We start from the raw sequence: 288,358 nt of genomic DNA on the forward strand, positions 1-288,358 counted from the left end.
TGATAAAGTCAACTAACAAATGAGAAAAAATCTGGTTGTAGTGACGCAGTCTGACTCTGAGTATGTGGGACACTCAGTTTCTATAATACACGTCACCTCTACACCTTCAAAGTGACCCCAATGCATACAAAAGATGTTTTGTGCTATAACATTTAAGTGGATGATAGCAGTCATGATCAACTTTTATTGTTTTTTGCATAAATAGCCATTAGAATATCTTTATAAAAACATATCTTCTCCTCTCACAAATATAATTAGCTCACAAAACCCACCCTTCTTCATGGTTTTCTGCAGAGGCAGTGGGAAGAGAAAGAAGAAATGGAAGATGAGGTTTAAAAGTTTATCTCAGGTAGACTTAAGTACTTGGCAATTATTCCCTTCATTAAAAGTCAGCTTTGTAACTGAGAAATACATCAAAAGTACAGTGTGTCCACTTTATCAAAAAAGATGTCACCTGGGTGCCACAAGTTTATATCTAGCATTATCCAGATTCATGTCTGTAGGGTTATTAAACAGTGATCTTAAATGACAGACACCAAGCTGGGCAGTGGTGGCGCACACCTTTGATCCCAGCAGGGGCAGGCAGATCTCTGAGTTAGAGGCCAGCCCAGTCTAGAGTTCCAGGACAGCCAGGAATACACAGAGAAACCTTGTCTCGAAAAACAAAAGATAAAAAAGATGACACTCACCAAGGTCTTCAGTTAAATAATCTCCTATCTGGACTCATGGAAGAGCTGAATAATAAATTACCATTTATTTATTCATTATTAAAACCTGATAATGCCCCAGAGAATAAGGTGCCTATGTATAGGAAGAAAATATAATCTTATTACACCAGCCATTAAGTAAATCATATACACTGCCACTCATGAATCAGCCTGCTTGGACTGCTATTCCTTCCTGAATGAATTCTGCGAGTCTCCAGCACTGCTGTAGAGTTAGCCGCTCCTGGAACAGGAGCATCTTCATATTAGGGTTTCCTGGCTAGTCTCAGTATTGTTAAGCACAATGGATATTGTTTTCCTTAATGAAAATGAGCAGATTAAGGCAAAAGGACACAGACCAGCTTCTTCAGTAGCTTATTTTCTATTGTATTTAAAGGTGTTGTCGGGGCTGTACAGGCTGCAGATCAGCTGGCTGGAAAGACACAGTTGTCCCTGGACCAATGTCGGAAAATTAACCAAGAGATTACAATGCTCCCAGCATCTTCCCGCTGTTGCCTGTCAGGACCATTCCTAAGCACGACACTCAAGCCATGCTGATATTCAAAGGACTTATTTGCTATGTATCTTGACAGTGTGCAGATTATTTTCTTACTTAAAACAGTTAATGACTGGGAAATAATTTACTTGCTCTTTGCAAACTCTCCATTGCATATATTTTTGCTTTTACAGCTGTTTTCTGCAAGGCTGTTGTATTCCTTTTCCGTCATGTTCTTCACATAACTATGCGGTCCTTTCCCTTCAAAAGAAGAGGGATGTTTAAAAGAGCCTCCAATCCTATCCCACAATGTGAAATACTGTCCATAGTTATAGTCGAAGAACATGTGGTGGTCTGTGTGATGAGCTGACCCGTTAATAAATGGTCTTAAGATCTGGGGAACCCGAAAATCACCGTCATGAATAGAAATTGTCCAGACATTAACCAAGACATATAGACCTAAGTAGACCACCTTGTGCAGTGGGAAGACAAAGGGGTATATATGGTAAGGCAGACTCTGAAGGAAGCCATCCACAGGGTGAAAAGCATGACTTGCAAACGGCGTGGGGATCTTCCAAATATGATGAGGTTTATGTATGTGCTGAGGAAGAAAGGGATAAGGTTAGACCCATGTACTCCACCTGAGGCAAGGGCAAACTTAGCTTCCATTCCTGGTATACACATAACTGGACTTGCCAAAGTCACTCCTTTGCCTACAAGGTTGAAATTGTAAGACGGCCCAGACCCACAAAGACAAATATAAATAAATGGGCGTGGAACCTGTGATCACTGATGTCCTGTGATAGTGAGAAGACCTGGACGTTTACTCAGGCAAGGGAAGCCCCTAGAATCTGGGTACAATGGTCTAATAGTGAAATGTGGGACATCACCCCCTCCTTTCCCCTTTGGATGATTTTCTACCTTGTAGACCAGTCTGTGGTGCAGGCCCCTATGAATCCAGTAGATCAACATGTCCGTGAAAAAGAGGAAGGATATCACACTAACCATGAGATGAATCCAGCCTAGAAGAGACCACACAGAACAAGAGTCGGAATTGGGCTCCAGGTTACTGCTCCCTTTCCACAGGTCCACCAAATGCAGAAGGGGATCCTAAGCTCAAACATGAGCAACTCATTGTAGGCTCATCTCCCGTTGCTACCTACAACTGGTTACGTTCCCCTCCTCCTTCTCTTCCCCCTCTTCCCCCTCCTCTTCACCAAACAATTTAAAATGTTCTACCTTGATTAATTTTTTAATATTTCACTTAAATTTTTACCTGCTATGCAAAACCATAAAACTGCCCATACAGTATTTTTTCATTTTATGATTTAACATTATTATTAATAGTACTAATATTATTATTTGTTTTCTGAGTTTTCTCTGTGTAGCTCTGGCTGTCCTGAAACTTACTCTATAGACCAGGATGGACTCGAACTCAGAGATCCACCCATCTCTGCCTCCCAATTAAAGGGGTGGTATCAGGGCACCACCAAGTCCTGGTATTAACTTTATTATGTTTTAATTATATGTGTGTGTGTGTTTGTGTGTGTGTGTGTGTGTGTGTGTGTGTGTGTGCATGTGAATGCCAGAGAGTTTGACTCCCTGTAGCTGAAATCTGTGATCCACTAGCAGCTGTGATCCACCAAAGTTGGTGCTGGGATCTGAACTTCAGTCCTCTTAACTGCTGAGACATCTTTCTGGCACAAGTATATCTTAATTAAACTACAAAGGTGCCCATGTGACAGGACAGTCCCACTGTTTTCCTTTGTATCAGCTTCCCTAAGCCCTATCAGGTACACTAAACACTTTAGCTCCAGAAACCCACTCTATAATGAGCCACTTTCTCAAATCTCCAGCCTCATCCTCCCAGGACTATGTCCACCAGGTTGATGCACTCAACTTCCCCCCAGGCAGGGTCTATGGCACCTTGCCCCCGACTAGCTCATGTTGTCCTCAGTGTCTAGAATTCCCTCTCCTTGATTTTGCTCATTCTCTCCTACACTGTCAAAGTCTTTTCTAATTAACAACCTCCAACTTTGAGAGCATACTCTGGTATCAGCATACCTGGACTCAAACCTCTGACCCACCATCTATTTGCTGGGCTTACAGGCACATACTCTCTGTTCCCCACTGTGTCCCTTTCTAAGAGCCGCATAGCAAGACCTACTCTGCAGAGCTGCTGAGGAAAAGCAGTGGGCTGACACAGGGCAGAGCTGAGGACTGCTGCTGGCCCATGTCAGCCTCAGCGAATGCCTTTCTTCCTGCCTATGTTCTGGGTGTCAGGAAAGTGTCTTGAGGTGTAAGATCAGAATGGTACAGAAGTCACTGCGAGGTTGCTTTTAAGAAAAGTAGACTCTAAAGCTTTAAATGTGAGGGTCATTTTCTAAATTTTGGACAGAGTCAATGAACGACTTAAACCTAATATACTGACAGTATTTACAGATATGAAACAAGGAGCCCATTTATTAAAACTCTCAGAATGCAAACTGCATGCACACTGTTGCACTTCTGCAATGTAATCAGGGAAGTGGGCGGGCACAGATGGAAAGGAGGACATGACAGACAGGGAGAAAAACACATGGACAGGTGAAAAATGGTTTCTGTGATTTTTAGTCACTCTCACACACTGCCGAAACTCCTTTCCCAGTAGTTTGAACAATCAAAGAATGAATGCATGGGCCCACCCCTCAGCAGTATCCCCTTAGGCACACAGTGTCATCCAAAACTGACTTTGGAAATGACTGTGAAGTGAAGGAGGTGTACATGTGTGGCGAGACATGAAGGGAGGGAAGCAGGACAGGCTGGTTTGGCACTTTAAAGAAAGTAACCGTATGAAGGCAACTCTACACTTTTAAGGCCAGCCTGGGCTACCTAGCAAGACCCTATCAGGAAAGAAAGAAAAGCAAAAAGAAGGAGAAAGTGGGGAGGGAAGGAAGAAAGGAAAGGGAAGAAAAGAAAGAAGAAGAAAAGGAAGGAAGGTAGGCAGGCTGGCTGATCCTCAAAAAGAAAGAAAACAAGAAAGAAGAGAAAGAAAGAAACAAACAAACAAGGCCAGGTATGGTAATAATGGATTTGGAATCTCAGCACTGGTGAGTTAGAAACAGCCAGCCAGACGGGACAAATTGGCAAACTTCAAGCCAATGAGAAACTCTGTCTAACTTGGCCAGGTGATATAGCCCTTAATCCCAGAAGATGTGGAGGCAGAGGTGGATGGATCTCTGAGTTCCAGGTTACCCAGGGCTACATATGGAGGCCCTGTCTCAACATACACACACACACACACACACAAAGAGAGAAGGTAAAGAGTAATCCTGAAGATGACATTTGAGGTAGCCCTTGGCCTTTTGTGCACATGAACTCTCTCTCTCTCTCTCTCTCTCTCTCTCTCTCTCTCTCTCTCTCTCTCTCTCTCTCTCTCTCTCTCTCTTTCTCTCTCTCTCTCTCTCTCTCTCTCTCACACACACACACACAGAGAGATAAATGGGAAGAAAGGGGCCCTACTAACTTGCACTTAGAGCCTCCTGGTATCTGCTCACCATTTGGAAAGTCTCCTATGTCATCATAGAGTTTGCTGTAACCCCTCAGCTCCAGCAGGAACAGAGCGACAGTGGGGATGCTGATCCAAGGCAAAGACTTGACAGTGAACACGATCTCTCGAGAGACTTGATTCTGAAGATGAAAGCTCCAGTTATTTATGAGCCACAAAAATCTGTTCAACAAAACTGTCATAAAGTTGATTGGAGGTGGATTTTCAAATGTTCTGTCTGTTCTTGGGATCTGTTGAGAACTCTACCACTGAACTACATTCCTACTTCTCAATTTTTCCTCTCTTTTCCTCAGATTATATTTTAAATTGTGGGTGTGTGTGTATGTGTGTCTATGTGGAGACAGGAGCATGTAAGTCTGCAGAGGCCAAAAGATCCCAGAGAGCTGACATTTCAGGCAGCTGGGAGCTATCAACATGGGCACTATATACCAAACCTGGGTCCTCCACAGATGCAAAATACACTCTTAACTCTTAAGCTCACTTTTCAGGTCCTCTAAGTTCTCTTTTATACTAAAAGCTTACTTCCCAAACATCTCCCGAGAAGAATTTAGTGCACAGAAAAATGGGAGGAAAACAATCCTTGATACCAACCAAAAGCAGCACGTGCCTTCACTTCTGAATTTTTTTCTCTTCCTCCCCAAATCTGTATGCCGAGTTTCTGTTTATGGAATAATCATTACATGAACTTCCCTCCCCAGCTCCTTTCAGTGAGGAACTGTGTGACAAATACCAGGAACAGTCACAGAGAACTGTTCCAACCTGATTAGGAACAAGTCTCAACTGCTAAGCTTGGATCTCTGGCTCAGCCATAGAAAACTACACACGATAAAAACACTTTCCAGCTTGCAAAAGCTAGAGAGTAAAATATTCCCATGGGCACAGTAATTACAAGCCTACATTTGTTCATCAGGACCAGCAAAATCATTCTCATCTATGTGCTGAGTGAAGTAAGAGTCCAGGCTAACAGAAAACAAGATCCCCTTATTAGTTAGAACACAAGAAGGAAAGAGGTGACTGACCCTTATAAAAATATCCAACCCCTTCAGGGGTTTTCTTTCAAAAATTTCATTTACGTATTACTCAAAGGTTCACAAATAAAACATTTTTTATGGGAACGGAAGCTGGAAAAAAAATCTCTTACCTTTAAAAACTGTGGGTGTTTCATTAATGAATGATCATAGACAAAATAATAGCTGAGGGTTGCACAGAAGAAGTAGAGGATGTAGGCACCCAGGTTCGTTACAATCAGGAGACTGATAGTTTGTCGGACGATGTTGTCCTCGGGCCACGTGGCTGGGTACACATACGGAGTGAAGAAGTAGTAATCGGTGGCACTGAGAACCAGGTCCATTGCAGCCTCTGCAAGACAAAGGGGTGGCAGTTCACTCCTCACCTCTCCACAACGTTTCTGCAAAGCTGCCTGTACAGTGTCCAGACTAAGAACAGCCTTATATAGTAGAGGCGTGGCCACCAGCCTCTCCAGGTGCCATCTTTGGTGACAGAGAGACTATCAATATATCATCCCGAGTCTGACCTGTTCCTAGTTTAAACATTGCTGCAATTAGACACTGGTCACATGGCAGGGTCAGGATTCCCAAATGATAGCACAACATGGCACAAGACACCTTTGAATGGATTTCTTCTCTGTTTATCACCCCAAGTTTTGGCTGAAACACTAGTTATTACCACAAATGCCTTTAGTGATTTTCCCATGAGGGTTAACAACATAGCTTCACGCACACACTCGTTTAATAGCTTTCCAGTAGTTTTCCAGTCATGCCACCAGCAGCAACATGATCAACATTTAGCATTTCTTCAAGAGTGATTCGTAGCCTCATGGGGTTAAGTATCAATGTCTTTTTAGCATTAGAAAATCCTTCAGTTAGGCTGGGGAGATGGCTTAGTTAACTAAGTGCTTGCCTTGCAAATCTGAGAACCTAAGTCTGGATCCCCAGAACCTAGGTGAAGAGCAGGGAATGTTAGCTTGTGTCTAAATACTCCCATTGGCGTAAAGATAGAAAGGAGAAGGCAGGAGGACCCTGGAGCTTCCTAGTCAGCTGGCTCAGCCTACCTAGGAGAGCTCTAGGCCAATGAAAGATGCTATCTCACATAAAAGGTGAAAGGTACCCAGAGGGACAACAACTTTTTTTGTCCTTCACATGTGTGCACATGCATGCACACACACATACACACACACACTTAAACAATCTTCCAATTACTGCTTGGCTTATCCCTGTCTGCTCACGTGATAATCATTTCCTTTTAAGATTGATTTTATGTGTGTATGTTTGCCTGAATATTGGTCACATGAGTACAGGTGCCTGCACAGGCTAGGAGAATATATGGACCCCCCTGGAGCTGGTGGTTGTAAGATGCCTGATGTCACCAACGGGAGCTGGACCTGGGTCCTCTGCAAGTGTTTTTTAACTGCTGACATGGGCTCTCTGGTCCTACTACCAATGCCATTTTGTGCAGTAAGTAATTTTGAGAACAGATCTTTGTGGATGAACTACTCTAGCAAATTATGATTGCCAGGCTTATGTTAACTGGGCAGGCAGTATATTAATACTTGCTTTTCTAAGCACAGCACTGTGTGGTAAGGAAGGCTGTCTTGTAGTTACAGCGGAGGAAAAAGAAAATGCTGTAAACATCCTTTTTAGTATGAAGGAGAAGAATAGACAAAAGAAACTTGTGTGGACATAAAGAGAGTTCCCAAGGGCCTCTAGCTAGATTTTTTAGATATTTTCTACTGTCCTACTTCCTTTAATTCTACCCCCGTCCCCCCACTTAATGCTGCTATTAGCGTGCATTGGCCTATTAACACGCTTTAACAGTTCAGCATTTACACCATCTGGTTCCAGGATCAACGCAGCCTCTGGTGATACCCCTTTACTTTTTTCTTGTCCAGCCTACTTTATCAAACATGGCTAGCATTTCATTTTTCTCTCCTAGGCCATATTTTGGTAGTCACTTCCAGTTAAATGTCAATCGTTTGTTTTTGCCAATCTGTAAGTCATGCATGGTGTTAGATCCTAGACTCTTTCATTAGGATTCATCAGAGACACAGTGCACACCAACAACCTCTGCCCCCAATACTGTCCCATGCATTAGTGACCACGGCTTCATCCTTACAGCCACCTTTTCACGGGGAAGTAAATCAAAAGTTAGCGAAACAAAACAAAGAAGGCACAGGCAGGAATACCTGGTATGTGACCCCAGAAACAATGGTTGTGTGAGTCACTTGGTGTCGGGATCTAGCATCAGATGAGTTCGACGGCTGAACCTATAGGGAAAACAGAGCAACAGTTTGGATCTCGGGGTTTCTAGGCTTTGACAGAGCAACTGCTCCTGTATTAAGTAAACATTTCCAGGCACGGTGCTTTCAAGGAGCAGCTGTGTGGTGAGCTGGTGTAGGTTGTTCAACTGCTCTCCATAGGTCCCAAACTGCTTTGTGCATCCTCCCACAATGGAGGACAGTGCCAATTTCTCCCTGGAGCATCTTCAGCTCAAAAGGAAAGAAAAGCTATCTTGGAGCACACTGACTCCGTAGTTACCTGGAGTTGAGACTGAACACACTCCATGTATTTGTAACACGTTACACTTTTACTGGGAATGCTCTGTCTCTATGTCCTTTGGTCAGTTTCAGCGGAGATTTTTTTTTTCCAGTTTCTTCATTAAAAACCCTTCCTACGGCTCCCCTTCTCCCTCCATCTCATTACTCAAGCTACACCCCTTCTACAGCTTCCCAAGTGGTGGAAACCACAGGTTTGCAGCATCAACCCCAGCGTGGAGGTGTTAGCTAAGGAGCCAGCCCTCTGCTCATGGAATGAACCACAAGTGTTTTCTCTCATTTCATCGTGAAAAAAAGATTTACATTAGATGTCAGATGCCCATTTCTCCATCATATATGCCACTGATGATTCAAAAAACAATTTTATCGGTATCTAGTGCTATACAGCAATAAACGCCCACATGTTCATATAATTCTGTAGATAATTTTAAGGGTTCAACTGAAGTTTACATTAACTATTACAATGCCTTTGCAGAAAAAAAAAAAACAATTTTTCCCCTTTAAAACATAGTTATAAATTAAATGGGCCTGCGGTGTAGTTCAGTGATATTCCTTTGGCCTAGTATGTCCAAAGCCTTGGTTTCTTTCCCAGCATCCGATAAACAAGTAAATAAATACATACAGTATTATACTGAAATGACTTAAAACTGTTATATTTTTCTTAACTAAAAAAGCACAGAAACAACAGCTATCATTTATATATTTTTAAAAAAAACACATGTTATTTTAAGACACCCCTCCCCACTCCCACCCACTTTGGCTATGTGACCTGGAACTCTGATTCTTTTGCTTCAGTCTCCTGGGCTCTTGGATGCCCTGCCGTACATCTCATCTGGTCTTTACACGTGTGGAGGGGTAATGGAGAGGCTCTCCAGTCTAATGCGCACAAGCCTATAGAGTATGTACGTGTACAATCTTAATAGACAGGACAGTGAAGGCACAATAACTTAAGCAACTTTGTTCTGTAAGGAGCAGTCGACTTAATGTAATGCCCAGCGCCTGTTGTACACAAGTTACATTACCTCTCCAGAGTCACACATACAGATAAGGAATTCTGAGTTCTCCACACGATGAATGCAAAAAGTCAAGCACTTTAACACAGCAATGGATGATAATGCAAACTCAGCTAACACACAAAGTGTTCACCAAGTAACTTGGCCGCCGAGGCCATGTTTCCACTGTACCACCTTCCAATTTCCTCGGCAATAAAGAAGGGATGCCAGTATGTGCGACTTTTTAACGATGCTCTAAGTGTGTATGCTGCTGCTTGTGGTCTTCAAAAAGGCAGGGAGTGCCGGCCCACCACCCTCCCTAGGTCACATTAGGAAGGTGGTTCGCAACCTGGTGCCTTCTCCGGGAGAAGCCGGTGGCTTCCCACCTCACCCTGGATGTGAGGTCCAAAACAGGCAGGCCACCTCTAGCACCGGCGGGGACCCAGCTCTCCCAGACCAGGGTCCTTCCCCGTCCCCACACAGCCTTGTCCCCAACGCAGGCCCCGGGTCCCAAGGTGTCTACCAGGCCATCACCCCCCACACACACCATGACACCTGCGCTTTTAGCAGGGACAGCCACGCAGGTGCGGAGGATGCCATACCAGCGCCGGGCACCCTGGGATCCCTCGCGATCGGCTGCAGGTCCTCCCACTCGCGGCTGCCCAGTTACCAGTGCACGGAACCTACCTGCCAGGCCCTGCCGCTCCGTAAGCCGCCGCTATACCGCCTTCGGAGTATAGGAGCTGAAGAGCCTGAGACACCGCCCGCTCAGCAGAGCCCCGCCCACGTGCAGGCATCCCGCCAATCAGCGGCCGGCGCCATAAGCTGATGTGACGGCGGATCGCGCGACCCGGACCCGCGCCGTCGCGGCCGTCACGTGGTCGCCGCGTACGAGCCCCGCCCCCCCCCGCCCCCGTCGACTCTGTGAGGACTATCCAAGCAGCTTCTTGCCTGCGCTGCGAAGTGTGCTTCTCACTTTCTTCGCGCCCAGCAAGTTTACGAGAATCGTGCAAAGCACCTGGAATGAGTGCAAAATGACAGCCTGAAGGAGAATTAATGACGCTTCCTTTGACATTCATGGCAGAATCATTTGTCCCATTCCTGTGGCTCAAACATTAACCACTCTGCAGTTATTTTTCACTCCCATGCAAGTCTTCTATTGCAACATTAAAATATGTAAATTGAAAGTTATGTGTAGCAGAGTAAATTTAAGAAGCAATTATTAACAGTGATAAAAATGAAAAAGAGGTTATGATCTGGCCCAACCAGTTTATCTAGGCAAAGATAGGGAAAAACAAAATAAAACAAATGATCTTAAAGATCAAATTGGCTAATTATGACTTGGGATTCTAGACAGCAACACATTCTATAAAATACAAGAACTCCCTAAGGTGAACAGTAGGAAACAGCGGTATTGGCCAAAATGAAAAGAACCTAAGAAGAAAGGCCCAAAAAACTAGTCAAAGTTACATTCAGAGAGGATTTACCTGTCGTCTGTTTCTGGTAACAGGGCCCTACTGGTTGATTTGGTTTTGGTTTTGGTTTGGTTTATGTTTTGGTTGGAAGGAGCAGGGCATTTCAAACGTCAGTTCGATTAAGTGGTATATCCCACATGAGAAACTTTTCTGGCCAGATCTGATCTCCCAGAGCTCTGAGGCAAGAGCCTAGTCCAAAATAATGACTCTGCATAAATTTCACTTTACAAGTGTGTTTGCCAGGGCTCTCTGGAGGAACAGAACTGAGAAGATGAACACATACATTTTTTTTTTAAATTGTATGAAACCAGCTTCAATTATAGTAATAGAAGTTTGTCTCTCGCCTGAAGAGCTAAACCCTCAGTAGTTGTGGCGTCCTTGAGGCTGGTTACCTCGCCAGCCGGACTAGTCCTGCAATGGCTGTCTCACACTGGGGGAACGGACAGCCTGCTAGATAGTCTGTCTACCAGGCTCAGTGCCTCAGCAGTTCCTGTAGTACCTGGAAGGTTCCTGGAGAGTCCCTGGCCCTCGGCCAACAATGAAAGTTTGGAAATACTCATTTGGGTTCCAGCTAAGATAGCAGCAGCAGCAGCAGCAGCCTCCATTCTGCAAGGGGAAGATGGAAGCCCAAGCAAGCTAAAGGAAAATGATGCTCCCTCTGCTCTCCCCTCCCCCACCCCTGTCCCTATTACCAGAAATGCTGCACGTGCTTGAGGTAGCATCCCTGTTAACATCTGAGGACAACGAGAGCAGTGAGGCTCTCTGTCCAGTCGTTGCTCGATGGCAAGGTGTCATTAAAACCAGCCACCACACTGAGATAAAGCAAACCTGGGCAAAACTAGTATGTGTGAGTTCCAGAGGTGAACTTTGGTGGGAGAGCGTAGGCTTTGCATTCTTGTAGTGGAGCTGGTCCATCTTTTCCCCTGGGGCTTCCAATGCAGTGCTTCCCAAAATCCCATCTCCCAGCCCCATCATCGACATCATCTGGGCAATTACTAGAAATGCCGGCATCAGGCTTCAGTCTTAAAGGAGAAGCAACCTGGTGACCTACAAGTTCCCCTACAGCCAGGAGCCTCCGGTCTGTTAAGATAAAGTATGGTCCAACCCTAGAATGCAAATGAAAGCCGACTCAGTTTCTAAGCGCGTCTCATCATCTTCTGACATTTCATCTTCTGATATTCCTGAGATGGTTAACCTTGGTTGTCATTCTGTTGAATTAATAATAAACACGACTGGGCTGGAGAGATGGTGCAATGGTGGAGAACACTGACTGCTCTTCCAGCGGACCTGGGGTCATTTCCCAGTACCCACACGACAGCCCACAAACACATGTAACTCCAGTTCCGTGGCAACTGCTGCTCTTTCCAGGCTTCTGCAGGCACCAAGCACACCCTCAGTGTACAGGAAAATATATATAGGCAAAACACCCCGCCACACCCCACCCCACAAACACTAAAAATAAAAAAATAAAAAAAACTAAGAGATTAGTAAAGAATGCTGGGTAGTATAGCTGTGGGGGCATTTTTATCAAGTCATGAGGACCTGACTTAATAATAGTATCATCCATTTATGGATTCAAAATCCAGGAGATAGTAAACAGTGGAATGTGGGACTGGTTGGAGGAACGTCACTGGTAAGGGAAGCCTTATCCTGACATCCTGTCTCTCTCTCTCTCTCTGCTTCTTGACTACACCCTCCTCATGATGACAGACTTACCCCTCTGAAACAATTAACAAAGAAAAAGAAAAGAGCAAGAATTTTCCCTCTGAGCTAATTATGCAAATTATCGTGTCCCAATGATTCCGACTAATACAATAGCCTTTGGTTGACTGGATTTCACATTAAAAAAATAAACTACTCGTTAACAACTGGGAAATGTGACTTAGGTTCCTTTGTGGGAATAGCTAGGTGCAGTCACACTGGCTGATTCGTTGGTGTGGCCCTTGGTTTGGAAGAGGCACACCCTTGCTGACTTCCCAGCCTAGCTAGGTTCTACTGCTCTTCCCCTTGTAACAGCAGTCAGCGGCTGGGTACCTTCTGACCTGGTATCTAGGTATTAGGAAGAGAAAACACTTTACACATGATTTTTAAAATAAACAAGATAAATAAGAAGTGTGTGTGTGTGTGTGTGTGTGTGTGTAGTGTGTATATGTATATGATGTGAGTGTGTGCATGAGGAACCCAGAGAACAACTGTTAGGAGGCAGTTTTTGCCTTCCACCCTCTTTTGAGGCAGGATTTCTCTTGTTCCTGCTGCCCCTATGCTGCACATGCCAAGCTGGCTGCTTGGCGTGTTGTTCTCAGGGAGGATCAATCCCCAACACCATCACAGAAAGCCAAACATGTTGCTACATAATTTTAAGCCCATCCCCAGGGACATGGCGACAGGAAGATCCCTGGGGTTTTCTGTCTAGCCAGCTCCACCAAATTAGTGAGTCTCCAGTTAGTGAGACCTGTCTCACAAAACGAGGTGATTAGAGAGGAATGGCATCTGAAGTTGGCCATTGATCTCATATGCACTTGCACACACATGTGCACACACATGTGCACACACACGTACACACACAGATACACATATACACACATGCATATACACAAACACATGCACATACTTATACACACATGCACATAGACAGACGACACACACATACAGGTGCACATATACACTTGCACATAATCACACAGAGACGTGCACACGTACACACATATCCACATACATGCATACAGACATACGCAGAGATACACGTACATACACATGATTAAAAATAAAATAAATCTTAACAAATAAATAAAAAATAAATTGGAGTGGGACAGTTGTGACAGCTCTGAAGAGCAGAATGCTGCTAGGAACGTGGAAGTCATGCTGGTGACAGTTCAGACGGAAACACTGATTGCTTGTGAAACTGCAGAAAAGACTCTCTTAGCAACACCATGGCAAAGACTTGACTCTCCTGTGGCACTTTATGAATGGCCAGGCTTAAACATGATGAACTGGTTCGTCTGACAGGTATTAAAATTTTTCTCTATTTTTTTATTTTATTAGCTTTTTTGATAATTTTGTACAATATAGTTAGATGTACTTGCCTCTCCCCTGATATCTGTTTCCCCTTCCCAATCTGCCCAACTCTATCCGCTTCGTCTCCCCTCAAACCCATCACGTCAGTTTGTGCTGCCTACTTACTCTTGGATGTGTAGGTAGAGAGGGTGTTCTACCAACCAGGGCCTGCACCCTTAAAGATACCTGACTCCCTCTTCCAGAAACTATCAATTGCCCAAAGCTCCCTAGCTGCGGAGCGATTTGGTGCCCACCTCCCCTCTCCACACTGGCTTGAACTTGTGCAGGCTTTCTGCATGCTGTGTTACTGCTGTGAATCCACATTGCAACCCCTGAACTGTGCACTGGAAGCACTATTTTTTAATACTCACCTTTGGCCCTTATAATCCTTCCACCTCCTTTTCTGCAATGATCCTTGAGCCTTGGGAGGAGGAGATGTGCTGCCCACGTCTCATTTAGGACTCAAAACTACTCAGCCTTTTATTATCTGCATCTTGCCAAGTTGTGGCTTTCTATGTTAATTGATGTCTACCGCAAAAAAACTTTTTTTTAAAAGTGAGGGTTTACAGATTCTCAAATCTAGGTCCATGCCACATATCCCGCAAATATTTTAGGACATCAAAGCAAAGGAATTACTGGCTGCTTTCAGCCACTTTAATAGTGAGATTATAAAGATTAGAAATTCCAGTAGTTTAGCCAATAAAAAGAAAGAGAGATTTGGGCAAGGAGGTTACAGTTGCTAAAGTCTTAGCAATTGTGCTGTCTTATGTCACCTTGACACACCAGGACAATAGGAGAGACGCCTCAAGGGCTCCCCAGAAATCAGCAAAGGGACACTGGATGCCCCACAAGGCACTAAGTGCAGAAACACAGATAAGTTTCAAAGACTTTCTGCTGTAGACTCATTTTAAAATAGAGCTCAAGGGAACCCTCAAGCTCTATAGACCCCGTTTCTTCTATTCAGTGACAGCCATGGACCGAAGGGGGGGCAGGAACAGCTTAGTCCAGCAGCCGACTTCTGTGTGTCTACTCAATATCTCCTTTAGAGCTGTGGCAGGAAGAGTTGTGGGCATTTCCAGGAAGATCTTGAAAACTCTAGAAGGCCAGCCAGTGAGTTGGAGAGCAAAGAGCCCCTGAATGTCACAGAGCGGAGCTATGGGAGTCAATGAATGGATGCTGCATTGGTGGCTGGAGGAAGAAATGTCCCTAATGTGCAACACCTGCCAAAGGAGGCTGCATACAGCATTCAAGGGCAGCCCAAGAGGCAGCCAAGCTGACAATCAATGTTGACCATCATTGATAATCACGCAAACAATACGGAAACACAACCACACATGGGGACACACACGTGAACACACGAAAACGGGCTCAACAATTTTTAATAGCTTTCCCTTAGATCTATCAGTTACCCATTCTTAAAAATTAGATTAGATCTGATTATTTCCTGCATAACTCTAGAAATCCTTACTCTAAAATTTGTGCTTCCAGGAATATCTCTTAGAAGTTCCTCAAATTAGGCCAAAGGTCAGCAGGTGCAGCTTGTTCTGTAGACACAAGGCGGTATCTTCGCCTGTTTTCCAAAGCTGAGCAGTAGAGCTGATGTATCCTTGCTTATGGGAATTTTTACTGCAGTGTTAATTTTAGGTCAATTTCTTTTTAACTAATACTTAATAGATTGTCCCTGTGTATAGTTCTGTGTCTAGAATAAAAATTAAAGGAAGAATGGAAAAAATAATAACCTGGAATTCTCACACTCCATTCCCACTGTCTTAGTCAGGATTCTATTCCTGCACAAACATCATGACCAAGAAGCAAGTTGGGGAGGAAAGGGTTTATTCAGCTGATACTTCCACATTGCTGTTCATCACCAAAGGAAGTCAGGACTAGAACTCAAGTAGGTCAAAAAGCAGAAGCTGATGAGGAGGCCATGGAGGGATGTTACTTACTGGCTTGCTTCCCCTGGCTTGCTCAGCCTGCTTTCTTATAGAACCCAGGTCTACCAGCCCAGGGATGGCACCACCCACAATGGGCTGGGCCCTCCCCCCTTGATCACTAGTTGAGAAAATGCCTCACAGCTGGATCTCATGGAGGCATTTTCTCAACTGAGGTTTCTTTCTCTGTGATAACTCCAGCTTGTGTCAAGTTGACACAAAACTGGCCAGTATGAGGAGGAAATGGTTTATTCCGCTTACACATCCACATTGCTGTTCATCACCAAAGAAAAACAGGCCAGCACTCACATAGTATAAGAACTTGGAGGCAGAAGCTGATGCAGAAGCTGATGCAGAAGCCATAGAGGGGTACTACTTACTGGATTGCTTCCCCTGGCTTGCTCAGCTTGCTTTCTTATAGAACCCAGGTCTACCAGCCCAGGGATGGCACCACCCACAATGGGCTGGACCCTTCCCCTTGATCACTAATTGAGAAAATGCCTCACAGCTGGATCTCATGGAGGCATTTTCTCAAGGGAATCTCCTTTCTCTGTGATAACTCCAGCTTGTGTCCAGTTGACACAAAACCAGGCAGTACACCCACCCACACAGACACAGATACACACATGGGGGGGCAGAGAAAGAGAGTTATATCAACTCTCTATGTGAGAGCGTGTTCATGTGTATGTACATGTGCCCATCCATGTCACAGCACATGTGTGGAGGTCAGAGGACAACTTGCCGGACTTGGTTCCATCATATGGATTCTAGGGACAGAACTCAGATCTTCAGACTTGGCTGCAAGCACCTTTATCCACTGAGCCACCTCAATGGCCATCTCTTGTTTTTTTTTTAATGTAGTTCTATTCAGAAAACAGCGGGCAAAGGACTTGTGGACTCTAAATGCATCACGTTGTTCTTAGAAAGCTATGGAGGCTCTCTTCTCAAAACATCACATGGTGGTCAGCCAGAAACAGACCGAAATCAGTCACAGCAGACAAAAGAGGTAAAAGATAAGTGTTGTGAATGTTCACTTAGGGGGCAGTGTCAGCAAAGAGGTCAGCAGGGAGCTCAGAAGTGTTGGACACAATTTTATTGAAAGCATCAAAGCAAGAAAAGTGGTGAGCATAGTTAGAAAAGGCGATGTCAAGGGATAAACTGAGGCACAGAAGCAACTGTTCTTAAATGAGTTTGGGGTCCAGAATGTACTGCTTCATGATGCTTGTTCTTGGCTGAGTGTTGCACTGGAAGACCCCCGAATTGGGGAAGCACCTCACTCTAGTACCGGGAGACCTCGAACCCAAGAACTCACAGAGAGCCTATCTTGCTGCAATCAGGTAAGAGGTTTATTCAGGTGGGGGGGAGACCAGAGCTCTGGGGACGACACATATCTCACGCAGGAGATAGAGGAGTCGACCCCGAACTCAATTAGGGGGTCATATTTATAGGGAAAATCACGCAAGCAGTTAGCAACAGGCAGATAGCAATTTCATTGGTTCATTCAATTTGGCACACTTTGTCTGCTTTTGGATATGATTCAACTCTAGTTCACCCTGTTTTGGAGCATACTGACCTTCATACTAGTTTTTCTCAGGACTGCAGAGCCAGACCTTATCAGAACAGGTGGTCTGCAGTTTTTGTTCTCAGCCTTGAGACATACCTGTCCTCAAGGCAGGGTTAGTGGGGGCTAACTTGAAATTTTAACTCTTTCATTCCCCACTTCTTTTAGTGGTTATTTCTAATCTTAGAACTTACTGTTTTCAGCCCACTCAGAGTCCCTTAATGCATTATATTGCTGGCGAAGTATTAAAATCTGCACTGCACTCTTTCTCTAACAAAGGCTAACTTATTAAGGATGTATGGTCTAAATGTAAGAAGCAAAAGCACTAGATATGGCCCCTTCCAGTGAGGTTTTAGTTTCCCACTCAATGATGTCAGACCAGGACGGTGTCTCCCACCTGGAACTGGTGCGGTACATTTTTAGTCTTATAGGCCTCTTTCAGTTGTTTCCAGGCTTGATGTCTTATCACCTCAAGGGCCTTTTTGGCAGGCAAACAAAGGTTTAGAAAGAACAGCATCAGGATTATACACTTCACCTGACTCAGTGAGCAATGGCAACCCCCACACAGGATCTCATAAGGTGTTAGGCCAAAGGGGCCAGGGGTGTTCCGTACATGGAACAGGGCGAAGGGGAGGAGGACAGTCTAGTCTCCCCACCGGTCTCTGAGGCCAATTTTGGTCTTATTTAGAGTTCTATTTATCCTCTCTATCTGTCCTGAACTCTAGGATCTATATACACAATGTAAGTTCTAATTGGTCCCCCAGAAATGAGCTAATATCTGACTTTCCTGGGCAACAAATGAGGGTCTATATCTTCCTGGCTTAGTCTCTGTAAAAATCTACTTCCCAGTAAACCTCAGTTTTATCTTCTCTCCTCCCAGCCTTCTACATACATTTGCTTTCTGGCATGGCACACAGCTATCTACTCAAATCTGGCACAAAAGAATTTGACTTCAAGACAGTCTTCACAAGTTTATCTACCTCTAGATGAGTCCATTGATGCGTTTTCTTCAAGTCCAGTACTGTACACCAGGTTCTGGATAGGGGCAATGAGCTCAACAGGTTATAGGGGTTAGGTAGTATGAGGTGAAAATCAGCCACCCATTTGTTTACCTCTGAGATCTTGAACTGTCCAGCAGTCATTGGTTCCAGGTTTCCGCACCAGTCAGGCTGAGCGACACTTATGCAGAACCTCGAGTTGGAGTAACCGAATGATGTATGTCTTGATCCCATCTCGCACCTGCTTTGATATGCGGTACTGACGCACAGCTATCAGGCTATCAGGCTATCCTGGTCTTTCAGCTCCTGTGGATGTGCCTCTACCTCATGACTTCTATGCCTGTATCCCCTTCAAGCATCTGTCAACTACCTTGTGTCACCATAGCCTCTAGGACAGCGGTCCTCAACTTTCCTAATGCTGTGACCTTTTAATACAGTTTCTCACACTGTGGTGACCCCAACCATAGAATTATTTCATCACTTCATAACTGTATTTTTGCTACTCTTATGAATCATAATGTGAATATCTGTGTTTCCTGGTAGTCTTAGGTGATCCCTCCAAAGGGATTGAGACCCATGGGTGAACAGCCAGCACTCTAGACTTTTTGTGAGAGCTATACAATAAAGTGTATTTGGGGGGATTAGCTCCTTATCAGCTAGATAATCGGAAAGATTTTCTTCCAGTCCTTGGCCTAAATTCCACATCTTCCTTATCACTTCCTTTGCTGTTCAGAAGGCTTAATATAGTCTCATTTGCTTACTTTTACTCATATTGTTCTTTTGGTATCTTAATCAAAAAGTTATTACCAAAACCAGTTGTTTTCTTCTGGAAAGCTTATTATTTCAGTGAAGCGACTGGAGAATTCCGTCTTGTCCTGATCTCTCCTTGTCTCCATTTTGTGTCTGCTCAGGCACCTTTTAGCTCAGAGTCCCCTGAACAACCTTGGCAACAACTCAAGAATTTTTGTGACATTGACCAAGGTCCAGGTAGATAACTAGAACATCTGATGTGTTCTGAGAAAACAGTCATCACAAGGTTCCCCTGACCTACACCTGAAAATGATGCCATTGCAATTCTTGCTCACAGAAATCCTGCACCCGTGAGCTTCAATGCTGGGAGCTCTTTCAAGAAATTAACCTGCTCATTCTCTCTGGCTAATAAATGACTCCCATTAGCCTTATGTGGTGTGGTGTGGTGGTCTGTAAGTGTCTCACCTGGACTGTAACAACGGGTCTTTCAGTTTTAAGTACTTTATCCATTTGAGTTCACTTTGTGTGTGTTATATAGTAAGGGCCAGATTTCATCCTCTCCAATGCAAAGATCTACATTTCTCCTTATCGTTTATTGAATACCAGCCTATGAGGGATGGGGAAAAGTGAACTTGAGAGGGAATAGATGGGGAGCTGGGGAGAGAATTGGACTGGGTGGGAAGGAATGGAGGGTGGACTTGATCTAAACACATTGCATGCATGTATAAAATTATCACTGTCTCTTTGGGTGGCATGCCTGTTTGAGCCAGGTTAACACCTGTGGTCAGCCACATCGGTTACCAAACTGAAAGGATGCCTAATGAATTTGAGCAAGTGCCATTTCAGTCTGGAAGACAGTGACTTGGGTGGAGTCCATAAAGATCTTTCTCACCTATGAGAACATATGCTTGGTCTCCTCAAGCACAAGTGGGTGAATAACAGAGTGGCCCCTGAGTTACAAATCAGAAATAAGTTCTTACTGGTCTTAGACATGCTAGTTGAATGTATAAAAATGGCAAGGGAGTTTACATCAGTGCAGAGCCCACTCTTGATCTTAAGAACCAGAATGTCGTTTCTACCTGGTCAACCGCATCAACATTGATCCTGTTTTATTTTTCGGGGAGGAGAGGAGGAGAGAGGCAGTGTGACAGATAGGGCTAGGAGATATAAACAGGGCAAAGACTCCAATTGGCTCGTCCAGCATTCAATGTTCTGGAGCTGCTCTGTATTTCAGGACAAAGGTTGTGGATGTGCTAGGCTCAGCAAGCCGAGAGCAATGTGTTCACTCAACAGGAGAGGTTGAATTTCCCTGTACCAAGCATTTGTTTAGGCAAAGCTAGGGTATGCTGGTTGACCCACAAGCTAGAATCATCTTGGAAGAGCGTATCTCGACTGAGAAAATGCCTCCATCAGACTGGCCTGCAGGCAACTTGTTGGAGAAATTTTCCTGATTACAGATGGATGTAGGGGCAGCTCACTGTGGTCAGTGCCACCCCTGGGTAGGTGGTTCTGAGCTGTATAGGGAAACAGACTGAGTAAGCCATGGGGAGTAAGCCTGTGAGCAGCACTCCATGGTGTCTGCTTAAGTTCCTGTCTTGGCTTCCCTCAGTGATGGACTATGATCAGGACGAGAAAGGCAAATAAACTTTCTCCCCCCCAATTGATTCTGGAAAATCACAACAGTAATAGGAAACAAACTCTCACACACAGCTCTTTTAAAGGGAAATCTTAGCTTCCTGGCCATTACCAACTTAATTCCTCAATTAATGTTTCATGTCTCAAGTATGTGTCGTCTTCAGCAATAGGGTCTTACAAACAAATTCTGGGGCAGCCAAGATCAATGGCAGTAATAGTCGGTAATGTTGAGGCTCTATGGAATCTCACTTTTTAACAACTCCAAAGCTGGTAAGCCATTCCTGGTTGCTAGGCTTTAATTTGTTAGTCTATATTATCTAGGAGAGATATTGTATCAAACCCCTCCCCCTGAATTATAGGGTAATTCTATTTAAATTCTAAAGACATTTAAAAGAGTCACATGGAAACCTGCTACTGTAGAACCTTCCAGAAGTATATACACATGCACATATAAAAGCATTTACATGGAATCCACCAACTTCTATAAATTATTTCCTTAGAAATAGCTTTGCCACTAGGGTTTATAACATATATCCCTCTGGAGAAGAGCCCAGATGATGAACTCACCCATGTCCCTAAGTTTGTTTTTGTACATGTCATTGTGACAGCAACCTTGACAGAAGTGATTTAAAGGAGAGAATCATTTGACTAATGGTTTAAGGGGATTCGAGGGTCCATCGGATGGTGGGAACGGTGGTTGTGGTTTCGTCTGTGGCAGTGGGAACTTACAGCAGACAGCCTGTTCTGTCTCAACAGATCAGGAGGCACAGAAAGCTCAGGCTGGAACAATGGATCAGGCTATAAACTTTAAGTCCCACCTACCACCCCCACCCCCTTGCTCACTTCTCACTTCCTCTAGTTATTTTCTACCTTCTAAAGGCTGCACAGCCTCCCTACTGTTGTGTAACAGACTTTTCCCAGGAAGTGCATCTCCCCTCCCCCCACCTCCGCCCTCCCCTATCTCTCTCTCCAAAATATGGACACCACCAAATCTGACTTGATGAATCACTGAGTTTTAATGGGGTCAATAATGGGTGAAGGGTTACTAATAGTAACAGAAATGACTCAACGACAACTGTATTAACAAAGGACAGCCAGGTAGGCAACCTGTCAAAGCTGGGAACCTGAGCACATTACTCAGCATGCAGGCCGCTCAACAGGTTGGAGGGTGTCTTTTCCAGAGGTCTCATCTGGCTTGAGTCTCTTCCAGATAGCTCAACTGCCCTTGGCTCCTCCAGGCAGTTTGGCTGGTCTCTTTCTCCAGGTGCCTGGGCTGGTTTGAGATTGACTCTCAACAGTCTGTTCCACTTATATTCTTCAGGGTGGAGGGACCTAGTCAATCTGGTCCGTTTCAAGGACTTCCTGAAGCTATGATGGGTTGTTTCCTTCCTGTCTTAACAGAGCCTCCCTGCAAGATGAAATGACCCCCTCCCGAACATCCAGTTGCTTCACCTCACTGTCAGCATCCTGTCCTCATATCATTTTTCTCTCCCTTATCACAGCCTAGGTCCTAAGGCAAAGCCTACATCCTGTCCTTTGTGGTAGAGGGCTTTATCCTCGGAGAAACGGCTACTCAACACCCACATCATCACGAATCATCAAGTTCTCAGCACCAAGGAGATGTATTTGCCTCTGGAGAGACAAAGAACAAGGAAGAAGAGACAAAGACAGGAGATAAGGGATGAAGGAAAGGGGAAAAAGGGGGGAAAAACAAGGAAGAGGGGAAGGGTTAGTTTCGGGGAGTGGGAAGGGGAAGGAGGAAAGACTGCCTCTGAATATCAAGGACACAGACGTGGCCCATAAGCAAATAGCAGTTTATAAAGGTAAAGGGGGAAACCCCATGTTAGGATGAGGTATTTAATTTCAATTGGGCATGTTAGTTAGGTGACCCGAAGTGGGCTTTTTTGATTGGTGAACTTTATATATGTTGATAGCTGGACCTTGGTGGTTAGCTTCAGGAGGAGGAAATGGACCAATAAGGGAATAGACCTTGGCTAGTTCTAGGAATGTAATCTAACAGTGTTTAAGCAAGGCAGAGGGGATGGGAGAGAAGGGCAGGGCCTGCCAGAGCCACATTTGCCATGTTTGAGCTGGTTAGGATTCCTTCATTTTCACCTTGTTGTTTTATTATTGGTTCGCACGCAGGATGTTAGGTACATGGGTGTTGTCCTCTCTGAGTTCCTGATGATATTAGAGCAGTGTAATTTGGGGGTCCAAGGAAGCTGGGTTGGGAAGAACAAGCTGCTGGTACTCAGGAAGACAGAGAGCTGGCCTCACTCTGGGGAAGCCGGAAGGGTTAAAAGCATCAGAGCTTCGCTAAGCTACTTAAGTGTAACTTTATTTGCACTAAAGATTTCTTTGCCAAATAAGACTAAATGTACTAAATATCTAACAGGAAGTGCCCCATTCAGTTCTCAGGAAGAGACTGATCCATGCAGAGTCCCTGGCTGAAAGGGGGGTGGGGCGGGGGATGACTCCGCAACCCCAAGAGAACAGGCAAATTCTGAGTGTAAACTCAAAGAGGGCTGAAAAGATCAATGTCTAAGCAGAGATTGCTTTTTTTTTTTTTTTTTTTTTTAGGGCAATAGTTCATATGAGATGCTGTGTTTTTTAAAGTACTCTTGTGTTTCTTCTGATTATTTTCCTTCATTAAAAGACCAGCAAATTGTTTTAAGTTTAAAAACAAAAAAGATTCAGGACTGAAAAGTGAGCGGTGGTGTCAGAGATAATGGGGAGGCAATTCTGAGGGTTAGAGACTTAAGGGTGTAAAGAGACAAGAAGAACATTGAAGGAGTGAAGTCCTGGACCGGGTAGAGTATCCCACAAGGGTTTCTTTCTCTTTTTATATTTAATTTTTTAATTAATTAATAAATATCTTTAATCATTTTTTACAGTCCAGTCAATCCCCCTCCTGCTCCACCCTCCCACAGTTCCTCATCCCCCCCTGCCCCCCATCTCCAAGAGTATGTTGACACTCCACCAGGCCTCCCCACTCCCTGAGGCCTCAAGTCTCTCAAGGGTTGGGTGCATCTTCTTTCACGGAGGCCAGAGTAGGCAGTCCTCTGCTGTATGTATGTCCAGGACCTCGGACCAGCTAATGTGTGTTGTCTGTTTGGTGGTTCAGTGTCTGAGAGATCTCAGGGGTCCAGGTGAGTTGAGACTGCTGGTCTTCCTATGGGGTCGCCCTCCTCCTCAGCTTCTTTCAGCCTTCCCCTAATTCAACGACAGGGGTCCCCGGCTTCTGTTCATTGGTTGGATGGATGTATCTGTGTCTGATTCATTCAGCTGCTTGTGGGGCCTCTCGGAGAACAGCCATGCTAGGCTCCTGTCTGTGAGCACACCACAGCATCAGTAATAGTGTCAGGCCTGGGAACCCCTCCTTGAGCTGGATCCCAATTTGGGTAGTCACTGGATCTCCTTTCCCACAGTCTCTTTTCCATTTCCAAGAAGTTTTCTTAGTGCTACCGTGAGAGTGTTGTAAGGTGAAGAAGGGGGCTGTAGAAATCATTTGGATGAGAGACTGGAGGTCTCAGGCCTCAGAGGCTGGCTAAGGGTAGGGGATGTGGGGGATGGGAAATGTAGGCAGAAGGGGCTTCGAGTTTAATATAAAGAGGCTTTCAAACGTTCCGCACGAGGAGGGAATGCGGGATCCCATGCAGGATCCACTGTGGGACTGAGAAGGATGCAGAGGCTTTGGGAATTTGGGAGATTGAGAGCGTATGCAAATGATGGCCAGGGAAGGGAAGAGGGGAGATGCAGTGGTGTCCGCTGTCTGGTGTTCGGGGAGCGGCTGCCGTGAAAGCAGGTAAAGTCATGGCAGTTTTGAGGAGAGCATCCCTTCCTAACAAGAGAGGAGGACATGAGAATGTGAAGAGCAGAGAGTGAGAAAAAGACAAGCCTTTGAGGGACCAACTTAAGGGAGGAGTCGGGAGGATCGACCGTGTAGCCTGGTTATGGATGAGAAAGAGGGGTAAGTGGGACCCCAGGTTTCTCTCAGGACTGAGAACGTTTCCCCCAGTATCTAGGAGGAATGTGATGAGGAGACCTGGTCCGGAAATTGAGATCCGAGGTTCCTGGAGAGCGGTCAGTGTAGGTTTGTTTACTCAGGTCCCCATCACCCTCCACGGCTATGCCTAACCCGTGCAGGAAGGTGCCAAAGGCTGCAAGGCACGCCCCCCCCAAGGCTCTTCCCTGGGGGCAGTTTGGTGCCCAATGGCCCTGTTGTTGACACTTAGGGCAAAGCTGAGTAGGTCTTTGAAAAACAGGACAGGCACGGGCCCAATGGCTTTGTGTGTGTGTGTGTGTGTGTGTGTGTGTGTGTGTGTGTGTGTGTGTGTGTTTGTGTGTGTCATATTTAAGGTAAGGGCCTAGTAGCAGGAGTTTGATGGAAGGCCTTAGCCAAGAGTTGGAAATTGTGGTTTTGGTTACATTTATTGTGCTTGTGGAATACTTTCAATGCCAGGGTCAGAACCTCAGCCTGCAGCATAAGTGGGCCTCGCTGTAGGTGGTTATGTTTAGCCTTTATGTCTGAATAGGGCTGGGCAAAAAAGTAGGTCATAAGGAGTTGTTGGTCATCAGTGGTCTCAGGGTCCAGGTGTGTATACTTGAGCAGGGCCAGTGTAAGGGATTTTCAGGCTTGTCTTGAAGTACTTTTTGGAAGTTTATTCGTTTATTTAAAGGGCCACTCCCTTCAGGGCAGAGAGGAGGCAAGTAATAAAACAGTCCCTAGCCTAGCATCTAGCATTGCAGTTATAGTCCCCTGTGTTGGGGACTGTCATGACCCCTGTGGGATCGTCTCTGTTTTGTGCATTTGGTCTGCATGATCACATGTCTGCATTCTCCTAGACAGGTCTGTGTTCCTCAGGTAGAAGATCATTAAATGATCTTACGAAGGTCATGGAAGGTCAGTCATAGGACTGGGTTAGTTAGATATTGGAACTGACTGATGAAGGTGGGGAGGTCTGAGATAAAAGAACCTAAACATGTTTTTTTTTTTTTTTTTTTTCAACTTGGCCATATTCACTGAGAAAGGGACATAAACTTGAGTAGGTCCTTCCATACCTGCTACTCCTCTGAGGAGTAAGACCAGGGCAGGGGCTAAGAGCCGTATGAGAACTGGAAACAGAAGGGGGACTTATGGAGTCAGGGCTGGACTGGGTAGAGGAAGCAGGGGTGTGGGCTGGGGGCTGAAGACATCGGGGCTAGTCTGTCCAGCCTTGGTGAGATCCAGGGGGATGGAGGAGTAGGGACTGTGGAGATGCAGGAGATTATTGGGAAGGCCATTGATGAGCAGGAGATGGATGAGGGCTCATTGGCTGATTGGAAGGACCTAGTTTCCGGTTCAGGAGTGGAAGAGACAGGGCAATGGGCTGAGGACTTAAGAGACACCAGGATGTGGGTTGTGAGCAGAAGGCAGTGGGGGGGGGGGGAAACAGAGGCATAAAGGATTTCTTTGCATTTTCCTGTGTGCTCACAAGACTTGTAAAAATCCTGAATAATAATAGGAGTCAGAAAGCCTTTTAGACCGATTACCTTCTGGATACAGAGGCCGAGTTTGGGTACCAGGGGGGCAACTTTCAGTGAACTCATGCCTAAGAGTTTTATCTGGTTGTGGCTGGGAAAGAGTCATCCCAGAGGTGAGTCAGTCCGAATGGAGAGGGCTCGGTGGTCAACAGGTCAAGGTCAAAAGACCAGGCAGTCCTGTGTATCTTAAGAGATCAAAAACTAAGATCTGTGAGGCAGAGGAGTTGTTACCCAGTCTCTGTCACCAACAGAGAGACCCCTGTAGGTCCTATGTAAGAAAAAAACATGTCAGAGAAAAATACATATGATTTGATTATTTTAATATGCTTTGCAAAACTTGGTTAAATCTATCTCTCTCACACACACACAGACTCACACATACACACAGTCACGGATCACACACTGTATGTGATTTTTTTAGAATAGCTGTTAATTTATAGCTCATCCTGGTTGTTGATCCATGTGCAAAGGATAATCAGAAAGGGTGTCACTTGGGCTTCAAGGATTTATTTGGTTGTATCTTGTTTCTTACCCTTGGAAATAGTTGTAGAGATTTTCAGCTGGGCCGGTACCTTGCCAGGCATTTGGGAAGCCTTGGATGTAAAAGTAAACAGTAAAAGAGATGACCGAACACAAAACAACCCAAACAACACCATAATTGTCTTGCCTCAGAGATGGGGTTGAAGCTTAGTTGTGAAATGCTTGCCGGCATACACAAACCTCTGAATTTGGTCTCCAGCACAAAGGAAACTGGGCATGTTGGCTTAGCAGAGGCAGTAAGACCAGAAGTTCAAGGTCATCCTTGATTACATAAGTTGGAGGTCATCCCAGGATGCACGAAACCCCAATCTAAAAAGGAAACAACCCCAAATACACAAGAAACCCAACACCTCATCTGTGCATTTGTTTTCATCGGTACTATTTAAACACACCTGCACCTCTTGCTCATTATTGTGTATAAGTGACGTTTTGATTATTTCAAAAACGCAAGGTTAACTATTATTTTAAAAATAACTAGTCTAAATCCCTGTCAGAAGGATCTTATTATGAAACCGGTGCTTTTTCTTGGAAAACAATGTATCAACTGGGTCCCTCTGGTGGTGAGTCGGAGAATCTTCAGTGTGCCTGCCGGTAAGACTTCTCCGAAGCTGTAGGTAGATGTATTCCATGCAGAAGCAGCCACAGCAATCCCTCCTGCATCAAGTGAATAATGGCTTTATGGAAGCACGGTAAAATCCTTCGCTTCGTCCATAAACTGTGCTAAGATTTAAAATCAACCCCCTGAAACTCTGAGAGCCTGGAATGTCTTTGATTTTTGCTATTCTCCCTCTTCCTGGAAGGCTTTCCTCACCCTTCAGGGGCAGCAGCGCTTGCCTCCCGTGAGACATCTTTTGAGTGGAGTGAAGGATAGTTCCCACCTACCCATTCCCTTTTCCATACGTGGATGCTGTCACCACTTCCACTGCCAATCCTGAGGTGTATCCACGAAGTCACACAAGGGTCAGGTCACTCTGCATGAGCACCTTATTGAATGAAACAAACGAGGTGCAGAGCGCATGCGTTCCCACGTGAGCATAGCGGAGTTTCTTTGGTGAACTCTTGACAGACTGAAGGCTCCTGCACCTTAGTAATTAGGAGCACAGGCCTGCCGTAGGGTAGGGCAGTTCCCAGCTGTCATCTTAGCCTGAGGGTAGTAGAGGCAGGAATATCAGGAGTTCAAGGTCATCCTTGGCTATATTAGAAAGTTTGGGCACAGCTACCTGTAACCAAGTTTCAGAAAAGCATCAGGCAACCAACAAACAAATCGATTAGGCTCTGGTACCAACTGCTGAGCTCAGTACCATCTCCACATTTATTAACATTGTAACCTTGTGTCAATCAGCCTCACCCCTTATTCCTCAGTTTCCCCGTTTGTAAAATAAGGGTTGCAACTATATTAATCTCGTATGCTTATTATGAAGATGAAGCGACCGTTAGATACTGCGTAATGAGAAAAAAAAATGCCAAGAATATAATAAGCATGCAATAGAGGTTAGCTATTATTGTTCTGTTTGCAGATTTGAAAACATTAGAAGTTTTATATTGTCTTAGTTGCGGTGGGGAGGGAATGAGGACTCAGGTCTTTAATGAGTTAAAAGGTTTAAAATTGACTTCCGGGGATTATGTGAGCCCAGAAAGCCTTTCATTTCCACCATTCTCACCTCTCTTGGAAAGACAGGTGTGTACCCTCCTTTCTGCTTTCTAAGAGGAGGGGTGCAGGGGTAGGTGCTACCTTTACCGTCTTGTTAGTTCGCCCAACCTTCCGTATGGTTGTCATGTGTCGGCTGGCATTTCTGATGTTTGTGTAAGTTGTCTGGTTCCCCACATCCCTTGATACACAGGCCCCAGTCCCACAGCTCATCCTAGCCCACTGAGCTTAGCCTGTCCTAAGAGTGCTTCCCAGCATTTGCTTTTTACTCCTTCTATCCCACCTAACTCTTAGTTCCGTATGTTCCTGCTGCTTTGGGACAGAACTTTAAATACATTAATTCTTCAACTTCGAAACAGAGGAGGGCAAACTGGGAAAGGCGTCTCAGCACGTGTGTTCTTCTAAATAATATGCGTCATTGTCATTTTAAAACTTATTTCTTGCCAATATTTGGTGTCTCCAAATTTGAATAGACTACCTCCATGTCCCGCTTCTGAATTTTCTAGAAGCCAGACTGGGCTGGGGGCTTCCTGGTTTTAGCCTTGTCATTTCCTAATTGTCTTGACATGAACAAAACCTGCAGTTGCTTTGCAATTTAGCACCCCTAAATTAGTCACACCCCTCTTCCCAAGAAAGAGATTTCTGTCCAAGGTGAGAACCCCATTTGCTTAGTTGGAGATCTCAGGCCACCTTGGCTGACATCAAAAGGAAACCAATGTTCTTGACCGTCTAGTGTCATTTGGACTCAAGCCAAGGGTGTGGCTTTTGGCTCCCACTGAATTTCAGATCAGCTGCTGCCACCTGTGAAGTCTCCACCTCCATACCTGACCAGGCTTCAACTTGCTGTTTGCATGTTGTACACTGAACGGTCTTAGTACTTTTCATGTCATATTCAGCACAGATTTGTATTTACTGAGATAAGAAAACTGGGGGGTAAGGAGCCTCCTTTTAAAAAGTGTTGACGGGGTATGTGGTATAAATTACAATAGAAATCCATGCTGCAGAATTTAGCATAGTCATGAGGTCTATTAGATCCTTTCCCCTCTACTCTCTTCCCATCCAGGTTCAGGGGAGAAACTGGTCAGGAGGGCAGCTTCCAGAGAAGAGTGCTCTTTCCCATGCTCCAGCCAATATACCGAGGGCACAGCCAAGAGATGAAATAAACACTACAGATTTTTAGATTCAGGATGGTAGGAGATATAGGACTGTCTCTCTCCTGCCCATGAAGCAGAATAGAAATGGTGGGGGGAGGGGTGCGCTCTATTCCCTCCTTTCTGTCTTCTTGATTATATTGTATTGCTTTGAAAGTCGCAATGAGATAAAGGAGCAAAATTTTATGTCACCATCTGATAGAACAAAAATATTATTCACAGATTAGAATAACAAATGTTTTAGAGCAGAATTGTGATCTTTGTGGTCAACCTGGATCTAGGAACGTTTCTGGATAGGGTTAATGAGCTATAGTGAATGTTACCATCATGCTCTGGGGTACCCAGGAAATAAAAGGGGAAGCCTCGAGCACCACTATGCTTTCTCTGCTTCTTGATGCCCATGAACAGGCCACTCTGCCTCGCCATCCTTACCACGATGAACAGACACTTCTGAGACAGCTCAAGTCATCTCTTACTCTCAAATTGTTCTGGTCATGATGACAAGAAAGGCAATGCAGAGATACATGCAAGATGTTTAAAGAAAAATATAAGTAGTCCTAAATATGTCATATCATTTAAAAAATGTGATTAACCAAGACTTTAAAGTCACTTAAAAACATTTCTTCTTCCCTCTCTTTTTAAAAATCAAGATACAAAAAGTCGCTGTGGTACGATTCTTATAAAAAAGAAGGCATTATTTTAAATTAACTGAAACCATGAAAAATTGCTTAAAACTCTTAAAGACAGTAGAGACTCCACTTGATAAATTAGCTATCAGGTGCATGGTTACTGAAGGTTAGTGATGAAATAGTAAGAAAGGAATGTTTCCTGGAAATTTACTGAGTAAAAAGTGAAAAAACGAGAACAAACTTAAAATATTCCACAACGAAGGCTCTGATTGGAGGAAGGTTCCCTTTCTTCATTATTGTTTATATTTATTTATTTTATGCTTATGAGTGTTTGCCTGTATGAATGTCAGCCAAGAGGACAGCAAATCCCCTGGGACTGAATTACAAACTCCTATGAGCCATTTTGTGGGTGCTGGAAATTGGATCCAGGTCCTCTGCAAGAGCAGCAGGTGCTCTTATCTGTGTTGGGTTTGAGCTGTGTGTCATCCTTTATTGAAGTCTTTCTATAAAGCAGAACTCTCTATCTATCTATCTATCTATCTATCTATCTATCTATCTATCTATCTATCTACCTACCTACCTACCTACCTACCTACCTATCTATCTATCTATCTATCTATCTATCTATCTATCTATCTATCTATCTATCTATCTCTCATGCACGTGCTCACACACAGACTCACAATCACTCTATAAAGTCAGGACTTTCTGTTCCTGGTGTCTAGGTGTGAGGTCTACGCCCTAATGAAATGGCATTGCTCACGTAGGCAGCACAGATTGTAAGAGACGACACCGCCCCTGTGACCTACCTCACCCACAGCTGATCAAAGGGAAAGGACACTGCTCAGTTCCTGATGAAGTGACATTCTTTGGCAGGTTTTCTGTCACCTATGATTTTGAAATCCTCAATCAAACTGACCTTCCTCATCACACAGCCTGACTCTAGCTCAGGAACAGCCAATCCAACCTCCAGCTCATGACTCGTGTTATGGGCTGACAAGGAAAGCTTGGCCAGAGAAGAATGACAGCAACAGTCTACATTGTGTCTTTCTAGTGGAATTTTTGAAACAGCCAATCAGGAAGTTGGTGGGGCAAAAGCTTGCGGGACAAGTATCAAAAGTGTTGTTAACTGAAGAATTAGAAGAAGTGGTTGATTGGAGCTGAATTTATTTACAGAGTCCCAGCAGACCAGGCTAAAAACCAAAGTAGATTCACTCACACCCACACCGGAGTTCCATCTTCCAAGAAATTGTGAAAAATAGATGAGACCCTTAAACTAAGTCAGTATGAAGTACACCAGTGGACATGCCTCTGGCTTAATAATCACCAGAAAAAATACAAGTTTAAACAGCTAATTGTTTTTCAAGTATTCTCCCTCTGTGTGTCCTACCTTGAAGGAAAATAATTGAATTAATCAATTCCTTTTGTGTTCTTTGGCTTTTGTTATGTTTGAGCAGTGCTGGGAGTTGACCCTGGCACCTCATACATAATAGAGCTATATCCCCCTAGTCCTATCTTCCCTATTCCTAATCTCCTCAATTTCCTCTGTCTATAAAAACAGCCTTCTTTATCTCAGTAAACTGAAACAAGTTATTCTGTTTCATGGAATGAGATATTGTGGTATTCTAGAATCAGAAACCAATCCAACCAAGAGCACTACAACTGAATCTGTAATTGTTTTCTCCTGATAGAACAGCCATAACTCAAAAATGTCCCCAAAGTTTACCTGTTAGAAATTTAACTGTTAGGAAGTGAGACTTTTGAGATGTGACTAGGTCTTGAGGACTTTGCTCTTATAGATGGATGGATGTCATTGTGGAAATAGCTTGTTGCTAATGCTATAGGTGTAAATTTGTTATAAAAAGTGATCATAGCCCTCCCTGTCTGGCACTCACATCTTCAACCATGGAACAGACAATGAAAAGCTCTTGCCTGCATCCCTGGATTGTGGACTTGCTGGCCCTAGGTTGCATGAAATTAAACCTCAGTATAAATCACCAAGTTTGCAGTGGTGTTACAGCAAGAGGAAAAGGAAACAGACTGAGGGCAATTAACCTTGCTCCCAAGAACGACTGCTAACTTGCTGAGATAGAGCTAGATTGTTACATCACTGGTGGCAGAAAGGTCAATGAAGAAAAGGAATGGGTAGAATTGATTAGAGAAAAATAAAAGTAAAGAGTTTTGCTTGTCTGTCTGCTGACCATACCAAATTCTACAAACAGTGCCTAACCTATAAAAATCAAGCTCATTATATGATACAGCATTTTCTCATTCTCACCGCCTGTGGTGCAGCAGGAAGTTCTAAAGGGAGGTTCATGAAGACTTAGGAAGTAAGTCTCTTAGAGGAGACTTTCCCGTCTATCCAGCTGCCTCAACGTTGTTCAGAGACATCCAGAGTTCTAGTTTCATAAGTCATCACCCCTGCTAGCATGAGCTTTGGTTGATGCAGCTGGCTTTGTATAACTCGTGGCTCTATAAGTAACTCCTCACCCGTACTGTAAGTACCCACAGAAAGCTCACTGGTTTGTCAGGATGGACTTGGGTAGTATTGTTGCTTTGGTCAGACATCAATTCCCTATCTGAGATGAGTAGAAAGTTGTTCACAGCTCCCAAGAAATAATGTCATACAATATGACCTCCCTAGGGTCATCTCCTGCATGGCCCTGATCTTTAAATTTCAGCTACCCAAACAGCTACATGCCTGCAAGTATACCAAGTCAGCTAGTAACCAATTACTCTCAGTCGAGATTTACTTTTTCTTGAGTATGCCATACAATATACCATTGTTGGTGCATCTCCTTCTGTTGTACCCTATAAGATTTGGCCCAAGAGAAACTCCTCTAAGAAGTTTTCTAGAACCTTCTCCTTCAGAATAAAACTACCTAAGCAGAGATCCACTGATCTTGAATATTTTGATACAGAAAAGTTATTATGAGATTTCTAAGTAATAAACCTATGGCAAATAAACAAAATGTTAGACTGGGGGTCAAGTATCAGTTGTCACAAGTACTAAGTTAGAAACTCTTATACTATCGACCGAATAAACACAGGGGAAGACAGTGTGCCCTTTAGATTTGGAGGCAGCACCTGGGTTACAGTCATCCACACATCTTTGTTTTACTGTTTTCTGAGTTAAAGCAAGTGCATTCTAAAGTATGCACAATATGTGCTTATATACACACAGGTGTACGTAATGTGTGTATATTTATGTATATTATTGACTCTGAAGGGAACGGACTGTTTTAATCCATCTGCAACTCACAACAAAACAGATCTGGGCCTAAGTTAATGAGAATTCCCCCCCACCCCAGAACAGCCCGTGTGTTCTTGAGGCAACCCATCTGCACTACAACCAATAAATTGCCCCTAAAACTATAAGGCAGTTCTCTGAGTCCTGCAGAGACACAGTGCAAATGCATCTGGCCCTCTTTTATTCATTTGGCTCACCAGTTGGTGAGCAAATTTATGTATGAACTTTCCAAAACTGAGCCCCTACAGTTCAAATCACCCCCTGTCCAACTAGTATGGCCCATTAATCAGTGCTTGAAGCATTCTATTGCTTTCCTAACCCAGAGTTTCAAAGTCTACATCCTCCAAACCAAATCATGGTTTGACCTGTTATAGCAATACCTAAGTCCCTCATGTCTTAATTAGGGTTTCTATTGCTGTGAAGAGACAGCATAACCATGACGACTCTCGTAAAGGGAAGTATTTAATTGGGGCTGTCTTACAGTTCACAGGTTTAGTTCATTGTCATCATGGTAGGAAGCATGGCACCACGCAGGCAGATACGGTACTGGAGGAGCCAAGGGTTGTACATCTGGATCAGCCGACACCAAGAAGACAGTGCTACACTGAGCCTGGCTTGAGCTTCTGAAAACTCAAAGCCTACCCCCCAGTGATTTATTTCCTCCAACAAGGCCACACCAACCCCAACACGGCCATGCCTTCTAATAGTGCCACTCCCTATGGGTCAATGGAAACCATTTCGAACCACCACAGATCCACACCCCTCATTTTTTTTTAACTGAAAAGAGGAATTAATTACTGATATATTTAACATACTAAGTAACTAAGCAAAGGAAAATATATGGCATACAGTTCCAGTAATATGGATGTTAAAGATCTAAAATATACCCATAAAAAGCACATCAGTGAGTGTCTGGCATCAGGATGAGTGTGACGCCTGATTGCATGGGGCTGTAGGGTAGCTTTGAAGTGTTGGAAATTTTCTGTGTGTTGGCTATAGCTGTGGCTGTTTTAAAGATTTATACACTTGTCAACAACCATCCAAATAGTCAGTTTTGTATCAGCACACTTACGTTTTAGCGAATTATACCCAAAGCTACTGGACAGTTACAGAGGTCCAGTATGTATGGAGAGAGAAGAAAGGAAACTTTGAAAAAGACATTTTTAGAAGCCAAGGCTTTTGTGTTAGGCAATGTTTCTTCCCTGAGACAAAATATCTAATTAAAAAATTTAAATGAGGAAAGATATGGTTTTCTTGTATGGCAGGCTGAGTCTACTTCCTTAGGGCTATGCTGAGCCAGGATATCCTGGCTGAGGAGTGGAGCTGCTCACCTCCCAGTAGCTGGGAGTCAGAGACACAGAAAGGGGCCAGAGACAAATATATCTTTCAAAGGCTCCCTCAGCCCTCCCTCCTACTATCTCCCTCAGCACAAAGGCATCATTGTATGAACCAGTTGATGGAGTTGGTATCCTTCTCAGTATTGGAACCAGCTGGGAACCAATTACTTTGAATATTCCTTTAAGTCTCAATGATCATACCCAAGTAAAAACTTTATTAAAAATAGTTTTGACAATACATCAGCCTGAAAACCGGGTAGGCTGCCTACAGATCTTCTCTGCCTCTGTTCCCCCCAGATCCAGTCTCCCAGTTTGGATCTAACTGGGAGATCCTAGCTCTGCAGCTGAACACCCGGGGTAGCCTCCCCTGTATCCCTATTCCCACTTCCTGTGGCTCCCACAGACCTTCCCTTCTTTACTTTCTTCCATGTGTTGCTTTATTCAGCCCCCAGCTCCAGCAGGCACTCACTGCTTGCTCACAGACCACACCCACCAGAGAACTAGACAGGCATCGTGGCATACCTTCTCTTCCCTCAGTTTCTCAGTTCCAGTCCCCCAGTCTCATTGAGATAATTCTAACCCAAGCAAGTGAAAGACTTATATAATGAAAACTGCAAGTCTTTGAAGAAAGAGATTAAAGGAGATCTCAGCAGATGGAAAGATCTCCCATGCTCATGGATCAGTAGGCTCAGCATAGTAAAAATGGCTATCTTACCAAAAGCAATCTACAGATTCAATGCAGTTCCCATCAAAATCCCAACATAATTCTTTACAGACCTCAAAGAGACAGTTTTTATTTTCCTATGGGAAAAAAATCCATGATAGCTAAAACAATAAAATAAATCCTTGAGGTCTCACCAGTCCCAATTTCAGGTTGTACTATACAGAGCCGTAGGAATAAAATCCACATGGTGTCAGCCATAAAAACAGATGTGTTGGTCCATGTAATCCAACTGAAAAGCCAAACATAAATTTACACACCCACATGCACCTGATGTTTTGATAAAAAGTCAAGAATACACACTGGGGAAGAAACAATAGTGCATCTTCAACAAATGGCGCTGGCCAAACTGGATGTCTTCATGTAGAAGAATGCCAATAAATGCATACTTATCACCCTGCAGGAAACTCAAGTCTAAATAAAACAAAGACCTCAACATAAAGCCATATGCTCTGAACCTGGCAGAAGAGAACAGCCTTGGCACAGGAAAAGGCTTTCTGAACAGAACACAATTAGCACAGGCAGTAAGACCAACAGTTACTCAATGGGGCCTCATAACTAAAAAGCTTCTGTAAGGCAAAGGGCACTATCATTCTGACAAAGCGAAAGCCTACAGAATGCAAAAAAACTTTTATTAACTACGTCTAATAGAGCACTAATATCAAAAATATATAAAGAACTCAAGAAACTAGGTGTTTAAAAAACCAAATAATTCAATTTTTTAAAAATGGAATGCAAATCTAAGCAGAGAATTCTCAATAGGGGAAACTCAAATGGCCAAGAAAAGCTAAGAGATGTTTAGTATCCTTAGTCATCAGGGAAATGCAAATAAAAACTCTTGAGATTCCATTGTACTACTGACTGAGTGGGTCTCTGATCTTGTGTCTGCTCTTGGGGTTCTTTTCCTTTTGTGGGGATACCTGGTCCAGACTTGGTGTCATGGGTTTTGTTTTATCTTATATTTTATTTGGTCATGTTTGGTTCTTATCTCTTAGGAGCCTGTTCTTTTCTAGTGAGAGTCAGAAAGAAAATGGATCTTGAAGGGAAGGGGGTTGACTAAGAATTGGGAGGAGTAAAGGAAGGGAAAACTGTAATCTGGATATATTGTATGAGAAAAGAATCTATTTTCAGGATTTTTTATTGGATATATTTTATTTACATTTCAAATGTTATCCCCTTTTCTGATTTCCTCTACATACACCCCCTATCCCATCCCCTCTCCCCCAGCTTCTATAGGGGTGCTCCTCTACCCACCCACCCTCTCCTGCCTCCCCACTCTGACATTCCCCTACACTGGGGCATCGAGTTTTGGCAGAACCAAGGGCTTCTCTTTCCATTGATGCCCAACAAAGCCATCCTCTGCTACATATGTAGCTGGAGCCATAGGTCCATCCATGTGTACTCTTTGAATAGAGGTTTAGTCTTTGGGAGCTCTGGTTGGTTGGTACTGTTATTATTATGGGGTTGTAAACCTCTTCAGATTCTTCTGTCATTTCTCTAACTCTTCCACTGGGGACTCTGTTCTCAGTTCAAAGGTTGGCTGTGATCATCCACTTATATATTTGTTGTGATCTGGCAGAACCTCTCAGGCGACAGCTGTATCAGGCTCCTGTCAGCATGTACTTCTTGACATCAGTAATACTGTCTGGGTTTAGTAGCTGTATATGGGCTGGATCTACAGCTGGGGCAGTCTCTGAATGGCCTTTGCTTCGGTCTCTACTTCAAATTTTGTCACCATATTTACTCCTGTGAATATTTTTGTCCCCCCTTCTAAGAAGGACTAAAGCATCTGTACTTTGGTCTTCCTTCTTCTTGAGTTTCATGTGGTCTGAATTGTATCTTGGGTAATCCGAGCTTTTGAGCTAATATCCACTTATCAGTGAGTTCGTACCATGTGCGGGTTTTTTGTTTCTTGGGTTTTTGGGGTTTTTTGTTTGTTTGTTTGTTTGTTGTGTGTGTGTGTGTCTGTGTGATTGGGTTACCTTACTCAGAATGATATTTTCTAGATTCATACACTTGCTTATGGCTATTATAAATAAGGCTACTATGAACTTGGTGGAGCATGTTATATGTTAGAGCATCTTTTGGGTAAAAGCCCAGGAGTGCTATTGTTGGGTCCTCGTAGTACTGTGTCCAATTTTCTGAGGAACCTCCAGACTGATTTTCAGAGTGACTGTACCAGCTTGCAATCCCACCAACAACGGAGAAGTGTTCCTCTTTTTCCACATCCTTGCCAGCATCTGCTGTCACCTGAGTATTTTATCTTAACCATTCTGACTGGTTTGAGGTGGAATCTCAGGGTTGTTTTGATTTGCATTTTCCTGCTGACTAAAGATGTTGAACATTTCTTTAGGTGCTTCTCGGCCATTCCATATTCTCCAGTTGAGCTCTGTTCTCCATTTTTAATAGGGTTCCTTGATTCTCTGGAGTCTAACTTCTTGAGTTCTTTGTATCTATTGGATATTAGCCCTCTATCAGATGTAGGATTGGCAAATATCTTTTCCCATTCTGTTGGTTGCTGCTTTCTACTAATCACATTGTCTTGTCTTGCAGAAGCTTTGCAATTTTATGAGGTCCATTTTGTCAATTCTTGATCGTAGAGCATAAGCTGTTGGGGTTCTGTGCAGGAAATTTTCCCTAGTGCCTAAGGCTTTCACCCACCTTCTCTTCAGTTAGTTTCAGTGTACCTGGTTTTATGTGGAAGTCCTTTGTACAGGGAGATAAGAATGGATAAATTTACATTCTTCTACATGCTGACTACCAGTTGGACCAGCACCATTTGTTGAAAATGCTACTTATTTTTTCCACTGGAAGGTTTTAGCTCCTTTGTAAAATATTAAGTGACCATAGGTGTGAGGGTTCATTTCTGGATCTTCAATTCTATTCCACTGATCTACCTGCCTGTCTCTGTACCAATACCACACAGCTTTTATCACTATTGCTTTGTAATTCAGCTTGAGGTCAGGGATGGTGAATCCTCCAGAAGTTCTTTAATTATTGAGAACAGTTTTTGCTATTCTGGGTTTTTTTTTTTTTTTTTTTTTTTTTTTTTTTGTTATTTCAAATGAATTTGAGACTTGCTCTTTCTAACTCGATGAAGAATTGAGTTGGAACTTTGATGGGGATTGCATTGAATCTGTAGCTTGCTCTTAGCAAGAGGGTCATTTTTACTATATTAATCCTGCCAATCCATGAGCATGGGAGTTCTTCCATCTTCTGAGATCTTCTTCTATTTCTTTCTTCAGAGTCTTAAAGTTCTTGTTATACAGATCTTTCACTTTCTTGGTTAGAGTCACACCAAGGTATTTTGTGTTATTTGTGACTATTGTTTAGAGTATCATTTCCCTGATTTCATTCTCAGCCCATTTGTCTTTTGAGTAGAGGAAGGCTACTGATTTGTTTGAGTTAATTTTATATCCAGCCACTTTGCTGAAGTTGTTTATCAGGTTCAGGAGTTCTCTGGTGAAACTTTTGGGATCACTTAAGAATACTTTTATATCATCTGCAAATAGTGATATTTTGACTCTTCCTTTCCAATTTGTATCCCTTTGACCTCCTTTTGTTGTCTAATTGCTATGGTTAGGATTTCAATTATTATTTTGAATAAGTAGGGAAACAGTGGGCATCCCTGTCTAGTCCCTGATTTTAGTGGGATGGATTCAAGTTTCTCTCCATTTAGTTTGATGTTGGCTATTGGTTTGCTGTATGTTGCTTTTTCTATGTTTAGGTATGGGCCTTGAATTCCTGACCTGTTCAAAACTTTTAACATGAAGGGGTGTTGAATTTTGTCAAATGCTTTCTCAGCATCTAATAAGATAATCAGGTGGTTTTTTCTTTGAGTTTGTTTATATGGTGGATTATGTTGATAGATTTCTGTATATTGAAACATCCCTGTATCCCTGGGATGAAGCCTACTTCATCATGATGGATGATTTGTGCTGATGTGTTCTTGTAGTCAGTTTGTAAGAACTGTATTGAGTATTTTTGCATCAATATCCATAAGGGAAATTGGTCTATAGTTATCTTTCTTTGTTGGGTCTTTATGTGGTTTAGGTATAAGTGTAATTGCAGCTTCATAGAAGGAATTGGGTAGTGTTCCTTCTGTTTCTATTTTGTGGAATAGTTTAGAGAGTATTGGTATTAGGTCTTCTATGAAAGTCAGAATTCTGCACTAAACCCTTCAGGTCCTGCTATTTTTTTTTATTATGGTTGGGAGACTTTTAATGGCTGCTTCTATTTCTTTGGGGTTTATGGGACTGTTTAGATGGTTTATCTGATTCTGATTTACCTTTGGTACCTGGTATCTGTCTAGAAAACTGTCCATTTCCTCTAGATTTTCCAGTTTTGCTGAGTATAGGCTCTTGTAGTAGCATCTGATTTTTTAAAAATTTCTTCAGTGTCTTTGTTAGTCTGGCTAAGGGCATATTTATCTTGCTGATTTTCTCAAAGAACTAGCTCCTGGTTTTGCTGATTCTTTGTATAGTTCTTTTTGTTTCTATGTGGTTGATTTTAGCCTGAGTTTGATTATTTCCTGCTGTCTACTCCTCTTGGGTGTATTTGCTTCTTTTTCTTTTAGAGCTTTTAGGTGTGCTGTCAAGGTGCTAGTGTGTGCTCTCTCCAGTTTCTTTTTCGAAGCATTCAGAACTATGAGTTTTCCTCTTAGCACTGCCTTCATTGTGTCCCACAAGTTTGGGTATGCTGTGCCTTCATTTTCATTAAATTCTAAAAAGTCTTTAATTTCTTTCTTTATTTCTTCCTTGACCTAGTTATCATTGAGCAGAGCATTGTTCAACTTCCATGTGTATGTGGCCTTCTTGTTTTTGTTAATATTGAAGACCAGTCTTAATCAATGGTGATCTGATAGGAAGCACAAGATTATTTCAATATTCTTGTATCTGTTGAGGCCTGTTTTGTGACCAATTATATGGTCAATTTTGGAGAAGGTATCATGAGGTGCTGAGAAGAAGGTGTATTCTTTTGTTTTAGGATGAAAAGTTCTATAGATGTCTGTTAGATCCATTTGGTTTATAACTTCTGTTAGTTTCACTGTGTCTCTATTTAGTTTCTTTTTCCATGATCTGTCCATCAGTGGTTTTGGTGAAAGGCACCAGAGAAGTTCTTTGTTCTATGTGAACTAAGAACAACTTGGGGAGAAGCCACTAGGGCCTTAAGGAGAGAAACAATAACCTTGGAAGCAGTCTCTAAAAGAGAAAATTTACTAGAGGAGTTGAGAGGGTTATTTGGCCATTTAAGCTTCTGGTCTAACTGACAGTTCATTCATCCTTAGTCCTTACCATTGGCTCTGAGCTGCTAGCTCCTCTCCCAGTGTGGTTTCAAAGGTAGAAGTGAGAAGTAAAGCCAAACTAATTCCATCTGTTTTAATGTCTCCATTCTCTCTGCTTCTCTCCCTCCCTTCTTTCCTCCTCTTTCTTCCTCCTCCCTCTTTGCTCTCTCCTGCCATTCCCTCTTCCCCCTTCCCACACTCTGCGTCTTATTGATTTTCTACCTTGAATCATTTACTCATGTTTTGCTGGATGAATAAAGTTTGGAGCAAGGTCTGCTGATGGGATTAGCAGTGTGTGGACGGGTTTCCTCCACAGCTGCCTAGTGCAGGCATCTTTTAGGATGCTGGGAATAAGATTGCCACTGACAGAATCACTTTGCTGAACCTTGTTAACTGGTGCATACAAGGAGCCCACTGTTTGCTCCCGGTGTGATGCTAAGATCCCCTTCCTCAATCACCCACAAGGGGCAGACCTCCATCCCCAACACACTTTTCCTATTAGTAGTATCACTCAAATGAAAAACAAAAACATAGTATTAATAACCATTATCATAATAGTGACCTTTTATTTAATGGTTCCCATGTGCCGGGCACTGTATTAGTTATAATAATAATTACTATCCAGTTTTAAAATCTTTATTTTGCAATTACTTACTTAGGAGGGTAGGGGTGCACACCACAGTACATCTATAGCAACTCACCAGAGTCTGTTCTGTCCGTCTACCATGTGGGGTATGGGAATCGGACTCAAACATTTGTTAGGCTTGGCTGCACGCACCTTCCCTTTCGAGGCCAGCTCACCATGCCTCCTGGGGTTTTGTTTTATTCCAGACATCTGTGGTTGGTTGCACAATCTGCTCTACGCTTCGAGGTGGCCTGATGAAGGTTTACGTCTGTGACAGAGAGATTACAGCTCAAAACTCCTTGAGCAAGATCCCGTTGTATTAAAAGCTGGCGACAGGTGAGGCTTCAAAGTTGGATTTGAAATGGATCTGTTTACACCCTTGTGTTCGCTTTCATTATGCCCTGATGTATGCATGGTGATGTGCAGTCTGGACCGCTTGAAGGTGATTACCCCGCAGAGCAACGGGGACCTGTGAAGAAATCGGTGCAAACGAGAGCTACTCATGGGATGTAAGGGACGAATCTGAGAGACATTTAAAGCAGCCATACGCCTGGCTGGCGACTCCTCATTGCTTTCTCACACCAAAGCCTACAGGTGGGGAATCTCCTGTCAGCAGGCTTCTCTTCCCCACCAGAGAGTCTGTTCCTGAGACGCATGCCTAACAACGCCTGCTCCTGTGTCTCTGTCCTTGTGTGTCTACATGTGTGCTTAGTGTTTTCACTGTTGACGGTCTGCTTTCTGTGATTGGGTTATGTGTTGGGCAAGTTCTCTACCACCAGCAAACAGCCCCAGTCCCGAGTGCTTAGCTTTCACCCCACTTTCACCCCGTTCTTCTTTGTGAAGTCAACTCTTGCTGTAGTAAGCACGTGGAGGGAGCCCTGTTACAAACTGCTGCTCTTCCTGTAACTACCACCACCCTGTGCACACAGCACCTTTCTCATGTTGGCTTCCTTTGCAAGGCTGGAAAGGGGCCACCAAGGGTTCTGAATCCGATATTATGGCCTTACTTTCCTCTGGTCTTAAATAAGATGTAATCACAATGCAAGGAGTGTATTGAGAATATTTTGAGAGAAAGAGCAAAGGATAGAGCTAGACTTTTTTTTAAACATAAAATTTGGGAAAACTGGGTAAAGGGTTAGTGCTTTGTAAGGTATAAAAGAATTATAGGTGCGATTGTTTATACTTTTAAATGTATAAAGTATGTCTAATTATTATCTGAAATTATGTGCAAATAAATGTCTGATCATTTTTTTTTACACACGTGTGTTTAGAACAATTTTTATGAGCGAAAGCAAAAAGTGGGACCTGGGTGTTCCAGTTCCCAACAGGTGTTGCCTTTAACTTGTCCACACTCGGGAATTGTGCCTAGAAAAGCACCTCAGGGCAGTACAGACAAAGAAGGATGTTGAGTACTGGAGTGGGAGGTGTTGTGTAATGTTAATAGGAGGTCACTGGGGCCTTGAGTGACAGATAGCATGATACCACACAGGAGAAGCAGCCTGTGGGGAAGATTAGAAGAAGAGCGAATACACATGGGTGTCAAAATGGGAAAGAAATGGAGAAATGGATGCTAGATTGCTACAGGCAGAAATGACAGAATCTGCCTCTTCCTGGTGATGCCATCAATACAGGAGAAGACACTAGACATTAGTAAAAGTAAAACAAACTGGATAGGGGGCAGAATAGTTTTAGCACCTCCAACTGAATTTGAGTTGAATTTGAGAAGGTCTTGGATCCTTCGGCAAGTACACAGTTAACCAACTTGGGTGTGGACCTAGAGGCAGTTGTATAGAAGAGGTCAATGGAAACGTGGGGTGCATAAGAAGACACTGGGAAGCTAAACCAATGGCTAGAACTTGGAGCATAAGGAGAAATTACCCACTGGAAGTAACAGGAAGGAAGAAAAGCCAGCGAGGAAGAGCAGAAAAGGCTCAGAAGAGATACCTCGGTGCTGAGGATCCAGATGCAAGTGGACATCTTCAATTGTTAACCCAGATGTTCTGTTCCCATGACAACCTCTATTCTCCATCCCTCTAGGCTGCAGTCACTGCTTTCCCAGTGTGCTGCTGTCTTCATCTGGATGTCCAAGGTCATGAAGCCAGCCATAATGAGGCTCTTTTTGCTGCATCCTAACATGATAGAGATGCTGGGAGACAGACATCAACTGTGCTAGCTTGATTTTCAACCACCGGTTCCATCTTACCCCTCCCCACCATATGACGTTTTTAAATCCCAATTCCTTCCTGAAAAGCCCCACCTCTGGGTAACATCAGTGTATGTGTCAAGAAATGACTCTTAGAAAGCTTTATGGACCACCCAAACCATGGCCAATGCCATGGGGAAGAGATGCTAAGGCAAAAGAGAAAAGTAAAATATTTGATTTCTGAGTTTCAAGGTACTTGGTCCAAAACCAAGCCAAAAAAAAATGCATATTAGAAAAGATCTAAAGTCCAGAGGATGTCTCACAGAATAAAAGTTCTTGCCACTGCATCTGACAGACTGAGACCCACATTGTACAAAGAGAGAACTGACTCCCAACAGTGGTCTTCTACCTTCCATATACCCACCATGACATGCTCGCACACATTTAATAGATAAATGTAGAAATTTTAAGAGGACTAAATATCAAAACAGGTATTTCATCAAGGTAGGTATACACATGGCAAAAATCACCTCGAGAGATAGGCAACCCTGGGCTACTAGAGCATTGAAAATTTAAAAATATGATGAGGGCATTTCTCCATGCCATAACTGCCAACAAATACCAACAACAGCAACTACTGGCAGGAAGGGAGAGCATCAAGACATCTGACTCATTGCTGGTGGGAAGGCAAAATGTCGAGCCATGTTGGAAGAAGGTTTGCCAGTTTCTTCTCTAGCTAAGCACTGTTTTCTCATGGGTAGCATGTGGCTTTTAAGTTGGAAAGAGACACACAACTTGGAATGGGGTTGAGGAAACTTGTCCCATATTCGGATCTTCTTGAAGTGGCTAAACAAAGTGAAAGAAGAGGGTAGGATAGGCCCAGCAGCACGTGTGTCCAGACACCTATGTGACCCACCATTCACAGCTTTGTGTGCATGACTGACAGCCCGTGGGCCCCACAATGACAATGTCTCACTGTGACAGCACTCTGGCACTCCCTACAGAAAATTACTCCTTGAAAAGAAATAACAGACATTCTGCCTCTGACTAACTTTAGATCTGCTCAGAAGAAGGCGCCTGCAGCAGACTGCTTGACCAATTTTCAGGCCAGTGGCAAGAAAACATAGGAGGAAAACAACAGCAGAATGACGTCTTAGTGGATACACCTGTGTTCTTCCGGTAGGGAAGACTTCGTCGGTCAATCACAGATGGAGGTAAATTGAGGAAACAATTCTGGTTGTATGTTATGGACGTGTTCTTTGAAGCGTCTTCACTAGGCAGCCTGTGTTGTACACTTCAGAGTCTTTAGATCAGTTGGTGTTGTTGACCCAATAAAAGGACATTCTGACACAGAAACATGCCGAGGAAAGGTTTGTCAGTAATTCAAAGCATAGCCACTCTGATTCAATCCAGAGGCAAACAAGGCACCCTTCCATAAGTGAATGTTGATTGAGAAGGTGGTACATCCATGCAGTGAACTAGCATTCGGTGAGAAAACAAATGCCTAGAGAGTCACAAGGCATGGATGGCTGGATCACAGTGTATGTATTCTAAATGAAATAGGCCATGCCCTGTACCATATACCCCCATTTCTCCCCTCACTCCACCACTCCCTATAGTTAGCATCTTACATGGCTCCCATTTCTTAAAGGTATACTGGCCAGCTTGGGATGACTGGAATATGGTGGAAATGGCTATCACTTTTAAAAATTTGGAGTTATGGGGCTAGAGAGAAGGCTCAGTGGTTAAGTGCATTGACTGCTCTTCCAGAGGTCCTGAGTTCAATTCCCAGCAATCACATGATGGCTCACAATTGTCCATAATGGGATCTGATGCCCTCTTCTGGTGTGTCTCAAGACAGCTACAGTGTACTCATTTAAAGTAAATAAATAAATGAGTCTAAAACCCCTTAGATTTATTAATTATGCATAATGGGTTTCATTATTGCCATTCTCATTCATGTAAATATTTCGTCATGCTTATCCCTGTTACCCTCTTTTGCTTGTCTGTCATTAATGACAATCCTGTTTTACTCCCTCCCAGCTCATCATCCTTCTACTTCAGTATCTTTCATTAAATGCTCCACCAAGTTTCCTCGGGGTTGCCAACAGGAGCATGGGCATCTTACCTGTGGCTTCACCTCTGAAGAAAATGCTTCTTCCTCCTCACCTGGCAACCATCCACTGCCTGCAGCTCTTTGGGAACGGATGGTCTCTCCTGAGGTAGTGGCAAGCCTTGTGGCTGTTGAAGATGTGTGTATGGGGGCTCCGGAGTCTCTGCTTTCCTCTTTTGCTACCCGGCCATCTTGATGTGAGCAGCTTTGCTTCAGCATGCATGTCCTACTAAGATATGGGTTTCCCCACTGTCCAAAGGGCAACAAGGCCATCCTGTCACTGAATGAAACCTCATATGTTTTGAGATTAAGCAAGGCTTTTTCCCTTTGTAAGTTGCTTAGCATGAATTTTCTTCCAGCAACAAAAATGTGACTGGCTTACCCATTACATTCTCAAAAAGGCAAAAACAAACAAACAAACCCAAAAAACAGGGTGATCACTGGCTTCTGGGAGCTTAGAGATAGCAGGCAGGATAAGTGGAGCCCAGGAGCATAGGACAGTCTACATGATAGTAAGACCATTCTACATGATAGAATCATGGTGGATACATTACACTACAGCCAACCCCCGTAGACTTTTACAGCACAGAGTGAGCCTTAGTGGGTGATAAGGATTTTCAGGCGATTCTCCAAGTGGAACTGAGAACACGACCAAACAGTCTAACTGCACTGTGAACACAGGATGAGAGTGGACATCACTGGCTTTATTCTAAGTGTGCCCTAGAGGTAAAGTGAGAAAATGGACTCAGGGACTGTGACCCAGGCCGTAATCAAGGCTGTGACTCAGAAGGTGGTTCAGGCCTTGACCCAGGGCGTGGCCCAGGCCGTGGCTCAGGATGTCACTACTGGAGTGGGAGGTAGGAGAGAAAATGATCCACACTGAAGTCTGTCTCATTTGTAGAAGAAGCCCTGTGGTATCACTGAAGCCACCAGAATAATTCTGGAAGAGATCCTTAGCTGAGTCACTTGTGCACAGTCCCATTGGAATATAAAGTCCCGCAGTCACAGGTTCTGGGGTTGAAGATGTTTACATCATGCTGTGCACCGGAGATGTGTGAGTATAGAAAGGGCCACAGGTATGTATGTACAGTTTATCATATCCGTTGATAGTTTCTTACTCTGTCTGCTGTGAAGGCTGAAAAGCCACAAGCACACTTTACCCTACACGCTGGGTTTCTGGAGCACTCTTCTAATTACAAGAACCAAAGGGTCTGTGGAGAAATGACAGGCTCTAGTCCCAGGGCACACTGTGCTTCAAAAAGGTAAACACAAATCCTCTCAGATCTGATGCATTTCACACAATGGTGTGCTTCAAATATGTGTCCCCTGACTGGTGGCCGACCCTGTGTGAAGAGGTTTTTGTTTTAAAAACAAATATTCCAGCTGTTTAATTTCCACAATGAAACCACGGGAGCCACACACTGTGGTGAAAGCCTGCTAGCTCAAAGAAGGCAGAGCAAGCACCCAGCTGACCTTCCTACTCCGACATCCCGGAAGAAACAAGCTTTCTCCTTCTCCACACTGTCTTAAAGCTCCTCCCACTCAAAGACCCTCCTTTCTGTTTAGGTGTGTTCACCCTGTCAGCTTGGTTGCCTACTCTGCCTCTTGGCTAGGGTTCACTTCATTCAGCTCCTGAATAAAGGGTGTGAGCTAGGGCCAAGCCACACTACTAGTTCTTGTTTCCCATAAACAGAAAGCTCTCCGATTAAAGGTGTGTGCCAGGGCTGAGCCACACCACCAGTTTTTCCCAGTTCACCATCCTGAGGTTCGTAGCATGATCAAACAAGATGCAGCCGGGGACTGTGGAATCTTTAGAGGTGGGGTTTTGCTGCCAGAAGTGAGCCAGCAAGCATGGGCTTTCGAAGGCTATGCCCAGGCCTCGCCTCCTGCCTCTGTCTCTGCTTTCTGGTCCTGTGCTGTAAATGGTTCCTTGGTTTGCGTCCACTGTCACAGACCATCCTGCCTTGGTGGACTGGAACCTTCTGTAACCACAAGCCAAAATAAATCTTTCCTCTGTGTTGTTTTGTCAGTTGCTATGGTCACAGTGATGTACAAGTTACTAACATATTCAACAATGCTTGCTTTTCAGTGACAGTCAACAGCTGTGGCTTATATTTCCTCCTTGTCCCCAGATGGATGGTTCCTCAAGGAAGAGGTTAAAAAGACAGGGGTTGTTAGCAGAAGGCACTGAAGTACCAGATGACTGGCCGACAGACTCTAGAGTCTGATAAAGAGATTCTCCCAGACTGTCCCATCCATGACCAGAACAATATTTGATCTCTTTCTGGTTCAAACGGCACCCAGCTCTTCCCGGGAAGCCTGTGAAACTGCGTCCCCTTCTCCCTGTCTTTCCCACTTGTCTTTGAGGCTGAGAAGTTGGGAGTGGAGCCATGATCACATTTGCAACGACAGAAAAATTTCTCAGTGCCTGACATAAGGCTGTCAGGGGTGGGGATGGAGATGGGGGTGGCAGCCCCTCCCTCTTCACTTGCTTTGAAGATCTGAATGTGCTTTACGTGAGCTCTCATCATGGGAACAGTGTGAGTTCCAATGCTGAAACCCTGATTATCTGGATTAAAGAACTCTGTCAAATCCATCCATCTAAATCTAATAGGGTTCTCCCACGTTGTATTATGGAGAGGCTCCCAGCATGCTCTTGGGTTTTCCTGGCTCTCCTGACTCATTTCTTCTGTTCTCAGAAAGCAACCAACAGTGGCTTACTTGACTGACTCTAGCACTGGCCGACACACTCCTTCATTAAATGGCTCCTACCTGAGCAATGTCTACACTATCTCATGGTGGGCTAGGGATAGGTGTCAGTGGGGGGCAAGGTCCTCTGCCCGTTGTGACTGTGTGTTTTTGCTTTGAAGAATGAAGATGTTGGGTTGGGGTATATCCGCAAGATGAGCCAGACAAAATGTGTTCCAGCTGCAGCATGAGGCACTGCTGTAACTTCCTAAGAGCTGAGAGGAAGGAGGCCATTAGCAGCTTCAGCTGCAGGAAGGGGCTGTGGAAGCCAGAGAAGGAACTCTTTTTCTTGGCTGGTAGGTAGGGTTTTGTGTATGTGTGCGTGTGAGTGTGTGTGGGTGGGGGGGGAGCATGTGTGTGTCTATGCATGGACATGGATTTGTGTTCATATACATGTGTTTAAGCCAGTGATGATTTTTTGTATTTAAATATTTTGAGTTATTCTGATGACTTTAGGAGAGGGATTCTGAGCTATCTCGCTGTGTACTCCAGACTAGCCTCAAATTCATTATGTATCCCAGGCTGGTCTCATACTCATAATAACACTTCTGTTTCAGCCTTACAAACTTGGGGACTACAGGGAAGAGCCAACAGGCCTGGCTGGAAAAAATATTAAATAAATAATAGAAATCCAACTGCTAAAGATCCATGGTCATGTTGGAAGAGTTCAAAAAATAGGATAATGTAGGGTTAGATTACAACTCAAGATGTAAAATAAACCTCTGAGTTTTCAAACTGATATAAATGAATGAATAAATGGGGAATAATGATAAAATATTTCAGGCAGAACTTCAGATTTGTAGATGCTACCTAGTGGGGATGACACATGCCTTTGGTCCTAGCACTTGGGAAGCAGAGGCCTGCTGTGATCTGAGGCCAGCCTGGTCTACAGAGCAAGTTCCAGGACAGCAAGGGCCACCCAAAGAACCCATGTTTTAAAAAAACAAAAACCCACTAAAGGGAATGCGCAGATGCTCTGCTCTGTGAAGCTACGACAGAGCATCCCATCTTTGAACATAGTCTGTGCACACGATCTTCCTTCTGAAGGTGTAACACCAAAAGGAGGAAAAGAGTAAGTAGCACCTTCAAGATGAAGAAATCTAACATGGCTTCAGACACCATGTTAACATCAACAGTACGAGTCATATAGATGCACTGAGTGACAACGGCACTTGGCCTCTGTGATCTTTCTCCTCCAAGCACACTGTCCTAGTTTAATTACAGGAAAAGCATCAGGCAAGTCCAAATGGCTGGTATTCCGTAAGGTTTCTGTACCAGCGCACTAATGAGCACCCCTGGTGCCTGTCGGGTCATAAAAGGACAAGGGAAATTTTAGAAAATTCCATAACCAAGAAAAGTCTAAAGGGACATGCTGCCTGAATGTGATGTGATGTCTAATATCAGCCCGGACACAGAAGGGCTTTGGGAAGGGATTACGGATATTTGAATGAAGTGGATGTTCTGTTGATGATGATGTGTCAGTATTGGTTAGAAAAGGTGCCACGTAAGATCTCTAATCACAGGGAAACTCAGCAAGCCTATGGGGATTCTCTACATGGTCTGCAATTTCTCAGCAAATCTAAAATAGTTCCAAAATATAATTTTTTTAAATTATAATGCGTGAGGAAAGAGATCCCAAACTTAGAAAAATGTCAAACTTAAAAGAATGTTGATAAGTCAAAAGCAATGTTCACCACTCAGAGGAAAAAGGTTTTCTATGTAGGAGGGGAAAAAAGAGAAAATATCAGAGCACCAAAACCTTGCATTTGCCAAAGAGAAGAGCCCACGCCTTCTAACTGTCCTCTGGGGTGAATCCAGAGAAGATCGACGATCCGAAGACAGGATCTATACATTGTTTCTCTGCAGGATAGAATGCTGTCTACGTCATCAGCATATCATGGAAACAAAGTGCTGGAAATGACTAGACATATTGGCCCGTGACAGTCTCAGTGTGCATGTCTCAGTGTGCCTGGGGAGCCAGCAAGCTATTTCCATGAGTAGTCAAGGGTACGGGACTGTGACCCAGCATCCCAGGAACACCTTGCATTGAGGGCAGTGACCCACAGCCATCTATGTGGCCCAATGGCCACAGTAGATCAACACTGAACATCACTCTACCACACTAATATAAACCTCCTAATCCTGGATAAAGCCTTAGGAAAAGACAGTAGAAGTCTCTTCAGTGGTTGGTACTAAATTAACTAGGGTTTGGAATCTACCACTTAGAGAACCTAAGTCCAGATGCATAAAAAATAGTTTTATTTTATATGCCCTGAAGTATGTGAGCTGGCAGTGCATACCCATTGGACAAAAAAGATGGCCATTTTAAGAAAAATAAAAACACCGATCAGTTTTCTGGGTTGGTAATAAATACAGGTCAAAGGATCCTGTATGGGCTCCTGGGACCATCACAGAGATGCATACTCTCGCTTCCTGAAAGGTCAAAGGGCAAGTTCAAGGTGCCGACTGCACTGCACCCCTTTTCAAGTCTCCAGGGAAGAGTCTTTTCTTTTTGTCCAGTTCTGTCCGTTGCTGAATGTTCCAAGCACTTTTAAACTTGCAGCTGCGTGACCCCAGACCCAGCCATTGTCAGAGGACTTTCTCATCGTACAATCCTGTCTCTGTTTCTGAACCTCTTCCCTCCTCTCTGCTATATATATGTGTAGAGAACTCATCAACTCCGCTGCCACCTCACTTGAACTGGATACTCAGTGGCATTCCTATTAAAGGATTCCCATTATCGTTTGCTGAAGGATTAAAAAACCTCCTATTTTTTCCCACTGATTTCTTGGCTCTTCCAGTTAAAGTTGCATAAATTTATTCTATGTTTGTCTGTTCTTATGCCCAATACCACACAGTCTTAATTAATGTAGCTTTGTGTTAAGTTGTGAAATCATAGTGTGAATCTTTTCCAAGCTTGTTCTTTCTTTCCCCTAAGCTATCTTTATATATCTAGGCTCCTTCCTTGTTCATACATACTTTTCAACTTTGGGGGGGGGGGTTACATCTGCAATTTTGTCGTAAACTGCTTTGACACCATAGGTCAATTTAGGGAATATTGCTAAGATATTGGTTGAATGGTAGCCTTTGAAAGTTACATGATGTCTTACATCAGAGAATCTGTGCTCATAGGCCTGTTTAGGAAAGCTTTTCCCAGACATGGTTATGTTTAAGATTCTCTCAAATGAAATTATCCTGAGCCAGTATTGGCAGTCTAACCTCAAGAGCCAAGGCAGGAGGATTACAGATTCAAGACCTGTCTGAACTACAGAAGTTCAAGTTGCAGAATTCAAACCCTGATACATTTTTCAAAAGAAAAAAGGGTGGTGGGGTGGGGGGCAGAACAGAGGATGGTCCTGACTGTAAGAGTAAACAGAGCCAGGCTGGAGAGATGGCTCAGATGTCAAAGGCTAGGCTGACAACCAAAAATATAATGGACAGACCCTACATCCAATGAGAGCTGTTTTATTAAAGAAAGGTAGGAGGAGGTTTTAACGTCGGACTCCCAGGCAGGTAAAGATGAGGAAGAGATTGGAGTCCCACTGGAGCCAAACAGTGCAACGGTCTCACCAGCATTGGAAGTGGTGGGCCAGATGCTTTTTCTCTCTCTCTCTAAAGGTTCTGAGGGGAGACATTTCTGCTGTCTGCCCTCATCCTTCTTTGTTTTGTTCCTTGAGCAATTTTTGCAACAATGTGAGGGCTTTACCTCCGGCCTTTCCTGGGGACCTGTGTGGGTGAGTCTCTCATCTCTTTGCATATCACATCATGTCAATGGCTGGAAACTGGGCCCTTCAAATACAGTGGCCCCTCAGTAGAGGGACGCCTCAAATAGAGTGTATCAGTTCTGCCTTCCCCCCATGCCCTCAGGGTTTGCTGTCTCAAACTTTCTGAGCTAATTGCTTAGCCTCGGTCTTCCCTTTCAGCTGTGGCCACTGAACATTCAGCTTGGTTAGGTTAGTGGTGACATTTCTTTTGATGTTAAGAACCATTGCAACCCTCAGTCTTCTTGCCTAGCATGTCTGAAGTTCTCCATTCAAATCCCAAGGCTGTCTTCCCACCCCATTCTTTTAAAAAACGTCTCATTGTACGTTTGGTACCCTGTCCTCAACTCCCATTCAACTTCTAGAGAAAGACTTGGAGGTGAGACTGTAGGACCTTTTCAGGTCTTTCTTGGAATGTGCACAGGCCTGGGCTTGCACATAGCCCTGCTGTATATCTGTAAGGCTTCCTAGAGCCCCAGTAACAGTCTGTTAGAGTTTTAAAGTTTTAAGGTTGACTATCCCCAAATATCCACTTGGTTCACAGGGTGATAATGTTGGTTAAATCAGTGGTGTTACAACAAATCCTAAGGGCCACGAGATACCAGAGGGACAGCCCCCTAGGACCTCCAAATGCTCTATGCCAAACAAGCAGCAAGAACAGCAGCAAAACCAGACAAAACCAACGTTCACAGAGCTCCAGTAAAGAACCAGAGGTGATACTGTTGGGAGTGGGAGTGACGGAGGCGTTCAGAGATAAGGACTGGTGGGAAGCTGTATATTTAGCAACTCTGGAGAAGAAACTGAGCTGATACCAGGAGCATAGAGTAAAGGGGATTTACCTGATTGGCTTACACAATAGGATCATGACAGTCCAAAAGTGGCTGCCCTCACGCCAGCAAGCCTGAGAAGCTTGTAGTTCAGCGCACAAGGCTGGGGGCCTCAACAGTCCCCATCTGCTGCTGAGGACCTGAAGAATTCCTTGAGAGATGTTGGTATTCAGTCTGCCCTGGGAACCAGAAGAAGCTGGGCTCTGACATCAGTGAAGAAATTCAGCAAGAGCTGCCAATAACAAGACATAGATGAAATTGCCAGCAAGGGTCGAGGCGAGCAGGCAAAAGCGCGTTTCTTTCTTCCAGCTCCTTTTGTCTGATCCTTCTTCCGGTGGACCTCCCCACTTGAAGTGATCTGGCCAAGAAAATCTCTCTCACAGGAACACCCAGCAGCTTATCTTTTAGTTGATTCCAGATCCTGTCACGTTGAAACCTAAGAGGAGCCTCAAAGAGTTCTTTAAACATTTGGGGGCTGGGGGGAGGCATACATCATCATGATGTCCCAATGGGCCCTAAACAACCACACCAGTCTGAGTGCAAACTGGTGAGAACATTTTTTTTTTCTCTTTATAAGTTCGTTATCTCCAGTGTATCTCAGGGTGATCCAATCCTAACCCTTAGAGCATTTCCAAACCTCATGTAGGCATACCATACAGCTTCCTCTTCCATCACCCCCAGCATTATAGGCCTCTGGGACTTTGAAGGCACTGGCTCATTTTTGCTGTCTCTCTGGCATCTAGGCTACTGGTCTTCACAGCGGCCAGTGAGACACGGGGACACTGGGAAGAGTGGGTCAGAATACCACGGGATTCCCTGACTACCCGTTTCTCTGCATGCCTGCTGTTCTGATCTATCGCTCTATTCTCTATTCCCTGAGTCTCTCACTGAACCTGAAACTAGACCAGCGCTCAGTAAGCCCCAGAGGTTCTCCATCTTCACGACCTCTATAGTGCCAAGGTTACAGACGTGAGAGACTGCTTTGGTTCTTATGTGGGCGCTGAGGATTTGAACTCAAGTCCTCGAATTTGCATAGCAAGCTCTCTCTCCCACTGCCTCCCCAACCCTCAGGGATTTTTATTATTGTCACAATTTTGCTTTTGGTTTGTTTGTTTCCGGTAAAGGGGATTGAACACAGGTCCTTATGTACACAAGGCAAGATCTCTACCCACCGAGCTATGGATGCAGGCCCAGCCCTTGATGGTCATCCACTGGCTTGTTGAAGGAGAGAGAAAAGAAAAGCTTCCTGACTGGTTGCGTCCAACCTCTGGTTAATTACTGGAACCCTGTGAAAGTCGATCAGGCCAGTTTTGTGGGTGTCCTTGCTGTTTGTCTGGAGTAAAGCATTTGGAGATCCCTGGATACTGTTTCCCTAGTGACCTGTGGTCCTTGGGTTTGTTGTCATATTTTTTTAGAAAGAAGAATATATATTTTCAGATGTGTTCTAAGTACTGAGGGCAATGTATTATTTGTGATTGTTTACACTGTAGATAAAGAATATCAATGAGGGTCTTGCCAAAGCACAGTATCTTTTGGCTCACTAAGATGGGGAGCGGGGGAGGGCAAACCTGATAGGCATCTGGATGTTGTAAGTCAGCTGCGTACCTCGTACCTCGGAGCTGCAAATAAATGTCAGCTGGAAAGAAGATTGTTTATATATGTAGTGAAGTAGAAGTAAACACCCGGGATCCTCAAATGCCATTAATAAAACATCGGGAGTGTTATTCTGAGTTAAGCATGTCTACGTGACTTTGTTAAAGATGACTGAGAAATGTTTTCCTTTCAAAACTCAGCTCCTTAGGGAAGTGCTGGAAATCCATTTCTCACTTAAAAATAATGGTCGTTCTTTCCGATAAAATGTCACAAGTAACACAATAGCACCTCTCCTATGCCATTGCCCCTCTTGAAGATGCCCAGCCTTTCAGCACATCAGAAGGTGAAGGACTGTGTGAGTCACTCTGTCCTCTGGCTGGCAGATGGTTCAAATCAACACAGCTACAATGGGTGCCCTCCCACACCCTAGGTAGGCTTCAACCTTGCTTTACTTCTGCGGTATGCTTGATAAGCAACTCCCATACAGAACACATCAAGGGCACAATTGTAGTTAGACCAATGTCCCCCAGGTTTGGAAGCCATGCACTGGGGCAATGCATAATCACTAGAAGAGTCGGCTGCCTGTCTATGCTGGTGACTATGATCACTGTAGGGATGGACTTGTCTGAGGCATTGCTATAAGGCCCCTCCTCATCTCCCAGAATGTCTTGTAGGAAGGTGATATTGTAATACATGGAATCTACTCTAGTTTAAAATCATACACACATTCACACACATATACATATATACATACATATATTCATTTTTCCAGTATCTTACCATATCTGTCTCATCTCTAAGACCTCTGAAATGGTTGGCATGGATGGACTGTGGGCAGAGGATATGCACTTCTAATGAGTCTCTGATGACAATCTTGGCCATAGGAGATAGGCAGAATGGCTCTTACAACAGAAGGTGTTTTATTTTAGATCTGTTATATCTGTAGTGTTTCAGTAAATATTTTTGAAAAAGGTCTGTTGCTACTGGTCCTGCGGTCTTACTCCATGGGAGCCACTCCAGTGTGGAGCTGGGCACCCAGTCCCACACGGTCCTCTAGCAGTTAGTTACCAACACATCTGGTACCCACACATCTCAATCTATGGGCCACACATAACCTTGCTTCGTGCTAGCAACGTAGCTTGAACCACATGTTCCAGCTGCTTCTTAGCCATTGCTTTCTTTCGCATTCTGTTCTCCACAGCCTGGTAAAATCATGACTCAACAATCAACAACTTACCAAATGGATTTATATGTTAAATTCTCAATCTACAACACATCCAAACAATAAATTTATTGCCAATTAATAAAGATATAAACTGCCTACCTTGACAAGATAAAACCAATCTAGGTCACCTTGATCTGAACCATCCTCCTCTGCCACCTTGACCTTGAATCTCCCCCTTTCTCCTTCTCCTCCGCCTTACCACAACTTTGCCTCTGCCACACTCTCTACTGTCCAATCATGTATTATTGCCTTGACATCAACCTACACTGCAGTCTCAGGAAAATATTGTTTTCCCTTAAGTCAATTGTATGGGTGTTTAAATTCCTACTATGAGTCAAGCAAGCACTTTGCTAAGTCTGGAGAGTAAAGTGGATGAATTCCTCTATGCTGACAAGACAGCAAGCAATTGCCCTAACCATCCACTCCATGGGAACCCAGAGGCATCTTCCTTAAGAAGATAAATTGTCCTAAGATAACTGATTTTTATTAGGAAATCTGTATATGTTCTCTGTGCTTAATGTAATATTTATACTCTACTGATATATATATATATATATATATATATATACATATATATATTCTTTGTGTGGTAAGAACCCTTGGAGTGTTTGTTTGTTGGTTGGTTGGTTAGTTGGTTTTTAAGCATGGCACATTGTGACTGACTACAGTTGCGAGCAGATTTCCTGGACTTATGTTTTCGATCTCAAACGCAATTTTAACCATTTCACCAACACCTTCCCACACTGTCCTTGCACCACATCTCTCCTGGAAGACGACTTGAGAAACATTTGGTACACTGCGTGTGAGATCTTATCACCGAGTGTAAAGTTCAGCTCTGTCATATAGTCTCCGTTCCAAGAACCATGCCAACTTTTTGGCAGCTCAGAGGGGTGTGACCTTCCATACAAACAAGTGTGGAAAGGGGAATTCTTGTTCACCATGTTAGAGCAGATGGAGAAACAGGAGATGTTCTGTAAGAGCTCCACACTTCTGTCTTTTTTCAAGTGTAATTAAAATAACTGGTCTAGTGTGTAGGTTACAGCATTTGCTGGTAAGCAACTTATTGGTATGGTTCCTTTGAAACACTGGATAGCAGTGATTAAAATGTACGAGGGACTGTTTTCTGGAATGAACCAGTCAAGCATTTTCGATGCTCAATACTGAATGAGAAAAATGAAGACATACATCTCTTGCATCACTTCAGTGTGCTGAGAATCTGTCTGGTATTTTCACATTCCTCATAAACATGCGCCAACCTGTTAATTTTCACTATATTTAAATTATTCTGCATGGCATTTATGCTGATGAATGAGGTACTAAAAATAGAAAAGCCATCTTATCTTTTCTTCTTCCTTTTCTTCCTTCCTTCCTTCCTTCTTTCCTTCCTTTCTTTCTTCTTTGATTTAATTGGTTTCTTTTCTTTTTCTACATGAAATTTATTTATTTACTGAAAATAGATTTTTAATTGGATATTTTATTTATTTACATTTCAAATATTATCTCTTTTCCCGGTTTCCTCTCTACATCACCTTATCCCATCCCCCTCTCCCCTGCCTCTATGAGGATGCTCCCCTAACCACACACCCACTCCTGCCTCACCACCCTAGCATTCCTCTACACTGGGGCATCAAGCCTTCACAGTACCCAGGGCCTCCCCTCCCACTGATCTCAGACTAATCCCCTTCAGCTCCTTCAGTCTCACCCCCAACTCATCCAGTGGGGTCCTCATGATCTGTCTGATGGCTGGCTTTGAGCATCAGAATCTGTACTGGTCAGGATCTGGCAGAGCCTCTCAGGAGACAGCTGTATCAGGCTTCTGTCAGCAAGCACTTGATGGTATCAGCAATACTGTCTGCATTTGGTGTCTGCATGTGGGATGAATCCCCAGGTGGGGCAATCTCTGGATAGCCTTTCCTTCAGTTTCTGCTCCACTCTTTGTCCCCATATTTCCTTTAGACAAAATTTTAATTCTAGGTTAAAATTTTGGAGCTGGGTGGGTGGCTTCATCCTTCAACTGAGGGAAGGGGCCCTTGCCTAACCTTTGGATATGGTCTCCACAGGTTCTCCCTCCCCCCTTTGTAGGGTATTTCAGCTAACATCATTCCTGTGGTGTCCTAGGAGGCTCTTTCTTTCCTGGCATCTGGGACTTTCCGGTTAGTGCCTCTAGTTCCCCATCCCCCATTGCTACTACACACCTCTGTATAATTTCCTGGTGTTCTGTAGGTCTTCTTTATCTCCTTCTTTACATGATCCTGCCCCTCTTTTTCCTCTTCCCCTCCTCTCTTTCTCACAAGTCCCTCCCACCCATTTCCCTTGATAATTTTGTTCCCCCTTCTAAGTAGAACCAAAGCATTCATCCACTCTTTCGTCTTCCTTCTTGTTGAGCTTTGTGTGGTCCATGAGTTGTATAGGGGGTATTCCAAGATCTTTGCCTAATATCCACTTATCAGTGAGTGCATACCCATGTGTGTTCTTTTGTGACTGAGTTACCTTACTCGGGGTGCTATTTTCTAGATCCATCTATTTGTCTGTGAATTTCATGAGGTTGGTGTTTTTAATAGCTGATTAAAATTCCATTGTGTACATGGACCAATTCAACTATGAAGCCACAGTTACACTGATACCAAAACCACAAAAAGGCCCAACAAAGAAACAAAACTTCAGACCAATTTTTCTCCTGAATATTGATGTAAAAATGCTCAATAAAATTTTTACAAACCAAATTCAAGAACACATAAGAACAATCATTCATCATGATGAAGTAGGCTTTATCCCAGGGATACAGGGAAGTTTCAATATACAGAAATCTATCAACATAATCCACTATATAAACAAACTCAAAGAAAAAACCACCTGATTATCTTATTAGATGCTGAGAAAGCATTTGACAAAATTCAACACCCCTTCATGTTAAAAGTCTTGAAAAGGTCAGGAATTCAAGGCCCATACCTAAACATAGAAAAAGCAACATACAGCAAACCAATAGCCAACATCAAACTAAATGGAGAGAAACTTGAAGCAATCCCATTAAAATCAGGGACTAGACAAGGATGCCCACTGTTTCCCTACTTATTCAATATAATAATTGAAATTCTAACCATAGCAATTAGACAACAAAAGGAGGTCAAAGGGATACAAATTGGAAAGGAAGAGTCAAAATATCACTATTTGCAGATGATATAATAGTATACATAAGTGACCCTAAAAGTTTCACCAGAGAACTCCTAAACCTGATAAACAACTTCAGCAAAGTGGCTGGATATAAAATTAACTCACACAAATCTGTAGCCTTCCTCTACTCAAAGGATAAATAGGCTGAGAATGAAATCAGGGAAATGACACTCTAAACAATAGTCACAAATAACACAAAATACCTTAGTGTGACTCTAACCAAGCAAGTGAAAGATCTGTATGACAAGAACTTCAAGTCTCTGAAGAAAGAAATAGAAGAAGATCTCAGAAGATGGAAGAACTCCCATGCTCATGGATTAGCAGAATTAATATAGTAATAATGGACCTCTTGCTAAGAGCAAGCTACAGATTCAATGAAATCCCCATCAAAGTTCCAACTCAATTCTTCATAGAGTTAGAAAGAGCAAGTCTCAAATTCATTTGAAATAACAAAAAAAAAAAAAAAAAAAAAAAAAAAAAAAAACCCAGAATAGCAAAAACTATTCTCAGCAATAAAAGAACTTCTGGGGAATCACCATCCCTGACCTCAAGCTCTACTACAGAGCAATAGTGATAAAAACTCGATGGTATTGGTGCAGAGACAGGCAGGTTGATCAGTGGAATAGAATTGAAGATCCAGAAATGAACCCACACACCTATGGTCACTTGATCTTTAACAAAGAAGGTAAAATCAGCCAGTGTAAAGAAAGGTAGAATTTTCAACAAATAGTGCTGGTTCAACTGGCAGTCAACAAGTAAAAGAATGCAAATTGATCCATTCTTATCTCTCTGTACAAAGCTCAAGTCCAAGTGGATCAAGGACCTCCACATAAAACCAGATACACTGAATCTAATAGAAGAAAAAGTGGGGGAAAGCCTTGAACACATGGGCACTGGAAAAATTTCCTGAACAGAACACCAATGGCTTATGCTCTTAAATCAAGAATTGACAAATCGGACCTCATAAAATTGCAAAGCTTCTGTAAGGCAAAGGGCACAGTCAATAGGACAAAACAGCAACTCCAGATTGGGAAAAGATATTCACCAATCCCACATTCAATAGAAGACTAATATTTAATATATACAAAGAACTCAAGAAGTTAGACTCCAGAGAACCAAATATTAAAAATGGGGAACAGAGCTAAACAGAGAATTCTCAACTGAGGACTATCGAATGGCTGAGAAGCACTTTAAAAAAAAATTAACATCTTTAGTCATCAGGGAAATGCAAATCAAAACAACCCTGAGATTCCACCTCACACCAGTCTGAATGGCTAAGATAAAAAGTCAGGTGACAGAAGATGCTGGTGAGGATGCAGAGAAGGAGGAACACTCCTCCATTGCTGGTGGGATTGCAAGCTAGTACAATCACTGAAAATCAGTCTGCAGGTTCCTCAGAAAATTGGACATAGTACTACCTGAAGACCCAGCTATACCACCCCTGGGTATATACCCCAAAGCTGTTCCAACATATAACAAGGACACATGCTCCACTATGTTCATAGCAGTCATATTTATAATAATCAGAAACTGACAACATCCCACATGTCCCTCAACAAATAAATGGATACAAAAAATATGGTATATTTCATTTCCACAATGGAATACTAACTACTTAGCTTGGTTTATTTTCCAGGCAGGGTTTTTTTTTTTTTTTTTTTTTTTTTTTTTTTTTTTTTTTTTTTTTTTTGCATAGTCCTGGCTGTCCTGGAACTCTTTCTGTAGACCACATTGGCCTCAGACTCAGATATCTGCCTGCCTCTACTTCCCAAGTGCCTGGAACAAAGGCGTGTACCAAAGCCTTTTTTTAAACCAGTACCCTATGGCCATTGTTGTCATGGTGTCCCTGGCTTCCTTATACACATGACTAATTTTTGATTGATAGGACAAAGAGAATAGAAGGTGGAAACTTTGGGACCTGTAGTGGAGAGGAGAATGGTTATGGCTGCCATGCCTTATCTTCTCATGGAACTTGCAGTAGTGATGTGAGCAGGGCTCCCCCTCCACTTTGCCGCAACTGTCTATCACACGGTCTCACAGCAGAGCGCTTTAGCAGAGATCACGATGCATGTTCTGTTTTGGACAGGGCAAGGTCTTGTTGTTTAGCCCAGCCTGACCTCAAAGTTAAAGTCCCCCTGCCGGAGAATGCTGACTCACAGTAGGGCAGAGTCACTGCCTCCTTCACAAATTCCAGCAGCAGTGGAATCATTTGTGAGTCAGAAACTGACCTGTCCCCACTGGAAGATGCGGTCATCTATCACCACCATGGATGAGTGGACTTGAAAGCCACTGCGGGACTCGTAAGGAAATATTAAATTTATTCCTATGACCCTTTAGTTACTAAGGAAACATTAAGCTTCACTAATAATAGATATATTAGCTAATACTGACACCCTCATTCAATCTATAAGATAGCTACTCCCCGTGGCACTCCAGGCGGTTAGTAGGATTACTACTAACCTACTCTAGGGTTCCAGAGGAAGAACACAAATATCGCAGTTGTAGCGGGATGGACAGTCATGTTTTCAGTCATGGTCGATCATCAAACTGTGATTTAGGCAAGTTAGTAAAACGGATGATTTCCAAAAGAATGCAGCTAAAGAGTCTGACAAAGAGAGCACAGACAAAACACAAAAATAACACCATGAGAAGTACAACTTAATAAGAAGATTAAATTAAGTGCACATGTGTGAAAACCAGGGGACCACTGCAATGACACATTGTATGTACAGTTGACAGAATTTTGTCAAACCACCTGCCAACTTTTTGTAGTAGAAATTAGGAAACTTTTTAAATGACTGATCATAGAAAATACCACATATCCAATGTTTTAGGATCGAGCCAATTTTTTTTAAAAGAGAGACATTTGTAATGTTAATTACTATGTAAGGAAAAAAAACATAAGTTTAATTAGTTTAGCTTCTATTTTGAGAATTCATAGGAAAAAAAGCAAAAACAACTCAAAGAAAATAGGTAACAAAAATGGGCAGAAATTAATGTGGCAGAAACATGATTAGAATAGAATTAGAGTCTGGCTTTTTGAAAAATAAATAAGATCTGTGGCTGAGCGCTTGCTTTTCTTCATGAGGTCTGGTTCCCAGAACTCACAACAGCCTACAATTCTATCTCTATGGAATCTAGCGTCCTCTTCTGGACTCTATGGGAACTGCATTTATGTGCACATATCCTCACATAGACACAGGCACAAAGTCACACACACACATACAAACGTAATTAAAAATTAAATCTTCAAAATATAATAAATAGCTACAATAACTTATGACATAACATTTAATTTTAACAAAGAATTCTCCAGATGGTGGTGGTACACACCTTTAATCCCAGCACTTGGGAGGCAGAGGCCGGTGGATCTTTTAAAATATATACAGTGAACCATTACTAATTATTGATGGGTCAAATCACCTATATTAAAATTAAGAATCCGTGTTCTGCTAAAAAAGAAAGAAAGAAAGAGAACGAAAATAGACCTCAAGATGGGGAAATGCATTTTCAGTACACTTAAGTACAGATACAGATGCCAGACTAGAAATGAATTGTATGACTCAGTAAGGGGGGAACAAATGACTCATCAGACAGATGTCACAGCAGACACAAACAGATGACAGTAAAAATGGTACAGGAGCCCATGTGCTGATAATTCGCCTCAGCAGGAATGAAATTTTAGACCTTTCTTTTTTGTGTCTCTATGAATGTAGGTGTTGATGACGGCCAGAAGAGGGCACCAGATCCCCTAGAGCTGGCGTTAAGCAATTGCAAACCACCTAATAGGCTTGTTGAGCACTGAAATCAGGTCCTCTGCAAAAACAAAAAACAAAAACAAAAAAAAAAAATTCTCTTAACTGCTGAACCATTTCTTTCCAGTCCCCTTTATATTTAAATCTTGAAATGTAGTTTCAGACTCAACAGACTTGGGGGAAAAAACGACTTTGTAAAAGTAAAGATAGGCAAAGCAACACAGGAGCAGAATCCCAATTCATTGAAACATGAAGATACTGTCAGGGTTCCCTTATGTAGCCGAAATATTTAGGTTTGAGCACCAGAAGACAGAAAGAAAAGGTACGTGGTAGCTGGGCGGGGCGGGAGTGAGTGCTTGAATGCAACAAAGTAGCAAACCATGGCTTACTTCTGCAATGAGCTTCTAAGTGTTTGCAACAAAGTAGCAAACCATGGCTTACTTCTGCAATGAGCTTCTAAGCAGCGATGAAAAGAGTTGAACCAGCACTACACACACACATCACCCTGGATAGTTCTCAGTATCCAGGATGAGTAAAAAGTTTAAGTCTGTGTGCACTACATGTAGTATGCTCTCGTCCATACAGTGTTAACAAAAAACAAACAAACAAACAAACAAAACAATGAATTGCTCAGGAAATGCACAGAACTGTTCAAGTCACAAAGAAAGGCAAGTGAATGAGACAAAGTGTCCATGAGGAACCATAAATGCTTAAACCTAATTGGGGTGAGCTTTCAAGGAGCTAGGAGTTACCCTGTCTCATAGCTAGTATCTGGCACATGTAAGTCACCACTGTGATGATACCCAAGAGAAAAAATTTAAGAGAGGGAAAGATTTGGGTTTTTTGTTTGTTTGCTTTTGGTTTTTTTGTTTTGTTTTTTTTCTCTTTTGGCTCAAGGTTTCAAAAATTTCAGATTGTGGTGAGAAAGCAAGAGAGGGTAATGTTGCTTATGTAAAGGTGGTCAAGAAGCACACACACATACACACACACACATACACACATACACACAGAGAGAGAGAGAGAGGGAGAGAGAGAGAGAGAGAGAGAGAGAGAGAGAGAGAGAGAGAGAGAGAGAGAGAGAGAGAGAGAGAGAGAGGTGAGGGACAAGTTTTATCCTATTAGATCATGGCTCCATTAAACCTCTTTGCCTTCTGCTCCACCATCTCCCAGCAGTGATGTCATCCGGTGGCTTGTCTATTGGTTAAGTCAAGGCCCCCATGATTTAATCACCCCTCAGTGATTGAATGTACCAGCCTTAAATCTACCAGCTGAGACTAAGCTGTCAGCACAGAAACCCTTTGGAGAGACATGTAATATCCAAACCATCATGAATGTCCTGTCTATTATAATTCTTTAGATTGTATATGTACCCTTTTTAAAATGTGAAACCTTTTACAGCAAAACTACAAATTAGTTATAATTCTGTAAATAATTGGACGTTTTCTTTGAATACTTGTAAATGTTTTACAAAACAGCTTAATAAATTACAAACCACATTCCTAAGCTAAAATAGCATTAACATTAGCAGACTTATTAATATTTGTAGTATTTATGGGATGCTTGTAGAATTCCTTTAATAATTTTTGCATGCTTCATAAGATATTTCTATAAATGTATGCTGATATTTACTTTGATGGGATAGCATAAGTTGAGACAAACATCTCTCTTGTGATTGAGAGGGAGGGCATGTGTGGGAAAATGGACTGAGGGCATGAAAGCAGGAGAGCTTCACACACACACACACACACACACACACACACACAGACACACACACACACACACTCGCCTTCCCTTGCACACACACCCTGGCAGGCTGCAGCTCTCAGTTGTCTGAGCAACATAGTAGAGCTGTCCCTGGTAACAAAGTGAGAGAATTGGTCCTGAGGATGTGAGGGCAGGAGAGCTGGTCCCTCCCCACACTGGGGCAGGAGAGCTGGTCCCTCCCCACACTGGGGCAGGAGAGCTGGCCCCTCCCCACACTGGGGCAGGAGAGCTGGCCTCTCCCCACACTGGGGCAGGAGAGCCGACCTAGATGGTGGAATCTGGGCTGATCAACTCAGCTACAACTCAGGCCCAAATCCAGGGCTTTGAGTTGGCTCACCCCAGCATAGTCTCCATTTATGATCTACTGGAGCGTGAACCAGACCAATGACTCACTGCAATGAACATTGCAGGTAACGCTGTTGGGCAGCTTCCATGCGCTGTGACCTCCACGGAAAGATGCTCTTCACTTATTTGTTTTGTTTTAAATCTTTGTTTTCTTTTGGGGGAGGTTTCAGGGGCAAAGGGCAGATGTGGAGGAACCACAAGATGAGTACGATTGGGGTATGTGATGTGAAATTCACAAAGAGTCAGTAAAAAAAAAAAAAAAGGGTTGCGGTTGGTTGTTTTTTTGTTTTTTTTGTTTTGTTTTGTTTTGTTTTGTTTTTAAGTCTCTCTCTTTAGCACAAATTGGACTTAAACTCATGGCAATCTCCCTGCCTCAACATTTCAAGTGCTTTGATCACAAGTAGGTGCTACCATACCTAGTAAGATTTTTACTTTTATTAACTTTCTGTTTGTTCATTGTGATTTTTATATCATGCACTCCAACCCCTCTCATCCCCTCCCTCTCCCACCATACCCACCCTCCATTCTTGCAACCTCCCCATCATCAGAGAGAGAAAAAAAAAAAAAAAAAAAAACATGGTTGTGGAAGCTGTAGTGTGTCACAGTGTATCCCAGAGTTTATACCCTTTTGTTCACACCTCTTTACTTGCCAATATTCCTAGCCGTGACTCATTGGTCTGCCATGAAGCCTCTAGCTCCTGCTGTTCACTGAGACTCCTCTCAGATATATCCCGTGGTTAACCTTGGTTGTGGAGATTCTCTAGTTTGGGATTTGTAGGACCAGCCCCTTTATCCACTCCAGCAGTTTGCTGTTGGGGTAGATGCTGAGGTAGGCTGATTCAAAGGCCTGGATCCGGACCTGAAAGGTACCTGAGCTGGTCATCTCATGGGCTCTCCCACCCCTTACCTCTTTGAGCAGACTCACCTGCAACCTGCTGCCGTAGGTGAGGGCCAGGGCCAGCTCTCTTGCTCTCGTGACCCCATTGGGACCAATTCTCCCAGCCACCACCTGTCGTAAGGGCAAAGGGAGGGGAGGGAATCTTTCTCTCACTGATGCCACCACACAGCAGACAAGAGGCAGGGCTGACTGACCCGCAACCTCCATATCCAGCTTCAGCTCTATTGGGCTTCCCAGGTGAGGTGCAGGGCCTGCTCTCCCAAGGGCTGCAGCCAGTAAGAGACAGGAGCAGCTTTTCTGACTCTGGTGATCTCAGGGTCAGCTCTCCTGCCTGCTGTAGGCTGCAAGGGTTGATAGGGATGCACCTTTTTCTCACCCACATCACCATAAGGCAGATAAGTAGCAGGACCAGCTTTGCCGATCACATGTCCCCAGGGCCAGCTCTCCCAGGATGCCCAGGTGAGGGGTGGGGCCAGTTCTGCACAGCCCTCAGACACCAACATATCCCCAGGCAGCAGCCCAGACATGGGACGTCCCCTTGGCCTTTGATGGTAACAGACCCCTGCTACTGCACAGGCCAGGATCCCACCATGGTCCCAGGTGGCATCAACAGCTCCTAACATCAGTCTGTTCCTCACCGTCTTCCAGTCTCTAGCTCTGCCTCTCTTCATTGCGCCCACATCCTCTGTTTCTCTATTTCTCCACCACTTACTTGCTCCTCTTAATAGTGCCTGGAATCTCTGGAGTGTCTGGGGTCCTCTCAAGAGTGGTCTCAGGAGTGCTATACCCCACTTGTGAATTATGGTGCAGGTCAGGAGTCATCTAGGTCACGGTCTGCCCCCCACCCAGCCCTACCCAGACTGGTGATCATCTCAGTCCTGTCCCAGCCCCAGGATGTTTGCTTGTGGTTGTCTCTGGTTTACTCCCCGCAGGGCTGTTGGAGTATCTCCTTGTGTGGGTTATCTGTCATATGCTCACTAGCACCCAGGGCCCATGATCCCAGGTAGGGTTCCTCTAGTCTCTGGCTTGCTCTCCATCCTGGGAACCTATCCAGGTCTGCCTGGCACTGGACTGGTGGACGTCTCAGGCTAGCTCTCTGTCTGGGTCCCCTGCACTGGACTGGTGGACGTCTCAGGCTAGCTCTCTGTCTGGGTCCCCTGCACTGGACTTGAGGTCGTCTCAGGCTAGCTCTCTGTCTGGGTCCCCTGGCACTGGTCTGGTGGATGTCTCAGGCTAGCTCTCTGTCTGGGTCCCCTGCACTGGACTTGAGGTCGTCTCAGGCTAGCTCTCTGTCTGGGTCCCCTGGCACTGGTCTGGTGGATGTCTCAGGCTAGCTCTCTGTCTGGGTCCCCTGACACTGGACTTGAGGTTGTCTCAGGCTAGCTCTCTGTCTGGGTCCCCTGCACTGGACTTGAGGTCATCTCAGGCTAGCTCTCTGTCTGGGTCCCCTGCACTGGACTTGAGGTCGTCTCAGGCTAGCTCTCTGTCTGGGTCCCCTGCACTGGACTTGAGGTCGTCTCAGGCTAGCTATCTTCAGGGAGTGTTAGGCTGCCCGTCGTTCAGATGTTCACGGTTCAGAACACTGAGCAGAGACAGATGCTCTCCCCTCTCTGCCACCTACTGACGTGCCTGTGGCACAGCAGCCACACCTGCAATGCCTCTAGCAGCAGGTGGACTGTTACTTTTTAACAAAATAAGAATTTTAATAAAATGATAAAGACTTTTTTTCTCAAGATAGAATCTCATTATATATCCCTTGGAATCATAACCCTCATGCCTAGCCTCCTGAGAGCTGGGATTATGAGTGAACATTACCCTCCCCACTACTCAGAAACTTTCCTACCAAACTATCCAAACATCTGTAGCCCATTGGTCAGGACGGGGTTAAGCAACAACCCTCAAACTGGAGATGCTTAAGACCCCCAAGAGCTCACGTTCAGCGCGCTACCCTTCCACATGCTGTCCAGGATTCCGAACATCCTAAAATATCAATCTTCCGAATCACACTCTACACGGGTTCTGCCACAAGTAGCTCACCTGCCACAATTTTGTACTGAACCCCAATTAAGAGATCTTTTGAGAGCTATGCCTATAGTCTAGACTACAGAGATCTCTGTTTCCTGAAATTCATGTGGACACGGCACCGTTGACCTGTTTGGAAGGGCTCCATAAGGAAGAACCAGCCTTTGAATTCACGCCGGCACTTGGAATGAAGATGCACTCGAAGATGCAGTGTAGAGGGAGAGCAGATCCTGGAGCTCATATGTGTGAGTGCTGGGTCAGCAGTGGCTTCTTACTGCTAAGATGCCACCTTCTCAGAGAGCATTTAGGAGCTAGTGTTTTCTGTTCTCCATGAAGGGGATAATTATGCTGTTCCTGTTCTCGGAGATACAGAGACTTGACAGTCTGGCTCTGCCCCAGCCATCTGATCCTCGGTTTAAATGGCTGTCATCACTGAAAAAGAGAACCTTCTCTGGATATGAAGTGACTCACTGCTAAGCCTTGCCAAACGGTTACATCTATCTACCCTGAGACTTGTTCATGCGCACACACATAGACACAGACACACACAGAGACACACACACAGACACACAGACACACACACACAGAGACACACACAGACATACACACAGACACACACACAGACACACACACACAGACACACACACACAGAGACACACACAGAGACATACACACAGACACACACACACAGACACACACACACACACAGAGACACACACGCATACACACACACACACACACACACACACACACATTAGTTAGCTCACCTTTTTAATCCTATAAACAATTGAGTGACTTTGGGATTGTTTTCTGGAGAGCCCCCCAGTGGTCCATTCTTAGCATTCCACATAGCATTACAGCCCATGCCCCTAAAATGTCTAAGTTCCTTCTTACAATATTCATCCCCTTTCCCCATCTACTTCCAATTTTTAAAATGTACTATTTTGAGTTCCTGTTATTGCTTTAAAGAATTGTTGGTCGACTTTGAGAAGAAGGGGAGAGAGCAAAAGTAGAAACTTGGCTGGGAGAAGACTTGGACAAGTGAGTCAGGCGGGTCAGGGTTGGTAAGTTCCAGCCGGGTATCAGTGTGTGTGCCTCGGCTCACACCACACTCCATCCTGAGTGTGCCTCTTCCTCGTTCACGTTACTGAGGCAGCAGTTTGATATTTCTGTCGGAAATTCTGACAAATCAAGGCGCTCCTTGCAGGTTTGTAGTTGCTTTGGTGTTTTGGTGGCTCCGAGGCAAGGGCTTGCTATGTAACCTAGATCGGCTCTTTATTCCAGCTCCGTTCGTCCCTGCCTCCCAGATGCTCAGGACTCAGGGCTGTGCCGCAGACCCCTGCTCTTTCTTGAGATCGAAGCATACTGGTGTCGCTTTTGCTCATAAAATGTCTTTATTGCCCCATAAAACACTTGAGGTGCGTGGTTTTAGCTAATTGGATAAAAAACAAATCCCCGTATTGAATTTGGCTTGCAACAGGGGAACACTTCTTCAGTTTTCCTTGGATTCGTCAGGCAAATGAGGAAAGTTAATTCTAATATTCAAGCATTCAGGGACTGAGTTTTCTTGAGGGCTTGTGTGTGTGAACACATGTGTGGACATGTGTAAGCGGGTGTGTGTACATGAAGGGATAGGCCAAAGGTCATATCAGGAGTCATTGCTCAGACACTACCAGCCTAGTTTTGGGGCAGGGAGCTCCTGGAGAGGAGCCCTTTGAGTAGATGGTGCTTACTGGCCAGTGAACTCAAAGGATCGGCCTGTCTCCACCTCCCCCGTCTTCTTGCCTGATTTTTCTTTTAACCTGAGCTTGGAAAACAAATTCAGGTCCTAATATTTGCCAGGCTCCGGTTTAACTTTTGTACTCCGAAGCAAATGTTGGTGGTCAAAGCCACCCCCAAACAACTTTGTGTGGATCGGTATCTTCAAAAGCAGCCCCAGCTCTCTTCTGCTTTGGTTTCAGTAGCTGAGAGCACACTCATCTCGAATTTCCACCTGCTGATACCACTTAGCAAGAAGATCTAAGCGTAGTAACAGCGGGTCGGAAACAAGCTTGTTTACATAATTTTTAATAAATGCAATCTGCCCATTTTCCTTTCATTAATGCATTACTGTTCCTAGTAGCTTTTAATTTCTCCTGCCTTTTAGGAAAGCCTCCATGCTGGATGATTTTCCTTCTTAAATGGCACTTTGGCATTCAAAAACACCAGTAGGCTCTGGCAAACTATTCCCACAAGAGACGGCTGCGAAACAGCTTTTCCAGTAAGTGAGTCGGTGGTTTTAAGATGCTAATAACCGTGCTGATTTGGTCCCTCCTTGGGTTGCAGTTAAAATTAATTGGAAAACAACAACAAAACACTCCTGCACTTCGCACAGAAACCGAACAGTGTCAGAAAATGGCAAGCAAGCGGAGCAGATCCCACAGTAATTAATGGCCCCCCTTTGGTGACATAGAAGACTAGTGGCTTAGCATAAGAAGATAGTTTTCTTCGTGTGTTAAAATGATTTATATAAGAAGGGGAGCTAGTTTGGTTGTCACTTGTAATGTTTTATTTTATTTTGGGCTAGGTGCACGCCTGTGCCTAGGTCTCCATAGAAGTACGAGAGTGCAGTACCTGCATGGGCCAGAAGAGGGCGTCAGATTTCCTGGAGCTGCAGTTAAGGTGGTTGTGAGCTGTTGCCCTGCCTGGGTGCTGGGAACAGAACGTAGGCACTCTGTAAGACCTAGACACACCCTTAAGCACTGAGTCATCTTTCCTCCCCCATGGCTAGCAGAGAAATAGTTCCCTGCTGCCTAACCTGCAATGCCTGGGGCTACTGAGAGAGCACGGGTTTTAGAAATAACTGTAGAATCCGTCCACATAGAGGTCCACCTATGTGACTTAGAGTTGTTCTTTTGCTTGACGCCTTGGGCAGCCCGTCATTCATCTATACACTGTGCAGTTCCTCGGAGAAGTTAAATACCGTGCCTGAGACCCATTGCATTCAGCCTGACTACCCACTTCATTCTGCTTCAATACTCACCAACACTCTTTCTGACCACTCTTCAGTCTTTTATGAGAATTTCTTTCTCTGTTGCTAGTCTCTAACTTTAAAACTCTCTGTGTGTGCACATGTATGATGGACATGGGCATACGTGTGCCAGAATGCATGCGTAGAGGCCAGAAGACCTATGAAGTCAATTCTCCCATCTCTATGTGAGCTCGGGGGAGCCAGCTCAGGCCAACAGGATTGAAGAGCCCTTTGCTTGCTGAGCCTTATTTCAGAACCCTAGTTTCTACGTTTTGTCCCACATATCTCTAGTCTGAGTCTCCCTCAGTTCTGTCCAGAGTTTAAAATACCATCCAAACGTACATGGCTGCTATAAACGGCTGGTGATGAGCTCCTGTCATCCATTCTGCTGCCTACTTGACACCTCTTCTTGGATCTCTTACAGACATCTCACACGAAACACGTACAAACTCAGCTCTTGATTTCCTTTCTCAGGCTGATTCGGATTTCTCTCAGCTCGGTAGACGATGGCAGCACACGTCTGTACCGTTCAGAGACATTCTTGTTACCTCTTTGTCCTTCCTTCAAACCCCAAAGACGCCTCAGCCTCACAGCCCCCGCCCCCAAAATGGAGCCGAGAGCCACCCACTTCTCCACACACCTACGTCCGTCCGAGGCTAATACCAGAGTTTCTGGATGACTGAGTTCCTCTTACATAGTGTTTGCATTTAGCCTGTCTGAATTGCCCTGAATATCCTAACTCACCTCTGGGTTACTTACAAAGTATGTAACACATATGATATGCAAACACTTGTGGTGTTAAATTGTTTAGGAATTATCAAAAAAAAAAAAAAACCTACTACAGCAATTAAGCACCATGTTAGGTGGGCGTTTATGGGCACTTCCCAGAGCTTACCTATGGAGGTCAGAGGAAACTTTTAGGAGTCAGATTTCTCAGTCTAATGTGAGTTGCGGAGATTAAACTTGGGTCATCAGGATTTTATGGAAAGTACTTTTATTCACTGAGCCCTCTCATGAGCCTGAGCATTAAAAATGGTTTCTTCACTTGCCTACAGTCTTCTAGAGGCTATTGATCCCTCGAGCAAATTCAGCCTTCTTCTCATGCCTACCTTTCTAACCTCTAAGCACACCAACCTAAAACATTTGATTCATACCGGTGAACACTCATAAGTCACCTGAAAGACCAGCGGTCGGACTCCACAGCCAGTTGCTGGTACTATAGGCCATGTGGAAGAGGTAGACACTTTTTCTCAAAATCTAAATGGCTCAGAAAGTAAAGACCTAAAGCCAAATACTAAAAGTTATAAGGTTTGATAAGAATGAAGTGTGTTTTCTTTGCAACTGACCCTAAAGCTTCAAACTTCACACACACACACACACACACACACACACACACACACACACACACACACCTATGGAATCAAAATGGAACCTCCCTAAAGAAAGTGACCAAGAAACAGTTTTACCACATCTTGGGGGCGAAGGGGGAAATATGGCTTTTTCTTGAGGAACAACCAATTCAACTCATGTGAATTGGCTCTATTATTTATTTGCTGGCTGTTCTAAGTAGCCCATTAACTGTTTTCATCATAAAACCTTGTGTTTATTTAGAAGGAATAGCATAGAGATGCTCCCCCTTCTCCCGTCAGTTCAGCATCCACAGGGAATATTTCGTTAAATTCCACTTTCATCCCCAGAGAACATTTGTCTACCGATATTTCTCCTCTCAGTTTTGGGTAATTTTATTTATCCGTGTGCTTACTAATCTTATGACAACTTGGTACACAAACTAGAGTTACCTGAAAGGAGGGAACCTTAACCAAGAAGATACCTCCATGAGATGCAGCTGTAAGGCATTTTCTTTATTCGTGGTTGATGGGGAGAGCCCAGCGCATTGTGGGTGGTGCCATCTCTGGGATGGTGGCCCTGGGTTCCATAAGAAAGCAGACTGAGCGAGCCATGGGGAGTAAGCCAGTAAGCAGCACCTCTCCATGGCCTCTGCATCGGCTCCTGACTCCAGGTTTCTCCCACAGGCCCACAGACTTGCTAAGAATCCTGTGAGAAGTGGACGCCACTGTGGGGCTCACTTCACAATCTCTCTTCTACTCCCAGCTGCATTTTGTTCCCATGACTGAGCAGAATCATTTCATCCCGCCTTCCCAAAATGAAAGGGCTCTACAGCTCACATCTTGCCAGCCCACATGGATTTGCTTTCTTCTGGTGAGAGGAACAACTCAGAATAGAATTGGTATAAATAATGTAGGGACCAGGGGAAAGGCTTTCTCTCTCTCTCTCTCTCTCTCCTTCCCTCCCTCCCTCCCTCCCTCCCTCTTTCTTTCTTTCCTTTTCTTTCTTTCTTTTTTTTTCTCGAGGTGTTTGTACAAGAAAAATGTTAGAGATTAGCCATGGTCAGTGACCCAAGTTCACATTTTAAGAAAGGACACATTTTTAACAAGCAATGGAGAGTTTTGTTGTCTGTGTGGTGTGTGTGTGTGTGTGTGTGTGTGTGTGTGTGTGTGTGTGTGTGTGTGCATGTACACCTCTATAATTCTCTATTTCATTTCTTTTAGGCAGGATCTCTTACTGAGCTTGGAGCTGGGCTACTATCCAGTAAATCTCAGCAATCGTCCTGACCCTCACTTCCACATCACTGGGTGACAGGGCCCTGCAGCCACGCCTGACTTTTTGATGGGCACTGGGGATTTGAACTCAGGTCCTCCCTCTTGAGCAGGAAACGTTCTCACCCACTGAGTTATCTCTCCAGCGGCCCTTGCTATTTTTGTTGTTGCAGCAGTACCAGAACACCTCTCAATGCTGATTTCTATGATTTCCAGGGACTGATTAATGCACACATTTTATTGTAAAATTTCCGAATCACCATATTTTCAGTCCTGTCATTTTATGCTCCCTACAAAATGTGGAAAACCCTCTGGTAGCTTCATCCTGATGCAGCTGTGGACTGATTGGTTTCCTTGGTTTTGATGAGTCCTGGTGCCTTTTGCAGGGTCTAGGAAGAATGCTAAATTTTGTTGAATTGGTATTTTTAAGTTATGATGCTGTTACATATAATTACAGTATAGCTATCGTGGTCTTGACGATCTAAAACAACCTATTATAATAAAGGAATATTTCAAGGTATATGGTGGAGATCCATCTCCCTGTGATGTAGGCAGACATTGCATTGGGGACAATATGCTTGCTCAGAATACATTTTAAAATGGCGGTCATCATAAATTGCTCACTGTGGTCCAAGGCAGTGCTGAAGGTACAGATGCTAAGACTCCTTTCCCTCTATTAATTTAGTTTTCTGAATAAAAGTTCATGAATGAAAGTGATTTTCTACAAAAAGACCAGGTTAAAAGTGTAATTAGAGCATTCTCCCCTGTGGGAGACATGCCTTAAAATTCCGAACTCTACTTGGGTCAAGATTCTGCTTCCCTTGAATTAACGTCCAGGGTATTACCGCTCTTCTCTCTTCTAAGTTCAAATTAAGCTTTAAATCCAGAACTTTTCTTTTAAACGGGCAAACTTGTGTCTGTGCTATTCACAGCTCTTTCTTTCTTTCTTTTTCTCTCATTTTGTGCTGTGACTATTCTTAGATGACACCCAGGCGCCTCCACGTTAGACGCTGAATCATTTTCCCCTTGTCAAATTGGTTTGCCAAATTGCTTTCTGATCATCAGTCTTCATGTGGCGGACTCCCCACTCTACATGGATACAAGCACGCCTTCACAGTGTGTTGCAAGCAACGCTGCAAAGACTTTGCACGAGAACATGAACGGATGAAGCCTTGCGACCCCCTCAGGTCCACGTAACAGGACTCGAAGCATACGGAGGAGGACCAGCGTGGACACTGAATTACAAATGTTTTTACGGAAGGTATGGTCTGGATGTGAAATGTCCACTCTCCATTGTTTAACCACCTGGTCCCCAGTTGGTGGCGCTGTGTGGAGAGGCTGTGGAACCCTGGGGACTATGGCCTAGCTAGTGGCAGTTGGTGGTCCTTGCTGAGCTGGGAAAAGGATGTTTGTCCCGGGTGCCAGCAATTGTGTTCTACTTGCTAGTTAGCCACAAGGTACACCAGCTGAGAACGAGACCTCGAGGTCGTAGACTGAGCTCCAGTATGTCATCCTTCCTCTGCTGAACTGCAGCCTTTAAAACCCTGAGCCAAAATATATCCTTCCTTAAGTTAACTGTGTCAAGTACTCTGTCCTGACAATAAGAAAAAGGGCCAATATAGTAATAAGAGAATAATACTGGGAACCATGTCTTTTCTGCCTTGGGCTAACCTAGAAGCAAAATTCTATATGAGTATAGTCTTTAATCAAAACTTTAGTAATTTCAGTAGACGCAATGCAAGTATTTGCAAGCCTCAAGGCAATTAAATATGTTACTGTCTCCAATAAAATGTTTGTATCCCAATTAAAGCAAGACAATATAGTAATTTTTTTTGTATCCTGAATTATTGCATAACAAATTTTTAAAGTTAAGAGGAAGAAGACAAAAAAAAATCCTCTGGATTCCTGGTTTTTAAAATATTAGTCCCATTCAAACATTTCTCATTAGGAATGGGACATTATCGAATAAATATACATGAAGAAATCCCCACATATATACGAGAGGGTTTGTGCGTTTCCCTAGTGCTTGATTCTATTTACCCTTTAACTTCAGCTTAACACACTGTAATGTCTCCTTCAACACGAAACATGACTCAAAGCCAGACAATATTAAATACAGCGGAAAAGCATTAGTTATGGAAGATGCTACATTTGCATAATGTATTGCAATTTCATCTAATGGGAAAATATCTTAGTTCTCCAAATATTTCACAATGGATATTTTATGCTAACAAAACATCAGCTAACCTAGAGGCTATGTGCAAACAGAAACATGCTACCAAATGTACAGTGAGCATAATTTCTCCATTTGTTTTGTCAGTATACAGAGTTTGATTGCTGAGCTCTTCCCGGAATGATGGCTCTTTGGTATTTTTATTTCTATCTATAGACGTTGAGATCTGTCCCTCTGCCACGGCAATGTTTCCTTAAGAGGGAGCCATATTTCAGGGAACATAATTAAACCATCACCAACAGAACCTCCATTAGTCAGAGCAGAGAGCTACTTGCTCTGGCTTGGTAGATACACAACAAAGTAGTTTGCATTCCCTTGCTGCGGGGGAAAGGCCAGTAAATATTTCATGAGAGCTCTTCTCCATTGGATTGTTTATTTCACAACATTTAAAAGAGATACTTAATTTTTCTCAGCAGCTATTTTGTTTTTGTTTTGTTTTGTTTTGTTAAAGAAATAGATATTAAGGACAAAATTTGCATGGGATGCCCAAAGCTGGTATTTTCTAGGAGTGAAGCACATAAAAATAAATCTCACAGTGTTATTCAGAAGATGCCCTTGGCGTCTCCTGTGTTTTCTAAAGCTATATTCTGGTAATGTTCTGTATCTAAGGTGTGGGAAGGCGGGGATTGTAATTTGATTGCTGTGGTTTGATAGAATTTGGGTTTCACGCTATACTAAAAGTGGACACTAGAGGGTGCTCTTTGATCTTCTTTTTCTCTGGCCCGGCAGCCGATGTTGGTACACCCATGCACTGAAAAATCCCCCAGTGTTCTAAGCAGGACAAAATCGCAATGATAGACGTGGTGCGGAGATAACTTAAGGTTTAGAAAGGAGTCAGAGGGGTTCTAACAGGGGTAGCTTCTTAATTAATTCAGAATTAGTAAGAAGCCATGCTTTGTATCCCAGCTCTGGTGGCTGTTATCTTTTGATAATTACTTAATTCCTTCGGTTGCAAGGAATTTTATTAGATTTCAAGCTCTTGCTAAATGTCAAACGATTCTAAAAATAGTTGGAATATTAGACTATGTTAAATAATTAGTTCGCTCAAGCTCTGCCATGAGGATTTTGAGTAAAGCGCACACCTAGCACCGGTTAAGAAACCAATTATAGAATTCCCAACTGCCACAAACAGCAGCTCCATGCTCCCCCGGTGTCTCCCTGGCTGTGGAATGCCATCAGGGAGCTGTCCAGCTGGCTTTGTCTTCTCCTTTCTGCCCCTTGCTGAGCAGACTCTTTCCCTCTTCTCTGTTTGAGTCCAGAGAAAAGATAAAGTTCTAGAATTATCTTTTCTGTTTGCTTGCTTGCCATGGGGTTTCACACAGTCTGCACAGCCTGAAATGAACACCCCTGCCTCCACGTCCCGGGGATCGGGACAGTAGGGATGTCCACCATTCCTGGCCTCTGAATTAGCTTAAACTGCCACGTGGTTATGTTTATCAGGTATTGTTTTTTTAACATAGGAACACTGGAGGACCAGCGTGATGGCTCACTGGGTAAAGGCCACCGAGCCTAATTCCTAGTTTGATTCCTGGGACTCCAAAGGGTTGGGGGAAAAAAAAAAAAAAACTCAATGGGCACAAGTTGTCTTCCGGTCCACATGGGCAAATAAATGACTGTGAGACAGAAACCTAAAGAATCGTCAAAGAAAGGTGTGCGTTCTCGTTTTACAGGGAAGGAAGCAAGGAGGGGGTATCGGGGGCGTTAAATGAGCAGGAGAAGAGTCGGGGCTGGATCCTGGTTTTCCTCTCTTTAGAGAAATGGGCCAAAGGGCTTGTGCTGTCATTTGTGAGGGAGCATTTCTCAGCTCAGACAGACACGCTTGCCCTGCAGACAGCTTGAAAGTCGTTGCTGCTGGTTTCCAGTCTCCCTTACAGGCTCAGGGCCGGTCTCCAACTTAACTTACGGGGTCTCTGAAAGTTAATGGTCATGGACTTATGCTAGCCAATGGAATGGGAACAGCAACAGTGAGACTTCCAGGCAGAGAAGTGACAGAGGTGAGGTGGGGGGGAGGGCATGACTCTCTGCATAGCCTTGTCCCCTGAAGTCACACATTCAAGTGGTAGCATCAAAAAATAGTGACACCACAATCAATCTTTATTCCAGGAGGCCAGCGAACAGCAGAGTCCACAGACATAAACTGGAGGCAAGCCTTGGCGGCTTAAGCTTTCGAGACCTGGGGTCTCATACTGTGGCACCGTAATGTGGCTTACTATGATGACATACAAGGGAAATTGTTAGACACATGGGAAAGCCAAATGCCAGCGGCAAAGACGTGGCCAAAGAACCAATTTCTTTCATGTTCTGTATGTACGATGATATATACATGTGTGTATGTGTGCATGGTCACATGCACACGATTGCATATGTGTGTGCACTTTTGTGTGCAGGCACGGAGGTCCAGAGTTGACATCACATTGTCTTCATAGCTCTCTGGTTTATTCCTGTGGTGGCCTCTTTCAGCCGAACCCAGAGCTCACTGATCAGATATATTTGCTGGTCATCTTGCCCCAGGGAGCCTGTCTCTGCCTTCCAAAGCTGAGACTGCAGTGGGGCCACCGTACTTTTCCAGCTTTCACATGGACACTGAACTCCAGTCCCCAACCCAAAAACCCCAAGCCAACCTGAAAAGCTGAAACACAGGCAAAACAAAGTAAAATGCAGTTTTGAAGTTAGCAGCTCCTAATGACATTGTTATGAGAGTGATAAGGACAGATTACTAAGTAATATTTGCTGTACTTCTTGGATGTTTCTGTTCAAGCTTTACCTAAGAAACTCAGTGAGACATTGCTGTGCTTGTCCCATTTGACTGGAAAGCCCCAGGCTTTTCTGGGGCGAGTGGAAGATACACAGCCGATAGTCTGAGTCTTCTGGCCTCAAGGAACCAGGAGTCAACAGAGAGCACACATCGGTCATCAGTTCCATCCCAACAAGGATGTATATTGAGAATTGGCCCATATTGTTAGTTTCAAGTTCTTCATCCATATTCAGGATTGTCCCCAAAGACCCTAAGGTCTCCAGGCTGAAGTACACACTTACTTGCCTCCATCTGTCCCCAGCCTTCTCCCAGCTCCTAGGCTCATACCTGCTAGAACTTTCTGGTTCTCACAACAGGGGCAGTTTAGGGAAGCCTCAGCCTACATCTCACTTCCTCAGCTTGGTGACACAGAGAAGCAGGTGCCTTTGACAGGTAAAATGGCAGCCATTGCCCAGGGCCCACGTAAAAAGAAGCTGTGGGTTTCTGTTTAGTTTTACCAGAGTTTCCAACCCCACCCCCCACCCCCCTGCAAAAAAAATTAACCTGCCACCTATTTGAATCCAAGATAACTTCAAGATAAACTTTAAGTGTGGTCTACTATATTTCTAACCTTAGATAGAAAGGAATTCCAGGAAAGGATTTAGTGGTTCATATATCTTAGTTAATTCCAGTATATGTTTATTTGGCACATAAAAAAGAAGATGTTGTCTGGTTTTCTCCTTTGTGCTCTGAGGATGCCCCGTGAGCCTGTACCAGCAAGGATGCCACACATACACGAAAGCACCACCTGAAAATGACTGCCCACCCCAGTGGGCACAGCTTCTTCCTTTCTGTTTCTAACCCCACCATGCTGCTAGCTTATGTACGGAACTCAACATTGACAGGAGTTCAGCCACCAAATAACAGGAATACTTGAACACGAAGTTTATTTGATGATAAAACACATTAAAAATTATTTGGTTGATTTGTAAAAAGTGAAGGACTGGGTTTGAGGGTCAGGACGGGCTGGGGGAGGTTCTCCAGGTCTGCAAACATTATCTCCAGTGACTGAAGGTAACAAGGCAAGGTGGAGGCCACAGCAGGAGGGAAAGGAGCTAAGCTTGAGCTGAGGGCAGTGTTGGAGAGAGCTCCGCAGAGTCACAGCTTTAATTCAAAGTCACAGCAATGTGTCTGTTAACCACAGTGATCCAGAAACAGCAGGGGACAGACGGACTTTTCTGGACAGATTTCCCATCAGACTCCCGTAACCAGAGCTTTCCCTGACCGGCTTATGGCCTGAACCAAGGGTCCCAGTGCCAGCTGCTTGGCATTTAGGGGAAAAGCATGCTTTTCTCCCGTTGGCTTTGAGAAGCCACTATTGCATACTGTGGAAAAGGAACCAGGGACGTTGGTGTCTTCTGGATCTGACTGCTGGAGGAAGGTAGCGTGAGTTTGAGAGGCTGTTTTGACTCGGGGGACACACACTTTTATACCTACAGGGACTGAGGAAGCACCTGAGTTTATTATGAGGTTGCAGATGATTTATAGACAAAATGCCACAGTGAAATCTGGGTCACAATGAGGAGAAGTGTCCAGACTCGAAGTTCCGCTGAAGAATTAGAGGCTGTGGACAGAACAGACATGTCAGTTCCACAAGCTTTCGACCTACCGGGCACCACTGGCATAGAAGGGGATTTCTTAGGGAAAGAGAGACATTCAAATGGCCCAGATTAACAAAGCAGAAAAGCTAATTAATCCAACCTTTAAGAGAGTCCTGTGCACCTCAGAAAGAGAGCTGGGAAATCAGATGCCAAAGTGATTGGCTTTCTGTCTGCTTGGTTCTATTTTCTGGAACTCATGGGTCTCCTGACTCAACTTCCTAGCAGCTGGGATTATAGGTATGTCCCACCATGTCCAGCTAAGGCTACCAATTTAGTGCAAGAGGACTTCGGGGTCAGGTTTATGGCCAGCACAGCCTTTAAATTACCAAATCATTTTTCTTCTTAATTGCCCATTTCTTTTAGATAAAAGATCAGGGACCCAAGAAGGTTTTGTTTTGTTGTGATGGTCCTGAAACTCCTTTGGTGTTTCCCTCTCTTCCTGGGATTATCTGGGGTTAGCACAGACAGGAACCTAACTCGGCTCTAGTGAGTGTCTGCTTGTGGGTAGGGAGCTTCCTTGGTCACTTAGCGGCCTGGACCCTTCGGGAGAAGCCCACCTCTGCAGCTCCTTCCATCTTCTTGGAGGGATCCGGTCACACAGCTGCACAGAGGCCCGTCGACCCTGCTGGTGCAGATCTGCTCGCAGCCGCCATTGTCTTCGCACCAATCCAGCCCTGAAAATGGGGGATTCAGGAGACTTAATGCTAACAATAGCAACCAATCACGATCAAGGCGGAGGAGGGGCTTCAAAGAGAGGGAAGCTGAAAGAGTTGTCAAAAGCCAATGAAAAGGTTTTCCTGGAGGACACGGGCAGTCCGCTCAGCACGGGTGTCTCTGGAGCCTCCTCCTCATGACGGGCGCACATCACAAGGGAGGCACGTCTGAGCCCCGAACTCGCAGTCTTAGTAATCTACAGCGTGTTTTAAGGAACATACATACTTTTCCTCCTAATGGGTCCCACTGAAATGATCTGTTCTTTGTGCTCCTTTGAATAATCTGTGGCGATCCTGGAATTTTGTGGGCAATTCTGAAAGACAGAACACCAGAGGGAGATTTCACACAATTAAACTGATAACTTATTCTTCACCATGTTTCCGCCTCCAAGAGAGACAGCGGCTGGGGCCTCCAGCACTATTGCTGCTCAGATTAATTAGAACCAATGCATTCTTGATCATCGAGCCCACTGGGACTCTAGGCTTTATGTCAAGCAGAATTAAATATACTCTCCACACTAGGATGAGATTCAAAGAGGCTACATGCTCAGGAATGAGAATGGTTGGATCTTGTCTGATACTAATGTATGCGGCACCATCTGTAAGCCGCTCTGGCCATAATTCACATCTTGCTCCTGTAAACATGATGCGAGCATAAAGATTGGATGGGAAAGGCTAGGAAGGAGACTCTGGAGCAAGATGATCTTGAAGACATAGCCCTCTGTGAGGAGGGTGTCAGTCTGGTACAGAGGAGATGACAGCACCACCCCTCATCTGCAACGCCAACCAGTTTGAGCCGGTCAGACCTGACTGCAGATCTGATGAGCTTTGAGTACTTGGATACATAGTATTCTGAGTTTGAGAGCCGACAAGGGAGCCCAGCCCACAGGCTGTTTAATTCCATATGCATGACTCAATATACCCTCCGAGACCAAGCCCATCTGATTTGCTCAGGGTATAGCTGTTCTTGGAGACATTTTCAAGGTGCTCCAACAGCCGAATCAACTCTACCTGCGTTTAGAGGCCCATAGTGTGGTTAGCACCCGGCGCGGCACCGCTCAGCTCTCCTACACAATTACTCCATCCAAGATGTCAGTGGCATCCAGATGTATTGCCTAGTGTGAGGTCAATGGCCTTGTGGTATGTCAGAGACTGACTACGTGGACATCACCTAACTATACTCTGTTCAATACGACCCCCCACCCGGAGTCTGGTGTCTGAAGTCACTGTGGGGCAGCAGGATCAAGGCTGAGCACCTGCTTACTTATTTTTTTCTGCACTTACAATCTTGCAAGAGTGTTTCTCCGAGTCACAGAGGGACACGGCACAGTGAAGATGAACTTCATCATAGTCTCCGATGAATTTGAAGACGGTGACGTGGAAACGGCAGGTTAGGGACACTCCGTTCTCCTCGATGCCGATGGTGTTGTCCTTGATGTTCTGACACCTGTTCAAGAAAAGAAAACTTGCTGGAGTCCTAACCCTGTTTCTATTCTCTTAGGGGTTAACCCTTTCCTTCCTGTCAAGGCTCACATTTCCTATAGAGCGGCTGGAAGGGACTCTGCACTTGGAAGTAACCTCTGGATGGCTTATTATCACTCCCTCTGATCGCGATGTTTGTTCTGAGACATCAACAGCCGCCTTGAATTGTTATCCCAGCTGCTTCTGCCAATGAGATGTCTGTGGGGACGGCCCTCAATTCCCCCATGCTTCAGGATCTCACCGGGTTGTGTTCTACAGAGGACAATTTAACAGACACATGTCTTACTTCCTCAGCTTTCCTCAAGTAATTATCGGTGTTGGCAGGGGCCCTGATTCAAACCCCTCGGGGACGCTTCCCACACTAAAGTAGGTAGGAGCTGGAGGACAGGCGGAGCAGGATGGGTATGTCCTAGGGACTGCCTCTTTCCTGCCTCCTTGTGGCCTAGTCAATACTCAGTTCCCACCAGCACCACACCCCCAGGTTGGTTGTTTTGCTTTGACAGCCACTCACAACTTCTCCAGTGTGGTCTCCTTTGCTTTTGTCTTCTCACCGTGCTTTCCCCGCTGGAAGACCTTTCTGTTTTGCTTTCTTGGGCCCCAGTTGAGAGCACCCACCTCCATATAAATAGCTCTTACACTCACGCCTGAACGGGGCACAAGTAACACTTCCTAGATTTGACAGCCGCGCCCTGCCAGGTTTCTCCAGTCTAATGGTCAAGTCACACTCGTGACTGTGGCCCCAGCACATTACATGGCATATTTGAAAATTATTTCTGGATAGATGAATGAGAGAAAGGAGGAAGAGAGGGAGGGAGGGAGGGAGGGAGGGAGGGAGGGAGGGAGGAAGGAAGGAAGGAAGGAAGGAAGAAGCTGTGGCCGCTTTGAGTCCACGGAAATCAAAAGACTTTCTAAGTGATGAAGATTCTAAACGGGGGTCCATTTTTCTTTCTGTTTCTTTCCCCCAAGCTCACAGGATTAAATAGCTCAGCAATAAGGAAAATTAAAAATTGAAGTTATCCTTCAGTGTTCCCACACCTATTAGTTTCCGTAATTAGACAAAATGCAACTTGCTTTACAAAGCAATAGTCTCTTAAACGCTTTGAAAGGGAAACTAAGCGTGGCAGCTCCCGTTGTCATTATTATCCATTTAGAGGGTCTAAATCAGGTTCAAGGATTTCCAGTCTCCCAATCTGCACAGGGACCTTCCCCCTTTAGCCAGGCCCCCACCTCTCTCTCTCACGTGGATGCGTAAAGTTTAGGCATCAGACAATCTCGCAACAGAGTGGAAGGGAACAGGGACACCTCTCTTAAAGCGAACAAAACAAGCCAAGTGCACCAACTGACACTTGTCCTTTTTCCTGTCTGGGCACTGGAACAGAAGGGAGACATTGCCTGGGTCCCCAGATGACTGGGCTGGTGGCAGAAGCTGGTACTGCCTCTGCCCTCCACATAGCTGGGGAGGAATGACTGCCCCCTGCACCGTGTGGGAGGGGCTCCATTTTGCTGCACATTGATTCATCGGAGCATGTGTTCCCGTGGGTTCACGGTGGGAGAGAGGGCAATAAGCACACACCTCTAGTAAAGGTTAGGAGGACTGATGGATTCCAGTTCTCTCTGAGGATGAAGTAATTTCCCACATAACAACGGTTTAATTTGAAGGCCTTTATTTAGACAGACCCAGAGGTAAGCTGAGATTTATGAACATGCTTGCTGGCCTGCTCTCCCTCGCTGGGTCAAACCCATTAAATACTATTTTTAAAAATGCTAAATACCACCTTGCCCTTCAAGGGAGACCTGGACATTGTCGTTTGGGTTTGTAGCTGTCCAATGGCTCGTGTCTTAGCTCTTTAATTTTGATACAAGAATCTTGAAAGAGGAGGGAAGGAACATGTGAGAGGAGAAAATGGCTCTGTTGATACTGTCTTCAAGGACTGAGGCACACCTACTAGTTTCCAAGTGTCTCCTTCTGTCTCTTGGAGGGCTGACCATCTATTCAGAAAATCAAAGGCTTTAGTGAGATAATATAAAAGCTCCATAGCACATCTGGAACAGTGTGCCAGATGTCACCAGGGCATTTAGGTCACTCCTCTGTCTCTTGCTGGTTGGTGACCTTAGGTGATCTCTGCCTAGCCTCTCTGAGGGTGTGTCATCAGGAAAACAGTGGCTATTTATAAGTTTCCCAGAACCATGCCCCTCTTCTCTCAGAGCACACATTCCTCTTCCTGCACCCACAAAGCTCACGACAGCACTGTCCACCACGGAGGTGGATGCAACTGGAGAAGTTCAACGGTGCCTTCTCCCAACAAGAGTGATCCAAGATGGACAAATCACCTGCCCTTCCTGGGAGTCTGAACTCAAATTCCACGTGCTCTGTTCTTAGTGATAGCAATAGGGCCTGGATGGAAGGCTAGCATTGCCAGCAGCTGACTAACCACATCAATGATTTAGACAGTCAGAGGAGTAAAGGCTACACTGAACAGGAAGGCTAGGCATCTAATAGAATCCAATCATCCCTGAAATTCACCCACATTTGTGATTGAGTTTTTGACCACTACATCCATTTTTAATTTTCATATAAGTTAAATAACCCTGGCTTCTACCAGTTACAACAGAAAAAAAAAAAAAAAACAAAAAAAAAACAAAAAACCTCTCACTACTGTAGTCATCAAAATTAAGAGCCCTTGCACTGAGTGACGAAACCATGGGAGAGTCAGATGATGGTATGTGTGCCCTTCTGCAGGTACACTAAAGCACTGCTATGTTCTACACTTAAGGTAAGTACATTTCTTTTTCATATGTATGCCGTCATAGTGAAATAAATTATCAGAAAATTTATTAGCGTATGGGTAAATTGCCCGGCACAAGCAATGTTTTTACTCATTCTGGATGTTTGGTCTTCTTGTTTGTTAGTCGAATAAATTTCATTGTGCAACCATCTTTCAGGAAATATAGGAGGGGGCAGGCATATGATAATAAGTGTAAAAAAGATGGATGAGTATAAGAAACTCCTTATGATGCACAGCCCCCACTTTCTCTCGTTTTGGTTATCTGCATTCAATCCCAATATCAGACGGAAAACACTCAGAAATAATTCATTAGGTTTGAAACTGCATGCTGTTCTGAGTCCTACAATCTTGTGAAGCCCTGCTTCAGCCAGCCAGGAGGAGGACCATTCCTTTGTCTAATGTGTCTGTGCTGCATATGTCACTTACCCACTAGTCACGTAGTGGCTGTCTCAGATTCTACTCATATTAACTCTGGACTATCAGTGAGTGTGCTAGCAATCTGAAGCTGAGTCCCAGAGCTGACGGCATTCACCTAGCTCCTCCCATCACGTCAGCACTGTGTCCCTCAAATCATCTCCATGAGATGCACGGTAGTAAGATGCTTTGACGGAGACTATGCCCACACAGCTCTTATTATAACATTGTTTCAATAGCTCAACTTAATTATTAGTTGTGATTATTAATCCCTCATTGTGCCTAATTTTCAAGTTAAACTTTATTATGTAAACATTATACAGGAGAAAATGTGGGTGGTTCAGAACTATTTATGGCTGCGGGTCATCACTGGGAGTCTTAGAATGTGTCCCCTCTCAGATAAGGAGGAACCGCACCATTCTAATTTCTTTGTTGTTTTCTGTACTATTGCTCTTGCTTGTGGTTGGTACTGGGAGCTGATCCCAGAGCTTTAGCACACCCTGGGAGAGAACTCTACCACTCAGCTCTCTCCCTGGCCCCTTCTTCCTTCTCTTTCTTCTTCCCACATCTGTCACAGTTCTTGACCTTCAGCAACTCCCACTAATTCTTTCATTTTCAGAACAGCAGATTCCTCTCCAATTGGCAATTCAAGCAAGCAGGGAAGAACCCCTTCTTTAAAGCATCATCTGGTAAATGCCCCATGACAGGGGTTCTGCCTAAGTTTTGTGACTTTACACGAGTTGCTGGATTGTGTACAGTCTACCTTCCAGGGTATCGGGATGAGAGAAATCTGCTGATACAAAATGCTGGTTCTGTGGCTATCAACAAAACTTAATGACCATTGCCACTCTTAAAAGTCGCTGCAGAAAATTTAACACTAAAGGCTCAGAGTCTGTTGTCAATGGCGAGGCTGCGGCAGCCACTCACCCTCCTTCGATGATGAAGTACCGAAGCTTGTCATTGCTGTCTCGGGAAGGGGTGGCGTAGCATTTGTTGAGCGTGAGAATCAAGTGTGTGGAGTCAGCTCCAACTACAAAGACCCCCACGTAGAGCACATCCCGAGTCGTCAGCACAACTTCCCCCTGGCGGTAAGGGTGTTTGTAGGAAGCATTTTTATAGAGTGCCATCTTGGTGGTGAAGCTGCCCTCTTGTGTTGGAACTGTCAGGTTGATGACACTAACAAAGAAGGAATCATAGGTGAGGCAAGGAACCAAAAGAACAAATAAATAAAATTTAAAAAACAAGACAAAACAATGTTATTTATTCAGTTAACTGCCATTTGTCAAGCTACCGTGTAGAAGGAAGTCCTCAAGTCTAAGTCTGCCTTATCTAATTTGGTCCCTACATGGGGAAATTTACATTTAAATGAAATTAAATGAAATAAAAAAAAATTCAATTTATCAGTCCCCTGAGCCAGATTTCAAACACTCATTGGTCACAGGTAGTTACTGTATCACATAATTCAGAAACCAAGCCTTCCGGTCACCAGTCGAGAGTGTTCTTTTGTTTCCAGAAATATGAATAATATTTTCCCTGGTGCTTCAAAGACAAATGCTAGCTATTCTGAGGCTGCTAACCTTAGCTGTCAAGAAGAGAGAAAGCCCAAGAGCAGCACTGAAATCCTTTACCTTAGCATAGGCTTCACGACAGAGTCTAAGGAGATCTTGATATCTAACTCATAAGCGCATGAAAATTCCACATTGATCGTGCGGTCCCTCGTGATGATGTTGCCTGTGTTGTTGGCACTTTCGATCCAGATTGTGTTTTTATACATGATATGAGTGGCATTGGACTGCAGGTCAAGGGGAGGTCAGAAATCATTAAACAGGGAAGTACACAGTTAGCATTTAAAGCCCATCTCCTGGAATCATAGAGAAATGGCTTCATTCCACACCAAACCCAGAGGCTAGCATACAGCAGCATAGAACCAGGTCTTCGCACCAACTGGAGGGAAGAAGTGTTGCCACAGATATGAGCAGTGCTCTTCAGGCAATAACCTTGAGTACCCCAGGAGAGCAGAGTCTGTGCCCCGCTGAATTCCAACTACAATCAGTTATCTGCTGGAACTCAGGCTAGAGAAAGCATGAGACTTATGTTCTCCAGCAATGCCAGACAAACATAAACTGGATCTAGAGATTCTCTTTCCCTAACTTGAACTCTCCCTTCTAACAAACCTTTTACCAGGTACACGTCAAGTACTAACTGAGCAAGCGAATCTCACCTCCTTAATCCATCCTCCCTCTGAGAAGAGCACTAAGGAACGTGGGTGTAATCTTTATTACATCCCAGGAAGGGACCAGAGGAGATGAGAGATGCTTAACTAAACCAAACCCTGGAAACTGTGACTTAAGTGTTGGGGCCTTTCGGTATTTATACATCCAACTTCTTTCTTCAGCTCCCAACCGGCTGACCTTAAATGGCTGAATGAGGTTCTATTTACCAAGAAAGACCCAGGAAGCATAGAGAGCAGACGGAAGTCTTTCGGATAGAGAACAAAGGACCCACAATGCAATGCAAACTGAGGGAGGAAATGGACCACTTAGAATGCTTTTTTTGGTTCACTCAACCACTCAGCCCCAAAAGATGGTCCGCTCCTTGCCTTTGATCTTTTCATATTCTCTCTCCGCTATTCATCATGGAGTGTGTTTGGATGATCAATGCTCAACTCTACTACCTCAGCCCAGCGCTCTTTCCTGCCCCCTCTTCTCACCTGCACGACGTTCCCACAGTTCCCTTTGGTGTTGTTGATCTGAAAGGAGATAAAATCCTCGCCCTCGATGCCAGAGCACTGTCTGTCATTGATCCTCACCCCCTCTCTCTCAAAGCCCAGCTGGAAGAGTTTGCATTTCGATATGGACACTTCCATTTGGGCTGCCTTGCAGGTCACCTCTGCATCGATGATGTCATGGGAATCTGAAAACAGGGGGACAAGCCTGTCAGTGGGAGAGTCCCATCTTGCTGTAGGGGAGGGCTGGGCCAACCCAGGGCCATGTTTCTTTAGAGGCAGGAAACAATCTCCACTCAGAGGCTGCGAGCATTTCTAATTAAGCTTTGATCACACCAAATGAGTACATGAATTCATTCGAAGCAATAACGTGGGCGTTGGTGGAGGCTTATTAAAAAGATAAAATGCTAATAAAGTGCCTTTTGTCTTTTCTGGAGAAACCTGGGCCTTCCTCCCACACACACTGGTGGCAGGTACTTTTGTGTAAGTGACACACAGAATCTGTCACAGTGTGGTCTGGCTAAGCACCAGATGCCCCAGGAAAGAGCTGTACCTGCCCAACCCTATCACCCACTGCCTGGCTGAGCTCAGCTCAAGAGAACCTAGTGAATCCTGGTAAGCAGCAGCAGAGGCCTTTTCTCTATGATGAGCACTATAGAAATTACAATAGAAACTATTTTTATGTGCCTAGGTGAGGTGTATTGTCCCCTCCTATGGACCATTCCAGTCAATTAGGCTTTTGTCATGAATGATGCTAATTTTAGTATATGCTTGTGAGCTACTTGGTTCAGAAAGGGTCATGGAGCCAAAAGACAGAGCACTTCCTTTAAGTTGATATTCAATTGGGCTCAGCTGAAGACAAGGCCATGTCTAACCCTGGGGAGCTAAGGTTAAGAACAAGGGGAATGCCGCACATGTCTCTAGGAACAAAAATCTTCCGACCAGATAAAACTGGCTTGAAGTCAGCCTTCAGGTACCTGGCATTCTCCTATTTCCTTCTAGTTGGCATCAAACCACTCTCCTTATTTGGGAGTCGGAAAGACCACCTTGGATGTCTCTGATGCCGCTTGGACTCACGTGGGACTGACTGATTCCACTCACACACACATTTGCCTGTGACGATCTACTGAAGAAAATGTGGTAGCTTCACAGGGATGAACATCAGCCTACTCCAAGGCTGCCCAGTTGTCTCCTGGCTCTTGAAAGCTTTGCTTTGGGGTTCTAACATAGTGGGGGGCACACAAAGCTCCTTCTCTGGCACTTTTCCTTGATAAGCTTCCCTACTGGACTCCGAGTAGAGATGAGCTGGTTACTCACTGTTTCCGTAGGGGGGCGGCTCCATGCAGCCACATAACTCTCCCCCGTTGTCCAACTCACAGGTCCTGTTGGGACAGTCCGCCCCCATACAGGGGTCTTCAACCACTCCTGCTAAAAAGGAAAACACAGAAACACACAATTTGATTTTCACACCTACACACAGTGGCACTGGGTTGCACTCGGTTTGACACTGTCCACTTGGGAATGGTCAGGTGGGCCCCTGCAAGTTGACAGGGTGACCTCTAAAACGATAATGACAACAATGATGATTGGGCATTTCCTCTGACTCTGCACTATGCCTCTAGGTTTGACTGAATTAGCAGGACTGGATGTCACGAATACTTCTCAAGATGAGCACAATGACCCCAATTTCACAGCTAAAACATACTCAAGGTCATCCAGGAAGATACGTTGTAGAAATAAAATACAGACTACCATGTACCGAGTATTTCTACCATTTCTGTGCCTACCACATCTCAGTCAGCACACCCACCACAACATAGCGGATCTAACTTGTTTTGTATACATTATAACTACTAGAACTTTATGTACTGATAGAAAAAGTCTCTGTTTCCAGCACCCAGCCCTCTCATAGGTAGTCCTCAATATTTGTTAGTAACAAAATTAAGTTCTTAATTACACAGTACAAATATTCATTAATACCAGAAACTTAGGACTTGTAAGATCTCAGAGGGGCCCATCCTATTGAGACTTTTTTTTTTTTTTTTTTTTTTTTGAAATTCACGGTGCACACTCCCAATAAGTATCTACTTGGCTTCATAAAAATAGGCAAATTGGCAGCTATATATAATTCTCCGATTCAATCAGCAGTGCCATTTTGCTAAAAGGAAGAAAGAGTAGAGGAAACATAAAAGTTTCAAGCACGTAAACCGCCACACTACGGTGTTGTGAACAGTATTCCTGTAACAGAGGGCTCTTCCTACAAGAGATTCAGCACTCCATTGGACACTCTCCAACCAAGGGCATCCCTTACACTGTTTTTCCACTTTCCTAACCCTGCAACCTTTTAATGCAGCTCCTCAAATTGCTGTGACACCCCAACCATAAAATAATTTCATTGCTACCTCATAACCATAATGTAAATATCTGATATACCGGATATCTGAGATACGAAACCCCCTCAAGGGGGTTGCGACCCACAGGTTGAGAACTGCTGCTTTAAGAGCTGCATTTCTTTATATGATGGATCTCCTTCCATCCAAGTTTTTGGTCAATATGCCACAGCCTTTTGCTAAGGAAGCACTTGCACATCCATCGTGAGCCAAGATTTTTTTGAGGTTTTATGGGGCTTAGAAAGGTCACATGGGTTAGTGACAAAAAACCAGATCATAAGATCAACTGTGTACGTTGTAGTGATTAATAAAAAGACATTGGGTGCTTTAAAACTAACAGGCAAGTATTTTTTAAGTGATTTCACCACAGACACATACAAAAACAAGGTTAATAACAAAATTCAGAGGCTGGAGAGATAGCTCAGCAGCTGAGGGCATTTGCCACTCTTTTGGGGAATTCAGGTTTGGTTCTCAGCACCCTTTCAATTGCTCATAGCCATCTGTAAGCCCAGTTTGAGAGAATTCAACCCACGCTTTTGTCCTCTTTAGACATCAGGCACACACATGATGCACATACATATTTACAGACAAACACTCATAAGATAAAAATAAAGAAGTCATTTTTAAAAATACAGCCTTTACTACCCACACCTCGTTTTATGTGGCTGTCAAGCACTTCTAGTGAGTAACTCATTGTCCATGGTGACGGTACAGGAATGGCTCAGACTCATGCCATAATTTCTAGAAGGATAAATGAGACAATCCATTGGCATCACTTAAATATATTTATTTTGAAAAGGCTTCCTCTTTAAAAAATTTTAAATTTCTTTTATGTATATAAGTACACTGTAACTGTTGTCTTCGGACACACCAGAAGAGGGCATCAGATCTCATTACAGATGGTTGTGAGCCACCATGTGGTTGATGGGGATTGAACTCAGGGCCTCTAGAAGAGCAGTCAGTGCTCTTAACCCCTGAGCCATCTCTCTAGCTCCAAGCTTCCTGTTTTTCAGACCCTTTTGCTACTCACCCACTGTGTTCCTTGTGTGGCACAGGAACAAGAACACAGAGGGCAGTCAGCAAAAGGAGACAATGGTTAATTCAATAGATGGTCAAAGAGAGCAGAAAGGGTGGATAGTTTAAGGCCCCAGGAAGAGCTCACTCTCACTCTCTCTCTCTCTCTCTCTCTCTCTCTCTCTCTCTCTCTCTCTCTGTGTGTGTGTGTGTGTGTGTATGTGTAGATATAGCCAGACAAAAGTTTCAAAAGTTCAAACACTTAATTTTAACCTTTTTAAAGATGTGTTTCTGATAAACACAGTAGAGCAAAATATTACTTACCAAACAGATTTCCGACAGATTAGTAATTTTTTAACAGTTTCTAAAATTTCCAAATGTATATTATAATTAACTACACCATTTATCCTGTGTAGGTTCTCCCTGAGTGTACGTCCACACTTACTTACATTTACCCTATAGACTCACAGGCGTGTATGTGTGCCTGGACACACTGGCTCTTAGATGCACACAGGGTCGGTAGTGTCTGGCTGGCTACAGACACATATACTGTAGCTCATGCTATCATACTGCACTGGTACACATAGTACCCACTTGTATGTGTGTGTGCACATTAGGATTTACCCCCACTTATTTCACTGACACAGCAGAAAGGTAAACACTGCATATGGAAATACTAAATGCACTGAAGCTTCTCACTACAGTGAACTAGAAGTTGTTACTTCACCGTCTAGTTTAAGGTGTGGGTACTATAGACATCCATCTGCAGCAAGGCTTCCTTTGAAGCCAGATGGAGCCAGATCAATCCAGTTCCTCTTGCCACTTGCAGTTTCCTGTTCTGATATGGAAGTCATGGGGGAAGCTGAGTTGAGAAGTAAGACGGACAGCAGTTCCAGTCTAACTATGTCCTCCCACAAAGTCAGCAGATGGGTGCTTCCCAGAGCCAGAGCCTCGTCTTCAATTCTGCCGCTGGACAGGGGCTACCGATGGGTCAGACTCCCCTGGAAATGCTCCTTCTTTGAAGCTCAGGGAGCTGACAGCCCTCTCCCCTCTGCCCCATGGAGCAGTTGGGTAAGTACAAATGGGGTGCACCTGACATCAGACAAATCTGCCCCCATGGCACCCACAGAAATAAAAGAATTCTCTTACAGCAATTCTCTTTCTCGATCCACTCGGTGCTGAGGATGCCGAAGGAGCGGCAGGCCTCCCCGTAGGCAGCCAGGGAGCCACACAGCTGGAACTTCTTGTGGTTGTAGCAGCCGTCCAGGTAGCAGGACTCGTAGAAGGGGAGGGGATCAAGGAGCCCATAGCAGGGCTGAAAGAAGCCCTTCATGTCGGTGAGCTTCAGGCAGTGACCGTCACCCTGCATGGCCTGGATATGCACATTGTCACACATGGCTGCGTATTGTGAGAACTGTAGCTCGTTGCAGCTGGGGGCGAGAGGTCTGGTCAGAATAAGTGAAGCAAAAACAACCATCTGAGTTCTCCCGTAGAAGGTAAAACCACATCTACTGTACCTGTTGGGCTAGCCCTGAAGTTTATGGACTATGCAGATATCAATGCTCACTAGGAAAGCCAGGTCTGGGTCCACTTAAAAAAGCGAAACAATGTCTATTGTTCACCACTGGGATAGAGTGCAGATAATATTACCAGAGTGGACCAGTAGCCAAAGGTGACACAGACATGCCAACAGGTGATATGACAGTCGTTCCTACTTCAGTACACTTCATGGATATCACCAACATCATAACCTTTGACAGCACATTGTAAGCATAGCAACAATGATGCTTGTGGAATTAAAGACCCCCCAGGGAAAGCCAGGAGCTTCTAGCCAGCTCCAATTTAGCTACATGAGATCAAAAGCGCTGTGTGCTGTTGACGGGAGTTCACAGAAGGGAAAAGCAAAGAAAGGCAGAAGGAAAACAAAATATATGAAAACAGAAATGAGTGCGCCTCTGGCAGACTCTGGGCTTGCTCACTGGTGGGAAACCTAGAATGGCTTAAATGTCCTGAGAGTAGCTGCTCTACCTGTGAGTCACTGAGTGGGGCTGAGGGCAGCAAATTAGGAGTGGGGGCGGGTGGGATCTAGCCCTGGCTTGGGGCTCACTGGAGCTCCATGCAGAGAAGCCGCTTAAAATGTTTCTCCAAGTCAAGAAAGATACCTAACAAGATGCTCTGGTCCTTTCCTGCGCTGGGTCCTAATTCACAGAATAAATAATCTTAACAGATTTCAGTGTTTGTTTAGGGCAAGGCCAGGTGCATGGAGCAAGCATCCTTTCTATAGCTCGATCCTTGGATGGTATCCAGCATGTCGGGAAGGAAGGGATCGAGGGAATGGGCCATGGTGGAAGCAAAGGAATGTCAGGAAGCAGAAGCATGTTTACAGAGCCGAAAAGGTATCTGCATGATTCTCAAGTCGAGAGGGAGTCTACATCAAGATCCTTTGCAATAACTTGTTTCGCTCTGTCTCAGATAGCCAGAGGGGAAGAGGCTGGTAGTCACCTCTATAACCCATGCTTTCAACAAGGCTCGCTTCATCCACAACAAAGTCTGCCTGCATCAGCAAAGCCTTCTGGGAAGAGTCTCTTCTGAAACCCTTTATCCTATTCCTAGTAGGGGCTCCTAAGTCTCAGGTAGATAGCTGGTGATAGCTTCAGAGATTCTAGCTCTAGGGACACTCTTCTGGGTAGCCGAGAGCAGAACCACTTGATAATTTAGAATCATGTCATCTAAACCCAGCTCCTGCAGTTGGAAAAATGACCGGGGTCCCTAAGGCACCTAAACTCCAAAGGCTAAACTCAAAGTTCTGTGTGACAGGGAGGGAGCTAAATGCCAAGGGAATGGTGCTCCTATGGATGCCGGGAGACTGGAGCAATGGTTTGAACACACACCTCTTCTGCATGCCATTGGTCTTCCAGCTCTGGGCCAGCACCACGCTGCTCACCACGGGTTTCCCCCGCAGGGTCACATAGTCATCTGTCATGTCTCCGTTAAAGTTGCCACAGAGTCCACACACTTTGTTCTGCAGCCTCTCACTGATGCTGATTTTAATGACGTTGAAGCCATTGTAGTATATCTGGATGTCAGGGCTGGTGTCAATCACCAGAAACCCCTCACTGCTGTAGATTTTGGTTGCCAAGCCAGTTACAAATGGAACGTTTACTTGTGTGCCATTCACCTATTAGAACCAGAGAGACAGGAAGTTGTTACCTGAGGGCTGGGGTAGGCCAGGCAAAGAGCCAGATTCTGCAGAGCCTGTCATCTCTACCACAGTTATTCAACTCAGCCCTTGTACTGGGCCATCAACCACCATGTGTTTCAAAGTAGTTTCCAATAAAGCTTTATTTGCAAAGGCAAGCAGGTTGGGGGCCGCAACTCAGTCAGCAAAGTGCTTTGCTCAAAATCATGAGGACATGCTTTTACTCCTAAGAACTGACATCGAAACAGTTGGGCACGGTAGCTCATGTTTATAATTCCAGAGCTAGAGAAGCTGAAAAAGAAGACTCTCGGGGTCCCAAAGGGCAGACAGTCTATCAAGAGACCCTCATCTCTAAAATCAAATAAGTAAAGTGGGTGTCACCTTTACTTACAGTTGTCTTCTGGCCTCCACAAGTGCCAGCGCACACCCATGTGTCCACACACACTAACACACAGACACAGCAAGTGGATTGGCCATGGGCCATAATCTGACAACTCCTGCAGTAGAATTTAAGGACACACACTAGCAGTTTCCCCCACGGAAAGTAAACTATGGGGAAATAGGGGTTAAGAGAGATGAAAACATTAGAATTGGATTGCCCTCCATGAGTGGATAGATTTTTGTGTGAGTCAAACTTACACCAGCATCCACCATCCACCAATTACTGAAAACGACACCATAATCTCATTCTAAGGGGAGTTCAGCCTGGTTACAATGGACCTGGGGACCACTACCCTGTTCATGGTTTCCTTGTTTATAATTTGTAAACCTGAAGCCTTCCCAGACGTCTTATAAACACAGTATTTTCTGCATTTGTCATTTTTTCCTGCTTTTTTTTATAACATTTCTTAGCCCGTGGGACATGATATAACATGCTTTTCCTGTACTTACAAAATAAATTGGATTTCCCCCCTCTGGTTATTAGTATCGCTGTTCCATTAAAAAAAAAAAAAAAAAAAAAAAAAAAAAAAAAAAAAAAAAAAAAAAAAGGATGGCTTTTTAAAAAACTCTCTTTACTTTTTGGCCAAGTTGGGGCATTATCAACATAATATTATCTGCCTGGCTCTCCTGTTGGTCACTTTCGCCTCTTCTCGTACCCTTGGCCGGTGCAGCTGGGCCTGTGCAGGCCAATTTACAAAGGAATCAGAGTGTTGAAAACAGGAACCACTTTCCTAGAAGCTAAAAGCCAACAGTAAAACCTAGATTCTTCCTTTTAAGCCTTCAAAAAGCAGGTCTCATGCCTGGCACTGCACACTAAGCTATTTGATGATTCTTTAAATAAAGTCGCCCTGAGTGCTAGATTTAGCTGAGCTGGTGGCGGAAGTCAGATAAGAGGCACTATATTCCAGAACATGTGTAGCTCTCTCCTCATATCCCAGCTCTTACTTGAGCTCACTTTGAGGGGAGTCTGGCTCCATCTTTTGTGTCAACCTGATGGAACTGGTCTGGTATAACTGACTGAGAGGCTCAATGGCCCAGAGGAAGAATCAATCTAAGACAGATTTGACATTTCCTTTCAGTTGGAATGTCATTGTGAGGCTTCTGGTAGGGGTATTTGCTCCACTGGGCTTTATTTAGGTCTTTGCTTTCACGGGCCAATGCGACCTCCTCTTTTTGGCGAAAGCGTGGCAGAAATGAGGGTTGATCTTAGAATAAGTGGGCAACACCGAGAACAACTGCAAAGGCTCTTAAAAGCTAATGAGATGCTTTTTAGAAATTAATCCAGAGTAAAAGCCGACTTATCTACCATTTCATCTCCTGGAGCTCCGTTGCTACCCTGATGTCATTACAGCCTGAGATGCTAAGTTTCCAGCCTTCAGAAGCATCAGTGGCCAAGGCAGGCGGCCCACTCTTATACCCACTGGAGCTTCATGCTTCAGTTCTCTGATGCAAGAATAAGCAATCCCTTATTATTCTTCAACTCGGTGATTAGGGATAAACAGCAGCAAACAGCCAGCTATCACACCCCTGCTTCCCTCGGCTCATTTTGTAAGAATCAAAACCCGGTCGTCACCTTGACAGTGTTCCGATCATTGATGAGGATCTGCTCTTCGTTAATGTAGAAATAGACCGGTGAGATGATCGTGAGGTTGGGTGAGGACCACTTGTCGAAGTTGATGATGAGCTGGAAGGAGATGTCTGGCAGCTTCTGGCAGATGGTGGAGAGCACGAAGGCGCAGTTGGCAGGGAAGCGTAGGAAGGCACCATCAAATGTGCGGAAGACGCCGCCCCCTGCCGCTAGGCAGTAGGAGGTCTTGGTGCTGAAGCAGCCCCGCACCCCACTGCGCAGGGCGCACTCCTCATCTGACTTGCATTGGCGTGGGTCGCACTGGATCAGGTTGCGCCTGAAACAGCGGCAGCGCCGCGTGCAGTCCCCGTTCCAGAACAGCTGTTTTGGCTGGAAGAGAGGCGTCACTCAGAATTAAACTGTGAACTCCCGACTACAGTCAAGGTAGGAGACCCCCAAACCCAGTCTAGCCTCCCTTTAATGCTGCCGAGGTTAGCACCAGAGAGCAGAGGGAGGCTGGCTTCACTCAAACACTCATCCTGATGATGCAGTTCCGAGGCCAAGTAATCCGCAATTTATACTTTATTGGTCTCAATCAAGGACTCTGGAATCTTTATGGCTGGCGTTGCCGAACTAATCAGAGCCTACCTGAATGTGCAGTTAGCTGTTGGAACTGGGTGAAGAAGAAAAAAGGACATCGTAGATTTTCTAAGCCCGAGAATCAGGCTTCTAAAAACCACAGGCACCATTTTAGGATGAGATTTAAATTCACTTGGGAATGAGAGGCCAGTGTTTTAAATCTCATCCAGTCGAAAGAAAGTGATAATCGACTAGTATGATAAATCATTTCATTTCCCAACACTCACCCTTCCAAGCACGTCCCTCACTCCAGCCAACCTCTGATTTACTTCTGTTGCAAGTGTCTCTGTCTCCCTGTGTGTGCTAAAGGTGAGGTATCTAGCTAGGGTCATAAAGGAAAGCTCTGGGGTCAGTCCCAACCCTCGGCCTTCTTCAGAAGATGATACAAAAGTGTCAAAATGTCTGTAGCACAGGTGTCTCCTTAACAGGAAGCAACCATTTTATATTTTTCCCACGAGATGGGCAACAATGTATAGACACATTCTACCCGGTAGAGTTTATATTCTTAATCTTGTACTTGCTATACATTGGGAACATTGAGAAACATGGCTGTGCATGTGTTAGGACCACAATAAGTAGACAGCAAGAGATGCAGCTGCCCTGTTCCTTCAGGATGAGCATCACGTGTCCTAAGTGCCAATTTTAGATGTAGTATTAGACTTAGGAGTAAGTGCACATATGTAGTGAGATACCTCAGGAATAGGACCCAGGTCCAAACATGAAATTTATTTATGTCTTATACATCCATTCTTTGCTCAGCCTGAGAATTTAATGCAATATTTTAATACATCTTGTGTCAAAGTTTCATAGTGTGATTTTTTTTTTTTTTTTTTTTTTTTTTTTTGACTTCTAGTATCAGGTCAGTGCTCAAAGGGCTTTCCATTCTGCAGCATTTTGTATTTCAGATTTTTAGAGATGTGTAAGTTATATCAATTTACCAGACAGTCCTATCCAGAAAAGATATTTTAGGATACATAAAGGGACCTATGATCCTGTCTGGCCACTGTTTTCTGTTTAACCACAGATTTAAAAATGTCCTCATATTGACTGATTGCGACTCAGATTCAAGGGTGAATAGAGGGTAAGCTCTTCTGAGCAGGGTGTCATTCATCCTCAGAGTAAAGACATTAGAAGCCAGGTCCTTGCTCCTTCTAGATCTGTAACATACTCTGGGTCCCAGCAGCCTCACGAACTGACTTCATTTCTCTTATCAGATTTATACAATAATTGAGTGGTTGGTCTGGCCTCTGTTTGATAAGAACACAGACATTCCATAGGTGAGAAGGGAGGGGAAAAAAGCCCAATGTTTGTGGATATGGTCGGGGTAAATATCCCATCTTGATTGTGAACCCGAATCAAAGGGAAGCGTCTGGCCCCATGCTGCTTTCTTTACCTTAATTAGACATGACAACGAGAGCTGGGTGATTACCCTACATGCTAATGACTAGACGTGTTCTCTCTTTATTTCCACGGAAATCTGCTGTATAAACAAAGCCTCCGAGCTTGTTTGAATTGAGGCAAATGGATGTGGATTATTTGTTCTGTGACTTTGCCACTTCCCAGATAGAAGCTGCTGTCAAAACCCACCAACTTTCTGATGAAAACCGGATAATACCAGATAATAATGCTTATAGCACTAATAGCTGTCGAGGGTTGTTATGAGCCTTTCTGGAGGATCCCAAGTGCTTTCATATGCACCGTTTCATTAAAATGCCTGGATTAAAAATGTTTCTCAAGAAAATAAGAGCCACCCTCATAAACAACAGGAACCACTAATTGTTGAGGGGCAAGTAGCAAAGGTCATTCAGATGACCCCCCATTGAGGGGCACTTTCAGCCACACTTCATTCACAGGAAAGCAGAAGGTCAGAGAAATGACACTGGCTGTTCCATGTCACTCCTCCAACATCAAGAAAGTTGGGGCCAAGCTCAAGCCCTGTTCCTTCCCGCCCCCCTGACACTTAGGATCCTGTGGAGGATGACAACATGGTTGAGAGACGCCCTCGGGCTGTGGCCTGGCTAGGGGCAGCATTTAGAAGTGTGTTCTTTGAGTCTGGAGCCTGGTTATAATGGCACCCAGATGAAGAGAACACAGAAATTATTTTCTTCCATGTCTTTTTGCCTCTTTCCTTTCGAATGCTCTTCCCACGGGTTAACTTGGGCCCAGCCCTTCCGAGAAGCCATCTTGTTAGTTCTACCATCCCGTCTTTCTAATATAACCTCCAAACGCCTTTTCCAATGAAAACGAAATCGAGCATAATGCCTGCATTTCTATTCTTTTATTTATTCCCCAAATAAAGGCAGCTCAGTCGATCTCAAATGAGTCAATGCATCTCTACAGAAAGGAGACATTATTTATTTTTGCCTAGTTGAGTTCCACTTCAGACGCTTCAATTAGATTTCTGGCAGGCGCTCCCACCTTCATTTAAAATTGATCTGCTCTGCAGGGCATCATTTTTCACTTGTTGATATGTTATTCTATAATTGTTCCCTTCTTCAACTCGAAATTTTTGTTTCTCCCCGGAACAGGTATCTTTAAGTCCCTGAAGTCGGGGAACACAGTTCCCCAGCCTCCTCCACAAGGCCACTTGAATAATGGCTTCCGAACAACCAATGCCCAGTATCTGGGGGCTTAATATTCTACTCACTCACATTTCAGTGAAGATTGAACTTGAGGCTCAATGGCTGGCTGAGGACCTTCTCACCAAGGGTTTTTTTTTTCCCTTAGTGTGGTATTATTGGACGTTGATTATTACAGGCTTAGTGGCATGCCTCCATGGTAGAACACTCCCCGAGGACACTCGAGAACCTGGGTTCTATCCCTAGCACTGCCTCCTCCCCAAATTTAAATAGTGATATGATTTATCAAGCCAATATGTTTTCTTAGGGAGTGTGGAGGAGGGGACCCCTCCCTCATCAGCACCCTGCTCCCATCCCCGGGAGAAGCAAAGGGTGGGATGAAACCCAGAGGTTAGCACTCCAGGCCTTTCTAGGAATGATATCAGAATGACAAAAGGCACATGTGTGGGAGCTTCAATAGCCGGAGAGGGAAGGCCGTTCTTCCCAGCCTTCAGCCCCATATTTTCTGCTTAAAAACATCCTTAACGGAGATGGCTACAAATGTCAGATTCACAGCCAAACTGGAGTCCCATCAGAAGCTCTCAGTCCCAGATTTACAGGGAGGCAGTCCAAAGAAGGGCCCAGAGAAAGGCTCATGTAGCTTTGCTCGGGCAGGAGCCCGAGGTCTGGCCGAGATTTCAAATCCTCAGACCATTACTTCCCTTCTCAGTTATAGCTTACCTACTGCACATTCATCATCACGGAGCAGGAGACCTGGGCAGTTCTGGCTGCCCCATTGGCCTTGGAGAGAAGCCAGTCTGATATGGAGGAAGAGGCCAGCCGCCTCCTGTACCCACCTCGTAGTATTTGCCATCGGAGTAGCAGCCGCAGTTGTGGGGCAAGATGCAGCTCTTGCCGTTGAGAACGTAGCCGGCGTCACACTGGCATCCCTCTACACAGTAGTGATTACAGTCGCTCTTCAGACGGATGGCAGCGCAGCGAGGCTGGCAGACACTTACACAGCTCTCGTAGTGGCTGTTGGGGGGGCAGGTGACCGCTGGAACAGAAGGGACAAGTCAAGTCACAAGGAGCTGCAAATGGCCTTCTCACAGGCTTGCTCAGGGGGGTAGAAGGCATGGGGTGAGGGAAGATATATGGCTGGCCACTTCCCTTCTCCTGTGCTCTTTGCTTATGAAGAGCCTCTGCCTGATTCCTCACTGCTTAAACGACAAGCTGGTGTGTGCAGACGGAAGGGCTGGAGTCTCCTCATGTTATCATTGTCCTCTCTGTAGTGTTGGCTCTTGCAGTCTCTACTGCCTGCCCCGTGAACACTCACTGGCCAGGAGGAATCTCAACTTGGACTAGACAAAGCATGCATACCAGCCTAGTCTCTCGGGGTTCATTCATACTAGTATTCTTCCTCACACCCTGCCTACCCAAACTCCCCGTTCTTTCTGTCCCACTTAGAGAATCATGAGATCGTGCCCTCCTCCTATGACCAAATGTCACTTCCCTCCCCTCTGAACCTCCATGGAGCCTTTAGCCTAAACCAGCAGTTTATCAGCAAGAGACCCCTGAGCCACAGGATCTCTGAAAATGCATTCTTGTGTGTGTGTGTGTGCGCATGGGCAACTTGATCTGAACCAGTATGTTCTGTGTCCGGAGACACATCTAAAACTGTGTCTATGTAGTGTTGAGTTCTGGTTTGAAACACAGACAGGTTGTTTAGGTGCTGAGCCTCGGCTTCTTTGTGTACCTAATGCAGACACCAGCAGCACAAGGGTTAGCATGCTTAGAAGAGCTCTGGGCACATAGTGTTCAGTAAGTGTTAACCAATCTAAAGCAAGTCTTGCTTGAGAGTTTTGAGCTGCTCTCTCAATCAATGCATACTAAACGCACAACAACCATATGTGTGGAAATGTCTCTACAATACATGGAAGGTTTGGGGGGTTATCTTTCATCTAGTGGTAAATAGGAACTTGTAGAGTGCACAGTCCTAAGAATTTTAGTACATGGGTATGTTTATAATGGCACTACTACAGTATGTTTTATATTTCCTTTTTAAAGTATAGTTCAAAAGATAACACCCTAAGGTCATAGAAAATACACATGGCCCACATGCAGTGACTTACAAGTTCCAGTGTATTCTTGCACAAATTGTCTATATAGATGTATGTGTGTGCACCTGATCCCTAGGTTTGCTTTTTCACGTGAATGTGAGCATGATCTCCAAACCGTGCCATTCCTTGCAGAGCCTTCTCATGCTCTTTCCTGAAAATATTCCTCCCATTCAGTCTTGAATTATTGTCTTTACACTAATTCATGGTGTGTGTCTTTTGTATGAATCTCATGATATACATACACACACACACACACACACACACACACACACACATACACACACACACACATATATATATACATATATGTGTATGTATATCATTCCCTCTTAAGTTAGGCTATAGTATAACTTCCTAAAAGTGGAATTTTTAATCCAAAGAATAGGTACTTCCCCACCCCACACCATCACTATCACCACCACCACCACCACCACCATCATCATCATCATCACTGCTACTATGTCTACCAACATGACTACTGTAGTTGCTGTAGCTCCAACCGAAGGCCTCACTCTGCCCCCGAGCTCTGCTTCCTGCCCCTTATGCCTTCGGCAGATCACACAGAGCCACCCTGTAAGTGAAGAGGTTGTGCCAAGGAACAAGTAAAATTTGATCTCCTGAGGGTCCTATCATGACAACCCAAGATTTCTGATTTCTGGAAACGTGAAAAGGAAAGAAAAGGAGGCCTCTTTGTGCTGTGTGTGTGTTCACTTTGCTCTCATTTGTTTATGATCACTTTTCTGTTTCCTGCGAACTGACTTTTCTCATCCGCTACACACTGTGTTGTTGAAGTGTCTTATTATTAGACTGCAGGTGCTCTTTATAAATTAAAAACACACTTTTGTGTCTCGAATGTATTACAAAATAGTCATCACTTGTCTCTGACTTTGCTTCTTCTTTTAAAAGATTGTATTTTTTATTATGTTTTTGCCATGTAGAGATGTAAAATTTTTATGAGGTAAAATTTATCTAGTTTTCCTTAATAGCTTGACGAGTGATGGTGGGGGTGGGGAGGGGGGCAAACTCCTTTTGTTTCATCCTAGCATTTTTATAATTCAATTTTTAAATGTTTGATCTTTGTTCAGTCTGGATTTTACTTTGTACCTGAACTAAAGAAAAGACTAAACCCTTATGTTTTACCCCAGAGAATTTTCCTAACATCTCTTCCCTACATGTTTCATAGCTCTTCCTTTCCCTCAAGTTACTAGAAACCAGGTTTACTACAAACTGATTTCTGTTGATCAGGATCTGTGCTTCTCAACCTTCCTTAGCGCTGAGACCCCTTAATACAGTCTCATGTTGTGGTGACTGCAAAACCATAAAAATATTTTGTTGCAGCTTCGTAACTGTAATTTTGCTGCCGTTATGAATCATAATGTTAGTGCTGGACGGACACTCGGGGCATGTAATATGTGTCCCCAGGGGGTCACGACCCACAGGTTGCAAACCACTGGGTTAGCTGGTCAGGTTTTTGCTGACATGTTCGTCTTCCAGCAAGTGCCCTCCCATCATTGTGAGATGTTCCTGTTAACTTGTGCTAGCTAACTGGATCCCGAGAGACTATTAATACTGAGTACTAGTTAGTTGATTAATATGATTAATATGGGATATTAATAGTAAAATATTGTCATTTTCATATTTGGGAAGACACTCTTTTTTCTTAATATTTAAGACTTTGGATTTTTATCTGGCATCCAAACAGCACTAATAGTATGAGACACCCAGAGGTCAAAATTTTAAGAGTTCACGTTTTAAATATTGATTTGTTGCTTCTCTCACCCTCTAAATTCTCCAGCCTGAGAGCTAGAGAGTGAAAACTGTTTGTATTGTGGTGAGGAACGTGGCTCTTGTTGAGTCCAGCAGGCTGATCTAAAACTGTACCTGGGTGGACTGCAGGGCTCACAGATCCCTGAAAAGCAATGGAGTGGAATGGACAAGGCCTCTGCAGCCAGACTGACCTGGCTGTGAACCCTGGCTTTGCCATTAACTAGCAGGGTCACCTTGTACAGGTTGCTTATTCTCGCGGAACTCATTTCCTCCCCTATAAAGTGGGGATGATACTGTAGCTCTCTTCCCATGAGAAGTTTGTAAGCTTCCCAGTGATAGTTTGTAAGCTGCTAATTCATCCTTCCTCCCCTCTTCTCCCCTCTCCTTCCCTCCCCTCTCCTCTCCTCCCCTCTCCTCCCCTCCCCTCTCCTCCCCTCTCCTCTCCTCCCCTCTCCTCCCCTCCCCTCTCCTCCCCTCCCCTCTCCTCCCCTCCCCTCTCCTCCCCTCCCCTCTCCTTCCCTCCCCTCCCCTTCCCTTCTCTCCCTTCCCTTCTCCTCCTTTACCCTTCCCTTTACTTCCCTTTCTTTTCCTTTCCTTTCCTCTCCTTGGGTAACAAAATACTAGGAACTTCCATGGTTTTTACAGTACCACTGGTGGTAGGAAGAGTTGTAGCAATTCATTTTTTAAAAATTAATCTACGGGAATTTGTTGGACTTACAGGGAAATAAGTAAAACAAATCCTTAGTTACTAAAATCAGATAGAAGGGAAATCCAAAACAATGATGCTAATCAATGTTGATTGATCATCCGACAAGCACTTAGAGATGGGTCAGAGAGACAGCAGCTCTGGATGCCCAGTAGAGCAATTCTCTCTCTACATACTCCCCACCTCCCCAAATTGTCCTCTGTATGGACCCCGCCTCCTTCCCAGTTCTCCATCAAGAAGGAGTCCACGAATCCACATGCCTCATCCTGAACAGGGCCAGGCAAACAGCAAGAGCTATGGAGCATTTAGCTACAATTTGTGCCTTTGACCATGTTCTCAACATCTCCTGCTCCAAGTTCCTCATGGAGCGACTAAAATTAGCACAACAGCCTTGGCTGATGGGATTTTAGGCGGGGTTAGTAATTAAGACAATTTATCTCTCATTTTCCCTCCAAGGTCATTTGTTCAACGTGGGTAGAGAGGTTTGCAATGCATTTACAAATAAGGTAATTGAGTAATAAATTATACCATTGATAAGAACAGCCAATATTGTTGAGAAAAAATTGGCATTCTACCCTGTTACCAATAAAACACATTTTGAATAGGCAATTTCTCCCCCTGAGAGTGACATTCTTACACCTAACACATGAATAATAAATTGGGTTAACTTTTAGAGGAGTGGAAAGAACAAATACCTCCTCAGGCCAGGCTTTCTTTTGAAAGCCTCAAATGGGAACATTAAGGCCATGCCTTGTCCCCTACCCCGCCCACACGCCATCTTCAGAGGATCTGCTTGTTTTAGCTTTATTCTTCACGACCACCATGTTCCTTCCTACCCCATCGTTTGGATCTTTACTCCTGATGCAGAATGATGAAAGAGAAAAATCTAAGCCACTCTGCACTGGGAACCTTTCTCAGTCGCCTGTCACCTGTAATGTGTCAGCCTGAGAGAAGCTGTGGGCTGAGGTGGAGGCAAGCAGACTTGAGTCTCAATGCCGTGAACACAAGTCTCCTTGACTAGGTTCACCAGTGTGCACAGGACACAACCAGAGCTTTGACGGAACTTTGAAGAAGAAAGAAGACCAGATCACTGGCATGAAGGACAGGAAGAAATGAAACATCATCTTTATATCTTTTGTCACTAGTCAAGCTGCATCACAGAATAAGTTTGTCCTTAGATTGGGGGAAGAGGGAGTCATAGGGCTCCCTAACTCAATGATTTTTCCTTCCCATGAGTGACAAAAGCTGAGGCCCATTAGTTGGGGGGAGAGTTCTTGTTGCTGCCATCTCCTTTAAGGCATTCCCTTGTTTGTCACAGATAGACATGGTGGCATTTGGCATACATTATACCTGTCTGTCTCCCAACCCCCCTGCCCACCCCATTTCAGCCATCCCAGAGCATTAGAGCAAATAAGGAGAGAGGGGGAGAGAGAGAGACAGAGACAGAGACACACAGAGAAACAGAGACACAGAGAGAGACACAGAGAGGGACAGAGACAGAGAGAGACACAGAGAGAGACAGAGGCACACAGAGAGAGACAGAGACACACAGAGAGACAGAGACACAGAGAGACAGAGACAGAGGTCCCTGTGACAGACCTCAAGAAGAACCAGGCTCGGCTCCCCTCCCAAACATGCTTTCTGAGCCTGTGCTATACTGTCCTCTCTCAGCCTAGAGCCTGGAAGTCAAGCATGCCAGTCCCACTGCGCTGGCTCCAATAAATTCCCAGGAGACCTGGACATTGCTCTGGTTCCAGACTTTTTTATAGGCATATATACATATGTATATATGTATGTATGTATGTATACATATATATATACATATATGTGTATACACACACTATATATATTATATATATATTGACTGAAGACACTAGATTTTTCTAGATAGTTATGCACAGACAGCATGTCCCCCACCTTCCTTGCTCAAGAACTGAACTTGTATGATACAGGCTTGGACTCCTTCCCCTCCCTCCTCTGCCCACTCCAGTTTCCTTGAGTCCAACGGCTGTGTGTGGAATGCAGACCAACTGATCATTAAACCACAGCAGCTCTGCACCCAAATCTCCCCTTTCCAGGATGAAATGAGAGTTTGTTCTTTGCGGAGCCTGCTATACCTCTTATTTAAAGCTCCGAGCACCCGGCATCAATTTGTAGCCATTTTGTATAATCAGACGTTTTATACAAAGAAATGTGCTATAGTTAATGAGACTGGGGTAGGAAAATAGGCCATGGCAGGTTAACTAAAGACTCACAGTGATTGATTTCGCCACCAACTTTTTCCTATGTGCACACGCTGAATGCAACCAAATACTCTAGCTAACTCTCCTGTGGTCCGCTAGTGTAGTGCATGGGGCCACAATCAAATCTTGACCTTTCCGTTGAGATTGTCTAGCCTTAGTCAAGTTACTTAATTCCTCTAAATTTCATTTTTTCCCCTTGTCTAATAAGATTATTGTAAAGAAGTAATGAAACAATGCTGATGGGATATTTTAGCAGAGAGTCATTAATAATAACACCACCACCTAACGTGTATCATGTGCTAGCATTCCAATGACCTAATCTGATCCTTTCAGTGTTTCTGTGCATAAATGGTTCAGGTGGCATTATGACTGCTCTTCAGAGAAGAAGCTGAGCACCAGGAAGGGGAAGTGAGTTCGTTCAAGGTTACATTGATCCTTAATGGCCAAGTTGAGGCTTGAATTGATGAACTGAACTCTCTTTTCTAGTACTTTTAGTATTCTGCCATCTTCTACAGTTACAAAGACATATATATATATATATATATATATATATATACATACATACACATATACATATATACATATACATATATACACATATGTACATTTATTTATTTATTTGTGTGTGTGTGTGTGTGTGTGTGTATGGAACCATGAGGTTCAACAGCAGTGTTTCTCAACCTGTGAGTTGTGACACTTTTGTGGGTTAAACGACCCTTTCACAGGGGTTCTTATCATTATGAAGTAGCAACAAAAACAGTTTATGATTGAGGATCCCCACAGCACAAGGAACCCTATTAAAGGGTCACAGCTTTAGGAAGGTTGAGAACCACTAGCTCTTCCTGTTAGTCTCTGGGACGAGTTTTATTGTGTATTTGGAATTCAAATGCAGCCTGTGATATTCTGTGCTTTAGATATGTGGTCTCATTCCGTCCTCCGGGGTAACCCATCAAGTCTGTGGTGTTGAGCCCTCTCTACAGAGAAAGAAAGCAGACTGTAGGAGGTTACACCTTCCATTTCAGGTAGTGGGGCTGAGTTCCAACGTGCATATCCTGAAGTCAGTCTTCCCAGTGTGCCCTCACGTTTATGAAGCTGGAGGACCAGCCTCCCACCCCATCAGAAACAAGGAGGAGGAAGACAGAGAGGTGGGAGGGGGACTCACAGCAGGATGTGTAGTTCCTCCAGCCGGTCACTGCGATCCCTTGAGTCTGACAAGTGCTGGCATAGTTTTGTAACCAGCTGCAGGCTGTCTGCACTGCACCCCCATCGATGCAGGAATCAAAGAGGCAGTTTTTGTAGAAGAAGGTGGGGTTGACTTTGCTGTGACATTTGGCAAACCCGGCATTCTGGTTGGGGATCAGGCTGCACAGCTGCTGGACTTTGGAGAAACCTTCAACTTTGGCACACGATGGGCACCGGTCCCCACAGCCCACCTGGCAGAAGGTGTCCCTCTTCACCCAGCTCTGGCCAAACTCATTGATACTCAGTGCAAGCAACCCCATAGGCATCTCCAGGTCATCGTCAGGGTTGCCATTGTACCGTCCACAAAGGCCATAGGTGCTGTTCTGCATGCTCCGGGGAACAGTGATGGACAGGAAGGTTTTCCAGTCGTACACGACCTTCAGGCCAAAGTCAGTCTCCACAACCACATGGAAGCCGAACGAGAAGATGTTTATCTTCCCTTGTCCTAACTTCAGGGGCAGGTACAACCGTTCATTGTTGACCTGTAAGAGACAAAGAGAAGAACAGAAAAGCCCAGATGGCATAAACATTTCTCAGTCCTCCTAGACATTAGACTCCTGAAGGATACATCCCACATGGAGCTTGCCCAGGTAGAACATGAACTTTGTGTGTAACACTGTTTATGCCAGTCACCTCATAGTATTAGGATTGGAACAGACTTAAATGACTATCCTTTGTACACTAATATAGCTATTCATTTCAATGCCTTCTGTTTATACAGCATTATTTTCCCCCAGGAGTTCAAATTGTTTTCTCTAAGGTAATGGGAGGATAATAAAAATTCAATTAACGTTGAGAATAAAATAACAAAACCTAGAACTCCTATGTTTCTATTTCTAGCTCTACTGTGGATTTACTTTAGGCAATCTCCAATTTATTAATTCCATTGGGATTTTTTTTCCCCTGGAGGATGACTTCACTCTGTTGGTTCCTCTGCCTGACAGGTCACTCACCACCCATCAGCATCTCTCTCATCCTCAGCCCATGTTCCCATGTTACCTCTCTAATAAGGCAAGATTCTCTGAGTCTAAGACCATGCTCAGTGGCATCACTCCCTTGCCTGAACAAGCACAGCATGCCATATCTATAATAGTCTTACATTCTCCTCTACTTTGGCTCAAGATCAAACATATGCACAACGCCAAGTAGACATCACAGCTTGCCTTGAGGGACGACCCACTATCAGTGCTTTTGTCTTACCTGCAAGATCATAAGCAACCAAAGGGCAGGAACCATTACATCTACCATGTGTCTCTTTATGACCTCCTATGTGCTCCACAGTTTAGTTTCCCAAATGAACCAAGCATACCATCCTAGCTCCATTGTCTCCTATGATTAAGTATGGAAGGTGTTATTCTTGTCCCAACAAGGATCCTCATCCCCAGTCACAGTGGCTGTGGTACAGTGATAAGTCAGATGACCATGGTCCACACACAGGAAACCTCAGTCTAACAAATGACCCATATTGATGACCAGTTCCACGATGTAGGTCATGTTCAGAGTATTCAGCATCGGAGTATCTAAAGTCAGTCTTTATCTCTTCCCCTAGACTTTTCCTGGCTCTCTTCAGAAACCTCATCTTGAGGTTTGCTTCTAAGGAACCTTCTACAAGATACCAAAGGGCATCCTCCCTTTATGCGGTTTCTCTAGGTCAATTCTCCCTCCTCAACACTCAGCTCATTTTTCTCTGTTTCCATGCATATTTTCCTAGGCAGAATCTATTCATCTTATAGACATTAGTGTGGTGACTGCTGTGTATCAAGAATAGTGATAAGCTGGGGCAAGGAATGGACCCCTTCATCCTGCATATAACAAGGCAAGAACTTGAACAAACTTTTTAACAAGATCGTTGATCAAAGCTGTGATGTAGGTATAGAGATGCCTCAGACTCGGCCTAGGGACAGAAGCAGTGGGATCTACCAATGACAATACTCACATGGAGTCTTAAAGGGTGCGTAGTTTAGGTGAGACAAGGGGGAATGAGAATAAAGGTAAGGAAACTCTGAGCAAAGAGCATTCCCCAAGCAAAGACCCAGACAAGACAGAGCATCTTGGTCGTAATAAAAGATGACTGTGCTTTGCTAATGATTAATCATTAAATGAATCCTTGGGAGTAGAGGATGAATCTGAGGGCAGAGAGGCTGGAAAAACTGCAGTCAAAGATGCCTCATTGTAGGTGTCAAGCAGGCAGAGGCTGTGCCAGAAAGGCTGACCCATGACAGCTGAGCTTTGGGTGAGGGGAAGTTATCTAAGATGTTGACAGGAGAATTTACATGGAACACTGAGATCAGAAGTCGGATCACAAAATACACTGCACGAAAAAATAACCAGTGGGAGATCCAGAAAGAAGACTCACAAGAGTAGTTTTGTTAGGAAGGGAGCAGTGATGGGAGAGAGCTTGGGGGAGGGATGGGCTTTGGTCTAGAGTAAGCTTGTTTGTGGGTAGGAGGGAAAGACTGTAGAACGTGAGGGCTGAAGACTTAGGAGGAAGGGAAGAGGGCAAACGGGGTTAGGGACGTCCATAGGGACAATGAGAAGTGATGTCTGCATCAGGGCTGGGGAGAATGAACGCTAGGGCATTAAGACGCAGAATTTAAGAATGGGAGGAAGAAAAAGAGAGGGTGGGACACAGCTCTTTTTCCCAACCGGACTAAAAGTAGAAGCAGGTGGGTCATGTGCAAAGGAATCCCAGTCAAGCAGGTCACCAGGGAAGTAGAGTTCACAGGATGTCAGGCTCACACTAAAAGCTCAGAGTCTCTGCTGACAAGCGCAGCTTACCTTTCTTACGATCTGGGCTCTTTACTACATGATTTCACACAGGAGACACCACCCCAGCCAAGCAAAGAGTAACAGGATTAAACCTTGTACATGTCACTTGCCAAAGAGAGCCTTGAAAGAAAGCACATCCTTCAACTCTGACCAGCTCAGGTCTTCGCATCTCTGTTGCCTGTGAGTGCTCCCACGGACCTGACGGATTCTCTCTGAGAATAAGGAATGGAGACATGGGGACCCATGGAGAGGGGCAATGAAAGGAAGCAGAAGGCTGATATTGCAAAAGGATTTGGTGGAGGGAGACAAGGGTACTTCAGAGGGTGAGGGGATGACACAGAGATGGCTGTGGGTGAGTGTACGTACATACGTAAGTACCTCCAAATCCAAAGGCAGGTAGATCTATCACCCCTAAAGATACCAATTCCCCGCATGTTTCAGACTCTCTGTAAAATACTGAAATTCTATTTCCATAAAACCTACACATATTGTCTGTCCATCAGCCACCTTCAACCACATATGCCCCAGAATGGCCATGAATAGTGCCCAACACATTATAAACATACAAAAAAGCATTTTTAGTTTTTTTGGTTGTTGTTGCTTGCTTGTGCAAATGTGTGTGTGTGTGTGTGTGTGTGTGAGAGAGAGAGAGAGAGAGAGAGAGAGAGAGAGAGAGAGTGTGTGTGTCTGTGTCTGTGTCTGTGTATGTGTGTAACTCGGGTATTAGCTGTGGAGATGATATTTTGGGGCAATATCAAAGTGATAAACAGACCTGTATGACCGCCCTCAAGTTGCTTGTAATAACACGATATAGTTCCATCTTAACAATGCCATACTACACAATTGGGAAAGAATGAAAAAATTGTGTACACACAGAACAGATACAAATATATACACACGTTAAGGTGTTGGTTTGACCTATAGATGTAAAAGGTGTGGCAGGAGTGCTGCCTTTGCTGGAAATGAGATCACCGGTTGGCATTTCAGTGACAGTTTCTTTAAACAACTTATTCCCATTTCCTTCTGCTGGCTTCAGCCTCACACCCCACACCCTGCTCTCTCTCCAGGCCTGCCCTGATTCTTCCCTGACCTAAGTACTCTCAGCTCATTCTCTTCCTGACATATGGGCTCCTTCGGGTTTGGACTTGAATTCTCACTTCCAAGAAGCCCTCTCCCGCACCACCCCTGAAGCCCTAAGGCAGACCAAGACAACTTGTGTTGTCTTAGGGCCCTTTGTATGAAATATTCTTGCATGCTTCATAATTACACTGACATTAACCGCTAAGAGGTCTGTCTCTCCCATCAGACTCTGTTTCTTTCTTACGAGAGAAACCGTGCTTAATTATTTTACTGTTCTCGTTTTTTGATGGCGTGTGTAAAGCCTTCTTTGGCTGAGGAGATACTTTCTATGTAGCCATGAGGACCTGGATTCGAATCGCAGGAATCCACAGAAGGCTGAACACATGTCCTTAATCTGGCATTCTTGGGGGACGATGAGAAGTTTAGGCAGAAGAACCTATAGATGTTTCCAGACCAGACAGCCTGGTGCACCCAATGACGAATGAGAGACACTATCTCAAACAAGGAGGAATTTAAGGACCAGCATCCAATACTGTATGTCCTATGGCTTCCACATACATGCTGGGGAATATATATATTTACATTCAAACACACGAGTGCACATACACACATACAATTTTTAAAAAATTTTTATGTCTTAGTATATAGTTGCTTGTTGAACCAAACTGTACACAAGTGAAGCTTGGAAGGCTAGTAAGAGTGTGGGAGAGGCCCAGAGGCCTCCCTGGACACAAAGGGTGTGGATGTGCTGCTGCTGTCTTGGGTTGTGACATGGGAGGGAGCAACTCTGTCCAGCTCAGGCTGTGCCCAGCAGAGCCCCAGCTACTGCAGTGCCCCCTACAGTGGCTAACCTTCTGCGGCTCACCCTCAGTCGTCCTGTCTGGTCGATAGAGGGCATGTTTACTTCTAGTCTCATTTAGCCTTGTTGATTTTCTCACTTCCTGCAGCACAGTTCAGTGCACAAGAAGGTCAGAACCGTGGAAGAATCTCATGTCCCAGCGAGTGACTCCTATGTCACCCTCCATCTCTAAGAGCACTCACTGGTGGTGACCTGGGGCTCTGGGCTATAGAGTTGGCCCTGTACTTTCTCCCACTCTGTCCTGATGACAGCCATTATTCTTCAGCTATGCTGACTAATAATAACATCATAGGAGAAACAAATGCAAATCACTGAATAAGCAGGTCCTGTAATGCATATTAATAATTCAAAGTAACTGCTAAATCTATCCCATGGGCTCACAAAGTAAAAAAGCCTCCAGCACATCCCAATTTGGCCTTCTTGTCAGGAGTTTGAAGGCTGTCGACTCTGTTCCCAGCATGGCACTTAGGAAGAAGGGTCCTGGCCCAGACTCCTCCTACCTTTTTTATCTCCTCATCCTAGATGTTTGTTTCTCTCTAAGTGCCCCTATTGTGAGTAGCATCCTGTATCCCAGATACACTAAAGCCTTAACGAGTGGTATTTGTGAATGTAGCCTGTACTGGGAAACAGTCGTTAAGGGCATAACCACAATGGGATGAGGTCATGTAGGCTAAGTGGACCCCATATCCAAAAACGACTGTCCTTAAAAGGAAGGAAAGCCATGATACCGAGAAACGGAGTGCAGAGAGTTCTGTGGCTCTCATCCATTCGTGGATCTCATGAGGCTAACAGACGGGACTTGCCTGAATGGTGGCCTCCCTCCATGGGGCTTAACCCCACAGTGGAAGGGAAGAAACGTTAACGCCCCCAAAACAATGGAGAACTAGTTCCTCTGAAGGAGAGAGGTGGCATGAAGTAGTCATGAATATGCTGCTAGTGTTTTTTTGTTTTTTTTTTTGTCTGATTTCTTCAATTTGACACAAGCTAGAGTCATCTGGGGAGAAGGAACCTCAACTGGAAAAAAAAAAAAAAGTGTCCATCAGATTGTCTATGGGCAAGTCTGTGGAACATTTTCTCCATTAATTATTGATGTAAGAGGGTCTATTGCTGTTCCTGAGCCTTGTGATGATGTACACACACACACACACACACACACACACACACACATACATACACATACATATATATGCATGTGTATCAAGCTAGGCAAGCCAGTAAGCCGTCCTCCATGACCTGTTTGTCAGCTCCTGCCTTGAGTTCTTCCCTTGGCTTCCTCTAATGATGGAGTGGAGGATGGAAGCCACAGAAGCCCTTTCTCCCCGGGTTGCCTTCGGTCACAGTGTTTATCCCAGCAATAGAAAGAGAATGAAGAGGAGAACCCAGTGGTCTGTGCACATAACTAGGAAGAGCTTTACACAAAAACCTGTGCAGCCTCACCGCTGAGAGCATGCAAGGTAAGGCGGAAGTGGAACAAGCTGTCAGGCAGCTGGGCAAGGCTTATCAGTAGATAAATGTATTTTAACGGGGGGACAACATCCAACAACCTTGAAAGGCCAACCAAGTTTAAGGATGGTGAATATCAGGGAGATAATTAACTGCATGAAAATGTATAAACCTGAGGGTGGGTGGGAATGCATCAGATGGGGGAACAGCAGAGAACAGTGAGGTAATGCTCTGACTAAGAACAATACCTTTGCTCTAACCTCTGATGAAGGTGGGACGGACAGTGTTATACTGAGAGGCTTCAACTGTACAGACGTCTGCTAGAACTTTAATCTCGGGGCTGGGTAAGTGACATAGTTGGTAAAGTGTGTCTGCACAAGTTCCTGGAGGCTACATGAAATGCCAGGCACATGCTTCGAAACCTAGCACTGAGGTGAAGGCTCGGGAGAGTTGCAGACTTGCGTTAATCTAGCCAAGGTGAGTCCTGGGCTCAAGGAGAGAGCCAGTCTCAAAAAATAATAATTGGGACTGGAGAGAGAGCTCAGTGGTTAGGAGCACTGGCTGCTCTTCCAGGAGACCCAGGCTCAAGTCCTAGAACCTACATGGTGGCTCACAACTGTCTGTAACTTCTCCTTCAGTGGATTTGACCACTGCTCTCCCTTGGCCTCTATAGGCACCAGGCACACATGTGGTGCATAGACACACATATGTGCAGGCAGAGAATCCATGCATTTAAGACAAAAACGGAAACAAGATACCGTGCAAATCAATAAAGGAAGATACTTAATGTCTATCTGTGGTTTACAAACACAGACACAGACACAGACACAGACACAGACCCCCACGTACACACACACACACACACACACACACACACACACACACACACACACTGAGAGACACAGAGACACAGACACAGAGACAGAGACACATACACAGACACACATACAGAAACACAGACACACACAGAGACACATACACAGAGACAAACAGGCACACACACACACACACACACACACACACACACACCTAGAGAGGCATGGACACCTATATGCATGACATGCACATTTGCCTGTTCAGTGTCTCAGATTGCTAAAGGAAACTCATAGGAGTCTTAAAAGAAAGGGTTCATGATGCTACTTCATTTTCACCTGACAAATGTCACTGTGTAAGGATCACGGTTCCAGTCCAGCCTGGGCACCAGAGTGAGACTCTTTGTAAAAAACAAAAGCATACTAACAGCAAACCAAGGCTGCTGCCTCAGATGCTAACTAAGCTTGTCCAATTATTGTAAAAGGGCAGCAGTCCTAGAAGCTGTTCCTTCTCTGTGTCAAAGCTGAACAGATTCTCAGGAAGAAGAGAAACCAGGAGGGATCCTCGGGTAGTTCTAGGCTGTTGTGTTTAGCTCAGTCCACTTTATTTCACCATTTAAAAGAGAAAGTCTACAAGACGCCAAGAAGTCCACTTGGAGATTATGAGTATACCACAGGCCTGTGGGGTCCACATTAGGAAGGCTCATTCCCTAAATCAGTGTCTGTGAATCAGCTCCTTAGAGTTTACTGGGTACCTGGCTGGTGTCAGCCATCAGGCTCAGTTAGATGAGACAGTGAGTCGGGGGAGGGCTGCTCTGCCATGGGAGCTGCTATCTACACTCTTGGCATCATGGCTAAAGAAGACTTTATGGAAGAAAGGGTAGAAGAAGGGACCCGAGGTCCTGGTGAGGAAAGACAGTGTGGTGAGCCCTGCAAATGTTCCAAATGTGAGCAAGACTCTGGAACTCAGATGCTATGACAGCCAATGGGGAGAATGGAAATGATCAGGAAGCCTGAGACGGCCGGTGCCACGTGGACCTCAAAAGAGGGGATGGCAAATGAGGGCACTAGTGTCACAGCCTGGGCGTGCAGTTCCTCACAGTTGAACAACGGCACTAGCAGACCATGGGACCGCCCACGGTTACACAGTGGTTGCCAACATTAGATTTGAATCTAGCTCTTTGCCCTCGGTGATGTGTCCTACTGTGATCTCAGGTGTATTGTTCACTCTGCCTCTGCTCTCACTTTGGTGCCTGTGACTTTGTCAATCCTTTGCTCTCTGAACCTGTTTCTTGATCTGTAAGAAATGCAACAGACATCCCCGTGATGGTTTGTATATGCTTGACCCAGGGAGTGGCACTATTAGAAGGTGTGGCCCTGTTGAAGTAGGTGTGCCACTGTGTGAGTGGGCTTAACACCCTTATCCTAGCTGCCTGGAAGCCAGTATTCTGCCAGCAGCCTTCAGATGAAGATGTAGAACTCTCAGTTTCTCTTGCACCATGCCTGCCTGGATGCTGCCATGTTCCTGCCTTAATGATAATGGACTGAACCTCTGAACCTGTAAGCCAGTTCCAATTAAATGTTGTCGTTTATGAGACTTGCCTTGGTCATGGTGTCTGTTCACAACAGTAAAACCCTAACTAAGATATTCCCCCCAAGGCCTCCCTCTCATAACACACTATGATTGCCTTTGGATTCTGTACCACTATTGCTCAGCAGCACCCAGCTGGCCCGGGATGCTACCTTCACAGTTGCTGAATCCACTCTGGAAATTGGCCTTCACTACTTACCAGCACCGTGTGCTTGTAAGCCCGGTGAATCACAATGCTGTAGCCAAACACGGTCACATCCACCTGCTTCACCCACAAGGCTAGAGATGGGTCCCGGTCTTCATTCTTGGCTGTTACAATGAATTTTGGGAAAGAGTCTGAGATTGATCTGCTTCCTGTGGTGCAGAGGATAAGAGGGCAACTAGTCTGGAAGTCAAAAGGGTAGCCATCAAAAGTGAGGTAGTGGCCGTAGCCAGAGACAATACAGGAAGCATCAGTACGAGGTTGGCAGTAATATAAGCCGTTCTCTTCCATACAGTATTCATCGTCCCTGCAGGGAATGGTCTCACAGTGGACACTGTTGTCTGTGCCATTGCAGTAGCAGAAGATCTGGCAGTCCTGGTCTACCCAGAAGGTCTCATTGGTGGCAAGTTGATGCCCCTCAAAGTTGCAGCCACACTCGCTCCGAGTTACACACTGGCTGCCCTGCAGGGCATAACCTTCATCACACTGGCATCCCTCAGAGCAGCTATCCACACAGATGGGGCCCAAGGCCAGGGTCTCACAGGTCTCTGTACATGTCATACACTCCTCAAAATGGCTGTTCTCCGGACACTCTAGAGCTGAGGGTGGTCAAAGAGAAGACAAGTTTGAACAATGAACAGAAGGCAGAGACAGAAGTATGTGTGTTTGTGCACATCTGTGTGACTGGATATGGGGATTCATATTTGTGTAGGACAATAAGCTCAAGGAAACCATAGAATTGAATACTGTCACCCTCACTGGCATGACCCAAGGTCAGAGGACACTCCCAGGCTCCATTTCTATACTTGATCTTATATGCAGAAGATTCTTTGTCTATGACCCAGTACTGAACACCTGCTAAATGCGGACCCTCTCCTAGGCCTTTTTGTGTGACTCATCTCAGCCATCTGGATTTAGACAGCCCTCTTTATCATTATTCTATAGGTGAGGATGTGGGAGATCCTCACAACATATCTACCTGATAACCAGGCAGGGGTTGAAACAGATGCCTTGGCTTAGATTCTGGAAACAGTGTGTGATGTGCTACAAAAACACTTGCTTTGTGTCCATAGAAACCTGAGGATGCTACTCTCTCAGTTCTGGCTTGTGAGTATCTTCTGGTTTCCCTGTTGTTGTTGTTGTTTCTGTCATTGTTGTTGTTATCAGTAGCCATATTTTTACCTGGTAGGATCAATAATTTAATATGCTGAGTCCACAGTAGAGTATTAATGAACACCATGCCCCCCTCCACTACTTTAGACCATCTTTCTCTTAAGCAGATTGCATTGGTCCAATATATCTTAGTCTTGTTTTTCTCTGCATTGGGTACCCTATGGTCACCATCACCTCCTCATCATTCTCTGTATGTGGTGATCCCCCTGCCTCTGCTCACACTTTCCTCACACACATAGCCCCCTTCAAAGCCAAGTCTTGTGATTCTTTCTCATTTCTTTCCAAAGTCACATGCTGTTCCAGCCACCTTCCTTGTTGGCTCAAGTCTCTACATGAGCGGCTTTCTATGAGGTTCTGGGTAAGCAACCCACCTCACCCTATGCCTTGGCTGGTGACAGTTTGACAGGAGCCGGGACCAAATCCAAGAGCACAGAAGTCTGCCTGCAAGCCTGTGCATTCTAACAATCGGCAAAGGTCCCCGTCCCTCTAGGTAAACAAGATTTGCTCATGGATTTTCTCTGCTCTTAGACATAACATCCTTCCTTGGCAGTGTCTTACAATCCAAGGACATGGAGGACACCACAGAGAGATAAATTGCATGGATATAATAGTTCTACCCATGAGGACCAACTCAATTGTTCTGCCGAGGAATGAAAGCCAGTCTCTTTTTCCCCTCTAGGCTGAAGGACTCACTCATTTCCATTGACTGCAATACCATACGGCTTTGGAGTTGAAGGCTAGTTCAACACTGATTATATATGTCTGGAGAGAGGGATTTTCACACTTGTCTCTAAATTATGAATGCCATAGCACTGACTGCAGGTTTATGGGGAAGGCAAATAACATGACTTATTTAAATGGCTGTTGCTTATGACTTACTGTGTTGTCTGGATTTGTCTGGGAGTCTGGAACGTGGAGATGTGGGGTTGTAAAACTTTCCCTTGCCCCTGAAATCACTCTGGGAAATTACTTAATTGGGGAGCTGGCTCTGCCAAGAAGAGGGCTGGCTAAAAATGTCCAAACACAGAGAGCATGGCTGTCTGTTTCCAAGTTCAAAGAAGATACTCTTCCTGGTTTGTAGCTGTCACTTAATCTATTTAAGACCCAGTCATAATATGCCCTCGATACTCAGTTGGCTGATCAAGTATGCACACTTTGGTCGTTCTCAACAGAGCTAAAAGAACCAACGTAGCAGGTAGGCCAGGTCTAAGCCTGGCCTCTTCCAAATGAAACCACGCTCCACGTGGCTACCTCTGCCAAAACCCTGCTTTAAACAGCACCTGCATGAGATGCCTCAACTCCACTGGCCTGAATGGGACCTGGTAACATGTTTTTCTCAGAAAGAGGAAGAGCCATTCCCATAATGCTCTGCGCAATACAAAACAACCTATAAGCATTCCCTGCCAGGTAGGAGATCATCGTGTAAAAGGATGACCCGGCAGTAGCATAGATCTGGGACAGGGAATTTGGCAATCCCATGCTATGTGTGAAGTCCAGCCAGAAAGCTGGGTGTGAGAGCAGGGTCAGCAGCCTTAGTAAGGCTGAGTGAAAAAAGGCAGTGTGGGAAAACAGAGCACAGAGGAGGATTTGGGGAAGTCTTTCAAGATCCCCACTAGTATGGCAGTCAACAGGAACAGAGTAGCTCTCCTGCTGAAGGTGACTTTAAAAAGACTGAGCCTCAGAACTCACGGCATCTGCTGCCGGTCCTTTCTGAAGGAAGCTAAGGCTCAACAAGAACATAACTACCCTCTCCCAAGTTGACAGCCACCAGGCTTGCCACATACTCACTGGATTTTTGAAGTTCACAATTCAGAGGTTTAAAGAGGTGTATGTGTGAGTTTGTGTATGTTGTATGTACACACATGTGTGTATGTGTGTGTATGTGTGTATATGTTTATGTGTGTATGTATATGTATGTGTGTATAGTATGTATGTGTGTATGCATGTGTGTCTATACGTGTGTATGTGTATGTGTGTATATGTGTGTGTATTTGTATGTGTGTATATGTGTATGTATGTATGCATGTGTGTATTAGTGTGTGTATGTACATATATGCATATGTGTATGTGTGTGCACAAGTGTGTATGTTTGTGTGTGTTTAACTTTGTTGAAAGAACCTATTGAAAAACAATAACCGATGCCTCGATACTGACCTCCATAAAACTCCTCACCCCAAGGAATTAGGGCCCCTTAATGTGGAGGCTGAATGCCACCCAGGGAGCAGAGAATTCAGAGATAAACGTGACCCTCCTGTTTGATCAGAAAGTAAGAAAGTGCCGGAAAGCAAAACAGAGGCATCACAAAGGAGAGGGGTCAGTTTAAAAGTTCCCACAGGTCAAACACCAGAACAAGTCTGACACCAAACATATGTTTTAGACGACATGAACTATCGGACCTTAAACAATTAGAATCCGCATGTTGAGATGCGGTGAGGCAGGCAGGAGGTATGAGCAGAGGAGAGGATCAACTGAGACAGGTGGGAAAGACTGGGGAGGGGGCTCTCGCCTGCAGTGGGATGGCGATCCCTGGCTGGAGGAGCGGACAAGGCAGCACTGGACCTGAAGCCTGGGAGTTGGTAACCACAGTACACACAATTTAACACAAACCAAAACCGACAGAAGGTGCTGAGCCGGAACAGAGACTTTGATAGACAGAAGCAGAGGTGCATGCCAAAAACCTCCCCACACTTTGCTTTTCCATTGTAAGAAGGAAAACACGCAGAAAATTTACAGACAAGGCATTCCATCCATGCCTTGGCCTAGACATAAGCATGCGCCTCACCCACAAGGGGGCAGGCTGGATAAAGCTTTAGTCTGCACAAGGAGCCTGTGCAGGCAGCTGAATGGGCTACAGGGCACTAAAGAAACATGCATTAACATGTAAACGTGTGTGTGTGTGTGTGTGTGTGTGTGTGTGTGTGTGTGTGTGTGTGTCTGCACTATATTAGAATATTTACTGAGGAACCAGTGGGGAGAGCTGATTGATTGGGATTTCAAATGTCCTCCAAATGTTAAGGTTTGGTCACCAGCACAGTCTTTGGGAAATCAGGGATGCTCCTTGAAATGAGTGGGAACCTAGTTTTTCCTCCCCCTCTTATTCATGCAATGAACAGGTTGGCTTGCCCACATGAGTCTCACTATACTGTATGCTCACCACAGGCCCAGAACCAACCCTTGAGCAGAAACCCTGCACCAAAACTAATGCTGCTCTCTCTGTAAGTTGGTTACTTTTATGTCATTGGTCACAGTATCAGAGGTTGACGAAAGGGCCATGCTATATCCAAATTCCTGCTAAATTATTGTGTGGATGGTGGGTCGACGTGTGGAGAGGAAACAGAAGGGATAGACTGTATATCACAGATTTGATCTGAGTAGTGACTACATAGGAATGCTCAGAATTTTTGTGTCACTTTGAAACTATTAAAAAAATTTTAAACGATAAAACTTAGGGTGGGTTATGGCAGAGAGAAACACAGAATCAGAACTTGGTGCCTTCATGGTTTAGGCCAAAGTTTTTAGTGAGATTAAGTGAGGCATTTGAACCATCCTTACTCAGCTGAATGCTTCCACACTCAGCGTCTCCTTTCCCCTTCTGCTGCTTCTGATAAGCCAGTATTGGGTATCTTGACTGCTCACGAGTTATCTAATGACTAGTAGTATTACCACTGCCCTGCTGAGAGGGATCACATACTCTGGGGACAAAATGAAGAGCCAAGTACATGGGACTGTCTTAATGGCCATTGTCAGGCTGGCCCCAGGGAGAAATGCTAATCTCCAACAACCTGAAAAGGTCCCCAGTTGACTGAGCCCTACCAAAATGAATGGTGTTCTTCTTTGTCCAAGGGGAAGGTACCCATGAAGCCATCACAAAGGTTTCTGGTCCTTTAACCTGGTGTGTGAGCTTTCTGCAGATAAAACCACCAATCAATGAGAAGGCTAACTGCTCTACAGTGAAAAGATACTATGTGTTTAGTCATGAACAGAAGGGACTTTGGAGGTGGCTCAGTTGATGAAGTGCCTGCCACACAAACTTTAAGGCCTCAGTTCAGATCTCCAGAATCCATATAAAAAAGCCTAAGTATCTATAACTCCAGCACTGAGAGACAAGCGCATCCCTAAAGTTCTCTGATTAGTGAGTCTAGCCAGTCAGTGAACATTAGATTAAGTAAGAGACACTGTCTCAAAAGATAAGGCTGGAGGGGATGGATAGATGGTTTGCCACTGAAGAGCATGCACTGCTCTTGTGGAGGACTGGAGTTTGGTTACCAGTACCCATATTGGGAAGCTCACAATGGCCTGTAATACTAGCCCAAGGTGTTGGATGTTCTCTGTCTTCCAATAGCACCTACACACACACACACACACACACACACACACACACACACACACACACACACATACACACACACACACACACACACACACACACACACAGAGAGAGAGACAGAGAGAGAGAGAGAGAGACAGAGAGAGAGAGAGAGAGAGAGAGAGAGAGAGAGATGAAAAAATTAAGGTGAGAAACAGCCTAGTAACCTAGTTTGGGGTAATAAGACTGAAGTCAAGCAATCAGACCCCCGTTGAGCTCAGTCCCACTAAGAGAGAAATCATGACTAGGAGATCATGATAGAACACGCTTCCCCAGCCCTAGCTGCCCCACGGTGCAGCCCTAACTTACGGCAGAAGTCATAGGTCCTCCAGGGGCCCACCTCCACATCTGCATTCTTGCAAGCACTGGCATAGCGAGCCACAGAATCACACAGCTCTGACTCATTGCCTCCACTCTGGCACAGACGGAAAAGGCAGGTGCGGTAGTAGGCGGTGACGTTGACCACCCCGTGGCACTCCAGGAAGGAGCTATTGGAGGGGTCGTTGATGATACCACACCGAGAGCGGCTCCGGTAGAACTTGAGCAGCTCAGAATCATTGTTGCAGGCCTTCAGCAGGTCTCCACACTCGCCATTGCAGATCTCCTCAAATGTCGTCCAGCTCTCCAAGAACACCGCCAGGTTGTCCGTGCACCTGCCGTTAGGGAGGCAGAACTCATCGCTGGCATTGGCGTTGAAGAAGCCACACAGGCCCCCAGTACAGTTGAAGTACACAGTGGACAGCCGGATGTAGAGCAGTCCCACATCCGAGTACTGGACAGATACCACGCCCTTGGACTCCACAGTTGTGCTGTTTTTGTTTCTGTGAATCTCCAGCCTCCCCGAAGGATGGAAAAAGGGTAATTCCACATCTTGACCATTTAGCTGGAAAAAAAAAATCAAACACAGTGCTGTCAGGGACTCAGTGATTCTGAGGTTGGGTAGGACCAGCTCTGTGCCAGAGTCAGCTCCTTGAAAATACCTAGGAGCTGACTGATGGTGTGTGCAAATTGCACACAAACACCAATAGTTTATTCACAAGCTTGTTTCTCTCTTTTGAAGCACCCATTTTCTCATTATTTTAGTGTGTCCCAGACCTTAAGCTAGTCCCACACAAACACTCTGAGTGACTCATCTTTCAGGGTGATACCCCCACCCACCCACCCCTGCTGCCAATCTCTCTTCAGGCACCATTTCCCAGCCAGTGAGTGCCCTTCCTCCACACCTTTCTGGATCCTTCTTCTGCCATCAAGTTTTAATTTTCTTGTGCCCCAGGAAATTCTATGGGATGCATAGAGGAGAGCTAAAGTCCCGATGTCCATCCACATCTCCTGCTATTCCTTTTCTAGATTGATCTCTGTCCGTTTACTAAAGGGACTGAGAATACAGCCATTTCCTTCTGTAGACATACATCTTGTAATCACCTCGAGATGATTTTTGTTTTCCAAATGCCACTCAGTTCCCTTCAGCTGAGAGAAGGGAAAGCCCTTTCCTGGCACCACCTCATCTCTGCCAAATCGGCCGCAGGACCCTCACCTAGCCCCTTGGCACCTTCTGTGGAATCAAACATTGCTCTAATGGACTTCCAAGATTCCTTCCAGAATTAATGAGCCATGGGCATATTAGCCCATGCCAGACGGATAGGAGGCAGCATGGCATGCACCCTGCGTTGTGCCAATGAGCTTCCTTCTTCCTGAAGAAGGAAGGAATCTTACAGCACCAAGTGCATACTGACAGCCACCAGCCTCCTCACAATCAAATCCCACTTTGAAGCTGTGTGTCCCTAGAGGAGGTTTCTTAACACTTCTGTGCCTTGGTTTTGATAGCTGTGTGATAGAAGCGATACTACACCTTATTTCAGGGGACAGGCTTAGCTTGGCACATAGCCTTTTGTAAGGATTTGTTCTTATGGACAGTGGAATTCATGCTATCTAATTCAGAGAATTCCAACCTGGTTCAATTTCTCCACCTGCTACAGAGTCTCATTTCGGGTCAATCATTAAAAAAAAGAAAAAGAAAAAGCCACCATGTGGGATCCATGTCCTTTTTAAGAATCAGCTCACAGCCAGAGGAAGAACGCCAAGCCAGATGTTCTGTCACTCCACCGAAGGAAGCAAGGAATCTTACCTTGACTTCCAGAGCCCCGACGCCTCCTATCTTGACCTCTTGGTCAGCCACGAGGATCCGAACACCCCGGAGCCAAGCAGGCCCTGCATCGGGCTTCCTCTTGTTGATGTCAATTTCCAAGTACTCAGGACGCTCGGGGCAGGTCTTGAGTAGCGTGTATGATAACTCAGATGGGAATGCGTAAGCGGCGCCGTCAAATGTGTGTAGCACCTGGTTCTGGCTGAGCAGGCACACAGTCTCCCGCTTGGGGAAGCAGCCCTGGTAACCATCCTCCACAGCACACACCTCCCCGCTCCGGCAGGTCTTGTTGAAACAGTAGACACCTCCTCCCTCTTCACATAAGCACTGCACTGTGCAATTGGCCGTGGCCCAGAAGAACTCCCCCATGGTATAATAGTGGCCATCGAAGTCACAGCCACACTTGTGCAAGGGAACACACTGGCTGGTGCTGAGGACAAAACCCTCGTTGCACTCGCAACCTTCCGTGCATGGCGTGGCACAGTTCTGAGAGGCCGTCAGGTCCGAGCAGGTGTTGGGGCAACTGCTGGTGCATACAGAGTAATGGCTGAAACTTGGGCACCGCACGGCAGACGCTGGTGCGGAGAAAGGAAGACAGCTCAGTCACAGGTGAGTAGATTTGAATCCAACCAGCACAGCGGTTGGGAGAAAATAAAAACTCCCATATCATGCAGGCCCCAGAGTGAAGGTCAGGTGGCCACTTACAGGGGACACCTGTAAGTATTGACACTGCTTCTTTCTCTGTATGCCGGGGCTATGAGAGTTTACCTAAACTTGAACTCACTGAAATTCACCCTGAGGTTGTCTGTCTTTGCTAGATTAGCCCTATTCCTCAATAGTTAGTGGTCCACAGTCATAGAGCTGTTTTCAAATCCTCCAACAAGGACATAGGAGATGCCTTGAGTTTTAAAGAGCATGGCCCATTCTTAGAAGGAAATAAAACTTTCATGAGAAATGAAAATTGTACCCGTTAGAGGAGCAATTTGAAGACATGGAATTTCAAACAAGGAGGCACTTAAAATATCTGAGTGTGACCAAGGCAGACTGTGGAAATGAATTCCTGGGACATTAAAAATGAGCGATCTGCAGAGACCGTGTGCCTGTTCCTCTGGGAAGCTGGCTGGGCGCAGTCTGCCTTCCATGCCTTAGAAGCTTGCTTCTTTTATTTAAGACTGTTCAACTCTACATAAATGTTTGAGTCTGGTTGAATCCGGCAGGCATAAGCCTAGTAAACCAGCTGTGAATTAAATATAATTCATCCCAGGAAAAGAGAGGGGTGGGTGGGTAACAAGACAAGAACCACTAGGAAAAACATACAGCCATTATTCATAAAAATTTACTTGGGCAATTTGGATGCTCTTGGATTATGTAAGGCTCAAAGAGAGGCCATATTCACCTTGAATGTGAATTATGAGATGTCTGCTCTGAGTATAATAGAGGCTGGTCAGTCAGTCACACAGCAAGGAAGACATACTGTCTCTTGGTTAGTGTGACCAAAATGCTGAGATTTGAATCTGAGAATTGGTGATTTATGTGAATCCAACCCACTCTTGCGGAGGGAAGCTCACTCTAGCCTTGGAATTCAGGGGAAACGTTTAAATCTCACCTCCGCAGCCTCTCAAAGGCATGGACAGCAATTGTCTATTTACTAACATGAAGGAAGATGGACCACAACTGTCTATAACCTCACTCATGTGAAGGGAACCCAGGACCAAGAAAAAACAAGTTACTACTGTGCTTCTATCTAAGTAGGAAAAGGGGAGATTTAAATAGAATAGTGGGGTGGAAAGAAACAGACCACTTAAGAGTGTGGAAAAGCTTTGTCCAAAAGCCTGTTGTAGAAGAACCTGGCTATTCCCACAAGTGGAAGTAAGGTGTCTCCTAACCACTCCTGGCTATGCAAGAAAAGGGCTTCCTCACTGACAGTCTATATTTCCCATTCTTGGCCCTTTCTCTTGACAGATTAGGTGAAATGCTGCAGAACAAACAGCCCACAAGCTAAGGAACTAAGAACCATGACAGAAGCCTCCACATGGGAGGAAAGCCATATCCCCAGGCAGACTCTGTCCCCTAGGCTAGCTTCTGCACTTCCTCAACGGCCACTCCAACGGTGGCAGCAACTCTCCCTGGCTCAGCTCTGGGCTGCTGTCCCCAAAATGGGGTTCCCTCTAGTCACTAGTCACATATTTCCTGTTTCCTGGTTACAACACCAGGTGGGGTAAAGTAAAGTTCTCTTCGCAGTTCATTCTATATAATTTGGGACATTTCAACACCACTCTCACTCTTGAACCTTGATTCTTTAACAGGTGCTGGAGGGGGAGGCCTGAAATCCTATCCCTGACCCCAGCATGGGAAACATCTTTCATAGGATGGCACAACAGCTTACCACACCCAGTTTGGATTCTCCAGTCTCCAATTGGGATGCCCAAGGCTTGGCACACCAAGGCGTAGGCCTGAATGGCTTGGCAGAGGAGCGTGCCATTGTCCCTCACACTGCACAGGTCGTACACACAGCTGTGCACAAAAGCTGTGGCATCCACAACAGTGCCGCACTCCCACAGGGGGCCATCCGTCTTGTTGAGGAAGCCGCAGTAGTCTGAACCAAAGTAGAGGGCCTCGGTGGCCGCGTCACACTGAGTACAATTGTCTACACAGCCAGAGCCACACTTCCAGTCAGCATGGTAGACACGCCAGCTCTCTCCTAGGTCCAGCACCGACATGGCGGGTCTGCCATCTGGGCGGAGGAAGTCATCCAGGGGGTTTTTGTTGTAGTTCCCACAAAGCCCACAGGTGGAGTTTATGTAAGAGCCTGGGATGGAAATGGAGGCGTAGTGCTGGCCGTCAAACGTCACTAAGAGCCCAAAATCTGTTTCCACAGCAGTAGACATGCCACTCTGGTAGATTTTCACTGCCCCCAACTCTAAGGTGACGGGCAAAGAAGTCACTAGGTCATTAACCTGCCAACAGTAACAGTAAAAGGCAGGTGAGCAGATGGCCCGGCGAAAGATGGCAAGGGATAGCTGATCAACTATATAGGAGAGAATGATTACCCAAGTTTTCAGGCTTCCATGGCTTTACCTCTTACTGTGGCTAATGTCTGGGGAGATGCTTCGGTAATGGCCGGTTGTGGGCAAGAAGGCATTGGGTATTTGAGCCGGATAGCTCCGATAGTTCTAGTATTACCATGCGTGCCTCTGGGGACTAGCTGGCTGGCACCCCTCTTGCCTGGCTCGAGGCTGACTTCAAGGTTTTGACGGAGAAGTGGATCCCTTTGATTTCCCTTTTTATTTCTCTGACGATTTATTAAGTCTAGGGTATGGTGCGTGTTTTCCATGACCCCCCTCTCTGCCCTTTGTACCCACTGACCCTCCTGCCAGTGAAACATGGCTGTACTGCCTTTAGTATGCTGCTGATCTTGCAGGCTGCCCAAGGCCTCCTTACTCTAAGCACATTGTACTGTGACCACCTTCATTCAATTGTTCTACACTGATAAATCTGAATTAAATACTTGCTAAGTACCAAGCACTATGCCAGGATCTGAGAAGAGTAGGGTTAAAGAAATAATGTTCACCCTTGTTCCTCAAGGAGCTTTCAGCCTACTGAAGAGGAGTACAAACAGATATTTATAGTCGTCAGTTTTAAATATGAATCAATGGGTGCGATGGGAGAACAAAATGAACACTTAACCCAGCCTTGGGGACTCATACAAGGTTTTTAGAAGCAGTTAAATCTGACTTGAGTCTTCAAAGATAAACTCAAGTTGCCAGAGAAAGGCCCCCCGGGGTGGGTGTTGAGCAGAGAATTCCAGGACAGGAGAATAAAGGGAGAGGATTAACGGTGTGGAGTGGGGGAAATCGTGGGATATCCAAGACTTCAGGGAACCGGTAGCCAGAGATGAAGCTGAAGACACAAGCTAAGTCCTGGGGCGTCTTTGGTGTTGAGCAATGTTCTAAGAGTTGAGGGTTCCCGACAAGTGGATTGGTCAGAACTCTCTGCCCTGTGGAATCTAGAGTTTGGTTAGAGACTGACCACTGTCTAAACAAAAGGCGTCTAATATGCAATGATGCGTGAGTGAGGATTGCAGATCCCCATGTTCAGAAAGGAAGTTTACAACAGTAAGCGAATGGTCAAGGTGCAGCTCCATAGGAAGGTGACGTCTGAGAGAGCCTTGGGCTGAGGGATTCCAAGGAGGGATCAGCAGGCCCTAAGGTGGTGGTGGGGGCGGGGTTCTGGGTGCTGTAGCCATCAGGGTCTCCATGTGGCTGAGCTAAGCAAGCAAGAGCAGGTATTAGGCAGGGTAGCAGCCTGAACAAGATAGGACTTTGGCTTTAGCTCTGAGCAAAATGTTGATCCAAGAGGATATTTAAAGCAAAGAACCCACAGGCTCTGACTTCCACTTTGAAAGAATCACTCTGGCTTCCACTTTGAGAACAGACCTTGTAGGGCCTTTAACCCATGTTAAAAAACAAAACAACACAAAAAGAACTGAATTTCTTCTCTAGGGAGAGATCCCCTAAAGGGCTGTAAAGGAAGAAACAACATGGGCAGCTTTGCATTTCAGGAGGCTCATCCTGGCTGGAAGGAAGTACTTGCCAAACTAAGTCAAGATGAGAAGCAAGGAGCCCAAGCAGACAGCTGCTGCCAGGGCCCAAAGAAAGCTCAGGATAAAACCTTAAACCAGACACAAAGTGGGAGAAACAAGTTGTTCAGCTTGCTCAATTATCCCTTGCAGCACAGTCTCTCCTGTGGTTGACTAAAAACTGGGGGGAGAGTCGAGAGTGAATCCCAGTTATCTAGAGGATGTGAACAGCGTGCTTCTAACAGAGATTCAGGTTTTATCTTCACATAGTGTTTAGCTTCTGAAGATGCACATGTTCAAGAGCTGAGGCAGAATGATTGGTACTGTAAGAGTCCTCGGTGGGCTTGACTTTAAAATGCATATCAACTTTCCAGGCTGATCTAGACTCATCCTGGTTTCAGCAATCTTACCTTCCATATGGTTGTTACATTCTGAGTTGGAAATGATACTGATCTAAGGTTTACTGAAATAAATACCTTAGGTAGGATTAGAAGCTGACCCTTAACAGGATTATTCCTAATGGTTTGTTCAGTCTATTCACAGTGATGTAGGCTTTGACTAGTTTCTACCTCAGAACTTTTAACACCTTCTGCTCATTACCTAGTTTCAAAGCCACTACTACTTTATTTTAGGTATTTTTCACGTGAACACCCCACTCCTGGTACCAGTGTTGTGTCTTAACCTACTTGAGTTGCAATACAATATTTATAAACCACAGAATGTTCAAGAAGCTGAGAAATCCAAGATAGGAATACCAACAGATAAGTGCTTGTAAATGCCAGCTTTCTGGTTCTTAGATGTGCGTTTGTGTGGTAGGAAGGGAAAATTAGCTTTCTATGGACTTCTATAGGGCACCGATCATATTCACTAGGGATCCTTCCTCATCACCTAATCAGTTCCCCCACATCCCATCTTCTAACATCACCCCCATGAGAATTTACTAATAGAACATCAGTGTAGGAATGGTTAGGGCATAAACCTTCAGACTGTAGGAGTAGTGAAGAGGCCTGAGAAAGAAACTGCCCTACAGTTAGCAAGGAGTTGGGTCATTTGCCTCTTAGGTAGAGTTAAGCTAACAGTGGTGCAGAAAGCCATTCTGCAAGGAAGGTCAGCCTGCCAGGGTACAGAACAATATCTCTTGTCCATGTTGAGGTGTGGAAAAGTAAATCTTCTAGAAGATGAGTATAATTTCAGGTTCTAAGGACATTGGTTTCTGGATGCTTCCCTCCCTCTCACCTAATTCCTGTTCCTAGCAAGGACACAAAGTCATCAGGAAAAACCACCCGCCTCTGGATTTTGCTGCAGTTCCTGCACCCCAGATGCCACAGGGTCTCCTGTGTCTTCTTTCATTGCATCCTGGCTGACATCATTACGGTTGCCCATAAGTCATAGTTGGAGAGCTTTTCCCTGACATAGAGCACATGGCACTCTCTTTGCTCTTGCCACAGTTAGTCACCCTAAGGCTCAAAGCAAGACCTCCTAGAGAACAATACCCTGACCCATGATTTATTGGTTCATTCCTATGCTTCATTCCCTAGTAACAGGCAAAGCTCTTTGCTTTTCCTTCTCCTTGTGTTCTCGGCATTTTCCTTGTCAACAGAACTCTCTCGGGATATGTACAGAGACAGAGCAAGGGCAAAGAAGATGAATCACAAATTGTAGAAATGACAGTTCAGAACCAGCATGTGCTGAATGCCTACTGTGTGCTAGGCTCTGTGCTGGGTGAAGCACATCTGTTTGCTCTTTTTAATATTTATGAAACCTTAGGTTCTCAGCATGTTCTCTGTACTTTAATTGAGGATGGAGCTGGTGACTTAAGCTTACTGAGGTCCAAGTTGATCTTTTGCCACTGATTCTAGCTGCCCATATCAGCTCTGAGTATAGGCAACCAAGTCTAGGCTATAGTCTAGGAGTCCAATCTGGGGACACAACTTCTCCCGCTTGACAGACAAGGAAAAATGAAGCTAGAGTCCATCCCGACAGCATTGATGGCAGGTCCCACTCCAGAGTCAAAAATCTCCATCCTCTGTGGGTGAGATGGCCTACCCATCCCCCTGAAATACTCTAACCCATTCTGGTTCTTGTGGGTAGGAATACGACAACCTAATGTTCACTAAGAGACATTTGCTGGGTATGGATGCTTAGTTAAGCTGGCTTTCTTTTAGCTTCATTAGCATATGTAACCAGAATTGTTTATTTTATCATTTGAGAATGGATTCAACAGGGAAAACCCCCACCGAAGGAATGCTGCTACTAACCCAGCAACTGGAGCCGGGGTTGGAGAATGGGGACCTGTAATTTGCAAGGACACAACTTGGGCCATTCCAGGCTTGGAACAATATGGCTAGGAAGTCAGATGTTTCCCAGGAGTCTTGAGCTCCTTCCTGCTTCCTGGGCTTCTCCCTGGCTGTCCCCACATCACCCTCCATCTAACCACTCTTGCCTAGCATAGCAGGTGTATTCAGAGGCACTGGGGACCGTTTGGCAGAAAGAAAAGGACGCCGTTGTTAGCTTGCACTTGGAGTCACATAACCTTTTCTTTCTGGAGCATTTATATTCACGGCCACATCCCCCTGTCGCTACAGAAAATTGAGGAATCCATACCCCGAGCCTGGACGGTGGAATGGAGCCACACGAAATTAGCAGAGCCGCTGGGCCTGAAAGGGACGACAGTGTCCTTTCTTTCATTAAAAAGGCAAAAAAAAAAGGGAAAAAGTCTGAGCATGAGCAAAAAAAAAAATGTTTAATCAAAATGGAAAATAGGCACGAAGCATAACACTTCTCCTCAACCACTGGTGTCAGAATGCACCATTTTTTTTCTTTTACAATGCCAGCAAGTTGGAAAAGCTGGTGACAAAAATTTATCAGGGAATGTATCCATCCACAAGGATAAAGACAATGTTTGATGGAACTATATAAATTTACAGTGGAAAAACTCCAAACTTCTGTACTAGAATCCTTTGCTGATATATGAACCTGTCCCCAGAGGGACTGACCAAACAACGAGCAAATTGGCATTTCAACCACGGCCATAGCTCACTTTCCTAATTATAAAGCTCATGGGCTGCACAGACTTGAGAATGGAAGAGCCAGAAAGGAAAAGAGTGGCATTACTTCCCTGGCTTTGCCTTTTGTTAGACATGCTACAGCAATTAAAACTACAACACGGCTTTTATTAGTTCTGGTTGAGACTATTTAATGACCATGCACCAGGATTAAGGATTGCAAGGAATATAGCAATCACCCCTTGTGGTCTCCAAGTTAATGATTGCCTGAGTAACTACGGTTACAACAAGGTCTTCATTAACATTATGAAAATTAAGGCCTCCACCAATTGAGTAATTACCAGTAGCTTCTGGCTTCCCCTCTTTAGTCAACACCCCTGTGACAGGAATCATTTGCATATGCTAAACAGGCCAGCAGAGCTTTGTGCTCTAGACTGTCAGTGTGGGTGAAGTGGGGGCTTCTGTAGAGTGCCGTCGGGTAAAGCTTTCCTGGGATCTTCCCAGTACAGGACTTACCGAGGACATCAGGAAAGCTGCTCTACAACCATACCTGTTGGAGACCCAGTCATTTCTGAAAGTTTCTCCATGGACGAAACAGAGGCTGTGGGGCAAGCAGGATGGAGGGCTGAGGGTGACACTCAAGGCTGTACTGAATTAGGCATAGGTACTCAGTGCTTTCACCATAGCCTGGCCATGACCATACGACTTTAATTATCGCAACCCAAGGCTATGAGAAACTAAGCTTGTCATTCTGTTCCTGGGACTTCCGAGAGTCACGCATCTGCTTGTGTGTGTACACATATACAAGTATAAGCAGGGTCGGCCAGTGAAGGAACCAAGAATGTGAGCATACTTCTTTTCTTTAAAAAAAAAAAATATGGTCTCACTATGAAGCTTTTGCACATATAAACTTTGGCTTATGAGAGCATCTTCCAAGCAGAAGGTGCATCTAACTGTTCGGCATCATAGAAAGACAACCAGCAAAAGAGTTGACAGAGGGAGGGTTTTCCCAAGCTGAAGCACCTCTGACCCCTCTTCATCTCCCCGTGATGTTTGGAGAGGGTCTTACCTTGACTTTCCCATAGCTTCCTTTAGGAATGAGGATCTTGTAGCCATTCACCTCCACTGAGAGCTCCTTCACCCAGGAGACAGCAGAGCCTCCTCGGTGCTCATTCTTGGCCTCCACACTGAAGAAGGGAAGGCTGGAGGTCTGGAGACACTGTCGGGCCAACAGGTAAGCACAAGAGCCTTGGAAGTGGAAGAGGAAGCCATCAAAGGTGTGGTAGTGTGGCTCCCCAAACACCACACAGGTACTGGTCTCCACTGGAGTGCAATAGAAGAACCGGCCCTTGGGTTCGCACACCTCGTAGGGGCTACAGGAGGCCTCCTGACAGTAGATCTCGTTGTTGAAATCCAGACAGCGGCACTTGACCGTACAGTTCAGGTCGTCCCAAAACACCTCCCCTCGACGAAGAAACTGTCCTGGGAATAAGAACATCAGAGGCAACATTTACTGAGTACTTCTCCTCTGTTCCAGGTCCCGGGATAAAGGCCTTCTTTGCCTTGGTCATGCCTTCTCATCCCACATGTGAACCCGTTTAGGTTGGGGTTACCGATTGTCACCCTCGTTTGACAATCAGGGAAACCGAGGCTTAAGACCCATTGAATAAATCATTCAACATCAGCCAAGATTCCAAGCAGAGTGGGTCTGAACCCAGTGTCCAGCTGCTGGCATTGTTAATGTCCCAGCTGGTGAGCGAGCCCACAGTCCAACACAGACACATTGCCTTCTGTGGCAAAGTCTCTGCCCTGCAGGAGCCATTTCCTTTTCAAGAAGTAGAGCAAGGGTGTTCCAAAAGCAGTCCTAGCTGATAGCCACAGAATTCAGCAATCAGTTGTTTGCTTGCTAATTTGTTCATTTAATCAACCGTATGTGTGGCATGTACCCCCCAAAAGGTCAACAGCACAAATCAGGAGGCAGACATAAATCCCAGCTTCCTGGGAATATTCTAGAAGACTGACCTCTTCTGTGCTACTCCCAAAGGTTCATAAATCCTACAGATGCTGCTTCTGCTGAACTAAAACCCGGCTCCAGGACCTGCCCAAGTCTGGTATTCCTCTCTCTTTATCTTCTGAAGAGAACTTTCTGACCAAGTGTAGGTCAGGAGGAGAATGGCTTTAAGGCATGTACTAAGTTTTAATAAATATTCATTCCCATTTCTTGGACATATATTTAATCTTTAAAATCATTCCCCTAAATAAATTGTCTAAAAAACACACACACACACACACACACACACACACACAGAGACTCCTGAATATCCTAGGAGTTGTCCAAGCCTACTGGCTTAACCCTAGCAGAAGGCAGGGGCACCTTAGGAACAGTGTACTTGCTTTATTTGTCCGACACAACCACGTATCAACAAGCAATTGTGCCTCCTACCTGTTGAGATTTGCACCTAAAAGAAGATAATAGATGTGTTCATATCCCAGTAGGCTGGATGCAACAGCCCTTAAGACAGGCCCTGAGTCCCCCAGCACTTTGGTTGAGTGAGCTCAAGGTTGCATACATTATAAGAGCATTTACTCAGTATCATTTCCAGTCTCTATATCTCCAGGCTTCCAATAAATGAGAATGAAATGCCTCTGAATGGAGGAGGTTTGGACCAAAAGGTAGATAGATGCTCCATGATAATTTTGTTTGTGAAATGATGATTTAATAAGCCAGCTCTATGGAACCAAGTCCCTTGCTTATAATTCAAGCCAAATCCCAATCTCATTAGATTGATAGACGTCCAGAGGCACATAAAAAATGCACAAGTCCTGTGTGGATATTGAATTTGTCCTGCATATGAAACCCAAACACATAAGTCAAGAGGAAAAAAGCATGCAGCGAAGTGAGAACATTGCACACAGCTGGCATCAGACCGTGCCCAGAGCACTGCCAACCAACGCTGTCTATCACCACGACGTCCAATCCCAGGACTCAGGTGTGAGGCTGCCACTGAGAACTCACGATGCAGTCCGTAGTCACTGAACTCTATAACATTTGAATAAAAGGGAAGAGGTGTGTGTGTGGGGGGGGGGGGTCCGGGAAGTCAAGGGGTGAGAGATGAAGCAACAGAGAGCCAGACTCTCACACAGACGCTAAGTAGCGTTGTGCTGACCCTCCCACAAGGGAAAAGGAGCAGTCTCAGAAGTCATGGGGAGGGGCTTTGGGACACATTCTTTCCTATCCAGCTTAATACCCACTTAGCTCCCTGGCATTTACTTGTTATTCCAGAATAGAAGACTTCACAGAGCGCACAGGCAAAGATGCCCGGGTAGGTCATCTTCAAACATGAGCTCGCCTTAGGGCAAGTCAGAGGTTCAGTGCTCAGCGGGAGGGAGCACGGGAACTTCAGACCGGAAGAAACTGGCTTTTCTCTATGTATTAAAAATGGAAGCGGAGGCAAGAGATATGTCTGGCAGCCAACTATGCAGAGCATGCTTCCTACCCAAGGAGGAGAGAGCTCCTTAAACGATGCAAAACTTCTTACAGATCTGCAATCATTTTGTCCGACTCTGCCCATGGTTCCACAATTCTCTGTACCATGTGTCTTTGCTGCGCTGTGTCGCCTTTCCGCCTACGTCTATTTCTGCAGCTAGAATACTTACCAACATTGCGGCTACTGGAAGAAGAGCCGGGGTTCAGTGGGTCTATTACACTGTTCTGGAGACAGGCTGGATGGACAGGATTGATGCTGGGCTAGTGGACAGCCATATGTAGGCATGTGGATGGATGGATTGATAAGAATACGAAGGATTGGAGGGATGGGTGGAGAGAAGGGTAGATGGAGATGGGGCGGCTAGAGAGAGAGCTGTTGGATGGGTGAGCCACTAGGTAGGCGTCTGGAGAAGTGGATTGATGGGGGTGTAGTGGAGATGAATGGACGTCTAGGTGGGCATCAGATAAACAGAGAAAACATTGTCTTTTTTGTGGCTGTAACCTCTACTTCCACATGCAGAGATATTAAAAGAAATCCCATTTCCTGGATACTTTTTAATACATGGGAGCAGGAATCAATACACGAGGATGCTCCTGTGAGAACTCCCAGGTTTATGAGCATCTTTGGTGGCTGAGAAAAGATGCCACACTACAGAGGCCAGTGTACAGGGAACCCACAGAGGTGCCTTCCCAGGCACCTAAAGTGGCTCTGATTGCCCCTACCCTTGCCTGTCTTTCTATCCCTGAGGAAACGCCTAAAACTCAGCTACTTTTTATTTTTCCTGTACCAGGAGCTACTTGGGACTTTACATTACAGGGACTTGGCGACACTCAAAGTTCACCCACTCTTGGGGTTCTACAAAAATGCAGATGGTGAAACAAGATGAGGAGAGAATCTTAAAGGGGGACAGCTACAACAACAACAAAATTAAGGCGAGACAGGGGCGCTTCCTTCAGTCCATCTGGCTGAGAAATCAATCACTCAAGGCCCTGCTTCACGCTGGAGATATTCCAAACTGCACGCCACAGGCAAGGACTGGGAAGCATACCACATGCAGTGCTGCTCCCAAGGTGATGAATGCGCATGCTAAAATTACCTTGATCTCCATCACACAGCTGAGAGATGTCAAAAAGGGTAAGAAATGAATTCTCCCTGTGGCTGGAAAGCTCACTTGTCAATATAAGGAAACCCAGCCCCTTGCTGTCAGAGAAAAAAGGAAAGTTTTTTTTTTTTTTTTTTTTTTTTTTTTTTTTTTTTTTTTTACCTCTGGAGGTGCAGCCATTGGCCGGGTCAATTTCCTTCCCGTCAACTTTGAATGCCCAGCGTCCTGGAACGTTGACATTTGTGGTCTCTTGAATATTTACAATCTCAGGGGTTCTTGACCCCGGAAGACTGAAGAAATTTGTGAGGTTTCCACCATTAAATCCTGCCTGGAGCACACATACACACACCATCCTTTTTAGTCGTCTGGCATAATTACTTTAAGAATTCATCACACTTGGAAACAATAAATTACTTTTTGCTGGACTCCATAAGTCACCATTCAAGGTGTGCCTAGCTCACCCCATACCCAGAGTAAGGTATCAAAGATAGACAAGGCTAGCCCCTCAGTATACCTAAGTATACCTACGAGATCAAAACTGTGTTTCTAGAGCAAGGATTTTGACGGGACTCTGTTCACGATGATGAGAGAAGCAAGAAAGGGATACAGCAGTTTAAATCTATAAGGGGATGATACAGAAAACCTTTTACCTGGGCCATCACACCTCCGAGGCCTGTCAGAGGGTCGCCACCACTGGCTGTCCCAGTAGTCCAGTTGATCTCATAGTAATTAAAGAGTGTGAATGTGTAGGAGCCATCAGACACCAGCACAGCCTGGAAGGTGTTCACCTGAAGAACGTGCAGAAATCCTCATGATCCACATTCTTAGGAGGTCATCACTCAGGGGTGGCTACCCTCACCTGCTCCACACACACACAGACAACAACTGTGCCCCCAACACCAAACGGCTCTGAATTGCTCTGCGGCCCAGCCCCGGCACCCTGCCTTCGCTCAAACTGTGTTCCTTCCTCCCGTGCAGAAAAGCTAGATGTGTCGGACTGTGTGTCCAACTGAGGAGTTGCCTGAGAGAAACCCCGGGGTCTGACTCAGTGCCCCTCCCCTCCCCCCATCTCTCTTGGACCAAAGCCGCAGATTCAGTCCTCTTCTGAGCATGCGATGGCCTGAGAACACCCATAGATGGCAGCGTGAGAATAAACTATAGGAAATGTCAAGCTAGGGACCTCAGCACAAATACCTGCACCCAGAGCAGAGTGGGCAGGGCGGGGTGGGGAGGGACACAGTGAACCCAAAGTCCTCTGGAGCAGGCTTTCTCTGTTCCTGGAAGACATCACTATTCCGGGTGAGATGTCTCCCCCCCCTTTAAGATGAAAGTTGGGAAGTGATTTTTAAAGACGCTCTTTCTGGAAAGACTTAGCTCCTCTAATTGAGCGTTCACGCATTATCTGTAAGATCCTCAGTGCTCGGCTGCAACTCAGACCGATGCTGAGATGGGCAATGGTTTGGGTTCCTTCCATTTAGGGCTAAGCAGCTAAGGACTGAGGGAAATGAGTTGCTGGAAACTGAGCAATGATGGCGTTCTGGAACACAGGATTGTAGTCAGAGCACCCAGCCCACCTCGCAGTGTGATCACTCCAAGCTGTCTTGGTCCTAAGCCTTTAAGGGAACAGAGATGTTGAAATCCAAACTTTGCAGATGGTTCTCCTGCATCCAGCCTCAGCGTTTCCTATGTCCTTTTCCTCATCCTCTGCCTTGGACCCATGGTTTCAAGAAATGCAATCAAAATAGATTTTGAAAGTAGCAGTTCCACCCTTTTCCCACCTTTTCCCTCCTTTTTCCTCCCTTTCCCTCCTCAAGCCTCTTCCGGGGTGCCTGATAGCATCCCAGTTAACATTCTGTGCAGGAGCAGAGGAGGACCCAAATTCCTATCCTGTGTAATCAGACGGGGATGGAGGATCTTGGAAACCATTCTAGACAGTTCTAGGGAAGAGCACTTCGATAGTAAAGAAAAGCCCTTTTTGTGAGAGAGCGTTCTCCTCAGGCCCTGTGCCTGCCACAGCCGATGGCGTTTTTGATAGAGTTGGCTGGGGATATGACTTCGTTCTTTGGGCCCGTTCAACAAAAGAGGAAAGTAGGACAAAGAAATGAACGATCAATAAACTCAAGGTTTCTACAAGATCGCTAGTGGGGTCAGATTCAAAAGATAGGTGCAGAGCCAGGGTTATGCATGCTTTGAAGCTGGATTTTTTTCATGCCAGGATTCCCCTACAGAGCTGAATTTCTCTCACCATTTGTTAACAATACCTTGACTCAAAGAAATACCTTTGGGATCAACTCCCAAAATCACTCCATCATTTCTTACCCCCACCACACACACATACACACACATACACAGACACACAGAGAGACACAAACACACACAGGCACACATACAAACACACACACAGACACACACACACATATACAAGCACACACAGACACAAACACACACACTTATCTGTTCTTATACACACATCCCTATACATACATATTTTTCTAATACTCATTTTAAGACTTTCCTAGACCTAGGTTTACATGACCTTGTTTTTTCGAGAATTCAGAGAGCTTCTTGGGACACTGGGGGAGGCAGCTGAAGGAAGAGTTTAGGAGTCATTCTCAGAGTTCACTGTGGTCCATTGCTCTGATGCTTAGGGGGCCTGAATCTCCATCACTGTCACCTTGGAACACAGACAGTCCTTGGGGGATTTTGTTGATGATTGAGAAATAGCTGACTATGAGGCTGCATGGTTGAAAGTTCAGTAAACACTGGTTCTCCTGAAACACACCCATTTCCTCTTCTGCTGGGCTTCCATGACACTGTCTTGTCTGAAGATCTCTCTACCCCTTGTCTAGTGAGCCTGACCATGGGTAGTCTTGGGTGGGATTGATAGGTCTGTCTCAAAGGTAGGGACGGACTGACACTTCACTGGTGTCCAGAATCGGTCATCTTTTACTTTCCCTCTAGTAGCTCAAAGCCCTTCAAGGTTCCATTGTCTGTCCTCAGGAAAAGAGATCTCACCTGCTTTGGAAACCCCATCCAAAGTACAAAGCAGAAAGCACCTAAATTATCTTGGAAATTTTTATAGCCAGCAGAGGGTTTAGTGGGGGAAATGGTGGTCAGCATTTGATGGGCATTTCTTCTCTCCCCTACCCTTTCACTGACACTAAAATTTATCGATCGCTGGCACCCTGCATCCCTACGCTGTAAGATATGAGGCTTAAAGGACATAAAACATCACCCGAGGAGTCGTTAGCGATCCATAACGTGACAGAGGGAAACGTATGCTTCTTTAGAGGTTATTTCTAGCCAATGCATCTGCTGCTTAAACATGTGTCTTTCTGTTCTGCACGTCCTCTTAGCAATAAAGTGCTTCGAGCCGCCCTAGTCAGACAATGCTAAAACACACCCCCATTGCATCCTAGGTAAAAATTGCAAGACCAGCACTTTTTACCCTCTCTCTGCTAAGCAGGAATTTCTGTTCCACCTCTAAATAGCCAACTCATTGCCAGGAAAACAGATGGAATTAGAAATAACCCCAAGAAAGAGGAGGATAGATTAGAAATAACCCATAAGAAAGAAGAGGATAGATTTTTGTTTTTTTTAAGTTTCTTTGCTTACCAGGAAACTACAGCTGAAGGTGCATGTGATTGCAACCTCAAAATTCTCCACTACCATGGTTACCCAAACAAGCTGTGTGTACATTCATGGAAACTGGGGTTTTGTCCCTTTAGGCAGAAAGTTGATTATCTCTAGATATTACCAGAGATAATCTTTTTTATTTCACTTTTATTTGACTGCTCATTTGGGATTTCAGAGCAGATGTTGAAACTTTATTCAGGAATTGCTTTAACTGCCCACTCTAATTAACATCAACTATGAACCATTTCAGCTCTGGTCACAATAAAAAAAAATGTCATAACATAATAAAATGAACCAGGCTGTTTGTTCCCCCAATCCAGCACCCCACTTCTCTCTTGCTGCCAGATTTTATGGAGGGGAAAGAAAGGAAAATTATCGATGGTGAGAAACATTTGTGCCCCTGGCAAGAGAAAAAGCCCCTTGTGTCCCTCAAAAGATTCATAACACAAGGCTTGGAATAAGTAGCTTTGCCTTATTACTCCCACAAAAAGGACTGCTACCTTCCACAAGAATATTGTCGAAAGACTCCTTTTAGACATTGGTAATGAATTGTGACTGGGGCGACACATTGAAATATTTCAGCTGACTGGACTGGTTCATGCTGATGTTCCCCAGTTTCCTGGAAAATAGGTGGTGAGAGACCTTAATTTAACTCAGGTAACCTGATGCTCCTCCACCCTACAATTACATCCCTGCTCAGTACTGAGGATGGACAGGAAGTCAGAGACCCAGAGGAAAGTGGAAAGGGTTGGATGATTACAGGTGTGGTACTGCTGCCTCCGTAAAACGTGACTTCCTCCCAGGTCACAATGAAAACCCAAGTGGCAGAGAAGGTGGTCATGTCTTTGAAGTACTTCCTGATGTCCTTGGTGGCTCTTCTCAAGATGGTAGGGTCCATGGTTTCTCTGTAATAGATCTCACCCCGAATTCCATTGTGCACATCTGCCCAAAATGGAGCAATGAAGGCCCTCCCATCCGTCAGGGGGAAGGACTCTGGCGTAAACTGGCTCACTAGCACGTTGAAGGAAACAACACCATTGTTATTGACCTACAAAAATAAGAGAGGTTTTGCACAGTGGACCTTAAATCAGGGGAACTTCAGCATCACAAACCAAGACAGACATGCAGCCAATCACACGAAGGAAAGGAATTTTAATTGCTGACTTGGAACCCCTAAATACCAGCTCCCACTGTTTCCTCCTAGACACACTCATTGGTTTTCTGTCACTTTGTTTGTAGTCAGCTGTGTTCCTTATTAATTCAGTCTCCTTCTCACGTTCTTTGTCCTATCTGTTTGCATTTATTAGATGCTACTGGGTTGTGGATTGTGGTGTGTGTGTGAGAGAGAGACTGAGACAGAGAGAGGCAGAGACAGAGACAGAGACAGAGAGAGGCAGAGACAAAAAGGACAAATTTGTTGAGAGTCGTAGATGCACAATACGCAGAACACAAACATAAACAGTTAATTTAACAAGTGCAGAGCTCCACAATGTACCTTGAGTCTTACTGTATCATGAAAAAGGAGGCAGAGAAAGAAGAATCAAATACTCCTTTGCTGAACTCAGATCTCAGGGTGAGCTATTCAGTGTTCTGGGTGAGCCATTAAAAAACAAAACAAAACTTCTCTTGATGTCGTAACTACTTCCTCACTCAGAAAAAGAGCAAGGTTTAGACCTAAAGATGTCCAGTTTCTGCCCAGTTCTTGTCACTTGAGTGCGTCTTTGTACCATCTCTGTATAAAAACTGAGATCTGAGAACTTCGAGTTGTACTTGTAAACGACCACCTAACGGTGAGTCCCTCCTGATCTGTAAATGGCTCTGTAAGCACAGGAAGTGGCAACGCCTTGCTGTAATGTGTTCCCTCAGTTCCCTCAGGACCTGAAATCAATCCCCTGTCTGAGAGAAAGTGACTTAACCCCATGGCCCGTGTGACTTCAGTGGCAGAAGATACCCGTGCCGGGAATACTCGCAGTTCCTGGGCAGAGGAAATCTAGACATGATTTCCCTAGATATCAAATTGTCTCTTATATTCCCACTGATCAGCAGCAGGGTTGACATCAACAGTGAGTCAGGGGAAGAGCTATGCAGCCGCACTGATGGTACCTCAGTGTTGGAGGAAAGCCTGTGAGGTTGGGGTGTGAAATGGCCGGGACATGGGGATGTTGGGAACCTGTTGTCTTCAAGGAAGAAAAAAGAGCCACCCAGAGGTCCACCTACAAATGGCAGAAGGAATTCACTTCTCAGTACTGGGAGGTCAGGGTACAGTGTACACACAAAAGATGCTGCCCTGAACCTGTCCTTCTGCAAGGCTTTTTAAGCTCCAAGTCACACTGTGCAATGGAAGAGGAAGAGGAACTGAGTAAAATTTGTGCTCTAGAGCCCTGGGAGGCCAAGGACCCCAGAATGGAAAACCTCTCATCTCCAAAAGCAGGTCAGTTCAGTTCAAATCTCAGAGCCAGCTCTCTCTCACACAGACCACGGAGGTCCCTGTCGTGAGGCTAGCATAAAAAGCAACTTAGGTTGCCAGAGTCACGTATTTGTTAGGGTGAAACGGGTGTGATTAAAATACATGGGCTGGCCTGTGGAGGAAGCTGGCTGAGACTCAATGTGTGTTTTGATTATAGTCTACAGTTGAGATCAGTGGCTCTCTGACTTCTGTGGGCACCAGGATTACCTGGAGAGCTCATTAAGGTAGATAAGTAGGCTTTCTCCCCCAGTTTCTGAGTCAGCTGGGGTGGAACGTGGTACGGCAGGCAAAGCTGCCAGTGTTTCAGAAGCCTTAGGTAAGTAGAGGTGTGTGTGTGTGTGTGTGTGTGTGTGTGTGTGTGTGTGTGTGTGTATTGGGAGAGGGTGATTTCCTAACTGTCCACCAAACTGCCAAAGCAGCATCCTCAGTGTCAGAACATGGACATGCTCCAAATTTCAGTTGTTTGTTCCTCCGGGGTAGGGCACAGATCTAGGGTGAGATGTAGCAGAATTTACTATGTCTCCCTCAGTCCATGAGGACAGGGATAAAGACAGGTTCAGCTGTTCCAAACCACAATCTCCGCAGCAGCAACCTCAAGCATCCAAACAGCAAGGGCTGAGACTGCAACTGCCCCAGAGAGCTCTGAACTGCTTCCTAGCACAGGCTTCGACTGTGGGACCCTCTGGCATAGCTTCAGACCTGAGGAGGGTGGCCAATTCTGCAAACAACATTTATGCAACCGCTGATTATCCATCTCCCATGCTCCAGCTCGGCTGCAAATTGGTCAGAAGCCCAAGAAGAGCAGATGTCTAAACTTTTCACACCCCCAGAAGGGAGCAAAAAAACCTGATGATGCTCCTATTGTGGTTCATTGTTTCTTTTTTTATCTTGTTGAGTAGCAGAAATAATGTGAACGGCATTGGGCCTCTGCTTCGCTTCTGTGTTTAATCACCCACAAAGGCAATTTACTGCCCTGTATACTCCTCCACTATGAACATTAGCCATTAAATATACCTTTGACTTTCTTAATCATAAAACCCATCAGCTCATGAAATCTCAGAACTTGTCGCTTTGGCTGCCAATAAATCCCCAATCCTCGGGGCCCCAGAAGAGGGTTTTTTAAGTGCTTTCCTTAGTAACAGACAACAGGGGGAGCGGCTTCTGCACTTACATAGACGGTGCGGTAAGGAACACCAAAGAAGAAGACGGGGATGGCCAACTTAATCTCAGATGAACTCCCATCATCTACTTTAGGGGTTCTGGTGTCGTTCTGCCAAAATGGATACATGAGCTCTCTGGGCTGAGCTGTCAAGAGAGATGGTAGTTAGACAGATTAGATGGCAGCTACAACTTCCTTTTGGCAAGCTATGATCCCTCCCACCCACTAATGCCAGCTTGTCTGAGTATGGTTTACAAGCCACAGGCAAGGCAGCAGGCCTTGGTCTCTCCAGTCTGAGTATATGCTATACTTAGCTAATGATCTTGTGTTTTGGGGAAAGGAAAGGGAAGACCAGAAAGGACTCAGTCTCAGATTAAGATAGAGACCTATGTGCTTTATTCTGGTGTGTCCATGCATTAGAGAGACCAGCAGTAACAGTAAGTGGGGATGTCATACCACCATGGATACCTGGAGCTCTTGATGTCCGGAGGTGGCCTTTAGATCTGGCGTGGGTGAGGAGGGCTTGCCTCTTGAGTAGATGACCAGATGAAGAGAGTGTGGATGTAACCACAGAGCACCCTTCTAATCTAAGAATTCTACGATTTCCCAAGACAGTCGTGGCAGCTTTTTCTAAGACTCCATTTTTTCCTACCACATGGCAGAAGTCATCAGAGCCCAAGAGGAGGAATTAGAACCAATACAACGGGAGGAGAAGGTTGGTAGGAACTGCCTGTGAGTGACCTTGACTAAGACTGGCCAAGGGACTCTGTCCAGCTCTATTCACAGGAAGCAGACATGGGATCCTTGAGGCAGTAGAGGGAGGTGCTGCCTGCATGTGTGCCTGCATGTGTACCTGCATGTGTGCCTGCATGTGTGCCTGCATGTGTGCATGCATGTGTGGGGTTCTGAATGCTGGAGCACTCTGTAGGGCAGACAGTGTTCTTTCTGCTTCTCCCAGTCAAAAAGGTGGATCATTACACATAACTCCACCTGGGCCAGCAGCACTTCTTCCATGAATGCTTGGAGTACAAACTCTAGAGTTTCCCACAAAAACTCTTGCAAAGTGTGGCTCAGATAGGTGGGAAAAATAAGGCAATGTCCCCAAGGGCCTGTGCTACCAAGAACCCAGTACAACTGTACCTCTGGAATAATCTACATGTCACATCTGATGTCACTTTTCTCTGCCCCTGTTCTCTCTTCTTTTGAACCAAAGCTGGACAACAGAATAGTTTTCTTCCTTTGAATGTTTGTCTGTTGTTTCTGGGGGTAGGGTGGGAGTAGCTGATCCATGTAGGGCTATGGCCACAGCCCTCAAGCCCAGTCTCATATCAGCTGTTTCTGGGACAGTCCCCACTTTGTACTGATGGAGCGGAAAACATGGAGAGGAACTGGTCCCAGCTAGTTCTTCTCCTTTAGTGAGCAGACAACAGCCACTAAAAATAGCTTGCAGAGTTAACAGAGAGCTGCTGGGAGGGTGGAGTTCTGGAGTGGGGAGTTGGTCCAGGTCTGCCCAGACAAAGGCTTTAATCTCTGTCTGGGGGAGAGCATCAGGAAAGCAGGGAACCAGTCCGGACATTAGTATTCACACAGTGTTCCCACATCTCAGAGGTTTCTGGGAAGCTGACCAAATCTTAACCTGTAGGAGATGCTGTAGCTGATTTAATCCCAGGAGCATTCAGCCAGTGATCTGTGTTTGACATCACAGTAAGTATTCAGACAGGCTCTTGGAATATTCTTATTTACAATATGGTAACAAAGTACAAAGTTCTAGAAGATGGAAACTTCCAAAAAGTTCTTTGTCATCTTACTATGGCATTAAACATAAGCACTTATTAGATTTGAAGGTGGTTGAGTGCCTTGAATTTCTTGTGCGTATAGTGTCGAACTACAGGTTTGTCTTTCTTGGGGAGCTTTTTGGGAGTCATTCCCAGTATGTAAAAGGGCTCCAGTTTACACAGCACAGTGATCATTTCCATGCTAAAGTTAATTGGTATTTTGTACAGCATTGGGCAATCTGCCTGGAGAAGAGGCAATCAAAACCCCTTTTTAAGGACACAGAAAAAAACTGGCAAAGGAGACCCAGCTTCTCTCTGGTTCCAAGATTCTTCACTTAGTTTATGAGTTTTGTACAGAAAAAAACAGTTAAAAGTTTTTGGTCTTAAAAACATTACAGATAAGTACATCTAATACTGTACAACCTCAATAAAGATTTGTTGAGTAAAACAGGGCACTCAACCAAAGGGAACAGGCAAAAACAACAATGGTTCCCATCTCAGAGCCGACTACTACTGAAAAATAAAACAATTAGCAGCAGGGACAATTGATAGTGTCACAAATAGTGATAGTTAGCAACAGAAACATTATCCCTACCCGTGCTCACTCTAAACTGGGAATGACACACACAAATAAAGTTAGGTTTCCAGGATTTTTCTCTTTCACCAAAGAAAACCACAGTTTTTTTGGTGCAGAGGTGGAAGTTGAGGTCACTAGGCTTGTTGTAGGGAAATTACTGTGACTTTGGGTTGCATTGGACAACTATTAATGCACCCAGTTCTAGGACAGTGGGTATGATCTTAAAGGGAAGGTTCATCTAAGACCCTGGGACCATGCAGAAACTGAACTTGACAAACAAAAGAACAGTATTTTGGAAGATTAGTCCTAAAAGACTTTCACTGATTGCCCTATCTTTCTAATCCAACAACACACGTACAATGGCAGGAAAGCATATGCATGACCCTTCACCAACTTAAGAGAGATACAGAAAGGAAGAAGGGCTCATGAGGCTGAGGGAGTCAACCTGCCTTTTTATTTGTAGCTTTCCATTGTTGCCCTATGTCACAGGTCTCTGGGGCACAAGGCATCTGCACCACAAGCTACTATTGCAACTTCCTAATCCTGAATCAAAATACAGTAACTCTTTAAAGTTTCCCACATAGAGCTAAATGGCGAAATGGGGATCAGTGAGGAGGGAGGAGGAGCATCATCTCCTGCAAAAACTCGAGCTACAATTAGTCTGCGTTGTTTTAAAGACCTTCCCTGGAATATACAAACTGTGTTGGAAGTTAAAGAAGAAAAAGTGAGCATCATTCAAAGTTAATGCATTTTTACCCTTGACAACAGAATTTAATTTACTTTTTTTCCCTTGTATCCGCAGACACATGTACACCTGCCCTTGCAATTACGGTGCCAAAGAAAGTGTCTTTTTATGAACTCGAGAGTGTGCTGATCAAGAGCTGTATGAGATGTCGTCGTACTCACCTTGGTGCCGAACAAGGGCGAAGATGAAAGAGACCCAAATTCTAAGTAATGATGAATAATTCATCCTGGAATTTTAAAAAGAAAAAGGAAAAAAAAAATCCCCTGCTTGCCAGAGTAAATAGAACACCAGGTGTGTTCGGTGGCAAATCCCCGAGACACACCACAACCATCACAGAACAATCTCACATCCCAACACCAATCGTTCAGAGTCGGCTGTATTCCCAGGAGGCGCATAGGCCCTCTTGAGTTCAACAGTTGGGGGACAAAGTAGACCCCCAGAAGGTGGCTGCCTAGGAGTGTAGGTTATTGGGGAGTTAGATGGGAGAAATGCAAGTTACAGGGAGCCAGGGAAGGTGTCTACTTCGCATCTGATTTAAAAAAAAAAAAAAAAAAAAGCGCCCAACTCCAAAAGTGCAGGTCTCAGACCATGCTTCTCAGACTCTAACTTCTGCAAGACCCAACTCTCCTAATTATCCTAGACTTTGTTGGGATCCAGGAAATACTGGTAAAATGACCACGTGTTTCTCCAGGTAGGAGGATTCAAAGAAGGTCATCCTTTCTTAATAACCTGAAGTCAACCCATCATTTTACTGACTGGACTCAAAGGTGGCCTTAGACGGTCCACTGACATCCCACAGTTGAATAAATGATCAATGGCTACTTTGGTGATTTAAAAAAAAAAAAAAAAAAAAGACAGCACACCAGAATGGCTCCTTGGAAATACAACAGAAACAGAACCCCACACTCAGGCAACTCTCGTTAGTTCCGGGAAGTTAATTAAACGTAGGAACATCACAAAGCCAAACTCATTTGCATGTTAATTTACAATCAGCTGAGCGGGTGGCGTTACCCCCAGTTCTGGACGGTCTGCGCTGCTCCAGAAAGCTAAGATAAGATGCAAGCACACACGGGAGACCCAAGTTCTCCATGTACCGGCCTGAGGACCTAAGTGCAGACCAGGAAACCTGCTCCCCACATCAATCTTAAAGATTAAACACCTTCTCTTGTCATTTGAGGTTATCAGACTCGCTCAGCCCAACTTTTAGGCAAAGGCAATGACTAGATACTGCGAGAGTCTTGTGGCAAATGTTCAGTTGTCAGGCATGCACACTGAAGTCTCAAGCGCATGGTAAAGACTAGCCGGTTTTGCTGCAAAGGACAGAGAGCTTCAGCGAGCATCATATACAGCTCTAGCAGAGGCAGAGGCAAGCTGCAGGCCTTGGGGGGAGCAGGGCAGACAGCGGCAGTGAAAAGGATTCATTTAGACATTTGTACTTATGAAAAATGCCACTAACCTGTTCTGTCGATACTGGAGGAATTGAGTGAGAAGTATTAAGTCAAGTCTTGGTGAGCCCAGAAAAATTAGGTATAAGAATTCACGTCAGTTCTCCTCGCGTGGCTGCCAACTATTTCTGATCCCTGAAATCACGTCCGATTCCCATAGTCTTGAAACCAAAAATTCAGTGAGTCCTGCGCTAGAGTCGGGGGAGTGTTGAGTTGCAATCAAGTTGCTTTCTATTGATTAAGGAAAAGTAAATCTGAAGATCAGTTTCAGGATTGCGTGGAGAGGCTCTTTTCCTGAAAAACTAGACCTCCCCCTCCTTTAAAAAGAGAGAGAAAAAAAAACTGGATTCAGATGGAAATGTCAGGTACTTGGAGCTGAAACCTTGGTTCTCTCTGATCAGAATCACTTTGCTCTGAAAAACACAAAAGAAGCCCTCCCTTTTTGTCTTTGTACCCAAAAGAAGGCAACTGTCTAGCATTACAGCATTAGCATCCACCAGCATGGGAGTAAACCTACAAAGGGGCTCCCCGCCACATTTAAATGAAGTCGGTTTTCTACTAAAGTTCGTCCTTTCTTCTTCCTTCCTTCCTTCCTTTCTTCCTTCCTTCCTTCCTTTCTTTCTTTCTCTTTCCTTCTCTCTTTCTTTCTTTCTTTCTCTCTTTCTGACTTCCTCTCTTCTTTCTTTTAATTTCTCTTTTCTCTATTCTATCTGTCTCTTTTCTTTTTTTTTTTCTATGTGTTCACATGCAGGCTCTCCTCTGTTTGTCCCCTACAGATATGTATAAAGTATTTAAAGAAACTTTCCCAAATGTGACAAGGTTTCATTCCTTTTCTCTCTGATCCATACACAGATGGGCAGTGGCATTTCTCAGGCAAAACTAAGTGGGAGAAGGAAAACTATGCTTGTGACACCTCCACTTGTGCCCCTGAGGGTCTTCATCGAGAGGGGTACAGGCTTCTCCTGCTGAAAGTTTCCAGGAAGAACTTTGGAATGCTGTTCAAACAAAGGAAAACTGTTCAGTTTGATGATTTCAGGATTCCAATAAGTTAAACCCAATCCCAAGTAATTAGCCCCGAACAAATGCACATACAAGCAACACTGAATGGACTCAGTAAGTTGTGTGTGTGAGAGAATAATCATTAAAGAAGAGATCATGAATTCGAGAGGGAGAGTTTGAGGAAAGGAGGGAGGGGAAGTGGTGTAGACATACTCCTCCTGTAGAAAAATCTCTAAGAAAGATTTACACATGCATAAGACTGCAAAAGTACCACTGAAGTTAAAATATTCGAAGTGGAATTCATTTTAAAAAAGAAAGAAAGAATTTGAATGCAATAGGAAAGGCCCTTTTGTAAATCAAATCAATGGGAATTTTAAATATGTCCAAATCTTTCTCCGGCCAGACAGCGATGTGTTGCCTGGACCAGAAATGAAAATTGAATCAAAACAACCCAGATCTGCACATGTTGTGCTAAAAGGACAAGAGTGTTAGGAGAACCTGGTCTTTACCATAAGTTTCCCCATCTTTAGCCAAAACCCTGTGATAATTGTGCAGGCATTACACAATGTGTTTATTCACTGGTAACTTGAATTCTCCCCATAGACCCTCTTACAGATGCCGAATGAATCCAAAAGGCACATATTTCTGTAACAGAAGACATAAGGGTTTGGTGCATGTGTAAAATAGAATAAAATCCAAATCCAAGACTCACCTAGAGCAGCCCTTGCCTGGTCCTGAGTAAACCTTTAGTGTAGTCTCATCAGACCTAAATGTCCAGAGGCAAAACAGGGTCTTAAAAACCCCTGCAGGTGACCCATGCTAACTGCTTTACTTTCCTTTTCTCCTGCATTCAAGGATGTTTCTACCTCAGCCTTTTTTGACCCATATTAAATTCTTTGTCCTTCTTTTGAGGTAGGACTGCTGCTGAGGTGAAGACCGTCTGGGCAGAACCAGATTCACAAGATGCCAGCATAAATGAATGAGAAGGACTTTGGAGGCTGGCGGTGAGCCGTAGGTGAGCCCCAGGTGCTTGGGAAGAGGCTGGACTGGCTTAGTGCTTGCCCTTTCCTGGCTGGCTAGAAGCTGGTTGGTGGGGGCATGCTCTGGTTGCACACTCAGTGGTCACAGATGGGTGAATAACAAAGGCTTCTATTCATGGCAAGACTCATTTGGTTGAGCCTGTGCGGTACATAAAGGTTCCTGCCAGGATTTAAACTGAGTTTAGATGAAGTTGGAATGGGCTGGTGCCCGTTACCCAACATAGCCATGCTTTATAAACACGACATAGATTGATGCTGCTTCTTGGTTGATAGAAAAGACACTAGGGAAAGAAACAAGCCAAAATGAACATCCCCCAAAGCAAGTAGAACAGTTGTTATGCACTGAATATTTCTGGTTTGTGTCCTAGGTTTCCTGTGTCCATTTTGTGAAAGAAATGGTTGGCTGTCATGACTGTGACATGGTCTAAGATGTTCTGTTGGAAAGGTTTTGCTCCAGGAACTCCTGTTTAGTGACAGGATTCTGTTAGGAGCTAGCAACAAGCAGCTGCTCTACCATGTAACATCAGCACCTATATAGGGGAAATTTTTTATATACATTAAATATATAATTTATATATGTATACACATATGCATTTTGTATAATTCATTATAACACACATTTATGTATATCCTGTGTGTGCACATAAAATATATAAAAATATCTTTATATACACAGTTGTGTGCCACATGACACTATTGCTGTCCACAGCAAACCATATGTACAACAGTGGTGACTAAAGATTACAGCAGCATGTTGTACTGGTCGTAATTTGTATAAGACCTCTATGACATCTGCATAATGAAAACATTTCCAGCAATATGTTTCTCAGAAAACAGCATCACTACTAAGTTGGGAGATACATGTGTAATAAAGAGATGCCCCCAAAGATGTTCACTGCCCTCGATTTCTCAAAACCTCTGGCCCTCAGATACGTCCCACTTGACTTGACTAGCAGCTGAAGTTCCTTTCCTGTGTACAAACACAATAGAATGGCATTTCCCCCACAAGACAGCAAATTACCCAGCCTACAAGCTGCTCCTACCCCATGTCCTGATTGAAAGGCCTAGACTCAGGCTCCACTTGTAGTCTAGTTTAGCCAGAGTTGTGAAGGTCTGAGTTCCCAAAGGAGCTAGCCCATTGGCTTGGGATGCCAGGGGAGAACCTAAGGGACTCTATTCTGAGGGTGCTCAGCCAAGGAGACTGAGTTCTGGCACAGAATCAGGGAGACTCATTGACATTTGAGATAATAGCTTTAACACTGGGTCAAAGACCCCAGGGAAGGCTCAAACACAGTCCTCAGACATTTACTAGAAATCTAGAGAAGGTGGTGGATCAGATCCAGTAAGACTGAAGAGCCAAAATTACTGTGGCAGATGACAAGAAAAGGCTCAGTGATGTGAGCATGCTCCAAATGTCAGTGAGACCTACCTCTCAGGCAGGAAGCCACACAGCACTGGGAAGCTAAGCGTGGTTTCCCTCTACAGGACAAATGGAGCCAGGCACTAGTCACAGAATCTAGCTTGTCGATAGTGTGGAGATGAGTGTCTGAGACAGCAGAAGCCAGGTGATGGCTTCCTCCTACTTGGAGTGTGGAGGGAAGCAGGTTAGAACTTCCATGATGACAGAGAAGAGATCAGAGCGAGAGTCAAGGGGATTTGACTCATAGAGAACACTAGGGATGGTTAAAAAAGCACAGAGGCCAGAGAGCCACCATGGGCAGTGTACTGTGTGCATTCTGAAAAGCAGAGGAATTCAACCAAGGCTGAGAGCAGTTTCTCTAATCAGTTGTGATGTCTAGCTGAGCTCGGTGACTCAGGCCTGTCATCCCAATGACTGGAGGGACTGAAACAAGAGAATCTCAAGTTCAAGGCCTTCCTGGGCTTTTAAGTGAGCTCAAAACCAGCCTGGGAAACCTAGGAAGATACCCTCTCAAAATCAAAAGAGAACATGGGACTGAGGAGTAGCTCAGTGGTAAGGTACTTGCCTAGCATGCTTGAGACTCAAGAGTCAATGCCCAGTCTCAGAATAGTCACAATCTCTGCTCCACTTCTAGACCTAAGCCAGCTTTCAAATCTAGAATCCAAAGGCTGAAAAACTAAGAGATCCCCAAAAGGAAGGACTGTACAACACTGTGACAAATCTATACTTGAACAAGTCCCTCAGTTCAGCTTCATAAGAGACTATACACTCAGGAAAGGGAATTCCCAGACATGTTAAGGACTTTTAGGCAAGGGGTTCAAATCAACATCAATAGCCAAGGAACATAGTATGAGGAGCCCAGGAGAGAAAAATAATGTCCTGAAAAAGGTTGGCTTACAGGCATCTGCAGACCCATTTAGACACCATTTTTCCTAGTCATGAAGGTAAGTGGAAAGCCTGTAAAAGATTACAGCCTAGGTAGTGAATACACAGAGAATGCATTCTGGGCAGAAGGGGAGATTAGTGGGTCAAGATTACTATCATCTTAACATACAAGGACTGGTGGGTTCTACCACATCTCCACTCAGGATGGATGCTCAAGACTGGCTGTGAACTAATGCAGCCTGTAGCGTCCTTGCCTATATGCTATCTTTTCTGGAGCCAACCTGGCTTTATGTGCACAGGTGAACCATTGGGATCAAAGGCCAGCAATGGCTTCCATCATATGGACAAACTGCAACACACATCCACAGCTTTAATGGAGGGTGATGGGAAGTCTCCTATCACTCTAGTTAGAGTCTGATTTGGGGGCACCAGGGCCTGTGTTGAAGCCTTGTTTCTCAACACAGACCCTTTGAGAGTTGGGCTTCAGGAGAAGTGTTTCAGTGAAGATCAACTTACTATCCTGTGAGAGTAAGTTTGAAGCCTGATAGGACAAGGGCACCATGAGAGTGGGTTGTAAAATTTCTGCCTTCTTTGACAATTCTCTCTTCCATGATGACCTTTCCTCTTTTCGACACATCTAAAACATCATGAGCCTACCAGAAGTCGAGCAATGCCAGCATCATGCTCTTGGACTTGAAGAATCATGAGTCCAGAAAACTTTTTTTCTTTACAACTCAACTTGCCTCTGGCATTCTGTTATAACAACAGACAATGTATGGACACAGACACTCACCTTCTTTCATAATCTAATGCAAAGTGTTCTGTACCATCTGTGTCCCCAGTATATCACACTGATTCAGTACATAGTAACAAACTTTGGCATCCTGAGTACAAGGAGCCATGGGTGGCAGCAGGTTAAATGTCTTGGTACCATATGCTCTAGAAAGTGGAAGATAAATCCTTTAGATTCAAGGGTACTGTTTTAATAAAACTTTCCAAACCAGGTGGCCAAGAACATCTCCAATGTGAAAGGCAAAAAGTACTTATTTTATAGCTATAAAAAACTCTCCTTTCTTTGTGTCTTTGGGTTCTGAAGGCTATATATTCTAGACCCAGGAAAATTGCTCTAACCCTGGAACTCATCCAGCATGGAGAATGGGAATGATTCTATAGCAGCCCAGGCTACAATGCAAACAGCTTTGCCACTTGGGCCATAGGTCCAGCTGACCCTTTGATGTTGAACATGTTAGTAATGGAAAGAGATGAAATGGGTAGTTCAGAGCAAAACCCGATGGTTCAACCACAGTGCAGGGTCCTAGTGTTCTGTAGCAAGGTCATGCCTCTGGCAGCAAAGAGGTCTGTCTCTTTCAAATCAGTTCCTGGCATGTGACTGGGGTCTCTGATAGGCCATTTGCCCAAGAGACAAATGGCCATGTGTCCCTTTCTCTTAGGATTTGAACCCATTAGACCCAAGGTCCACAGGCAGGTAGACCTCAGTAATCCATTCTAAGGCAGAAATGATACAATGAGAATAGTCGTGAACAAGCTGCTTAACTGGGTAGTTCAGGCTCTGTCACCAGCCACAGTGGTACCAATACCCTTGCCCCAGATGTCAGATCTCAGATCTTGCCATGTAGATGAAAGTACATATAATAGTCCGAGGTGAAGTTGGGATAGGTGGTGTGTGTGTGTGTGTGTGTGTGTGTGTGTGTGTGTGTGTGTGTGTGTGTGCAGCAGATAGACAGTACCTATGTGCTAGCCTCACATGTATGTCTTGTGTGGTTCCATGAGAATGTTGGTAATGTTGGCAATGAGGAGGAGGCATCTTCCCAACGCGTGGAGCTTCGGATAACATGTTGTGTCTTGAACCTTGTACTGAAGGAGAAGTGTTTTGAGGAGACAGTATGTCCACACTCAGAGGCACTGCTGAACCACATTGCCAGCTGGGTGGTGGCTTGAAAAGTTGGAAAACCAGGGACAAGGATGCCTGGACTGGAGACTTGTGCGTAGACAGAAGGGAATGAACACAGCGTGAAGATCTTTATGTCATTTATAAACACCCACAAGAGCATCTGCTGCGGAAGAGGGACTTGGTAAGCAGCCCTACTCAACTGGATGACATGAAGCCGGGGTTGCCAGTATTGATCCAAGAGGTACATTTCTAAGGTGCCACAGCCATGGTGATCAGGATAGAGGGGACCAAGAGTATGAATTCCCATTTAGTCAGACTCTTCTGGTCTTCAAATGTCCAATCTGTGGAAGACAGAGCACAGCCAAGTCCCTTGACATGCCACTGTTCCTCAGGGACAGTTACTGACCTTTCCACAGAAAAATGATTAAAATTGAACCACTCTTATCGTGGAAGACTGAGCAGAGATAAAGCCCTAGTTTAAATATTTATAGTTTAGATACAAAGTGTCCTCCAAAGGGCTCATGGGTGCAAGGCTTGGTCTGGATGCTAGCAGTGTTCGGAGATAATTCTTTGGGGAGGCAGCTGAATTCTGAAGGCTCTGACATTGACTAATGCTCCACAGGTTTAACATGTTTTTAAAAGTATGGGGAAGTTACAGAGTTGTGTAGGAGAGCCAGGTGGGAGGAAGTAAGTCACTTGAGGGCACATCTGGTACTTGGTTACTTTCAACTCCTTGCTTTCAGGTTTTTCACAAAGCAAACGGCCTCCACAGCATGCTCCTGGTAAGGTGATGTTCTGTCTTATCCCATGGCCCAAAAAGATGGATGTAATCCCTTGGTCCAGACAGTCCACGATTGGAATATGTGAAACTGCTTCCTTCCCTCGGGTACCTGCCAGAGTGATAGTCTTCCTAATGCATGCATGTGAGCACGCTTTTCTTGCTCAGAGGCTTGAGCCAGCATTATTGATGGAAGAAAGGCTTACAGGATGCAAGCTCCGGAACACCTCCCCAGGAAAGGCACTTCACAGCAAAGGGGCTGTAAATTTGGGCCTCTGGCAGTGGATATGCCCGTGAGATAGGAATGAGATGATGCCAGCCCAGGTGAACAGTGAAGTAAGTCGATTGAGAAGCAGGTGCAGCAGGCACAGAGAGTGCTCCCTTAGCAGAGACCATGGCAAAAACTTGCAGGACCTGCAGGTTAGAAGGACAGGAGGGCTATAGGGCTGTAGTTATATCCCACTTAATAAAGTGGGATTAAGGAGAAATAAGGGATTAAGGACCAAAGCTTGGGTCACTCGTTTTGGTGCCTCTTGGCATTCGTTTGCTTGGTTGTGACTGGGGGACATGTGCCACAACCCCAGACTGAAAAACACATGGTTCCCAGGGTCTTGGGATGTTCTCAAATTAAGGTTCGGATGAAACTACCAGGTAAGACCAGCGCACAGCAAGAACTCAGGAGCTCTAACTTAGTCAGGGTTTCTATTCCTGCACAAACATCATGACCAAGAAGCAAGCTGGGGAGGAAAGGGTTTATTCAGCTTACACTTCCACATTGCTGTTCATCACCAAAGGAAGTCAGGACTGGAACTCAAGCAGGTCAGGAAACAGGAGCTGATGCAGAGGCCATGGAGGAATGTTACTTTTGGCTTGCTTTCCCTGGCTTGCTCAGCCTGCTTTCTTATAGAACCCAGGTCTACCAGTCCAGGGATGGCACCACCCACAATGAGCTGGGCCCTCCTCCCTTGATCAGTAGTTGAGAAAATGCCTTACAGCTGAATCTCATGGAGGCATTTTCTCAACTGAGGCTCCTTCCTCTGTGATAACTCCAGCTTGTGTCAGGTTGACACAAAACCAGCCAGGACAAGTTCTCAGATGGGAGGAATTCACAGACATCAGTTATGGTCCTGCAATCAACTGCCATGGAGAGCGGCTGTACATCTTTCTCCCAGGTCCCCGCAGAAGCAGGAAGCTCAGAGGCTAGAGGAGTCTCTCCGCTGTGCATGAAGAATTTGAGCTGTTCTTCCTTCACGTGAACAGTGGAGAACAAGTGCACCTGAGAGACTGACTGTTCATCGATTTCCAGGAGACTGCAGAGTGTGGTGTGCAGACAGCTTCCAACAACCACCCATCCAGTTCCCTCAACACGTTCAAAACGGCATTACGTTGTTGTTCTTCTGTTCCAATGGCTGAGGAAAATCATTGGGAAGACCTAAGTCATTTCTGTTCAAGGAAAGACTCAGCTAGCATGACTTCCTTGTTCTAGAACATTTCTTGGATGGAGCTACCTTTGATGGATCTGCAACTCAGCCTCAGAGTTTTTCCTTCCGCATCCTGATGCTTCTCTGTTCTCCAGGTGTTATTCCCCACCATGACCTGCCCTCTGCCACCATATCCCTCCCCCACCATGATCTGCCCTCTGCCACCATATCCCTCCCCCAACATATCTCAACTTTGGCTTCCCAAGAAATTGAAACTGAGACTTTGGTCCTTGAACTCAATACAAGCTTTGCATATTCAGAATACACTTATTTCTACCACTCATTTAGTGACTAGTGAGGCCCATTCCCAAGCCGCTGTATCTACCTGAGTCACACAATTATTATCTAAGATAACATACATACTTTCCTGAGAAAATGTGTAATATTTTCCAGAGTAATACCAGATCTTCAAGGTGGATGGCATAATAGAGGAAAATACAGCAGTTGGGTTCCTTGGGGTTTCTACACAAAAGACAATAACACAAACAAACAAAAAAACAATCAAAACAACCCCCCAAACAAACAAACACCTAAACCAAACCCTCAAGATTCTTACATAAAGAAGTCCCCCTCTCCTATTGCCTTCAGATCTTCACTCCTGGTCCTCGGGGCTGACATCAGGAGATGGGATACACATATAAACAATTAGTATATCACCTTTTTTGTTTGTTTAGAGCCAAGGTTTATGCTATGTAACCCAGGCTAGCTTGGCATGTGCAATGTAGCTTAGGATGGCCTGAAACTCAGAGAGACCCACCTGCTTCTGCCTCCTATGTGTTAGTATTAAAGCTGTGCACCACCATAGCCAGGTAATTTTCCTTATTGTTGTGAGTGTGTGTGTGTGCATATGTGTGTTTATGTGTTTTCATGTATGTGGATATTTGTGTATATGTGTGTGAATATGTGTGTATGTATGTATGTCTTTGTATATGCATGTGTGTGTATGTGTGTATCTGTGTCTGTATGTGTGAATGTGTGTATGTGTGTATACATATGTGTATGTGTGTATGTATATGTGTGTATCTTTGTGTGTCTTTGTGTGTGTCTCTGTGCATGTGTGTATGTGTGTGCATATGTATGTGTCTGTATGTGTCTCTGTGCCTATGTGTCTGTGTGTGTGTATACTGGCTGGCTTTGTGTCAACTTGACACAAGCTGGAGTTATCACAGAGAAAGGAGCCCCAGTTGAGGAAATGCCTCCATGAGATCCAGCTGTAAGGCATTTTCTCAACTACTGATCAAGGGGGGAGGGCCTGGACAATTGTGGGTGGTGCCATCCCTGGGCTGGTAGACCTGGGTTCTATAAGAAAGCAAGCTGAGCAAGCCAGGGGAAGCAAGCCAGTAAGTGACATCCCTCCATGGCCTCTGCATCAGCTCCTGCTTCCTGACCTGCTTGGGTTCCAGTCCTGACTTCCTTTGGTGATGAACAGCAATGTGGAAGTGTAAGCTGAATAAACCCTTTCATCCCCAACTTGATTCTTGGTCATGATGTTTGTGTAGGAATGCAAACCCTGACTTAGACACACACACTCTCTCTCTCTCTCTCTCTCTCTCTCTCTCTCTCTCTCTCGTGTGTGTGTGTGTGTGTGTGTGTGTGTGTGTGTGTAAGGATCATAATGTGTATCAGAGGAGAACTTTCAGGAGTCAGCTCTCTCCTTCCTTTATTTCTTTCTTTGCACAGGATCTAGGTGCAGGTTGCTATGCCCCCACAGCAAGTACCTTTACTTTCTGAGCCACCTTGCTGGTTCAGGTTTTCATTCCTAAAAGCAGATTTTTAAAACCCAGAGTAAATATTTCCAGATTTTCCGTATTTTTCAGCAGAGCACGATGATAATATTTAATTGCACACTGCAAACATTGAGTTTAAATGATAAAATCAATGCTTTAGGATCCTACTTTCCAAAAATTATTTCCCTAGGTTCTATTTCTTCCTTTTCTGGCCACATTTGTGTTCTATATTCTGGGTCTGGGCCAATATTGATATGAAAAATATGCAGTTGGATCTTTTTAAAAAATCTCAGAGTGATGCTTATTAATGTTTATTTATGAATCAGAATACTCCCTAAAGGCTCAATAATAAACGATGTTCATATCTGAAATTTTAGTCATTTTCTAAAGTCAACTTAAGTGTCTCTAATGGAAAAATTCATTATTATTCTGTGGTATTGGGATGGAACTGGGCCTCAGCCATACCAAGTAGGTTCTTTACCATGAAGTTAACTTCCTAGAAGCAGCTAAGCAGTTAAAATTGTAAATTCTAGGTACACTCATGTAGCTGAAACCTCAGAACTGGCTTTCTTCAAATAACCTTGTTAGCACACTAAGATTGGAAAGGCACAGGCTCACCGCGTTCTCCACCCCCCAGGAACAGCATGCAGTCATTCTACAAGACACTTCAATGGCAAGCAAGAAGCAGCTCTGACCAAAGCTTATTACAGAACAGAAACACAAGATTTTAGGGCAAGTAATCTGCCTTCCAGGGGTACTCAGCAGAAACAAAGTGCTCACAGGCCGTTGAATGTAACACTTGTGCCTTCTGTGGCAGAAATGAAACCTCCAAAGTCAGGCTCCAGAGGAACAATGGTTCTCAGGATTGGTGATGTGTGAACCTCACGGTGATAATGACGTGGTGGAGTTGGCGTGGTGGAGAAACAACTGTAGTCAGCGTATTTCCAGAAACACAGAGATCTGAAGTATTCTGATGTCCACTGATTGACAGGCTCAGAATCTGACAGACAACTGAAGAGTCTGTGGAAGCTGTGGCCAGTGGGGCCTGGTCAAGGACGGGTAGCACCGGTAATGTGCTTTCTGTGGGTCGATGTTAACCCGGCATTGTGCCCTGTCTTCCATGAACCCAGAAGCAACAGAGACCATTGGACTGAAGCCTGAAGAGTCTGCTAAAATAATTCCTTTTTCACATATGTATCTTGACACAAAACCGGACAGATGCCACTCATGACATCGGCCATGTGTTGACTCCAAGAGCCTGGGTCTACAAAACCTGCCTGGGAAGGTAAACTTATTATTAAGAGCCCCAAGCAGAGTGAAGTCATAGACTCTGCAGGGATGTAACACACAACGAATCATGGCACCATTATGTTCTTTTGGGTTTGTTCTATTGAGACAAGGTCTCACTGTGTAGTTCTGGTTGGTCTAGAACTCTCTATGTAGAGTGATCTCTAATTCGCAGAGGTGCACCTGCCTCTGCCTCACAAGTGTTGGGATTGAATGTGCAAGCCACTTTACATGTTAATTTTATATTATCCTACTGGAGAACAATTGATAATGTCCTTTAGAATTCTAAACGCTCTGGCTTTCTGGTACAAGAGCCTCATTTGTATGAAGACAGTTTAGAGATGATTTCAAATATTACAGAGGCACACCGAAAGCAGCAGAGAGAGAAGAGAAACAAGTGTCAAGGAACAAGGTACCTGTGATGGTTTGCATATGCTTGTCCCAGGGAGTGGCACTATTAGAAGGTGTGACCTTGTTGGAGGAAGTGTGTCACTCTGGAAGTGGGCTGTTGTTCCTGGCTTCATTTGGATGAAGGTGTAGAACTTTCAGCTCCTCCTGCACCATGTCTGCCTGGATGTTGCCATGTTCCCACCTTGATGATAACGGACTGAACCTCTGAACCTGTAAGCCAGTCCCAACTAAATGTTGTCATTTATAAGAGTTGCCTTGGTCATGGTGTCTGTTCACAGCAGTAAAACCTTAACTAAGACAATAAATACCCTTCGGACACATCACTGAATGCAATGAATAATTACATTGTATAAAGTGTCCTATTACAGAGACAGCTCCAAGATATACTTTGTGAACACAAAGGGCAAGGCTATGACTATACATAACCCATACCTTTGCTATATAAGGCGAAAGCCATTATTTGAATGTGTATTTGGATTTGCTGTTATTTGTGTAAACTCTGGGAGGACACATGAAATGACTAAAAGTTGATACACAGCAATTACAATGGGGCCTTTCAGTATCTATCTTTCTTACATTGGTGGAGTTTTGAGCCTTATGGAAGATTCCTGTTTGGAAGTTAAGTTTGAACATCTTAATGTCATCTCTTTGTAATGTAAAATATGAAACAAACTGGATTGTAACACAGCAGACAGTTTGCATTACCCTTGCTGTATTTCCTGAGGAAAACAGACACCTATCCTCAAGTGTGGCGTTTTTCTCTTTAGCTCCTTCACGTCTGTCTCTCCCATGGCTTTTCTCACTTAACACTGTGATTGTATTACCTCGTGTGATGAAAAAGCACTTAGGGACAAGGAGGCTGTGAAGGGTTCCACACATTCAAATTGCATTTCAATGGGTTTGGCAGGCCAGAGTGGATAACCTGTCTCCTCTATTGTGTAGGCAATATTTATACCACTTACATATATTCTCCTTCAAGGCCAGGGAGAAACAGCAGCAGCGACACCCTCATCCTCTGATAAGGGCTCCACTGATAAGTACATTTCCCACCCCCCCTTTCCTTGAAAACCGCCAATTGTGTTTCACTTGGAACTCTACCCCCCCCACTTTTGACTCCATACTAAAACTAAGAATAACCAGAGGTTAAAAACCAAATTAACCAGTATCCTTACCTCATATTTACTTTCATCAACAACTTCAATGACAAGTACTCAACATGGTATTTCAGAGAAGCAGGGATGTCAGTGGACGGGTGATTCTGCTCCAGAGTGAATCACGCTGAATATAGTCTCATGGAGCACTTGCTCTACAGCACTCACTGGAGGATTAAAAATGACTGTGTGGATTGGAAGATGGGGTTTCAGCACCAGCACTACACAGAGCTGTCAAGTGGCTAGAGCCAAGTGTCATTTAGTAACTCTGTCACTTTGGAGGTAAATAACTATGCATTCATTTCCCTCACTAGGGAAAAACAGGCACAGCACTGGCCACCTCAAAAGTCAACCAGGAAAGCAATGGAAGTTCCTTTGGGGGGGGCTAGAAAGGAACATGTGACCTCTGGAGTGTCTTTGTGACCTAGTAGCTGGAGGGGGTAACAGTGGCAGACGAAGGCTGGATGCCTAGACGCATATCTATCTCTTCAGTACTTGGAGAAGCTAAAGATAAATGGTAATTATATAGAATTCATCCTGAAAGCTGAGTGCATGCTATGCATTCTTTGAACTCTGTACAGAAAGCAGAAGTCACCTTAAACTCACGTGGAGCGAACCTACACGCTTCTGAAGTACCTTCCACGTGAACTTCACGGACACGAGCCAAGCCTTGGTTCATAGTTCTCAAAATAAAGTTAGTTCCTAGCAGTTTACCAAGAAATGGTTCAAAAACAGGGAAGTGTAAAATGTCCCAAACTCTAAACGTACAGAAAGTTATCTTTTGAAGAAAAATGGCCCTTGAGTAAAAACTGGCAAATTTGTACTTTATTAAAATGAAATTTTCAATCGTATTCAATAAAGAGGGTGCTATACAGAAACTCTGTCTCCAAAGGATAAATAAGCAAGCAGTGTAGAAATCTAAATTTTTGCTAACAGGTAAATAACCTCCCCCCCCCCCTTTTTTTTTGTTAAAGAAAACTTTGAATTGAGTTTCTGACCTCACTGAAATTCTCATTACCTTTGGTAAGATGGCCAGACTGTTAGTAGGTCAGGCCAATCTCCAAGAAGGCGCCCTCAGAACCAATGGTCATCTCTAGCTGTACAAAACCCACCACGTATCTTTGTGCTGTTGCTCCGAAAGAAACACTCAGAACACAAGGAGTAAATGGACTTGGATTTTTAATTTTTTTAAAGATTATCTCTCTATATATATTAATAAAAAGTGCAAAGAATAGACCTTCATGTTTAAATTATATTCTAAAATAAAATATATATATATATTTATATTCATATTTCCATTAACTGCAGGAGACACTGTAAAGGGCCTGAGAGTCCAGTCCCCTCTCCGGTCACTAGAATAAACATACATTTTAAGGAAGCACCTATGAAAAACGGTAGAATTCACAACATTTGGGGACACAGAGCTTCTGGGCATTCTTGAAAGCCGTTTGTTTGCATTTTGGTCTGACGTGAAATGAAGGGAAAAGTGAAGTTCATAAACAGAAATTACAGTACATGGGACTACAGAGCATTCTGGAGTCAATTTCCACTTGCCTGGGGGCCTAAGCTGCAGTGCGGAGAGCCGCACTCCTGTTAGGAAAAGGCAAGGCTCCCGTGGTGATCAATACAGCACAATCAAGTGCCCACTGCTCCCAGCATGGCCGGTAGGGTGACAAGGCTAAAAATCCAAGCTGGAACTGCATTTGCACTTCCTTCCCTTAAGTAGCCCCTTCTTTTTCTGGGTGTAGCATTACAGCTCTCTGCTATGTGGCTTCATTTTCACCAAAGGGTCTCTAAGAACTAGGGGTATTCATCTCTGCTGCTGTCCTATGCATTTATGCACTGGGCTGCAGAAATAGGCAACTGTGGGCCCCCCGCCCCCTTAAAGCAATCCAGGGTATCTCAACAACTCAAACATCCATTTGGAACACAGCTTCAGCAGCTCTGGCCACAAAGAGGACCCTGGGTTTGGATTTGGCTTTCTTGTGTTACTCCTTTCCTTTCCCACAACTGAAAAGAATTTCTGCTTTAGAAAGGCATGTTCTACGTGCCTCGCCTGAAGGCACATCTCTGTAATGCCAGTAAGGACAGCTTCCCGCCTCCTAACTGTCAACGATGTGCTCGAGCTCCCACTCAATCTGATGAAGTCAATATTACACACAGACTAGCGTGATGGATAACATGCGGCTCAAAGGTCCACGCTCTCCTCTCTCCTCCTTCTGGGTCTGTTATAAAAATAATTTTGGTTATAAATGTCTGCGCAGCACCGATTTTATTTTAAAACCAGTTTCTTTACTCAGCCGCCCAAATGAATCTGTAAATACGCATGCTCAAACAGCTTTCTCATTTACTTCTGTTAATTCTAAAAGGCCAAGGATAGCACTTAAGATTTTCTTAATTGGAAATGATTCGGCAATTATTCAAACCACCAATTACAATGCCCTAAAAATACCTATGCCAGTTGGATTGGGTGAGAGGTTCCTTTTACATGCAACTGTAATAAAGGATTATTAGGCCTGCAGCAGAGAAACACTGTTGAGTAATAACAGAAGATATGAGTTTCAAAGAGTAAAAAAGCCTCTCATAAAACTTTGTCATATATAAAATACCTCATTGTGACCAAAGTGTAAGTGCTTAGTGCCCACGCTGCCTTCTGCCCTGGGACAGTGGCTCTAAAGTTCAAAAGTAAGAGTGTGACTGTTTCCCAGGCTGACAAAGCAGTGTCTCCATTACAGTTTCTCCTGCAAACTCCTCCGCACACATACGCACAAATACAAGCAACCAGTCTTCATCTTCTTGACACAGTTGCCACACTTCTATTTCCAAAAATCTGTCAAGAAAATGCAATCACAAAATACCTGTCCTTGTCTATACCGGCCTGATCCCCACTGCCCACTTTTAGAACTCTGAGACAAAGTCTGCAGCAGGAGAACCGGCTTCATTCATCTTTCTAAACCCTTTGGCTTTCACCCTTAATGCTGCGGTGAATGCGGGCCTGCCTCAGGAGGCCCGGGTCAGCAGCTTTGGAGATGCTGAACCTGAAGTGCGGTGGCAAGCCAACGCCTGCCACATGGCGGAGGAACTTAAAAAACACAACTCCCCATCCTTGAAGAGGTCACACGGGTCACCTAAAGAGTTTACACAAGTTTGTTGGAGGGGTGGGATCACATAACAAATGTTGAAAGCCAAAACAAAACAAGAACAAAACAAAACACCAAAAGGAATCCAACCAGGTTAATAAAGAATGGAAGGCTGAGAAACAGGATTCAGAGCAGGAGAGCTGGTAAAGGACGGTATCAAAGGTCAGGTGCTCTCAATACACCCTGGCAAAAAACGCCTAGGGGGTGACACTGAAAGTTCATTCATAGGTTAGGCAAAAAAATCATTCCACAGGGGACATGAAATACAGAACAAAAACAGCTGTTCAATTAGATCATCACAAAGTCCCAAGGAAAAGGTGGGACCCATAGCTCCCTGTGATTACAATCTCCCTTTAGTGAGAGCAAGGCCAGGCCTTCGCTCAGGGTGACACTCAGGGGAACGCAGAGCCCCCAGCTCTTTCTCCCCCAATCCCAGCACTGCCTTCACCCACCCACCAGGCCAGCTTATCAGCCAATTCTCTACTAAGCAGTGCGAACCCAGAACTCTTCCTTCATTTCCAATAGCTTATGTGATAAAGCTGTCAGGAAATACATTCACTGAACATTAAGAAAAGACCCCCAGAACCGGACTAGTGTCAGGGAACAGGAGTGACAGCCGATCTAACACTGGAGGGGCTCCTGGGACAAGTAGTGGCAGAGAGGTTAAAGTGCCTGGCCCAGGCTTCCAGGAGAACAGCCATTTTCCTAGGGTTTAACGCTCCATTTCCATCTACTTCTCTGAGTACCTGAGATCAGAATCAGGCTGAAAATGCTTAGGATACTATAAACCATTTAAAACTGGGAATGAGAGGGGGCAAAACAAGCAAAACAACAATAAAACCAAGTTAAATTATGAACAGAGTAAAACTACCAGGTAAGTGGGTATGAGAACCGGACCTCAGAGCGGAAAAGGAGGAGGGAGGCAGGGAAGGAGCCCGTCTCTGGATGTGAACAGTGTGCCACCCCTCTGAGAGACCATGATGTCTTTGGGCTTAGCAGGAAAGAGCCCAGTGTCTGACAAACCCCAGCGACACAGTAAGAGTCGGTGATTTTTCATCTTTTTGGGGTAGGGAGAGGGGGGGGGGTTAACACTAGCTCACATAAAGACTGGAGATGCAGCCAGGTCTGCTAACTGAGCTGAAAAAATCTGTGGTAAAAAATACCAAAAACCTATCCATTCTAGGAAAAGAAAATATACAAAACCCCTCCAAAGCTAAACAAAAACCCAAAACAAAACGGAAATGTTCTTCCTCCTAAAGAAAGTCACGCTGGAAACAAACACCCTGCAGGAAGTCCTTATGTGAGTTTTTCCAAGGCTGGTCGAGGTTATTTTGTTTTTGATTCCACAAAAATTTTATCTCCATCCCTAATGCCAAAGGAGTGCAGGGCTCGGGAGCTGTACTTCATCTCTTCTGGGCCAAACGGGGCCTCATGGTCGAAGTAGTAGAGCAGCATGCTGCTCGTGGGTAACTGCACCAGAGTCTTCAGCTGTCTCTTCAGTTCAGCCACTGTCTGGTCCAGACGGATGCTCATCTCCTCCACCTGGTCATTGAAGTGGACTTCTACCTTCGCGCTGCTCTGGGGTCTTAGGTCCACTTCTGCCAAAGGCTCCAATTTCCCATATTTTGTAATGAGCTCATGATACCTAAGGGTAGAAAAAGAATGTCACCTTAAACTGCTCACAACACACACAGGCAGGTGATACCGCTACTGTCAGTCTCTTCTCATCCTGTCAGATACTGTCCCTTCTTACATGTAGATCTAGCTACTGTGTGACTGCTGTGTCCTGACACAGCTACTGTGCTGAGGCCATAGTAAAGCCATATGCTCATGGATAGAAACATCATCCTGAAGATTGTCTCCCGTAGAGGTTACCAAACACAGGAAGACCTGGATTGCATAAAACAAGGTGTGGTGCATACCTGTAACCTAGCACTCCGGAAGTGGAAGTAGATGGATTACAAAATCAAGGTCACTCTCGGCTACATAGCAAGGTCAAGGTCAGACTTGGCTATTTAGGACCCTGTATCAAGTAATTAAGTAGGAATGAATAGTTTGAGAAAGAAAACTAGAGAAAAATTGGGTGCTACAAAGGCCAAGGGAAAAGTTAAACACCCCCAAAGTGTCCTTTCTCCCCCCCCCCTTTAGAGACAGGGTTTTATTTTTGTAGGCCTGGCTGTTTGTCCTGGAAGACTCTCTGTAGACCAAGCTGGCCTTGAACTCACCTCCCAAGTGCTGGAATTAAAGGTGCATGCACCCTTTTTGGGTGTTACCACTGAGAAAGGAAATGGTCTAACTAAGCACCCATTTCTTAGAACTACAGGGGAAGGAGGGAGGTGTTCTGGATGCTCCAGAACAACAATATGAATTTCAGCTGTTATCCAGCTCTTTCAATGAAGCCTTGTTTGAATGTTCCAGCCCGGCCTCAGCTAAATATGAGACAGTTATGAAAAGATCAAGGACTCATTCCTGGAAAAAGAAGACCATAAATAAAGATATTTTGTCATCAGGGCAGGAATAAAAAAAGCAAAGCACAGAATGAGGAAAGTGAATTTTAGGGGTGAGAACAGGGTCCCTAATAGTATATTCCTACATGGAAATCCTTGTATTCACTGCCATCCTTGAAGGAATGACGTCTGATTTGATGGAGGGAGTTGGGCAGCCTCCTATATACCAGACAGGAGGAAGAATTCACCGTTAGTTTTACCGTTACTAAGACATGCTGGGGTTAATTAAGGAGCAGAGCCCACAGTCTTATGACATTACGCTTCAGCTTCTCCTACCCATGGCTTCTACTCAGTACAATCAGTGTCATAAGAAGGTTAGTGGGGCACTGATGACACAGTGAGACACTGCGGAGATGGAGGGAGAAATGGGGTGCAGTAAAAATAGCAGAAGCCCTGACTTTCAAGTCCATGACTCTGCAGCTCAGTCCTTTGGATCTACTGCGTTGGCAAGTGCAGAATGCTAAGTCCCGCCCTTCTTACGGACAGGCAGCCATAAATTAAAGAGCTGGTGGTAACTCCTGTACATTCTAAGTTCATATACAAGTAAAACATCAGCATCACAGCCCTGGTGCTACAGAGCTTACCATCGTAAAGCATATACACACCTTAGAAAACCCAAGACTGATGTCTCCTCAGGAGGGACTTAGAGAGGGCGCTGGTGTGACTTGGCAGCCTATAAAATGTCTCCCAGTGCTGGAGCCCAGATTAAAACAAGAAAACAACAAACCCACAGGACAACAACAGCAACTCGGAAACAAAGGGTGTAAGCTAATGGCTGAACCTTTCAAATGAAGCCAAGAGCTCTGTAGTATGTGGGTTAGCAGATCAAGAATCAGATCTTCAGACCATACCAACCACTGTGGAGAAAGAAGGTGAAGAGAGAAAGCCTTCCTCACTAAAAGACAGCAGAGCCAGGGATGCCTGAGTCAGGGATGGAGCCAGGGATGCAGGAATCAGGATGAAGGAGTCAGCCAGGTCAAGGCGTAATCAGAACAGAGAAAAGCTCCATCCATCAGAAGCCCACCATCAGGATGTCAGGGCTTTAGTGAAGACAAAATGATCAGAACACAGCAGGAGACAGAAACCCAAGTGAACAAACCCATCAAGACTTGAGATTATAGATGGCTGAAACCTTTCCAAACACCTCCTGTCATGTACCTTCACATACATGGAGGCGACCATGATCCTGCAAAAGAAATTCAAAAACAGCATCTGCACCCATATAGTCAAATGAGCTGACCCCAACTTAAAGGTTCCTCTCCAGATTACAGAAAAGTAGAAACAAGACCAACACTCCAGCCCCCAAATTCTTCCTAGAAGAGAGAAAAGAAGCAGTAACAAAGGGGCCAAGGAGAGCTAATACACTCCCATGCTTTGTCAGCCTGAGACGTATCCACTTTCATACAGAAGCTACAGAAATGGAAGAAAAATGGAGGGAAGGCACAGAGGCACAGGAGCAGTTCAACAGCGGAGGCAGCGTGCAATCTCTGAGCAAACATACCATGAAACGAAAAGGCACCAGGAGCTTGGTGGCCTAGGAACAAGTCAAGTGGAAACACAAAATCCTAAGAAGTCAAGGAGACCAGTGAATTGGAGCACCATGAACCTTGCAGGGGCAGAAGGGATAGAAGGGGAGGAAAGAGATGGGAGGGAGGGTAGGTGAGTAGGGAGGGGAAGGGAAGAGAAGAGAGAAGGGAGGAGGAGTCCTGCTATTACCAACCAGACAATCTGGTGAGGAAGAACAGCCTAGGTAACTGTCCCTAGCCCAATTCTGCTCAGCAATAATCTTAGCTTAGAGACGTTCTGAACCGAGAAAGGACAGAGGGAATAGAGTCTATAGGAGCCCTTCCAGGGGAAAACATTCAACAGGATTAGGGAATTAATAGTAAACCCCTGTCTGCTTAAACATGAAACCAAAATTTAAGGACGGAAACTTTTGTATTTCTAGCCTCCCTTGACACTACAGACTAATGAACTGATCTCAGCCATAGCATCACTTATAATCTAAGCTTTACTGCGGCAAATGAGCAAGCATATTTATACATTAAATCATCTCTGTGCTGGGACATTCTCAAAATCATCATGTACAGAATAATCATGGTTACGCCCCATTATCTTTTCTTTCAATCTTTCATATCTTAAGAAACAGTACTGAAAATATCCAATTTTTCTAGCCAAAACCTGAGCAGTCTGGCTCCTTCCTGACCTATCTGGTATCTCTTTCCTCCACTGCTCTTATCCAATCAATTAACATCTTTTTGTTCCCTTTTCTCCTAAATGTCTTATTAATCTATTTATAGCTTGAGTGCTCCAGGTGCCTTATAAATTCAAGTAACTCTTATTAATCATCTTAACGGGCACACAATTTTCTTTCAATACATAAACTAGATGACTTTTGTCTTTATATGTTGATTCTCTTCCTGGTAGGCCTTCCTATGCTGCAGAGTTTAAAAAGCTGAGAACTTCATTCCCAGAGTCCCTCAAAGATGAGATTTAGCTTCTGCCAGGATCAATCAGTCCAGAGTGAATGTAGCAGACACAGCCTGGGGAGAGTCTAGGTAGCAGCTTCCTAATCACCAGACTAACTCCTGGGGTCAAGAGCCAGGCAGCATCCTGCTGGTGTGGAGAGCAAACATCAAGGACAGTGCTTGAGCTAGGCACCCCACCCCCACTCCAAGTTTACTGCAGAGGTAACAGTGCCTTTGGGGGTGCACTTCTGTGGTATGATCCTTGAGGCAAACCTAGGGAGGCACTGCAGTCCACTCTTCTAGCTCTTCTGAAGAGTTAGTATGGATGTTACAGTCTCTGCATGAAATCCCTTCTTAAGCAGCTTATCACTTCCCATGAATTTAAGGTGGCTCCAGGACAGGCTGTCTTCATTTTACAAAAGCCCAGTACGTTTTAAAAACAAATTTCTTCCTAGTGCTTTAGTCTGGGTATTTTATCTATTACTCAAAAGTCCATTCAAGCTGAACACTGTCTACATTGGGGCTCCTGAGCTTCACAAAGCATCTGCTCAGTGTCTTCCCAAAGCTGTGGTCTTAGACAACCCAAATGTTTTCTAACAATTAAGTATTCTTCAAAACTAACTTCTCAATTTACAGCCTACGGACCAAAATCTTCATCTGCTATTAACAGCATTTAATATTTATAAGCCTTGCTTCTTAAGTGAGCAAAGTTCCATGTACTGTGCACTTGTGTTCAGAAGTTCCTGGAAAGTTTATCTCCTTAAAAAGGTAACATGGGCTGGAGAGATGGCTCAGTGGTTAAGAGCATTAATTATTCTTCCAGAGGTCCTGGATTCAATTCCCAGCATCAACATGGTGGCTCGCAACTGTAATTCTAATTCCAGAGGATCTGACATCCTCACAGAGACATCCAACCAGGCAATTCACAGATGCACATTAAATACAAATAAATAATATTTTTAAAATGTAACATGTAAAACATGAAAATTTCCCAGTGGCCCACTTGGTTAAATATATCCTCCAAGTGATGAGAAGAAAAGCATTTGTAAAGTTTACTTTGCTTCTGAGGCAACATGAGGGGCTCAAAACTACATCCCAAGAATCCTCTGACCACCCCTATCTAGTTTCCTGTATATCTTCTTTCACTCTGAGCCCATACCATATCTACAGCACAGAATGTTCCTTAACATTTGGTAATGGGTTCCTGCTCTCCTGACACTAGGCCACAGGTACTCTACTTACTCAGGCACAGATGCCTCCCATGTTGGAGGCAGAAGGAACCTTAGGGATCATCTGTTACACACTTCACAGAAATGTACTTAGAGCCTGCTCATTACCCTGAAGCTGCAGCTATGGCTATGGTAGACTGAGCCTCAAGCTCTTCCTAGGCTCTCATTTCTCTTACTTGGAGCCATGCTGGCTTCATGTGACAATGAGCACTGTTCTAGACCTGCTTCCCACTCCTATACTCAAATGTTCCCTTTCAATTTTCCTCAATGGCTCCTCCCTTCTCCCATTTTTAAAATGTCTCATCATGCAGTCCATGTGCTCTTGAGCTTCAGATCCTCCTCCAGTTTTAGCCTCTGTGTCCTGGGGTTTCGGGAGATGCCTCATTTCTTGTTCTGCTACCTACACCTGTGTGGTCCTAGCTCCAAATTTCTCTGTCCAACTGCCCCCATTGCAAGGCTGACTTTCTTGATTAGCTTAAACCCCAGATCTTTCCCACCTGACTCCCTAGGGGTCTTGACTCAGCACATTCCATTAACTACTCACTCTCACCCTCATTAAAAGAACAAGGTATTTAAGTATACTAGATTGGCCTTGAACTTACAACCTTCCTGCCTCCCTAGTGCTGGGATTAAGGGCATGTGGCACCACATTTTAAAATCACAATTTCTTTAATTTATGGTTGCCAAAATTACCAATAAATGGCTAAAATATGATTCATTTGATGATAGAATTCACACAACTACCAGACAGCAGTTAAAATTCTTTTCATCTGCAAACATTTGCCATGACGATCAAGACTTTAACCAAAGTGGCTTCATAAATTCATCTTGTACTGCCTACCTCTCCAACCTCAAAGAAGCAATGAGTTAGACAAGGTTAAAGTCAAGGGCATTCAACACAGGCTAGAAATGTATGAGCGAGCCCGTGTGTGTGTAAGATTAAACACAGATCTGGAGTCGAATAAAAGAAGCCTACACTCCAGGAACCACCGCGGTGCCCCACAGGTTCCAGGTCGGAGACTCAGTCCTGGTCAGACGACATCGCGCTGGCATGCTTGAGCCCCGGTGGAAGGGACACTACCTGGTGCTGTTGACTACCCCCTTGGCAGTCAAGGTCAACAGGATTGCTGCTTAGGTACAGTGGCTGCTGGTGACAATTCTCTTAAGCTGTGCCTTCGTCGTAGCCCCAACCTTGGGTAATAACCCTCATTCCCTTCAAAAATTAACCTGGGAAGTGCTTAATGAAGTGGGCGACGTCGTGTGGTCAACTACCGCAGTGCACCCCCCTTGGACTTGGTGGCCTGATCTTGCACCCAATGTCTGTAAGTTAGCAGCCGGCTCTATGGCCTGGGATCTTTCCAGTTATACCAATTTAGAAAAGCCACCCCCAGAAGAACAGTGTGTCCCTCATGGCATAGGGATCACATTGGGGTGTTCAGGACAGTTTTACCGAGCCAACCTTCAGGCAGCAGACTTCTATGTCTGCCCCGGACAGGGACACACCAGGGAAATGAAGAGAGGGGCCTCAGACTATTTTTGTAGTAAATGGGGATGTGAGACCACGGGAGAAGCCTACTGGAACCCTTCCTCCACTTGGGATCTAATTATAGTTAAAAAGGGTCATAGGCCAGGGGAGCTAGAGAAAGGGGAAAGAGATCCATCCAAATACCTGGCTTATAGGACTGGGTGTGCCTCTGAAAGCTCCGGTAGCCCTCAGGGACCGTGCAAAGACAGTTATTGTAACCCTCTAAATATCAGCTTCACCCCATAGGGAAAACAAGATCGTCAGTGGGTAAGAGGAAACCGTTGGGGATGGAGAGTCTATACTGGCAGAGGGGACCCTAGATTCATTTTTTGTTATTAAGATAAAGATAGAGAGTCCACCCACATGACCCGTAGGCCCCAATTCGGTGCTTGATAACCCTGCACCCAGGCCTGAGAGTCCTCCTTGTCTCACTCTGTCACCAAAGGAGGACTCGTATCCCCTTTTGACCACACCCTCCTATCTCCCTATGAGAACTGAGGACCGCCTGTTCAATCTGCTTGATAGTGCATTTGTTGTTTTAAACCGCCGCTACTTTGACCTTAGCTGTCTTGTTAGGACTTGGAGTGGCAGCAGGAATTGGAACAGGGGCAGCTGCCCTCATCCAACAACCTTACTACTATAATAAACTCAGAGTAGCTATGGACGCGGACCTGGGAGCATTAGAACAGTCCATAACCAAACTAGAAGAGTCATTGACTTCATTATCAGAGGTAGTGCTACAGAACAGGAGGGGATTAGATCTGCTTTTTCTAAAGGAAGGAGGGCTCTGTGCTGCCCTAAAAGAAGAATGTTGCTTTTACGTAGATCATTCTGGTGTCATAAGAGATTCTATGGCAAAGCTTAGAGAAAGACTAGAAAACAGAAAAAAAGAAAGAGAAACATACCAAGGATGGTATGAAAATTGGTTTAACCGGTCACCCTGGTTCTCTACCCTAGTCTCTGCTTTAGTCGGGCCTTTACTCATTTTAATGCTAATCCTAACCTTTGGGCCATGCATCCTCAATAGACTGGTGACTTTTATAAAAGAAAGGGTGAGTGCTGTACAGGTAATGGTCCTAAGACAACAATACCAGATATTACAAGAAGCTGAGGGATCGCTCTAAGATTAGAGCTTTTTACAAAAAGAAAAACGGGGGAATGAAGAGTAAAAGGTTGTCAAAGGACACTGATTCCTTGCCCTAGGGATTTCCTCTGCCGCTCGCTCCCAGGAAATCCCACCCAGGAAATCCCACTTTCTTGAGATTTGAGTTCCCAAAATACCACAGAAGGTCCAGATGACCTCTGTGGAATGTCCCAACGCCCTAGGTGTGCCTGGGGGTGTACTGATAAAAAAAATGTATGATTCTTCCCCTTTGAATTTCCTCATTCCACCTGTCCTCCCCCTCCTTTGTAATTTTTGCCTTTATAAGCCTGTTACAAGTTCAGGCCGGGGTCGAACTCCTCTACCCCTGCGTGGTGTATGAGTCTCGACCCCAGCATGCTGGCCTGAGATCTCACTCTTTCACTTTCAATAAACTTCCTCATGCGATTGCAGCAAGTCTGGTCTCGGTGCCTCGCTGGGTGCGCGCCTCTCCTGAGATTTGAGTGAGGGTCTCCCTTCGGAGGTCTTTCAAAACATCACCTCAGCAACCCTGTTCCCCACATGCATGTGTGCACATGTATGTGTACATATAATCATAGGGCCAGGTGGATGATCTTGAGAGACAGGGTCTCTCACTGACCTGGAGCTCACCAATTAGGTGACACTGGCTGGGAAGCAAATGACAGCCACCCTCTAGTCTCAGCCCAGCCTCTCCAGATTGAGACTTACCAGTGCATACCACTACACCCAAAAGTTTCACATAAGATTCCTGCCTGTAATGACCACGCACGAGCACGCACACAGCCAACACAGCAAAGATTCAAATGCAAGAAACAGAAACACTGTCAGAGATTATATTACTGAGTTTCTTTCTAGTCTGTAAACTAGTTGTACTGTCTCAGACACACGAATGAGATGAATAGAGACTTGGTTAATTCACTCTGCCCCCTTCCCTCCAAGAACTTGGTGCTGACCCTTTATGTGTCTCCACATTCCTGTAGGGGGCTTTAGCTCTGGACATGTCAGAATTGATAAGTGGCAGCCATAGACGTTTTTCCATTTACCAGAAAAAAAAGCAACATAGCATATGCGTACACACACACACAGACACACACACACAGACACACACACAGACACACACACACACAGACACACACACACAGACACACACACAGACACACACACACACACACACACACACACACACACACACACGATCAGCGACCTGGTGACTGTCACGCTCTTGGCTGTGCTGCTGTACTACACACAGTTCTGCTGGACACTGCCCTACAGGGGACAGGGTACTATTATCTGTCACATATTGTTTTTGCAACTACATGTAAACCTACAATTAATCCTAAAAAATATTTCAATTAAAGGTGATACAGATTCCACTGCTGTGCTGTTCTAGAGAAGGCAAAACAACAGGCACAGAAAGCAAGCAGTAGGTGACAGAGAGGAGAAGTCGGGGCAAAGGAGTAACAAGGAGAGTTTTTAGATGATGAGAATTTTAGATTCTGGTTCTGCTAGAAAGAGGTTACATAATGAGACTGTCAAAACTCAGAACTATACAGTAAAATGGCTGAAAATGCACTTTATGTCAGTTATAAGACAATAAACCTGATTAAAAAAAATAACATGGGGCTACAAAATGCTCTTGCTAGGCAGGCATGGAAGCCTGAGCTTGGTTAGCAGTACCCACCTTGTAAAGCTCTAGGTCTAGGTCAACACTGTTGAAGAGGGGAGCCAGACATTGTTAGGGCTAGCTGACCACCAGCTCCAGGCTAAGTGGGAGTCTATCTTCAAAAGAAAGGCAGAAAGTAACAGCATAGGGCACATGTATCCTCTGGCCTGTGGGTGTGCACACATCACACATGTGCCTCCTCACTTGTACAGGTGTGTGCACACACACATCCTTCCCACATTTCTTAAAATTTAAAATGGATCCTTATACAAGATAACCAAATAGGATTCAACAAGATAAAGGGAAAGGCAGAAGTGAAGTTACAGAAAAGGCAATCCACACCAACACACGGTGCTTCTCACATGGCAAGGATCTCCCTAGGGAGTGAGCTGAAGAGAAAACAGCAGAGTCAACTGTTCTGTGACCATTTCCACACAGAAGTTTAGCATAGAACTGATGTGGAATTTTGTCAGAAAAGCCCTATCAGTGGTTGCCAGGGTAACCAAGCCCTTCATGGCTGCTAAACAGATGAGTGGAAAAATGTTCTTTTGCTTCAAGTTTAAGATTTTCAACCAGACTTCACATGGAAGAATTGCCCACCAAGATCAAAATGAAGTAATGCAGAAACCTAGACATACCCCACAATGTGTATAAACTCTTAAAGCTAAATGAAATACTTACAAGAAAAATATGAAATTACCAACCAATTCATTTTACAAAGTTAGTACAACACTTATAAACCCAGAAAGGCAGATAATTATTATAGGCAAATTTCACATTTATAAATAAAACATTCCAAGTAACATGAGATTAAATCTACTTGCTTATAAAGGATATTTCTTATTTTTTAACTAGTTGAACACTGGAATACAAAAATGTCTCAAAGCAAACATTGTTAAAATCCAGACTACGGAGGACAATGTTAATCAAAATGCAAAAAAAGTGCAGTCTACAAAACCTGGTGCTGTTCACTGGCCATAGAAATGCCCTAGAAAACTAAGAACAAAAACTATGGAAACTCAGTAAAAGTCCAATTTCATATCAAAGTGTTTCCCAGTGAAGCCCTGGATACATTCTCTCCCAAGGAGAAAGAAGACCATCCATTAGACAGCTTCTACTACATTTCAGTCTAGGGAGTTCTACGAGCTTAACTCAGAGCCTCTGTCACACATGCTACACAAGTGTCCTACCATCTTGACTACATCCCCAGCCTGTTGCTATTTTAAATAGCCCACTAGATGTCCTATTCAAGGAAAAGAAAGGAGAGGCACACAAATTATTTGAAGAAATAGTGTGTACATAGAAATCCCCAAGAAAGTAATTATGAACCACCCCAAATGCTGTTAAGAATGACAATCAGCATGCGAAACTGTCGATGGCCATCCTAGTCACCAACAGTATCCAACTAGAAACAGAAAAAGGAATCTCATCTTGAAAGAGCAATAAATGTTAATAAAGCACCTAGAAAGGAACTTAACAGAACTCCAGGAGACATTTGTGAGAAAGAAAGTGTGTGCCTGCCCATGAGGACAAAATGCCCTATACACACTGCATGGAGCACTCCTCCAGTAACACAGGGCAAGCAGTGAGGCCAGATGCTACCTCTCTTCTCTGTGAGCAAACACACACACTGTGTTCACAATCTGGTCACAGCAGGTCTGTGAAACATAAAGCTCTTATGCCCATGTTGGACGGAGACAACCCTGCAGTAAAAATCTTAAGGAACAACAGTGGGGACGGGGCTTACCCTTGCTGGGAACTAAAACAGTGTAACTTGGTGATGATGTAAGAGTACAAGAATGGATAAATATGCCTAAATATACCGATGGAGCCCTGAAATAGAGCCACAAATAAAAAGCAAGACACAGAACATAGGCAGGATTACAGATCACCTCATCTATGCCAGGATGGCAGGGAAGGGGACACTCAAGTGTTGTGTGAAATCACACAGACAGCAATTCCACACAGTGAAAACTACGGTGCACATACAAACCACAGTGCACAGTGACCATAGATAGGAGAAAACCTCATCTTTAACATGATCAGAATAAGTAGCGGCTGTGTCCGCGCACACAAGAGCAGCATACACTGAAGTCAGTCAAACGACATCAAGGATGGGAGAGGGGATCACAAAATGCTCAGAGAAGGACAGCAATTCCTCAGGGATGTAGCCCTCCGCCGCTCAGGTAGGTTTCCATGTTCCCTGGATCGTCCTATACTCATGAACATACTACCAGCACCAACTGGAGTTCATAGTAAAAATCAAAAAACAGAATTCAGAGGTTAGAAGGAAGATATGGTGGGGGACACACACACACACTTTGTTTATTCGTTTGTTTGTTTTTGGAGACATGGCTTCTCTGTGTAACAACCCTGGCTGTTCCGGAACTCACTTTGTAGACCAGGCTGACCTTGAACTCTGAGACCCACCTGCCTCTATCTCCAGAGTGCTGGTATCAAAGGTGTGTGCCACCACTCCTGGGTATAAAATAATCTTTAAAGAGTAAGCCATAGAATAAAAAATTGGTAAAGTTGGCATTAGAGTTTAATACTGTTTCCAACAAAATAAAGACTGAAAAGACCATGGGAAGATACTTCACTGACACAGAAGTAAAAGCCGTATTTTATATGTTGGTGGTGGTTTTAAAAAGAGATACATACCAAAGATTCACATCAGGTTTCTGACATGAGGAGCTGGAAAAATGGCTCAACAGTTTTGAGCACTTACTAGTTTTGCAGAGGAAGGAGCTCAAACCTGATGAAACTCCAGCTCCAGAGGGATCTAACCAACTCTCCTGGCCTCTGTGGGTACCTGCACTTGGGTGTACATGTACACACATAATTAAAAAATAAAATATGTCTTTAAAATATTCTTGCTCTGGTTATTTCCTAAAGTAAGACAGAGGATAAGAGGTAAGGCTAAAAGCACCCGATTTTTCCTGAAATGTTATTTCTTTTTAATTAAAGTAAAATAATGTAAAAAAAAAAAATAATAAACTCTTCAGCTCTGGATAGACATCAGTGTCTTATTACTAGTATGTTTTAGTTTTATTTTTCATTTTTAAAAATTAAACAGACAAATAACCACCAGCAAAAAGGTAAAGCTGGCTACTTGTTCTAGCCAAGGCTCAAGTTAAGAGAACAGGACAGTGTCCCCAAGACCAGCAGCACTTGGGGGGCCTCACCGTGTCTCTCCTTTGAAATACTCATCTGTAACTGCCTTAGATTAGAAGGCAGCTACCTCCTGCTGGGCTGAGGCTGAGGCTGAGAAAGAGGCAAGAAGTCAAAGGAGTCCTGGGTGACTGGAATGACAAAGCCTGCAAGCCACAGGGAAAGCTAACATTTCAGAGGGTCTCCCAGGAGCTGGGAGGAGAAAGCCCCTTTTGTCTCCCATCAGACTCCCAGCTGAATGTGAGCAGTGCTGTGTCACCACCCTGACAGAGGATGATGGAGCTTGGCAATGCAGAGAACCCCAGGAGACCCGTGTCCAGGGGAGGAATGTTCTTCACAACAGCAGGTCCTCTGTGTGGAAGGAATATGAGGTAAGGGACACAGTGCCCTAGGATTCCTCCAGCGTAGGAGACAAAACGGCCCTTCATCAGGGTGGTGTCCAAATACAGCCTGCTGCCCTGGCTCACAATCCCGGCAGATACAATCAGCTCGGCCAAGAAAAGCCATCAGTCCCTATCAGGAAAGCCACTCACCATACTTCACAAAGCACACCACTGGTGACACTCGGCAAGCACTCGAGGAACTGGGCCCTGAAGCCTTGACATTATAAAGAAGCCTTCCCAGGAGAGCCCAAGCATCCCTCAGGACACAGGCAAAGGACCAGTCTTTGAGGGGAGTGAAAGCCAAGAAAAGCTTAAGGAAGCTGCTCCAGGCTCTGCCCCTGGTCTTTGACAGCAACACTCTGTCCATCTGTCCATCGGCTAACTGTCCTCCGGAACCTTGGCTCTTATAACTCTTTTGATAAAGTTTGAAATTTTAAGGTCTGAAAAAAGGGGACACCCTAAATCAGCTAGCTCAGTCAACTTCCCCATACTGTGCTCAAATACAAGAAGCCACTGTATCACTAAAGATACAAGACAAGTTGATATCAGAGAGGAAGTTGCTTCCTTTTGTTTCTCTCTTTAAAATTAAACAGAGGACTACATATTAGTTCAGTGCTAAAGATGCAATTTAAATCCAATCTCTCAGAGGAGATGGAGAGAGGAAGCAGAGGCAAGATAAAGGGAAACTCATGGAGCAGTGTGAAGAAGCAGCAAGGACGGCTCCCCAACAGACCAAACGCGAGCAGCTGGATACTCATGTTCAGCACCGATGTCCCCTGCCCCTGCCATGCCCAAAAGAAAGCTGAAGGGGATGCTAAAGGAAACAAAGCCTAGGTGAAGGACAAGAGCCGCAGAGATCTGCAAGGTTGTCTGCTAAACCTGCTCCTCCAAAGCCTGAGCCCAAGCCTAAAAAGGCCCCAGCAAAGAAGGGAGAGAAGGTGCCCAAGGGAAGAAGGGCAAAGCCGATGCCAGTAAGGATGCGAATAATCCTGCAGAAAAATCCAAACAGACCAGGCACAGAAAGCTGAAGGTGCTGGAGATGCCCAGTGCCGTGTGTGCAGTTTTCGTAACTGCTCTTCTGGTGACTGCACAGTTGGAAATACTATTTTTACCAAGCTGTATAAAAATACAGAATTTTGTTTTACTTTTTAAAAAACTATATTGTTAGCACAGAACACTTCATTGTTGGGGGAAAAGGATCAGTGTCACTAACAAAATAACTAACAAGCTGGACTGAGGACAGAAAACCTCTTTCCTTGATAATTTGGAAAGGTCCTGCATAGTTGGGCACAGAGGCACAAAAAGCCTTCTGGTCTGGGAAAACTCTAAATTCATTTTTATAACCTCTTTCCCCTGTGTACCATGAACGTAGACATAATTCCCTTAAAACCAGAGACCCGTTGAAACCTGACCCTCAAAATTGGTTTTCTAGTCTATTGGACAATGTGGACTTTGCAGTGACTTCATCAAGTGTTCTCAGAAGAGCAATGGTTCCTTTTATAAAAGACTGTGGATCTTCAGATTGATAATTCTGCCATGTTCATTTCCTGAAAGTCAGGGTAGGCTTGTGAAAAGTTGTTAAACAACATCCTTAATGTGAAATGTCAACCCTCACTCTAAGCTATTTTCCCTGTTTTGAAGCACTGAATGAAGATTTCACTGGGTTTTACAGTGGCTTTCTGATTTGGGCAGTCTATACAAGAAGGGAATTTGGAAGTTCTCATTGATTGTCTGCCCATGTCCTGCCTGAATACCATGACTGTTTATGAAAAGTATCTTTAATAAAGCTGGTTACAGCGTAAAAAGAAAAAAAAAAGGAAACTCATAAACAGAAGCAGTGTGACAGGCATCAAACTGTAACAACACAGTGCTAGGCTTTGAGTGTAGAGGTCCCCACCATCCTGATGATGCTTTTGCTGCCCTAGGGGGATCATGACTGTAAACACTCAGAAATTCGTAGTGTGTTTTCCTAGCACTGAATTCTATAATCCAGCCTAATACAGGCTTATTCTAAAGACTTTCAGTATCTAGAGTCAGACTTCCAGCAGTTTCCTACCTCAGTAAGAAAGAACAGCCAAGTGCCACAGCTATGCTGGCTCCTCTCGGACCGCCACTACTTCCACTCAGAGTATGTCCCTCACCTTCAGCAGGCTAACACAAGTGCTTTCTAGGATAGGGATAAGGTGGTCCTTTCCCTGACCTAACTGTCTTCCTCATGCTCTCTGAGCAATGCCACACTGCCAGGCAGCATCTGGACGCTGGGGAAAAAGGAAGGCCCCAAGCAGGAAACACTGCTGCTCTGTTCAGCACACAGTACATGTGTGGGAGGCATGAAGAGACCAACGTATGAACGGACAGACAACATAATACAAACCAAGTGCTGGTAACAGACAAGTAAGATCGAAGTGGGTTACGGGGATTACAGGAGACGGGGTGCACTATCTTAGCTAGGGTGTGCTGATGAAGAAGCTCAAATAAGGTGAGAGCAAGATAGAAAGCTACACAGGTAACCTGCTTAGTGCAGGCCTAACTGGGAGAGAGCATCAGAGCCTGAGGTGACAGTGAACCAGCTGGTCACCAGCAATTGTTTGAAATAGAAAAACCTGACTTTATGTCAGCTGCCGTAATGTTAACAGTACAGGCAAGCACAGAAGGTTTGGACGAGGCAGACTGACATTAGAGGCCATCTATGGAGAATCTGCGAAAGTCTAACTTCAAAGGAACTTAGATGGTCTCAACAGAGGATAAGGAGAAAAAAATCTTGAGTGACTCCATTGTTCTCCCAAGAACTCAGGGCAGGAATGGAAGGAGTGAGGAGGGGCAGAGGGGCAGTGTGGAGGAGAGAACATATCAAACGTGATTTCAGACACACTGCTTCAACATCCAGGTGAGGTGTCAAGCTGATAACTCATCCCTGACTGGACCCTCAATTACACTTAATATTCCATTTGCTTTTTATTTATCATTACAATTATTAATTGCAAGTGGCATCTAGGGCCACGGAAATGGCTACAAGTATGAAATAAACAGGTGCAGAAAAAAAGAGTGCAAGAAAGAAAGGCCTAGGAACTCAGTCTCTAGAGGTCAGAGGTCAGGACCCAGCGAAGAAAAGGGTCTCTGGCTTGGCCCAAAGCAAGCCTCTCACACACCACTGTTTATCCTTGCACCCCAAGTTTCTGGCTCAGTGTTACTTGGTTTTAGAGCAAGTATTCAATAAATAAGCTAAACCATCCCCTGAGCCCCAGCTAGGATCTAGAGTCCACTCCTAGAAGTCATCCTGGTGAAGCAGTAGAATCCAGTAACTGAAACATGACCAGCCAGGAGAGGACATCCTTCCAGCCACCTGCAGCATACACTCAACTTACTATGACACAGTATACCACTGCTCCACGAGCCACTGGGAGACAAGGAATAGAGAAAGCTTACTGACCAGCAGAGCAAACTCTGGGATGCTCAAAGGCCAAGAGTCAAAGAACAGAGGCTTTTCTTCTCTGGTTGTTTCAGAAAGTAAATAAATACAGCCTATGTCCAGAGGCTCCGTTCTAAGCTGGTCAGTTATCTGCCATGAGCAGCCACAGCAAGGAGGCCCCACCCAGCAGGAGAAGACAAGAACAAGGGCACCGGTAGGCAGTCTCTGAACTCTTATGCTTATGAGATACATTCATAACACTGAGACAGGGCTCCCTTCTGTGCCCAAAATGGTTTATTCTGGGGTAGAAAAACAGACTGTAGATCTCTGGATCATCCTTAGTGAGTTCTGTTTGTAAGATGACCAATCACAACCAAACAGTGTGGAGAAAACAACAGAATGACCAGGTAACACTGGCCCCCACAGTTCCTTTGTAAGTGCAAAGTAGATCTGGCATATCAAAAGGGCTCAAAAATAAAAACTGCTGGAAAGGCATTATAGTGGATGACAGAGTCAAATTTGGCTATCTAGTATCAGATGATAGCCTTGGAGGAGGGAGTGGCCCAAAACACATGAGATGTGAGCAGCTGAAAGGCGTTTAAACACTAAAGAGAATGCATTCTTCCCATGTCCACAAAAACTAGAAGAAAGAACATGGTACAAACCTGTCACTTTAAATCTGAAGTACTAGGCAAAGACACAGGCATGACAGAGTGTGTCTGTGTGTGTGCTTATTTTATATATGTGTGTGCCTCTTAGTGTATCCACAAAATATGTGCAAGAACCCATAGGGGTCACAAGAAGGCATCAGATCCCTAGAACTGGATTTACAGACAGTTTTGAGCTGCCCCATGGGTGCTGGGAATCGAACTTAGAATCGAACTCCTCTGTAAGAGAGAAAGCACTCTTAACCGCTGAGCCACGTCTCTAGCTTTCAGAGGTTACTGGCGGCAAATACAGACCTAGAGTTCATGGGCATGGCTACAATGCTGGCATGCCACCTGCTGCTGTCTGTCCAAATGTCCTTTCAGGAGCATGTTGCTCAAGTACCAATACAGAAATCCTGGCTGGTCCTTGTGTTCCACTGATCCTGCCTAAGGGTAATTCTCTAATCTTCTTGTCTGTTCTGTGAGCCACACAGCTTTCATTATTCTCTTACTAAATTCCTACCTGACTTAACTTGTCCAGAGTTGATTCTGTTGTTTGCACTAAGAAATTAGCAGGCAGTAGATGAATTACAAGCAATAGACTCTGAGGTAATGAAGGGCAATCTGTGCTTGGTTTCTGCCAAGGAGAGGCCAGTGAGTATCATGTTAGTGTTCACAGAAGACATTCTTTAAATCCACAATGTGCAGATGTGAAAGAACTAATTATCACCCATGGTCACGTGGAAGGCTTGGGATGACTGAGAGAGTGCTGCCAAGAATGAAGATCTTGCAAATTCAAGGCCACGAGGCACAGCACCTGCTAGCTTATGGAATTAAATAAAAGAATATCATGGCGATATCCCTGTAAACTATGCCCAGGGAGGAGACAAATACATGTACTACTAAAATACAATGTACTCAGGCATGGTGGTACATGCCTATTATTCTAGCATTCACAAGGCTGAGGAAGGAGCAAGAGTTTAGAGCTAGGGGCAGGAGAGGTGGCTCAGGAGTTAAGACGCTTTTCCAGAAGATCAAAGTTTAGTTCCCAGAACCCTTGTTGGGCAACTCACAAACCACCTGTCAACTCTAGCTCCAGGGAACCTGAAGAGCGCTTTGGCCTCCATAGGCACCCACACAACTGACCCCTCAAATACATATATAACAGTTTTAAACAAATAAATAAGTAACATGACTTTGAAGCTAGCCTGGCTACATATTAAAACTCTATTCCTGCCCCCCCCCAGTACCTTTATTTTCTAACAAAATAGCTTAAACACCAAGAAAACATAGAAGAGTTTATGTCCTTGCTTCTAAATTGCAAGAAAGTAAAGTCTGCAGTAGTCACATGACTCGGGCAAGCTGAAGCACCGACTGGAGAAGGAGAAAGGGCTGAAGGGCTGGCTCAGAAGTTCAAAGGCCTGCTGCTCTTGCAGAGGACTAGAGTTCAGTTCTTAGCACTACCACTGGGTAGCCTAAAACCACCTGTAGCTCCAGCTCCAAGGGGATCTGACACCTCTAACCTCCACTAGCACCTGCATCACATGCACAACCCCCACAACACACACCTATAAATAATTAAAAATAATTCTAAGAAGTCAAACAACTTTAGAAGATAGTACAGGAAAGAACTGGAATGAAGGTGTGTGCAGGCTCTGAACATCCCTGCTTACTGGGTAGCCCTTCACACTAATTCATGAGTCTACTCCTCTAAAAAGCCCCCTGCGAGAATACACTAATCCATTTATTCTGCCCTTCCACACATATATCCAGGCTGGCTAGCATCAGATCACAGCACACTCAGAGAGGATAATTGCAGAAAGACTCTGGCCACTAAGAGACATATTGGAAGTTACTGTAAAGTAGAGCCCAAGTGCTCAGAACCAAGGAAGGAAGGGCACCTTTAGGTGCTGGCTCTATTAGCATAGGCCCTTGACAAAATGTCTGAATCTGTCAGCTCCCATCAGCAGCTGAGAGCAGTTACAGTGTGTGTGTGTTCAGTTGGCTGACCAAAGTAGATGTAATCATGGGCTATGCTAAAGGAAGCTGAGATGCCAATTTTTTAAATAACATGCAAGAATTTAAAACCTTGAAGGAAACAAGATGATAGGTAATTGTCTCATTGCCCACTTACGAAACCTTAGAAGGACCCAGAAGATAGTTCCTACTTTAAGGCCTTGAAAATAGAGGCACCCACACCTCTGAAAAAGACTTCACAGGCCAAGGATGCAGGTAGAGGACTGAAACTGGGCTACCTGCTTTCACTTGAAGGACAGAGTAGCCAAGCCATGTCACCATATAAATGCCAGTGGATGGAAGGAAAAATAGGCATAATTAGATAAAGAGACAGATAGGAAGGAATGGTTGTTACATCATCTGTGCCAGGGTATGCGGAGAGAGCTCAGTCAGTAGAGTGCTAACATTATCATGAGGACCTGAGTTCAGATCCACAACACCACTCTAAAGACTTAGGGACACCAAGGTTTCACACCTTAGCCCTCAGAATCACATCCCTCTGGAAACTGCTCCTCACAACTCCCCATGCCACACATCACCAGGCCAAATGTACTGCCTAAAAAAGTTTGCTGAAATGTCAGCCACGGTAGGTGATTAAGTGTCAGGGGAAACAGAGGAGTCGTATTTAGGTGTAGATGGAATCCAGAGGCTCACTTTAGCATTTCCTGTACCACCAGGTCTAAAGGGAGAAAGTCCAAGAATGAAAGCACAGATAGGTAAAACTAGTAAGGGTGCAGACGCCAACAGAAACAACTGGCCCCGACTACTGATGTCAAGGCTCTAAGCAAACAGAAGGGGGTGGTGGTGGGAGGCAGCAATGAATATGGTGGCCCTGTGCTAGGGATGTAAAGTAAAAATAGCAATCCAAACTGACATTTTCTTCATTGTTATGTCTACATCCATATTTACAAATTTTAATTTACTTTCCTTTTCTTTCTTCCTTTCCATCATTCTGCAAGAGGTATATTAGAATGGTCATCTCCACTACTGAGCCAACAAGTACCATGTAAAAGTAGAAGTACAGGTCTGAGACTTAGCAACACACAGTAGTACTTCATAAGACCCGGACTATCCAGAAACTCATTTCCGTGTGCACAACGATCACATTCAGGACATGTGAGAACAGCCTTCGTTTTTACACCTGGGAAGAGGAGCACCCAGATGCTGGAATGTAAGAAGTAAGCTATGGTACTTTTGCTGTGCAGTTACTATTTGGGGAAAGTGTGAGGATTAGGATGCTGGGAATGTAGCTCAGGGAGAAAATGCTCACCTAGCAAGCCTAGGTTCCATCCTCAGCACCATCCACTATAATAAACAAAACCTGATGTTTCATGTTTCTCAAAAGCAATTCAAGAAAATGCCTAAAAAAAATTTATGGTGGTTAGAACCAGAATGGTGGTCACATTCTTCTGTAGCCGCCATACTTAGGAGGCAGAGACAAAAGGGCCTAAGTTGAAGACCAGACTGGGGTCAAAGTGAAAGCCAATAAAGGCTTGGATCAGAATGAAAGCCAAACAAGACAGGGTCTCTGGCGTCCTCAGCAGCAGCAGTTACTACAGAAAAACTGAATAGAGAGTTTTAAATGAGAAAAGTCAACTGTGGTGCCCTGACAGCAGTGCCAGCGGTGACACATCAGACAGGAGCTGTCTGTACCTCTCTTGGTTCCTGCCTAACGAGTCTTCCAATTCCTGTATAATACATTTCTCTGCTGATTAAAGCTAATCAAGGTTGATTTCTATGGCTTTCATTCTAGCACACTATTACAGAGGAACAAATGCACATCAAGATAATTATACCATTAGAGACAAAAACCAATTTTATCTATTTCTGTACCTACACAGCTCTATCTACGGGTATTAGTAAGTTTGCCAAATGCGATAGATACTGGGTCATACTTTAGCTTTAAAATATATTTATTTGTGTGTGTTAGTGTGGCCTGTATGTTCCTGCATGTGTGTTCATTTGTGCCTGTGAGTGTGTGTGTATATATGAATGTATGTAAGTATGTATGGGTATTTTGGTGCAAGTGTGTGTGTGTGGTGCTCATGCCAGGTTGTATGTGTGTGGGGAGGGTCACAACTGTGTGGGTTGTGTCCTTCTCTCTTGTGGGGCAGACTCCCATCCTCAGGGAGTTGGATTTCCAAGAACTCGAACTGGGTGGCTGTGATCCATGTGGGAGCTGGGAAACAAACCTGGTCCTCTGCAAGGACAACAGTGCTAATAACCACCAAGCAATCTCTCTACCCAACCCCGGTTTTTCTTTAAAAACTGGGCATTTAAATTTATGGCAGGCAACTCTCCTTGCCAACACCTGGAAACCTGTTTTCAAAGGTATCCCCTCTTGTGTATTGGCAAGATGTCCTAAAACTCAGCACCAACTCCTTATGCAGCCACCCTGACCCATCCCTTCAGGAACCTGCTTCCCAGGCCTCTCCTCACTTGCCAGGCCTGCTGGTCTGCAGAAGCTGCCATGTGCAAAAGCAAAAACAACAGAAAAGAAGGAGCTCACTGAAGGTAGATGAAAATGTGCTCCAAGAAGACAAACTGGCAACACAAAGCAAAATGTGGAAAGACGGGTGTTAGCCAGGCCCCATCTACAGCCCACAGAAGACCAGAGGAAATGAACTATTGACATGGTTCTCAACCTTCCTAATTCTGTGTGTGACCTATTCATGTTGGGGTGACTGCAACCATAAAATTATTTTTTCGGTACTTCATTAATAACTCTAATTTTGCTACTGTTATGAATCTTAATGTAAATATCTGATATGCAGACCTCGAGAGGGTCATTTGACCCCCAAAGGGTCATGCCCACAGCCTGAGAATCATGGAACTATGGTGCTATGTGGTTTCCTTTTCTCTTTAAAACCTACTGACAAAGTCCTCTAGGATCTGAAGAGCAGATCTTGTCCCAAGACAACAGCTTATCAATGCCCTGGTGGCCTTCAGAGCCTGCAATGACAGAGGAGCATTTTACCTGAATGGCACTTCCTCCTGTGGAACATCCACATAGTACCGGATGAAAAACCTCTCAGAATCCTCTCGCTCACCATCTGTGACAACGCTGCCATTGAGTTTGGAAACGGAGGGCAATCTGTAAATTAGAACCAAAATAAAGACATTTTCAGGAGCCGGAAAGAAAATAATCACTGTTGTTTTTGGAAGAGCAGAGCTGGAGGGTCCTTGCTCCTGTGTAAAGACTGCAGTGAGGAGCATCAAAGAGCATGCAACACTGCTACATTTCCAGACTGGCACCGGTGTTCTGTCCGAAACCTAATCTCTCAGAGCACACTTTCCAACAGAGCTATGGGTCTGAAGTACGTAACAGCCCCACTTTCTACTTTTCCTTCCTTTTAATGTAGATGTGTCTATGTCTGTAAATGGACTCACATGTGCGGATGTCCACAGAGGCCCAGAGAGGGAACAAAGTCCCTAAAGTTACAGTTACAGGTGGTTATTCACCACCTGACATGGGTATTACATGAAACTCTGGTCCTTGGAAGAACTGTGAGTCTTTTAACCAATGAGCCATCGCTCCAGCTTCATTTTAAAAAGCTGGGCCGGGGGAGGAAGGAGGTAAAATTTTAACAATATATTTTATAAAATTCAATATACAAAAATAAAACCATTTCTAAATGTAATCAACATTTTAAAAAGTCATAAGCTCTTTCATAGTCTCTTACTCATATAAGTTGGGAGAAATCCAGTGTCTGTTTTATAGTTCAAATTAGCTAAGATATTACTTGAAGTGCTCACAGATACCCAGGCTGGTTAAACAGCACAAGTTCACAATGTAGTATGTATAATATGAATATTTAGTTCAGGAATCAGCTTATACTGGTAAAAGAATTGTGAGAACAACATAGAGCCCAAAGCCTACCTACCATGAGACTCAGGCTTCCCCATAAGAGAACTAAGCCCTCTGACTGTGGATGGAAATCCTCGCATGGCAATGTGGAGAGGGCATTAGCTGGGCAGCAGGAGGAACTCTTCTGCAGAAACCTCAAAGTCTACTGCCTGGCCTCCAAGAGCTCTGTGTGGGGTACGTGCAGAGAGCAAAGCAAGCCCTGGAGCCATTTTCATTTTAGCCAAAATCTTTTCTCTGCTAACGGCTCATGAAAGCACACACAGTGTGGGGGGCTGCAGAGTGTGCAGAGGAGTGTCAAAGAGAGGGAACGTGGGGAGCACAGAGAAGATGGTGACAGCCAGCATTCTTTAGTAGAAAATTGACTGAGCTGGCTCCGTTTCTGGGTACAGGTGACCCACGTGAGAGGAAATGAGGATGCCTACATCAGACAACTCTCCATCAACAGTCTTTCACCTCACCACCCAACATGGGTTTTAAAATGTTCTAAGTATTTAAAAACAAACGGGCAAAACATACATTTACAGGAGCGTGTCTCAGCAGGACAGCTCTGTCTTGCTCACTACAGTACATTCCTTTTTATACAGAACTGAGCTCTACCAGTGCAAGTACTGCCTGCTCAGGTGGGACAACCCACAGCACCCCTAAAGAGTAAACTGCCCCTTTCATGTCCCCTCAGAAGGACAGAGAAGAGAGCAGAGCAACACACCTGGCTACCACCAGTTTCCTGCGCTCCTCGGTGGTGTATGGCTGCAGAAGAGGAATTCCTAACAATCTCACTTCTTCAAGCTTGGGGAATGAATTTAGTTTGTCAATGTCTTCCCAGGACTGCAAACCTATTTGTAAAAAAAAATATTATTTAAGTAAATTCAGAAAAGTATAAAAGTTAGAAGGTAAGCACAGACTATCAGCTACCAACAGTTCCTAGAATGCTGAGTGGTAGCAGCCAATCAGACGCTGGTCCCTTTCCTAGGACAGAGGGATACAGTTAAACTCCAAAACAACTTCCCTGGAAAACAGGCCCAGTGATGCTTGCCCAGACTCACATCTGCTCAGAAACTAAAGCAAGAGATCTGGAGTTCAAGGCCTGCTTAGACAGGATAGAAAGACCCTCTCTCAAAAGTAAGACACAAAAACAACAAACCAACCCATTTTCCAGAGTCTCTCTCACCATTGTGAGCTCAGTAGTGAAGGACAGAAGGGGACAGGGGGTCCCTAACATCCTCCCATCTCCCATTCCACAGCAATAGCTTTCAACTGTCATTGGTTATCATTGGTTTCAGCAAAAAGGGTACATGTTGTGACTTTTCTAAAACCGACTTGGCCAACTTTTATTTTTTTACTTAAATGCAGACTCATGGACTATGTATGTTAGAGGTGATGGGTGACATATCTAAATTTCCCCTATCATGTCCTAAAATGGTACAAGACCAGGGAAATTGGAACTAAAACTTAGTTTCATGCTACCCCCATGCTAGGGGCAGCAATCAGGTCAAAAATCACTGCTAACACCAACCTGACCCATGAGCACAATAACTCTGAACCCTAAAGTAGGTGCTTTTTTCTAAACTGCACCTCTCTTGGACAAGCAACTGCATCATCCAAGCTAACCCTTGATGCCTGAGTCAGACAGGGTTTTACACATCCTAAGAGACTGGGGGCCAGGCTTATGACATGGAATCCATCTCAGAGAACACAACTACTTTCTATTTTCAGCAACCTTGAGCAAGGGAAAAGTTAGAATGAAAGAGGGCTTTGGCACATGGCTGTCCCATGTCACAGCTGTCCTATCCCTTACTAGTGGGCACTTCTACTTAGATGAGAGAGAGGTATATCAAGGGGTGTCAAGTTATGAAATAAAAAGTTTCCATATACAAAATATCCAGTTTTAAGATGCATTTCCAGGGGCCAGTGAGTTGGATAAGCAGATTGGTCAGGTGTGTGACACCGAGGCCAACAACCTGAGTTCAATTCCCCAGGACCTGCATGGTGAAAGGGGAAAACTAGCTTCTGAAAGTTGTCCTCTGACCTTCATGGCACATCCATGGTATTATTTTTAAGTATGTAGTTGTTATAAGAAACAGGATGAAAATGAGACCAAATGAATGAGAGTAAAAGTCAGATTAAGAGATTCTGTTGTGGTGGTGGTGGTGGTAAAAGATACATTTAATAAAAGCACACTGGTGGAAATATACAAGAACCTTTAAAACTCAATAAGCGGAGTCTGGTGGAACATGGCTGTTACCCCAGGTACCTGAGAGGCTGAAGAAGAAGGGTCTTAAGTTCAAGACTGGGTAATTTATTAAGACCTTGTCTCAAAATAAAAAGTAAAAAGAGGACTAGAGATATAGTTCACTGATAGATTAACACAAACAAGGCCAAGGCTCAATCTACAGCACCAAAAACAGTTCAAGTGCAACTCAACTACAACCTAACAGTCCACTAACACCCTATCTCAATTCAGATCAAACTAACAAACAATCCAACTAAGAGCCCAACTACAACCAAACTACTAGCAACCTAACAAAAACCCAACCTTCAACAGACTAGTAATTCAACCTGTTTCCTTTAGCAGTTACTAATTCTTCCATCTTGGTGGAAAATGCTTAGGATAGGATGTTCAAGGGAGGGAGAACAGTGGGAACACTCTAAAGGAAGTGAAATCCTAAAGGGAAGCACCTTAAAACAGGAAGTAAACAACGCAAGACAGCTTCAGGAAGTCTTTGAAACTGACCAAATTCAATAGGTCCCACATTCCCCAAGCATATAAACAGTGAAGACTGCTGAGCATAAAACTGGCTAAAGCAGAGAGCAGCCCACTTGTCCAGAATAAGTAAAGAACAACTGAGTTGCCTGGAAGAGATTTAGACCAGTCCAGCTGAGGCACATGGACAAAGGCACTCTCCAAAATGGTGAGCTGCCTGCAGGTTGTTCAGTGTGTTCTGGGTTCCCAGTTTTTGTGAACTATCCCTTGTGCTGGGTGGACTTTGGTGTTGTCTTCAAATCATTTCTCTTTTTTAAGTAGTCCCTCACCCATACTTCTTTAAATAACACCAATAAAACTCACTGGTTTATCACACTGGACTTTGGTGGTATCTGTATTTGGTTTTTTGTCTGTGCCTTATCTGGGGCATTTGCCCTCCTCTCCCCAAGAATAGTGTCTTACAGCTACACAACACAACTAATGGCCCAACTACATATGACCCAGCTAACAACCTCACTATAACTAAAAGTGCAAAAGCCCCATCAACAGACACAACAGACAGCAAGTAAGCAGCCCGAGATTCTTTCCTGAGGTCACTCACTCCAAAGCACACGGCCTCCTCAAAGCTGAGAAGCTTGGAGGCAACACAGCTCACTCACAGCTGGTGAAAATGGAAAGTGAAACAAGTACTGTGAGACATGGGGATTCTTATAAAACTAAGCACTACTGTATGGTTCAATAGTATGCTTTTATTATTTCCCTAAACAAACCAAAAGTTTATGTCCACTTGTAAATCTGCACATAGTTATATCTTTATTCATAGCTGTTCAAGCTTGAAATTAAACAAAAGCCCTTCAAGAGCTGCTGGATATACATGGTATACCCAGAAAATGGAATATTGCTCAGAGCTCAAAAGAAGAAACTATCAAGCCATAAAACGGCATGAGGGGATTAAATGTGAATTACTAAGTGAAAGAAGCTGATTTAAAGAAGCCCACATGGTGTAACTACAAGTAAATGACCCTGGACGAAGGTGGGAGTGCGGAGACAATGGTCAGCACCGGAGTGAGAAACAGGTGGGCCAAGGGTACAGGAGAGCACAGAGCTTCTCTATGCACACCATGTGGAAGAAATGTTCTGTTCATTTCTTAAAGCCCACATACACCTAAGGGAGACAATGGAGTTTCAGATGTATGCCAGAACTGGTTAATGATGGACATGTTACAAGCATCCAGTGTGGGAGGTAGGTAGTGGGGGCGGGTTGTACATACACAGGCACCGTCTGTACTTTCTACTTAAGTTGCAGTGAACCTAAAGCTGGTCTTTAGTAAAAATCATTAACATATATTCATTTTTGTAATGCACAGGACTCATAGCAATAAAGAAATACTCAAAGATGTATAGATGACCTATTAAAAAGCTAGCAGACTAAGATTCCTTATCCTGCATCTAGATTAAAATGATCTAGCTTATAATTCTTTTTCCTCTGTCTTTTAATAACTACTTCATCAATTTCACTTTACTTCTTCTATAATGTACAATGTAGAAAATGTGTATTTTATGTATAAAATAGAAACTATGAGCATGTCTATGCTCCTGAGGACTTATTGGAGTATTTATGAAAATAAGGGCTGTCCTAACTGTCGTGATCCTGCTGGAAACCCACCCTGTCACCACACAGCTATGACTGAAACACATTCTTAGCATGCACTTGATCAGTCTGACATACAAGGAGGCCAAGTCTGTGTCTCACCTGACTTGTGGAGACTGATGGACCGCAGGTTAGGGAACAGCCTAGCCAGGGAGTCAGCAGGCTCTTCGATAGCATTCAGGTGGTTGTTGGCCAGGACCAGGGTATCCAGTGAAGGAAACATCACACCCAGCTTTCGGATCTCAGTCCACTCTTGCAGGTTATTGTCTGTTATGTGTAGGAGCTTAAGGGAATGACAGCAAACAGAAGGACAAGACACTGTTTCATAGTCATTAAGGCACAGGAAGAGCTCCTCCAAACTGCAGAGAGAAAAGGAAACAGCCAATTGTTTAGAGTAGTTGAGTTATCTTTACACACACTGCCATGTAATAAGTAAGTAGATGATCCCAGTGCCAGGAAACCCAGGAAGCCGGGCCAGGAAGAGCATCAATTCAAAGCTAGCCTGAGCTATGTAGTGATAACCTGACTTAAAAACTAAAAATAAATAAATATGCACTATATGTGAGACTCTGGCATATATTACAGAGTTCTTTTCCTAAAGCTGAAAATAGTGTATCTCGAGGAAGGTAAATCTAGCGTGAAGAGACTGATAGGAGCTGCTGCTTGGTTAATCCCTTGCTTACCTGAATGCCAGAGTCTGCAGCCTTTGAGGAGAAACAGATAATTTTATTGCCTCTTAATAAAATGTAGAGGCAATGAGAGAAAACAACATGGACAAATGTTTATAAATCCTTACCCTATGTCAGGCCTTGCTCCAGGAACATTAATATAATGGTGTCCACTTTACAGACAAGGAAACTGAACCCAAAGAGGTTAAGGGCTTGTCCAAGGTTTTGTGGTTAGCATGTGACATCTCAGTTTAAAAGTTAATTCAACTGCCACATCTAGTGGTACACAGAAGCCATGCTAGCACCTAAGAGGTGCTCAAGGAGAATGAGGAGTTCAAGGCCAGCCTCAGCTACAGAGTAAGTTTGAGGCCAGCCTGGGCTTCCTGAGACCCTGTCTCAAACAAACAAACAATGTGAAGCCATGCTGACAGCTCTACCCAGTGAAGGAAGCTCATTAAATTAACAGTGAGGAAAACAGGTGCAGCAAGTGGGGTGAGAGGGGTTCTGAGGGTCCTGGATAATTTCTATGTTTAAACAATCAAGGAAACTGCAGCTTTTCTCTCTCACTGTCAGAGGTTTCCTCTGCACAGGTATAAGCAGAAACAGACACACAGAGAACATTTCTAAACTGACAACACAAAGCATAATCTCTTTCTAAAATTATTAAAAAGAATGTCAGGTCCACTTTTTATCAGCCCACAGAGTCATGTAACGCCTCAGCATCACTGTATTTTAGAGACCCCAGCATTTTTTCTTCTAGAGAAAAGGGCTAAAGCACAATTCTTAAGTTGGGTAATCAGAAGATTAAAAAGGAAAAAAGCTGAGGTGCTCTGGATGGCAAGTGCGTCTCAGGGTATTTTCTCAGGAAGGATGCCATCCCATGTCTCCCAGCTATGCCCCTGGAAAGGTGAGCAGATCATCCCACACCCTTGCTCCAGGGATTTCATTTTTCTGAAGCCTCTCATTCTCTACAGCTCTAGAATTTCTGAGATGAAAGATCAGCAGACATTCTATGCAGAGACATGAATGGTGACATGTGCCTGTGCCCTGCCCTGCCCCGGATGCTCGATGGACTTACTCTGGCAACTCCTGCAGTATCGTGTGCACTGTTTCCCATGATGCTTTGCTGTTGTTGAGGACAAGTTTGCGAACCCCAGAGAAGGACCCAGCGCATGTTCTTTCTAAAACTGACAGACTCAGAGGATTGGAACTCAGGTTGAGAAACTCCAGCTGAGGAACATTTGACACAATCTTACTGACCTGCAGAGAAAAGAGAAACTTCAATGGAGCAGCAACTGGAGCCTTGGAAGATCAATCAATCATGTTTACAAAGGCCTGAGTGAGTGGGTCCAGGTCAAGGGTCTTCTACCTCAGGGAGTCCCACTTAGCAAAGGCACCTACAGAGTAGCAGAAGGGACTTCGACAAATTGAGGCAAACAATTTAGTCTGTTTCCAAGAAGGAGTAGCAGAGTTGAGAGCTAGCAGCAGAGAGTCCCTATGTGACCATCAGCAAGGCCCTGATGCTGCCCAGCATGGTGTGCCCTTGCAGAAGTAAGAGAAAAGGACAATTCAGATTGCATTCTAGGCTATACATTTTTAAAGAGCTAAGATTAGGCCACACAATTTGACTGTGTTCTCCCTCCCATTCTCAACACATTAAGCCTGAGTAAACACTTCTTCAACCCCTATTCCCAGGGCTCCTGTAAAGATTTGTGTGTTCAAAACTGGAGTGACATCACCACTTAGGGATGCTTCCATTTGTTTCCAAGAGAAACCAAACCTTAAGACATATTTATTCAAAATCCCAAAACATCCAATATAGATCACTAGATATATACATGTTAGATAGACAGACAGACAGACAGACAGACAGACAGAATAGACGGATGTTGGTGAAGGATGGTCACCGACTTATGGCTTACTTAGCAACTTGTATGTCAAGGAGTGGGACAGGAAACTTGGCTGGGCTCTCTACTCACTCTGCACAGCTGTAGCTGCCCTGATGCAGCGGATCTCATTAGCTCTACTGTGACAAGTGAAGCAACTGCAGCTCAGAGATGTTAAGTAATCTGGCTGTGTCCCACAGTGTATTGTGAGTATAACCTGAAGAAAAGGAACAGCAACTGCAGAGATGCTGGCACAGTCAGTAAGGACCAAGTGAAGGAAGCATGGAGTGATGGCCAATGCCTGCAAATGTATTAAGGCGCCGTGGGAGTCAGAAGCAGTTAGAATTGATTTCAGAGTGTTAAAAGGCTTGGATCAAATCAGTGTCCAACACTTGTTAGCTGACTAGTGTCAAACCCATCACAGAACTTTTCCAAGTCTGTTTCCTCACTGGTGAAGTGTCGAGAGTACCCAGCTGTTCCAGGACCCCATGGAGGGTTAAATGAGGTGCACATGACATCACTCAGGGATAAGACCTGAGTTTTGTTTTCAGAGCTCCGGAGGAGATGAGGAGGGGTGCAGAGAGGACCACAGACAGAAGGTGAGCTGCAGCATTGTCAGGATGCAGCATCTGTTCAGTTCCATGATAAGATTAACTCCAGGATGGCTCACAGAAATCTGTCAGAGGGGAAGGCCCTCACATCACTGTTCATCCATTCGGTACACTAAATGTTACACAAACGAACAAGTGAGCTACCGAATAGGAAGACGCACTTAGCTGCTGTCTAAAGCATGAGGGATCTGGACAGGCTGAGAGTATTCTCTTGCAGTCACTCTGTGGGTGAATGTTACCAAACCATAATGCAGTATGTGACTAGAATCTGAAATCTAGGCTGTGACTACACACATCTTAACAACTCGTGCAGGGGCCAACAATGTATTGCATTCCATGACCTAAATACCATGGAGAAAGACTTCCACACAAAGATCAATGACCAGATACCCTTCACCTCTTTTGAGGAGGGTGGGGAGTATGAGATTCTACTTTATAACTCCAAACAGAAGTACAGCTCCAATCAGGTAGAGACAAAACACAAATCCTTCTCCAATATCCGCTCGCTTCTCCCTCTATAGTCCTGCAATGGAAAATGAGCAGCTTAAAGGTTTGGAAGACAGGTTCTGGGCTCTTCCAAGCTACAGGCCGTGCAACGCTCCTTATGCCATCGGCATCGGCCAATAGCCAAGTGTCCCAAACACTGAATTGGACGAAGGCTAGGCAACCAGGCAGAAAAAGCTATGTGTCAGACATACGTATTTTCTTTTAAAGAATAAAGATCAAAATGGCTTCCTGTGTAACCTCACACTGAGGGCAAGAGTCAGGAAAATACAATGTTGATTAGACTGATAAAAATTTACCTATGAAGCAGGGTATAGTGCACACCTTTAATCCCAGCACTCAGGAGGCAGGCAGCTCAGCCTGGTCTACAGAGTGAGCTCCAGGACAGTCAGGGCTACACAGAGAAACCCTGTCTTAAAAACAGTTGTTGTTTTTTTTTTTTTTTTTTACTTATGATGAAAAAATTTCCCAACAACAAAGGTGACACACTCCACTGAGTTCCTAAGACAGCTCTTCACTTGGTGTCTTTAAAATTAAAAATAAAAACCAACCCCCCTGGCTAGAATGAGCTGAGTTTGGTTACGTACAAAGATGAACAACTGGCACCGTCTCTAAGGCCCCTGCAGCTCCAGGGTTTCCCAGGCCCCCACCTGGGCATCTGTAAAGGAAGAAACTAAAGGTGTAAGGAAAATGGAAGAGATTGATGATAAAATCTGTAATTTATGCCCAAGCTTTTCTCTGCCTCACTTGACTGGCTAACTCCTCTCCCTCCTCTCAAATACGTTATTCAATTTCTTTTATAAAATGGTTTCGATAAGAAAGAGTGCTAGAGAAATACATTGGAAAAGGTTGGACAAAATTCTACCCAGCCAAAAATTCGAGTCAATAGCTAAAAACCACAATTGCTTTATATACAGTTGCCCAAACAAGAAAGGTAGACAGACACATTTCCCTCCCTCCAAAGTATTACATTTCTTGCCCATATGTGTTTTAGCCTTGGGATATATAGCAGCTAAAAACAAAAACAAAAGAAACGGCTCATTACATGTAATGATAGCAGCCACTCAGAAAACTCAAAGAACATACCATGTTCCTTTGTTCCACACTGCCATGCTAATCCAGGCTGAATTCAAATGAGTTCGTGTCTAGGGACAAATAACCTTTTTCACAATCAGACACATGGGCTGTAAGGGAGCTGAAGTGTGATGTCTTAACCCAGTGACCCATGGAGCAGTTGTAGCCTGGTGAAGTTTACTCAAGGCAAAAAAAAAAAAAAAAAATCAATATTCTTTTGCTGTTGGTACTTCTCTAGTCTCTCTATGCTCTGATATTTACTCTAAAAGACCGGGATCAACTACAGTTAAGAACAAGGAGGATTACAAGGAATGGTGAAAACCAGAATAAACTGGCAGAGAAACCTGAAAGCAACAGCAGCAACAAGCTACCAAGTACACAGGAGGATGCTCAAAAGAAGAACAGAGAAATTTCAAACAAAATATGAGCTTCATGGCTGCTTTCAGTGTGGTTTTGGAAATAACACAGACCTTTGCTAACACTAAGAAATAGCCGGGCTTCTAGCTCAAGCTCTGTGTGCTGGTCCATCTACAGACAGCTCCCTTCTGAAGTGCAATTACATCATTATTAAACTGCAACCAGTAAGCAGAAGCTCTTGTGCATATTCAAAGCAGAGGTAAGAACACAGCCTGTTTGCAGTTTTAAATCTCCCAAACACATTTAGAAGATTTAGCAGGGGATGGAATCACAGGAGGGTGTGGTCTCTATACCACCTACCCCAAATGTCAGGACAGTAGACCACAAATCTACCCAACTCTGCAGAGCCAGGGTTTCAGCAGCAGGATCCAGAGAGTCATGGGTCTGAGGGTTAGCAAGGTGACTGGCCTTTTCTGCACCTGGGCAGTGTGGGCAGAACATGCCTGGTCACTGTGTCTCAGAGGGCCAAAAAGTACAAACTATGATTTGTAAGCAGTGAGATATGTAGTTTACACAGGCAAACAGATAAATGAATGTGTTAAGGCTACCACTTGAGCAGCCCGAGGAATCTGTACTTATAAATCAGGTGACAGAACACTCAAGAATTTTGATAAAAAGCCTATCAAAACAGGAACTATCACTAAGTCACACACACCAGATTCAACAGGACAGGGGAACAGACATAAGAAAAGCTACACAAACAGTACTCATAATTTTTCTTAAACAAGAAAGCTGTTTTAGGATTTGTGTAGTACTTGGTAGCTACAAAGCATTTCATGGGCTAATGACCAGTATATACTGACAACTGAGGTGGAGTGTTAGAGGCTCAGGTGAGTCCCGGAGATCGCAGAAAGGGTTGCAGCAAGCAGACTTCACCAATCCATAGACTCATCTTTTATCCCTTAACACAGGCACATCAGACTCTAGTGTTTAACAAAAAATCACCACCAGAACCAAGCTCACATCTCTAGGAGTCAGCAAGTGACCACACCACACTGGGATAAATCCTCCTACAGCCTTGGGCACAGGTGCTCTGGGGGAATCTTCCTGCCTGAGCTGAGGGGATTCTGACTCGTGGACAGCAACCCAGACAGAAGCCAGCAGATGACAGGAAAGAGAACGGTGGTATTGGCATGACCAAAGTGAGAAAGCTCCCATGTTATGTACTCATGATGCTACATGCTCATAATGGGCTAAAGACCAACATAAAGTTCTAGAAACAACAGAGCTGTGTGATGAGGGCCATTCCTCAGGATTCAGACTTTGCCTGCTAAGCAAGAAAAATGGAGGAAGGGTGCCATGCAGCAGAGTTCAGCATGACTGCTTTACCACAGCAATCTGTGGTGCAAGGATGGGGCGGCAGGGTATCACAGGCATGTCAAACCCACTAAGCAAACGTCTCCAAGAGCCAGAGGAAAGAGAATGAGTGCAATCTAAGGCAATAAAATGAATGGGGGGGGGGGGGCTGGTTTATACTTTGTGGTAGTTTCTATCAGAGATGTTTAATCAGGTACGTGATGGGATTGATAATAACAAGAAGAAATACTATGCACTGTTGCAGTATAGTTCAGTTACTCTGAGGTCAAGCTACCCGACACTTGATTAACAGAGGAAGGTCTGAAGATGAGTCACAGATTTCAGTAACAGGGAAAGGACTATAGTCTTGGCTTCCGCAGAAGCAGTCTTAAGCCAGTCTGCAGAGACACAGAAGTGGAAGCAAAGCCTGGGCAGGGGATGGGGACCGAGAAACAGAGAAACAGCTGTGAGCAATCGAAGCTTCTGAAGACACATTAACCTTCTGATGCCTGGAATAAAATGTCTCCATGCTACTCACACCAATAAAAGCAGGGCCACAGCAATAAGCACCAACTGAAAATTTACCAGAGGTAGTTGGCGACTTGCTGTTGACCTTGACACAGAGTTTGCCACAGTCTCAAATGAGGACCAGAGTCAGCAGGATATAAAGTAACATAAGCAAGAATATAATGGTTAGCAAAGTCTTTCCCCAGATACAGTGATGCACAGACTTTACCTCATGCCAGTCTTGGAGCTTGTTGTCAGAAAGATCGAGTTCTGACACGTGAGCGCAGAAGGCTGCGATTTCTCTCTCATCTCCTGCACAGGTAATTCCACAGCTGTTCAACACGAGCACGCTCGGGAGGTTGAGGCGATCTGAATCATTGGAAACACAAAACACTTGCTCCACTCAGTCTAGCTCTTTCCTGTGTATGTTAGCCCCCAGGAACCATAAGGAAAGAAAATAATCTCCTGTATTCCAAGAGGCTCCTGGGGCCTTGACTCCTAAACGGCAGAGTTAAATCTGTGCCAGGAGAAGCTCAGAGGTGCTGACCTCCCTCCCTTGGCTCTGTTCCCAGCTGCCCATCTCCAGTCACCAGCATCACCCCCACTGTCATCTTGGCCACACCTCAGTCCCAGGTAACATGTTTTAGACCACCACCAACTGACCTCAATTCTGTGGTTCTAAAGAATTCTGTCCTGCTTTTTTCTCTAATGCTCTTTTTAATGTTATCTCAAACTACTAATGAATGATCTGCTAAGGCACCTCTGTTAAGTTGGTGTGTTCCAAACATCTTCCTCGATTATGGGATTATTAGAAGACAATCAAAATGCTGTTTTGTTTTCTTATTCCTGCCAGAATTATTCTCATTTTACACTTGTGTATTAACAGATTTTCCCTTATGAAAGTATATCCTTCTTTTAAAATAATTCCTAATTGGAGAAAAGGCTTCAGAGTCTGAAATATGTGAAAATCGGGTGACCAGAAGAACAAGTCTGACCATGCCTGCTCTAACATGCATGCATCATAACAGCTCTCACTACTTTACTGAAAGGGACAAATGTGACAACTCAACCACTTTCTCTCCCACTTGGAAAGAAATAAGGCCACCTGAAGGTCATGATTTCTAACTTGAGACTTCGAATTATGTTTTTTCTACTAAGTACTATTTAGTATCAAATTCTCAGATGTAGAACATACCCTGGGCGACAAACTGCCGACTCAGAAGTCTACCTCTATAGAGGAGAAGGCAGTTATACTGAGAAATGACTGTCAGTGGACTCTGTGTGCTGGAATAAAAGAGCAACTGCCTCTGAACCACTTCTAAAATCCATCACGGTCAGGTAAGATACAAAGGCTAGAAACAACTCACCCTGTGCACTTCCCTCTTCTAAATGTCTTTGTCTCCTCCTAACCACACTCTGCACTCTCCAAGGACTAGTTAACCTTCGAAACCTTTCCTCATAGTATTATCTTCTAAATTTCATTCCCAGTCACTCTGGTTTTCATTTGGCTCAACATAAGCTACATTGTGTTATAGCTTTAGAAACGTGAATGTCGGGTAATCTAATCCAAGAACCCATGGAGGTCCTCAAGGGCACAGGCCAGCCAGTACTATTCTGTACCCTCCAAGCTCCTTGAAAGGGTGTGCACTTGCAGTCTTATTCCCTAAGTAATAGTCTTGCCTGAAAAGGACAACTAAGATGCCTCCAGCGAATCTGGAAGAAGCAGTTCTCTGTGGCTCTTGAAGAATACACTGGAATCATAGCATGCAGCGATGACCATCTGACTCAGAATTCAAAATGAAGGCACTCATTCACAAACAAGGCAATGCTGTGATCCAGCCTAGAGAACCATCCATAAGTCCTTTTTTTCTACCTTCCTTACCTTTCATAGGAGAGCCCTGAGGAGTGGCTGGGACATGGACTCCCATCCCAGGGCCACGGCGGTAAGGGAAGTTTTCAGGACTGTATTTTTCACACAATACTTGCATGAAACTTCTCCCACTAGGCTGGTCCATCTTCTTTTCTGAAAAGTCTATAAGAAACCAAGAAATCATCAAAATGATCTACTTATCCATGTAAGAACTATTTGTTTATCCGGAAGGAGGCCAGGCATTGGAAAAGTGGGTAACATGCTACGTTGTCAGACAAACTTCTACTATGATGAGACTCCCCAATATCAAGATTGCAATGATCACTCAGCATGGTGTGTGCCATATCACTAAAAAATAACCCAGCATTTAAAGGAGGATGGTCCTTTCAACCATGGGTAACAAGAACATCTTTGGTTGGTTGATAAGTTATGCATAGTAATATGAAAAAGGCTGAACAAGATTTTGCAGATTAAATATCAGACAAAATATAAATAGTTGGTATGAATCATCTAATACTGTCTTTTGAAATGTATTCTTTCTCCACATTAACAGAACCGTTGTGTGTATTTGTGTGTGTGAGCACGGGCACATGTATACTTGTCTTTGAAATGTATGACTAAGCTCTGGCGGACAGGATAGAAATGTGTGTGTTAGTTTCTGGGAATCTTTAAGATAGCCATCTGATCACCCTCCTTCATTCTTCTGATGCAGAAGAGATGCTTCACTGGATCATGGGTCCAGAAAATAAGTCTGATGAAAGTGGGACATAAGCAAAAGGGACCCAGGTCCCTAAATACTCCACTGACCCAAGCTCTCAGACTACAGGTATCTTTGGGATTTCAGGGACAGATAATAATCTACTTTAACATAAGTCACTGTCCTCCCTTTCCTGGCCACTGACTGGACCTAAGCTTACCTAATAGAGAGTGCTATTTCTTCTGATGCTGAAGTTAGGTAAAGCTTCCTCTATTTAGTTCACCTAAGGGCCTAAACACTCAGTAACTCTATCATTTTCTCTGTACTCATGACCATATTAAAGAAGAGAATATTAAACACACTGACTTCTGACAGCCCTGATAACCCACTACCCTCAGGGACTGGCCTACACTGTGTTGTGTATCAGCCAGGATTCAGGCAACTACAATTAATCTCTAACCACCAGCCACCACACTACTTTTCAAATGAATCAATAAAAAGGATGGTGAATGAGAAGCAAAGGCCGAGAAAGGCACAGAGGCGAGGAGTGCACAATGGCCTATGAACGACTGAGAGACCTGGTGCTGCCAAAGCAGCTACAGACAGGAATGGCTGCACACTCCATTAGTAGCTGAGCACAGTAGGAAAGAGCTGGCCTTTGAGGAGGGGAACGTGTTTGTTAGTCTTTGGGTTTTTGAACTCATCTGCTGCTTGAGTATATCAAAGCTATGACAGAACCAGGGTCAAGAGCAAATCAGCTAGGTAGATGCTATGAAGACAGAGGCATGATGATGAGGACCTGGGCTAATGTCCCAGGAAACATTCACTAAGCGTGGGAGGATAAAGACAGCTTTTGTGAGCAAGATTGGGGTTACAGGGGCTGGCAGAAGGGGAGGTGGGATGTAAGGCTAAACCTTGGTTCTGACCATTAACTAGTACCTTTAACTAGTCAAGGGATGAACTTCTTCTGTGGACAATGTGAGGCACTTGGTGATATGCTGAGAAACATTGTAAAGTTAGGTGACAAATGTTGCCTGAAGACAGAGAGACTCAGGATGGAGACTCAGATGTCAATCTTAGCATAGGAGATGTTATGAGGACTAAAGAGACAAAAGAACTATGGGGATCAGGGAGAGACTTATGTCAGGAAAGGAGCAGGAACAACCAGAGCAGAGGGCACAGCCCGCAGGCTAGGACAAGAAGTAAAGGAAGATGGGATGCAAGCCCCTTGGTAACTAGAGTAGAAAGCCATGGGCAACCATCACTATGCCTCCTTCAAACTAATAAAGATTGGTTGGAGAGACTCATCAGTGCTTAACAGTACCTGATGCTCTCCTAGAGGACCTTAGTTTGGTTTCAAACATCAACATGGCTGCTCAAAACTGTCTGTAACTCCAGTTCTAGGGGATCCAAACACCCTCTTCTGGCATGCTTGGGCACCAGGCATGCGTGGGCTGCACATACACATGTAAACAATTACTCATGCACAATAAAAAATAATTCTAAGAACAACTAGAGACTTGAATGCAGTTATACATGAGCTAGGGAGGCGAAGGACTGGAAGACGCCAATGGGAACAGACACTAAAGGGTTTCTCAGAGAGCTGTTAGATAGCAACCAGATAATGCTTCAAGTTGCTTACTGTGAGTGCTGACGTTTATTTCACCGTAGCAACACTGCTTTGCTTTTTCTTATACAGTTAAGTCAAATGCTGGCTCTTTTTCTCAGGCTATTATAATAACTCTACCATTAAATTATACGGGAGGAGAAGTGTGGAGTTCTGTAGCTTCCAGTCCTAGCTCAGAGCAGCTAGTGCAGTCTGCCATACACGAGGAGGGCTTGGTCGCTGCTGCCGAGCACTAAAACCACTCACGTCTACAGTGCTGAGTGGAAAAGGCAGAGACTGTGGGAAGAGGGCAGATTAAGCCTCACTCAGTTTCCCCCACTTAATAGCTTTGTGACTAACAGCAAGGTGCTCTACCTCCTGCAGCAGCAAGTATGTCAGCCAGCACTTAATTCTTTCCATAAAAATAAGCGCATCCACCTAATTAGTAGACAAATTTGACCTTTTCCTTTAATAAATGGTAAAATTATATGTATACCAAGTAATTGTTTTAAAATAAATCTTTATATATTTTATCTATCTACATACTGAGGTGATGTAAGATTCCTTGGCTGAAAGGAGTCCAAGTGGACAGTTTTACAAAGCCCTGATCTGCAGACTACTTAGATCACAGGGGCACTGGAGAGACTGCCAGTGTTATTAGATTACAACGCAGTAGTTCCAAACTACACACTCTGTTCATTCTGTATGGACATTATGGTGAGGTACCAAACCCAGAGACACAGGAGTTGATGCTTCTCACAGACTAGGTACATATATACTAGTGCCTGACCGGTCTTTCCTCCTCACCATGGATAACCCGATCTTCCCCATCAGATTTGTAGCAAGAATTTAAAGGAGAATAAAAGCATGAACATAGAAACAGCCACTAAACTGCATGTCTTCAACCGCAACCAAACACATTTACTGGCCTTTATAGAATCATTTCAGATGTTTAGGACATACATGTTCACTGACTACTTGCCTATCCATAGAACAAATGTCTTACCTGTGTGGAGTATATAACATGTCACCTTGGAAACACCTTGAGCACTGGGCTGCACTCTGTTTAACCCCTTTGTTTATAAGCTTAAAGTGGGCACCTGTTTTAGTGCTATGAATATATGGCACTGACCTAAGGAGTGACAGGTAACTGAACAGGGAGGGCTACTGTGGCTTCAGGAACTCTGACAGGTTCTTTGTTTATGTAAACTCACCAGCATCAACAGCAGACAACACAGGCCAGGTGCTCTGCTACTAATGAAAGGCTCCTCAGCTCTTACCAACAAGCACCAGTGCAATCTTTTAGAAACAGTTAACAAAGCGATTGGAGAAATTACACTGTTGCCTTCATACAGCTGGCAGTTCAGAAGACTGAAGCATAGGGAACGCAGACTGTCACTGTGGCAATACAGGTCTCTGTGTTCAAGTGGCGTCTTTGAGCTGGAGGCTTCACTTCCACTTATATAACTCAGGAGCAGCTAACTTGGACACAACTGAAATGTGGAACACACAACAATGCAAAGGGAAACACTCGTTCATGTGAGGCTAAGGGCTGAGGGATAAACACACAGGTGTGGGAACTTGAAAGTTTTCCCCTTGAGTCTTCAAACTTGAGAAGAACTCTTCTGAAGCCAGGTATGGTGGTGCCAGCCACTACTTGAGAGGCAGGGGTAGGAGAATCTAAGGTCTAAGACAGTCTAGACTACAAGAAATCTCTAGGCCAATTTAGTGAGGCTTTGTCTCAAAACAAAAGTTAATAATAAAAAAGAGTTATGAGTCCAGCTCAGGATAGCCCTTGCTTTGCATATACAAGACCCTAGGTTCAGTCCCCAGCATCCTCCAAACAAACCAAAACCTCTTGCAAATATTCAGAAAGTGTATAGCATTCTCTCTGAGACCCCTTTACTGGTCGTATACTGAAGAGCCTTGCAGCTGCAGACATGCCTGCATGGCCGTCAATTAGAACTGTGAGAGAGCCAAATGGATGCGTAACAAAATCTGCTCAGATCTGCTGTGTTTCAGGAGGAATGGGAGGTGGGAAAGGAAGGCTGAAAACCAAGAAGACTGAAAAATGAGGAAATGTAGAATGGAAAAGATCTTTAACTCAAGCCTTTTAAAAGGTTTGGGGATAATCTATGACTTTCTGGAAATAACAGGCGTCGGGTTACACCGTCTACCTCTGCAGTTGGCAGGGTTCAAATGCATTTGCAAAGCTGTTCTGAATTGGTGCTTGAAACCAGGTAGCCAGAGAGCCAGGAATCTTGGGTGATGCTGGTGGGTTCCATTACAGGTGCAGGAACATGTGAAAATCTCAAGCCCTTTGGGCCTCAAGATCCCACGGCAGTATTCTGTGGTGTGCCTCAAGAAAGTCATCACAAAGCACGGGTTGGGGGACAAGGTGAGCACAGCAGTGCAGCTGGGTAGGTTACTATCAGAGCAGAACATCCAGTTCCACAAGCATACCGTCAGACGGCCAGTACTTTACATCCCCACCCCAAATGCAACACGACAGGGTTAAAGCTGAGCTGGATGCTAACGTTAAGACATAGCCTCTGGTGGTTAGGCAGTGTCAACAATGCCCACAAAAGCAACGTGGAACAGTGTGCTTCATAAAGCATACATACTTCCAGCCCTGCTCACAACTTCCCAGACGTAGAAATAGAAATACAACCTCAGAGTGCTAAATGTAAAATCTAAACCTTATAAAAATAGCTTTATTGGCTTGTATACGCACAGGCTATCTCTGGAAGGAAAAAGAGTTAAAGTAGCAGCAGCAGCTGATGCACAGGGAAGGAGTGCGGGAGGAGCCTCCGGAAGCGACTCAGAGGCACCTGAAGCTGCAGACCCAGACGCCATCGCTCAGAGTGGGTGTTTCCATGAAACACACACAGGAATGACCTAATGAATTGTTAAAGGCTTTTTAAAAAAATACGCTTTTATTTAATCTCAGGATTTATAGTTTCAGGCTTTTTGGGGGGCATGTGGAATATATAGTGTTCTAATAACTTTAAAGGAAGGAAGAAGGAAGAAGAGAGAAATGGAACGGAAGATCAAACAACCGTTGGTAGTTTTGTGAAATTCAGTGAAGAAGGTGGGAGCACACATACCTGAGCCTAGGAGTGAAGTCAGCAACAGGGTTAGGAGTGGAGTGGAAGTGAACATGCGGGTGACCCGGCCACCAGGCCCTACAGCTCCTCCCTGCTCCCTCCACTCTGGACTATGGACTTCCCGGCATGCCTTTGCCAGCCAAGTGCAAATACGCAACCAGAACAGGAAGAGGGGTGAACTCAGGAGCCTTGAGAACTTGGGGCAACTAGTTCACCAGGACTGGAGACCAGCAAAGATCTTCCCCGGAGGAGTACTCTGACTAGTCTCACAGTACTGCAACAGTCAGTGTCTGAGGACCAGAGTGACACCAGCAGAAGAAATAAACACCACCTGTCCTAGCCTAGGGCGGGGCTGGACCTTCAAGGAGAGTTCCCATAGTGGAAACTGTCATTTGAGGTGGGCTCGCTTATATACACTAAGTCAGTCTTAATTTCTTATCAGAAGTGGGGCACGAGAGCTTCGTGTCTCACTCCTTCTGAGGAAGGCAGAAAACCGCCCTCTGAAAGCACATACTGATTTATGGAGAGAAGGTAAACATTTGCCCAAGCCTGCACCATCCACCATAAGGTTCTCTTGGCTGCATGATGCTTCACACCAATGATGTTTCCTTCCATTACATGTCAGCTCCCTTCAGAAGACAGACTGACATGGAAAATCTCTCACAAACTGCTGGAGGGAGGTAAACAAATGCCTTTCATTTTCTGTGACTTACTTATGACCTTCACCAAATCATTCAGTCAGCCAATTTACCTGTTCATTATGTATTAAGTAGGTACTTCCATGAGTATTTTCACTTAGTGAGAATCAATGAAGTTACACATACCAGAGGCTGAATCTGTGCTGAGCACTAAAAGGGAGAACAAAGAAAATTCAAGCCCTGACTTCCAGGTATTTCCCACTTAGAAGAAAATGCATGGGATAGTAAGTGTAGAAACAAGTAACAGAGAAAAGGCAGTTGGGGTAGGAGAGACTGCTCAGTAGTTGACAGCACTTCCTATTCTTGCAGAGATCCTGGGTTCAGTTACCAGCACCCACGTAGTGGCTCACAACTTTGTCTAACTCCAGTTCCTGGGGAGCCAGTGTCTCTTCTGACCTCCAAGTACAAGAGACAAAGGAACATGGCCAGGCAGGGAGACCTGAGACATTGTTAGAGCACAGGGACGGGTGAATGGGGGAAGGGGGAGGTGCAGATGACTGCACAGGAAGATGTTCAGAGCATGCTGACCCTGGTCAAGCCACAGTTTACCTCGTGGGACACCGTGGACCCAATACAAAGATGGAATTCCTGATCCTACACAGAAGTCAAAGTGATGGGGATCTTTAGATCCTTCCAGGGAGGAGCAACTTGAGTTTGCTCACCTCAGGGAAAGCATCAATAGTTTCAGCATAGACAAAGGATGAAGTGTGTGAGAGCGGAGACAGACTCTGAGCCTGATCTTTGAGGGACTGGGATGAAAGTACAAGAGAGGAGTAGAGATGGAGCAAACCCAGAGGTCAAGAACTGCTTCTCCTCAAGGTCAGAGGGAATGTGCTGGCTAAGTGAAGAGTCTGGGAGGGTCAGCAGTGAGCAGCATAGCACAGCATAAAGAAGGTACTCTCCTGGGTCACTTCCCACAATCTCCTGGGACACCAGATATCTTCATTTCCCCAGTTCTTCATCTATTTGACTTTTGCTAAATGTAGATTCTTCTTTTAACCTCATCCCAAAACCTCTTTCTGGTTTTGATCCCAAATCTTGTTAGATCCTTCAACATGGTATTCTAGGAAGCTTCAGGTTTTCCCTTGATTCATTTTCTGACTTTTTCTGTAGTATGAAGGCATCCCACTGAAACACAATCCCTCTAAGGACATTGTACAGGTATGTTATGTCTGTTTCCTCCAGTAAAGACCTTAAGATTCTCACGATGAGAGTCAGTTAATCACTTTACTGATTTTAAAACTACATTATGTGATCTGATTAAAAAAAAATCTATTTGAAAGCAAGCAAACAGCGCGGTCAGCACCACACGACCTGTGACTCAGGAGCACTGCTTTTGACAGCTGAGCCATGGCTGATAGTGCGGCCAAAGGCCTTTCCTATTGGAAGCCACGCCACACCAGGAGACATCAGCGACCCATTTAGCAAGCAGACTGAGCCTGAAAACACGCCTCATGTTGTCCTTCCAGACCACACTTTCCAGGCAATGGCAATATGCAATTCTACTCAGAGTTTTGGTAGCTTTTAGACAAATAATTTTAGAATCTGCCTGAAGTTCATGAAAATCTTTCTGTATCCATGTGTACTTACAAAATCCCTGTTGGGGGCTTTTATCCCACTAATGAGCTGTTACAGTGGAAGTCACGTACGGTGGCCATGTCTTCCAAATGAACACTTCAAAGGCAGTTCGAGGCTGTAAATAAGCTGGGACTCTTCTCTATGACACTCCAGTTTAGTCTGTACTCTACCTGTTTCCTCTGAACATTATGGGATGTATCCAACAATGCCCTCTTTGGATGAAGTAAGAAAAATCTATCAAGTCTAATATCCTCTTAGAGCTACCCTGCAGAGACAAGGTTAGTTAGCTTGTTAACTCTTGACATTCCAATGCAGGGCACGTCTGGCTGACAGATCATCACATGCTGTACCATGTGATCTCACCCCATCCTGCAGTCCATCATCCTATTCCCAAAGCCTCTGTCAACTGCACCCCACACTGCGTCTCAGTGTAAAGTACAAGCATCATGCTCTCTTAACTACATAGGTGTCATTCAAACACGGGCAGATGGAGTGTGAGAATGGGCGTTCCTAGACTTCTGTAGCACCGCAGGTCTCCTTACAAGCAGCAAAAACCTTAGACCACTTGACTAAAATTCCTGTCCTTGAATTTGTGACAACAGAGATGTTTAAACCATGGCTGTGTTACTTGGGAGCTCTCTGCATTTTCTACTGGGGGCCATACTGCACACAAGACACACATAGTGTTGGCAAGGTTTTCTTAGCTACAGGTACACATCGGCAAGCACAGCTGACACGCATGCTTGTTGTCCAGTGTATTCAAGCACAGTACTGAAATGCCAGACCCAGTACACTGCCCCAGGAGGGGAATAGAACAAAGTACCTCTTCATGGGAAACTGTTTCAAAAGTATTCATTTCCAAATACTTCCTAATGTTTGTAGTTTCTCAATGACTAAAAATGCTGCAAACCAACTGGCTATGTCCCATTAGAAACTCTGAAACAGAAAACACTGCCTAGAGACCCAGCAGCCACACCACAACCACGGGTAGCATTTACTACTCTAGTCAAACACCTCCAAAGAGATTCCCCTGAAGCCCCCATAACTGACTCCTTCAAAATAAATTCATGCTCACCCCAACATTTTTAGATGACCCAGATCCCACCCAAGGAATCTAGAGGTTTTATCGTTGCACTTACTCAGAGCCAGGTTAGACACGTTTACTCCTGAAGCCATGTCTCCAAACCAAATGTCTCCACGCAGAGATTAACAATCATTGTAAAGCCTAGAACTTTATTTACACAGCCACTCTCTGAAAAACACATTAACACTTATCTGTTTTTGCAGCCGAAAACTGAGGGGATTTGCTCAGGTTTCTGGGGCCACAGTAGCATGCTAAGTCATCCTTGCTCTACCTAATCTGCTGAGCCATGCGGACTTCATTAGAAAAGAACTATTTCATGTCAACAGCACACAGCACCACATGCAAGTCCTAGAAATAGACCTTGCTAAAATCTAAGAAACTGACCGTAGCCAAAATTCTTATTGTAGCTGCATATTATTATTAATTCTTATTGTCACCAAACTTGAACACAAAACAGTAGCCCTGCCTGACCGGTCACTGAAGGAGGGAAACGCCTCTTTCCTCTCATCAGCAGTGCAGACTGCACCCTCCTGAATGGATCGCTAATACACATTTTCTTACAGCTGTGAACACACAAGTTTAAGGTCATTACCTGACTGCCTACAGACTTTCATTATCTCTGCACTACAGAAGCAGCCAGGAGAGCTGCCATGTGAAGGCCTAGGCTCATTAGGAGCAGACAGCTAGCCTATCACCCAGCAGCCTTTGTAGATAACAAAGCACTGACAACTAGGAGCCTCCAGATGTTACAACACCAATGTACAGAATACGGCCAAGTTTGCACATGAAAAAAGTCACCAACTACTGCACTGCTGCTGGTGGCCAGGAGTGCTGACTCTGGAACAAGGCTGCTTGGAGAGTCTACCACCCCATGTGGCTGCAGAGATCTCCCAGCTTCCTGTGCTTCTGTGTGGGAAGGAGAAACAGAGTGCCCCTAACTTCTGCCTCAGGGAGCTGCTGGAGGATGAATGGAGTAAACAACAGGAGTATCTAAGGGACACCACTGTCTGTTCCACCAACTACTATCACGTCGGAGTGGCCGTGGAAGTAAGAGTCCTGCACTGCACAACTTAACTTATAATTACTGTACAATAGATCCGACTTGGCTCCTTAGGGCCTGTGATTTTGCTGATTCCTGCCAAGTAATGAGACTGCACAGTAAAATGTCTGACGTTTATAATCCCATTCCTTGTTAACTGGATGACTTTCTGTCACCTTTGCACTTACCTGAAGGATAAAATAGGTAAGTCTAAAAATGCATTTAGAAGGGATTTGATCTGTGAAGGATAAAATCTTCATCTATACATTTCTTGTAATCACTTATTTCATGAGAATGCACATGAAAGATATCTTTTTATAAAGGGATATACTTGCCTTTATAAAACTGAGGACCTAAATTATTAATGATGCTCATGAAAGACTTGATCTCACTGAGTCGCTACAGTTTTAGACTGATGTTCAACAAGTGGAAATTAAATTTTTTCCTAATTTGATTCAAAGCTATGGACTAAGTAATAATGTCATGATTATAACATAATAAAAGTATCTTCAAGAAGAAAAAGTGTTTTTATTGCAATAATGACATTGGCCAATCAGGAAACTTAGTATTTGAAAGGAATTGCACTAAATGATTCCCTTCTGACAAACATCACTGAGATGTGTATATGACAAGGACAGCGCTGACGCTAATGCTCTCCTAAAAGATCATCTCCAATACTTAACAGCCCCACTCTGCATGGTTTCCATGTCTCAAATCCATCTGTGTGCCAAATGTGCTGCAAGTCAACATTCAGAATGTCTGTGGTTAGTTCTGGATACATGCAGAGGGTCCGAAGTAGGAGACACTGGCTGAGGCAGACAGGGTAGGACTCCAACTTCTGGCTGCAGCTCTGTAAACGAGCTCCCATAGCTCCCATTTGAGGATCTAGTCAATGTAAGATTTTTCACGGGTTCTGTGCTTCTTGATGTTGCCATTTAAGAAGTCTCTCAGGACTAATACTGAAATGGCATTTGCTCCTAAGACACGGGAGAGAGGTTCTCATGTGCCTTGTGGAGGAAACACGCCCATTAGACAGTTTCATTCAGACATAAATCACAGTGCGGTGAAGTCACTGGGAACCAAACAAATAAACAATGTCTTAAAACAGATAAATGAAAAAGAAGGCCATGTGTTGTCATTGCTCATTTGACAGAACATGTCTTCAGGATCACAAGTTCACAGGGACGAATCTGTGTTTCCTGGAGGAACTACTGTTCTATATCTACAAACTCAAGGTGACTTTGCAGAAAAACACTGAGAACAACAAAACCAACTACACTGTGTTTGAGAACAACTCCAGGGAAGAATAGACCTAGAAAAGAGAAATTGGGCCCAGGGCCCGTGTAAATAATGCATGAAGGGGCAGAGAAACCAGTCAGAAAAACTTAAAAGCAGTCAATAACTAATCCTGAAACAGTGAATATAGGTGTGAGAAAAAAGAAAAGGTGGGTAGTAAAGAACTGGATGCCAACCTCAGAGCACAGGAAAAGCCTCAACTCCAGACAAAACCTCAAAGCCCCTCCCCCAGAGGCAGGCACTGCCCCTAAGGCCCCTCCCCCAGAGGCAGGCAGGCTCTCCTCCCAGAGCTCCTCCCCCAGAGGCAGGCAGGCTCTCCTCCCAGAGCTCCTCCCCCAGAGGCAGGCAGGCTCTTCCCCCAGAGCTCCACCCCCAGAGGCAGGCAGGCTCTCCTCCCAGAGCTCCTCCCCCAGAGGCAGGCAGCCTCTTCTCAGAACTGCTCTATGCCCTTGACTTTGAGACTTCACAACAAAACATCTACAACACAGAAAAAAGTTGACAGTGAAAAGCTTTTGATCATTAAAAGACATTAAAAACATGAAATCACAACTAAAACTGGAAAGAGATTATAAATATATATATAAAATACAAAGAATTACTTAAAAAAAGTTTAAAATCCAATGGGGAAAATGGATAAAAGACATGAACAAGTATTTAACAGGAGATGGCTCTCAATTGAATAATAAAATTATGGAAAAGATGCTTACCCCCTATAACCCAGACAAAAATGAAAACCTCAGTGATCTCACACACGCGTAAGCAAAAGTTTAAAACCCTAACAGCCTAAGTGCTGGGGGAAACGTTCTGCACTATAGAGAGATCACATATGGCTAGCATAAGAACACCTGGTACAGACACCTTACAGCAGACGACTTCTCTAGATAGCAAAACTGAAGAGAAATACATCTAGTCTTAATATGTTTGCCCAGGCTAGCCTGGAATTTGTGATCCTCCAGCCTCTAGCTCCAGCATGCTAAGATTACAGACATGCACCCCCAAGTCCTGCCAGCACACAATATTTGATCCATCTATTCCAGCTCTCAAAGTTTTAGAGGAACTGGAATATGTGGACCAAGAGACAAGGTAAGAATGCCTATAAACAGTACTTTGAATCTGCAAATATCCTGGAGCAAATGAACCTATTACAATATACACATAAAATGAAATGTTACACAGAAATGGAAATTAACATCTCATGAAGTAAGCTTCCTCATCAACATGGATACATTTTCAGAATAATGTTGATGACTTGGAAATTTAACTCTGGGTTCAGTCCCTAAAACTTTTATGTATGTGTGTGTGTGTGTGTGTGTATGTATGTGTGTGTAGTGTGTGTGTGTGGGTGCGCATGTATATATGTATACTGAAACATGGAAAAATAATTATCATTTCAAGTCACATACCTAAGTGATTAAAAAACAAACAAAAAACCCCTGGGGTTTAGGAGGATGGCTCAGTTAACAAAGTGTTTGCTATGTAAACATGAGGTTACCCAAGTTCCATCTTCAAAACACACACACATAGCACCGAGGAGGCAGAGACAGGAGGCTCTCCAGCCAGCCAATCTAGCTGAAGCAAGTTCTAGGTTCACAAAGAGACCTGTCTTAAACAAAACAAAAATAAGATGAAGATTGATCCAGAAAGGTACCCAACCCCTGGCCTCCAAACAAGCTTGAGTGTAGACACACACAGACCTGAGATGACTAACCAGAGAAGGGTAAAGCTGTGGCCATGCTCTGGGAGCTGCCCTTGGAGATGACAAGAAAAGGCTGGGGGCAGTCAGAGCTCTCCACTCGGCAGTCCACCTGACTGCTCTCTCACCAGTACAGCCCTCAGCATCACACCCACCACTGGCCTCAGTCCAACAGTCATGGACCTGGCTCAGACCTCAGCCAGGTTCCTCACTGGTACCTAACCTCCTGTGGTCTATTCAAACATAAGCCAGATATAGTCTTCAAAATGCTGATGGCTTCCTTCTCACTGAGAAGACGACTTAACTCTGATCCTGCAGTCCTCAAGGCTGTACCTGCTTAGGCTCCCTGAGCTCTGCTTTCTGCTTTTCTTCCAACCCCACTTCCTTCCTTCCACTTTTCTCCTTTTCCTTCTAAAGCTTGCCAAGCTCACTTCCCCATTTGCTGGTTCTCTGCCCAGTGCTTTATCTCTGTATCCAAGTGCCTCAAATTTAAACACAAATGTCACCTTCTCAGAGGCTGCCTCTGATCACAGTGCCAAACAGACACAGCACCACCACCTTCTCTCCCACTCTACAGGACATTTGCTGTGACCCTTTAGTCTCCTCCAGTGAGGCTGTGTCACCTTGCTTCATACCCACAGTGGAGCCTGGCACACACCATGCATTGAGTGTTTCAATGGAAGACTGAACTTTAAGTAGACACGATGCAGTCCTTGACAGTGAAATGAAATCATGTGGAATAGCCTGGGAAGAATTTGGGGGAAATCACCAGGAAGGCATTACTTTAAGAACAGTCTTAACACAGCCTGCAATAGTACTTCCAGCCACATTCCTAAGGATGGTTAGCAAGCACTACTTAAATCTCCTGGGGTCTAGGTCTCTCTTCCTCCCTCCCTCTCTTTCCTACTCCCTCCCCGAACCGTGTGTGTGTGTGTGTGTGTGTGTGTGTGTGTGTGTGTGTGTGTGTGTATTTAATCTACTTAGAGAAAAGCATTATACTTAAGAGGATGGACTTTAGTGGTTAAGAGTATGTACTACTACAAAGGACCTGTACCAGGATGCTCATGGCTATGTGACTTGTTCCAGGAGAATCCAATGCCCACTCTGGACACTCCAGGCATACTTCATTTAGTTCCAGTTCCTTCTGATCATTAGGTAATTTACACAAGTTACCTCTCTGTGCCTAAACCAACAGCAAAATGAAGTTATGCATTGCCGTTTCAGAGTTGTGAGCACTATGAAATAATGTTTGTGCAATGAACGTATCTAGTTAAGTGGTTGGCATATAGAGAAGAGTAGTTACTAATTGGTAACACAGAGGAGGGAAGTCATGACAAAGGTGCACCTAAGGTAAGTCAAATCACCAGAATCCTTACACACAACAGCTGGAACACAGCCAAAGTTAGCTCCGTGCCCACCAAGAAGTCAGGTGAACAGAGTTCAAACAGAAGGGTGGGAAAGCACTCCGAGAACACAGAGTGTGGCTAACCTCGATAAGGAGCGAGTCACACACAGTATGGCTACAAAGAAGCCATCAGAAACTCAGCTGATGGGGAAGGGAGGGAGCTGGTGCAAATGCAGAGGTGAATGATGGACGCAGGGAGAGAGGCTGACTGGAGCTGCTGCTGTTCTGTGTGCTGCAGTGGCTGCGATGTGCAGAGGGGAGGGGTCCGGAAGGTGGATACGGCTGTGCTCCCACCTCGGAGGGGCTATGTTCTTCAAGTTTACATTCTAGTTGCTGGGCAGTGGGAAAACAAGAGGAGGGGATTAAACATGCTACTTTGATAACAATCCTTTTAAAGACAGTAAAACATCCTAAGCCCTTAATCATTATATAGATCCTGGATCTGTTCACTGAAAGTGGAAAATATGATAAGCCCACATTCCTGAAACCAAACAAGCAATCCCAAGGCTAATGAAGACTGGGCTGGAATCTGGCCCCCTGATCAGCTTGACCAGGAGGATGTTGTTAAGCCACTTGACTTCACAATGGCAGAGGAAACCTGTGTTTACTGTGCCCATGTGCTGTGTAGCTTGTCATGACTATCTCATTAACTCTCACAACACTCATACAAGACACTATTAACCCCATTTGAGAGATCAGAAAACCCAAGCAAAACAAGGCCTGGGTCATTTGACCAGTGACTGACAGAGCCAGGATCCCAAGGGAGGCTGACTTCAAAGCCCTCAAATGAAACCAGCCTGTTGAAATAGGGCGTTGCTCAGGTCATTAAACATCATGTACTCAGAGATCATTTGTGTGTACCTGCTACAGTTTAAAGCATCATGCTAGGTTGGTGACTCTTAAATTTTACTGCGCAGAACAATCATGGGGCAGAGCACTAAGACATAAATGTCCCCGGCCTCAACCAGAGATTTCAGTTCAGGAAGCCCAGGATGGAATCAGAAACCCACTTTTTAATCCTAAGTTCTGTCGATATGATTTACCGGTTCTATGAACTATGCTGCGGAGCTGTGAGGCTCAAAGGAGTAAGACTCCTGACCTCGGGTAGTGCTGATACAATAATGCAAGCACAGTCTCACACAGAGAAGGGTCATAGGAAACCAAGTAAGAATGAACAGGATTTGACAAAGAAAGGGTCACCCCCCCTACAGGTGAAGGGAGCGGCAAGGGGAACGGTAATCTGGGTGGGACAAATATATATTTTGGGAAATGGAATGATGGCCAAAAAGAAAAGTAAGGAAAGCCGAAGAAGGCCCTGAATATCAACATTAACTGGCACTTTACTTAGTGCCAGCAAGGATCAGCTGATGGCTAATGGTTTTGGAAGAGAGAGGAGTGAGGGTCGCCGCATCTTCTCTAAGAGTTTCCTCAGGAAGCTGGGCAAGACCAGGTGGAATCAGAGTATCACAATCAAGACAGCTAGTCTACCACAGATCTAAGCCCCAAGAGAAAATTCAGGATGAGTAGTCTCAAAAGGCAGGAATGACGACTCCATGAGCCTGCATGTGGGGCACAGTTCAGGGGTATTTCTCACCTACTAAACCCAAATCGGAGCACTAGCAGCTCCAAGTTACTTTTCAGAACTTTTCCTGGAGCAGTGGTAGAGCGTTCGCCTGGCACGGGTGAGGCTCTGAGTATATTTCCTGGTCCAGTGGCAGGAGTGGAGCTGGATGTGTATGGGTGGCATCTCATACAGCTGGCCAGACTCAGAAATCTACAAAACCTCAGTTCACAAAATACAGTTCAGGAGTAAGATGTGAGTACCCAGGCCTGAGTAGCCCACATACATGTTACACCATTTAAATCTATAAGACAGACAGACACAGACACACACACACACACACACACACACACACAGACATACACAAAACACTATTTGGAGCAACACAATCTCATTTTAATCAGTATTCTAACAAGTATCAAGTGTACAATTTTCAAACTCTAATCAGTTTGGAAGCAAAAACCTACAAGGGCAGAAGAGCCTTCTATGGATTTGAGCGTCAAGGGAAGGAAGAAACTTTAAAAAGGACACAGGATCAAACCCAGCAAGTTCTCCAAAGTTGTTTATTCACGCATACAAATGATTCCAAGGGTTTTTGAAGTGGATGAGGGTCTTACCTAGCAAGCCCAACACTTACTACAAAACATTCTTTAAGACACGATATATTTAGCAGGTCAGAGAGACACTGGTTCACATGTGCCAACCCAATCCCCCTCAGCAGCAGCCACACAAGCCAACAATGAAGGCAGGGGGCCCACAGAGCACCGTCTGATGGTGCTCTGTGCTGGGGGTGCCATGCAGCACCTACTGAAGGTGGACTACACTGATGAGGTTTAACTCAGGCAACTTTTTCCAGGTGAGCATGCCTCTAGACTCCATCTTCATCCAGAACAAAAAGTAAGGCTGTTAAGGTTGTCTTATGTATACATCCTGTCACTGGCTACTAAAATGAGGTAACGTCCTGTGACATGCCACATCCCACAGCAACAGGCTGTTTTCCTCTATCTTGTGTGAATGTGCGTGTGTTTGTGGAGGTGCACACATGTGTATGAAGGCCAGTGATGAATGTAAGCTATGTTTTAAGACAGTCTCTCGCCAAACCTGCAGCTCACTGATTCAGCCCCTGGGATCTTGCTGTCTTGACTTGGCAACGTTAAAATAACCAGTGTACCACTGTAAACTGGTTCTCTAGGAAGGGGCAGGCATTGCAGGCTTCTGTGCTTGCATGGCAAGCCATTTACCTACTGAGCTACCTCCCAGCCCTTCATCTAGGATGTAAACACTGAAGAAAGGTCTTCATACGAGAAATTCAGGTTCTATCTAACTGAAGGTCACACATTTATAATTAAGTTTTCTCATATACCAACACATGAACTTTATTTATATCCTTATGCAGACAGCAAATCCACCATCTAAAAACTACCAGAGACCTTGACATGAAATCAAACAGCAGAAACGTAAATTGGTTTTTCTTCTTTTTAAAGGAATTGACTTTTATTTTTATGTGTATGTGTGTAGGTGTATCTGTCTGAGTATACGTTACATGTGTACGGGTACCCAGAGGCCAGAAGGTTTTGGATGCCCTCGGAGATGGAGCTACAAGCAGAGGACATGCGGAGCCCCTGACAGGGGTGCTGGGCACTAAGCTCTGGTCCTCTCTGAAAGAGCAGGTGCTCATTTAACTGCTGAGCCATCATTTCAGCCCCACAGGTCGGTGTATCTTTTTAATACTGGAACAGTAAAATAAAATGTCTGTTAAGTATAACTAAAACTGTTGTATTTCCCAGGCATGGCAAAAGACAGAAAACTCAAGATGAACTTGTGGCCAGCTGCATCAAAAATTAACCTCACAGGACTTGAGGAAATGGGTCAAGCACATATACTACCTAGTCAACTGAAGAATGCAGCTGCCTCTGCAAAGTGCATGGAATGCACTTGCCCTCCAGATGCTTACAACACATTGGACGCTGACTAACCAAAAAAAAATATGCCTAAAGATACCATTTTTCTAACCACAAATTGTGACCTATGAATCGATCTGCTGGAATTCAGTCAGCACTTTTTCTTTCCAATGACAGAAAACGGAACACATGACAGAAATAAGCAGAAGGTACCTAACAAGGGGACACAGTGCTATGTGAAGCCAGAGATGGTGTCTCACACCTTACACTCAGCACTGGGGAGGCTGGGACAGAAAAAGTGCCGTGAATAGCAGGCCAGCCTGGGCTACAATGAGAGCAACGCCAACTATATCAAGAGATTCTGTATCAGAACCTCACTACTTTGTAAAACCTTTCATTCATATACAGGTGTATGTACTAATTCATAATGTGTCTATTAGTGTGAGGTTTTTGGTTCTCTTAAGAAGTCATTAGAGAATTATAGTTAAAGTCAAAGGACCCAGGCTGACTAAACATCCTTAATCCGGACCCCAATCAAGCTCTCTGCTCAAGATAAGCCTATGGAATCCTGTCAAGAGCCACAAAGACAGAACACAACAGGGGTAAACCTAACCAAACCTGTGTTTGGCCCCAGGGCCTCCCCATCTTCCTCCCCAAACACACAAGATGGAACAACTGAAATCTATTCAAGAGTTCCTTGATACACAGGCCACACAAAAGCAGAGAGAAGGACAAGTCCCAGCCAAGCTCTTGGCTGGCCTTGAGGTCCTGCCAATTTCCTTACAGCACTAAGGCGGTGCCTACAAACTAGTGTAGCTAAGCAACCTCGGAGTGAGGCTCCTCCTCCCTCCCCTGGCTGTCAACAGTTCAACTCCTCCAATCAACTTCTCAACTACAACTTCTGCAATTGCTGCCTGTGTCCCTAAGGAAGACAAGAAATCCTCTTCCCTTCCCCAAATCCCAGACTGCCTTCCTGTTCCAGAAGTCTGTACTCGATTCATCTTATCACAGACCCTTTTGCACCATTCCCAAGAAGCCAGGATGGAGTCACCTGGCAGCCCCCAATCTTAATATGGCTTGGTGCAAATACATGCTCCCCGAATTCCTATCAAACTACAAGCTTTAAGCAGTCCTGAAAGACAGGCTTAGTGACCCAGGAGTATAGGAACAGCTGCTCTTTCCCACTAAGATACCAATACTTACAGATGGGGACACATCCCGAGGACCTGACATGCCCAGTTGTTTTCATCATTTTCCTGATTCAATGATTCAAAGCTAAGTTTCCCACCCAGGGAGCAGCTTCCATACCCCCAGGCCTCAAAGAAGCTGGGAGCGTATTGCTTGCTCCCACCGCCCAGCCTCTTTCCCCCCATCAGTGCTCTGTCCTCCCAGAGTCCCAGGCTTGGCCTCCTACCCTCACAGGTAGAGCTCGCCTCGGGCCTCCGGCCCCAGCGGAGCGGCGGCCGGGCTACACTCACCCCTCGGCCCGGGAGGCGGCGGCTTCTCGGGCTGCGCCTCCGCCCGCCCGGCCACCGCCGTCGCCGCTTGGCTTCCGGCCTGCTCCAGGCCGGCCCGGGACCAGCTCCGCTTCACCTCGACCCCCTCTCTGGCCGCCAGAGCCCAGTGTCCTGCATTGACCCGGAAGCAGCAGCTTTCCGGGGACCCCAACAACAACACGTGACCCCGCCGCACGTGTCACGTCCGCTGCGTGATTGGGAGGGGCCCGGAGGAGAAGAGCCTCCTAAAGCGAGCTGTGGTTGCCATAGCAACCGGGAATGGTGGGCTCCACCTGGAGTGGCTCAGAACTACACCCATCTGCTTGCTTTTCTTACCGGTGCACCAGGGGAGCACCTTCCAGGTCCAAAGATAGATCACTTGCAAGAGTAAGGTCCTTGGAGAATGGAGTCCTAGATGAACCCAGCCAAGCACACCTGCAATCTTAGCCTGACTCAGTGTGACCCTAAGTGCCTCACTACCTGTCCTGACTTCACAGGCCTATAAAAGGTCTTGTAAGATCTCCATACTTCATATACAACTAGGTGTGGGGGACATTTTGACCTTTGTTCTGTGCCCCCTCCAGTCCCGAGGTACCTGAAGCTCCCAACACTAACAATGTACAGCTTTCACCTATTGCATGTGCTTTACAGCCATAGCCAATAAATACACGAGACTTACGCACGCGCGCGCGCGCGCGCGCACACACACACACACACACACACACACACACACACACACACACACACACACACACACACACACACACACACCGCCCCTAAAGGACATACCTTGTAGAATTGAAAACTGAAGTTGGAAAGTCAAAATGATCCGCTTACGACCACCTACTTAGTCAAAATGGCCAGGCTGAGACTTGAAACCAGGTCAGGCTGGCTCCAACGAAACTATGCTTCACAGGTGGACTCAATCCAACAGCCTCACACCTGGCTGTTGGGTCATTTGCTTTTGTGCCCAAAGACTAGAGATGGTGCAGGCTGATCCTGAGGAAGAACCAGTCTTGCAAAGATATGTGAGTGGAAATCCAAAAGTTGAGGATATTTCTATGCACAGTATCGATGTGCTTTAGTGTAGTGTGTGTCCAAGAGGGTGTGGGGAGAGGCCGTGAGCATGCACATGTGTATATTGTTTCCTAGAGAGAGAAAACCAAAAAATTCTTTGGGTGAGTCAGAGTATAGTTGTACTGGCTGGTTTTGTGTGTCAACTTGACACAAGCTAGAGTTATCACAGAGAAAGGAACCTCAGGTGAGGAAATGCCTCCATGAGATCCAGCTGTAAGGCATTTTCTCAACCAGTGATCAAGGGAGGAGGGCCCAGCCCATTGTGGTGGTGCTATCCCTGAGCTGGTGGTCTTGGGTTTTATAGGAAAGCAGCCTGAGCAAACCAGGGGAAGCAAGCCATTGAGCAACATCCCTCCATGGTCTCTGCATCAGCTCCTCCTTCCTGACCTGTTTGAGTTCCAGTCCTGACTTCCTTTGGTGATGAACAGCAATGTGGAAGTGTAAGCTGAATAAACCCTTTCCTCCTCAACTTGGTTCTTGGCCATGATGTTTGTGCAGGAATAGAAACCTTGACTAACACAATAGCTTACCATCATCAGTCCCTGGGGACTTAAATTGGTTCTTTTGTTTTGTCTCGTTCCATAGGCAGGACTTAGGCTGGAGAAAGACCTGAGAAGGACCTGGTTAAGAAGCACATTCTGAGCATAGTGAGTCAGGCAGTAGACTTAGCGTACTCTTAGGTGGTTGCCTCCTGCCCAGGAAACCACTTTGCTGACACCTTAGAAAGTTAGGACTTTGAGGGACTAGAGTTATTGGCAGGACCACAGCTAAAAGCAGCCTCAGAGAGGAGAACTATTCAAAAAGCAGAGTGAACGGGAAGCAAGGGAGGATGGACAGGAGCAGGGGGACCACCCTCTGGATTCTTTGCTTACATACTAGGGGAAAATAAGAGCTGTAATTCATTACTACTAGCAAATACTGTTTCTATGGCTAGAAACACACACATAGACATTGAATGCAAGAGGCCCCTTAGAAAAAATTTGGAGATTAATGTTTCCACCCATCTCTTGTCCATCTCCTAGTGGCAGCTAGAGTCCTCTTTCTAAAACTCCAATCAGCCTGGATCACTCCCTGGGGCTTAAAACCCTTCCTGAAATTCCTGGAGGCTTTCCTGCACCTCAGGGTGAACCTGCAGTAGACAACGTGACTCTTGGACTTCCTTTCGATCAGTTGGCTTTCCCAGCCTCATCTCCCATTAATAGCTGCTCCATTCATTCAGTCCACTAGCTACTAGTTATATGTTGCCACTTAATTTTGTTTTAATTAGAATCAGGGAGTTGGCAGTATGTCTGGGTTGTTAGAGTGCTTTGCCAAAATATGCAAACACTGGGTTCAACCACTACACCTGGGTTATGAGGTGCTGCACAGCTAAATCGGCAGCCGCTGAGATTGTAGCAGGAGCAGGTATTCAAGGATTCCCAGACTGAGTTTGAGGCCAGCCTGGATGACATGACATACTGTCTCAAGATAAATTAATTAATTAAATCATTCATTAAACAAAATGAAGGACTAAGAATGTGGATCCGTTGTAAATGCTTTGCCCTGCTGTCCAAGGCTCTGGTAGAATTTCATACAGACAGACAGACAGACACAAGTCAAACTAAGGTTTCTTTAGTCACATGACACTGGTATCACTTGGAGTATTGCCTCTTACAGCTGCTGGCTGTCACATGGAATAGTTTACATCTGGGATCTCTTCACGAGTGGGTGGTGACTCACTAGCAAATCTCTACATATCTGGCTTTGTAGCAGTTCCTCTGATAAAGGATTTGGTTGAAACGTTTCTATTTTTATGAGATGAAAAAAATTGATCATGATCGCTTGTTCCATGAGTAAGCATTGTTGGAATCAGGAGCCAGGTCGATGCTGGTCTCTGAGGGCAGACTTTGTCTCGTGGTTTTCATCATCAATTTCCCACCATTCCTAAGGGTCACCATGTAAGGAAAAGGTAGATAGACATCGGGCCAAGATGAAAGGAAAGGCAACAAAAGGACAAGTATCTGGTCATTTGTATTAAGAATTGTGGATACTTTGATCATTTTGATTCATAAAACAGCAATTTCATAAGGTTCAACCTAATAAGGACACGTTTAGGCTGAGTTTGTGGTACAGGCCTGTGCTCAGAAGGCTAAAGACCAAAGAAAGGATTATTATTAGTTTGAGGCTAGCCTGGGCTATAGAATGACACAGGAAGAAAGGATGAACTGGAGGGAGGGAGGGAGGAAGGAGGGAAGGAAGGAGGGAAGAAAGAAGGGAGAGGAGAGAAAGAGGGAAGAAAAGAGAAGGCTTGGAGGAATTAAAGCTGCTTTAGTCCGTTCTCATTTGTGGTAGATAAAAATGGGATAAACAAAAGCAGAAGCTGTTCTAACAATGTATAACAATTCCTGGAGACATTGGTCTGGTTGACCAGTCGATGCTATGATTCTTCATCAAAGTGGTCCCCGATTCAGGATTTGCCATGTCCTAAGAGCAGTCTTAACCGCTCTGAGTTCTCAATGTGCCAGATGCTGCTGGAGGCATTTTACATCGATTATTCCTTTTAATCCTCACAGAGATCTCCTGCAGTACATCTGGTACTATCAGATCTATCAAGAGAGACTCGGCTTAGGCGATGCATCCAGCAACCTAGAGACAGTAAATGGGGATGCCAAATGGGTATTGAGGTCAGCCTGACACAGGAGTCTGAGTTCTTGATAGCCCTGTAACGTGGGGATATCAGCGGAGTGTGAAGCCTCAGCCAGATGTTTGCATATTCTTTTGATTCAGCAAATGCTTCTTTTGTAACCATTATGTATCTGCAGTTAGACTTAGCGAGGTGGCTTGAGGCAGGCAAATATGGATCGACAGGGATGCTACAGTGTCCTTAGAAAGATAACATGCATAAACAAAAGGTGCTGGGCTCAATAATGGAGTGAATGTACTTTTATTTGCTTGCTTTTATTGCTGTTTGTTTTGTGTTTCATTTTATTGAGGTATGGTCTTGCTCTGTGAACTGGGCTGGCTTCAACCTCATAGTCCTCCTGTGTCACTCAGCTTCCGACCTAGTGGGATTCCAGGTGTGTGTGGCAGCACACCTGGCAAGGATGTGAGATCTAAGGAGTAAGGGTGCCACACTTTCAGCCGAAGCCGTTCTTCCATGTGTGCAGCGGGATAATGCAATGTATCGGTGTGGAGGCGGGGATGTGGAGGGAAGAAAGCAGCTACTTGACTTGAAAGGATCATAAGTAGTTGGAAAAAATAGTTTTTAATATCTGCCCTGGTTTTTCCACTAGACAGGTATGTCTCTTAAACTCTTGGCCTTAGACTATTAACTACTGAATAACTTGAGTTGGATAAACCAGCATAAAACACCCAAAATGATATATAATAAAATGTATAGGTTGCACTGTATACATTGTATATATGTTTCTAGATTCATAAATCCCATCAAATTCACATAAATTCTTATTCATGGTTGGCACGTGTCTCTTTAAAAATTTTTAACTCTCGGGTTCTATATTTTATTTTTAAAAACGTAATTGATGTGAGGGCAGGAAATAAAAGGAAGAGAGGCAGAAGTTCAGAGTGAGCCTGAGCATCTAAGGTCCGCTATATCTAAAAAGCAGGGATGGGGAGGGTTGAGGCTACATTGCTCAGTGGTAGCACTTTTAGCATGCTTGGGACCCTAGGTTCAAACAAAGAAAACAAAGATGTCTGAGACTTTTCAGAGTGAAGCCTGTAGTGCCAACTTTCAGGAGCAAACAGAGACTGAGAAAGTCTTAACCTAGACAGCCAGAGCTAGAACTGATTAGGAAATATCAGCATTTCCTTAGTGGGCAGAAGATGGCTGGTTAAAAAAAAAAAAAAAAAAAACTGCTTGACATGCTTCCGTAGATCAGACACAAGAAAGGTAATTGCCAGCAAGGCCTCCACTTACTAAAGCAATAAATTGCTTGAAGCCTCACTAATCCCTCTTAATTTTTATTGGAACAAATAGGATGCAGAAAAGTAAACATACTTTATACAAGTGTGTCTCAGTGAAGGAACTTCTCTGTCCACGTTTTTACTACTAGCGCACATCACAGGACATTGTGACTTCCTCAGAGCCTCTCTGCCCAGCCCCTGCATGTTTCATTCTCCTCAGATTTAACTATTATTCTGATTTCTAATGTTGTAAGCTATGTGAATGGGATCAAGAGAGACAAATTCTTTGGCAATGCCATAGGGTTGTTTGTGTTGTTACCTGGAGCTATGGCTTATCCGCTTTTGTTCCTGTTAAACACTAGAGCTGATTTTTCTGTTTCCTGTTGGTGGACATATGAAATGTGGTCAGTCTGAGGCTTTTAGGTGGGATGATTTTGTGCTTGTCTCTCAATGAGTACATCTATATCCATTGCTTTAGGAAGAAAGTTTAAAACAAAAATTTAAATTTTTTAATGACCATATTAGAGAAAATTTAAAAGGTAACTTTGATGTTAAACATTCATTTTATTATATGTATATATATATCCACAAAATTCCATTTAAATATATTATTAATATGGAGATGACTCATTTAAATTCTTTTCATAGTAAGTCTTCAAAGTACTATATGCATTTTATGCTTTGGATAGTTCAGGACACATTTCAAGTGCCCAGAAAAAGATTAGTCAGTGGGCACAGTGACTGCTGTGCAAGCACAAGGATCTGAGTTCAAATCCCCAGCACCCATAAAAAAGCCAGGCACAGTGCCATGTGTCTGTTTCCCCAGTGTTGTGATAGGAAGTCAAAGGTATCCAGAGACAGGCCAATCCCACACACTCTCGAACTATCTAGCTTCAGGTTCAGTGAGAGACCCTGTTTCAAAAGTCAGGTGGGAAAATAAACATCCAGCATCAACTTCTGATCTCCATATGTACACAGGCTTGAACACACACATATATGCCACCCCATCTCCCACATGTTTTCTAATCCACTAAATGGAGGGTACATGTCTTAGTTACATTTTTATTCTCATGACAAAGCATGGTGACCAAGTTATTTTTTTTTAAAGTCATTTAACCTGGAGCTCTCAGTGCCAAAGGACAGCAGAGCCCCCATGGTAGGGAGCGGCAGCACTTGGGCAAGCAGAATGTTGGAGCAGCAGCCGAGAGCTTGGGTGTCCAGACAGTCACTGTGAGGCAGAGAGAAAGGCTAGCTAGAAATGATATGGGCTTTCAAACCTCAAAGCCCACCCCCAGTGAGACACCTCTGTTACAGTTTGGTTCTACCTCCCAGCCCAGAAATATTCTCAGAAATACATCTTAGACTCAAACTATATTTACAGATACCTTGGCCATATGGCTAGACTAAACTGGTCACATCTCCCTGGGCTAATTTCCTGCCTTGCTCTCTTCCAAAATTCTTTCTCCTCCTAAATGTCTCGCCTTCTCTTCTACCCTTTCCTATAGGCCATAGCTTTATTTGATCAACAGGTAATGCATCCATACAGTGCACAAGATATTCTCTCTCCACACCACCTCTGATAAGGCCACACTTCCTAATCCTTCTCAAACAGTTCCACCAAATGAACCTAGTATTCAAATTTGTGAGCCTATGAAGGCCATTCTCATTCAAACCATCACACTATGACTAAAAGCAAAATCACCAGTCCCTACTGTAGAATGTAGCACCAATGTCCATCACTAAAAGCAGCCTTCTCCTGTCATTTCTACATTGGGGACTGTCAGACTTTACTTTTAGCCCTCTGTCTTAGGTAGGGTTTTACTGCTGTGAACAGACACAATGACCAAGGCAACTCTTATAAGGATAGCTTTTCACTGGGCTGGCTTATAGGCTCAGAGTCCATTATCATCAAGGCTGGAGAATGGCAGCATCCAGGCAGGCTTGGTATGGGAGGAGCTGAGAGTTCTACATCTTCATCTGACGGCTGCCAAGAGAAGACTGGCTCCCACATGGTTAGGAGGAGAGTCTGATTGCCAGTCCCCACAGTGACAGACTTCCTCTAACAAGGTCATACCTACTCCAACAAGGCCATACCCCCCCCCCCATAGGACTGTTTAACTTTTCTACTTCTTCTTGAGTTGGTTTCTTTCTGAGGATTTGTTTGTAGGTCTACATTTCCAAATTTATTATTAAGTTCTTTTTTGATGACCCATCTGCACTGATTTTTATTCTACATAATGGGTGCTTGTGCCACACCCTTTACTCTGTTGGCCTCATGCAATTATATATTTTGTTACTACTTTCCTTCATCTGCTTGTTTAGTTGGTTTTGAAGCAGAGTTCCTTGTACTCAGCATGAAATGAAGGATAACCTTGGACATTACATTCTCCTCCCCCACTTCCTGCATGCTGAGATTACAGGCATATGCCACCACATCTGGCTTGGCTTTTTCTGTGGTTATTTGGCAAATTTTGCTATCTGTTTTTTGTCTTCCTTTCTGAAAGCTGTCTTAAAAATAATTTCTAAGGACAGTGCTGGTAGTGTGCCTGTGTTTTTCGATACGTTAGCACTTCTGTTATAATTCCGTTTCTGCTACCATTTCTTTAGTTTGTTAATCTGATAGATTAACATTAATTGATCTTTTTCAGTGTTGAATCAACCTTTTATATCTGTGACAGATATGGTATGGTATATGAATTTTACTATTAGGTTGGATGTCACACTGTGTCCTGCCTCAGTACCTGGGAGTCACAGGCATGCCACCAAGAGGGGGCAGGGAAAGGTCTGAAATGGGGTGTTCACAGTGGTTCCCAGTCTCCTTTCTGTGTCCTGGAGGCATCTACGTGCCTGGTGGAGAAAGTGAGCACATGGCCAGGACAAGTGGAATCTGGTCTGATTCAGAGAGGATGGGTTAGAGGGAGAGAAAGCATTTCTCAGGCGTCTTAGGCATAGCCCTTTAGTTGAAGGCCTTTCCCATAGCAACCTTTAATGAAGCAGCTCTCTGAGATGATCCTTGCTTATTCATATTTAAAGTGGATGTGGACACATACACTTTATTTGGGGTAAACCAGGCATTATATACCTCTTGCAGGAAGGAATACCCAGGAAGGGAATGTCATTGGCTGAAGGCTCAAAGCTATTTAGATACCTCATTAACATGGAGAAGAAATCCAGGTATTACACTGTGTTACTGAGTGTCCATGGTCCTCTCAGAGGGGGTCATGGTTATGTGTTCAAGAGCAGATACAGAGACAGGTGGGTAATGGCTCCACTCCTTCAGTCAGATCTCTGAGATTCTCAAGGTTTGAGCTCATTCAACCTTATCATTTCTTATGCCTGTCTGGTAACATAGTCCCACATGCCTTACAATTGAATTTGCCAAAATTCTGCTGGAAACATTTTCATCTAAGTTCACTAGCCATATTAATGTATAGTTTTCCTATATCTTGAGCAGTTTTTAGTATTAAGGTGATACTGACCTCATAGAATTACGGTATAATTTTTTTAAGTGCTTGTTACAATTTGCTAATAAACCATCTGGGATAGGTACTTTCTCTTTTCAGAAGGTGATTTAATATTGGCCCAACTTCTTTAATAGGCATATGCATATTCAGATCATCAGTTAATTATTCTATAAGTTTTTTTTAATAGGTTGTGTCTTTCAAGGAACTGGTTCATTTGATCAAGGTTATCAAATTTGTGGCCTATACTATTCATTTGTGGGACTGATTTCTGGTATTCTTTCATTTGTGGTATCATATTTACTTATGACTCACTTTTATTCTCAGTCTAGCTAGAGGCTTATGCTGCTGGTTTTGGCTGTTGGAGAAAGGTTCCCACCCATGTATCCGAGAGGGGGAGTAGCCTCAGACCCTCAGCCCTCCTGTTCTAAGTCTCAAGTGATTGTACACACAGTTCCGTTCTTTCTTAGTTTCCTACAAAGAAATTTAACCGACTGACTCTCGGTCATCTAATTATGCATTGGATGCTATAGATTCTCCTATTCACATCGCTTTTGCTGTATCCCACACATTTCTGATGCTTTTGCTTTTGTTTTTGGCTCAACATGATCTTTGACTGTGATTTATTCTTTGACCCTGGAATTATTTAGCAGGGTGGTAAGATCTGATAGTTTTATGTTACCTTAAATTTTGTTCAAAGCACAAGCTTGACAAGCTTTCTCAGGCCACAAGCAAAGTGTAGTCACCTTTGCTGTGCCACCTAATCCTCACATCCTGGGTCCTCAGGATGGTCAGTCCAGTCATCTGACTTATACAGTTCTCTCTTGTTCCATGCAAATGCAGCCTACCGGACTTGCTGCTCCCCAAGGCAAACAGACAAGCGACAGTGACTCCCTTTTCAGTCATGTTGGTCCCCCTCTAAAAGAAAATAATAAAGCCTGAGTGCTTTCTGTATACTCAACAATTAAAACTCCCCATAGAAAATCTGCTTAGGTAACATCCTGGTCTCCAAGAAAGGCTTGGACTCTCTCACATGCCCCTCTCTCCTGCTACAAGAGAGCTCTGGACTCTATCTTTAGCCCCTACTTCCTGTAAGGCAACCCCTTCTTTCTAAAATCTGTAAGCAATATGCTGCTTCTGTTATTCTACGTTTTGCTGCATTGCCTCTTCTGTGTCTGTACATCTGAACTAACCTCGCCTGCTCAGAGACCTCCCTAGAGCATGTCTATTTTGGTAGAAAGAAGCTAGATGCAAGCCAGGTAAAATGCACAAGGACATTTATCAATGGAAGTATGTTTGCCATGTGAACACCTGGTCACAAATTAGCCAAGGCTGCTCATCATGACAAAGAAGTGTCCTATGGACTCTCAGTGGGATGACTCAGCGGATTAAAGTGGTGTGGCACAAGCCCTGCAGCCTGGGTTTGAAGTTCAGAAAGCACATTGAAAAAGCCAGATGTGGTGATACACATCTGTAATCCCAGCACTCTGATAGTAAGATGGAAGATGGAGACAGGAGAATCAGCTGCTTATATACACAGTGTGGCAGCAGAAACAAAGACTCTGCCTAAAAACAAAATAGGAAAGATACCCAAAGGTTGCCCTTTGACCTTCACACTTATATCCCCTGGCACACATGAGCCCCCAGTTCAACACATAACTTTTTAATGTAGCTTATTAAAACCTTGCTGTAAACACCCATGGTCAAATCCCCTGGAGCCCTTTCAGGACATGGCTGAAATCTCCAGCCACTATCCAGATAAAGAGCTCAGTACCAAAGTAGAGATAGTCTGAGGAATGTTTTTTTTTTTTTTTTTTTTAATTTTTAAATATAAAGAACTCTATTTTTTAAGATGTAAAAATGTTATGTACAAGTGTTTCCCTGAGTGTATACTATACATACTACATGCCTTCCTAGTGCCTGCAAAGGCCAGAAGAGTGTGTCAGGTCCTGAACCTGGATGGCTGAATGGTTTTGAAGCTCATTCTGAGTACTGGTAATTGAGCCCAGATGCTCTGCAAAGGCATCAAGATCTTACCCACTGAGCCATGTCTCTGGTCCCCAGTATGGGGAAATCCTAAAGGGATTTTTAAAATTAAGTTCCAGTTTCTCAGTTTTTTTTTGTTTGTTTTGGTTTTTATGTTTGTTTTGTCTTTTCTTCAATGCATAGGAATCAAGCCTGGGGCCTCAGTCACATAAGGTAAGTGCTCTACTGCCGAACTACCTATTCCATCCCATAATTCTTATGTTTCTTAAAATGTGATCAAATAATACACTCCATAGGATTCCAGTCCTTTGAACATTGTGAAATTTTGCTTTATTCTGTGGTGAACATGGAATTAATTCTTTGTGAATAATGAACAAAGAATTTCTTCTTCATAATTGTTGAGTCCACTGTTTTTCATATGAGGAATTAGATCAAGTTCCATAATTGTGTGGTCCAATTGCATACATTATTAATCATTTTGACAACAAGTTGGTTTCATAGAAACTGCTACAAACAGATTGACTAATTATTTTATTGGTTCCTAAGAACTGTAGGTTGAAAATCCTCACTGTAACTATGAGGAAGAAAATCTATTTTTCCTTATAATTCTGACCAATTTGATTCATGTCTTTGAAGCTATAATTTACATAGTAAAAAGTGTATGGAAAAATTTAAACTCTTTTTGATAGATTAAAGCCTTCATTGAGACAAATCCCGCGTATCTCAGTTAACACTGTCTGTATATCCCTGAGGCCTATCTTGTCAGATATTAATTACTTCTTTTTGTAAAGCTTCTATTGCTATGTCTCATCCATGTCTAATAAAAAGGCACAGATGTCACTCATCTTTTAATTGAAGAATTTTATCCTTGTACATTTAATGTAAATACGTGTTTAGGTTTAAGTCCATGATTTCAACTATGCTTGTTTATTTCCCCTTCCTTCTGAGTAAGATATGTACTCCATTCCCCTCACCAACACCTTAAAAATTATATCCACTTCCACTCTTAGTGTTTAACAGAGATTGCAATATGCATTCTAGACATAATGAGCTCTAATGTTGCTTCGTATTATTGCCGTTTCCTCTGATGATGCAAAGGTTTTTCACCCCACTCATCTTCACCTGCGTTGTGTGCTAATACTGTGTTGTAACATAAATGTATCCAAGGCCATAAGAAGGTGTTAATAGTCCTTTAATGGTCAGTATTCATTTAAATGGACTCGTTATCAACTTAATTAGTTATTTCTTCTTTTTTATTGTGATAAAGCACATAAAACATACAATTTACCATCCAACCACTTAAAGTGTGCAATTATATGCCATTATGCACGCTTAGTACACCGTACCGCCACCTCTACCCTCCATTTCCAGGACTCCTCATTATTACAAATGAAAACTTGATACCGTTAAGCCACAGCTGCCCACCACCCTGCCTCCATTTCTGGAAACCCTTTCTAACCCTATGGGTTTGCCTAGTGCCTATATTTTATATAAGTAGACTAGTACCATCTTCATAGTTGTGTGCCTTGTTCATATTGCCTAAGATAATGTTTTCAAGGATAAAAGAATGACTTGAAGCTCCATTCACTTTTCAAGTAGAATGACATCCCAGCTGGGATATTCAGGAGTCCCTTGGCATATTTAAAGATTGGTTCCAGAACCCTTTTTGGCTATCCAGGTGACTCACATAAAATAGGATCACATTTGCATAAAGTATATGAACATATGATTATCTTTACCTCGTACTTTTATGTCATTTACAGATTACTTACAATGCCTAATACAATGTAAACATTATATAAAGAGGCCTTGTATTGTAATACTTTGGGAATATTATAAAAATAATAGTATTATTAAAAATAGAAAACAATGCATATGCATGCTCAGTACAGATATGTTAGTTTTCTACGTATTTTCAATCCTTGGTTGAATCCTTGCATAACCTGAGTTTGCCAGGGTTGGGAGGTAGGTCAACAGTCAACAGTCTGTTTCAAAACCTATTTCAACTCTTGTCCTGGGGATATGACTCATTGTAGAGTCTTTGCTCCATTTGGTTTATTTCTACATTTAAACTTTTGTGAATGACACTGTTCATAGTGACCAGCCAGTGCCTGAATTCCCCTTTAATTCTGCTGTAGATAGAAGCTGTGTCTCTCCAGAACTCATATAGTGAAATAACCCTCAAGGTGAGTATATTAGGAGACAGGGAAGCCATTCAGTTAAAACCAAAAGGTGGGACTCTGAGTGATCATGTTAGTGCCCTTACTAAAAAAAAAAAAAAATACCAGAGCTTGGTTTACACTCCCTCATTCACTCAGCAGAAAGACTTTAGGAAGAGAGAGACCGTCTGTAAGGCAGAAAACTCCAACTTTAAGGCTTCAAATTGATGAAAAAAATACCATTCTGTTGTTTGTTTGAGAGAAGGACTTGCCATGTATTACTGCCTGGTCTGGTACTCACTGAGTAGCCCATGTCATCCTCAAACTCACAGTAATCCTCCTGTCTCAGCTTCTGCAGTGATGAAGTACTACTACTCCTGGCTTGTTTTTTTTTTAAGCCATAGGGATCTTGGTAGTCCCTTATGGCTGTTTCTCATGACTGATACCACCTAGAGGGGAGGAATCACTGCACCAAGTGGATCAAACCACACTGTCTTCCACAATGGCCACAGTTTTGCTTGTTCACAATGTTTGTGTTTTCATTCTTCTAACAGTGCTTTGGTTCACCAAAGTTTTGTTGTTGTTGTTGTTTATGTATGTATGTATGTATGTATGTATGTATGCATTTATTTATTTATTTATTTATTTATTTATTTATTTATTTATTTATTTATGTCTATTTTGCCATCATTACCTGTGAAACTGTGGTATCAGTTTCAGAAAGGTTATTTCCAAATTGAACCCCATGAAGCCCCCCCCCCCCCGTGTCATTCTCTTAATGATTTCCTCCTAAGAAGTTTCCCTTCTTATCCAGATCTGATTCACTTAAAATACGTTTTGTGTTTGGTGTGGAGACGTGTTTGGCCTGACTCTTTCACATGTGGCTCCCCAGTTCTTCTGGCAATGTTGGTTGGAGATACAACCCTCTCCCCATTGCCTGGATTCAGACCCTTGCTGAAAATCATTAGAAGCTCTAGATTCCTTCATCTGGAGTCTAGCACAATCATTTTTCCCCCATTATTGTAGCATTGCACTAATATTTAAGATCAGAAAGTGTGATAGCAACAACTTTGTTCTTTATCTAGATTGCTTTGGCTATAGGGGCTCCCTTGAGATTTGATGTGAGTATTGGGTGGATTTATCTGGTTCTACAGAGTTATCGTTGGGATGTTAATGAATCACTTTGAGTACTATTGGTACCTCAACAGTATTAAGTTGTGCAATCCAATAATGCGGGATAGCTTTCCATTTGTGTCTCCTTTTTGGCTCTGTTGTAATTTTCAGCATATAAATTCTTTGCCTCCTAGGTTAAGTTTATTCCTAAGCATTTTACCCTTCTCAGTACGATTGTAATAGAGATTGCTTTCTCTGCTTCATTTTCTGCTATTCCTTCTTACAGTATAGCCATTCAACCAATCGTTTCCTTATTGCTGCTGTATCCTGTAATTTTACTAAAGCTCGTTTATTAGTTCCAATAGTTGAGATAGTAAATAGCTAGTGATCCATAAGTGTGGGATCTTACCACCCAGAAACAAACATTACTCTTTATAATGCAGATCCCTCTTGTACTGGCTGGTTTTGTGTTAACCTGACACAAACTGGAGCGATCACAGAGAAAGAAGCCTCTGTTGAGGAAAATGCCCCCATGAGATCCAGCTGTAAGGCATTTTCTCAACTAGTGATCAAGGGGGGAGGGCCCAGCCCATTGTGGGTAGTGCCATCCCTGGGCTGGTAGACCTGGGTTCTATGAGAAGGCAGGCTGAGCAAGCCAGGGGGGCAAGCCAGTAAGTGACATCCCTCCATGGCCTCTGCATCAGCTCCTGCTTCCTGGCCTGCTTGGGTTCCAGTCCTGACTTCCTTTGGTGATAAACAGCATTTGGAAGTGTAAGCTGAATAAACCCTTTCTTCCCCAACTTGCTTCTAGGTCTTGATACTTTGTGCAGGAACAGAAACCCTGACTAAGACACCTCTTCTTCCTCCCTTCTACCTAGTTGCTCTGGCCAAACTTCCTTCCAATACTACATAGATTTGAATGCACACAATTCCTTCTCCTCCTCCTCTTGATTATAGGAGGTTACTGGGTGTAACACTACCTATATGGTAGCTACCTTCACACTCCAGTTTGTTGAATGTTTAGGAATCATGAAAGAACATTTAATTTTGCCGAATTCTTTATATGTATCAATTGGCAATCATGCACCTTTCTCACTTCATTCTGCTAATGTAATATAATTTTGTTAATTGATCTACATATCTTAAAACATCCCTTCCTCCTGAGAAAAATTCCATCTGATCCTATTGTGTAAGATGGTAATGTTCTGGTGAATTAGTTGCTGGTATTCTGCTGAGAAGTCTTGCATCAATGTTCATAGGAGTAATAGTTTGTTTAGAGAGATGTGGGGGTTGGTAGACTCTTTGGCTCTGGTGTCAGTTAATGCTGATCTCATAGAATGAGTTAGGAAATGTGCCCTTATCTTCAGTGTTTTGGAAGAGTTTCAAAAGGATTGATATTGAACCGTGCATTACTTAAGGATGAGGAAATGTTTAGAAAATGTGCTTTGGGGTGACTTTGTCCTTGTGCAAACATAACAAACTGTACATACACAGACCTGAATGGTATTGATCAATCACTTGATGTGGCCTCTTGATGCAATAAAGAGGGAAATAAGCATGAAGTGCAGGAGGCTGCAGTCAGAGCCACACAGTCTGTTCTACAGTGAGCCTCTTTACAGCCACGGAGGGATACACTATAAATAATAATTACTAAGCAGGGTAAAGAAATAAACAGTCCCATTATAGTCATCTTCAGGATTATGGGCTGTACATATTTGAGTATGTGTTTGCATATGTGCCCATACTCATGTGTGTGTGCTTGGGTGTGTGAATGCACGTGGAGCCTAGAAGAAGACAACCTTTAGGTATTCTTCAAGAGCCACCTGCCTCAGCCTTTTTGAGACAAAATGTACCATTTTTCTGGAATTTGGTAATTAGGCTGAACTAGGCTGGCACTGAGCTCTGGGAATCCACTTGTTTCTCTACCTGTCTTTCCAGCTCTGAAACCACAGGACATCATACCACACCTATCTTTTTTATGTGGGCAGGGAGCTCAGGTCTGATGCTTTCATAGCAAACACTCTAGCAAACAAATGACATCCTAGCCCCTATTTATATTACTTTATATACCTGGCACCACAGCAGGTGGGTTAGCACCACTTTTCTAGAACAGCTACTTTGCCTATCCAGCCTTTCAGACTGCCATAGGCATGACGTCAGCTAAGCAATGAATTTCTTCAACATATAGTGACTAGAAGGCAAATGATGCCAGCTAGCTTTCCTTCGACAACGCCAATTTTCCTATTTCCCTTTGGGCTTCCAGAAGGGAATTCTTCACCCCAATTCAACTGGAAGCAGACAAAAGATCGTCATTCCAGTCCCTTATGTTGGGGCGGATGGTTCTGGTTATTTTATGAATTGTAAGTATGTTGCCATTTTAAGAACTACTTTACAAATGTTGTAGCTTTGGATAGGGAGGAGACTAGAGAGCTCAGACTCAGGGATTTCTACCTTTTCTTTCCTCTTGTTTATATCTCCTTCTTAGGCAAAGGAAAGGAGGTGGAAGAAAAAAATGGGGATATAGTAATATCAAAGAAATTAGAAAAATAGACAAATAGGGATACATTATCAAACTTACTATTAAACAAAATATTACATAGCCATGTCATACATTGGTAGAAATCTTCATAATAATGCAAAGTTAAAGTTATAATTTCTTACATTGGTACAGAATTTATTTTGATACAGATTTAAGGTTTCCATTGGTATGAATTTCTTATATTAATATGAAAATCTCAATTAATATTGTTACTCTTAGATAGGCATTGTACCTATGCAACACATTTAAGAATACAAAGAGTAGACCCAGTCATTCTACAACTGCTATTACAAACTGTTCTTAGATGATTAAACAATACAAGTTAAGGGCCAGATAGCAAACTCATGGTTCTGAGTTAATTATAAAAGGGTGTTTTTGAGATATTTAAATTAGAAATGGATGAAAGGAGTTAATGCTTAATAGTTCAGAAATTCTTTGTATAGATAGATAGTCTTCAAAGGCATCAGAAGTCCACAGGATATGACATTTCTGACCATTTATTAAAAATCATTTGACTAGAGACGTCTACACCTGACAGCATCCCTTTCTTAGATGCAAAGAAGAAATTAAACATAAATGGAGTTGCTCCAGTTGTGGTGAGACAACCACTAGGTAATAATTGCCTCAATTATTCTACAGACAAAAATGCTGTCCAAGAAAAGGACACACTATGCGGAATAGTTGACTGACTGCTCTGCCAAGACAGAGTAAACAGTCTCCATAATTCTATATTACAAAGGTCTGTCAGATGATTCTGGGCCAGAAGGCTGAAGGCTGCTGATGGTCCAACATTTTGAGGAATGAGAGACTGTCCAGGAAGTTAACTGTTTCTACAAATTAGTTAAGTTTTGGAAGCTATATTTTGTGTTCCCTAATTTTCAGATAATATTTAAGTCATTCTCAGATTTCTGATGGGGTTGAAGACTGGTTGTTGTCTCATAGCCAAACCAAGCTGTTTAGCACTGAGAAAGATGATACAGATTTAAAAGGATGGTTTTCAGATGACATACAATCTAAAACCAGGACATAATTCAGTTGTAGACTTGTAAGCCTTTTAAGTTAGCATAGATGGTATGAGTGCTTTATCTAAAGTGACAAAATTCATAGACTGGACATATCTTATAGTTTAGAAATTAAATAATTGTAATAATTGTGCTCAATTTATATCTGAGGGAAAAGAGCCTTTTAATTGGACAAAGGCAGGGAGATGCTGTGGATTGCCCTGGCTCTATTTGTATTTTGATGCTCATTCTGCTTCCTTAAGAGGGGCTTCCCTGATGAGGTATGAATTATGTACTCATATGATTTCATGTGAACCTTCTCCCCTTTTTACCCCTTTTAACTAGTTAAATAAAGGCTAGTGCCTGTGATTGAGCGATGGAAGGGAAAGGTGGGGCTGGAGGTTTTAGAGTGGGAGAGATAGGAAGAGAAGAGACAGAGGAAGAGGAGGTAGAAGGAAGATGGAACAGAACCATCTTGCCTGGAGGAGCTGTAAGTAACAAGGCATCTCATAGCTGAGGAATAGAATAGTATAGTGGTAGATCTGCCCAATCTAGACATACAACTTAGAAATATTATAACTGGGCTGGAGAGATGGCTCAGTGGTTAAGAGCACTGACTGCTCTTCTAGAGATCCTGAGTTCAATTCCCAGCAACCATATGGTGGCTCACAACCATCTGTAATGGGATCTGATGCCCTCTTCTGTTGTATCTGAATTCAGCTACAATATACTCACATACAATAAAATAAATTAAAAAAAAAAGAAATTTTATAACTGAGCCGTGGTTTCTATGAACAGGCTTATTGGGGTTTGGAGATTTACTGCAGTACCATCATGACTGTACCAAGATACAGTGTCATTAAAAGATAGAAATCTTCAGCTGCCTTATGTTGTGGGATCACTCTATATAAGCAATCTATCGTTAACCAAGGTGATGTTACAAGGTACACAACTATGTGTCTGCCATCCTAATGTTGCTTCGCTTACAAGACCAGATGCATTCAGTGTGGTACACATGAGTGCGCATGCGCACACACACACACACACACACACACACACACACACACACTATCAGGCCTTAAATAATGTTTTCTGCAGCTTTGTCTTCCCATCCCTATGATGCTATCAAAGAACAAAGCCTCTAAGCTCCCTGGTCTTCTCTCCAGGATTTAGCTGTCACTGAGGGAAAACACCTGCAGTGCCTGTCTAGGTTTCCATCTTCCTATGAATACTGCTGCTTTTCACTGCTTTGTTAATTATCAGTTACTTACATGCAGATTGCTTTTAAGTGAGAAGCATTGTTGGTTTCACTTCTTAAGAGGGCATGTCCATCAGGGTGGATAAGGGATGGTGGAGTTCAAGGCAATGGGAACACATACGTGAAGCTTAATCACCTCTCAACAGACCAGAAGGCAGAAAGACAAACAAAACAGAAAGTAGGACTGGGCTATTAAACCTCAGCAAGCCTTGCTCAGTACTCACTACTGTGAGGCTCCACCTCCTGAAGGTTTTGCAACATCTGGGGATGAGGCATCCTCACAGATGAACATATAGGGGCATCTCACATCAAACCACAGTATGCTGCTCCTGGCCCCTGTAGATTCATGGTCTGCTCATAATGCAAAACACACCCAGTCCAACTTCAAAAGCCCCTACAATCTTGACAGGCTCGACATATTCAAAGGCAATCTCTCAGTTGTTTTCCCATGAAACCCAAAAACCGAAGGTCCAACATCTGATACAATAGCACAGAGAAACACGTTCTCTTTCAAAAGGGAAGGGCGGGAGCATAGAAAAAAGGTCAGATGAAGTCAAGACAAAACGATGGCAGGTTAATCATCAAAACTTACTACTCCACACTCAGCATCTGGGGCTTGAAATGGCATTGATTAGGCTTCCTCTTGACAACTTTAGACACAGGCCATTTAGGAACTTGGTACAGGAAACCTGACCTTGATACTCGTTGCCTGATCTCAGCAGTTTTCTGGAGCCTTGGCCTTAAGCTCTTTAAGCACCCCCACTTTTTGCAATTCGCACCTTTACAAAACTAGCACGAGGTGTCTGGCTCCATGTTATTGAGCTAGCTCAAGCTGCAGGCTAGCCACTGTGGACCACAGCTCTAGTGGCCTCTGCATGCCTTCCTGCTAAACATTAGCAAAACACTTCCCTAGGAGGCCATTTTCCAGCAGGGGGTTATGCAGGCTCAATCTTTCCCCCAATCCTCCTTTCAATTGGAACTTTTTCAACTGAGTTTGCATTGTCACACACAACTTCTGAAGACCAAGGTCTTATTCTCAAGCTACTTTTCCTCAGTGCAAAATCCAGGCAGAGGCTTCTCCTAAATGCTACTAGCTTCTTTCACAATTATAACCATTTTGTCTATACCTACCCGCTCCTCTTATTCCTAGGCTCGAGATCTTTGGCTATTTCTGCATTCGTATCTTCAAGTTAAACTTCTCACATGATCGTTTCCTTACTGAACTTCATATTTCCCTATCTTTCTTCTATCACTATAAGTCTAGGCAAATGCAGTGGGCAGCAATCCCACAGCCTGAATGCTATGCTGTCTCTTAATTCTCCCACCCCCCTTTGGCAAACAAATTAGCTCACTGCTTTTGAATGTTAGCTCACTCGAGGTTGCAGGCTCTGGGCAGAGTGCACTGTTATTAGAACATAAGGTGCATAACCTCTGTTTTAGTTCCTAAGACAGTCTCTGTTTTTCTCTGAAAATCTTGCCAGCCTAGTCTTTACTGTCCACAAACCTATTCTGGATTTCTGAGTTCCCACCAGAATGCCCAAGGAGCTTACTTACAGCACTCTGGGGTTTCTCCAGCCTGCAGTCCAAACTCTACAACATCCCTCCCTCAAATCAACATCACTGGCCTACACACCACATGGTCAGGCTTATAGCAGCAACAACTTTATTCCTCCATATCAGTTTTCCATATCAGTTATTCCTCTTGCCATCATGACCAGAAAGCAGCTTAAATGAGACATTTGTGGATAGTCCCTTCATGGAGGTGTAAGCATGGTAGGGTTTGTTATAGTAGGACATGTGGTTAAGAATCCTAACGGCTCAGTAGATGAGAGACCCTTACAGATGAAATCTATTTTCCAGTTACTCTCAACTCTTTAAAAACGACAATTGTCAATCTGTTTAATGTTTGATAAATCTTCCTTTTCTAGTATTTTTTTAAGTCTCTAGGGAATATAATGAGAACTCAAGAGAGTTTTAGTAAGCCTAGAGTAGCTAAGTGTATATTGTTTTAGTTTTTCATGCACTCATGTAGCTTTTAAGGTATTTTATCATAACACATTAAAAGCTCAAACTGCTTATCTTCAGAAGGAGTTAATCATTTAAACACATATCTTTTAAAAAATTATAAATTTCTAGGATAGAAACATAACTCAGTGATAGAGCACTTGACTATCACGCACAATTTCCAGCCCTGCTAAAACAAAGCACAAATACTTCTATACCTGTAGGCTGATGATAACATTCTGTGTGTAGCCTCACGGCATTTCGAGGACACAGTATTGGGTTTAAAATAATGAAGCATAAATGGATAAAAGGAGGATACTGGAATACAATCAAACCAATGGTTACATATTTAAGGTAAGGTTTGAGAACTGTTTACAGGCCCCACTGAGAGTGCAGAGAAACACCTGTGCACACCAATGGGTTCTGAGTGACTCAGGAATTCAGCTGCTCAGCTAGCCTGCCACCCCACATTCACTGCAAACATTTAGCTCAGTAAAATTACATCACAGTAAACATTGCTTCCAAGCCAGGAATGTGTCCTAGGTAAGCCTGCCTTGCCATTAAGATGAAATATTGCACACAGCTGGCCATTTGTCTTGGAAAGTTTAGCTGTTCATCTACCTCGGGAGGTTTCACTGAACTCTGTGAATATGTCACTTTAAAAGATGGCACCAATTTTAAAATAACACCGAGAACAATTAAAGATATTGTGTGTGCTGTCCACTTAAAGGATCCAGACAAGCAACCATTTGAGAGCTAGGAAGCCAGTTCTCTCTGATATAACATTGTCCAGTCCTACATTATTTCTTTACTTACTTGGAGGGATGTTAGAGGTATTTTTCATCTTCCACGCACTCCCAGCTGGCTTCCTTAAGCGTGGCTCTCTTTGTGGTTATAAATGAAGTAAATAAAGGTTTTTCAAACCATTGAAAGGGAGAAAAAATGAGACAAAGAGAGGCTAGAGGGGGTCTTGTGGGACCAAGGAGCACTAGTCTATACAAGAGTGTGTAGAAAAGATGTTATCTCCATGCTGGAGGATCAGCCTGCCATTACTTTAAAGATCCTCCCTGAGTTAATGATGCTGTCCAGTCCCTCATTGCTTCTGGGATGCTCATCCACTAACCTAGCGATGGCTTTTACGATATATTCATGAACTGCTTGGTACTTTCTCCCATGACTGGTGGAGAAGTCTGTGTGCTCTCTACTTGAACCTGGATAGGCCGTGACTGCCTCAGTCAGTGCAGTAAAAGGCCAGGTAGAGCAGCCTTTTTCTCTGGGGCACCTGTGCTTAGAACTTAGTCACCATGCTGCACAGAAGCCCAGGGTGCCACAGAGAGAAGTCATGTGATGTTACAGCAGCCGAGACTGACATCCCAGGCTAAGTTCACCAAATTTACTAAGTTACCAAGTTGCTAAGTTACAGGTTAACATTACTGTGTTAACAACTGAGCTATATTGCAAAAGACCCCTGATACATTTCCAACTTTCAGAACTTCATCATCCCCATGTCTTTGAGTGCTCCCAGCTGAGGCCACAAATTGTACAGAGCCTAGACAAACCATTTCCACAGCTCTTCTCTGAACCCCTAGCCCACCCAGTCTATGAGTATAATTGAATGGCTGTTTTAGGCAATCCAAGTCTGAAGTAGTTTGTTGCACAGCAACCGAAAAACTGAGCCCACTCATGGTTGAAGGCTCAGATTGGTGCAGTCTGTTTCTTGGCTCGCCCTGTATTGTTCTTCCTATGCTGTCCCTGCCACACGCCTCTGTTCTATGTGCCCCACACCACAGTTTGCTCTTCTTACATGTTTATATCTGCATCCTCCCATCCCTGACTCTCTGCTGATGCCTCTCTTCTTCCTGAACATCAGTATTAGAAGACCTGGGGCTTAATACCATAGAGTCCACCCAGTAGCAGAATGATCAACCTCTCCGGAGATTCCTTACCAGAAAAGAGAAATATAAATCTGACCTACTCCTAGGCTGGAGATACAGCTTAGTAGCAGATTCTGGTCTTTCTTGTTGGTTTGTTTTTGCTTTTAGAGACAGGGATTCACCGCACAGCCCTGGCTGTCCTGGAACTCACTCTGTAGACCAGGCTGTCTTTGACCTCAAAGATCTGCCTGCCTCTACCTCCCATACACTGGGATCAAAGGTTTGTGTCACCATTGCCTGGCACAGAGAGTAGTTTTTAATGAGACATTGGGTTTGTCTTCTGCACTAGCCAGAAAAAGAAAAAAACAGGTAGGACCTAGTCATAAATTAAATGACTGAAGTATTTAAAGTATTCGGTGCCTGGCACATAGTAAACACTCCATAAATCTTAGCTATTATTACAAGTTCTTTCTATTCTCATGTCTATTGAGCATGAAAACTTAAGTTGAACCTTTTACTTGAATTTATATGTCAATATCTCCATGAAGACATCCCCACCTGCCAGGCAAAATTAAATTGTACCTTTGTTATGAACCTGTGCGGGTTAATTTTTGTTAACCAGACACAAACTAAAGATACTTGGGAAAAGGGAGCCTCAACCATGGCATTGCCTCCATCAGATGGCCTGGGGGACAAATTTCGGGAAATAATTTTGACTGACAATTAATGTGGAAGGGCTCAGTGTCCTCTGGGCAGGTGGCCCTTGGTTGTGTAAGAAAGTAGGCTGAGTGTGAACAGAGGAAGTGAGCAGCTTTTCCCTATGGTTCCTGCCTCTGTTCCTGCTGGCACTCCTGTCCTGACTCACTTCAGTGATGGACTGTGATCAGAATGTGTAGCCACAGCAACAGCAAGCAAATTAATCAGTAGCCAGATGTTCCTGTATTATAGCTTTGTTGTTTCCTCTTTTTTCCCTTCTTCCTACTATTCTTCCTCCTCTTTCTTCCTCCTCTTCTTTCTTCCTCTTCTCCCTCTTCCTCCTCCTCCTCTTCCTCCTTCTCTTCCTCCTATTCTTCCTTTTCTTCCTTCTCCTCCTTTTTCTTCTCCTTCCTCTCCTTTTGTCTCATTGTTATCCTGGAGGTCCAGGAACTCACTGTACAGACCAGGTTGGCCTCAAATTCACAGAGATCTGCTGGCTTCTGCCTCCAAGTGCAAGGATTAGAAGTGTGTTTCTTTCTAAGATGGACACTTACTATAATTTTTTGTCATTTATTGTATATGCAACACACACTAGAAACCACATTCTAATGAAAAAAGATTAAGACAATGTCCTCATAGAACTAACAAACGTCCTTTGCGTTTTTTGTTGTTGTTTGTGTGTGTGTATGTGTGTGTGTGTGTACCTGTGTGTATGCATATGTGTGTATGTGTGTGTGCTTGTTTATATGTACAATAAATATCACAATGGAGGAAATGATACAAAGATTGGTTATATAAGTGTGGTAGGACAAGACTCAAGAATTTGCAGAATTCTTTTTCCAAATACTTAGTCCCCTGTTAAGATTTCTGCTCAACAGCATAGTTGATGTTCTACAGTGAGCAGTGAAAACCATGTACGGAGCAAATGTAGCATTCATTACTTCTTTATTAACACCTTATTACCAGCCACCACCCTAAGTGTCATTCATTTGAAAATACCCTCAACCCCAGGGCCCTTTCCTTACTGATCATCTTTCAGAACAAACCATAAAACAGAGCAGGCTGGCCCAGCAGCTGTGGAGCTGATCACTGCTGGGGAGAGTCAGAGCTAATGGGCTACCCTCTAATTCCACCCCCAATTACAATGGTACACCCTTCATCTTCTTTCCTTCTGAGCTGACCTCAGATGTCACTGGAAAAAGTAGATGCTACCAGTGTGGGTTGTCTCATGTCCTTATGCCTGAAGTCTTCTATTTGGCACCTTTTGTCCTGCTACAATGAGGGTATGCCCCTTTGCATACACGGGCTCTGGACTTCTTATTCATTCCCATCTCCCTTTCAAGTTTTCTGTCTTTTCATGCTTCACCAATGTCTCCTCTGCCAGGTCACTCTGATCAGACAGTAAACCTGCGCTGCTGTTCCCATCTTAACTTCACAGTTTGGTCCTTTGTCATACCACTCTCCTTTCTCAACAAGCTTGTCTTACAGTCACTACCACGAGGTCACCTCCGTGGCTTCCCTACTGTCGTATCTTCCTTGCTGTATCCTCAGTTCTCTTCCAATCACTCTGTCTTGTGCAGATCACCAAGGAAGCCATCTCCTTTTATACTCTATGTTCATTCTGCCTTCTCCCACTTAACCCTTGCTCTGCCTCGGCCTTTACCCCACCATGTGTAAAATCTGTGGTCTTGTACTATTGGGAGGAAGTAGCACTTTAAAAAGCGAGGCCTAGGGCAAGGTCTCTGGGTCATTGTGACCCATTCTAGGGGTCAGTGTGACCCCGGTCTCCTCTTTGCTTCCCCCCCCCACTTTCTGTGAAGTTGTTTTACTCCACTGCACATTCCCACTGTGATAAGCTGCCTCACCGCAAGCCTAGGAATATCAAGGCTCAAAGACCACAAACCAAAATTAACCTTTAGTCTTTTAAAGTTCTTTCTCCTGGATATCTGTTATAGTGATAGAAATCTGACTACTTAGCCCTGTCTTCTTCACGGCCTCCACTGAGTTACCTGCCCTGGTTTTTCTTTCATGCTGCCTGTTGCTTCTTAGTTGGTGTAACCAAGTTCATCCTAGCTTGCCCTCTACCTCTTCCAAATATTGCAGCTCCTTAGTATTATGGGTTTTTTCTTTTAGATCCATTTTATTTTTATGTGTATGCATGCACATGCATGTAGGTACCCAAAGAGTCCAGAAGAGGGCCAAGGGTCTTCTGGAGCTGGAATCACAGGCAGTTGTGAGCTGCTGAGAACCAAACTCTGATCCTATGAAAGATCCATCTCTCCAGGCCAAGCATTCAATTCTTATCACCACTTTTTTCATTTATTTCTCTAACCCCTTCCAAGTTTATGTCATTTATTGCTGTGGGTTGATGTCATCTCAATGCCTGTGAATGCTCAATTGTCTGGGTCCCTAGTCTTACACACACAATTGACCCTTCAATACTCCCATTCAGTCAGTGCAGAGACATCTCAGGTTTTCCATGCTCCAAACTTCACTTTCAGTCTCTTCTTCAAACCCCTTCCAATCTGTCCTCTTTGTTTTAGTGAACGCCATCACTTCCCACCCCGATTTCTAAAGGTAGTAACACAGAATTCATTCTTGACTGTACCAAATGTTGTCTACCTCCAGAATACAACTAATTTCTGTCTCTTCAGATACTCGGCTCAGATTTGCCCTCTTTAAACAAATGTTTAGCAAACAAATAGGAAACACATTACCATGTTTGCCTACTTGAGAAACTCTGGGACAGGTTGCTGGGAGCTTTAAGATCTGAGAAGTTACTGTACTGCCAATAGGATTATAAAACACTAGAACCAAAGAATGCTAAAAACGGAGTGGGGGGAAACTTTTCTCAACACTTGGGATTGATGGAGAATTTACCAGGGGACAGATACGAACCAAAGGTCCTAAATCCTGTTAAGTCTCTGTATTTAGTTGAGTGGAAAGGAATGGTCTCATAGACAGGGCTCAGGTTCTCTAAGCTCCCTTCTGGACCTGGAAATAACTACCTTTCTCATCACTGTTGCAAACTATCTGGAGAAGCAACTTAAAGGATTATCTAGTCTCATTGTGTTAGACTTTAGCTCCTGCTTGCTCATGCCTGTGTTTAGGCAGAATATCATGGCAGCAGAGCCAGTAGTGGGAGAGGGGTCTGGTGATGAGAAAGGGGAAGGAAGGATGTAGTCGCTGTGTAAGACACCGTCTTATCTAAGGGTGGTGATTGCTGTAATGAAACACTATCCAAAGCAACTTGGGAGAGAAAACACACTTCTACATCACTATTCAACACTGAAGGAAGTCAGGACAGGAACTCAAACAGGGCCAGAACATGGAGGCAGGAGCTGATTCTGAGGCCATGGATAGCGCTGCTTACTGGCTTGCTCCTCATGGGTTCCTAGGCCACCTTTTTCCTACACTACAAGACCACCAGCTCAGGGGATGGCACCATACACAGTAGACTTGGCCTTCCCCATCAATCATTAATTTTTAAAAATGCCCATAGGTCTGCTGACAGCTAGATCTTACAGAGCCATTTTCTCAGTTGAGGTTCCCTCTTCTCAGATGACTATGGCTGTGCCAAGCTGACATAAAACTATCCAACTTATAAAAGCAAATATTTATTTAGGCTTATAGTTTCAGAAGGTTAGAGTCTGTGACTGCCATTCACAGTGGGGAGCACAGTAGCAAGAAAGCAGGCAATGTGCTGGAGCACTGGCTGAAAGCTCACATCTCAATCCATAAACCAGAAGGAAAGGGAGACCTGGGAATTACGGTGAGTCTTGAAACCTCAGGGCTAATCCCCGGTGACACACCTTCTCCAACATGATCACACTTCCTAATCCTTCCCAAACAGTTCCACCAACTAGGGACTAAGGATTAAAATACATAAGCCCATGGGACCCAATCCAGTAACTTACATCCTCCAGTTCCTTAAGTTTCTAGAATCCTCCAAAGATGGCAGTACAAACTAGGGGACCAAACTTCTAACACGTAGGTCTAAATACAGATCTTCACATCCAGACTATAAGAAGAACATTGTATAACTTTTCCCACAGAGTGTAAAGTCAAAGAGTAGAACGTGGTACCACTCTGGGGAGTATATTAAGAGAAGCATAGCATATGGAGAAGGAAGACAGCCGTGGGGACAACTAAGATAGGGTGGGTGCAGGAAACCACAAGCACAAATCTGTAGCGAGGCTTCAGAAGTCATTAACAAGGCAGAAAAGGAGGTCTAGAACAGGCTCATTTCCAAGCCTTCCATTTCCAGGTTCCTTTAGCACATTAGACATCAGACAGACAGACAGACAGACAGACAGACAGACACACACACACACACACACCAGCTTTTATCAAAATTGTCTAGGAAATGCCCTATTATCTTAACCCATTTGGAAAGTCAAGGTACCCATTTGCAATATACATGTCTCATGAAGTTCTGCAAAAGAGAAATGTTTGGCTTTACTTCATACATGTTCCAAATGTGTTTGGCATTGCAAATCTTTGTCATAGATACCTTTCAGCATGTGCCCTAGTTTGGATCCAGAACTTTCCTGAAGGCTCTACATGTTGGAGGCTTTGCCTTCACCTTGACATTGCTGAAAAGTGATGGAGACTTTTGGGGTAGAGCCTAACAGAAGGTGCTAGGGGATTAAAAGTGTTCTCTTAGTGCGTGTAGGTGTACTGGCTGATTTTGTGTGTCAAGTTGACACAAGCTGAAGTATCACAGAGAAAGGAGCCTCAGTTGAAGAAATGCCTCCATGAGATCCAGCTGTAAGGCATTTTCTCAATAAGTGATCAATGGGGGAGGGCCCAGTCCATTGTGGGTGGTGCCATCCCTGGGCTGGTAGACCTGGGTTCTATAAGAAAGCAGACTGAGCAAGCCAGGGGGAGCAAGGCAGTAAGTAACATCCCTCCATGGCCTCTGCATCAGCTCCTGTTTCCTGACCTGCTTGAGCTCCAGTCCTGACTTCCTTTGGTGATGAACAGCAATGTGGAAGTGTAAGCTGAATAAACCCTTTCCTCCCCAGCTTGCTTCTTGGTATGATGTTTTGTACAAGAGTAGAAACCCTGACTAAGACAGTGGGACTGTCAAATTCTTGTATTTTCCTTTTCTTTTTCACAGAGCTATCAAGTAAACTGTTTTTCCCCCAAACATTCCATGTACTGTGCCACTACAACTCCAGAGAACTGAGGCAGAAAACCTTCCCAGCTGGGCCAAAATAAACCTTTTCTTGTGTGTTTTGTTTCAGTAACAGAAATATAACTAACACAATGCCAAGTCTCTAAACCACTATTCCATAAAAACAGAGAAGATATTCAGGGATGCAGTGTTTCCTTAAACATGAACGAAGTCTCTGTGATCCTGGGGAGTTACTCACATGGGGTCTGCATGTCCCCAAGGGTGGCAGACCCTAACACACAACCATACTCAGAAACACATATGTTATATTTTATGGTTGTTATTTTTGATGCAAGTGGCTTAACTCTGTGTTCCTTGGCTATCCTTGGGTTTGTTCTCTACTTTGGGTTCTCTCAGCTGGGGTCACTGAATACAGTGGGGCAGTGTGCAGTCCCATGCTGGGCCATTGATGGTGATTTTAAAAAAAATGCTATCAATACTGGTAATTTTAGAAGCACCAGTTATCTATTTATTTTTAGATGTATTTATTTATGTGTGTATCTGTGTCTGTCCTGTGAGTGTATTTGTATGTGAATATGTGGGTCTGAGGGCTTCTGTGTGCATGGAAATCAGAAGAGTATTGGATGTTCTTGCCTCTTACTCTCCCACCTTTCCCTTGAGGCAAAACCTTTCCCTAAACCTGAGGCTACTACCTGTGGGCACCAGCAAAGCTCTACCTGTCTCTACCGACCTGAAGGCTGGGTTTATAGAAGTGTGTGGGTCTGCCACCTTCACCACATGCTGGGATCTAAACTCCACGCCTCCTGACTTCAGAGCAAGCACCTTTAATCACTAAGTGCTCATTTCTTATTCCCAAAAGTACAGAGGGACTCCAATAGGTGGGGCTGTGAAGAATAACTTTTCATTAGAAAAGGGGCTTTCTGATAAAAATAAAAGTTTGAAAATCAGCCATCCTTACAATGATTTTAACCTAGCAGATCACGATGGCTGATACATTTTGGAGTTTAATGTGTTCAGACACTGGAGCAAGTGCTTTAGAGAGTCTTCCTCAACCTGTCCCTGTAGTGTGGCTTTATGAAGCGGGTGCTGTTATCATCCTGATACTTCACTGTTGACAGAGATGGGACATGGCGACATAAGAACAGCAATTTGTCAAAAGCACACAACAGAAAGGGGTGGAAGACTGGCAAGATGGCTCGCAGGTTACGGGGTTTGCTGCCAAGTGTGATTCCAGGGACCCACAGGATGGGGTCTGACTCCTGCAAGTTATTCTCTGACTCCCACATGTCATGCATGTACATGAATGCATGCACACATATAAATAAATCAATAAATAAGTCAGAAAACCCATGAGCTATCCAGGGAGCTTTTAAAAAATTTTTTCTAGCAGAGAGAGCTGTCTCAGCCAGAGAGTTTTTAGAATAGCAAGAAAAGGCTGTTTAGACCAGAACACACACACACACACACACACACACACACACACACACACACACACAGAGAGAGAGAGAGAGAGAGAGAGAGAGAGAGAGAGAGAGAGAGAGAGAGAGAGAGAGGCAGAGACAGGGAGAGACAGACAGAGACAGTCATACCCAGAGAGAAAGAGCAAGAGAGAGGGAGAAATGGAGGGAGAGAGAGAGAAAGGGAGAGAAGGGAAGGGAGGAAGAGGGAGGGGGAGGAATGGGCAGGGAAGAAGGGGAAGGGAGGGTGAGAGAGAAGGAGGGGGGAAGAAAGGGGAAGGAGGGGAAGGGAGAGATGGAGGGAGGGAGAGAGGGAGGAAGGGAGGGAGGGAGAGAGAGAGAGAGACTGAGAGAGACAGAGAGCACAGTCTGGAAAGCTATCTTAGCAGAAGCTAGGCCACCAGCTTAGACACACAGTTTAATTTGGAGTCATTTGTCTTCACTGTTCCCAGATACCCCTTTCTTCAGGAACCCTGATCTAGCTGAGGCTGGCCCTTGGCAAACTGGGTCTGGGTGGCTGGCTCCAGTGCCCTTGCCTTAACTATGCAGCATGCAACCATCAGCAGAGCAAAGCCTACTGAGAGATACAAACTTCATGTCTGATACATTCAGGACAACTGAAGACTCCCATACCTTGTCTGATAGGAACCAGCATACAGATCCTCCCCACATGTTTCTGGAAACTTCTGTTGATCTCTCCTTTACAAGCCCAAACCTCTGCTTTCCTTTACAGTTGTTTTTGTGAACAGAAACCGACAACAAAGCATTTTAAGCAGAGTGAAGGTAAAAATAATGAACCTCGTCTGACCTTACCTTTCTTTTAGGCTCAAAAAGAACCACCTTTTCTGATCAAATCAAACCCACCCCAGCAGGCTCTCACTGGGTCCTGAGCAAACTGCCAAACCAGTCACGAAGCCAAACAGTCAAGGGGAAGGGGGCATCTGTCCTTTATCTCCAGAAGGCTACATGTAGATCTCTCTTTTGGTCCCATGTTAACCATTAGCTGAAACAGAAAATCTGTTTTTACAATAGCTATGACTAGGGCTGGTGAGTAGGTAAAAATGCTTGTCATACAAAGCTGGCGACCTGAGTTTGATCCCTGAAGCCCATTCTCCTACTATCCTGCCTCACCTCTACACACACTAATAAATAATGTCTACTTGGACATGAGTAGAGTTTTTTCCTGTGAGGCTTCTAGATGCAATAACAACTACCTGCAGACATTTATGCTGCAGTCTGTGTTATGAACAGTCCTTACAAGTATACGGTATTTAAAGTGCTCTGGAGCTAACAATGGGTTGTTTATAAACATTACATCATTTCATACATTCCATTTAAGAGACTTGAATGTCATATCCTTAGGGGTTGTGGACTTGATCATCCATGGATACTGAGAGACCACTTCATACATGATTGCAGACTAAAGCAGTTATCCACATCTTGGTTTTATATATGTGTATATATTGAAGAATGAATGTGTGTATATATATATATATTTTTTTTTTTCAAGAAAGAGTAAAAGCAGACATACCAGATAGACAAGGTGAAGTTCTTATGACTTCTCCATCAAAGTCTACTTGAGACACTTCATGCATAAAGATGACAATGATTGAAAAGTGTTGGTCCTTGACTTTCTGCCCCATAAATTATCTGTGGAGTGCTCAGACTAGTAGTGCTCCCATCCTTCCATGCACTGAAGAGATTTTTGCTTACACACAAACAGTGCTACCTTATCCCAGAGTCTCCCAGAAGGAAAATGGGGCAGAAAATTGCTTCCCCACACTGTTCTTCTTTCAGCGAGGTATTTCCAGGCTTCTCCAGCATTTCTCAAGCGGCACTTTCAGACCTCAGCTCCTGAGGTTTGGCACTGCAGTAAATGGTGCGGATGTGTGGAGGGATGCAGATGGGAAGGAACAACTTGACTACCTTTTAAAGGGCTGCATTTAAAAATCAACTTTACACTAGCCACTCTTTATTGAGTTAGCCCAGAACACCCATGACAGCCCCTTAATGCTTAATGCTCGCACATTAGTCTAGAGGGCTGTGTGACACATGTAGGCTTAAGCATCTATAGATGTGTGTTTTTGTGCCTTAAAGGGGAGGAAGGAGAAAAGCAAGAGCGGGGGCATCGATGGTTTCAGAGAGAAACATGCCTCTGGGGATGCTCAACGTATTTTACACATGGAGCACAAACTTGGCTCTCTGTATCAAAAAGGAAAATAACTTTGTTAGTTTACAGAGTCTGCAGGATAAAATCAATCGCTCAAGGAACATTAAGCCTTTTTTTTTTTTGTCATAAGATCACTGTGGTCTCTTGTGACGTGAGCTCCCTGCTCAATTTCTTCCTTTATAGGATAGCCAGTGAGTTTCCTGGTGTTCGTGTCAGCCAGCAACATCTCCTCATTCCTGAGGAGTAACTGCAGGGGTCTGGGAGAACACATGTGTGTCAGTCAGGCACAGACAATCAAGGCAGCTGAAGCCAGAATGTATTATACCAATAAAATGGGCTATGGGGACATGGGCTATGGGGACAGAGTTACATGTTGCCCCAGCTGCATCACAGGAAGCGTTTGGTCATCTCGAAAAGTTTTGGCTTTCTCTTCAGCGGTCACCCTAGCTATTAGAAGGAAGAACAGGAAGCGTTTGGTCATCTCAAAAAGTTTTGGCTTTCTCTTCAGCAGTCACCCTAGCTATTAGAAGGAAGAGAGAAAACAAAGTGAGGTGGGAGAGAAAGGCAGGGAAAAATCTTGGGTTATGGTGAGGAAGAAAACCCCTCACTCCGGAATCTGCTTTTGCCAGCATCAGAATGAGAACTCCAGCACTGTGGACAACCAGGGAGGACATTCTCCTTCCCCTCAGACCTACGACTTTCTAAGATACTCATTTACAGGGAGAGACATACCCTATGCCCCTTGAGCCCTAGTGGCCCTGGTTTCATCTGTTGGATTAAAACTCTGACCTATGTACTCTGAAACCATCTCATGGATCCTGCTTATCAAATGAGACAGAGGGAATAAAGTGTTTCTTAGCAACCTTTCAGGATTAAATTTGAGAACCAGTGGAAGGATCTATATGGCCAACACCAAGGCGACATATTGCTTACTTTTTCTTGAAGAAGCTACATCCAAGCTTCGGTGTGTGTAATGTTTCTCTACTCTTCCTTGGGAGCTCACTCCCCCATTTGGGCATGCTATACTTTCTAAGTACCTCTCTTTCTCTTACTCCTGTGCAGAACTTACCTTAAAATATATTTAATAAGACTTTTAACTCTGCTTTACCATATCAGCTAACTCTGAAATCCCTTTCAGCACTGAAGCTAAGAATCCTGGCTTTGGCCTGAATTAAGGTCCCTAATAGTCTAAGAGAAATTCCCAGGCCAGTAAATGTGGCCATGTGGAGTGGTCTTTGTTCCCCTCACCCATGGCTGGCAATAACAGTGAGGGAAGGAAGAGATAGAGATTAGAACCATTACATGAATATCTCACAGTACTGTGGCTCGGAAATGGTAAGGCTGAATTCCACACAGTTCTGACCCTGTACAAGCCACCTTGGTATTTCTACAATTTAATTACGATGGGTTTTCCCCCTGGCTTCCCGTAGTCACTTTCCATTTTGTATTACTTCCTTCCAAATGCCACACAGGACTAAAAATCATTTGGAAAAACAAATCAGTCTGTTGATCCTTTGAGTAGATTTAATACTCAAGTTGAGAACAAAAGCCAAACAGGTCTCCATCCTTTTACGCTGTTGGTAGCAACGGTGTAATCTGAGTTCCTGAAGAGCCCGGTCCAGATTTCTGTTGTCTAACACATTCTCATTAAAAGCAACTTATCTACATTCCTTTAAACAGGATCCTGCTCCTTTTATGCTTCAGGGTTTTGTTTTCCTGTGTGCATCTACTGGAGTTCACCGGTACACTCCAACTCTACGGTAGCTATCTGTGTTCCAGGGACTCCATATCTCAGCTATGGTAGATGAACCCAGACTGTGAGAATCTCCCTCAGGAGGAACCTTTTTCCTGGCATAAGACCAATAGTTCAGCCCATGCCAATAACTAACTGAGGCTTGTCCATATAATTAAGAACACTTGAGTGGCGGCACAGTTCACAGTGTAGAGCGGCTCAGTCTTGTCCATGTGGAAATAGGAAAAGCTGTTCTGCTCGTCACTGTGAATGATTATGTAGCACTATTTAAACCAGGGCATGGTGGCCCATGGCTATAACCCCAGCACTTGGGAAATGGAGACAGAAGGGTCAGAAGTTCAAGGCCACCTGTCCTACTTGACTCAAATATAATATCCATCTATTTCTTTCTGTAACTGGGAATAGAGCTTAGCAGCAGGAAAGCATTTGCTTATCATCAGGGGCAGGGTGATGGTGAGGGGTAGGTTCAATCAGCAACATTAAACAAAGCAAAACAAATGCTCTGTGTAGTTGCTATGTCTGCAATAAATGTTCTTGCTCAAACTTCCTTGTGAGTATTTACAAGCTTTCCAGAGTATACAATACAGCAGCAGGCTGAGAACTCACGGAGTATTGTTCACTATGGCCCATGACACAGATTATTAAATTCTTTCCCAGTGTACGCTCTTCACAGCAGGGTGTGCATTAGAGTGCCCTGCATCCCACATCCTTGTCAGTGCATCGTTCTACACAGTTATTTGCTCTTTCCGCTGTGTGTGAAGTGTTTCTTCATTGTAGTTTCAAATGTCTTTTGATGTTTAGAAAGCCAGTTGGCAACTCACTGAAAACGTAGCTTCTGTTGTAAGCGATGTGAACAATGGAGAAGAATGTGCTCAAGGGAGGTCCATTGACCACCGTGAAGAAAGCTGGTTATTATGACCAGGGCTTTTTACCACCGTGTTTACAAAAAGACTGATTTCTATTAGTGTTTTGACAGCTCTCATAAAAAATAAAATCCACTCATTCTATAGTTCTCACCTCCCATTATTCATGTTTATGGGTTTGGAACTACCCCTGAACAAATGTCAAGACAAACCCCCTCCTGAATGGGGAGGCATTTGCTGAGAAATGTGAAGGCTGGCTTTAGACAATGCACACTCTCAAAGATGTTTCTGGTTACTAGGGCAGGGCAGTGTGAGGCTCGAGGTTTGGTCAGTATGTTGCTAAACCTGGAAGATGGGTGGGGGCAGCTGGCAAAGAGGCCCTATGAAGATGAACCCTGCCCTTAAGTGCAACCACATCTCCTGAGAGAGCCCAACTAATTAATTGCATTTTAATCTGTGTGGATTTTCCCTTTGTTACTTCTGAACCCGTTAACTAAGCATCTCATTAATTTGATCTCTACTATAGGAAATAGAGAACCTGTTCTAAGTTCACTTGAAGCCAAATTACAAAGGAGCAGAAGGGATCCCAGAAACAAAGATGGCAGCAGCTATGATTTGTGCCAAGATTCCAAAAAGATGAATTATGAACCAAAATCCGGTTGTCAAATCCAGCCTGACATGTAGAGATATATGCCCTGTGTCAGCCAGCTTCCTATGACCACTACAAACATCTGAGATGGGTCAGTTTAAGAAGAGAAACTGGGAGATGGCCAGGTTGATGAAGCACTTGCTGTGTAAGAATGAGGGAGTGAGTTCAGAACCCCAGCACCAAGGAAAAAAGGGAGGATTCAGTAGTGCAATTCGAGCTCTGGGAGGGAGGAGACCAGGTGATCTATGGTACTTCCTGATTAAGTGACCTCCATGTTCAGCAAGAGACTTTGTCTTGAAAATGAAATTGGAAAAGGAGTGAGTCGTTTTTCAAATTGCTGCCACAAAATATCCAACGAGAAGCAACTTGAAGGAGGAAGCATTTATTTTGGCTCACAGTTTGAAGAGATACAGTCCACAAGGTCAGAAAAGGCATGGTGAGAAGCTGGTCACATTGTAACAACATTCAGGAAGTAGACAGAAATAGATTGTTATATTCAGTTCTTTTTCTCCCTTTTATTAAGTCTGGGCCCTGACCTAGCAGATGGTACTGTCAAGGTTTGGGTGAGCCTTCTCATTACAAGTGTGTATTCTAGACACTCCTAGAGATTTGTCTCCTACATGATTCCAGATACTTTCAAATTGAAAATATTAACTATAGTAGAGTTAATATCTGAGACAGACTCTGGTTTTAGTCTCTCTCTCTCTCTCTCTCTCTCTCTCTCTCTCTCTCTCTCTCTCTCTCACACACACACACACACACATACACATTTGCACACTCCCCTACAGATCAACAGGTGTGCATGCATACAACATATATAAAAAAGAAAAGGAAGTGATATGTTTTATTTGAGTTTACAATAATGGAGTCTGTGGAGATATGTCCCTGTTGCTTTTACATCCATGGTAAGACAACACACCTCAGTGTGTAGCTTGTTTTAGAGTAAAGCCATTCATCATTAGATAGTAAAACTCAGTATGACCCGGAAGTGGTAGTAAAGTTCAGTATGACCCGGAAGTGAAAGCAGAGATGGAAAGGAATACATTCCCACTATCTTCTAGCTTCCACCAGCTGTTGTAGTGCTAAGCAGAGGATCAACCCTTTGAGGAACAGTCTAGAATGCTAATTGCCATTTCAATTTTGCAAGCTTTTATTAAGAGATTTTATTGGGGTTCATTACATAGTCTTCCTTTCATAGGCTGATATAGTAGGGTAAGCTCTGGCTCACACAACTGTAAATAGTCCCTTTATTCTATTATTTGCAGTGCAAAGGCATGATGATGCCAAAGGAGAAGGACCTTTAAAATTTGGCAAAGATGAGCTCAAGTTCGGAGAAGCTTGTGACCTTGGACAAATTCCCTAACCCTCCAGTTCCTCAACTACATTATAAGGGTAATGAAGCTGCTTTACAGTTAATTGAATTATGTAGGAAAAATTACACAAAAGCTCTTAGTATAAGCCTGGAACACAAAGACACGAAACAGACACCAGATCCTTTCCTTCCCATCCCCGGTGCTCTGCAGCCAGCTTTCCCACAGCTCCAAGTACTCCCGTGACTCTCAGCTGGGGCCAGAAGCCCCTTGGGTAGGTCTCTGGGCAGCAGACCATGTGTGAATCCATCAAAGTTGACCTCTTCCTTGTCAAGTTTCCGACCTTATCTCTACTATTGGGTAACCACAGATCTATAATGATTAACTTAGCATTTTCTCTTTTTTAAACCCAAAGAAACGCTTGCTGGTATATTTTAAGTACCACCCCATTTTCAGTGGAAGAATGCAATATCTGGGGACAATGGCAAATTCAAGTGCTCAATTTAATTGATGTCCTCATTTACTCTTAGGGTAACTGCCTCTCCTTATAACCAGATGACACTTAGGACCTATCGATGGAATTATGAATATGTTTTACCCTCAGTGGCTCCCATAGATGGTCATCAGCACATCTTTCAGTTACCATTTCATATTTTCCCCAAGGGCAGTCCCTCTTCCTGAAAGAAAAATGCAGCCTCTGATGAAGAGTGTAGATGGGGTGTCAGCTCCTTTCCTTATACATGGGCACTCAGCAAGCTGGACACTTTCTTCCCTCAGGCAGGATCAGTTCAGGAAAGAGGAGATCAAACATGTTTAATCTCTCACCTTGCCCTTCTGTCTTTAGGGCACCAGGATCTGAGAAAAGTCCTGTTTTCTCTCTTTATAGTGAGTGTTCTTTTGCCATAGGTGGCTGCTGGCCGCTTAGGGCTATCACTCTGACATATTTCTCTAGTTCCGCATGAAGACTAAAATACTATATAAATCTTTTTCCAACACTCCTCAAACCATGTGAGTATTACCAAGCATGAAATTATCAATGAAAAACCTCAATTTTGAGGTGCCAATTCTTTGGAAAAAATAAGAAAGAACATGCCCCCCCGTTAGTGCTGAGATTGGCCTTTTATTTCCCCCTCAATAATTTAGTTATTGTGTGCTTCCTAATCTTTGGAGATTAAGCTGTGTTTTTCACCCAGACTCCAATTTTCTCATAAATCTCTTCATTTGGCTTAATTTAAATGTTTTGGCCAACTTCATGGTTTAATAATGAGAAGTAAAATTGGAGTCTTAATGACTCCTGAGAAAAGAATTTTCATTTCATCTGGAATTAAAAGAGCCGTTAAAGAGGGCGGACATTCCGTCAGACAAGCTGCTACTACCTCTGCTAGTGAGTGCCAAATGCAGCTAGATATTATTCCTTGCTTTACACCCAGGGTAATTCTCCAATCTGATGACTTGAAAATCCTTTCAAAACCATCCCTGCCTCCAGCCCCCTGCTCACTGTGCCCTATTGATCAGTGATGAACTCGGTATTGAGTGCAGGCCACCTGAGAAGCGCCCAGCTCCCCCATGTATCCCTCACGTGCTGGCCATCGGAGCCAAGGCAAATAACCCAGCTTCAGCAAAAGCTGTATAATGGGGACCCTGAGCCCTCAATTATCAGATAACTGGGCAGTACAGAGTACTATTTCAACGCCTCACCCAGAGAAGCCCTCATTTAAGAGAACTCTGAAAAGTTTTTAAAGCCCCCTTTTAGTAAGTTTACCACTAGAGAGAGATACCCACATCATGGCTACGGGGCTTCAGATTCCCTCTTATCCCAGAACTGAGAGGAAACACTAGCTGGGTAGTTCCCCTCATGGAGAAGGAGGCGCCCTGGATTCTTTGGCTTGTATAGAATATAGTGGGTCCTCTGAGACGGTTCATGGGAGACGGCCCGGCACCAGGCAGAAGAAAGGGAGCTGAGTTTGCTTGGAGTAGTTCATTCTGCTATGAATTCACTGGATGGGTAGAGAAAAGAATCTCACGTTCTTTAAGTATGCCCTTCACTTGTGTTCCAAGACACCCTTTTGTACATCATGCCCTGCTAAGCAAGGACTGTCCTGGGATTACCCACACTTTGTCCTGGGCTTGTCTTTCCTCATTGATTGTAAATGTCTCGGGAGCACGGAGCTTACTTTATAGTGTGTGTGATTGTGCATGCATTTGTCATTTGTGTGTGTGTGTGTGTGTGTGTGTGTGTGTGTGTGTGTGCGCACATGTTTGTTTGCATGTGTTTTTTCATGGATTGATTGGTAATTAAGTCCGAAAGTCATTCCTCATTCTTGCATTTGCATACACAGAAGAGTCTTGTTTCTTAGGGTCCTGGGGCTCCAGAGAAATGTACCCTTGCTTTCAATGACAACCACGCTGGGTAAATCTTATTTGTATATATTTACTCTAAGTAAGAACGTGCTGACTCAAAAACACTAATAAAATTACCAAAGAACAAAAATCACAACAATAATCATCTTAGGGTACTGACATCTAGATTTTTTTTTTAATCTGTCTTTTGTATGTTCCCTTCTAGATCTGTTGAATATGTGTGCTACTTAACTGGTTGGTTTTGTTTGTTTGTTTGCTTGTTCAAAGAATCTAACACATGGCTTAACTGGTACAACAGTGGGCGTTTCAGGAAACCAAGTTAAGATTCAGAGTCAAATGAGTGAAGTGATAAAGGGGTTTCTCAATGCTGACTGCTGTGTTTTCTGTATTAGTATCTAAGGTGGAAGCAGACACACAGAGGACCTCTGAGACCCAAGTCTGACTGCAGAACATGCTCTTACCGTCAAGTTTATTAGTAGACAGCATACCTCCTGCTATTGTGCCTCGTGCTGTCCCATCTTTTGTTACCTCTTCTATGATGCTGTGTGTTTCACATATATTCAGTTAGAGACGATGTCTCGTGTCGTGTGACTTCCCTGCATCATAGTTTGAACATAGATGGACCCTATATCTGATCCCATATGGATCCCAGAGTGGGATCCCAAAGTTGGACTTAAAGGACTTTTATGGAAAATAGTAATGACTTCATTTTGTTTGGCTTGATTTTGTGAGACCAGGTTTTCTCTGTAGCCCAGACTTAGAACTCTCTAACCTTCTGTGCACATGTTCCTCGTAGATGCTGGGTAGAAGCCAGAGAGCAACTTTGCCTGTCACTCTTTTGGTTCTTTACCTCATTTTGTTTTTTGTTTCCTTTTTGAGGTGGGGTCCCTCACTGGCTTGGAACCCATCAAGTAGGCTAGCCTGGCTGGCCAGTAAGCCCCAGAGATAGACTTGCTTTCCGTCTCCCCATCTCTGGGATTACACAGCTTCAGTAAGTTCCAGATCTAGGATTTTTCTCCACTTAGGATCAAACTAAGGCCCTTGCTTTGAGTCAGTACTGTGCTGACTGAGTTAGCTTCCCAGTCCTGTGGCTACTACTGCTGTCATAATTCTCTTTATATGACCATTGTCCTCATGCGGTCTACTAGCCTCCAATAAAGCTGACCTCCATCCAAACATAAGAGTCACCTATGAGATGAGCCGCACCTTGTGAAGTTGCTGGCCAAATGGGTCCCGTCAAACCTCCCAAACATCACAGACTATTGCCAAGTCAATTAGTTGCTCCCAGAATCTGACAGTAAGTTCCTATTGTTGGATAGGGACTTATGTCACCAAATACAAATCAAGCTGGGGCCCAGTCAGAAGCTTCACCCCCTGATGACTCGCATTCATGGCACTGGAAGGTAACCATGCATGCCACCAGAGAGAAAAGTCACCATCAGTTTAACCCAACTACCAATCCTGAAACCCACAAGAGAGACCTGTCTGCAAGAGACATGGCGCAAAACATTGGCACAAAAGTAAATAACCACTTTCTTAAAAACTTGTATTTAAGGTCCATTCTGTGAGGTGGAACCCATACTTGACACTGCTAAAGTGGCCAAGAACCCGAGACCAGACAGCTCCTAGGTCCTAGAAAAACACCCACTACTAATATTCTGCTAAATGAACACAGTGATCAAGTGACTCCTGATCTATGCCCATGGGTCAGAGCATCACCCAACCCTGAAGCGTCTTCTTGCAGCCGTCGGTAATTCACACAGAGACTCACAATCAGCCTGTGTGTAGACAGAGAGACACTGTGGAACACTCAGTCTCAAATGGGATGCTCCCAGCGAAGCTCTCTCCTCAAGTCTCAGGGATCTGTGTGGGAGAGTGGGCAGAAGGACCGTGAGAGCCACAGGAAACAGAATCTTCACAGCACAAGAGGACTGATTCGTGTTTGCACTCATGAATGCTGTGGTAGTAAGCACAAGACCTGTATAATCAAATCAGACAAAATGCCAGAACTGATAGGGAAGCGGACACATAGTCTGCCCCTGACCAAGAAGCTATTCCAATAGATACTTGCTGAGAAAGGGAAAATCAGTTTTCTCCAATGCAGTGTCACTGGGTGTATAAACCACACTCTAGAGCAGGACCCATACACAGGAGTAGTTGGCCAACCCAAAATGGATGTTATGATTTTTTTGTGTGTGTTTTTGTTTTATCTGGATAGTTTGTCTAATTGTTTATTTTCTTGAGTTTATTTATCTGTCTTTATTTTTATTTTAAATTCTTTTTTCTTTCTTTCTTTCTTTCTTTTTTTTTTTTTTTAAGAGAGAAAGGGTGTGAAATTTGGCAGAGAGGTAGGTGAGATCTTGGAGGAGCTGAGGGAAGAAAGAATATAATCAAAGTATTTGAAATAAAAAATACAAAAAAAAAAAAAAAAAAAAAGAGAGTTGCCTATCTTATAGTTAGTCTGTATCTGATTACATTAACTCACACTTTCTAGTGACAGGTGAACACATTGTTTTGTCCCCATGATCTTTCTTCTCTTGTCACCTCTGAGCAAAATGGTTTATCAACTCTAGCAACTGTAGCAGATAAAGTCTCCCACCTTTCCCGGCTGACCTCATTCATCTGCATACCTCTTGGCTGTACCCATGGGTGTCCCCCCTTCCCTACCAACATAAGCACAGCATTCAGTAAAAGTTTATTATTTCAAATGTATAGAGCTGCATATTTAGCCACAGAGGGTGGTCCTTAAGGGTCAGGAATGAAGCAACCAAGTTCTGGAGACTTTTCTAGATACTTCATTGAGATGGCAAATTTAGAGCTATAAAGGCCACATACAGTTGTCTTTGGATTTATTTTTCTCTGATCATTGAACCTGACTTTGTTACATTCGGTGTAGGATGGGGCTGTGGGGTATGTATTGGAGCCATGGGATGCTCACTTTAACTAAATAACTGTCTTGGTTGAGTTAGCATAGCTACACTCAAACCACAAACCTTCACTGTAATTAATAGTGAAAACCATTGTGAGAGACCTTAATACGATGGCATGTCTAACCCAATCCCATCTCTTCAGTGATACGTATTTGGAAGCATCACGGAGGAAAAAAATGCATCAAAAAACAAATGCAAAAATATCGGGGACAAGCAGGATTACAGAGTCAGAGAGATTTATCACCAGCAAAGAGCAGAAGTCCTAGCTGGTGAAGCCTTGAGCTAATGTGGCCCCTTGCCAAGTCTCTGTCCTTTCTGGAACAATCCACCCAGGTGAGCTCAGATGAAGTGAGGCTGAGGGACTGATCTCAATTCTGGGAAGAGCAAGGACTTTGCCTTTCACCCCGGAGTTGGAGCCTAGCCTTCTGGGCTGGCAGAACTCTGGGAGTGGCATTTTACTTTTAGAGGCTTTTGTTTCCCATCCTGGAAATAATAAGGTTTAACTCACCGGGGAGTGGGGGAGATGTTACTTGGAGAATTACAAGAACAAATACCGTTGCCTGTAGACCAGTGGGTGTGGCCTTTCTTCCATCTGAACACCAACACTTAATAAGAAAAGGGCATTTCCCTGAGCTTGCCAAAATGGGCCAGACCTTTCCTAACAAATGCTTCACATGCTAGGACTATAATTTGCTGTCCTTCAAACCACGATGCTATATTCACATTTTAAAGCAAACTACCAGGGTGAGTAGATCTTTTCCTTAAGAATACGAAGAAGGACTCCAGGTTAGTTTCAACTGTATTGGTAAAGAAGACTGTTTCTGAGCAAGTACCACCCTGATGGACTTCCATTAGAATAGACAGTCCACAACGCACAGTTTGATAATTATTTCATCTGGGAATATGTGTGTGTGTGTGTGTGTGTGTGTGTGTCACGAAGGGAGACAGGAACAAGCTGGCTGATTTTTCTCAGAGCAGGCTTAAGAGTCAGAAGACTGGATTCTTGTAGCCTGTGTGGAAGACAAGCAAACATTAGTAAGTAAACATCCCCTCTCACCCTTCAGATAGACCCCCTAGCCTCCTACAGGTATTATTATCTTGCTCTTCCGCAGGCCTCATGGCCAGGAAAATGAATGAAGTCACACTTTGGCTTGTTATTAATTATTAAGCTGCTCTTGGCTTGGCCACTATGAATCAAAGGCGCATTAGCATATCCCTGCCACTCACTTTCACGATGGTTACATTTTTATGTGTATTTGCTCGCTGTCAGATTTGACTCGTTCATTCATGCATTCATTCATAAGAAGCAAGCATGTGCCGGGAATCCTGTCCCCTGCAAAAGAACAAAAGGCTCATCTCTCCGTTCTCTTAAAGGCCTTGCCCAGAAAGGTGGGGGGAACGGGGACAGCACATATCATGCATAAGACAAGCAGGAAGCCTTAGGGGTCACAAAGGGAGGCTCAGGGTGTTCAAGAAGAGATGGCTCTCTCTATCTTAGATTCTCCCATTGGGGAAATAGCATTTAAGCCAAGGCTTAAATATGGGCAAACTTTGGCAATGCAAAGATGGCCCCACCAGCTGGTAGAAACTTCTGGAACAAAAGCAGAAGGAACAAAGGCATAACAAAATAAATGCAGTGTGACCTTTGGATAGAGTAGAAAGGAAGTGAGAAGCCGTCAGAGGCTGAAATCAACAAAAGCCTTGGGTGCCTTTAAACAACAGTAGCTTCAGCACCTCTGCTGCTCTGTCCCATTAAACACAAGACAGATGATCTGAATTTAAATGTCTCTGAATTCTGGCCTGTGTACCCAATAGGAACAGGTGGTCTTTACCGAGTCTGTTGCTGTGTTGGTTTGAAGTTGGTCTTCTGTGTGGACTGGGTGAAGCTATGAGTGAATCTGGAGTGGAGAGAGGTGCCCTGTCCCTCTCCTCACTGGCTGCTCGGTCACCCCAGAACATTCAGAAGGGAGGCTCACTCAAGCTGGAGGAATGGTGGGTGAGCTGCATTTGGTGAGGGTGGCAAGCAGTAGGTTTTAAAGTAGTCAGCTCAGGCATGGCCTCAGTCAACTGAGACTGGGAAAATACCTCTGCCCTATGCATCTGCATGTACATTGATTGAGCTTAGAAATAAATGACTCCAAAAGCTATTAAGTAAGAACTGAGCTGTTGAAAGTCAAAAGTTAGCCCAACTATGTCTCCCAGAAGCACAGGGTAAAGGTCTAAGTGCTAAGTGGCTGTCTTTCACCATTTATGAACTAGCATGTCTATGTGACGTTGCCACATACACTCACATACAAGCACTGCCCTCCAACTTTCTCACACACATGTATATTCCACATTGGTACACTGGCAACAACCTGTCTAGTCTGTGCTAATTGCCACACACACTGCACATTTACACATCACATATATACTACATGCTCTCACACCATTCCCACATACACTAAACACTCACATCACACCACATTCCTTACAAACCATACACATTACATGGATACCATCTGTACACGTGCACGTGTGCACACACACACATCAGATACTCACATATACCCTTTAAACTCACTGACAAAACCTATTCATCTATGCTAAATAGTTAACCACACACACCACACTCAAACCCCACCCACCTCATATACACATTACCACAAGACTACATGCAATTGCTAATGCATACACAGAATGCAAACATAACACATACACAACACTTCTACACACTTCATAGTCACGTACACCTTACAGACAGACACGGCGACAAAACCTTGATGGTTTTGGTAAACTTCTCTATATGACACACCCAGTGCATACACATGCATGCACACACACATTCACACTGCACACGGACACACATCAGTTTTTAGTTTATAGAAAACGGGGCGGGGGGTGAATCTGAAACACAGCTTTGTCTCCTGCAGAACTATTTTTATCCGATGCTTTCTGAGCGAGTTTGAAAATCCTGTCACGTGAAAGCCGGTGGGCACACACAGCCTCTGGGAAATGCTGGCCTGAGCCATTCGCCCACCTGTGACTTCACTGTTTTGGCAGTCACATTTCAGCAAGTTTCCATGATTTAAAAGACTTCTCAGTCCACTCAGTACGCTGGGATTACAGATGATGCGGAAACGGAAGTTACTCTTAATTTTAATGGAAAAACCACTGAGAATCTAATCAGAACAATCCAACTAGAATGACTTTCTAGGCAGACTCGGCGTGCTACGGATGGTTTCAAGGGCTGAAAGGCTTCACCGCTCAATGTCCGCTGTCTGTTAGAAATGTGAGGATTTTGTTCCACATTAGTTTCCTACTAACTTTCAGTTATGTATTCTTTACTCCTGTCCTTCAATTTTAAACAGATTGTCTTCATAAACAGGTCAGGGTCCGGTCCAGACGGCTGCTGAACGTAGCAGCATTGCACAGGGCGGGGCTGATGCTTCCACCTCTGATCCCACTAATACAATTTAAAGAAGCCTGGGAGGGAGATAGCAGTGAATATCTCCAAGTAACGGAGGCAGGCAGCCATAATGAGCATCACAGGAGAACCAGATTTCCCCCCAAAGCAGTGCCTCTGGTGGGAGCAAAGACAAGGGAACCACAGCAACCAACCCCAAGCCATCGTTTTATTCACCAGTTTGAATTACCCATGCTTCCCTCCCAGGGGCATGAAGCAAAGCCTTCATTTTCCAGCTTCAGTGTGAGCGTAGAAGTCAGAGCATCACCTCAGGTGGTGTCTCTTGTGTGCTGTCCAATTAAAAAATAATCTATTTTGACAGAATCTCTCATTGTCTCCCAGCTTACCAAGTAGGCCAGGGTGCAGCCATCTCTCAAATGGTGTTAGAGGTGGCCAAGATGTTTTTTGTGTGTATGAGTATTTTGCTTGCAAGCATGTCTGTTCACCATATGTGTACAGGTACCTGTGAAGGTCAGTGGAGGGCAGGGGATCCCTTAGAACTGGAGTTACAGGTGGTTGTTGGGACTGAGACTTAAGCCCAAATCCTCTGGGGCAGCAGAAAGTGTTTTCAACTGCTGAGCAATCTCTCCAGTGCCCCCAGCTTTTTGATATGAGTTCTGACTCTCAAACTCAGAGTTTGATATGGGTTCTGACTCTCACACTCCTTAAATTTCTCACCTACGGGAACATTTGCATGCACACAGTTAATCTATAGCCATATTCGATGCCCGGCTTCCTTATGCCCTTTCTTGGATCTTTCCCTGCCATTCCTGGTCAGTGGCTGTTTCCTCTTGTACAGCTTTCATAGAACTTCCTTTTCTCTCCTAGCACATATTCTGTAGTCTACCTCAAGGTGATGCCTGGGTTATCTCATCCACTCTTTGGATTTGGATACTCCAGTGAAATGTGACTAATCATGTTATAAACATAATGCCAGGATATCTCTCCCCTTGGTCTTAAATGCTAGTGAGGTTGTTGACCATTTGGTTCTAAGACTTGAAGGGCAACCACCAACTCCTCTGGAATTTCCCCCTCTATGGTCTTTTGGAAGCATGCCATCATTAAACTTTGAGGCACATCAGAGGACCACCAAGTTGCCTGCCCCTGGGGGTGGTCTCAGTTTAGTCCCGGTATGAACTAGCATCTCTCCGTGCCCTCTCCACCCTACCCCCCACCTCCGTGTGTGTATAGGGAGTTACCTTTCCTGAAAGGCAGAAGTCTTCAAAGCTGAAAGCTACTTAAGAGTTTGTTTTTCTCATGAGCAGGCCTCATAGGAAGCCCCAGCTTTCAGACACATCTTTCTGAAAGCAAGTCTTCTGTGCATTCTCCAAACAGGCCTCATTGTTATAACCTGAGAGCTGACAGTCAGCCAGGGAATCAGACCTTTCTTATCTTTCCCAGACTACTTCGCATTGCTGTGAACACCAGGGAGATGGGAGGACCACAGACTGTGCTCTCTCTCTCTGTCTCTCTCTGTCTCTCCCTCCCTCCCTCCTTCCTTCCCCCCCCGTCTCTCCCTCTTCCCCCCCCCTTCTCAAGCTACACCCATAACTCCATCCTGGCCCTGTATACCAATGGGAAGTCCTCTTTGGAATCTGAAAGAAAATTAAACTCCTTGGAATCCCAAACTAATAAACTTTCACAGAGCCGTCCCAGATGGACTGGCTAGCGTGATATTTCGGTCTCACCTAACCAATAAGAGGGCCACTTGGCAAGTTCCCAGCATGAATATTCTCATATGAGCATTGGGGTAGAGAAAGCCAAACGATTTTCCAACCTCTTTATGCTCAACTTACACCCCACCTGGGTTCTGAAGTAGAGATCTTGTGACGGTTGGGGCCCTGTAGAGCAATTAAAAGAAATAAAGCAAAGTATTATATTTTAATTGATGTAATCTTTGGGCTCCCAGTGGAATCTGAAGTGATATCTGGCTAGAGTTACCCTGGGTATCAGTAGATGACTATTCTGCGAAAGCGCATTTAGGAAGACAAAAAACCCCCACAAACCCGAACTCCATTAACATGCATATCCGTTTTGAGGGGTGTATGTGTGGAGGGGGGGAGTTGGCTCAGGCTCTCAGACCTGAAGATTGAAAGAAGCCACCTAGACTTCGCTGGGATCTGAACAAAGGGTGAAGGGGGTGGGAAGTGAAGAAGGTAGAAGAGAAGGAGGGGGGGGAGAAAGAGAGGAGGGCAGCAAAGAAAGGAGGAGAGGCAGCAGTAGGTGGAGGGTGAGATACAAAGTGGGCCCCTGATTTTATTCTCTTTTGGAGTTTTATACCTGGGCAATGAGCAGGGGCATCACACTGTCCAAACCCAAACACCTTGCACCCATCACTAACATTTCAGGGTTTGTTTTATTGTAAATATTCCAGTCGAAGAAAGATAAACAGACAAGAAAAAAAAACTGCTTTATATAGTACACAGAGTCAGATAGAAAACACAGGATGGGAAAGGAGGTCAAAGACCAATGAGTCAAACGTGGAGACAAACCAAGGACCAGAAACAGCTGGTCGCAGATTCACGCAGCAACTGGAGGAAGGCGCAGAGGTCCTGGGAGTTAAGGAAAGCTGCCTGGTGCTGTCAGTCTCCTCCTTACTCCACGCAGGGAAGGAAACGGACATCACAAATAATGCGGGGGAACATTTACTTCACTAATCCATTAAAAAAAGTTTCTATTGATCGAGATATCCTGCTCATAAAAACGAGTTTAAAAAACAAACCTTCCTGTCCAAGATGTGATCTGGCAGGAGGGATCCTGGAGTTGGAAGCATGAGAAAGGGCTGTGGGGTGGGTCAGTTGTGATACCATGGGGTGAGGCTGGGGGATTGCTGGCAGTCAGCTCGCAAATGTTCTTCCCGCCTAATCTGTATTTCTCTACAAGGAATGGCAAAAACAAAAAGTATATCTTAAAGTGTCTCACATAGCTTGCTGCCGCTGGATCGTTAAAGAGAAAAATGATAAAAGATTTGGAGTTACCAGCAAGGGGTCAGTTCAGGGCCAATAGGGCACCTCTTACGTGAATCAAGATAAATCAGGGTTACAACTTGGCCCCAGGATGGTGGCAGCTCTAACAAACTCTCCCAGCACAAAGAGGATGCCAACCTACACACAAGGCAGAACCAGGGAATTTAGCTCATCATCCTCAAAGGATGTCTTTATTTTAGTACATTCAGAACAGGAGCCATGGGAAATTAGCTCAGCTCAAGGTGGTGGTGCAGCAGGTGGGAGTTGGTGGCAGCTTCTCTCTCTCTCTCTCTCTCTCTCTCTCTCTCTCTCTCTCTTTCTCTCTCTCTCTCTCTCAGAATTTTCTAACTTACAATCAAAAATTGCATAGAATATGTTTTCCATCCGAAAACAACACTCTTCATGGAATTCTGGAGTGGTGAACTAAACAAAGACCAAGTAGCTCCTTGGCAGCCTTGACCCTCCCATTAGGAGGGCATTCCCATCATGCCTTGCAAACCTCCTACAGGCAGAGCGGTCGGTCCCCAGATACTTAGGAAAGTGTTGCCAACTCCCAGTCTGCAGCAGAGAGGCCAGACATTTCATCGTGAGTCATACAAAGAAAGCTCTGCCTACACTGAGCTCTGAACTTACGGTTCCAGACCTAGTTCCTCATTTAGTGATGGGCTTAAGACTCCATTCTCTCCCAGGAACTAGGCACATTGTTGGCTACTTAAGGTCTTTCTGCTTCATAAACACATGCATATATACTTGGGTACTAACACGTATGGGGACATGAACACACACACACACACACACACACACACAAATTCGCGTGCGTGCATACACACATGCACACACAGTTGCACCCAGATTTCATGTCTAGTACCAAAAAAAAAAAAAAAAAAAAAAAAAAAAAATCATCCAATCCTGTGGGCAGGGCTTCAGAGGCAGCTATGAACTTCAGCTAAAAACAGATGCAGTTGAAGACTCTATCACACTTGTGGGTGGGGCGGCCCTGTCCTGTCTCTTCTCTGAGTAGAACTTTTCAATGGAAGCCAGGACCACGGTGTGGGAAAATCACGCACACATACACACCCCCTTCTCCTTACACTGTACTCAGCATGCTTTATAGATTCTGTCTTCCTTCTGTTTTCAGAGATGAAAACGGAGAAAGCAAAAGAAAAGCCAGATTAACCTTAAGGGCCCCAGGCATTTCAAGGTATTTCCTGATTTGTTTGGGGGGTTTTTGTTTTGTTTGTTTGCATTTAAAAAGTTGGGTTGGTGGACTTTTATCCAAGGCTCTTTACGCTCCGGGAGACCACCAAATACCAAATGGGGGGGGGGGCAGAGTCAGCACCTGAAACCTTGTGTATCTGCAACTCCAAAACCTAAAATTAAAAAAGAAAGGAAGAGGTGTCAGACTTCCATCCCCAACCACACTCTTCCCAAAGCGAAACAGAAGCCAGAAGAGACAGAAGAAAAACAGGAGAGGAAAGAAAAGGACATTAACAAAAATATACAAATTCAGAAAGAAAAAAAAAAACTTCCCTGTTGAGTTTAATTTTTTTTTTTTCCTGTAAGAACTAGACCCAGGGTACAATGGCCCCTTCAGCTGATGACATCATCAATTTCTTGGACTGCTCTCTCAGCAGGGCCCCACTACCCAGAATCCATGTTATTTGAGTGTGAGGGAAAGGCCCTCTGTGAGGAGATGGGTCCGTGTGCCCAGGAGGGACAACATCTCTGTCACGCAGGTGCAAAGTCTCTCGGATAGGGCAGGATCCGCCCCCTGCTGGGGCATCAGGCTTTGTAAAGTCATTGGATCTTGAATCCGGAGAGAAGAAAGTTGTAACGTTAGCTCTCCCGCCTCCCCGCCTGGCTCCACAGTCCTTCGCCGCCCCTACTCGGGCTCGCTGCTGTTGGTGGTCTTGTCCCACTCCAGACTCTCCTCGCTGCGAGCTGGCGACGGCCGTGCCCGTAGACCCTGGAAGCGGCGGCATTCCGGGCACACGCGGATGTGCGTGCAGCCTCGGGCCACCAGGGCGGCTTCCTGAGCCAGTCTCTGCGCCAGCTGGTCTGGCTCCCCGGCGCCACAAAGCTTGCCATTGCTGAGCGTCATTGTGCCCCTGGGCCGGCGCTCCTCCGGGACCGGGGGCTGGGGTGGCAGGCCTCCAGAGCGCCGCCTCCGGGGATGGATATTGTCCTGGCACAGGATGATGTTGCGCAGCTCTGTCACCATCTCCTGACACACAGACACCTGGGGGAGACAGGAGAGGTCACAGAGAGCCACTCAGAACCATTCTCATGAGTCTCCTTGTATCTGTAGGCATGGAATGAGGGGACGGCCCCTCATCTCAAGTGGAAAGATAAAATGAAGGCTTCACTCTCACTCCTACTTAAGGCTCAAAAGTCCACCCCCACCCCACCCCTCAGCAGCCTTCATTCAACAGCCCTGCAGGATGACTCCTGATCTCTGACCACCTCCAAAGAGCAAAATTAGCATCTTGGGAAAGACAGGGTGCCATTTTGGCACATTCCCACTAACACCACTTCCTCCGATTTTGCTTAGCTTCTACCACTGAGAATTTCATCCGTTGACCTCAGGTAAATTTGGATCTTGAAACCTACTTAAAACAAACACTCTTTCCAACACTATGATTTGCTCATGAACATTTTTGTCTTTCATCCAGATTCTTGTGCCTTTTACCCATTATGCCCGATTGAGTTGTCTGAGCTGGAAAGGAACATTCTGGAAACAATGGGAGGAAGCAGCCTCCTATTCTTCCTTATTCTCTCTTTTATCTCCACCAACAGTTCTACCATGGCCAAAGCCATCACAAGCCTTGACTTCCTCATTACTGTCCTGAATGGAGTTACCAACGGTTGGAGATGATGCATCCTGAAAACCACTCTACGGCCCCCTAAGAGAAAATGCTTGGCTCCAGTTCTGTCTCAAAATGCAGATTATTCCAGATTTTAGAAAAGGCATTATAATGCACAAAGAATGTATTATTATGTTTAACACCCTGTGGGTCTAGGACAAACTTTATTTGAGCACATTGCTATTTCTACAGCAAGATGTTTGTGTGTTCACAATGATTGCAACAGAAATCGTACACATTAATTAGGCTTTGTGGAAGAATGTACTTGTATCAAACTTACAAAGGGCTTGGGACAGTCTAGCTTTTGGGGTAACCAAGAGATAAAGAATTATAAATGTGTGTTACTATTGTTGCTATTACTAATATTATAATAATACTATAACATTAACTTTGAGATATGTAGGTCAGATCCCAGGGAAAAAATATAGATGATGAAGCACAGATTAATGAGTGTCCCATTGAGAATTAGAACTTAAGCCTGTCTAACTCAGAATGGAAGCATATGTGGCTGAGTTCTTATCTCTGAGGTCACTCCTGGAACACAATGGCAGAAGAAGCCTCTTTCTTGTTCTATCTATGGGGCAAACACTGTACCATAGCCACACAGCCAGTACCACCTTCTCTTCGTCTTAGCCATCCGAGTGTTCTAGGAGTCGTTGAGTTTCAATGTGAGCCCAGATTCTGCCTAAGCTCTATGGAGAAACAGCCGTGCAAAGGATGATGCAGGTGTCACCTCAGAGAAGATGGCCGAAAAAGCTCTCAGCCCTGATTCTAGTCACATCACTGTCACTAACAGAGACTCTCGGCAAATCACTCAACCCCTGTGCTTCTAATAATTACTATGGCAACAACCCTCTTGCCACCTGCTTAATTCATTACATGTGACTAGAACATGACAACATTCATTTACCATCTAGAGTGGGTCAAACACTGATCTGCCACGGAAATACAGGGATAACAAGCAGTTCTTACATCCGAGTGCCTCCAGGTCTAGAGCCATTGTGGCGTGACGGCATATGAACACTTTGTGTTAGGGTTACATTGGTGCTCTGGTGTCAGAAAGAGGGTTGGTTCTGCTGGTCTAGAGTGAAAGGTAGGAGAAGAAATGGGGAAGGTTTCATAGGGAATGAAAGACACCCAATCAGGTCCATATGGAATACATAAGCGTCAGCAGAATTTAAGTTATGGACAAAGGGAGAGGGGACTTGAACTGGAAGCAGACATACCAGGGGGTCCATGAGCTCAGATGCTGAGCAAGGAAAAGGACAAGAGAGTCTGAGAATGACACGTTCCCTCTGGTTTGCTCTTTGCTGAAGGGGTCTGACCATGGGGCAAAGGCCCTTCATAGCAGGAGTGGAGAGAAGCCAGGCTGGAAAAGGGTCAAGGGCAGAGAGGGGGACAAGGAAGTAAGAAGTAATTCTGTAATCAAATGTCCTTAGCTCAGGAGAAGGATGGTGTAAGACAAGGCGATGGTGACATTGCTACTCCTTAAAAGGAGCAACTAGGGTACACTTGTGGGTTTTGGAGGGAGGGTCAACAGTCTTAGAGATGAGGAGTGGTAGGATCAGGTACAGGTACTGCGGGTGTAGGACCCCCAGCTATAACAGCATCAGCAACTGGCCTGATGCACACTTTTTAGGTGTTTAGACAGGAGCTGGCTAATCTTCATTCCTTGGGGGAAGTGGGTCACAGAATCAAGCTCTCTTGATGCAGAGCAGAGGGCAGAAGAACAAGCAGAGCACAGACAGCCAAGAGACTGGCAGGCAGTGATATTGTGTCCAAGTCTCCTAGGAGGTGACATCCCATAGATTTCCAGGGTGTTGTCCGTACAGTCGGGAGATATTTCCTCGGCAAAAGTTAAAGGAGGGGGCTTAAGGAATATCCAGAGCAGAGCTGATAGGCTAAGGCTTTGTTTTTAAAAGAAGTCTCATAATGCATGCCACATACAAGGATTGGTGCATCTTCTCTAGGGAGGGAGGGAGGGAGGGAGGGAGGGAGGGAGGGAGGGAGGACCAATGGAAGAAAGCATTGATTCTTCTCACACTTTCCTCAGATGCAAAGTAGATATTAACCTGGTCTTTAAGCCTCAGTGAGAGAATTAAATTTATTAAAAATCTCTAAGATGGAAAATGAAACTCTTGGTTCCTCAAGTTGGGATATCTCTGACGATTTTTGCACATATGGTAAAAACACAGTCAAGATGGAAGGTCTGAGGCCATACTTTACATGAGAAACCTGGTACTTTCTGATACACACTCCCATGATACTCTACTAAGGTCTGTTGTTCATAAAACATCTTTCCTCGATATTAGCTTGATGGCCGTGTCCAAGGAGAATCTGGAGTCCTTTCTGTGGTTACACAATCAATAGGTAACAGTGTATACTCATATCTTTTACTCTGGGGACTAATATTTTTTCTCACTATACCATCCTGTGTACCCTCTGGGAGCATCCCACAGGTCCTGTTTGAAATGCTTGCAGAAGCTCGCGAGTTTCACACTGCTGGGGCCAGTATGCCATTGGAAGTCTTTGGAGGCTTACCTCTGATGCTTCTGAGTGTCTGAGAGTCCATAAAAACTCCAGCATAGCCATAAAAATGGCCACTATTAAGCCACAAATAAGAACCACAAAGATTCCACCAATATTCTCCATTCCCAGGCCTAGAAGAGAGCAGTGAGAAGTAGCCATTACTTTGAGGGAGGGGACAACACACAACCAGAGACGGTCACCCATACTCACTCCTGGAAGAGAGTAAATCCATCCTTTGAAAGAGAAGCAGGTTGGTTGCAGTAAATTGGGGTAGGGAGATCTGGCTGTGAATGGAGGGGGTTTGAGAAACCACAAAACAGTCCTGGCCTGGGATCTGGGGACTGTCTTAACGGAGGGGTGTAGGCCCAATCTGATTTGGCACCAAAATACCTTAAGCTCTAAAACTTCTAGCTGATCTTCTTAACAGTGTGTTTTGGGATATAAGGAGATAAAAAGAATCATGTTCACTAGAGCCAGCATATTATAGGTTGGCGACCCTTACTCCAAAACTCTGAAACCTGAACCTTTTGAGCATATGCTTAAATAATTTTAGATTTCAGAGAAGTTTAGATGTTAGATTTCCAGGTCAGAGGATGCCTGGCCAGTCTCTACTCCAAAATCTCAAATCTTTAAACTGTGAAATAATTCTAGAGTTGGACATTTGGAAACAGGACTAACAAGTTATTAAACTTATTTGGAAAGTAAGGCTTTTTTTTTTTTTTTTTTTTTTTACCTCCACTGGACTAGTACACCCCAAACTTGACTGTTATTAGAAACTCCTGGAGTCCTTGACATAGAGATCTCTAGCCTTTCCCTAAGATCTACTGAATCAGTACTTCAGAAGATAGATTCTGTATTGTATTATCATTTCTTACATCTATTTATTGTGTGTCAGTGTGTGCAGTCATAGACTCACACATAGGTGCCACACATAGGTTCCACATATATGGAATTCAGAGGACAACCTTCAGGAGTAGGTCCTCTTCCTGTGCTGTGGAGGCTCTGAGACTCAAATGAAGGTCATCATACTACTCAAATGGCAGTAGTCACCCTCACCTACTGAGCCAGCTCACTGGCTCCAGAACTCTGCATCTGAAATAAGCTTTTCAAGTGATTTTTCCCCCAGTTAGACAGGCCTACAACCATTTCAATTTGTTATTTCTGGGAGTGTGGTGGTTTGGATGTACTTGGCCCTATTAGGGTAAGTGGCACTATTAGGAGATTGGAATAGATGTGGGCAGGTTGGAGGAAGTGTATTACTATGTAGGTGAGCTTTGAGGTCTCCTAGTGCCCAAGCTCCACGCAGTAAGGAAGATAGTCTCCACCTGGCTGGCTTTGGATCACGGTGTAGAACTCTTGGCTCCTCTAACACTAAGTCTACCTGTAGGATGCCATGCTTCCCACTATGATGATAATGGACTGAACCTCTGAACCTATAAGCCAGACCCAACCCCAATGAAATGTTTTCTTTGTAAGAGTTGCCTTGGTCACGGTGTCTCTTCATAGCAATGAAACCCTAACTAAGACAGGAAGTGTTTATGCATTTTTAAGTTCTTTAAAGTTGGGCCATAACTTCATTGCTTAGTAAGATATCTAAAGATATCTTGATACATATTTGTGGAATGATAGCGGCCATTTCGTTTGCAGCTTGGTGAGTTTAGCCACACAACTTGATGGTTTCTTTGCCTGTGGAGAAACTAAACTTAGACAAGTGTCAGAAACACGTGAGATGTTTGGTTGGATGGAGACTACAACAAGAGATCAAAAGCCTCTTCTAAGAAATTGGTGACTGAAAGGCTTAAGTCCTATTCTGTTGAGAATTATTTCAACTCTGATCTCTAGTTAAGTTGTCATGGGGTTATGCTGCAGTAGGGAAGAGCTAGTTAGAAAGGAAGGGGAATTGGAGGCTACCTGGCCATTTCAAGATACCTTGGGTTTCTCATCACCAAGAACCCAATGGGTGTCTGTTCTTTTCTTTTTTCTTTTTTTAAACAACACTGGCATCTCCTGCCCAGATGATGGTCTGCTTCCAGTGGACCTGAGGCTTCACACAAGCTATAATTTTAGCAGACTATGCACTCTGGACTGCAGAATCATGTGGTTAGCATTTCCAAATCTATACCAATCAATGCAGGGGCCTTTATCTCAATTAATTCAAGGCAAGGATCTTAAAACTAGGGGAGGAAACTACCTTGGGTTCATTTAAAACCAACCTCTCTCACCTGGGCCACTGGGCACAGAAGACATTTGAGTATAGCAATATTAGGATCCATGTGGATTGGGGGATGAGACATAAGGAGTCTCATAAGAAAGAAGGAATATGCCCAAGGGTCTGACTGAGGTTTGAAGGCTGGTGCTCCAGCTCATGGATAAGGAGTGGTAATAAGGAGGCCATTGTTATATCCCATGGCCCCTCAAAGCACTCCCTTCTCCAACCAGCCCAGTCAAGACTCTGGTGATAGTAAGGATGCCCAGGTAAAGCGAGTCCTTGGGTCAGGTTGGGACACTCCAAGATAACCCCATCACTTGAAGATAGATCTATCCCAAATGGAGAAGGCTATACCTCTTTCACCTCCTGTTTCTGGAAGAAAGTTGCTTCTCCTCTCTGGGCCTGTCACTTGTGTCCTGCTTGCCTTCTCTACTTCCCCAGCAGGTCCCTGAACCTCCCCATCTTCCCCTCTCTGCTGCCTCTCTTCAGTTCATGTCTTTCCCTTCTCAGATCCTCGACTGCTCCAATTTCATCCATGCAATTTCCCTCCTCACTCTTCTTTATCACTGTGAACCTTTGGACAGAGCTGTCAACATCAGCATCACTTTAAGACACTCTAAAACACATACATTTTGGGACTCCATATCATAAAAGTAGGTAGAAGAAAAATGCAACCAACATCTTACAACCAAATGCATTTAAAAGTTTTTTTTTTTTTCTTTTTTACTTCTGGTTTTACAGAGAAGAAAGAAAGAGTTAACTGGAAATTGGCTGTGATTTCTCAGCTTTCACTGCATAGAAGGGAATGTTTGTAAAATGAGAAAATCTAACCCCAAAATTGTGTCTAAATGAGATGCAGTTTTATGAATATTAAATTTAAAAATTAATGAAGTTGGAACAATGTTCCATTTTGGAGATATTTAATTAAACATGTCTTAATTTAATTTTGCAAGTTTTCTTTGTGCATTGGGAAGCCAATATTTTTCTTTTCAGACCTTAAACATAATTTTGAACACCTGAGAAGCTTTTAGGCCCTGAAGGAGAAAATGAATTTACTAATAAGGATTTACTTCTTCAGGTCCTAGTTAGTCCTTATATGCTGGTGGCACACACTGCCCTTGCATGTGATAGTGGCTTGCTCCTCTGAGATCACTGCCCATGTTTTGTTTTTTCAGCTCAGGGACGTTTCCCAGATGTGATCTTACACAGCCCTGCTTAGCACCGGATGCTGTCAATCTCAGCCCCTTTCTTGGCTCTTTATAAATCCACTGCTGCTGGCTTGATCTTGATCTCCTTCTCTCTATTCATCCCATTATCTTCCTGCTTCAAGTCTTCCCCAACGCTTGCCTGGACCTACTGCATCAACTTCAAAATGATGTCTCTGCACGTAGCCATTTTCTGTTCAACTCGGCCCTCCATAAAACTGAGCTTTTCAGAATGTAAGGCCTGTGACGTCATCGCTAGCGACACTGAACTGTTTGCATTTCCCAGCATGCCCTGGTGCTCCTGCCTGTGCCCTTTGACTCCTTTCAATGACTTCTGTGGCTTTGGGTCTGAAATATTACCCACAGGCTCGTGCATTTGAGCTCTTGGTCTCCAGCCAGTGGCATCATTTGCAAAAGGTTGGGATGCAGGGCGTAGCAGGCAGAAATGGGTCACTAGCAGACTAGGCCCCCTCTGGTTCTGACTAGCCTCTTGATGCTTCCTGGTGGGCCACCATGTGAATGTGTACCTCTTTAAATAGCTTAAAGCAGCAGTTCTGAACCTGTGAGCCATAACCTGGTTGACAAACCCCTATCTCCAAAAACATTGACATTACAATTCATAACAGAAGCGAAGTTACAGTTATGAGGCAGCAATGAAAATAGTTTCATGGTTGGGGGTCAGCACAGCATGCGGAACTGTATTAGAGGGTTACAGCATTAGGAAGACCGAGAAGCACTGTTTTAAAGCTTCAGCGGACCGAAATGTCCCTTCGCCTTCCCTCCACAGGGCGTCTGAATTTCTTGGAAACTGAAAATCAAATTAAAATCTTCCTCCCCACAGATGTGTCTGTCAGGTTATCTGCTAATAGATGGCAAAAAAATAACTCATCCAGGATTTCTACGAACACACACACACACACACACACACACACACACACACACTCACACCTGGCTAACCTCATGTATTATTTGCCACCTTATCTCAGTGACTTCTCTGATCATAGACAACTCGCTCAGCTCAGCTGCTTTTGTACCTCACTAATAACACAGTGTGCTTCATTCTAATTGTGTGAATACAACAACGTTTATGAACCTAGATTTGGGAAGAACCAGGACTTAGGTAACCTCTACCCCACAAGCATAGGCACATAGCAGGTGCTCTAGATAATAATAATAATAATAATAAAAAGACAAGAGAGTTGGCTGAGCAGTTGAAGCTCTTTGCTGTATGAGTAGGAAGGACTGAGTCCAGATACAAAGAATCCTACATCATTGACCCATGAATGTGGTCGCTTGCCTCTAACTCCAACCTTGAAAAGAACAAGCTGCCCAGCCTGGCTGGCAGTACCAGTAATCGTTGGGTTTGTTTGAGAGATATAATCTTAAGAAGAAAAGGTAGGAGATGATCAAGGAAGATTCTAGCTTAGTCTTGGAGTTTCCACATACACAAACAGGCAGGCACTCATGTACCTGTGCTCATGCGAACACATGAATACACACACACACACACACACACACACACACAATGAAGAAAAAGGAAAAAGATAACCCATATGTAGAGGCCCACAGTATACAAAACCCTGGATCTGCCTTGTGACCTCATCAAATGCTGTGTGTGGTGGTTATAAACAGCGGCAACTCTTCAGCGAAGGCTCCAGTCAGATAGATGGTCCAGACCTTCTGAAGGCAGCGGAGCACTGACATGGATAATCCATGACATAGATTCCCCATGTTAGATCAGTGGGGGAGGGGAAGAAAGTAACATGGGTCTGTACTAGGATGACTCTGACTCTGACTTGATCTAGACGTGCTTTCAGAAGGAGCCAGGGCTCGGATGCGATGCTGGTAGAGGCCACGAGCCACCAAACGGCCCAGTCCTTCTTCCCCAGCTCTTTAACTTTCACGGCCAACCTGTTAATCATGGGTGTTGGTTTCCAGCATGTCACATCCTGGCTGAGTGGCCTCTTTCCCCTCTTCAGAGTGAGGTTTGTATGTCAGCCCTGCCTTTAGGAAGTTATTGGAAAGTAGAAGCAAGAATAGATTGCTGGCAGGGGTGAGAGCTGAGAAACAGATGGGGCTGGGGAGGGGCGCATTCCGAGAGCTAGGCCGTTCTGTTTAACACTGTCATCAGTCATTCCCCTTGAAGTCTAATGCCTTCCACGGCACATGGCCATTCATCAGTTGGGGCTTGGGAGGGGTTCGCTCCAGCCTGCAAGATCCTGGCCGCCCCTACAGATGCCTTAGCACCTGCAAGAGGGACCAGAAAATCATCTCATCACTGCATCTGCCCCCTTCCGGTACACAGGACAGTGTGCAAGCCACCTAGACAGATGGCTTTAAAACTGGAGTTTCCTCCTGACACCCGGAGCCTGAGCCTCAGCTGGGCTTCAGCAATCAGCACACATTAGCTGAAATAGACTCAGACGCTCCTCGCAAATCCCTGGTTGGTGAAATACCAGCTCTGGTGTCACTCACAGATTGCCCACAAATACAAACACTTGCTCCCAATTGAAAATGCATGATTTTCTTTGTCTCTGGCATGCAGTTGGGGAACAGACATCATCAGGAGATACCGCAGCGGAGAGACTCGAATCCTACTCACCCACCTAATCCTTCTTCCCTTCGGCCTAGCTAAGAATCATTTATTAGATTCCGGTAGACTTAACGCCTAGCCCTTAAAACCAGCACTGAGTTACAAGTAACACTGTATCTGTCTGTACCTTACACAGGGTGCATGCCTTTCTCTTTTGGAACAAGGGTTTGTAGGTGGGTGAGGGGCAGCTACACCACGTGGATATAAAGTACAGATAAGTGTCATGATCTCAATAAGTGACGTCATATGCTCTCTTTGATGCTGGTGAGCAGATCTTTATGGTGCATTTTCCATGATCTGGACGCTGCACTAGGTGCTAAGCTCTGAGCAGTGTCAACCTCTCCAAGAGTATCTGATGCAAACATAGATTCTCGGATCGGTGCGGCTCTCCATCATTTTAGAACCACATCCCCTACAGCCATGTGGACGTATCAGACAGGGCCATCTCCATGGGATTCTATGTTGGAAGCAGCAGCCCCTCCTTTAGTGTGTATAGAATGACCTGCTTGGCCTTCCCAGTGATCATATTTGCATTGCTTGGCACTATGAAGAAGAAAGCTTGCCATTTCTGCTTGCCCTTGCAGCGACATCCTTCACTTAGACCTAGCAGATTCTGGAAAGGCAGTTGGAGAAAAACAAGGGAGAAGGATGGAGACGGGAAGATGCATTTGAGATATCTTGCAATTACAGGAGAGGCACTTCGTCATGTTCCATAATGCAAGCCCAGGCATCCCACTTCCCAAACCGTTCGCAATCTCCTCCAATCATTAGACAGGCTAGAAAAAGAGACCCACTGTTCGCTCTATATAAAAACATTAAAAAGACAGAGAACCCGGGCTGTCCAACTTTTCATCGCTAACGGGTAATTTCTAAATAAACCGGATGGCAACCTTATGTGCTGTAAAAATACGAAAGCTCCCTTTAAGAGTGTTTACTACGAGCAAGGTTCCATGCTAACAGTTTTAACTCTGCCCTTGAAGACTCTTTTAACTTTGACCTTGAAGTTGCCCTTGACAACTTGTGTCTCCATTTTTTTTTTTTTTTCTGGCAAGGCAAAAGCACAGAATTTAAATGCACTGCTCTGGGTTCCACACCCACATCGAGATTAAAAGCAGCCTTCACACTACCCCAGCTCTCCAGTCACTCTGTAATCCCTCCACCAGAGTAGGTGCTCATAGAATTTAACTGGCATCCTGAAAACTGTTTTCATTGCCCACAGCCTCCAAGGTGGCAGGCCTGAGGGATTCTACATGCAGGCTACAAGCTCACTTCAGGAACTCCTTCTCTCTTGCAGAACTCGATGTCAGATGTTTGAAGAGCTTAAACATGGCTCACTTTCCAGGCAGAGGGGAGTATGGTTTTCAGAATGGCTGCCTTTCTTGATTGCAGACTGTCCAGGTCACCATTTATCCCTGTTTCTGGTCCTGCTGTATTTTCTGACAATCCTCTGAGGCTTCTTCTCTGCCTCCCAGTGTTCAGTCTGATTAAGTTGGGGTAGGGAGGGGGTGCTTCCGTGAAGTATCTCTCTGGGTTGCTATCAAACTCCCAAGGAAAGACTGGTTCCCACCTTCAGAGCTTTCCTAAGAAACTAGAGAACGAGGCAGAGCCTCTCTTGGCCCTCTGAGAAGAAAGAGGGAGGGAAGCATCCCCAGAGCCCCCCCCCTTACTACCCACCCCACTCTTGCTAAGATGTCTCATGCTTTCATTCCCACTGCATCAGACAGCAAGCTTCCTGTTACCCAAGGGTTCCAAAAGTCAACGGTGCTGCCTCTTTGCCCTTCTTGAAAGGGGACCCTGATTTTCACAGCCTGATGGAGTATTTGTCTTCCTTTGAAGCCCTGATTATGAGCTCCTGTTTTTCAAGATAAAGGTATTTAATTTCCTTGGAGTTCACCCACCTCCTTTTGTCTAGCAATTGTTCTTCGAAGCCTTTGGTAATCCAATCCCCTTGCATGGGGATGCTGGCATCTGAGAATGGCTAGCAGGATTTTCTTTTTATAGGAGTACAGTGAGAAAATAAACAAATAAAATACATTTTTAAAAAAGAGAAAGAGGAGAAAAAAAAAAAAAAAAAACAAGCAAAATGAAAACAGCTTGGAGTAGAGCCTGGTCTTTTTTGTTTCCAGTCTTCCACGGGATCTGCCATCTTATTCCTCAGTGTTTGCAGGGAGGTAACTGGTTGCCAAGCGTCAGGAGGGGGGCAGAGGAAAGAGGTTATGATGAGAAGGGGGAAGGTTTACAAGATTCAAATAAGGCCCATTAAGAAGGCTCAAGACAGGAGGCATTACCTCAGTGTTAGGATCCTTCTTGGTCTTGGTGTCTGAGCTGTAATGCTGGATTAAAAGTAGGGTAAGCATCAGTTCCCTTTCTTTGAAATTTTGTGCATTTTAATAGGATAACAAAGCAGAAAAGGATTACATTAGGCTCCCGCTCGGTGTCTGGTACATTTTAATTGAGACCAAAGTGCCGGCAATTACTGTCAGTTTCAGAGGGTCTCTGGAAAAAAGACCCCCCCCCATCTCTCTGCTTGTTCCACAGTCCTCTCCTTTCTTTGGGTGCCCGTGAAAGCCAACCGGTGCAAATTATAAACAGAAAAATGACCGGAGAGCTGCTGGGGAAAGCAAATGAAAACTATTTGAGACACGAGGGGAAAAGCTCCCGTGACTCAACTCTTGGTGGCCATTTTAAAGACTTCAAGGAGGAGATCTTTTGGGTCATACTGCTCCCCCATGTCTGAATCCTCTGAGTGGTGAGTTAGAGGCAAAGATCGATACAATGGCTAATTATTGAGAGACAGAAACTCAGGCAAACCCCATATCTTAAACCAGTGCTTCCAGCACGGTCTGTGAGAAGTCATGAGGGGCCTTTGCATGAAGTCAGGAGGCTTGAGCATCTCTGGACAATTTGTCTGGGTTTCAGCCAAGGCAGGAGAGGGGCCACTGCATGAAGCTGGCCCAGGTTGCTACGGCTGAGCAGGCAGCCGACCTTGTGGTTTTCATGGAAATGCTCACAGCCTCCTCTGGATAGCCCTGACCTGGCACCTTGGCGCTTACTACTGTGCTCACCCTTGTGTTCCAAAGGGTGCTACAAAGGCAACTTAGTGTTGGCAGGTCAGTCGGGAGGACCCAAGTATCTCCTGAGGCACAGTAACCAGGGTAGGGTCATTCCACTGGTGGTTTTCCTTTTTGTCTGTCACTTCCTCCCTTTATGCCAGAGAACAGTTGGTTCCCACACACACCACAGAGAGCCCCCCCCCCCGTTCACCCCATTTTGTCTTTCTCTGGGGCCTGACTCCCATCTGTCTCTCTTCCCTCTGCCTCCATCCCTGATGTTCATAAACCTCTGTGGAATGGGGAAGGATTTCTAAAGCCAACCACTGCAGACACTGTTTCACCTTGCTGTGAATAAACTTAACTTCCACCTCAAACCTCAACTTCCACTCCTGTACAAAGCCCACCGACTTCTCAGTAGTGTTTGGTTTAAATTCAGGTAACATTCACGGGGTCTCCTCCGTGTCTTTTTCCCCTTTCGCTGGTGTACCTCTGAATGCAGGATGGGAAGCAACCATTGGGTTTCATAGAAAGTGGATGGGCATCTCCTCTACTCAGATTCCCAATATTCTTGTCCGGGAAAATTTAGGCCTTTCATTTTCTCTGCCCTCTGTCTCCTCCCATGGTGATACCTTGCTGTGGTTTGTCATATAATGCTGGAATTTTCCAAACTCTTGCAAGCCTCAGCTCATTCTGGGAGTGGCACCAGCAGTAGATGTCAGCCTGGCTCAGTCTCCTGGGCAGGGGTAGGCCACACTCCAACATGCCCCGTTTAGGCAGGCCATTCTTTTATCCGCCTTGCAGACTTGGTGGCGTTGAGTCTTTGTTTTGTTTACCCATTAACTTCCATCATCAATGTTATCATTTTCCTTCAGCACGAAACAAGGAAATGTCTGCATTTTGAAACACTTCTCTAGCAGACCCAGAGTCTGAGCCTTCAAAAGCATCATGTCTGCCAATGAGAGTGAACTGTTTAAATGGTGCCTGTCCCAAGGCAATAGCTGCCTTTTGGGATCAGAGATGCTCTCCAAATAATATCTGACACCACGCACAGGAGCGGCTTTTGCTGTTCCACGGCAGCTTGCTCTAGAACCTCCGACATCTACAGGCAGCTTCCTCAAACTGTGTTGAGCCAAGGCTTCAGCTGCCTCACACAGCCCCTGTGCATTGCCCTTCTTAGCTTCTGTATCCTTCCTTGTGCTGCTGATCTGTCTGCGATGCTCTCTTCACACTGTCCTTACCTGCTCAGGATCTGGGCATTTTCAAAATCTATTTTGTTATACCCAGTGTGTCCTGACATTTTGCTCTGCATTTCCCTGGTTTTTTTTTTTTCTTCCAGGGAGGGGGGTGATGTGACTGTCCCATCTGCACTCACTCCAGTCTTTCCCTGTAGTCTGGCCAGTACTGAAGCTGTTTGGTAATCTTTCCTGAAACTCAAGATCTTTCATGGTAAGTCTCTGTTGATTGGATGACTGACCGACTGGCTGACAGTTGGAAATGAGTCCTTTGCAGACAGAGAACAGAAGAGACCATGCTGGGATTCTGAGAGTAGCATGGCCCATGATCCAGAGCAGAGCAATAATGGTTGGGATGTCCTGGACCCTTCCTATGAACAGAACCTAGTACCTCCCAGCTCTGATTTACCTTCCCCGCAAATCTACAGAAATCTACTGGTTTATGTAGTGATCACAAATGCAAGTAAGTTCAGCAGCCTTAGCTGGATTTAAGGATTTGCAATGGGTGAAGCTGGGATTCAAATGAGATCTATCAATGTCTCCTGTTCACTCATGGCCATCTCAATGGGTGGCTCTGACCCTTGTGAAGGGAGAATCCCAAGAAATATATGGCTTTGCGACTTCCTAAAAGGGCAGTATTTCTTTTACATTATTTATAACTAGCCTCCTAGAGCCATATTCCTAAGATCTGGCCTTGCCAGATGGAAGCCTACCTATAAACATTTAGAAACACAGTGGCTCTCAGTGTCTTGTGGGGACAATCACTCATGCCAAGCAGAAAGGCAAGTGCTTGCTCTCCTTCATTCTGTTCCTTTCAAAGGGAGAGCATGCACAGGTAAATCTGTGGCATATTTTAGTGAGTCTACAAGTAGACTGTAAGGTGGCCAGATGATTTATTGTCTAAGTCAGGATATGTTGAGAATATGAGCTATGCATAAACAACCAGCAAGCATTAGTGAGTCTGTGCTAGGTGTGACCAGAGCTCACCTGTGTCTCCAGGGTGTTCAGGGACACTCTGCACTTCTTACTGTCTGTGGCTGCTTTGCGTTCAACCTAATGTAGTGTTCATTCTTTTATTTATCATCCATTTGTCCATCTGTTCATTCATTCGTCCATCTGTCCATCCACCCAACCATTCATCTGCCCAACCATTCATCCACCCAACCTTCCTTTCTTCCTCCCTTTCTTCCTCTTTTCCTTCCTCCCTCTTCCCCCTCCCTCCCTCCCTCCCTCCCTCCTTCCTTCCTTTCAAGGAAATATCCTATGCTGGCCTTGGGAAGACAAACCCCACCCTTATAAAATCTTCACTCTAATAAAAGTGGAAAGTGAACAGATAAAGAAGGGGCCACTGTGGGCCACTGTACAGCCTTGACAGGAAAAGGGTTGAGTAGGAAAGGAAGGAGTCCTCTCCGAGGCAGCCTGGAGAACAAACACCGCAGAGGAATAAACAGTTGCTCTGACTCTAGCGTAGATGCATGATGGGGGAGGCTTGGGGAGTAACAGAAATAAAGGAGAGAGTTGAAGGGGGCAGAGATCACTTTGGGCCTTGAGGCTCCAGGGAACCTGAAACTTATTCTGAGTGGGATAGGAAGCTGCTGAAGGGCTCATGAGAGGGATGCTGTGGTCTAATTTGCATCTGAAACAGGAATCACTCTGGCCACCGTCAAGACACATAAATGGAAAAAGGAGATCAACCACACAGGAGGGAAGGGAGAAGGACAGATGTGTCGACTTAAATGAGAATGTCCCCCATTGCATCTGTGCGCTTGGTGTCTAGTTGGTGATGCTTACTGGGGAAACTAAGGAAGTATGGCCTTACTGGGGAAAGTGTGTCACTGAAGGATGGGCCTTGAGGTTTCAAAGCCATGGGTCATTTCCAGTTTGCTCTCTCTTCTTGGTGCTTGCATTCAAGATGTGAGTCCCCAGTCACTTGTTCCTGACACCATGCCTTCATTTGATTTTTTATCACAGCAATAGAAAGAAACACTGTGTAGCTGTGGGCCAGGCTGGTAACGATGGCATTGTAATTTATGGAGTAGATTCAGATAACATTGCATCTCTGGGGTCTATGTGTGTGGGGACACTGGTGCCTATAGCAGAAATGACTCTGGGATAGTTCAGGTCCCTAGTAACTCAATCTAGGCTTTGGTGTCAAAGTATCTTACAAATAATTGTTTGGACTTTAGGCTGGAGAACAAGGCCATGTTGGTTCTCTCTAGTAGGGGAAAGACCCAAAGTGCTTACCTTTGGCTCTGTGGTCCTCCTCCTTGGGACATTTTCCCCCTTCCCACCACTTCCGCTTTAGAATCTCCAGTCGGTTGTTCTCCTGTAGTTGGAGAATGGCCAGGTCAAACTCATCCCGGAACACTGAGCCTATGGAGTCAAAAAAAAATCCAGGGCATGATGATGCTGTTCTTCAGACACATGACACTGCCCTTCCCAGTATCCTTTCTAGCCACTCTGTCACCCTGAACCTTGGGAGGGGCACAGCAGGTAGCACCTGTCTCCAAGACAACTCTTCTCTAGCTCCATCTTCTCTGCTAAAAGAAGGGTTTTCTAGTTTTCACAGCCTCCTCAGCTCCTCCACTTCCTTTCTGCCACATGACTAACACGGCCATCTTATGTCCAAAGACCCCAGCACCGGCTGAGTAATGGCTTCCCAGATATTTGTGTTACCCATCTCCCTGTTTAGCACCCTCACTTTCTAATTTAAAATAGTAGGCCTATCAGAACCCAACAACCTGCGCAATGACACTCAGGAAACTGGATGGAGACCTGCCTGTTAGCCTCTAGGAAGCCACCATGTGATTTCATGTGACACAAACCTCTCAGCAAATGTCCAACTTTCTACTTCACATCTATTCGTTTCTTGGACACTTGTGACTATTGCCACAGTACATACTTTACAAGTATTTACCATAACTAGTCATCAGTCACTGAAAGAAGAGTTAACAAAGCATCCTCTCATCCATCTGCATGGAGAAGCCAGTCACCAGATGTCCCCAAATTTCATAAGTTCAAAAGAGCCTACTGCCTTCCAATCACTTTGTGTCCCTATTCCCCCTTCTCCACCAAACAGAAGAATTCCTATCTACTGGATACAATTCTTTGAATTTTTTTTCCAGTAGAATATGGTCGAGGAGTTTTGGTTCTAGAATCCATGTCTTATCATTAAAAGGGGAGCTTAAATGAATTCAAGGAAAGCTAAATGTCCTGCAATAGGTAGAGGCCTATGATCATTAAGAAAGAGCTGTCAAGAGACTTGGGAAACTATTCAGTTGCCCACTTTGCTTTCCCAGTCCCTACAAAGATCCTGTGTAGACAGGCACATCTGAAAATGCCTATGATCTTCGGTAAGAGAAAGAAGCCTGAACACAGCAACGGGGGTTTTCACATTTAATGTGGGTAGGAATCACCTGGGATTCTGTTAAATGGGATCTGATTCAATGGGTTCAAGACAGGACACAAGAGTCTGTAATCCTGGTGAGCTTCAAGGCCGTACCCAGG

The 288,358-nt window shown here is 44.3% G+C and overlaps 4 protein-coding genes and 1 pseudogene across 6 annotated transcripts in view; 1 reads left to right on the top strand and 4 right to left on the bottom strand.

The window, feature by feature from the left end:
* Positions 1 to 10,056, bottom strand: part of SC5D (sterol-C5-desaturase) — a 12,520-nt gene extending 2,464 nt beyond the window's left edge. Inside the window, exons 1-6 of the mRNA XM_080930405.1 lie at positions 9,998 to 10,056; positions 7,950 to 8,030; positions 5,889 to 6,106; positions 4,737 to 4,869; positions 2,122 to 2,222; positions 1 to 1,801 (exon numbers count right to left, since the gene is read on the bottom strand). The exon at positions 1 to 1,801 is cut by the window's left edge and continues 2,464 nt beyond it. Coding sequence (XP_080786531.1) covers positions 1,346 to 1,801; positions 2,122 to 2,222; positions 4,737 to 4,869; positions 5,889 to 6,098 — 900 coding nt within the window. The 5' untranslated portion in view covers positions 6,099 to 6,106; positions 7,950 to 8,030; positions 9,998 to 10,056 and the 3' untranslated portion in view covers positions 1 to 1,345. The remainder of the gene's footprint in view (positions 1,802 to 2,121; positions 2,223 to 4,736; positions 4,870 to 5,888; positions 6,107 to 7,949; positions 8,031 to 9,997) is intronic.
* A 69,849-nt stretch (positions 10,057 to 79,905) lies between these two features.
* Positions 79,906 to 147,245, bottom strand: TECTA (tectorin alpha; the record flags this gene model as incomplete). 2 transcript variants are annotated; one of them, XM_080930396.1, is made up of 23 exons in its annotated part: positions 79,906 to 80,006; positions 80,601 to 80,717; positions 80,983 to 81,070; positions 82,041 to 82,203; positions 86,366 to 86,614; positions 87,067 to 87,230; positions 88,149 to 88,351; positions 89,481 to 89,591; positions 92,717 to 92,997; positions 94,459 to 94,745; positions 96,781 to 97,164; positions 100,829 to 101,028; positions 107,970 to 108,531; positions 116,803 to 117,404; positions 122,654 to 123,227; positions 124,470 to 125,062; positions 126,874 to 127,444; positions 133,141 to 133,553; positions 136,824 to 136,989; positions 137,312 to 137,449; positions 141,058 to 141,345; positions 143,936 to 144,069; positions 147,182 to 147,245. In XM_080930396.1, the coding sequence occupies 23 exons, from the start codon at positions 147,243 to 147,245 to the stop codon at positions 79,906 to 79,908; spliced, it is 6,453 nt and encodes a 2,150-aa protein (XP_080786522.1). The 2 variants fall into 2 exon arrangements, with proteins under 2 accessions (XP_080786522.1, XP_080786521.1); XM_080930395.1 differs by having other exon boundaries at positions 92,717 to 93,012.
* A 15,541-nt stretch (positions 147,246 to 162,786) lies between these two features.
* Positions 162,787 to 221,143, bottom strand: TBCEL (tubulin folding cofactor E like). Its single transcript, XM_080930397.1, has 8 exons — positions 221,034 to 221,143; positions 201,903 to 202,052; positions 200,250 to 200,389; positions 194,804 to 194,985; positions 193,160 to 193,416; positions 189,412 to 189,538; positions 187,815 to 187,931; positions 162,787 to 166,341 (listed from the first exon to the last, which is right to left on the bottom strand). The coding sequence occupies exons 2-8, from the start codon at positions 202,033 to 202,035 to the stop codon at positions 166,023 to 166,025; spliced, it is 1,275 nt and encodes a 424-aa protein (XP_080786523.1). The 5' UTR covers positions 202,036 to 202,052; positions 221,034 to 221,143; the 3' UTR covers positions 162,787 to 166,022.
* On the top strand, positions 179,387 to 181,439 carry LOC308430832 (non-histone chromosomal protein HMG-17-like; annotated as a pseudogene). Its single transcript has 2 exons — positions 179,387 to 179,831; positions 181,402 to 181,439. The product of its transcript is annotated as a non-histone chromosomal protein HMG-17-like (transcript).
* Positions 221,144 to 271,048: 49,905 nt separating the features above from the next.
* GRIK4 (glutamate ionotropic receptor kainate type subunit 4) overlaps positions 271,049 to 288,358 on the bottom strand; it is a gene marked incomplete at both ends in the record, with an annotated part of 286,472 nt that continues 269,162 nt past the window's right edge. The window contains 3 exons of the mRNA XM_080929959.1: positions 271,049 to 271,405; positions 274,572 to 274,690; positions 287,096 to 287,224. Coding sequence (XP_080786085.1) covers positions 271,049 to 271,405; positions 274,572 to 274,690; positions 287,096 to 287,224 — 605 coding nt within the window. The remainder of the gene's footprint in view (positions 271,406 to 274,571; positions 274,691 to 287,095; positions 287,225 to 288,358) is intronic.

This window comes from Micromys minutus, assembly GCF_963924665.1.
Source record: "Micromys minutus genome assembly, chromosome: 16".
Taxonomy (NCBI): domain Eukaryota; kingdom Metazoa; phylum Chordata; class Mammalia; order Rodentia; family Muridae; genus Micromys; species Micromys minutus.

What these genes read in the sequence shown, in the direction of transcription:
- TBCEL (XM_080930397.1), bottom strand. Translation starts at nt 202,035, where the DNA reads ATGGACCAGCCTAGTGGGAGAAGTTTCATGCAAGTATTGTGTGAAAAA. An exon ending in ATACTGCAGGAGTTGCCAGA is followed by an intron (nt 193,417 to 194,803) that starts GTAAGTCCATCG and finishes TTCTCTCTGCAG; the next exon opens with TTTGGAGGAGCTCTTCCTGT. An exon ending in AGGAAACTGGTGGTAGCCAG is followed by an intron (nt 187,932 to 189,411) that starts GTGTGTTGCTCT and finishes TCTAATTTACAG; the next exon opens with ATTGCCCTCCGTTTCCAAAC.